We start from the raw sequence: 288,358 nt of genomic DNA on the forward strand, positions 1-288,358 counted from the left end.
CAGTGCGACGCCGGCTCGCACCATGGCCACTGGCGCCGATGCCCTCAGCGATGGCCTGCAGAGACTGGGCCATGGCCTGCAGAGACTGGGCCATGGCCTGCAGAGACTGGGCCATGGCCTGCAGAGACTGGGCCATGGCCTGCTGAGACTGGGCCATGGCCTGCTGAGACTGGGCCATGGCCTGCTGAGACTGGGCCATGGCCTGCAGAGACTGGGCTATGGCGTTGAGCGCCTCTGCCACCTGCGCTGGCACTGGCTCATGGCCTCCTGTGAGAGGGCAGCCATTTCCTGGGCCACAGACGCCGCCTGCACGGAAAGCCCCAGCCCTCGCAAACCGTTCCCATGTCTGACACCGTCGCAACCATTGCCTCCACCGCGGGACGCCACCTGTGCGGTGTCCAGCCTTGGGTGGCACGCATGACCGGCACCACTCCCAGCTCCTGGACGCGGATGGACTCCTCCACCTGCGACTGCAGCCGCCGCAAGCCGCCCGTCACCCTCTTCGCTCGTCTCCGGGTCGGTGGTTGCATCGGATCTATGTGTGGGTGTGGTAACTCCAGGAACCCGGGATCCATCTGGGCGGCAGATGTTCGTTTGGCTGGGCTGCCTCCGACCGCCCGGCCCCTCTGCTGCTCCTACCTCCACCTGCTGTTACCGGGACGGCTGTGTTGTGCGCACCAGTGAGTGTACCAGACGGCCTCATCACTAAAGTGCCCAACCGAGGTGAGTGTTTCTGCGATGGTGGAGGGTGTTGGTGACAGCAGTGGCGTTGTGTCATGCTCTTCGTCCCACTCTGAGTCCATGGCACTTTGTGGTGGGGTTCGTCTCCACCCAGCCACTCCTGAGTCACTGTCCGGTATTTCGTCTTCCTGGGTAGTGGTGTCCCGGGTAGGGGTGTCCCGGGCAGTGCTGTCCCGGGTAGTGGTGTCCCGGGTAGGGGTGTCCCGGCAGTGCTGTCCCGGGTAGTGGTGTCCCGGGTAGGGGTGTCCGGGTAGGGGTGTGTCCCGGGGTAGTGGTGTCCTGGGTAGTGGTGTCCCTGGGTAGTGGTGTCCTGGCACGGATGTGACGGGGGCCTGTGGCTGCCCCCCTCGTCGCTGGGTGGTCGCTCCCGCACGTGACGGGGGTGTCGTCTCCCTGTTGCTCCAGGTCTTCCCGTGGTGTGCGAGGACATCCTGCGGGCGTCGCATGCTGGAGGGTGCGGGTCTCTCCGTTTCCTGTGGTGTGCGAGGGGCATCCTGCAGGCGTCGCATGCTGGAGGGTCCGGGTCTCTCCGTCTCCCGTGGCCTCCGAGGGGCATCCTGCAGGCGTCGCATACTGGAGGGTCCGGGTCTCTCCGTCTCCTGTGGCCTCCGAGGGGCATCCTGCGGGCGGTCTGCATCTTGCGGGGATGGGTGCCTGGACGGTTTGGTCCCTGCGATACACAATGAAGCATGCATGGTTAGACATCAGGCAGTGATCAGGTGATATGGGGGAGGGGGATATAGGGGAGGGGGGATATGGGGACGGGCTGTCGGTGGCTCACTTGCTACTACGCCCCCGACCTCTGCATCAGGCAACCTCCCGGTCGTCAGGTCCGCCAGCCAGTTCCAGGCCCTTTCCTCGTGTTCGGTCAGTGGCCTCTCATCAGCAGGGCCTCCTCCAGTCCTCACATGCTCCCTACTGTTGTGTGCGCGCTTATCCTGTGGGGGGGGGGGGGGGGGTGGCAGGGGTAAAAGGCAACACTGTTAGGCAGGTATATGAATGTACGCCATCGGTTGCGCGTGCATTGCAGAGGTTAAGGTTAGGGCTGGATTCACTTGGGGATATGGGGCAGGGGGGGAATATGGGGGCAGGGGGGGGAAATGTGGGCGAGGGGGGGATGTGGGCGAGGGGGGGATGTGGGCGAGGGGGGGATGTGGGCGAGGGGGGGATGTGGGCGAGGGGGGATGTGGGCGAGGGGGGGATGTGGGCGAGGGGGGGATGTGGGCGAGGGGGGGGGGGATGTGGGCGAGGGGGGGATGTGGGCGAGGGGGGGATGTGGGCGAGGGGGGATGTGGCGAGGGGGGATGTGGGCGAGGGGGGGATGTGGGCGAGGGGGGGGATGTGGGCGAGGGGGGGGATGTGGGCGAGGGGGGGATGTGGGCGAGGGGGGATGTGGGCGAGGGGGGATGTGGGCGAGGGGGGGATGTGGGCGAGGGGGGATGTGGGCGAGGGGGGGATGTGGGCGAGGGGGGATGTGGGCGAGGGGGGGATGTGGGCGAGGGGGGGATGTGGGCGAGGGGGGATGTGGGCGAGGGGGGGGATGTGGGCGAGGGGGGGATGTGGGCGAGGGGGGATGTGGGCGAGGGGGGGGAGGTGGGCGAGGGGGGGAGGTGGGCGAGGGGGGGAGGTGGGCGAGGGGGGGAGGTGGGCGAGGGGGGGGAGGTGGGCGAGGGGGGGAGGTGGGCGAGGGGGGGAGGTGGGCGAGGGGGGGAGGTGGGCGAGGGGGGGAGGTGGGCGAGGGGGGGAGGTGGGCGAGGGGGGAGGTGGCGAGGGGGGAGGTGGGCGAGGGGGGAGGTGGGCGAGGGGGGAGGTGGGCGAGGGGGGGAGGTGGGCGAGGGGGGGGAGGTGGGCGAGGGGGGGAGGTGGGAGATGTGGGGGAGGGGGGGATATGGGGAAGCTCACCCTGCCTGCTCTGACGAGGTCGTTCTCCCTTCTTGTGGCACTGGGTGCCTGTCCGTGGTGTCAGGGCCGCAGCGGGTGACGGCCTCTGCCACTTCCCTCCACAGACGCCGGCTGTGGCGTGGGGCAACTCTGCGGCCGTGCCCGGGATACAGGCGGTCCCTCCTCTGCTCCACCGCGTCCAGGAGCGCCTCCACATCCCGTGACTCGAACCTCGGGGCTGAGCGGCGGCCAGCCATCCAGTCGGGTGTTGCGGCGGGTGGGGTGGAGCAGCGCGGCCATGAGCCGTCACGCCGTGCGGCGCGTATGACGCTGCACGACGTGAACCACTGCGCAAGCGCAGATCCCGTTACGTCGCTGCTAGCCCATTTCGGCCGGAGGACCTTCGACCCATTTTTCCGACGTGACGCAAGTCGGATTTGCGCCGAAGGTGTGGGCGAATTCCACTCACTGTCTTTTCTGAAGATAATTCAAAAGGGTATTTTACATTGAATGGTTCATTCAGATTACACTATCTGTCTCAAACTACCCAAGTGTTAAAAGCATCACTCACACGGGATGTGTAATCAACTTGACCATCCACTTATTTGGAAAAGACTTTGGACTTCTAAAAAGTCACAAGGTGAGACCGCCATCTTTCTTGCCCCTTTATAAAACATCCAAGAACCTCTTTTGCAGACAGATTTCACGATAAGCCATCAGCCAGCTGCAGAATGATCAAAGCAGTCAAATATATAAACAGCAATGACTTAAAAGCGGACAAGGGTTCCCCCGACCTGTTCCAACTTCAGGTTCACTTGCGAATCAACCTGCTGGCACCTCAACTACTGGAGGCATTACAGCTGATTGAAAACCCTCCGCTTTATAAGATCTTTACTTCAACCAACTCATCTAAGAAACTATTGACTTGCCATAAAAGAGACTGAATGCAATCATGAATTGTACTTGCAATGTTTAGTCCCTCATCTCTAAATAATCTTTGTGCATAGGTAGTGTGGTGAGCCAAATGAGTGAGACATCATGAGTGGAATTCTCCGCTATCCGGCAGGGTGAGCCGTACCGGCGCCGAGGAGTGGTGTGAACCACGCCGGCGTCGGACCGCTCGGGAAGGTGCGGAATCCTCCACAACGTCAGGGGCTAGGCTGGCGCCGGCGGGGTTGGTGCCATGCCAGCCGGCGCTGAAGGGCTTGGCACGTGCCAACCGGCGCCGAACGGCCTTCCCCAGCCAGCACGAGTTGGTGCATGCGCGGGGCGCCAGCATGTACTGGCGTCATCCCAGCACTTGCGCAGGGGGGTTCTTCCCCCACCGACCACGGCGGACCGTTACACTGGCTGGCGCGGAGAGAAAGAGTGCCCCTACGGCACAGGCCCGCCCGTGGATCGGTGGGCCCCGATCGCGGGCCAGGCCACCGTGGGGGCCCACCCCAAGGCCAGATCCCCCCCCCCCCCCCGAGGACTCCGCAGGCCCGCCCGCAGAGCCAGGTCCCGCGGTACGGACCTGGTGTAATATACGCCGGCGGGATTGGCCGAAAACGGGCGGCCACTCGGCCCATCGCAGGGCAGAGAATTGTCGGGGGGGGCCGCTGCCAACGGCCCCTGACCGGCGCGACGCGATTCCCTGCCCCGCCGAAAAACTGGCGCCAGAGAATCCGGCAGCCGGCGTCGCAGTGTCGGGGAGGGCTTCACGCCGCCCCTGGCGATTCTCTGACCCGGCAGGGTGTCGGAGAATCCCGCACCACATTTTTAAACCTCCTGGGCAACTGTGAGATGAATAACCTGCCTTATTTTTAAATTCACAAAGAACCTACTGCTGGAATTAATTAAATTGGGACAAACACTCTTGAGGGTAAAAGAAAAATCACACCCTCACATACAAAATACACAGGCAGTAAGAAAACACATAAACTCTATCCAGGTCATAATTAAAAAATGTTAGCCTGTAGTTTGAGAATAGTGGATAAGCATAAGAGGTTTACGATGGGTGTTATAAATCCATGCCTTATATCAAAAATACCTTTATTTTATTGGTCTCCTCATTGGTTGTGTTTTAAAAGACTGAATAGCTGCACTTCCTAAAAATTGACTGAAACACCAGCTTCTAAGATTGATGAATATTTGCATAACTGTACCGTTTTGGAATTGAATCAAATTACCTATAAATAACCAACTGGAGAAATTTCAGAGGGGTATAAATGAGCAATCTCCTGAACCATTCACAAAACATTCAGACAGCACCTGTATATTCAACTGAATGTGGAGCAATCCATGAGACAGATTCGCTTTGGACAATAGGCCCTGGCTGAGAAGGAAATTCCTCCAAACATAATCTAATCATGTTTAAACTATGGACCTGCAATCTACTTGCTATGACCATGTTTGAGTTACTGGTCAGTTGATGAGAGGAGGTTCTGTGGTGAACCAATTAACCCTCTTTTGTGTTTTGACAAAACTGGTTTTCTCCAGGCTCGTCAGAACAGATGTAGAGTCGAGAATAAAAATAGATGCAGAAGGTGAAGGACACTGAGTGGGCAATCACTCGTTCTCTTTCTCCAAATAAATAGAGTAACCTTGATCCCTGCCTGTTGTTTGACAAGCCATACACCACAGACAGCACCTCAAAACCAACCCAGCAGCTGCTGACTCAGGGAGAACAAATCTGTCAAATCTTTAAATCGTATCAACGCTAAATTCGGAAAGACCATTGAGCCCAGATTGAAACCATCCAATCTACATAATCCATATACAATGATGTTTTTGGATTGTTAAAATATTTAATCAATCCTTCCACCTTGTAATTTATGTGAATTCTTGAAGGCATGTGTGTCTGAGAGTGCAATTCAGGTATCAGAATAAGGCCTATGAATCACGCAAGAGGCCTCTCGCAAACTTTGTGATGCTCAAAACTTCTCGCGAGATTCCATTGAATCTTGCAATGTGTTGCGATCTCAGTCTCGCTCTCTCCATTAGATACATTGAAATATAAGTTCACCAGATTCATCCTGGACCGGGATTCACCTTCCACAGCTGGGAAACCTCGCCAAGGCGCCATTTAGTACTGGTCCAGACAAACATGAACCAGTCGTAACAGCTCATGGGAGGGGAGCGGTGTTCCAGGCCATTGGAGACCCTTGGATGGTTGGGGACAGGGCAGGGTGGAGCCCTGGCACTGCCAGCCTGGCATCTTGGTAGTGTGACCCGGGAAGTCTGGCACTGCCACCCTGGTACTGCCAGGCTAGTGGATCACTGCCAGGGCACCTGGTTGGCAGTGCTAAGGTGCCTGCCCAGTTGCCAGTTTAGCACTGCCAAGGGTTGGGCCGGTGGGGCTTGCAAGTAGAGAGGGGGTCATTTTTGAGGGTGGAAGGGGGGGTTACAAAAATGAGGGGAGCCTGAATGGGAGGAGGGGCGCCCCGATCTGCAAGGAGCATTCCTGCTGGCGAGTTTCAGCTTGCAGCAGAAAATCACTCTTAATTGTGACCTTGGTGGAGAGAATCTCCCCGAGGCCAAAAAAAAGGCAATGTTGATGTAGAACCCGAATGGGAAAGACAACAGGAACACACGGTAGGATAGAAATGAACCGGTTTATTCCGGCCTATATAGAATCACAAAAACTACTACTCCTCTCTCTGAAGGGCCACCCTCCCTGACTTAAAGGTCAGGGTTTTTATCCAGAGTAGTTGCCCCTTGCTGAGGGGAAGCCCTGCCCATAATTACCAGGGGAGTTCACACTCAGCTGTGTAAGGGGGAAATCGAATGGAGCACAGTCCTTCGCCCCCAAGGGAATCATAGCAGTGCCATTGAATAGTGAGCTCTTTCTCAACACTGCTGGCATTGAGAAACACCTGCTAAACGTGCTGTTCAGCGGATTTTAACTCAAGTCCACTGAATCGTACCCTGAGCATCAAAGCATTTTTTATTAACTTTATTTACATCAGTTAAGTACAATAAATTCTCTTCTCCCTTCCTAAAAAAAGTTACAAGGAAACCTGTCTGTGTTTCTTTTACAGTCACAGCATTTAAACTGTTAAACATTCATTGAATTGGCTTCGTGTTTTTTTTCATCTTCCTCCCCCTTCAGCCCCTCTGACGTTTGCCACCATTCACTATGATCATTGCTGATCATCTGCCTCGACTGAAACGGAAGTTCCCCATATCTCTTGATTGCCCAAAAGACCAAAGTCCATCTATCCCTGCCTTAAATGTGCAGAATGATCAACCCTCTAAGTGAAGAAATGTCTCCCCATCTCCATGTCATGAGGCTATATACCCCTTTCATTTTGAAAACATGAATCCTCAACTTTCAACTGACTGGGAATTTTGCAATTTGAACTGAGGCAGAGCAAACTGCATTAACAACAAAACAAGACCACATTCCAAAGTGAAGGCAGGAGACAAACAAATCGCCTCAAAGGTATGTGAAGAGAGACATTTCCTCTAATTCAGAGATCCATTGAAACTTGTAACTGTCTGAGAGTCATTAAAATGCAAAGTATTGGATATTGAAACAATGGCTCCCACAGGCAGACACACACAAAACTCTTGGAAATACACAATGAGTGACATATTTCAAGGCAAGGCTGCCCAGGCATGAGAGAGAGATTGCAAGTCACACGGACAGCGTAAAAAAATAGAGGAAACAGGCTGAAAGGTGTTCTCTCTCCTGCTTTTGGAATAAGAGTGTCGCCGAGTTCGAGAAGCCAACTCTCGCAGAAACCTACAGTGAACTCAGATCTTGTAATAATTGCAACATCTTCTATGTGAGTCCGCATCAAAGAAACCAGCTAACATAAATTGGCTGCAGCAAAATGCCTCAACGATGATCAAAGGATACTTCATTTTTTTTTAAATTGGACTCCAACTCCCCTTATTTCTGATGTGGTGCCTGCCGACCTGAGGCCTCAATTCTTGCCACCATGTTTTTCCTGTTACTCTTGGGTTTCGCAGTTAATAAATTTGCTTTATCTTTAACCCAAGAAAGCCTAGTTTGAATGGCTCCTTATTGCTCACAGCTTAAATAGTTAAATACATTCTGACTTCGAAAAGGCATATCCTTGTGAAAAAGAAACTTAATCATAGAATCAGAGAATCATACTTGCACACCCTTGGACTGTGGGAGGAAACCGGAGCACCCGGAGGAAACTCATGCAGATACGGGGAGAACGCGCAAACTCCACACAGTCACCCGAGGTCAGATTTGAAGCTGGATCCCTGATGCTGTGAAGCAGCAGTGCTAACCACTATGCCGCCAGGCCACCAATTGTTGTTAAAACTTTGTTGTGATCAAGCGAGAAGGTTTAGACAAGAGTCCGTTTGCCCCTTCTCACCTGGTTGTAACATTAGTCCTAAATGGTCGACTACTTATCCTAAGCTTGCCCCAGTATTCTAGATTCTGCAGCCAGGGGAACAGTTAATATCCTTCAGAATCTTGTACATTTCAATGAGATGACTTCTCATTCTTCTAACCTTCAAAGACATAAGGGTGATTTTAAGTCCGCATCGGCCATCAGAGATCGGTGATTCGCCGGAAAATCTGGAGATAATTGGCAAACGCGATCGTCTCCAGAAGGATCATGTTTCTTGATTTTTAACGCCCCTTGCCTTCAATGTCATGAGGCCCACATCCACAAAGGGCGACAACCTCATTTGAATGGATTTGGATAAACTTGAATATAATTAGTCAGCTCCCCCTGCCACATGATCCCCCCTCATTAACTATTCATGTCACGGCAGCAAGGTTGACAACATCTTTTTAAAAATGAGATCCAGTCAGGGCGATCTCGCCAGAGGCACAAGGGCAAGTATAGCCCCGGGGGATGAGGTACATGCTGGCACTACCTCTGGCACAGACTGTCACTGCACCGACTGACGTAATCTCCCCCGCACCCCCGCCCCCCCCGTTATTTGGTCCCTTGCAAGTCCCAACACAAATTGCTTGGAAAGTTTGAATATTTGATGGACAATTCCTCTGCTTTTCAAGACCCTTTGAGTTAGAGGCGGAGACTTTTGACGGGTGTGATTTCCTTACTTGAAGTTTTACTGAGGAAATGTTCGTCAAATACGTCTGCCACCTTACCCCCTTAGCTCACCTACCCTATCCCCTTCCCACCTTACCTCACCAGTCCTAATCCCTGACCCACTTACCTTCTCTCTCTAGCTTTGCAAAGGAGCTTTGGGCCACAAACTCTTTAGTTACCCGATACGGCTGCTAATCCCATAAAAACTGGGGCAGCGGATGGATTTTATGAAATGTTAATCACAAAAAATTCAGTCTTAACACCCAGGTAACTACACAACTGTTTCCACCTCATAACACTCCCCCCCCCCCCCCGCAATGAACCCCTTATCCCCCCCCAATCCAATATGACTAGCCCTCACCACTTGAGTCTCCCCGATTTCCCCCCCCCCTCCCCTCCCACCCCCCACCGTCTACCGTTAACCCCTATGCTGCTTGCTCAAGGTTTACCTGTGTCAAGTGAATTTGGAAGGACAATTGCCCAGAGAAATCAGAGCAAGGTAAGTGGATATTTTCTTTGTCTGGATTTGGGCCATTAAATTTCTAACTTTTTCAGTCAGATGAAAGGCATCAGGCTAAAAGGTTAGCATTATTTTTCTCTCTCCACAGATGTTGCCTGACCATCGTATTTCCACCACTTTATGCTTTTATTTCTTCCGTATTTTAGGGGGAAGGCAAGAGGTTGAAATGAGAAAAAGATTTAATACATGGATAAAGAATTAGAAGTGAAGTGTGAAAGAAAAACTGTTACAGAGTTAACAATAAACTGAAAGTTACCGGCAGAAAACAAGACAGGACATAGAGCAGTTGAATATTTTCAAAATACCTGAGAAATGAGGGGGGGGCGATTCTTCGTTATGGAGGCCAAGTGTTCGCGCCGTCGTGAACGCCGTCGCGTTCACGACGGCGCGAACAGGGCCCGGGCACGACCTATTCTGGTCCTTATGCGGTGTCAAATGGGCATTGCGCCAACCCGCGCATGCGCAGTTGGGGGCAGCCCAATTCTGCGCATGTGCAGTTGGGCCGCACCATCCTGCGCATGCGCAGGGAATGTCTTACACACGCCGGCCCCTCAGCATCATGGGGCCGGCTTTCTGGGGCTGCGCGCGGAAGGTGGTAGGCCCAGAGTGGGAGAGGCTGGCCCGCCGATCGGTGGGCCCCGATCGCGAGCCATACCCCATCGGAGGCCACCCCCAACAGGCCGCCACCCCCCCAGCGTTCCCGCAGAGTTCCCGCCGGCAGCGACCAGGGGTGGACGGCACCGGCAGGAACTTGGCGTATCATAGCGGCTGCTCGGCCCATCCGGCTGGAGAATCGCCGCTCGCCGGTTCTCTGAGTGGAGTGGCCTGGTGCGAATCGCACGCCGCTGGTTTCCGGGGGGGGGGGGGGGGAGAATTGTGTGCGGGGGTCGGGGTGGCCTGGCGTGGGGGAGGGGGGGGGGGGGGGAGAATAGCGCCCGAGGTTTTGAAGCTCTTCCCGGTGATAGAATAGTGGCACACAATGTTAAAACATGGCGCTATTATCTTTGTAGGAGCATGACAAAGATTTCTTATTCATTCAGATGAATTTAAACAGAAGACTGAGTTCTTTGTTCCCTTTGAGGTGAAAACTTTTTCTTTGCAGAGCCATCTATCATTGATGTGTTTTCAACATCCTTTAGTGATTTTGCCTCGATTCTAGAAATTCAATTTCTAGCATTTACATTATTAAAATCCAGCTCCCTTATTGGGGAAGCAAAATCGTGGCAGCCAGTTTTATTTGTAAAACAGGGTCTGAGAGCCAGCCCCAAGAATAAGAAATCAATTTAATCATGTAAATCCCAGGAGCTGCTTCGAAAATGCAATTCTCCTGGAATCCAATCAGGGGAAGAAAAAAAAACAAAACGGTATAAAAGGTGGCTTTAGCATCTTCTTTGTGACCAATTTTGTGTTAATGGTCTTCAGTACTTTTTGTTTTAGTGCCCAGCGAAGCACTGTTTGAAATTCTTCCTGTCGGGAATTTAATGTGCAAGTCTGTGCTTTGTTTCACAGGCAAGGATAAATCTAGTGTACGGAATTTCAATTTCTGCCATGTGTCTGATGTGAATGCCATTATCTACTTCTCAGCTCCTCCAGGGAGTTGGAAAAATTCATTTGTATAGGTCAAGTGGCTTACACCTGATAATTAAGGTAATAATTGTCAGTTGTTGCAGCTGCATTCTTATTAGGCGTCACACCGAGCTTCTGTTTTTGCAGGGTTTTTAAAAAAAATCTTGCCAAAGTGGATGATGAAAAATGACATGTAGCCCTTTTTTGTCTCAGTACTAATGCTGTCTTGCCTGCAACTAAAAGAACCTGTCCCTTCCTTAATGGCATGTTATTATGGTGAATGCTAAATCAACAAAGTTAGACTCGCTGCAGAAAAAAAGTATGAGAAGAAATAACACAACATAACTTGCAAGGTTCCTTGGGGTGCACAAATGGCCCTATTTCTGCTGAAGCTTTTCTGTAACTATGAATGTTAAATGTAATTAATATTTTACGGGCGGGATTCTCCTTACCCGCGGCAGAGTGTCCACGCCGCCGTAAACGCTGTCTGCCACTGCCAGGACTAATTCTGGCCCCTACAGGGGGCCAGCATGGCGCTGGAGCGGTTCATGCTGCTCCAGCGGCCAATCCCGGCGTGAACTGCGCGCCACGATATCCGTGCATGCACAGTGGCGCCGGCGCCAATGCGCACATACGCAGTGGTGCCACGCCAACGCGCGCATGCACGGTGGCCTCCTTCAACATGCCAGCCCCGGCGCAATATGGCGCAGGGTTACAGGGGCTGGTGCGTAGGAAAAGAGGCCGGGGGACAGGGAGGCCGGCCCGCCGATCGGTGGGCCCCGATCGCGGGGCAGGCCGCATCGGAGGCCCCCCCCCGGGGTCAGACCCCCCCCAACAGGCTGCAACCCGATCCTTGCACACAGAGTTCCCACCGGCTGCGAGCAGGTGTGGACGTCGGCGGCGGGATTCAACGTTTTACCTACGGCCGCTCGGCCCATCCCGGGCCAAGAATAGGCGGGACAGCCGCACAGAGCGGCCCGCGACTTCTCTGCGGAGAATTGTGTGCCGACGTCGGGGTGGCGTGACCCGGTCACGGGGATTCTCTGGCTCGGCCCCGGGCTGAGAGAATCCCGCCCTACATTTCTGGCCATTTTGTCATAAAGCTTTCTTTAAAAAAAAATCTGTTTCATTATCAATGCCCATTTAAATAATTCTGCGCAATGGGACAGCCAATCAAACCCCCCCCTTCCCTCCCTCTCACCCACCCCAGTTTCAAGTGATGTTTTGGTTCTAACAGGCAGTTTTCTAGTAGTGGGACATGTGGGTCTTGCAGGTGTGGTGTGGATCTAGGACCTCCATGTCTGATGATGTGGAGACAGTGTGTCCAATGCAGTTCACTGCATCAGATGCCCATTTGATGAGCATGTTATTGAAGCTGTCATAAATGGCCTCTCATTGCAGATCCAATTGGGATAAATTTGCGGGTGCCTGCGCGAATGATTGAACCAACAAAAACTAATGACTTGACTTTTAACCCAAAACATTGTTTTGGTCCAGAGAATTTCTTCCCATTTACATTAGCAGAATCCTCACTGCCATGCCCATGGCACCACACACAATAAATATTCCATAAAGACTCCAAAAATGACACAATTTAGAGCCTTATGGAGTAAACTTTATTTTTCACCACATTAGCTGGTGAAGCAGATTTCCCCCAGAATATTATTAATGTTCAGTGTTCACAGTTCACCATGTATTTTCCAATGAAACTCGAGCAGTAAAACATCAGCAAGAACATTACAGGCAGTGAGCATGAATCCACACTTAAAATTAACCCCAATAAGTGAATCAACATTCGATTCAATGAGATGACAAAGTTATAACTTACATACAATTTGAACTCTCATTGAAAGTACTAATATGTGATTAGGATTTTGCAGGTGTCCTTTTACATATTCTCTGTGATTCAAAGTTGATGTGGTCACTCGAGAGAAAATTTGAAGTGTGATTACAAATCATTTCATCGGAGCGCGTTTGTCCTGTCTGATTTTCACTGCACAAAAGCAAAATACTGTGGAATTCTGGAAATCTGAAATAAAAAAAGAAAATTCTGGAAGTACTCAGCAGGTCTAACAGCATCTTTAGGGAGAGACATGGAGTTAACGTTTCAGGTCAATGATCTTTGATCAGAAAGATTTGTGCTGTTGAAAGGTCAAGAACCTAAAGCAATGGTTGCATTTTACGGGGTCCGTGCAGATCGGCTGGAAGGTAGGAAGGCTGGCAAAATGATGTTGTAAAGCTTTGGCGGGAAACAGGGGTGTCTGACGGCTTCGTTTTGACCATGCCAAATTTCCAGTGGCAGGAGGGGTGGCAGATGGGCCACTCTCCCGGAGTCTAATTGAACCACTTAAAAGGCCAATTAATTACCTCTTCCCACAAATGCTGCCTTTTACAAGCATCTGGAAAGGTTGTCAGGTAAACTCTGACAACCTTCCAGAGATTCTATGGAATCCCCATTTTGGCACTTGGACACATAAAGGGGTCCCCTGGCACCAATGGCTGTTCTGTGCCCAACCCCCTGCCCCCACCCCCATCCTTCGAACACTCCAGCTCATGGATCGTGTATGGCTGGACCTGGCAACTCAGACCCCACTTACCTGGTGATCAGGGCCTATGTTGTCTTCCTCCAGAACCAGCTCCAGTAAAGGCCACCATTTCCAGTGCTGCTGCTGAGCTGTTCACACTCTGACTGGACCAGCAGCTCTTGGGATCCCCTGCTTCCTGGCCTGGGGTTCGGTGCCCTGCTGCCTCCAGAAAATCTTGGTCATTAACGCTCCCCACAGCTGCTGTCAGACCTGCATACTATTTCCAACATTTTCTGTTTTGATTTATTTCCCACTCCTGTAAGCATCCTCCATGGTACAAAGCGCTCTGTCTGACACCGCTATTGAGGCAGCTGTTTGCAGTATACACTAGGAGATCGAATTCCCTCCCAAATTGTTATTCTTCATAGTGATTTCTTTTTAATATAGTCAGTGGTTCTCTGATGGCATCAATAAGACCAGAACAAAATTGTTTCACTAATTACCAGCTCAAACTCAATTCACAGCTTGACACATTGCAGCACCACATCAGAACTTCTACATTTTAAAAAAAGCATTAAAGCCACTTAGAGTGTGAGGAGCTAACTTGCCAAATGTGGCATTCAATTGCCTGAATGCAGAATTGTAATAAGCTAACAGTTTAACTACCGCCAATTTGTATGCTACAAATTAATCACAGTTGTAATTTTTATCCTGCAGCCATTCGTAAAACGATTTGGCACCACTAAAATGCAGATAATTTCAAGGTTACAATATTGTGAACATTTGCACAATTTAACCAATCCAATTCACTTCCGGGTTAAATGTAATCAGAATGCAATCATAATTAAAGGGGAGTGGGGTACCAAATTATACGGGCAGATTCCCATTGGCAGTACGCAAAGTCAACTTATAAAACTGGCTCTGGCTAGGTCATGTCACAAGGATCACAGGTCATCTGACAGGTACAGGTCAACCCTACAGATGAGGGAGACCATTTGGCCTATGCAGATCATTCCTCCACAAAACATAGATCCCATCCCTTCCCATCGCCTTACTATTTGCCTGTACATTATTGTGCTTTGCTGCCTGTCCCAAAAGACTATTTTGAATGATTAACCACTGTTGGTATTATTACGATCCCAGGCCAGACCCCAGCAGTGGCCAGGATACTTGACTGAAACCCCATGATTTTCATATTTTAAGACTGTTTGGAATGAATGATTTGTTTCAGGAGTGATTGCCTGAACAAATAGGGCTTTGGTATTTCTAAAACAAAACATTATTCTGAATACAATATTAAAATTGTTATTTCACACCCGAAAAGAACACCTTACAGTACCCGTTATCACAACTATATGTGGGCAACATGGTGGTGCAGTGGTTAACACTGTTGCCACACAGCACCGAGGATGCGGGTTTAATCCCTGCCCCAGATCACTGTCTGTGTGGAGTTTGCTCATTCTCACAGTGTCTGCGTGTATGAATTGGCCATGCTAAATTGCCCCTGAATTGGAAAAAAAATAATGAGATACTCTAAATGTATTTAAAAAAAAAAAACATCACTATACAATTTCCCAGTAAACAAGAAAATAAACATACAGCTCTTAATCTATCTTAAAATTAGCAAGGCACAGAGTAATACTGGCTGTAGAAAACAGATTTGGTTCTGGTTGGAACTCCTTCAGACTCTGGCTGACTAACTTCAAATAGTTGCTTCAACTGGGATGTTTCAAGCTCTTCCTTGTCTTCAGACAGGACTGCTCTGCTTTAAAATATTATTACTCTTTTCATTTAACTATCCTACTTGGAAAGAATTGTGGACTCGAGTCAGGCAGATCAGAACTATGTATCTATGTAACTCAGGTCCTCTCTCTCAAAGTTTCTCCAAACTCACTGCCTCTCTGCCTTTATGAGTTCCACCCAGCAATGTCCTCATCTCCCCAAACTAAAAAAACAAATTATCTCTGCAGGCTGAAAAGCACATTAACTCCCCAAGGACTTCCCCAGGCAAACCACCATACATTAGCCCAGACTGAAAAACACATTCCTTCATCAATTTCACCTGCTGGCTGCTAAAATCACCCAGGTCCTGTAGAACATAATACTTTTTACACAAACACATTTGGACCCCAGACTTTTAACCTTTAAGTTGCCCATTACATTTATAATACAATTTACCTAGCATCTTCCAATCGCTACAGTATGAATAAGTGTCTTTCACATTGAAGGTGAGCTTGCCTTTACCAGTGTACACTCGTGCCTGCACAGCTTGAAATTGTGCACTAGATGAAATTTTACTGTTCCCTTTAATAACACGTCAATACAAGGTCTCCTCACATTCTGCTCTCGGTACTGAAGAGTTGGGAGTATCTTTTCATAATTGATGCTCTTGACATTGGGAATAAGTCATGAGGGAGGATGTCGCCCAAAAAGGACAGGGAGCATTGGTGCCCAAATTCAGCTATGCCTCCCTGCTTGTGTTCTGCTTGAGGAAGTGAAGACCAGGAGGGACATCCTCTATACAGAGGATTGGAAGGAGGATGAGGCCCATTGGGAGAGAAACCTGGCATGGGAGCAAGTCTCCAGGGCAGCCAATGACAAAGGTGTGCACCGGAGGACTACCCTGCAGTGCATGAACCCCTTAATGGCCTCATCTGTACTGCCAGGGCCAAATGCTCACACTCACCTCATTGAATGGTACAGGGGAATTGGGCCTCAGTGCCAATGTGATAAGGTGATGCATCATAGCCCCATTGAAATCCATTTGCTCTGCAGGTGCAGTGGCTACTGTAGGCACCTGATTCTTCCACACAGGTAGCTCACATGCTGGGGGACGACGGGGTGGGGGTCAGTGGTGTTAGGTGATGAGGGCACCAGCAAGCACCACTAATGACATGCCTCTGTGAGCATTATTCTTTTACCTGCATACACTCACTGCTCTGGAGGATGCTGCCCCAGAATCCTTGTGGAGAACCTGCAGTGCATCAATCACATGCCTCACAATAAAGTGGATTATTTGATGCATGAGAAAGATACCTAAAACCCAACTCCTCTCAACTCTGTTGTCTCTCTTTGCGCCGGAGAAGTTAAGGCACAATTGGAGAGGGAGAAGATGGGAGGGTGCCGGATACACTTCAAATTCTGTTGACAAGCAGCGGGAGTGGTGAATCTCATCACCAGCGAACGGTGGGCGTCGAGAGACTCACGGCTGTGGAACCGGAGAATCCAGCCAAATATATCCAAAAACACTGGGCGGGATTCTCCGAGAATGGGGCTAAGTGTTGACGCCGTCGTAAAAGCCGGAGCTTTTTACGAGGCGTCATCTGGACCCTAGGAGCACCGATCTTGCGCCGCATAGGGGGCCAGCATGGCACTGGAGTGCCTCACGCAACTCCAGCTGCCGATACGGGCGGCAGCACGGGTGGCGTGGGTCCGCGCATGTGCGCCACGGCCGGCGCGGGTCCGCGCATGCGCGTGGGTTGCCGTCTCTGCGCCGGCCCCCGGGTAATATGGCGAAGCTCTACAGCGGCCCGGAGTGGAGGAACATAGGCCCCCGCTCCCGCAATTAGCCCGCCCGCAGATCGGTTGGCCCCGATCGCGGGCCTGACCACTGTGGAGGCCCCTCCCCCCTAGAGTCAGATCCCCCCTCCCCCCACCAGGACGGACCCGCAGCCAGAACGCCGAGGTCCGGCCAGGTAGGACCACACGCGAACAACGGCAGCGGTACTCGGTGGGCATTTGGCCGGCGCCATTGCTGCCGATTCTCCGGTTGCCGGAGAATTGGCGGCCCGACGTCGAAGCGGCGTTGTGGGTTTCGCGCACACCCCAGCCGATTCTCCGACCCAGTGCGGGATCGGAGAATCTCGCCCACTGTTCTTAGTCTGTTTCGAGGAAAGACAATTTAAAAAAGGATTGTAAAAATGATTCATTCAATGTATTTCATATCTGATTAGCTTACTTTTATTTATACCATGATGTTAGTTAAGCATCCTTATTTTTGGCAGTTGAGTGGGAACAATGTACACTATTCCCCACCAATCTGATGGTGGGCTTACTTTTTGAAGGTGGTGAATGATGCACAATCAATTGTACAAAGACCCAGGTTGGATACAACTGTGGCTTTATTGCAGTAAGTTGTGTGGCCTCCCACAGCAGCTGGCGAAATTGCTGCTGAATAGAGGACACGCATATTTATACTCCTCCTACTGGGCGGAGCCAGCAGGCAGGGGCTACCGGCGAACCTGTAGTACAGGTCCTACCTTACATCACCTAACACAGGTGTAACAGTGGTTTACCACATTCACATCCTGTTAAAAATGAGTCCGGCGGGGGTGGTGGAGAACTATATACAGTAGTGAATTTATGTACAGTGTTTTATTAGGAGAGAAAAAAAATGTCTTTTGAAAGTCCGGTGCCAGTTAGAGATTCAACCAATCTGGTGCCTTAACGTTCCGCTGGGAGCGACGTAACGGTGGTGGCGATGTCGATACTGGCGACGTCGGTGCTGGCCTGATGTTGGGTGACCCCGGGAGCGTGCCAAAATCCTCTTCATCCTCTTGTATGGGCAGGGGAAGGAGGGATGGTCCTGGTGGGCATAATGTTGGGAGCGCTGGGGGAGGGGAGGGTGGCACCAGGCCGGGGAAGTGTGTATGTGTGGAACCTGCTGGTGCCAGGTACCTGAGGGAGACAGTATCTTGGCGGTCGTCAGGGTACGTCACATAGGCATACTGGGGGTTGGCATGTAGCAAGTGCACCCTATCCACCAACGGGTCCGCCTTGTGGATTTGGACGTGCCTACGGAGCAGGACCGGTCCTGGAGCTGTGAGCCAAGTCGGGAGCGACACCCCGGAAGTGGACTTCCTGGGGAAGGCAAAAAGAAGTTCATGGGGTGTGTTATTCGTAGAGGTGCACAGTAGCGACCGAATGGAGTGCAGTGCTTCAGGGAGGACCTCCTGCCAGCGAGAGGCTGGGAGATTCCTGGACCGTAGGGCCAGTTGGACGGCCCTCTAAACCGTCCCGTTCACCCTCTCTACCTGCCCGTTTCCCCGGGGGTTATAGCTGGTCGTCCTGCTGGAGGCGATACCCCTGCTGAGCAGGAATTGACGCAGCTCATCACTCATGAATGAGGATCCCCTGTCACTGTGGATGTTGGCGGGGAAGCCGAACAGAGCGAAGATAGTGTTTAGGGCTTTGATGACGGTGGCAGACATCATGTCGGGGCATGGGATGGCGAAGGGGAGCCTGGAGTACTCATCGACCACACTGAGGATATATGTGTTATGGTCGGTGGAGGGGAGGGGCCCTATGAAATCCACGCTGAGGCGTTTAAACGGGCAGGAGGCTTTCACCAGGCGCGCACAGTCCGGCTGGTAGAAGTGCGGCTTGCACTCCGCACAGACCTGGCAGTCCCTGGTGACTGTCCGTACTTCCTCGACGGAGTAGGGCAGATTGCGAGCCTTGACAAGATGGTACAACCGTGTGACCCCCGGGTGACAAAGGCTGTCGTGTAGGGCTCGGAGTCGGTCTACTTGTGCGCTGGCACATGTACCTCGGGATAGGGCATCTGGGGGCTCGTTGAGTTTGCCGGGGCGATACAGAATCTCGTAATTATAGGTGGAGAGCTCGATTCTCCACCGCAAGATTTTATCATTTTTGATCTTGGCCCACTGCGTGTTGTTGAACATGAAGGCTACCGACCGTTGGTCAGTGAGGAGAGTGAATCTCCTGCCGGCCAGGTAATGACTCCAATGCCGCACAGCTTCAATGATAGCTTGGGCCTCTTTTTCGACGGACGAGTGCCGAATTTCTGAGGCATGAAGGGTGCGGGAAAAGAATGCCACAGGTCTGTCTGCCTGGTTGAGGGTGGCGGGAAGTGCAACGTCTGATACGTTGCTTTCTACTTGGAAGGGCAGTGTCTTGTCTACTGCGTGCATCCTGGCCTTGGCTATATCAGCTCTGATACTGGCGAAGGCCTGTTGTGCCTCAGCCGTAAGCGGAAAGTGGGTGGACTGAATGAGTGGGCGGGTCTTGTCCGCGTAGTTTGGGACCCACTGGGCATAGTAGGAGAAGAACCCCAGGCAGCGTTTGAGGGCAGTGGGGGAGGGGAAGCTCCATGAGACGGCGCATGCGGTCGGGATCAGGCCCAGAGCTCCGTTCTGGACCACATAGCCGAGGATGGCGTGGCGGGTTGTGCTGAACACGCACTTCTCCTTGTTGTAGGTGAGGTTGAGGAGAGTGGGTGTGCGGAGGAATTTAGTAAGGTTGGCATCGTGGTCCTACTGATCATGGCCACAGATGGTAACGTTGCCTAGGTACAGAAAGGTGGCCCGCAAACCGTACCGGTCGACCATTCGGTCCATTTCCCTTTGGAAGACTGAGACCCCATTAGTGACGCCGAAGGGATAGAGACGACCGTCCGCCTCGAAAGCAGCGTATGGATGGTCCGATTTACGAATGGGGAGCTGGTGGTAGGCAGATGTTTGATCTATCGTTGAGAAGACCCGGTACTGCGCAATCTGATTGACCATATCAGATATGCGTGGGAGGGGGTACGCGTCGAGCTGCGTGCACCGATTGATGGTCTGGCTGTAGTCCACGACCATTCTGTGCTTCTCCCCAGTTTTAACGACTACCACTTGAGCTCTCCAGAGGCTGTTGCTGGCCTCGATTATGCCCTCCCGAAGCAGCCGCTGGACCTTGGACCTGCTGAAGGTCTTGTCCTGGGTGCTGTACCGTCTGCTCCTGGTGGCAATGGGTTTGCAATCCGAAGTTAGATTGGCAAAGAGGGAGGATGGGTCGACCTTTAGGGTCGCGAGGCCGCACACAGTGAGGGATGGTCAGGGCCCGCCGAATTTGAGGGTGAGGCTCTGGAGATTGCACTGGAAGTCCAGACCTAATAGTAGTGCAGCGCAGAGATTAGGAAGGACGTAGAGGCGGAACCCGCTGAATTCTACACCCTGGACCGTGGGAGTGACCGTGCAGAACCCCCGGATCATGACGGAATGGGATCCGGAGGCCAGGGAGATTCTTTGATTGGCGGGGTTGAAGTTTTCGGTGCTCCTGGAGTCCAGCAGGCAAGAGGTCACCTGGCTGTTGTTTTTCACCGTCATCGAGGCGGTGGCCAGATTGTGTGGACGAGACTGGTCGAGCGTCATTGAGGCGAGCTGCGGTGGGCCGTCGCTGACGTCCGAAGATGGAGAGCGTGGGGGGCCCAGGTCATGGAATGTTGTCGGCGTCCATGCCCCGTGGGGAAGACAAGATGGCAGCACCTGAAGAACCTGTGGGGAACAAAATGGCGGCACCCATGGGCCGCACGTTGCGGGGGCTGGATAAGATGGCGGCACCCATGGGCTGCACGTGGACTGCGGGGGGGGGGGGGAGGTGGCAGAGCCCACTGACCGCACGCGGCCCCGGGAGGTGAAGATGGCGGCGCCCACTGGCCGCGCGTGGTCCGGGACGAAGATGGCGGCGCCCATTGTGTGTGGGTCAGGGGGGAGAGGGCGATAGCGGTGACTGCGCGGGCCAAGCACACTGCGGCGAAGTGGCCCTCTTTGCTGCAAGCCTTCCAAATGGCAGCGCGGGCCGGGCATCATTGGTGAGGGTGCTTCTGCTGGCCGCAGAAGTAACATCAGGGACCCCCGGGGTGCGCGGATTGGCGTGTGGCGCAGGCGTATTGGCTGGGTAAAGCCCCGGCTGGGGCAGCCGTTTGTGGGGTCCACGAGGGATAGGAGAGGTGGGCCGCAACGCCGGAGGGGTAGGCCTGAGCATTACGTGAGGCGACCGCCATGGAGAGTGCTAGCTTCTTAGTCCCCGTTAGGTCGAGCGTGGCCCCTTCAAGCAGCCTTTGGCGAATGAGGTCCGACCCAATCCCCGTTACAAAAGCATCACGCATAAGAAGGTTAGAATATCCGGTGGCCGTAACGGCCTGACAGTCACAGTCCCGGACGAGTGGGATTAGGGCCCGTCAGAAGTTTTCTATGGACTCACCAGGGAGTTGAGAGCGAGTGGCGAGTACGTGCCTGGCGAAGAGTGTGTTCGCTTTCTGTGCGCAGTTTTCTTTGAGGAGCGCCATGGCGTCCGCATAGTTCGGGGCGTCCTGGATCAGAGGAAACACGCTGGAGCTCAATCTTGAGTACAGGACCTGTATCTTCTGAGCCTCTGTCAGAGGGGTGGTCGCTGAGTTGATATAGGCCTCAAAGCAGGCTAGCCAGTGATTAAAGTCCTTTATGGTGTCGCTCGATTGCGGATCTAGCTGCAAGCAATCTGGTTTGATTCGGAGGTCCATCTTATAGAAAATCTTACTGCAATAAATTGATGCACAATCAATTGTACAAAGACTCAGGTTGGATACAACTGTGGCTTTATTGCAGTAAGATGTCTGGCCTCCCACAGCAGCTGGCGAAATGGCTGCTGAATAGAGGACACACATATTTATACTCCTCCTACTGGGTGGAGCCAGCAGGCAGGGGCTACCTGCGAACCTGTAGTACAGGCCCTACCTTACATCACCTAATCCATGTGTAACAGTGGTTTACCACAGTGAATAAAATCCTGACCCTTAAGCCTTGAGAGCTAAAATGAATTTCATTCATGGCTTGGAAAGGAGTTATTCGTTCGCAATGAATAGTAGTGGGCTTGTTCAATTCTAGCAGGAACCATGTGGCTAAGATCATATTGGCTGCATCCAATGGAAACAGCAAAAGTTACAGCATTTCAAGAGAGTTAATTTTGTGTGTGGTAAATGTGTTGTTATGTTATGGAAATACATGAGGAAAGCTGCAATGCCTTTACTTAACAGTCAACGGAATATTCCAGTAGCAGTCAGGTTATCAGTGGTAGGGGCAGCACGGTGGCACAGTGGGTTAGCCCTGCTGCCTCACGGCACGGACGCCCCAGGTTCGATCCCGGCCCCGGGTCACTGTCTGTCTGGAGTTTGCACATTCTCCCCGTGTTTGCGTGGGTTCTGCCCCCACAACCCAAAGATGTGCAGGCGAGGTGGGTTGGCCACGCTAAATTGCCCCTTAATTGAAAAAAATGAATTGGGTGCTCTAAATTTATTCTTTAAAAAGGTTATCAGTGGTGAAACCGGAGTGCATGACATTGTCGCTTGGAGGTGGGATGACTGGCAATGCGTGATCATGTGGCAGCTAGCCAATTAGGTATTCATGCATGGAGAAGCAGGGTGAATCATGCTGTGGGAGCAGAGAGGAAATCAGTGCCTCTGCTGTTACCTCATGGTGTCGAATGTCCAAGTGCCATATATAACGCCACCTAAACAGGCATTAATTCCCTGAAAGCCAGGACCATTATACTTGCTGCCTGCATTGAGGTTTTGGGGACTATAGCTGCTGCCACCCCTTTTCCCTGGAGTTGCTGTCACCCCAAAGTGGCAAATGTCCGAGCGCAGGCGAGGATAATCTCCATGGTTCAGTGATGCCTCTCTTCAGATTCACCTCCAGGACATCTGGAATGGTGGGAGGTTCTGTGTCCCAGAGATGGCAGTAGGAGGCCCTCTCTCCTGTTCATAGTACGTTTGTCTGATGGAAGGACCTATACTTGGCAGCGGCTTCACTCTGGTCTCTATCCACCCCACTGTGATCAACTCTATTCTCACGGTTCAATGAAAATAACTTTTCTTGTTGCTGAAGCTATGTCCATGGAAACTTACACAGTGAGCTTGGACAAGCCATTACCTGGCAACCTCCCTCAATCACCTGTGACCTTCTCTCCAACACCATTATTCCATCATTCATGCCTTGCCTTTGCTGACTTTCAACCCAACCCCATGACCTTTGACCAGCTATCACTGATCCTCAAATTCCCCCACCCCAGCATAATTCAACAGCCCCCCCATTACTCTTGACCTGCATCCATCGTTATTGACCATAACTCTATCACCCTTAACCTTCCCTGTTGCCCTCGACTCTCAGTGCTTCAACATTAACCTTCGCTGTATAACTCTTGATCTCCCCACAATTATGCCTGACCAACCTTCTTTGGACACTGACCTTCCCTGTACAGTACAGCTTCCTCCCACTGTCCTCCACAAGGCTGCCACCTCTCTCCCTCCCCTTTGACTGCTGTCACCCGATCTCAACTATAAATGCCTGCTCTCCAATAACTGAACAAAGCTCACCATAGAAGAAAAAGCAGCTCCTGTTGCATGTCGTGTTGAAGCTGTCATGAATCTGAAGACATGTAGTTCTCAGTCACTTAATCACTTAATCGGAAAGGAACACTTAAATATGGCAAGGCTTTCAATGGGCATGCATGACATGCAACTGCATTAAAAAGCGGTTCCCGACACTTGCCATCAGGAAACTCGATCTACCTTCAATCTACCACCAACTTAATTCCTTAGTTTCATTCTGTCATTGGGAGGCTGACTTGTGGCCTGCTCCTCGTTTCCTGTTCCTGGGAGATGCACAAGATTCCGCACAATATAAACATATCGGGCTGAATTTTACAATAGAATGGCATTAGTTAATTGGATATTTATTATTTTTCTCCCATCATCACATTGGTTTATGAATATTACCAGCACTCACTGCTCGGGGATAACACCTCGACTAAAAGCTGCAGAGGAGGAAATGGGCTGGAAAGATTATTTCATTTAATCTGAAGCTGTTGGCAAGAATACTTTGGCATAAACCTTTGTCAGATACTGTACCTGAAGGGAATTAAGTAGATGAAAGCAAAAGCTTCTAAACATATCACTCTATTTAACTTACAAACATGTCTGTTATGATAGTCTTCCTCATCATAATACTCATCATTTTCAAAGTGCAATAATATGTTCTATGAGCATATTATGAAAAAGGTACAGCATATGGTTTGTAAATGGCTCATCCTGCTTATGGGAGTGGTTGGAAACAGTGAAACGACTCTTATGAAAATCAAAAAATCTAACAGTCTCAGACATGCTGGCAGCTTTGAAATGCCTTGTCCAAACAGACGAGACAATAAATGCCGCAGATTTTTTGACAGTTAGGATTTCAAAACTGAGCCCAATCTTTTCTGAACCCAAGTCTATTCAGACGTATGTTCCAAAAAAAAAACGTACTGCAAAGATTCCAATGGCAAGAGAGCCCCAGAAGGCACTGAACAGAGAGTGAAATAACAACAGCAGTGCGATTCTCAAGGGCATTGGCTTCAGACAGATAAGTAGCACCTCAATTTTCAAAAACCCACATTATTTTAATCACAGGCACAAGCCTCACAACTTCCTACTATTGAGGCAAAACCATATCAGAATAAGACATTAAGACGATAAGAGTTGACGGTCACAACGATAACAGGTCACAGGAGAAGAAGGGCACAATGAAGGGATAAAATGTTGTAAAACATGTATATTTCTGTCAATTTGTAGCACCTGTATATTTATCCAGGGAGGGATCATTATCCCTCTAGCATACTGATTTAATGTCCTCTCCCCAAAGAAGTTATTTATTTACACAATATCAGTCAATGGTTAACCAAGAGCTCGGACAAGAATGAGTAATATTTCATAATGCAGATGGAGGGGTCCCTCTTTATTGGAAGTTGGTGATAGCCTCCTGCTTGATACAGGGGGTGGGATTCTCCAATTCGGCGGCAGAGTGTCCACGCCGTCGGAAACGCCATCGCGTTTCACGACAGCGTGAACGGGCCGCTGGGAGTACCGATTCTGCCCCCTACAGGAGGCCAGCATGGTGCTGGAGCGGTTCACGCCGTTCCGGCCTCCCATCCTGGCGCAACCTGTGCGCCGCGGGATTCATGCATGCGCAGTGGTGCCAGCCCGCGCATGTGCGGTGGCCTCCCTCAGCGCGCCGGCCCTGACGCAACATGGTGCGAGAGTTCAGGGGCTGGTGCGGAAGTAAATAGGCCCGGAGAGTGAGTGGCCGGCCCGATGATCGGTGGGCCCTGATTGCGGGCCAGGCCCCATCGGAGGCCCCCCTGGGGTCGGTACCCCCCCTCCCCCCTCATCCACCCCCCGACCCTGCGCGCAGAGTTCCCGCCGGCTGCGACCAGGTGTGGACGGCGCCGGCGGGACTCTGCCTTTTTAGATCGGCTGCTCGGCACATTCAGGCCAGGAGAATCGGTGGACCTGCCTCCTACAGCGGCCCGCGACCGGCGCCACGCCAGAATCGCGGTGAATCGCGTGCCGGCGTCGGGGCGGCGTGGCCCGGTTGAGTGGATTCTCCGGCCCGGCCCCGGGATGGGCAATCCCACCCAGGCTATCTGGAACCAGCCAGACTTTGACCTCTGTAATGAGTGTTGATCTCCAGTTCTTTCTTTCACTTCAGCTTCTCAAAAGCCCCCAAAATCCAAACTATGAGGGTAATAATAATCTTTATTCATGTCCCAAGTAGGCTGACATTTACACTGCAATGAAGCTACTGTGAAAATCCCCTAGTCGTCACATGACAGCACCTGTTCGGGTACACTGAGGGAGAATTCAGAATGTCCAATTCACCTAACAAGCACATCTTTTGGAACTTGTGTGTGGAAACCGGAGCAACTGGAGGAAACCCACGCAGACACGTGGAGAACATAAAGACTCTGCACAGACAGTGACCCAAGCCGGGAATCGAACCTGGGTGCCTGGTGCTGTGAAGCAACCGTGCTAACCACTGTGCTGCTCTGCCGCTCATGCAGGATGCAGCATGCCATGACAATTCTGGAAATCCATAATGGATGATACTTTTAAACTCCCCCAGTTATCCAGGCACTGGAAGCTCGACAAGATTTCCAATAATCTATTTCATTATCATTCTGGCACATCTTATCTGCTGTTAGAAAAATAAAGGTAGTTTTAAGGAATTTATATTTGTATTGGTAAACATTAGAAATAAGGCATAGTTTTAAATCGGTTTAATTTAATGTTTCTGTGTCCGGAAGGGTAAAACCTATAGTTCGATTCATGCTGAACAAAAGTATGTTTATGTGTGGGGGTTGGTTCAGTTCCAACTGTGTCTCTATTGTGCTTAGAGAAGGCTATTGCATGAAGAATAAATAGTAGAAGTAAGTCATTGCTCAACAACAGGAGGCCACTTTCCAGAGGTAAGGTCTTACCTTTCTTCTTTCTTTAACTGGAAGCCAGGGCAGTTGGAGACAAGACTTTGGGGTGCAAACATCTCTGCCAGAAGGAAGACCGGACTGCCTGGGAGCTGCAAAGAGGTAGGCTTCCTAAAGTACAAGTTCCAGTCCAGATAACCATGGTATTGGGACAGAAAGAGTGTTTAAGACACTTGGAGTTAAGGGAACAGAGACCAAGGTATTGTTCAGAAAAATTCAAGGAAGATCAAACAAAATGTTCTGCGTTAAAGAGACAATTGCAGTACCTAGATTTAAAGTGGGACTTCAGAGGTAAATGAAACATTTGCTATCATTTTAATATTATCAAAGAATCAGAAGTTAAAGCAATTGTGAGCAGTTTGCACAGCAATCAAGGCAAATAAATCCGAAAGGAGGTTGGTGTAAAATCCTGGAATGGATTTGCTGTTAAAAGTGGAGCAGAAGCTTTGTTTAAAAGTGTCATTTGGAAAACGTGGTCTGGATTTCGGAATGCAAATAGCTAAGGGTAAGCAGAATTATGAGAGAAGATTTTAAAGCATGTTTTTTTAAGAGTAGAGTTTGGAAACTCACGTGACAATCATCAGGGGAAATTCTGAGAAGCCACCCAAAACCATTCACTTGAGTGGAGATCGTATTTGCTCAAGTCATCTTGTGTGCTTAAAAGAGACTTTGTGTTCATGAGACCATTGTAAATTAAGAGGTACTTGTAATCCATGCTAATCCTAAAACCTGTGTGTAATTGTTCAGCTAAGGGGGTAGTAAAGGTGTATTGTATCATAATTCAAATTTTTCATTTTTAATTAATGGGTTTTTTCTTGTTGCTAAAACTAATTAGCAGTCCTATTACTCTGTTTCTCCGCATTTTGTTTTTTTTAATAAAGTTACGGTCTTTTGAGTCAGGGTTCTATTCTGTGATCTTCCTGCCCAGTTATAACATTAACGGGATCATAACACTGCCAAAGCTGAAGCCGTTATCAATTCTTTCCTATCAGCCCCACACCACATTGCGATGGCTGACTAGTGTCGGCATCCTGGGTTGCATTAGTGTAAGAAAGGGCCAGATTTTCAAATTAGGTTTTGGAACTTTGGTTCTGATCCTGCACCTGAATTGTGTAACTCTTCAAAGCTGTGTTCAAATGTTAATGCCCTAATTGAGCAGGAGGCAATCACCTCAAGGAGACAGCGGCTGCCTGCCTGACACCAGCAGCAAAACCAGGTGGCAGACATCTTGAAGGTTGTTGCTGCCTTGTTGATTAGAGCACACAGTTCAGCAGACAGGCATGAGAACAAAGACTGGAGAAGGACGGTGAACAGATCAGAGAGAGGTATTGTGCACGTTATGACACAAGTTACCCAATGGGCCAATAAATCTTTGCTTTACAACAACAAGTTTTCTGTTTGCAGTGGCGTACCCAGCAGCTGTTCACTAACGTGTACCAGTGTTTTCAGTTGGCCAAAATAAAGTTTTCAAATTCCAGACAGGCCGCTTAACAAGCTCCTTATGGCACTTAGTGCGCCATTAACTGGCAGCAAATAGGTTTCCTGTTCCCTCCCTTGACATTTCTCCATGGATCTTATCATCCTCCTCCTGGTCCTCATGGTACAGAAGTCACCAGAGCAAAATCTATTATTTCAAAAGATGGAGTCATTTTTATTTCTCAGCAGGTTTCATAAATATATGGTCAAAGGTTTAACATACTGAGAATTAAACGCTGTCACAGAATTTTAGTCTTAAATCATCTTTCACCCTCACAATCCAGCAACATTGGAATGGGGGCTAGGCCAGGTTGCCCCTTGGAGCAGCACGATTACACAGTGGTTAGAACTGCCAACTCACATCTCCAGGGACCCAGGTTCAATTCCAGCCTTGGGTACATGTCTGTGTGGAGTTTGCACTGTCTCCCCGTGTCTGCGTAGGTTCCCTCCAGGTGCTCCAGTTTCCTCCCACAGTCGAAAGATGTGCAGGTTGGGTGGATTGGCCATGATAAAATTGCCCCTTAGTGTCCAAGGATGTACATGCTAGGTGGGGTTATGGGGATAGGGTGCTCTTTCAGAGGGTCGGTGCAGACGCGATGGGCCGAATGGACTCCTTCTGCACTGTAGAGATTTAATGATTCTTTTGTTTCTATAAATTTAGAGTACCCAATTATTTTCTTCCAATTAAGGGGCAATTTAGCGTGGCCAATTCATCTACTCTGCTCATTTTTGGGTTGTGGGGGTGAGACCCACGCAGGCATGGAGAGAATGTGCAAACTCCACACTGACAGTGACCCAGGGCCAGGATCGAACCTGGGTCCTCGGAGCTGTGAGGCAGCAGTGCTAACCACTGCACCACCGTGCCGAGTGATTCTTTGATTCTTAAACCTGGTTTCCAAAATCATGGAACCATGGCCAATGTACCATCAAATTTTTGTGGGGGACTGCCAGGGCAATTTCTGCACCTTAACTCAAGTGTATCTACCATTCCTTTATATGCTCACAGATATTCGTTCGGTCTGTTAATATTATTTAAATATTCCAAGAAGAGCTCAAGTTAAATTTTAAAGTCAACTGATTCGATTTTCATCGGATAGAAACAATAGAAAGTGATTGCCAATACCTGCTGTGAGATCGATTTTAATTTCCAACATCTATGAGATAACCTCATTCTCCCAGTTGCTGTGGAAACAACCGTGGGAGAATATAACTTTTGATTCATTGGTTACCCTTTAAACCACACCCAATAACAGATCCAAATGGTGCTGACAGACTCCAATTGTGCCTTCCAAATGATTTGATTGCTTATATTGGCAAACCTTTAATCCCAGTGAAAAAAACTAACAAACTGACACATGGGTTAGAACACTGTCAGCTTCAAAACTTGATATTTGGTATGTATGTAGGCTGCAGGCACTTTCTGTCCTTTAATTGGACAGAAAGTTCCAGTTACAACCCACAGTGAAATACATAGAAATCTCATGAATTTGATGTTGGTGACTGGAGAGAATGCAGAAAGAGTTGGAGATACAGCAGTTGATATGAAAAACTGAATTTTTCCACAGCCTAATGCATGTCACAATAATCCTCTTATCAAATGAAGAACATTTATGCTAACGCGCAGCTAAGGGCTTGCCGAGCACAATTACAAGCTGTGGAGATCGGGCCGAGATTCTCCTACCCCCGCCGGGTCGGAGAATCACCGGGGGCTGGCGTGAATCCCGCCCCAGCCAGTTGCCGAATTCTCCGGCACCGGATATTCGGTGGGGGCGGGAATCGGGCCGCGCCGGATGGCGGGGCCCCCCCCCCCCCATGATTCTCCGGCCCGGATGGGCCGAAGTCCCGCTGCTAAAATGCCTATCCCGCCGGCGTAGATTAAACCACCTACCTTACCGGCGGGACAAGGCGGCGTGGGCGGGCTCCGGGGTCCTGGGGGGGGCGCGGGCGATCTGGCCCCGGGGGTTGCCCCCACGGTGGCCTGGCTCGCGATCGGGGCCCACCGATCCGCGGGCGGGCCTGTGCCGTGGGGGCACTCTTTTCCTTCCGCCTTCGCTACGGTCTCCACCATGGTGGAGGCGGAAGAGATGCGCGGGAATGCCATCAGCGGCCGCTAACGCTCCCGCGCAAGCGCCGCCCGGAGATGTCAATTCCGCGCCAGCTGGCGGGGCGAAAGGCCTTTTCCGCCAGCAGGTGGGGCGGAAATTAGTCCGGCGCGGGCCTAGCCCCTTAAGGTTGGGGCTCGGCCCCCCAAGATGCGGAGCATTCCACACCTTTGGGGCGGCGCGATGCCTGACTGATTTGCGCCGTTTTGGGTGCCAGTCGGCGGACATCGCGCCGATACCGGAGAATTTTGCCCCAGGTGAGGAATGAATAGATGAGGTGTTTAGAACCTTGCTGTGATCATCAGTGGAGTGGATGCCATTGGCTCCACATTGCCTATGATGTGTTGGACATCGGGGTCGCTGAAGGGATGTAACTGTCCATCTCCACCACTGACTACCGCATTTGAGATGTGAAACCATTTCATGCAAAAAAGAGGACAGAATGTCAGTGACAGTGGGCGAAATTCTCCCGAAACGGCGCGATGTCTGCCGACTGGCGCCCAAAACGGCGCCAATCAGACGGGCATCGCGCCGCCCCAAAGGTGCGGAATGCTCCGCATCTTTGGGGGCCGAGCCCCAACATTGAGGGGCTAGGCCGACACCGGAGGAATTTCCGCCCCGCCAGCTGGCGGAAACGGCCTTTGTTGCCCCGCCAGCTGGCGTGGAAATTACATCCCCGGGCGGCGCATGAGCGGGAGCGTCAGCGGCCGCTGACAGTTTCCCACGCATGCGCAGTGGAGGGGGTCTCTCCCGCCTCCGCCATGGTGGAGACCGTGGCGGAGGCGGAAGGGAAAGCGTGCCCCCACGGCACAGGCCCGCCCGCGGATTGGTGGGCCCCGATCGCGGGCCAGGCCACCGTGGGGGCACCCCCTGGGGCCAGATCGGCCCGCGCCCCCCCCAGGACCCCGTAGCCCGCCCACGCCGCCTTGTCCCGCCGTTCAAAAGGTGGTTTAATCCACGCCGGCGGGACAGGCAATTTATCGGCGGGACTTCGGCCCGTCCGGGCCGGAGAATCCAGCGGGGGGCCCCGCCAACCGGCGCGTATCGATTCCCGTCCCCGCCGAATATCCGGTGCCGGAGACTTCGGCAACCGGCGGGATTCACGGCAGCCCCCTGCGATTCTCCAACCCGGCGGGGGGTCGGAGAATGACGCCCAGTGTGTCAGTGTTTTTTGGACGATGCGCACCATAGTTGAAAAGCTGGAATCTGGTAGAGAGAGAGGCGGGTGTGTGTGTGTGTGGCTGGTATGCATCAAAAGTGTTTGGGTGATGTTAAGGGTTAAAGATGTTAGAGTAAGGGCCTCACGGCGGCGAGGTCCCAGGTTCGATCCCAGCTCTGGGTCACTGTCCGTGTGGAGTTTGCACATTCTCTCTGTGTCTGCGTGGATTTCACCCCCACAACACAAATGTGTGCAGGGTAGGTCAATTGGCCATGTTAAATTGCCCCTTAATTGGAAAAAATGAATTGGGTATTCTAAATTTATAAAGAAAAAATAAGTAAAATTAAAAATAGAAAACTAAAAAAAGGTGTTAGAGTTAAGTCCTTGGTGTCAGGATGTTATGCTGGGGATGCAACAGGAGCGTCGTGCAGCTTGTGATGAGAGTGCGGTGGTGGGCATGATATGCGAGTGCTCTGACGGGTGTGAGCTGTGAGTGCTGTGACGGGTGTGAGATGTGAGTGCTGTGGTGGGTGTGCGATGTGAGTGCTGTGGCGGGTGTGAGATGTGAGTGCTGTGGCGGGTGTGAGATGTGAGTGCTGTGGCGGGTGTGAGATGTAAGTGCTGTGGTAGGTGTGAGATGCAAGTGCTGTGGTGGGTGTGAGATGCGAGTGCTGTGGTGGGTGTGAGATGTGAGTGCTGTGGCGGGTGTGAGATGTGAGTGCTGTGGTGGGTGTGAGCTGTGAGTGCTGTGGCGGGTGTGAGATGTGATTGCTGTGGAGGATGTGAGATGCGAGTGCTGTGGTGGGTGTGAGATGTAAGTGCTGTGGTGGGTGTGAGATGCGAGTGCTGTGGTGGGTGTGAGATGTGAGTGCTGTGGTGGGTGTGAGATGTGAGTGCTGTGGCGGGTGTGAGATGTGAGTGCTGTGGTGGGTGTGAGCTGTGAGTGCTGTGGCGGGTGTGAGATGTGAGTGCTGTGGCGGGTGTGAGATGTGAGTGCTGTGGTGGGTGTGAGCTGTGAGTGCTGTGGCGGCTGTGAGATGCGAGTGCTGTGGCGGGCATGAAATGTGAGTGCTGTGGCGGGTGCGAGGTGTGATTGTTGTGACGGGTGTGAGAAGTGGGTGCTGTGGAGGGTGTGAGATGTGAGTGCTGATGTAGATGTGAGATGCGAGTGCTGTGGCGGGTGTGAGATGTGAGTGCTGTGGCGGGTGTGAGATGTGAGTGCTGTGGTGGGTGTGAGATGTGAGTGCTGTGGTGGGTGTGAGATGTGAGTGCTGTGGAGGGTGTGAGATGCGAGTGCAGTGGTGGGTGTGAGATGTGAGTGCTGTGGTGGGTGTGAGATGTGAGTGCTGTGGCGGGTGTGAGGTGTGAGTGCTGTGACTGGTGTGAGATGTGAGTGCTGTGGTGGGTGTGAGATGTGAGTGCTGTGGCGGGTGTGAGGTGTGAGTGCTGTGGCGGGTGTGAGATGTGAGTGCTGTGGTGGGTGTGAGATGTGAGTGCTGATGTAGATGTGAGATGCGAGTGCTGTGGAGGGTGTGAGATGTGAGTGCTGATGTAGATGTGAGATGCGAGTGCTGTGGTGGGTGTGAGATGTGAGTGCTGTGGTCGGTGTAAGATGTGAGTGCTGATGTAGATGTGAGATGCGAGTGCTGTGGCGGGCATGAAATGCGAGTGCTGTGGTGGGTGTGAGATGTGAATGCTGTGACGGGTGTGAGATGCGAGTGCTGTGGCGGGTGTGAGATGTGAGTGCTGATGTAGGTGTGAGATGCGAGTGCTGTGGTGGGTGTGAGATGTGAGAGCTGTGGTGGGTGTGAGATGTGAATGCTGTGGCGGGTGTGAGATGTGAGTGCTGATGTAGGTGTGAGATGTGAGAGCAGTGGTGGGTGTGAGATGTGAGTGCTGTGGTGGGTGTGAGATGTGAGTGCTGTGGCGGGTGTGAGATGTGAGAGCAGTGGCGGGTGTGAGATGTGAGTGCTGTGGCGGGTGTGAGATGTGAGTGCTGTGGCGGGTGTGAGATGCGAGTGCTGTGGCGGGTGTGAGATGCGAGTGCTGTGGTGGGTGTGAGATGTGAGTGTTGTGGTGGGTGTGAGATGTGAGTGCTGTGGCGGGTGTGAGATGTGAGTGCTGTGGCGGGTGTGAGATGCGAGTGCTGTGGTGGGTGTGAGATGCGAGTGCTGTGGTGGGTGTGAGATGTGAGTGCTGTGGTGGGTGTGAGATGCGAGTGCTGTGGCGGGTGTGAGATGCGAGTGCTGTGGCGGGTGTGAGATGCGAGTGCTGTGGTGGGTGTGAGATGTGAGTGCTGTGACTGGTGTGAGATATGAGTGCTGTGACGGGTGTGAGATGTGAGTGCTGTGGCTGGTGTGAGATGTGAGTGCTGTGGAGGGTGTGAGATGTGAGTGCTGTGGCGGGTGTGAGATGTGAGAACAGTGGTGGGTGTGAGATGTGAATGCTGTGGCGGGTGTGAGATGTGAGTGCTGTGGCAGGTGTGAGATGCGAGTTCAGTGTTGGGTGTGAGATGTGAGTGCTGTGGAGGGTGTGAGATGTGAATGCTGTGGTGGGTGTGAGATGCGAGTGCTGTGATGGGTGTGAGATGTGAGTGCTGTGGAGGGTGTGAGATGTGAGGGCTGTGGAGGGTGTGAGATGCGAGTGCTGTGGTGGATGTGAGATGTGAGTGCTGTGACTGGTGTGAGATGTGAGTGCTGTGGTGGGTGTGAGATGTGAGTGCTGTGGCGGGTGTGAGATGTGAGTGCTGTGGTGGTTGTGAGATGCGAGTGCCATGGTGGGTGTGTGATGTGAGTGCTGATGTAGATGTGAGATGCGAGTGCTGTTGTGGGTGTGAGATGTGAGTGCTGTGGTGGGTGTGAGATGTGAGTGCTGATGTAGATGTGAGATGCGAGTGCTGTGCGGGTGTGAAATGCGAGTGCTGTGGCGGGCATGAAATGCGAGTGCTCTGGTGGGTGTGAGATGTGAGTGCTGTGACGGGTGTGAGAAGCGAGTGCTGTGGCGGGTGTGAGATGTGAGTGCTGTGGCGGGTGTGAGATGTGAGTGCTGTGGCGGGTGTGAGATGTGAGTGCTGTGGAGGGTGAGAGATGCGAGTGCTGAGGTGGGTGTGAGATGCGAGTACTGTGGAGGGTGTGAGATGTGAGTGCTGTGGCTGGTGTGAGATGTGAGTGCTGTGACGGGTGTGAGATGCGAGTGCTGTGGCGGGTGTGAGATGTGAGTGCTGTGGCGGGTGTGAGATGGGAGTGCTGTGGCGGGTGTGAGATGTGAGTGCTGTGGAGGGTGTGAGATGCGAGTGCTGTGGTGGGTGTGAGATGTGAGTGCTGTGGAGGGTGTGAGATGCGAGTGCTGTGGTGGGTGTGAGATGCGAGTGCTGTGGTGGGTGTGAGATGTGAGTGCTGTGGTGGGTGTGAGATGCGAGTGCTGTGGCGGGTGTGAGATGCGAGTGTGGTGGCGGGTGTGAGATGTGAGTGCTGTGGTGGGTGTGAGATGTGAGTGCTGTGACGGGTGTGAGATGTGAGTCCTGTGACGGGTGTGAGATGTGAATGCTGTTGCGGTCATGAAATGCGAGTGCTGTGGCGGGTGCGAGGTGTGAGTGCTGTGACGGGTGTGAGATGTGAGTGCTGATGTAGGTGTGAGATGCGAGTGCTGTGGTGGGTGTGAGATGTGAGTGCTGTGGTGGGTGTGAGATGTGAGAGCAGTGATGGGTGTGAGATGTGAGAGCAGTGATGGGTGTGAGATATAAATGCTGTGGCGGGTGTGAGATGTGAGTGCTGTGGCGGGTGTGAGATGTGAGTGCTGTGGTGGGTGTGAGATGTGAATGCTGTGGCGGGTGTGAGATGTGATTGCTGTGGAGGGTGTGAGATGCGAGTGCTGTGGTGGGTGTGAGATGTGAGTGCTGTGGTGGGTGTGAGATGCGAGTGCTGTGGCGGGTGTGAGATGTGAGTACTGTGGTGGGTGTGAGATGCGAGTGCTGTGGTGGGTGTGAGATGTGAGTGCTGTGGTGGGTGTGAGATGTGAGTGCTGTGGCGGGTGTGAGATGCGAGTGCTGTGGCGGGTGTGAGATGCGAGTGCTGTGGTGGGTGTTAGATGTGAGTGCTGTGACGGGTGTGAGTTGTGAGTGCTGTGACGGGTGTGAGATGTGAGTGCTGTGACGGGTGTGAGGTGTGAGTGCTGTGGCTGGTGTGAGATGTGAGTGCTGTGGAGGGTGTGAGATGTGAGTGCTGTGGCGGGTGTGAGATGTGAGAGCAGTGGTGGGTGTGAGATGTGAATGCTGTGGCGGGTGTGAGATGGAAGTGCTGCGGCGGGTGTGAGATGTGAGTGCTGTGGCGGGTGTGAGATGGGAGTGCTGTGGCGGGTGTGAGATGTGAGTGCTGTGGAGGGTGTGAGATGCGAGTGCTGTGGTCGGTGTGAGATGTGAGTGCTGTGGTGGGTGTGTGATGAGAGTGCTGTGGTGGGTGTGAGATGTGAGTGCTGTGGTGGGTGTGAGATGCGAGTGCTGTGGTGGGTGTGAGATGTGAGTGCTGTGACGGGTGTGAGATGTGAGTGCTGTGACGGGTGTGAGATGTGAATGCTGTGGCGGTCATGAAATGCGAGTGCTGTGGCGTGTGCGAGGTGTGAGTGCTGTGACGGGTGTGAGATGTGAGTGCTGATGTAGGTGTGAGATGCGAGTGCTGTGGTGGGTGTGAGATGTGAGAGCTGTGGTGGGTGTGAGATGTGAATGCTGTGGCGGGTGTGAGATGTGGGAGCTGTGGCGGGTGTGAGATGTGAGTGCTGTGGCGGGCGTGAAATGCGAGTGCTGTGGCGGGTGTGAGATGTGAGTGCTGTGGCGGGTGTGAGATGTGAGTGCTGTGGCGGGTGCGAGGTGTGAGTGCTATGGTGGGTGTCAGATGTGAGTGCTGTGGCGGGTATGAGATGTGAGTGCTGTGGCGGGTGTGAGATGTGAGTGCTGATGTAGATGTGAGATGCGAGTGCTGTGCGGGTGTGAAATGCGAGTGCTGTGGCGGGCATGAAATGCGAGTGCTGTGGTGGGTGTGAGATGTGAGTGCTGTGACGGGTGTGAGATGCGAGTGCTGTGGCGGGTGTGAGATGTGAGTGCTGTGGCGGGTGTGAGATGTGAATGCTGTGGCGGGTGTGAGATGTGAGTGCTGTGGAGAGTGAGAGATGCGAGTGCTGTGGTGGGTGTGAGATGCGAGTACTGTGGAGGGTGTGAGATGCGAGTGCTGTGGCGGGTGTGAGATGTGAGTGCTGTGGCGGGTATGAAATGCGAGTGCTCTGGCGGGCATGAAATGCGAGTGCTGTGGTGGGTGTGAGATGTGAGTGCTGTGACGGGTGTGAGATGTGAGTGCTGTGACGGGTGTGAGATGTGAGTGCTGTGGCTGGTGTGAGATGTGAGTGCTGTGGAGGGTGTGAGATGTGAGTGCTGTGGCGGGTGTGAGATGTGAGAGCAGTGGTGGGTGTGAGATGTGAATGCTGTGGCGGGTGTGAGATGTGAGTGATGTGGCGGGTGTGAGATGCGAGTTCAGTGGTGGGTGTGAGATGTGAGTGCTGTGGTGGGTGTGAGATGTGAATGCTGTGGTGGGTGTGAGATACGAGTGCTGTGGTGGGTGTGAGATGTGAGTGCTGTGGCGGGTGTGAGATGTGAATGCTGTGGCGGGTGTGAGATGTGAGTGCTGTGACTGGTGTGAGATGTGAGTGCTGTGGCTGGTGTGAGATGTGAGTGCTGTGGAGGGTGTGAGAAGCGAGTGCTGTGGTGGGTGTGAGATGCGAGTGCTGTGGTGGGTGTGAGATGCGAGTGCTGTGGCGGGTGTGAGATGTGAGTGCTGTGGTGGTTGTGAGAAGCGAGTGCCTTGGTGGGTGTGTGATGTGAGTGCTGATGTAGATGTGAGATGCGAGTGCTGTTGTGGGTGTGAGATGTGAGTGCTGTGGTGGGTGTGAGATGTGAGTGCTGATGTAGATGTGAGATGCGAGTGCTGTGCGGGTGTGAAATGCGAGTGCTGTGGCGGGCATGAAATGCGAGTGCTGTGGTGGGTGTGAGATGTGAGTGCTGTGGTGGGTGTGAGATGCGAGTGCTGTGGCGGGTGTGAGATGTGAGTGCTGTGGTGGTTGTGAGAAGCGAGTGCCTTGGTGGGTGTGTGATGTGAGTGCTGATGTAGATGTGAGATGCGAGTGCTGTTGTGGGTGTGAGATGTGAGTGCTGTGACGGGTGTGAGATGTGAATGCTGTGGTGGTCATGAAATGCGAGTGCTGTGACGGGTGCGAGGTGTGAGTGCTGTGACGGGTGTGATATGCGAGTGCTGATGGAGGTGTGAGAAGCGAGTGCTGTGGTGGGTGTGAGATGTGAGAGCTGTGGTGGGTGTGAGATGTGAATGCTGTGGCGGGTGTGAGATGTGGGAGCTGTGGCGGGTGTGAGATGTGAGTGCTGTGGCGGGCGTGAAATGCGAGTGCTGTGGCAGGTGTGAGATGTGAGTTCTGTGGCGTGTGTGAGATGCGAGTGCTGTGGTGGGTGTGTGATGTGAGTGCTGATGTAGATGTGAGATGTGAGTGCTGTTGTGGGTGTGAGATGTGAGTGCTGTGGTGGGTGTGAGATGTGAGTGCTGATGTAGATGTGAGATGCGAGTGCTGTGCGGGTGTGAAATGCGAGTGCTGTGGCGGGCATGAAATGCGAGTGCTGTGGTGGGTGTGAGATTGAGTGCTGTGACGGGTGTGAGAAGCGAGTGCTGTGGCGGGTGAGAGATGTGAGTGCTGTGGCGGGTGTGAGATGTGAGTGCTGTGGAGGGTGAGAGATGCGAGTGCTGAGGTGGGTGTGAGATGCGAGTACTGTGGAGGGTGTGAGATGTGAGTGCTGTGGCGGGTGTGAGATGTGAGTGCTGTGGCGGGTGTGAAATGCGAGTGCTCTGGCGGGCATGAAATGCGAGTGCTGTGGTGGGTGTGAGATGTGAGTGCTGTGACGGGTGTGAGATGCGAGTGCTGTGGCGGGTGTGAGATGTGAGTGCTGTGGAGGGTGTGAGATGCGAGTGCTGTGGTGGGTGTGAGATGCGAGTGCTGTGGTGGGTGTGAGATGTGAGTGCTGTGGTGGGTGTGAGATGCGAGTGCTGTGGCGGGTGTGAGATGCGAGTGTGGTGGCGGGTGTGAGATGCGACTGCTGTGGTGGGTGTGAGATGTGAGTGCTGTGACGGGTGTGAGATGTGAGTGCTGTGACGGGTGTGAGATGTGAATGCTGTGGCGGTCATGAAATGCGAGTGCTGTGGCGGGTGCGAGGTGTGAGTGCTGTGACGGGTGTGAGATGTGAGTGCTGATGTAGGTGTGAGATGCGAGTGCTGTGGTGGGTGTGAGATGTGAGAGCTGTGGTGGGTGTGAGATGTGAATGCTGTGGCGGGTGTGAGATGTGGGAGCTGTGGCGGGTGTGAGATGTGAGTGCTGTGGCGGGCGTGAAATGCGAGTGCTGTGGCGGGTGTGAGATGTGAGTGCTGTGGCGGGTGTGAGATGTGAGTGCTGTGGCGGGTGCGAGGTGTGAGTGCTATGGTGGGTGTGAGATGTGAGTGTTGTGGCGGGTTTGAGATGTGAGTGCTGTGGCGGGTGTGAGATGTGAGTGCTGATGTAGATGTGAGATGCGAGTGCTGTGCAGGTGTGAAATGCGAATGCTGTGGCGGGCTTGAAATGCGAGTGCTGTGGTGGGTGTGAGATGTGAGTGCTATGGTGGGTGTGAGATGTGAGTGTTGTGGCGGGTTTGAGATGTGAGTGCTGTGGCGGGTGTGAGATGTGAGTGCTGATGTAGATGTGAGATGTGAGTGCTGTGGCGGGTGTGAGATGTGAATGCTGTGGCGGGTGTGAGATGTGAGTGCTGTGGAGGGTGAGAGATGCGAGTGCTGTGGTGGGTGTGAGAAGCGAGTACTCTGGAGGGTGTGAGATGTGAGTGCTGTGGCGGGTGTGAGATGTGAGTGCTGTGGTGGGTGTGAAATGCGAGTGCTCTGGCGGGCATGAAATGCGAGTGCTGTGGTGTGTGTGAGATGTGAGTGCTGTGAAGGGTGTGAGATGTGAGTGCTGTGGCGGGTGTGAGATGGGAGTGCTGTGGCGGGTGTGAGATGTGAGTGCTGTGGAGGGTGTGAGATGCGAGTGCTGTGGTGGGTGTGAGATGTGAGTGCTGTGGAAGGTGTGAGATGCGAGTGCTGTGGAGGGTGTGAGATGCGAGTGCTGTGGTGGGTGTGAGATGCGAGTGCTGTGGTGGGTGTGAGATGTGAGTGCTGTGGTGGGTGTGAGATGCGAGTGTGGTGGCGGGTGTGAGATGCGAGTGCTGTGGTGGGTGTGAGATGTGAGTGCTGTAACGGGTGTGAGATGTGAGTGCTGTGACGGGTGTGAGATGTGAATGCTGTGGCGGTCATGAAATGCGAGTGCTGTGGCGGGTGCGAGGTGTGAGTGCTGTGACGGGTGTGAGATGTGAGTGCTGATGTAGGTGTGAGATGCGAGTGCTGTGGTGGGTGTGAGATGTGAGAGCTGTGGTGGGTGTGAGATGTGAATGCTGTGGCGGGTGTGAGATGTGGGAGCTGTGGCGGGTGTGAGATGTGAGTGCTGTGGCGGGCGTGAAATGCGAGTGCTGTGGCGGGTGTGAGATGTGAGTGCTGTGGCGGGTGTGAGATGTGAGTGCTGTGGCGGGTGCGAGGTGTGAGTGCTATGGTGGGTGTGAGATGTGAGTGCTGTGGCGGGTATGAGATGTGAGTGCTGTGGCGGGTGTGAGATGTGAGTGCTGATGTAGATGTGAGATGCGAGTGCTGTGCGGGTGTGAAATGCGAATGCTGTGGCGGGCATGAAATGCGAGTGCTGTGGTGGGTGTGAGATGTGATGCTGTGATGGGTGTGAGATGTGAGTGCTGATGTAGATGTGAGATGCGAGTGCTGTGCGGGTGTGAAATGCGAATGCTGTGGCGGGCATGAAATGCGAGTGCTGTGGTGGGTGTGAGATGTGAGTGCTGTGACGGGTGTGAGATGCGAGTGCTGTGGCGGGTGTGAGATGTGAGCGCTGTGGCGGGTGTGAGATGTGAATGCTGTGGCGGGTGTGAGATGTGAGTGCTGTGGAGGGTGAGAGATGCGAGTGCTGTGGTGGGTGTGAGATGCGAGTGCTCTGGCGGGCATGAAATGCGAGTGCTGTGGTGGGTGTGAGATGTGAGTGCTGTGGCGGGTGTGAGATGTGAGTGCTGTGGTGGGTGTGAAATGCGAGTGCTCTGGCGGGCATGAAATGCGAGTGCTGTGGTGGGTGTGAGATGTGAGTGCTGTGAAGTGTGTGAGATGCGAGTGCTGTGGCGGGTGTGAGATGTGAGTGCTGTGGCGGGTGTGAGATGGGAGTGCTGTGGCGGGTGTGAGATGTGAGTGCTGTGGAGGGTGTGAGATGCGAGTGCTGTGGTGGGTGTGAGATGTGAGTGCTGTGGAAGGTGTGAGATGCGAGTGCTGTGGAGGGTGTGAGATGCGAGTGCTGTGGTGGGTGTGAGATGCGAGTGCTGTGGTGGGTGTGAGATGTGAGTGCTGTGGTGGGTGTGAGATGCGAGTGTGGTGGCGGGTGTGAGATGTGAGTGCTGTGACGGGTGTGAGATGTGAGTGCTGTGGCTGGTGTGAGATGTGAGTGCTGTGGAGGGTGTGAGATGTGAGTGCTGTGGCGGGTGTGAGATGTGAGTGCTGTGGCGGGTGTGAGATGCGAGTGCTGTGGTGGGTGTGAGATGTGAGTGCTGTGGCGGGTGTGAGATGTGAGTGCTGTGGCGTGCATGAAATGAGAGTGCTGTGGTGGGTGTGAGATGGAGTGCTGTGGAGGGTGTGAGATGTGAATGCTGTGGCGGGTGTGAGATGTGAATGCTGTGGCGGGTGTGAGATGTGAGTGCTGTGACTGGTGTGAGATGTGAGTGCTGTGGCTGGTGTGAGATGTGAGTGCTGTGGAGGGTGTGAGATGCGAGTGCTGTGGTGGGTGTGAGATGTGAGTGCTGTGGTGGGTGTGAGATGCGAGTGCTGTGGTGGGTGTGAGATGTGAGTGCTGTGGCGGGTGTGAGATGTGAGTGCTGTGGTGTGTGTTAGATGCGAGTGCTGAAGTGGGTGTGTGATGTGAGTGCTGTGGCGGCTGTGAGATGCGAGTGCTGTGGTGGGTGTGAGTTGTGAATGCTGTGGAGGGTGTGAGATGTGAGTGCTGATGTAGATGTGAGATGCGAGTGCTGTTGTGGGTAAGAGATGTGAGTGCTGTGGTGGGTGTGAGATGTGAGTGCTGTGACTGGTGTGAGATGTGAATGCTGTGGCGGGTGTGAGATGTGAATGTTGTGGCGGGTGTGAGATGTGAGTGCTGTGACTGGTGTGATCAAGCCAATTATGCTGATAATATGCTGCATACGCTATAAAACGTTTGACGTAGGTAAGCGCGGGGGGGGGGGGGGCGGACAGCACTATTTCGAAAATAATCCCTTCAAAAGTCAAGAAGGAATGGGGTTTCTATCTTCAGGGGCTGCCCTTTGCCGACTGGGGATGATCCCGTGAAGATAGAACTTCCCCCTTTATTCCTACCCACCGGCAGCCTTAAACCCACCCCATCCCCCTCCCTGACCTGCCCAACACCCCAGACTTACCTGTTTCCCACAATCCATGGGCCTTCTTCCTCCTTCTCTTGCAGTCCCGGCAGTGTCCACTAACATAATCTTGGTGCTGCTGAGACTGATCAAGCTGCTGGCCAATCTGATTGTCTCGCCACTCTCGATGGTGGGACTTCCTCCCCAATGAGGAACAGATCCAACTTGGCCCTTGTTTAGCCCACTTATTAGGACTGCCCGGAGGGCTGGCATGGAGCGGGCGAAATTGACCAAGGATCTGTTTTTCAGTCTTGGCTAATGCATAGTGTTTGCCTGGGTAAGTCCCTGGGGATTTAATGTGCTTGCAGTCCCTGAGAAAGATAATTTGATTTTTTAGCTTCGAGAAATGATGTCAGTGCTGGGTGGAGCACAGAGGGAGACATTTTTTGAGAAGATGCAGAGAGAGGCAGTTTCAGAGAAAGCTTTTTAGAGAGACGTGGTTTTGGATGAAAGGTTTTTGGAAGTAAAGTCTGATCTGGCAACCGTTGTGGTTTTTTTGCTACAGATAAAGGCAGTCAGTTTTCTTTCCCAGTAGGATAGGGGAAAAAAGTAATATTTTAAAAGTATTTCCTATCTGAAGACAACCGATTTGAAGCAGCTTTTTGAAGATATTCAGCCAGAGTCTGAAGGGATTCTAACAAGAGCCATAATCTGTTCTGTAACACAAGTATTACTCTATGCCCTGCTAATTTTAAGGTGGATTAAGAGCATTATGTTTCTTTTCTTTTTATTCAATGTAAATTTGCACCCGATAATGTGGAAAATTGCTCAGATGTGTCCTGTACACAAGAAACAGGACAAATCCAACCCACCCAATTACCGCCCTATAAGTCTATTCTCCATCATCAGCAAAGTGATGGAAGGAGCCATCAACAGTGCTATAAAGCGGCACTTACTCGGCAATAACCTGATCATGGACTCTCATTTTGGGTTCCGCCAGGGTGACTCAGTTCCTGACTCCATTACAGTCTTGGTTTAAAAATGGACAAAAGCGCAGGATGTCAGAGGTGAGGTGAGAGTGACTGCCCTTGACATCAAGGCAGCATTTCACCAAGTATGGCATTAAGGAGCCCTAGCTAAACTGGAGTCAATGGGAATCAGGGGAAAAACTGAAAAACTGAGGGAGTTGGAGGTCAATCCTCTCAGCTCCAGGTCATCGGTGCAGGAGTTCCTCAGGGTAATGTCCTGGGCTCAACCATCTTCAGCTGCTTCATCAATGACCTGCCTTCCAAAATAAGGTCAGGGGTGGGGATGTTTGCGGATGACTGTACAATGTTCAGCACTATTCGCGACTCCTCAGATAATGAAGCAGTCCAGATCCAGATACAGCAAGAGCTGGACATTATCCAGGCTTGGGCTGACAAGCAAGTTACATTCGTGCCACACAAGTGTCAGGCAATGACCATCTCCTACAAGAGAGAATCTAACCATCGCCCCATGACTTTCAACAGCATTACCGTCACTGAATCCCCGACAATCAACATCCTGGGAAAATGAACTGGACTAGCCACATTAATACTGTGGCGACCAGGGCAGGTGGGCTAGGAATCCTACATCACGTCACTCACCTCCTGAACCCCCAAAGTCTGTCAACCATCTATAAGTCACAAGTCAGGAGTATAATTGAATACTTTCCACTTGCCTAGATGAGTGCAGTTCCATAAACACTCAAGAAGCTTGACACCATCCAGGATAAAGCAACCCGCTTGATTGCTCCTTCTTCCACAAACATTCAAATCCTCCACCACCAACGAGCAGCCTGGTGTACCATTTACAAGATGCACTGCAGTAACTCACCAAGGTTCCTTAGTCAGCACCTTCCAAACCCATGACCACTACCATCTAGAAGGACAAGAGCAGCAGATACCTGGGAACCCCACCACCTGGAAGTTTCCCTTAAAGTCACTCACCGCTCTGACTTGGAAAATATATTGCCGTTCCTTCACGGTCGCTGGGACAAAATCCTGGAACTCCCTCCCTAATAGCACAGTGGGTGTACCTACACCTGAAGGATTGCAACGGTTCAAGAAGGCAACTCACCATCACCTTCTGAAGGGCAACTAGGGATGGGCAATAAATGCTGGCCTAATCAGCGACGCCCACATCCCGTAAAAGAATTTTTAAAAGTTGCGATGAGTGATAATTGTAAGCTGTTCATTTTTCAGTTGTGAAGTTTAAAGTTTAATATTGTATTTATAATAAAAGTTTTCTTTTAGAAATACCAAAGCCCTATGTTTTCATGCAATCACTCCTGGAGCGAATCGTTCTTCTGCACGAGCTTAAAATAAACTTAAATATTGGAGTTTGGTCCAGGATCCTAGCCACTGTTGGGGTCTGGCCTGGGACTGTAATAGCCATGTTAGAATTTATATTCACATGGTCTGGATTAATGTTTACTCATCCAGTAATACAACCACTATATAAATATATCCTGAGGTGACTAAGCTGTGTAATTTGCAAAATAATGCAGAAACTCTTTCAAATTAGCAAGAGAGATTAATTTATAGGTCACAGAGGTATTTCCTTGTCGTCTTGGGATCCAGGGAAGATGATTTCGGCCATAACTGCTGATTTCCAGGACATCGTACCCCACAAGATCCACTGCGAGATCCCCATCATTCCCTACGTAAAGATTACCCAGCAACTGCTCAGGCAATTTAATGTCTGGTGGGTATTTACACTGCACTGGAAAACAACTAAGACTCTGATTTAAATCACAGTCTTCGGATAGTTCCGACCATGCTAGAGCTTTAATTACCAATGAAACATTTGAAGAATTGAACCCACTTATAACTTCAGGGTAACTATGGTGCCAACCTCACGGATTCTCATGGGACCCCTTCCCCGACTACACACTCCCACCAACCCACCCCCAAATATGCTCCTAGCCTCTGATCACCTCCCTGTTGCACCCTGCAAACTGCTGGGGTGGGATTCTCAGACCCCCCCCCTGCCGGGTCGGAAAATCCCTGGGGGCCGGCGCGAATCCCGCCCCGCCGCTTCGGCGCCAGCTGCCGTATTTTCCGGCGCCGGTTTTCGGGCAGGGGCGAGGATCATGCCATGCCGGTCGGGGGCTGTTGGCAGCTCCCCCCCGGCAATTCTCAGAGCCCCGATGGGCCGAGCGCCCGTCGGTTTCAGGCCAGTCCCGCCGGCATGGATTGGATATGGTCCCACACGGCGAGACCTGGCAGGTAAGTTGGCTGATGTGGTCCTCGGGGGTCGCGGGAAGATCCGACCCCGGGGTGGGGGCCCCCACGGTGGCCTGGCCCGTGACCAGGGCCCACTGTTCTGCGGGCGGGCCTGTGCCCTGTGGGCACTCCTTCCTTCCGTGCCTGCCCCTGTGGGGCTCTACCATGGCCGGCGCGGAGAAGACACCCCCCTGCGCATGCGCCAGAATATGCCAGCCGGTCTGCACATGCGCTGATCCACGCCGGTGGTTCTGCGCATGCGCTAACTCACGCAGTCCCTTCGGCGCCGGCTGGCGCGGACCAACCCCTCCGGCGCCGGCCTAGCCCCGGAAGTGTGGAGAATTCCGCAACTTCCGGTCGGCCCGACGTCGGAGTGGTTCAGACCGTTTTTTACACCGGCGTCAGGCCACCGTGCCAGAATGGGAGAATCCCGCCTCTGGGATGCCCTCCCGACCTCTGACAACTCCCACCACCTGCCTGGTCCCCCTGTCTACTTTCCTCATCCCCGACTACCCTCTTGACCTCTGATTGTCCCCCTACTCCCCCCATTACATTCCTGAACCTCCCAACCCGACTACTTCCCCAACCACTCAACTACTCTCCCCAGTCCTTTGACTGCATCCCTCCCCGACTATACCCTACAGTCCCGATTACACCCAACCCCACCACACTGTACCTACCCATTAACCACCCAACCCCCTCAGAATTCACTTTGAGGGAGAGTATCGAATTCCACCCAAAATGAGGTATATCATAACTTTATTGCTTTTATACTTTACAGCTCTGTGTCAAACCTCTCCACCTCCTGATGCTACAAGTGCGAACTGCACTTGGGTGGAGAATTGTGCATCCGGACAAAAACGTGGTCTGTGCCTGGAGACGATTCAGGTGGCAAGCTCTGGTCCCTCACTTCTGGCGATGGTAAGGTTTGCGCCCCGCGCCAGCATGCAAAACCGGCATTTGCATTCACTTAAATATGATTAGCGGGTTGGACACAGTGGGCTGAATTCTCCACCCCGAGATGCTCCATTTTGCCGGCAGCCCGGGGGGTTCCCGCCGGCATGCAGCTCCCCAAAATGGGAAACCCCATTGACCAGCCGGCGAAACGGAGAAGCCCGATGGAGTACTGAACCAGAAATTTGGCGCGGCGGGATGGAGAAAGCCGCCCAGTATGCTCCACACTTCCGCGATACCCTGCTCCACTCAGACAGAAGTCTCACTGATGTGAATTACTACAACTATTGACAAATCTAGATTGGATGCCATGGAGGAGGGGGATGCTAAAAAACGATTGAAAAACCGTTGAAAACAGTTGGGTTTGCTGGGGGATGGCTGCCTGGGCCTGGGGGAGGTAGTGGGTGGTGACTTGGTGCCAGGTCTGTGGACTTGGGGTGTTTCCCTCAGCTTGGCTGAGACCGCCATTACTGCAGTCCGTCTTTTAAATGCACCCCGCTTTGGTGCTACTCCCAGGCTCTTGGCTGCTCACATTACTGAGTGCTCCCTATGTGCTTTAAATGCTCAGAAGGCATGTGGTGATCTCAGATTCCACCCAGGCCATCCCTCTGGACACCCTCATGCACAGCTGTGTCATCAAGGGCCAAATTCAATCAGGAGTCCACGACGTGTTGGCACTCCTCAGAAACGCTGCCTCATGGAAATGGATGGAAATGGCTGGCACGAGGGGACATAGCTTTAAACTGAGGGGTAATAGATATAGGACAGGGGTCAGAGGTAGGTTCTTTACGCAAAGAGTAGTGAGGCCATGGAATGCCCTACCTGCTACAGTAGTGAACTCGCCAACATTGAGGGCATTTAAAAGTTTATTGGATAAACATATGGATGATAATGGCATAGTGTAGGTTAGATGGCTTTTGTTTCGGTGCAACATCGTGGGCCGAAGGGCCTGTACTGCGCTGTATCGTTCTATGTTCTATGTTCATTGTAGAGGAAGCAGGGGATCAGCAAAGCTCACCCCAACCAGAGGACACCTGCACAACCTTTGGAACTCTACCCTCTCAGGGTATTGGACACCAGTGACCCCCATCCCTCCGACTCACCCGCTATCTCCTCCTGGTGAGACTGGCAGCACTGACTGCCTCTGCCACACCTCCCAGGCAGTGTTCAGTCAGGCAGGCTTGAGGAAGAGGTTGTTCCTCCTCTCCTCACTGGCTTAGAGCTGTGAGTCGACCTTATTTACGACCTCGGGGGTCAGGTCTTCTGTGTGAGCCATCTTGGTAGCGGCAGTGAATGTGTGGTGGGTGGAATGCTTAAAAAGAGCTCCAGCTGCCAGGCTCCTTGTCGTTAACTCTGGCCCCAGTGGTTAGAATACCCGCTGGGCTGGGAATTGCTCAGAATTCATGCCAGCAGAGTGCTGGCCCTTTAGCGTGTCCTGAATTGCTCCCCGAATAGCACCCCCACTGGGAACATGAACTGCATGCAATTCAGTCCTGACATCAACACTTTGTCTTCCAAACAGAAAATGTTGCCCCTGGCATAAACAGGTGAGCAGGAAAGGTGCAGGGAGGCTGAAAATGGCTCTAGGATCCAGCCAGGTAGCTGGATGTGTTGACATCAAAACTAACATCTAAGAGGGAAAACAAGCCCTTGGGAGCAACGTGCAGCATGGTAATGGGGAACGTTCAGCCATCATAGCACTGTGGTAATGGCGAGGGAGAAAGAGGTCAGACGCACAGCCGGGGAAAAGCTAAACAAAAACCAAGGGCGCAATGCAGTGGACTTAAAACTAAGTCCACTTTCGGGTTTGTTTTGTGGGGTGATTCTTGATGACTGCAGCATGAGAATTATTTGGTATTCAATGGCACTTTCCCATTGCACTATTTTTGGTCACGGTGAGTCTCTCCTCACTGAGGTTGCACTTAGAGGGATTTCCTGCAGGTCATCTGATCTCGCCAGCAACAATGGCTGCTCTCCGGTCAGGATGCCATTTTGATTGACAGCCCTGATCTCCCCCCCCCCACCCCCCACTTTCAGGCCCCCCACTTCTGCTTTCTGCAGTCCCCCCCTCACACCAACCTTCCCGAAGCTCATGGGAACATCCATCACACCCCCATCGCCAATGAATAAGGCCCCCCGGGCCTGACCCCTGGAGGTGTCAGCCTGGCCCCCAGGCACTGTGGCACTGCCAAAATCAGGATCTCCAATAGCCTACAAGACACACCCCTTCCCCCGCTGTACCATTACGTCTGATACATGTTTGTGTGGACCAGTACTAAAAGATGCCTTGGCAAGGCCTCGCAGGTGCGGCCGTTGTGTCCTGGGTGAATTTGGTATCTGGGTATTTAAATGAGCCATTAGACTATTTTAAATATGCAGATCTGGATCTCGCCCAGCAAAGTGAGTTGGGTGACTTGCGATTGGCCCGGCAGCCAGTGCAGAAGCTGATTTGGAGCTCTCGTGTGATTTACCCGTTGTGCCCGAATCCGTGCCAGGCACAACTGGGTTGCTGAATTGTGCCCAAGGGTGAACTGTTTAAAAACTGGATTGACCTGGGAAACAACATGAGGGTTTTAAAATGGGAAGTCAGTGAGAATGGAAATGAGATGCAGAGAGGGGCATAGTACAAAGTAATTTAAGCCAACGGACAACAATAAATAAATAAATTATATCAATAAATATTCAGAGTATGTTGATTCCCAAATTTCTTTATCCGTCAGTCTGGCCTCAATAAAAGTCGAGATGGATTTGCAAGTAAAACAGAAGTTATTTTATTCAGCTTGCAAGCTACCTAGTCTACAGTGATACAGATAACATGTTGCTGTCTGCAGCCCCGGGAACTAAGTGAATGTCCCAGACAAAGAGATCAGTACTCATACATTCAAATGGCATCACGTTTCACATACTCGACACCCATAGGTCATCCTATGTCCCTCCTGACTTGTTTGATCTATTCTGATTGGCTCACTTCCAATCCCTTTCTCCGGCCCCTATCAATGCAGCATCACTCTCATAGACACACCTCTTCCTGCTTTTTCCATGCGGTCTCAAATCCTTTGTCTCTACCTGCCAGAATCAAAGTGGCTTATTTCTACATTACATTAACTAATATCTCTAAAGTAACTATTTTATATCACATTCGCCAAGTACTTAATCAAATCTAAGGGGGAAAGATTAGCCAAGACAAGAATGTCAAGATTAAAAGAATTTGAACTGCATGAAAAAATAATCTGACATACATAAATAATAAATAGAAATTAAGGGGATACTAAACTAAAATTTCCATATAGCATAAATACATAGGCTTTTAAGTGAATGATACAAGAGCTGAGACCTGTTGCCTGCCACCTGGGAATGATGCCCTGGATAACCAGATACGTAGGAAGTGCCACTGGCTGCTTGAGATCAAGCTAAGGGTTTCTGAGTTTGGGGCAGCAACTGGTGCCATTACAGACTATATGGGAGGCTAAGAATTTCCTAGATTTAACATTGCAAAAGGTGGTCACCCACAAGGAAAGACAGTTAAGGAGACTAATACGTTGCGTGGCCATCAGCAAGGTAGGAAGTAGAAGAACGTGTAGTATTGGAGTCCTCCAGGAATGAGGTGCTCACATATTGCCAAGAATAACATCGAACAGGTCTCGAACATTCAGCTGGGGGAAGGGGAGCATAGCCAGAAGCCATTGGCCACATTGGAACAACTGGTACAATGGTATAGTAAGGAAAAGGGTTCAGGTGCTGCAGTCAGAATTTTAGGAGCTCAAGAGGACTCAAATATGGTTACCGCAGAATTAATCCCAATACTATATGCTCCTCTTTGCAAGAAAGACTATATAAGGTGGGCTAATGGGTGGCAGGAGGGAGGATCCAGGTTCCTCCAGCACTGGGACTAGTTCTGGAGCAGGAGGAGCCTGGACAAGGAGGCTGCCTTTCACCTCACAGTTGGGACCAATGTCACTGAGTTGAAGTTAACTAGTGCTGTACGGATGATATGAACCTAGTGGGCAGGCGGAGGGGAACCAGGATAAATCACTATAGAGGAGAAACAAGGTGCCCAGAGGGTTTGGAGAGACACATCGCATTTGAATAAAGATGAGTTCAGAAAAGGGCAGCAGAGTGGCGCAGTGGTAGCACTGCAGTCTCACGGCACCGAGGTCCCAGGTTCGATCCCGGCTCTGGGTCACTGTTCGTGTGGAGTTTGCACGTTCTCCCCGTGTTTGCGTGGGTTTCACCCCCACAACCCAAAGATGTGCAAGGTTTGTGGATTGAACACACTAAATTGCCCCTTAATTGGAAAAAAAATGAATTGGGTACTCTAAATTTATTTTAAAAAGACTAGTTCAGAAAAGGAGGAATCTGACAGGTAGGAAATGAAAGGCAAAGTAGGATGGGAAGACATGTAAAGGCATGGATGTCGTAAATAAGGAAGATGAATTCCAAGCACAAATTGACAGATGAGATCATGATATAGTGATAATGACACAGACCTGGCTTAAATAAGGGGAGGATTGAGAACTTAACATTTCTGGCGACAAAGTAAAAAAAGGATTCAGAGATTGCAATGCAAAGATATTGGGGACAAAATGTAATAGACCGCAAAATTGGGCCTGAGGATCACAATGCCTGTTCAGAGCAATACAGCTGCACTCAAACTGTGCCTCCAAAGGACGTCAAGGTTCATGTGAGGCCAGCATTACTTTAGGCTACGCTGCACTGCTTAAAGCCAGCATCCACCTCTTAAAGGCAAGGTACATTCAACCTGTAGCTAGGGCTGGAAGTGGTGAAAGAGGAGTTGAACGAACAGGAAGAACTTTGAAAAATGGCACAACAAAGACCAGAGGGCCAAAGACCCAATGTTCTATGATACAGATAGTTTAACCATGCCCAACTTGTTTTCCGATTACCCCCTTCCCTCATCCCAACCCTGCCCCTGCAATTTTATGTCTCCAGATAGAAAAAAAATTCCACCTGCTCAAGCTGTGCTGTAGATGGCTGATGTCCCAGAGCACACACAACTGTGGCAAAATTCAGTTCCAACTCCATCTACAAGCTTGCTGATGACACGACCGTAGTGGGTCGGATCTCAAACAACGATGAGTCAGAGTACAGAAGGGAGCTAGAGTAATTTAGTGGCATGGTGCAATGACAACAATCACTCCCTCAATGTCACCAAAGCTAACGAGTTGGTCATCGACTCAGGAAGCGAAGTGTTGTACATGCCCGTCCATGATTTCATCCCTCTTCACTGCTTTTTCACATTTCCAAGTTTTAGGTCATCTACAAACGTTGGAATTATGCCCTCTCAGGCATGTCCAGGTCACTAATATATATCAAAATGTGCAGTGGCCCTCACATCGGTCCCTGGATCAATCCACTGTATTCTTCCCCAGCTCCGTAAAACGTCTGTTCCCTACTATTCTCTACTTTCTGTCCCTTAACTCATTTTGCATGCGTGTTGCCATTGATTGCTTCATCGTTCATTTTGCTAACAAGTTTATTTATTGCAAATCATGTTACTTTTGGACATTTCCATATCAAACAGCAATCCTCAAGCAAAGCCTAAAATATTAAAAACTTAATTTGCCTTTAATAGAAAATGACCCATGCTTCATCTGATACGTTCAGTAACATGAAAATAGCCACAAGGGAGTAAAATAAGAAGTCTCAGAGTTTAGATTCAGAGCCCTGAAATTTATAGCTAAGTGCCCAATGAATATAAATACCAAGCTGGCTGCAGCTCCAGAATCCTGTATATTTGTACCAGCTTTGCAATAAGGACAATGATGAGAAATTGTCAGATGCTCCTATTCAGAACACTGTTCCTACTCAATGTGGCTTCAATGCTTTCAGGTACCAACATGCAGCTAACCTCGGCCATGCATTGATTTTTCATTACCTTACAGTGTATATCATTGTCTCATTAACAGATTGTATACCATAATAGCTGAAGACTGTCCTCATAATTGCCCTCCTTGTTAAAGTGTATTAAGTCCAGGACCAGCTTGTCCTTGTAATTTAATTTTAAGTGCTCCCGCTGTGTTCAAGTGAACAAGTTTGATATTTGCTTGTTAGAGCTGTTTAATGTAATTTATTCATTAACAAAATTATCTGGAGTATGTAATTTACAATGTTGTTAATTATAAGGAGAGTGTGTGGTTTCCGACAGAGTACAAATGTTGTGTATTATAGAATGGGCATTCCATTGAAAATCAGCATCAGAAACAATCCCTATTCCAACTTTTCAAGAGCTCCAGTGCGGCTTTGCATTTCATATGTATGTACTGTGGTGTCTATGTGACTCCCAGTCTCAACTGGGCAGGTAGAGTTATCACGAAGAAGTAAAAAGGTCAGGGAAAGTGGCAGCACAGCTCAGATAGAATTTATAATTGTCCTGCATGAGGTCTGCAGTGTTTTAAAACAGTTTCAGAATAAAGTTGTCACCATTAGTGACTTGAATGAGCAAGGGCAGTAAAGCAACAATACTCAAAACTCTGCTGCTAGGCAAATGGCAAGTGAAAAATAAGGCTTCATAGTGTATTCAGGAAATCAAGAAAATTGTGAGAAAAATGTCAAATGCTACAAGCACAAAATTCCTTTCCTCAATAATATTGTTTCATTTTAATAACACTCATTGTATGTTCAGCAAGTGTTCACATCAATCATGTTGTGTTTTTCTAATGGTATAAAGACACCAGTCACCCATTCGGGATTGGGTAACACATTGCGGGTTCATTTATTAAGGCAAGGCACATGAGAACACATATGTAGGCCAGGATTCTCCTTTCCATGGACTAGGTCCCCACGCCGGCGGGAAAACCAGCGTCCACCACTCCGGAGTCAACAAAAGTGCAGAGAATTCCGCACGTTTGGGGGCTAGGTGGACGCTGGAGGGGTTGGCGCCGCACCAGCCGGCGCCGAAGGGACTGCGTGAGTTTGCGCATGTGCCAAAGGGCCGGCGTGATCTCGCGCATGCCATGGCGGAGCCCAACAGAGGTCGGCACGGAAGGAAGGAATGCCCCCACGGCACAGGCCCGCCCGCAAATCAGTGGGCCCTGATCGCGGGCCAGGAATATGATACACTTCCCTAACAGTGGAATTCTGTGGTCCTTTAAAAGTATATTACAACAACCCCCTTTCTTTTTAAAGATACTTTCCTCCTTCTAAAGAAGTATGATCATTTACAATACATATTCACATTTAGTTACCATGATCTATGTTTATAGAACTGATTGATCTATGTTTATAGAACTGATTAATCTATGTGTCTCTGAAGGGGCGCAGGGGGTAATCTGCTGGTATGATCAGATATTGGAATGGTAACAGTGCCTGGAGTGTTCTTTAATTTTTCACAGTGATATGTGGGATTGTCATTCTTGGAAGTTCTTCTTGGTTGCATTTGCAACCTGGTCTTTGATCAGTAGGACTGAATGGTGGTTGAAAATCTGGAATGGATCTGATTTGTCCTTGGTTAAGTCTGACTATTGTGCCTTCGCGTACAATGACTTCACAGGATCTTGGTTCCAAACCCTTGTCATCTTAACGTACCTTCTATGGGATTCTGGATGTGAATTTGTTGTCCCAACTGTAAACTTGGTAATTCTGTAACTGCGTTTTCATTGTGCGTGTCGGTTATCCTCTCTTGCAGTTTTAAAAGTTCTCCTCTAGTTTCAGAGAGGGCAAAATGGGTAAAAGTAGGTAATTTGGCATGCACTAATCTGCCAATTTGAGCACTGCTGGTGGTGAAATAATTGCACTTAAAAGGTGTCGCTCTCAGGTGTAACATTGCAATGTGTAGAACTTGCTTGGTACATCTACATTTGAGAATTAAGGATTTCACTGTGCGAATCACTCATTTAGCTCGGCTGTTAGATCGAAGATAAGGAGGAGAAGGAGTAGTGTGATCAATTTTTCACTTCTCACATATCCTGAAATGGCTTATCAATAAATTTCAGACCATTATCCATAATCATCTCTCTAGGCACATCAAAAAAACTGAAAATAGCACTTAAGAGTTTGCGCAACAGTTGAACCCACCATATTGTGCAAATATTTGAATTATGGGGTACTTGGTAAAATAATCAATGATGCCAATGAAGTCAGTGCCATGAAATGATGGACAAAGGATGGGTAGGAACTTCATGGGTAATAAATGGTTATTTGTGTCGACTTTGCATATGTTCTTGACCTGCCTTGCATTTATTAAAGATAACTTCAATGTCATTGTTCATATCTGACTAATAGACAATCTCTCCTGTGGGTCTTCTCACCAATCAATGCCCATGTGCGAGTGATAAAGTTGTTGAAGCATATCAGATTGCAAAGTTTCCAGGGTGATAACCTGTCTGCCCTTAAAAAATAAGTATCTGGGAAACGCCTAACTCATCCTGATAAGGTTAAATGGTCTCATATGACCGTGGATACACTAAATTAAATCCTTCAGTGATTGTTTTCTACAGTTTCTGTAGTAAAATGTTTCATCATCTTTTCTGTAGCTACTGGCGTTTTCCTTTTTTAAAAATTGAGGTGCAATTTAGCGAGGGTCGGGATCGAACCCGAGTCTTCGGTGCCATGAGGCTGCAGTGCTAACCACCGCACCACTGTGCTACCCAGCTGCTGGTTTTCATTGCTCAAATGGTACCAAATCAATTGTTGGACTTTCATTCTCCTGTAAGCGTAACGATACAGCTTCCTTGAAAGTGCCAATTTTATTGAAACATTCTAGATATTTCAATATTAGGTCATGAGGTTTATCTGCCATGTGAGGGCTGACTTATTCCATGCACTGTCATGGCATGCCGGTAGACCTGCAATCACAGTGCCATTAGTGTACACAAGTAGAACATTTTTTAAAGCCATGAGGATTGATTGTACATGCACTCGTCATGGCTTTCCATGTCTGCGGTTACACGTCCCTCAGAATCTGCAAGAGTTCTTTGAAGAGATAACAAATAGGTTAGACCAAGCAGAGCCAATGGATGTAATCTATCTTGACTTCCAAAAGGCCTTTGATAAGGTGCCTCACGGGAGACTGCTGAGTAAATAAGGGCCCATGGTATTCGAGGCAAGGTACTAACATGGATTGACGATTGGCTATCAGGCAGAAGGCAGAGAGTTGGGATAAAAGGTTCTTTTTCGGAATGGCAACCGGTGACGAGTGGTGTCGCGCAGGGTTCAGTGTTGGGGCCACAGCTGTTCTCTTTATATATTAACGATCTAGATGACGGGACTGAGGGCATTCTGGCTAAGTTTGCCGATGATACAAAGATAGGTGGAGGGGCAGGTAGTATTGAGGAGGTGGGGAGGCTGCAGAAAGCTTTAGACAGTTTAGGAGAGTGGTCCAAGAAATGGCTGATGAAATTCAACGTGGGCAAGTGCGAGGTCTTGCACTTTGGAAAAAAGAATAGAGGCATGGACTATTTTCTAAACGGTGACAAAATTCATAATGCTGATGTGCAAAGGGACTTGGGAGTCCTACTCCAGGATTCTCTGAAGGTAAACTTGCAGGTTGAGTCCGTAATTAAGAAAGCAAATGCAATGTTGTCATTTATCTCAAGAGGCTTGGAATATAAAAGCAGGAATGTACTTTTGAAGCTTTATCAAGCACTATTTAGGCTCCATTTAGGATACTGTGAGCAATTTTGGGCCCCACACCTCAAGAAGGACATACTGGCACTGGAGCAGATCCAGCGGTGATTCACACGGATGATCCCAGGAATGGTAGGCCTAACATACGATGAACGTCTGAGGATCCTGGGATTATATTCATTGGAGTTCAGGAGGTTGAGGGGAGATCTAATAGAAACTTACAAGATAATGAATGGCTTAGATAGGGTGGACGTAGGGAAGTTGTTTCCATTAGCAGGGGAGACTAGGACCCGGGGGCACAGCCTTAGAATAAAAGGGAGTCACTTTAGAACAGAGATGAGGAGAAATTTCTTCAGCCAGAGAATGGTGGATCTGTGGAATTCATTGCCATAGAGGGCGGTGGAGGCCGGGACGTTGAGTGTCTTTAAGACAGAAGTTGATAAATTCTTGATTTCTCGAGGAATTAAGGGTTAGGGAGAGAGAGCGGGTAAATGGAGTTGAAATCAGCCATGATTGAATGGTGGAGTGGACTCGATGGGCCGAATGGCCTTACTTCCGCTCCTATGTCTTATGGTCTTATGGTCTAAGGGTGAACATTGGCATTTTCCCCGTGCCAATCTTGGGGCAAACATTTTGGACAGGGTGATGGTATCTGAGATTTCCATGAGATTTGTGATGTTCCCAGCTCTTTTGATCGTGCACCTCATTGTAATTTTCTGGTTTGTCAATCATCTCATGTGTATGTTTCTGATGGGATACCGGAAGGTCATTCCTATTGCTTGAAGGTAGCCGTTGTGTATAGTCTGTTTAGATCAGTACACGGCTCTTTATAGCTACATCAGCCTTTGCCCGAGAGCATGGCTGCTGCCAATGGCTGTCACATGCTTTGCATAATTGATGGAAAGTTGGGCATTTCCTTGGAGTATGCAGGTGGTCTCACCTTCCACATGTCTTGCTAGATTTAGGTGTGCGAGTGGGTGCATCAACAATCGGGGTTATGTTTAGGATCTGTAAACTTTGTTGACCTGCAAGGATCACTTCATATTTACATCCATCCTCGAGTCCTTCATCGATGCTATACGATTTGGCTTTGTCCAGCTGATCTTTCCATGGGAGTGGATACGATCATCAACTCAACATCAATTACAATACCTGTGATGATTCTCACGGTCATCGTTTACGCTCACTTTTCTGAAGCTTTGCCCATTAATCTTCTCTGACCTGATTTTCTCTTTGCCCTTATTGTTGTTTTTTTTTGTTTGGCTGGACTCTCCCTCACTCAGTCAATTTGGCCCACACCGTAGCCACTTGTAGTTTCCATCTGAAGTAACCTAGTTCCGGCCCTGCCACAACTCTGTCCCATTCACGGAGCTGACAGTCCGTGCACAGCAATTTCACCACAAGAGATCGGTTGTTTACCAATTCTTTATTTGAGCACTATCTTTGCACTGTGTCTTCAAAGCTTTTCTGTGCAGTCGCTCACCAGTACCGCTGCGATTTCAGTGCAGTCTGACCAAAACATTGAGGGTTGTTCATTCCATGTTGCATGATCTAAGTTTGTTCATCTATTCCATACCTATACTTAATCTTGCTACCTGGCTGTTTAACCACCGCTGATCACCATATTGTGTTTTTATGATATAAAGGCACTAATCACTCATAAGGGATTGTGCAAACAAGCTATGGGTTCATTTATTAAGAGGCACATGAGAACAAATATACATGAGTATATAGCTTGAAGAGATCAGCAGTAGAGAGTTGTGCATACTGGGTTTTGCTCACAGGTGAAAGTGAAACTGAGAATGGATCACATGACATGCTTCCTTCCAGTGATGATATGCTGCTATCCCTTAAAGGTATATTGCAACAAATCACAGATTGAATAGGATAGAAAAAGTGAAATATTGTGTTATTAAGAAAGATCGTTCTATTTTCAATAAATACAGAGGATTCCACAATAGCACAGTTATTTTCGTCATTGACAAAAAAAGCATACATCTCTTGTGGCAAATGTATGAAACATTTACTTGGTAAGATTGGGCAGAAGTTAATTTCCTCTAAGGATGTAACCTCTATATAAATTATAGAAAAGTTGGGATACCATTGACCATGTCATGATTTATTCCCCTCACACAGTCTCCAGGCACTTTACCATCTCAGAGATCAACAGATTCAAACATAAAATGTTTAATTAGCTGTCTATGTTCATAGCATTCTGTGACAGCATGGAACATTTTGTTTTTGTCCAGAATTTCAGTGGGGGACCAGCTTGGGTACCCAGGAAGGTTATTGCAAGGACTGTGGCCCAGTGTCGTATATCATTGACCTACAGGGTCACAAAGTGTGGAAGCATGTGGATCATATGAGAAGGTAAGAAGCTGCCATCCTCCACAGCAAGGCGTGTGGACCCAATAGTAGTTATCAGTCACAGAGTTGGCAATGGTTTCTAAACCAAGGGTTTCTGAAGGGAAATCATGTGTGTCAGCAGAAGGAGTTTGCCCACCACTGATGTGGACTCTGATGCCTCAAGCATGGAGAAACTGGTTGCAGAGTAGCAGTGCTCGTATTACCTCGTGTTACAACACATTCATTACCCAATTCTCTTCTACGCTTTCAGTACTAAAATCTATGTTTTACACTGAGAAATCTGATAAGTTCATGAATAGGATTGGAGACATTATAACTCAGTTCCACCCAAGCAGACAACGTTCTGTGCCATTTTTGATTTAGATGTGATGCTAGGAATGTTGTTGCCTTCTCCATTAGCTATTGTCCTAACTTGACGGCACTTACTGTGTGAGCAGAACGGATCACTGCTGTAAAAGCCTCTGACAAAGGGATAGACTATGAATTTATCAACAGAGGAGTATCATTTAAATTTTGCAGGCTCTTGCACTCTAGGTAATCATATTCACATAAGCATGTGAAGGTTTGTCAAAGTCAACGATATGGTTTAAATTCGCCTGGTTCCACTACTATTCATATTATCTCTCAGACATATTGGGCGCGATTCTCCGACCCCCCACCGGGTCGGAGAATCTCCGGGGGCCGGCGTGAATCCCGCCTCCGCCGTGTCCCGAATTCTCCGCCACCGGAGATTCGCCGGGGGCGGGAATCGCGCTGCGGCGGGAATCCCCCAGCGATTCTCCGGTCCGCGATGGGCCGAGGTCCCGCCGCTGTCAACCCACGCCAGCCGGCGTGGATTGAACCACCTTTGGGACGGCGGGTACGGCGGCGCAGGGGGGCTCCGGGGTCCTGGGGGGCGGGCGGGGCAATCTGGCCCCAGGGGTGCCCTCACGGTGGCCTGGCCCGCGATCGGGGCCCACCGATCTGCGGGTGGGCCTGTGCCATGGGGGCACTCTTTTCCTTCCGCCTTCGCCATGGTCTCCACCATGGCGGAGGCGGAAGAGACCCCCTCCACTGCGCATGCGCGGGGATGCCGTGAGAGGCCGCTGACGCTCCCGCGCATGTGCCGCCCGGCAAGGTCAGTTTCGCGCCAGCTGGCAGGGTGGAAATCCATCCGGCTCGGGCCCAGCCCCTCAAGGTGAGGGCTCGGCCGCTCAAGATGCGGAGACTTCCGCACCTTTGGGGCAGCGCGATGCCGGACTGATTCGCGCCGTTTTTGGCGCCGTTCGGAGGGCATCGCGCCGATATCGGAGAATCCCGTCCCTCATGTCAGTTTGGTTTGTTGGAAATGGTATTTGTTGTGAAAGTTTTTCGTTAATGACTGAACATGATAAATCAGAAATCAAAAGAGAATTTTTATGTCATGATCCAAGTGAAACAGATAAGGATCTTAAAGTTCTGGAAGAAGGCCCGGGACCTAATCTGCACCAGGATATTACACCCTGATTTTACACCTAATTTGGAGGCCATTGCTGGAGCTCAGGCTGTAAAACTTTGCCTGTTCAAGTGGCATGTCAAGTGTCTGATGAATTAGTGGGGGCGATTCTCCAAAATGGAGACCAAGTGTTCGCGCCGCCGTGAATGCCGTCGGGTTTCACGATGGCGCGAAACGGGCACGGGGATGACCGATTCTGTCCCCCACAGAGGGTCAGCACAGTGCTGGAGCGGTTCATGCCTTCCTGGCGCCAAATGGGCGCCGCGCCAACCCACACAAGCGCAGTTGGGCCACGCCAACCTGCGCATGCGCGGGGGACTTCTTCAGCGTGCTGGCCCCGACTCAACATGGCATCGGTGTTTAAGGGCTGGCCGCGCAACAAAGTAGGCCCTGGGGGGTGGGGGGGGGGGGAAGAGGCCGGCCCGCCGATCGGTGGGCACCGATCGCAGGCCAGACCCCATCGGAGGCCCCCTCCCCCAGTGAAGGAGCACTTTGCCCCGCCCCACAGGCTGACCCCCCAACCCTTCGCGTAGCGACCAGGGGTGAACGGCGCCGGCGGGACTCTGTCGTATCCGCGCGGCCGCTCGGCCCATCTGGGCCGGAGAATCGGCGGTCCCCTCCGATTCCAGCGACCCGAAGCCGGCGTTGCGTCAAATGCGCCGGCGCAAATGACGCCGATTCTCCGCACCTCGGAAAATCGCGCGTCGGCGTCAGGGAGTCGAGGCACGGTTGCAGCGATTCTCCGGCGTGGGAGCCCGGCGTGGGGCTCGGACAATCACCCCCAAAGAGTCTTCTATTCACTAGAGTGTAAAGCAGTGTTTTTCAAGCTTTTTTTACGTGGGACGCACTTTTGCCAACAGGCTAACCTTCAGGAACTACACTTGCCAACCTTTGGGACCTACGCCGGCTGGCCTTCGGGACCTTGCCTGTCGATCTTCGTGACCCACGCTGGCCGACCTTCGCGACCCACACCGGCTGACCTTTGCAACCCACGCCACATTTGCTTACCTTTAATGCAAAAGGGTAGCCTGCTTGGTCCTCACTATCTATCGCCAATTAGGTTCAAAGGAGGAGTGGGCAATGCACATATCAGGTGCAGTTTTCATCCAGTTCTTTTGTGCCGTGTTCATCTTTGTGAGAAGAAAATCCAAACTTGCACTCGTAGGTCATCATGAAGGGCAATAACAACACAGTGCTTATTTTACTCAGCACTGTACACTTCTGGGAGATGCCACTTCAGAATGCCGACAGCCTAATGGACTTTTGGTGTGTTTTTAATGTGGTATCACAGTTTAGGATAGCAGAAGAGTCTTTTCATTTGGAGTCAGCTGTTAACAACGGACTCTGGGGTCTCAATCTCAAAAGGAATTTTTCACCCACCACTTCTTTTACAAAATCTGAAACTTCTGCTCTCATTTGCAAGTACTTTGATGCATGTAACATACATGGGCTTTTCATCCTTATTTGCATTGGCACAATTGACAAAACCATACCTCAAGAAATTATCTTTATACTGTTTGGTTCCCAAGATAAGTTTCTTTTTTGAAGGCTGTTAACCAGAGGCTCTGGAGATCTGTACAGAACTTACTCTAGCACTGCTCTTTCCAACCCTGGACTCTCCTGTGCAGCTCTCTCTCCAGCAGATTCAAATGTGAGATGCTTACCAGCAGGTACACTGCTTATTTGGGTCTCTGGCCATCTCTTACTTTGAAGAAAATTATTAATATGCACAGTCTTATTGCCTTGCTTGCCAGAAACTAGATAATGGAACAAGCTCTCCTCCATGGTTTTATGCCAAAAGCACGCACCTAAACGGCACTTAACATCAAGTGTGCGTGCAGGGCGTGTGATCTTCTGGGTGAAAGATTACGTACAACCTCATTCCCTTCTTATTTAAAAGATGGCAGTGGCCGTTGTCATGATATTCAGATAAACATCATGGTGCAAACACACATACACACTGATGGACAGATCAACGGACCAATCAAACACACGCAACATCACAGCCAATCACAAGCAAGAACAGACACACTATAAAACGGGGAACATGACACTTCCGATTCATTCCAGCAGGAGACAGCTCAGGGCACAGAGCTCACAGCAAGCCACCCAGACATTCACCATGTGCTGAGTGCCTCTCCAAGATAGTGTTAGGGCTGGGTCCACAGGTTAGAGGGTAATGAACGAACCACAGCAACCAGTTTACAGATGTTAATAAATATTAGTAATAAAACTGAGTTGTGCCTTCCGCAACCGTGTTGGTTCGTCTGTGTAGCAGAGCACTCAACACGACACAGTACCAGGGTTGGAACCCAGTACCTGTGAGACCTAACTACGCATCCTCAGGAATCGGCCATCCTACGCCATGGACACCATCAGCCCGCCGCAGCCGCTCCAAATCGCTGGAAACCTCGGCATTAATTGGAAGTTGTTCAAACAGCGCTTCCAGTTCTTCCTAGAAACCACAGAAAGGGAGAATGCTTCGGACACCAGGAAAATCGCCCTCCTCCTCTCCACGGCAGGGCAACACGCCATCCACATCTACAACTCCCTGGTGTTCGCGGAAGGTGACAACAAGACAAAGTACAAGACGGTCCTTCTCAAACTCGAGCAACACTTCAGCGTCGAGGTAAATGAGAGTTTCGAGAGGTACCTCTTCCAGCAGCGCCTGCAGGGTAAGGATGAGCCTTTTCAATCTTTCCTTACACACCTCCGTATCCTTGCGCAGTCCTGCGGTTCCGAGGCCACCTCCGAATCCATGATTCGGGACCAGATAGTTTTTGATGTCACCTCGGGCACCCTACGCCAGCAGCTCCTCAAGAAAAAAAGTCTCACCCTAGCCACCGCCATCGAAGCCTGCATCCTCCATGAAAACGCGACCAGCCGCTACTCCCAATTCCAAGCGGCCGAATCGGCACGGCAGGGGTCTACGCGGTCGAATCGGCAGGGCAGGGGTCCTACGAGGCCGAGCGGGTCCAGTCCATTGAGTTCCTCCCGGCCCGAGGCCCGGACGAGGGCGGCCATTTTGCGCGCTTTTCGTGGCCTCCCGTGCTTTTTCGCACCAAAAGAGACGTTGACGCAGAGGGACGTGATGCGCAGGCGCGTTCTACGCAGGACCGAACTGCGCATGCACGATGGTTCAACGAATGCCATGACGTCATGACGTGCGACAACCGTGGATCCGCACATTTAAAGAGGCAATGTCCAGCAAAGAACCGACAATGCTTCCGCTGTGGCAAGATGGGCCACTACGCTGCCTGCTGCCGAGCAGCTCAACCTGCCAACGCTCCCCAATTCCGACAGCCTCGCAGGGACGTGCGGACCATTCAGCCTCCATACTCCGAATCATACCCGGACGATATACAGACCGGCTATACAGATGATCGGGAAGACTTCCGCGTTCCGGTCATCGACAGGAACCGGATGTCTCCAAGCAGGACCCACCAGCCGATGCCAGTGAACAGTGTCAATCCGGGTGATGAATGGTGTGCCACCCTAACAGTCAACCGATCACCAATCACATTCCGTCTGGACACTGGTGCCTCTGCCAACCTGATAGCATGGTCAGCCTTCTACGCCTTGAAGGTCAGACCACCAATTCAGACATCCCGTTGTAAGATGGTCAACTATAACGGAAACGTTATCCCAGCCATGGGATCCTGCCAACTCCAGGTGATGCACAATGTGTATAAGGCCACACTGTCCTTCGAGATTGTTGGTTCATCAAAGGACTCCCTGCTACGCGCACAGGCGAGCAAGGTTCTCCACCTCGTTCAGCGGGTACACGCTCTGTCTCCAGAAGGCATGTCAGACTTCCCGGATGCAGAATTTAGGGCACAGCTCCACTCGCTCCTCGCCCACAACCAGGAGGCATTCGAAGGCATGGGCACACTGCCCTATCCCTACAGAATACGGCTCAAACCGGATGCCACCCCGGTCTTTCACGCCCCTTGTAGAGTCCCAGCACCACTCAAAGACCACCTCAAGCAGCAGCTGCAGGATCTCCAGGACCAAGGGGTGCTGTCCCGGGTCACAGAGCCCACGCCATGGGTCTGCTCCATGGTGTGCGTTAAAAAGCCCTCTGGCCAACTCCGGATCTGCATCGCCCCGAATGACCTGAACAACAACATCATGAGGGAACACTACCCCATACCCAAACGGGAGGAGATCACGAGCGAAATGGCCCGGGCTAAAATTTTCTCAAAGCTTGATGCCACGAAGGGTTTTTGGCAGATCCAAATGGATCAGTCCAGCAGGAAGCTGTGCACCTTCAACACTACTTTCGACAGGTTCTGCTATAACAGAATGCCATTTGGCATCATCTCGGCATCCGAGGTATTTCACAGAATCATGGAACAGATGATGGAGGGCATCGAAGGGGTGCGCGTCTATGTTGACGACGTCACCATCTGGTCCACCACACCACAGGAGCACATCAGTCGTCTCCAGCATGTCTTCGCGTGGATACGGGAAGTTGGCCTGCGCCTCAACCGAGCAAAGTGCTCCTTTGGCCAAACTGAGCTAAAGTTTCTGGGGGACCATATATCCCGGTCGGGAGTGCGTCCGGATGCAGACAAAGTGAGCGCCATTACAGCCATGCCGCAGCCCCAGACAAGAAAGCAGTGCTACGCTTTCTCGGGATGGTCAACTTCCTGGGGAAGTTCATTCCCAACCTTGCCTCCCACACAACGGCTCTTCGCCACCTAATTAAGAAGTCCACGGAGTTCTGGTGTGCTGCCCGCACACCAGAAGGAATGGGAGGAGCTCAAACTTAAGCTCACCACAGCCCCAGTATTGGCGTTCTTCGACACCTCTCGGGATACGAAGATCTCGACTAATGCCAGCCAGTCAGGCATTGGGGCGGTACTCCTGCAACGGGACGACACTGCATCATGGGCTCCGGTCGCCTATGCCTCGTGGGCCATGACCCCCACAGAACAGCGCTATGCGCAGATCGACAAGGAGTGCCTGGGTTTGTTGAACGGAATAGATAAGTTCCACGATTACGTGTATGGTCTCCCCCAGTTTACCGTGGAAACCGACCATCGTCCCCTGGTCAGCATCATACATAAAGACCTCAACGAGATGACCCCTCGCCTCCAGCGCATCCTGCTCAAGCTCCAGAGGTACGACTTCCAACTGGTCTACACCCCGGGTAAGGACCTCATCATTGCAGATGCCCTATCCAGAGCAGTAAGCACACCACCCGATTCGGAGGGGTTCATCTGTCAAGTCGAAGCACATGTGGCCTTCACATCGGCCAATCTGCCAGCTGACGATTCAAGTCTGGCCCGTATTCGCCGGAGGACTGCGGCTGACCCCCTTCTACAACGTGTGATGCGCCACATGATGGGAGGGTGGCTCAAAGGACAGTGCCCACAATTCTACAATGTCCGGGACAACTTGGCCGTCATTGACGGTGTCCTCCTAAAGCTGGACTGGATTGTGATTCCACACAGCATGCACAAGCTGGTCCTCGACCAACTGTATGAAGGCCATCTCGGGGTTGAGAAGTGCAGACGGAGGGTCCGAGAAGCTGTATACTGGCCGGGCATCAGCGATGACATTGCCAACATGGTGCTCAACTGCCCCACCTGCCAAAGGTTTCAGCCAGCACAACCCCCCGAGACGCTTCAGCCCCATGAGTTGGTGACGTCCCCCTGGGCGAAGGTGGGTGTGGACCTCTTTCATGCGCTTGGCAGGGACTACGTAATCATCATAGATTACTTTTCAAATTATCCAGAGGTCATACGCCTGCACGATTTAACATCGTCCGCTGTCATAAGTGCCTGCAAAGACACCTTCGTTCGACATGGCATTCCGATTACTGTCATGTTGGACAATGGGCCCTGTTTTGCAAGCCAAGAATGGTCTTTTGCTGCTTCGTATGGCTTCACACACGTGACGTCCAGCCTTCTGCATCCCCAGTCAAATGGCAAGGCGGAAAAGGGCGTTCATATCGTCAAGCGGCTCCTCTGCAAGGCTGCTGATGCCGGATCTGACTTCTGCTTAGCCCTGCCGGCCTATCGCTCGGCCCCACTAGCCACTGGCCTCTCACCAGCCCAGCTGTTGATGGGTTGCGCCCTCAGGACGACTGTGCCATCCATTCTTGTCCCTACTCTCGACCACATTCCAGTACTGCAAAGGATGCGACAGCAGCGTGCTCAGCAGAAGGTGGCACAAGACACTCGGGCAACTGATCTTCTTGCCTTGGCGCCTGGAGACGCCGTCCGCATCCACCTACCAGAGGGTGGCTGGTCGGCAACTGCCGAAGTTCTCTGACGCGTGGCTCCCCGCTCGTTCCTGGTTCGCATGCCTGATGGCTCCATTCGCCGGCGCAATCGCCGGGTTCTTCGCCTGCTTCTGTGCTCGCTACATGATCATACGTCGGTGCCACGCCCTCCTGTTGTTCCTGATGTCGAATTTGTGGAGCTTCCTGCCACCATGCCCATTCCTCTGCTGCCTGTGGCCAGGCCCATTCCTCAGCCGGTGGTTCCTGTCCCACCCTTGAGGCAGTCAACCCGAATTCATCGCCCACCTACTAGGCTGGACTTATGAGCCTGTTTGAACATTGGACTCACTAAAAGTTTTATGCCACTATGTTAATAAGTTTCTCTTTTGTCGTTACAGGAGTTCGTTTTGATGCTTGATGTTTACACTTGTTTTATTGATCGTACAACCTTGTTGCTATGTTGCACCTGACACCTTCCTATGTATATAGTTTAGCCTCATGTACATGTTGTAGATATTGCACACACACACATTCAGCTGCACTCAGTACACATCGATATTTATTACCACATAGGCACATATTCTTGTAAAAAAAAGGGGGGATGTCATGATATTCAGATAAACATCATGGTGCATACACACTTATGGACAGATCAATGGACCAATCAATACACACGCAACATCACAGCCAATCACAAGAAAGAGCAGACACACTATAAAACGGGGAACACGACACTTCCGATTCATTCCAGCAGGAGACAGCTCAGGGCACAGAGCTCACAGCAAGCCACTCAGACATTCACCATGTGCTGAGTGCCTCTCCAAGATAGTGTTAGGACTGGGTCCACAGGTTAGAGGGTAATGAACGAACCACAGCAACCAGTTTACAAATGTTAATATTGTCAGTAATAAAACTGAATTGTACCTTCTTCAACCGTGTTGGTTCGTCTGTGTAGCAGAGCACCCAACACGACAGCCGTCATTCTCAATAAAAGTACTGGTAGTGGCCATTGGGCACTTCCTCCCTGAGCAGGATCTCTGTGGGAATGCCATGACCGATCGCTCTGCAACCCTGCCAACCCCTTCCCCTCGACACCCCCATGGGCCGGAACCTGCACTTTGAAAAATTCTGTTGCAAACACTAGTGTACTTAGCTTTCAGAATTAATTCCTAATTGTAGAAGAACTGAAGACAACAAATGATATCACTTTCCCGTGTCACTTCCAAAGGACAGAAAATACAACATCTGACCAATTGAATCTTTTTGACTTGATTTACTTCGACGAAGGGACAAATACATACAACATACAAAAGCTGAGGCAAAATATTCAATAAAGTCATGTTTAGTAAAATGCTTAAATAATTTTGCATAACCTATTCAAAACACAGGGTGGAATTTAATCCAGGCAGCAAGAGTCTTGCCCACCAGCTGGGAAGCCAGCAGGTGCCCCACATTACAATGTGTGGGGAAGGCCCACCATATTAAGTTCTAGTCAAGCACTTAAGAAGCCAGCAGCTGGCCTATCCAAGGAACAAGGACCCTGGGGATAAATATTCCTCCCCCACTCTCCAGAGTTGCTGGCCAAATACAGGCAACAGCTCTGCATTGTCATCAGCGTCATTGGGGGAGGGGTGATCGCGTCCGTCAATACACCCACCAGCGCACCTGGATCAGTGAGCGACCCAGATGACAGGTGAGTGAAAGCAGCTGTGACATTGGGAAAGGGGCCAGGTCTGCAGCAGGAGAATTTGAGGCTTCCTTTAGGCGTCCGAATCGTTGCATGTCCTCTTCTCCTCACAAGTCAAAAAATCCTTAAAAATTTTTAAAGTCTGACCTCTTTTGACCTTCTTAATTAGTACCTTTCCCAACAGGTGGCTGTTAGCTTCTCGTTTAATAAGCCGTGGAGTTAAACAACTGTCAGTGGGTGTTGTGATTTAGATCTGATGTGCATCGTGAAGAAGAACTTCTCTGGCATTTGATAGAGAGAGGTTAAGTAAGATGAAATCAAAATCCTCAACTTTTAGCCTCTCCAAGGCAGTTAAGTAATTTGGATCATTTTAGCTGCACATCTGCCGGGTGGTTAGAAAATACGCCCCGCAGTATTGCACTGCAATCTTTGACCCCACTGGAGCCCAGTGATGTATGGAGTAATTTGCCTGACAACATTGTCATTTGTTTAATTAAGTATAATCAGTGCAGTAATGTATTTGTACAAATGGGATGTGTACTAAGGGCAGCTGCGTTATTGACATAATCAGCCTGCAATCTCTTTGCCATAGTGATGCTGCAACCTACTGAAGGCTTGTGCTTCTGTTATTGCATAATCACATATGAAACAGAGTGAAAAGTGAATGCCTACTTCAGGGCACTTTTGGGAACAAAAAACTATCCTGAGCAATTTGCTGTGGTATATCAAGGGCCCATTGTACAGATTAGTTATTTCACTGCCAGTATATTAACAATGTCCACCACCCCCAACTCCATTATTTAAATGAGTTTATTCATATTCCTTGAACTTATTTAGTACAAAATGAATTAGTATTTTTTTTCCAAGTGCGCTCTTACCTTTATTCTAAACACAGAATAGCACATTTCTGTCACAAATCTGTGATGTGATGCAAATTGTATTGTTTGTTTATCCTGTTCTCAACTTTATTGACTTTAATATTTTATAATTTTAATTATTTACAATTCTGTCCATTTTTTTTTTCTTTCTAGCTTAGTGCCCGATAGCTGAATATTTTCCTATAGAAACATATCTTTTGACAATCAGATCGGCTGGGCCTGAATGTCAGTCGATTCAGGCTCACTGCAGTCATTTTGTAGATGCCTTGGGTCATTTTACTAAGTTAAAGGCACTACAGAAATGCAAGTGTTTGTGGCTGAAGCATCTCACATATGCATAATGAATTGGGGCACTTCTGTGAAGAGCCTGGAATCTTTGGTTTTGCAGACTCCCACATGAACAAGATGCGTGATACTGATAAAGATGAAGAATATATCACCCATTCCTATCTCAAACCAGACTCAGGAAAATGCACAAAACATATCATGTATTTGGATTTTTAACACAATCCCATGCAGTAAGCTACCTAATAAGACAATGGGATTGGGTAGCAGCTCCCAAGTGGATGAGGAATTGATTTCATCCTCACAGACTCTTAGAGCTCTTATTAACGATGGCATGTGAAAATAGGTTACTCATGGAGTTTTACAAGCATTGATTTAGGGCCATTGTTCTTCACAATTTATATTGATGATCAGGTATTGGGAAAACTGTCCACAAGTTGTGATTGAGGGTCAGGAGTTTGAATGAGCAAAAATAGTTAAATCAGATCTGGTGCGATAGGGGAACAGGCCCAAATCTAACAAATAACATTTAAGGTTGATAGATGTGTTTACAGGGCACAAGCATGTGCAAACCATGCAGAGTTCCAAACGGAAGTCTATTGAGTGGGAAAGAAGATGAAATCATTATAGTACATCAAATATTTAAAGAAGACTTGTCCAACTGTTTTGCTGGGGGTTGGGGTGAGGGAGGACATAACAGTTTGGGGATGCGTTTGCATATTTTTCTTACTCACGAGACTGATAAGTTAGTTTTGGAAAAAGAACATTTGGCATAACAATAAACTGAATTTCTAAAAAAAGATGTGATTTCCAGGAAAGAAACAATTGCTGAATGAATGTAGAGCAATGCCATAGCAATAAAGGGCTGGCTGGAAGATTAGGACATTTTTAAAGATCAACAAATTGTTACTAAAAAGAGCAAAGGTAAATTCTGGAAGGAAACTAGCGCAAACAACAAGATGGCTAAAACTTCTCTAAGTATATAAAAGGGAAGAGAGTAGCGAAAGTGAATGTTGGTCACTTGGAGGGTGCGACCAGGGAGTTAATAGTGGGGAACACAGAAATCAATATTTTGCCTCAGTGTTATGGTGGAGGACACTAGCTCCACCCCAATAGTAACAGATCATACAGAAGTTATAGAAAGGGGAGAATTTAGAACAATCATCATCAATAGAAAAAAGTACTGAGCAAACTACTGGGATTGAAGGCAGACAAGTCCCCAGTGCCTGATGGCCTACATTAGGAAACAATAGCAGAAATAGTGGATCTATTGTTTATAATATTCCAAAATTCCCTGGATGCAGGAAAGGTTCCAGTGGATTAGAAAAATTCCAACATTTTATCCAAAAAAGGGAAGGAGGCAGAAAGTAGGAAACTAGACCAATGAGTTTAACATCTGTCATTCGGAAATTGTTAGAATTCATTATTAAGGAAGTAATAACAGGACATTTAGAAAGTCAAAATGCAATCCATCAGAGTCAGCATGATTTTATGAAGGGTAAATCGTGTTTGACTAATTTGTTAGGGTTTTTCGAAGATGTAACAATCAAAGTAGATAATGGGGATTCTAAAGATGTAGAATGTCTGGATTTCCAGAAGGCATTTGATAAGGTGCCCCACCTTCAAGGTAAGATTATATGGGATTAGGGGTAATTTATTAGCTTGGACAGAGGACTGGCTAACAAACAGAAATCAGACAGTCGGGACAAATGGGTCTTTTTCTGGTTGGCAAGATACAACTCGTGGGAGGGCCAGAGAGTTCAGTCCTCGGACCACACCTATTTATAACCTATATCAATGACTTGGATGCAGGGATAGAAGGTACTATGTGTAATTTGCAGATTACACTAAAATAGGTGGGGCAGTAAGTTGCAATGAAGAAATAAGAAATTTACAAATGGATGTGGATAGGTTAGGTGAGTGGGCCAAATGGGCAGATGGAATGTAGCGTGGATAAGTGTCAAGTTATCCTTTTGGGTCAGAAAAATAGAAAGGCAACTTATTATAGAACACAGAACAAAGAAAAGTACAGCACAGGAACAGGCCCTTCGGCCCTCCAAACCTGCGCCGACCATGCTGCCTGTCTAAATTAAAACCTTCTACACTTCCGCGGTCCGTATCCCTCGATTCCCATCCTATTCATGCATTTGTTAAGATGCCCCTTATGTAAATGGGAAAAACTTCAAAGTGTTTTGGTGCAGACGGAACTGGGTATTCTTGTGCATGAATTGCAGAAAACTAGTGTGCAGGTACAGCAGGTAATAAGGAAGGCAAATGGAATTTTGGCATTTATACTCTATTCCTTTAGCAATAAATAGGACATGTTGCTGCAACTGTACAAGGTATTGGTGATACCGCACCCGGACGACTGGACAGTTTTCACCCCTTTACTTGAGCAGGGATGTAGTTGCATTGGAGGCAGTTCAGAGGATGTTTAATAGATTGATTCCAGATTTGAGAGGTTTGTCTTATGAAGAGAGCTTGAGCAGTTTAGGCCTATACTCTCTGCCTTCGTCCCCTCCTGGGCTTGGGCCCTACCTTGCCCAGCCCCTCCCGGCTCTGGCTCTGCCAAGCATGACTCCACTGGCTCCAACCCTGCCATGTCTACCTTTCCGGGATCCAGCCCTGCTATGTATGGATGCCTGGACTCTGGTCCCACTGCATCTGGGTCCTTTAGCACCAACACCTCCGCACCTGGTTCCACCGCACCTGGCTCCTCTAGCACCAACACCTGCGCGCCTAACTCCATGGGCCCCAGCCCTGCCGTGCCTAATGCCTCGTGGGCTCCAGCCCTGCTGTGCCTAACTCTGCAGGCTCCAGGCCTGCTGCCCACCCCTCCTGAGCTCCAGCTCAGTTTTGTCTCCCTCCCTGGGCTCCAACCCTACTGCGCCTACCTCCCCAGGCTCCAGCCCTGCCATGCCAGGTCCCATTTGCCCCAGCCCTAATATAGTTTGGCTCCCAGGGTTCCAGATGTGACATACATTTGCTTCTCTCCCACACATTGTTCACCGCCCCACCAGACAGAGACTGTTGCATGCTCTCATTTTGCTACACTCACAAGTCAGCCTATCAGCAGCAAACATGGGAGAGAAACATCTGCTGATTGGAGGAGCAGTTCCAAACAGAATTTTCCATTGAAACTCAAAACTGCCTCTGGAGGCCACATAGAGGAGCTTTGCGGACCACATCCGGTCTGGGGGTCGTACCTTGGAAAAGCCGAATTTAAAGTTTATGGAAAGTTCCAGGAGACAAAAGTAAGAGTAAATTGGGTTTTGGGTTGTACTGCTTGAATGATAAAATATAAGATTTAAAAAAAACAACACTAATACAGCTTTTTACAGCGCGTTGGTTAGCTCAATCTAGAACACAGTAATCGTCCCTTCATGTGGTACGAAGGACCTGATTTGACCTTCGGAAAAAGTTGTTCACTCATGCAGTATGTGGATTTGTTGAAGTTGAATGCTGTGGCAATTATCATGGTGTGGGAAAGATAGCTTTTGGCTTGCTAAAAGATAACTGAATGGTCTGCATTTGGTCTCTTTGAATCCTGGAATCCATTTTGAATGTCTAAAGGTTGGAGCGAAGTCTTCTGGAATTTGTTTTTTTTAAAAATGGCCTTACTCTTGATATTACATTGCTGCTGATATTTGGACAGTTTTGAGGACCGTGATTCTCAGTTGCAACACGACGATACGAGATAGGCTTTAAGTCTGCCACTTTCATATATAAAATACTATCTGTAATGGATAAATTAATGTCAGGGAAAGAAACCACAGCCAAGAATCAAACCGAGTGGCTGCAGAGCATCCTGAGTGGGGATGGTGATCAGACTGTCAGAGCAGACTCAATGGGCTGAATGGCCTACTTCTGCCCCTGCATCTTACACCTTATGGGCAGCACCAATTGTCCACATTGTTTCAGAAAACAGTGGTGGAAAGAAAAATGTGGACCTACAGTCAGAACTTTAGAAGCTAAGTAGGAAGTTAGCATGCAGGACCGCTAATGTAGTAATATTTGGGTTACTCCCCGTAAAATGTGCAATTGAGTACAGAAGTAGGAGGAGCGGGTCCAGCGGAGATTCACACGGATGATCCCAGGAATGGTAGGCCTAACATACGATGAACGTCTGAGGATCCTGGGATTATATTCATTGGAGTTTAGGAGATTGAGGGGAGATCTAATAGAAACTTACAAGATAATGAATGGCTTAGATAGGGTGGATGTAGGGAAGTTGTTTCCATTAGCAGGGGAGACTAGGACCCGGGGGCACAGCCTTCGAATAAAAGGGAGTCACTTTAGAACAGAGATGAGGAGAAATTTCTTCAGCCAGAGAGTGGTGGGTCTGTGGAATTCATTGCCACAGAGGGCGGTGGAGGCCGGGACGTTGTGTCTTTAAGACAGAAGTTGATAAATTCTTGATTTCTCGAGGAATTAAGGGCTATGGAGAGAGAGCGGATAAATGGAGTTGAAATCAGCCATGATTGAATGGTGGAGTGGACTCGATGGGCCGAATGGCCTTACTTCCGCTCCTATGTCTTATGGTCTTGTGGTCTTATAAAGCAGATATATGTGTGGTTGGCAAGATGGTGCAATAGGGATGGCATTAGAGTTTTGCGACTTTCAGACTGACTCGGGGAAATGGCTCATGTACTTTCCTGATGACAAAACCCAAATAGAGCCAGGACCAAGTTCCTTTTAGCGTGTTTTGCTGGTGCTCTTGGCAAGAGTTTAAACCAACTTGACAGTGGTGTGGTAACCAGGAGAAATTATCAGAGAGGAATACCAAGGTTCACTGAATATTGGGAGAGCTAGATGACAAGTTAATAGGAAGGTTAAGAATAAGGGAGAAAGTAACAAAGTCAAAATTAAGAGTACAGTGAATGTGTGTGAATGTATGGAGTGTGGTAAATAAGATTGGTGAGTTACAGGCACAGATTGACACGTGGAAACACGGTGATGTGGCGATAACAGAGACCTGTGAACTGGAGGATGATAGATTAGAACTTCAAAATGACATGGTCAAGTTGGTGCAATGGGCAGACTTGTGGCAGATGAAGTTCAATATGGAAAAAATGTGAATTTATTACTTTTGCTATGAAGAACATGGGTACAACTCCAAAGGAGGCGCAGGAGCTAAGAGACCTGGGTGTATATGTGCATAAGTAATTAAAGATGGAAATACATGTCAAGGGAGCAGTTAATAAAGCTTACAGCATCCTAGGCATTATTAATAACTCATCTGATGAAGGAGCTGCTCTCTGGAAGCTAGTGATTCCAAACAAACCTGTTGGACTTTAACCTGGTGTTGTAAGACTTCTTACTATGCCCGCCCCAATCCAATACCGGCATCTCCACATCATTATGAATAAGGGAATAGTGTATAAAAGCAAGGAGGTTTTATTGAACTTGTATACAAAACTAGTTTGGCCTCAGCTGTAGTATTGCATCCAGTTCTGGGTACTGAACTTTTAAAATAATACTAATCTTTATTAGTGTCACAAGTAGGCTTACATTAACACTGCAATGGAGTTACTGTGAAAATCCCCTAGTTGCCACACTCCAGTGCCTGGTCGGGTAGACTGAGGGAGAACTCGGAATGTCCAATTCACCTAACACGCACGTCTTTCAGGACTTGTGGGAGGAAACCGGAGCGCCTGGAGGATGTGAATGCATTGGAGAGAGTGCAGAAAAAGTTCATGGGAATGGTTCCTGGGATGATGAGGAACTTCAGTTTTGAAGATAGATTGGAAGATAGATTGAAAGCTGAGAGGAGGTTTGATAAGAGTTATTCAAAATCATGAGGGGTCCAGACGAAATAGATCATGAGAAACTGTTCCAACTCATGAAAGAATCGAGAAAGAGAGGGCAGAAATGTAAGTAATTGATGAAAGAAGTAAAGGAATATGAGGGAGACCTTTTACACATACTATGACTGGTTAAGTCTGGAATGCATTGTGTTATGGTCAAGGGCTTAGAAACTACAAAGTGTATTTTGAAGTTCATCTAACCTACAACCTTTATGTTGAATTTGGCTAGGATGAGTACAGAAGCCTTCACTGCAGGTGTGATTCATCAGACTTCCTAGACACTTTAATCAATTCAAGGTTTATTCCAAGAATGTAGTTAACACACACACACATATATATATATATATATATATATATATGTATATATATATTTTATATATATAAAAACACAGCAAGAATTGTTATCAATTACAAACATAAAGACACCACACAGCTACAGTAATCTATGTACATAACACGTAATGAATTCCCCCTTAGCTGTTCCAATTCAATAACCAAATCCAATTAAACCAAAACCTCTGTTTAAGGGCGTGGCCCAGCATACTGTATTCTCACTTGAATAGGACTGGTCCTTTTCCTGAAAATTTGATCCAGTTCCAACCAGTAGATTCAAACTCCTTCCGGAAAGCAACTATATCTTTAAAGTTACCAAGGCAGTTAGCCACAACCAATGGGCTTTTTACTGGAACAGCTTTTAAAATTAAATAGAGAAAAACAGAGAAAACGCTTCTTTCTCCTTCTGCAGTCCAAAGCAGTCAAACTGAAACCCCCTCTCACCTCACAGCCACCGCCCAGTGTGCTACAAGTCACAGTATAGAGACTTATTGAACCTGCCTCAACCCTAACGAGGATAGGGTAAAAAGGGCAAGGAACTTACAATAAGACTATGTAAAACACTGATTTGACTTTAACTGGGGCATTGTGTCCAGCTCTCTGCAACACATTTTTGGAAGGCTGTGAAGGCTGAAGGATCAAGAACTCGAAAATATGCATTGAATTTAATAGTTAAGTTTCAGGAGTTATTTTAACAATTTGAAAAACATGACAAAGTAAAAGAAAAGTTCATCCAACTGTAACTCATTTTGTACATTTATATTCTCTCAAAGTAAAATTGAACTGTCCCACTACCTAACGCTCCATTGAAGATCTTCAGCACGTGAATTAGAAATCCACACATGACAAATAGTGTATATAAAATATCCCTCTTTAGCTGAAAACTTCACTATAAGTGAAAAATACTTTTTATTTCACATTGTTATACTAGGGAAAGCAGAAACATGCATTTTGAGGTCCCACATATCTAAAATCAGCTTGTGTCACTTCAGGACATCACAAAGCACTTTCTAACCATTAATTTACTTTTGAAGCATAGCCACTGTTACAAAGGCAAACATGGCAGCCAATTTGAATACACAAAGTTCTACAAACAGCAATGATTTAAATAATCTGTTTGGTGATGTTAATTGAGGGATGATATTATCCAGGATATCGAGATCTCTTCTGCCCTTCTTCAACCTAAAATGCTCCTGGACCTTTCGTGCCTACTCACAGGTTGCCAACTGTCACCAAGTGGAGGCTTCCTGGAGGTTTCATCACAAGGCTTTCCACATTGCTCAGGACATTAGTCACCTGACATATCTAGGGACATACAATATGGTGCGTGCTAGGGTGGGTGATGGCACTTAGGAAACCATGTTGGTGTGGAACTGAGATGCTCCACACTGACCAATCCCTCAGGCATAATGTGCTACAGGGGGGACTAACGAGTGCCAAATGCGACTTCCACACTGGGGAGGCAGTCCCACCATCTGAAACTCCCTACCAGTAGCTCCATCAGTCCTGGCAGCACTAGGAAGGCACCAGTGGTGTGACGAATGGAGGATTTTAGGCAGATTGGATTATAAATGTGCTGAGCAATTTATGTGTTATAAGCCTGGGGTTAGAATGTGATTGACTGCAGTTGTCCTTTTTTTTAAAAAGAAAAGATTCTGTTTTGCAGTTCTGGGAGCTTTTGACAGCCGGAAGGTGAAATGGACAGAGGAATGTGTTTTTTAGTCTGGGCTAATGCACTGTGGTTTGACTGGGGACAGTCCCTGGGGAGTTAATGTGCTTTCAGTCCCTGGAAAGGTAATCGTTTTTCAGCTGGGGGAGATGATGTCATTGCTGGTTGGAGCCAATACATTCACAGAGACATTTTTTTAAATATAAGCTTTTGGAAAGAAGCGCTGAAGTCTGATCTGGCAACCCTTGTATTTTTTAGGCCACACGTAAAGGCAGATTTCTTTCCCAGTAGGATAGTTTAAAAAAGGGTAATAATATTTTAAAGCAGAGCAGTCTTGTCTGAAGACAAGGAAGAGGCTGAAACAACCCAGTTGAAGCAGCGTTTTGAAAATGTTCAGCCAGAGTCTGAAGTGGTTCTAACTGAAACACAAATCTGTCCTGCAAAGCAACTATTACTCTATTCCCTGCTGATTTTAAGCTGGATTGAGAGCTGTAAGTTTCTTTCCTTGATGTTTAATGGGGAATTGAGTAGTAGTGTTAAGGAGTAATTGTGAGCTGTTCTTTTCGGGTGTGAAGTTAACGGGTTTAATATTGTATTCATTATAAAGCTTTGTTTTAAAATACCAAAGCCCTATATTTTCATGCATGTACTCCTGGAACTAATGATTCTTTCTGCACAGTCTTACAAAATAAACAAAATATTGGGGTTTCGGTCCAGTATCCTAGCCACTGTTGGGGTCTGGTCTGGGATCATAATAGTGGCAGCTGTCTGGGACTGCAGGAGAAGGTGATCATCAAGGACCATGGATCACGAGAGCAGGTAAATCTGAGGTCTTGGGCTAGGAGCGTTTGGGTAGGGTAGAGATAAGTTTAAGGGAGGGAGCTGGTAAGGAATGAAGGTGAGGGAGATGTGATTACACTTAGACATGCCCTGGCATGTTACATGTAATTTTATACCTGGTGGTGGTCAAGGTCCACTTCAAAAAAAGGACCATTCAAAGGGAGGCATTAAAAATGCAAAGTCTGGACTTTCATCAAAGTAATTCTCTCAATGGGGATCTGTTAGCTAGCCAGGCTATACACCCAACAGACACTCAAAGCCCCTGTGGAGGATTAAATCTGTTGGTTTGTCCTGTCCCAATATTCCTGGGATGAAATATCAAAATGTGATTACTTGTTCTGCAGCAATGATTGTCACAAACATGGAAATTAAATCCCTTTGGAGTATATATCTAATGTTCAGTTTTAAGAACTAGTTTTGCCAAGCCAGAGTTAGAGAGAAAAAGTCATCAGCGGATTCTTGAGAAGCTGGTAATAGAGCAGCAAAGAATCTCTCTCTCTCCTAAGTCAAGCAAATAGTCTAAAAAATATTCATAGAGATAGTGAAAGAGCCTCAGGAGAAACTCTTCAATTTCTGTAAAAGACAGCTTACAGATTAAAAAGAACATTGTCCTGAGCAAGCGCAATTGCATGGACTTCAATTCAACTCCAGGATTTTAAAGGAACACGCAAGCTTAAAATGCTCACAACGTTTAACAATCTATACCTCATAGACAAACAAAGGACATCTACCTTTCCTTACTGCTGCTGTCTGTGTATAACGTTGCATATTAATATTCTTTTCCCCTCGGGTTTAGTAGTTAATATTGTTGCTCCTTCTTTGACTGAAGAGAACCTGGTTTGATTGGTTTCTTATTGATAAGGAAATACATTTAGATTCGGAAACGGCGTCCATGGGGAAAATAAATTGAAAAACCTTTGTTGCGATCAACCAAGGAAGCTGAATAGAAGGGGACCAGTTCATCCCTCCTCAGCAGGTCATAACAATATAGACAGGTTAAGTGAATAGGCAAGAGTATTATAAATGCAATGTAATGTTTAGCAGAGCTAAACAGCTGGCTTGTAATGCAGAACAAGGCAGCAGCGCGGGTTCAATTCCCTTACTGGCCTCCCCGAACAGGCGCCGGAGTGTGGTGACTAGGGGCTTTTCACAGTAACTTCATTGAAGCCTACTTGTGACAATAAGCGATTATTATTAATGTGGATAAGTGTGATGTCGTTCTCTATGGAAGGAAAAATACTGAAGCAGAATTCTTTTTATGTGGTTAAAGTCTCGAGAATGCTAGAACTTAAGAGTAACCTGGATATTCTTGTACACAAATCATAGCAATATACAGGTACAGCAAACAATCAGGAAAACAAATGGCATGTTAGTCTTTATTACAAAGGGATTGGGGTACAAGAGTGAAGAATTCACATTACAATTATATAAGGCCTTGATGAGACTCCACCTGAAGTATCATGCACGGTTTTGATCTGCTCTCCTAAGGGGCTATCTAAATGCCTTAGAGACAATGAAATGTCTCACTAGACTGAGTTCTGGATTGAGGGTTTTCTCTTTTTTTTAATATAAATTTAGAGTACCCAATTATTTTTTTCCAATTAAGGGCAATTTAGAGTGGCCAATCCACCTAGTCTGCACATCTTTTGCGTTGTGGGGTTGAGACCCACGCAGATACGGGGAGAATGTGTAAACTCCACACGGACAGTGACCCAGGGCCGGAACAGAACCAGAGTCCGTGGCGCCGTGAGGCAGCAGTGCTAACCACTGTGCCACGGTGCCGCCCTTGGGATGAGGGTTTTTTCTTGTGAGGAGAAATTGAGTAGACTAAGTCTATATTCCCTACAATTTAGAAGAAAGAAGTGACTTCATTGAAATGTATAACATTCATAAATGCCTTGGCAGGATAGATGCTGTAAGGATGCTTCCCCTGGCTGGGAAGTCTATAATGTGCTGATACAGCCTCACTTTAATGGGTCACCCAATAGTGACTGAAATTAGAAACGTCTTTAATCAAGGGTTGTGAATCTTTTAAATCCTCCAATCCAGAGGTCTGTGAGTGCTCAGATGTTAAGTATACTCAATAGAGAGATGGATAGATTTTTGGATACTGAAGGGATCCAGGAATATGGAAATAGTATGGCAAGGTGCAGTTGAGGTAGGTGCTATGTTACCTTTGGTGGTAATATGTCATTGTTCTTTGCCTTTTGATCCAGCATGGTCCGATGAGTTGATGACAAAGAAACCACCAATCATTAGATTGAATCAAAACAAATTTATTGGATAACGATGAATTAAATGAAGTTCACACACGCTACTGAACTTTAACTAATAATAAAGTAATATTGAATCTGTCTAGCAGTATTCAATAATCCAGTAGTCACGAATGATATCCTCATGTTAAATCTTTCTAATCTATTCTACTCTTTGTGCTGTACTCAGTCTTTCTCCTTTGCTAACGACCCAGTGTTGCTCTTATTAGCCTTAGTTTTATTAGTTCTGATTATGCAACCTTTGCTCACGAGTCGCCAGGTATCTTTCTGATACCGCCACATGGTTCAAGCTCAAGTTATGATTAATAAGACAGCACACCGCTTAGTAAGATTAAAATCAACGGTCATTTATTATGTACAGCAATAAATACTTACACAATAATCCTACTTTCTATATCACTACCTACCACTACTGGCCAATACTTAACTTTTGGGAATGGCCCACCAGGTCAGGGAAATGAATGGTTTATCAAATTGGGTCTGGCCTGCGGGATTCAAAAGGCTGATACGGGTCGATGGCTAGGAGTCTCTATCGGGTAACGATCGCTGGAGTCAAACTTACGGTTTCTTGTCGATGGTTCTTGCGAAGGTTGCGAGCAGGAGAAGGGAGAGAAGGCTCGATCTGAACTTGGCCCCTATTTCTATAGGGCCCAGGGGCTTCCCGCCTCTCGGGGTGGACCTTGACCCTGAGTCCCAAGTGATTGGACTTGTTCCCAATCACTGGGTTCGATATGCTCCAATAATGGGGCGATTCCTTGATCGGGGGGTGGTCGTTCACCTGTCTTTGTCTCGGCCACTGCTGGCGCCGAGAGGTCTGGCCCGGCATTCAATTGCTAATACATTGCAATTGTTCCCAGGGATAGCCAATTAAAATGCAGATGTCTGGGTTGATATGCTGCTAATGGTCGCAGGTATCGATCTGGGCCGATTTCCCCAGAGCCGAATACGCTATTCTGTCTGCAGCTGTCCGTTTGTGCCCTGTTGGCTGTTTTTCCCATCAGCCTTTTCGGTTAGCCATTTTATATCGGGTTTTGGCCAAATTAATCGGGAATCGGCCTATTTAGGTGGCTACACCAGCATTCCCTGAGGTCTGATATTTATACTGAGAACTGGTGGTGCCCTCTAGTGTTTGAATTACACTGAGATGTAATAATTAACCCTTCACTGGCGTGCCTATATACATATCATTACAGTCAGAAATCAGCCTTGATCTTAATTCATAACTGTTAAACAGGGCTGAATTGTCTACCTGCTCATATTTCTTATTATAATTTTTTATACATTAATTTAATTCAGCTGTGAAAAACATATTCCACAATAATAGTTCTGTGCCTGTGCAGAATACACTGTAGTTTACAGTGAGATACATGAACCTGGCAGGCAACAGGATGTTTTTCCTCATAATTTTGGTAAAGTGACTACATATCTCTAAAATTGCGACTAAGTATTTTGGGAAACAATATGAAAATACATTTTTGAACAACTCAGTCAGGAAAGGAATCTGTAATTTTAAAGAAAGGTGCAAAATATCATTCAGTCTCAAAATAATTAATACTTAAGATGTTTTTCCCACAAAAAGTGTTTTAAGTAGTAAGTGAATTTTTATGCCATTATGATTGGCACAATTAGCTTTCAAAAGATAGGAAAAGGCGGGCAGCATGGTGGCACAATGGTTAGCATTGTTGCCTCACGGCGCCAAGGTCCCAGGTTCGATCCTGGCTCTGGGTCACTGTCTGTGTGGAGTTTGTACATTCTCCCCGTGTTTGCGTGGGTTTCGCCCCCACAACCCAAAGATGTGCAGGATAGGTCAATTGGACACAGTAAATTGCCCCTCAATTGGAAAAAATGAATTGGGTACTCTAAATTAAAAAAAAACATTTTTTTTTAAGATAGGAAAAGAATAATAGGCACAAATAATAGAGCTGTGGATGAGATCAGAGATAAAAACACTTCCCAGGGGTACAGAATCTACAGAGTCACAACCCATTTTCATTTTTTTTAAAGTATAATAAACTCAAGATGAGTGCATTTACAAAGTGATAGACAATTTGAAACTGTTTGTGTAATTACATTGCAGTCAGAACTCTCATTGTCATGGCTCACTAAGTAGCATTCTCAAATCCTAGTCAAGACTCGAGCAGAAAAAAATCAAGGCTGACACTCCAGTGAACATAGAACATACAGTGCAGAAGGAGGCCATTCGGCCCATCGAGTCAGCACCGACCCACTTAAGCCCTCAATTCCACCCTATCCCCGTAACCCAATAACCACTCCTAACCTTTTTTTTTACACTAAGGGCAATTGATCATGGCCAATCCACCTAACCTGCACGTCTTTGGACAGTGGGAGGAAACCGGAGCACCCGGAGGAAACCCACGCAGACACGGGGAGAACGTGCAGACTCCGCTCAGACAGTGACCCAGCGGGAAATCAAACCTGGGACTTTGGCGCTGTGAAGCCATAGTGCTAGTCACTTGTGCTACCGTGCTGCCCACACATGGTGCTTTGCTGTGGAATGCTGCACTGTCGAAGACACCATTTTTGGATAAAACCTTAACTCATAACCGCGTTTGCTCTCTCAGGTGGATTCAAAATAGTCCATGTCACTATTTCAAAAAGAGCAAGGATATCATCGCTGGTGTCCGAGCCAATATTACTTCCTTAATCAACATCAAAAACAGATTATCTGGTCATTGCTACATTATTCTTTGTAAGTGCTTGCGATGTGCAACCTGTTTTCTATGTTTCAACAGTGCCTGCACACACTTTAAAAGTACTTGATTCACTATAAAGCTCTTTTGGACATCCAATGGTCATGAAAAGCACCAGTGAAAGCCAAGTCTTTCTTTCTTTCTGTTAACTCTGTAGAACATGTGACATAGTCAATTGTAAATGGAACTAAAACAATTATCCAACAGAAAAAGTACCGCTCCTGTTCACTCTAAGGCCTTTAGTACAGAATTCTGTACACTTTCTATTATTACAGTTGATAGGCAGAGGAATTACATATGAAAATACACAATATGGGGCAAAATTCTCCCCCAACGGCGCGATGTCCGCCGACTGGAGCCAAAAACGGCGCCAATCAGACGGGCATCGTGCTGGCCCAAAGGTACGGAATGCTCCGCATCTTTGGGGGCCGAGCCCCAACATTGAGGGGCTAGGCTGGCGCCGGAAGGATTTCCGCCCCGCCAGCTGGCGGAAATGGCGTTTGTTGCCCCGCCAGCTGGCGGAAATGGCGTTTGGTGCCCCGCCAGCTGGCGCGGAAATGCGGCGCATGCGCGGGAGCGTCAGCGGCCGCCGACAATTTCCCGCGCATGCGCAGTGGGGAGAGTCTCTTCCGCCTCCGCCATGGTGGAGGCGGAAGGGAAAGAGTGCCCCCACGGCACAGGCCCACCAGCGGATCGGTGGGCCCCGATCGCGGGCCAGGCCACCGTGGGGGCACCCCCCGGGGTCAGATCGTCCCGCGCCCCCCCCCAGGACCCCGGAGCCCGCCCACGCCGCCTGGTCCCGCCGGTAAATACCAGCTTTGATTTACGCCGGCGGGACAGGCAATTTCTGGGCGGGACTTCGGCACATCCGGGCCGGAGAATTGAGCGGGGGGGGTCCTGCCAACCGGCGCAGCCCGATTCCCGCCCCTGCCCAATCTCCGGTACCGGAGACTTCGGCGGTGGCGGGGGCGGGATTCACGGCGGCCAGCGGCCATTCTCCGACCCGGCGGGGGGGTCGGAGAATGACGCCCATGATATCCAACACAAGGCCAGCTCATAATATCAAAATTGTTCATATGCAGAACTACAATTCATAGCCATTTTAGGATTCATAATCACACCTTTGTTTCTTACAGTGATCAAAAGCATAGAAGTAACTAGGCAAGACAGTAAAAACAAAACTTTCCAAGACACTTGAAGCTATCATGCTGAATTATGAACCATACTCTACTACAAGTTGTAGTATTTATAATCCTGCAGTAATACCCAAAATTGGAAGTTTAAAGTTAAAGAACAAAGAACAATACAGCACAGGAACAGGCCTCTGTGTGTGTCCATGCTACCTGATGGTTCTGCCATTTATTTTAAAGCTCCCACCTGAATTGGATTTACCAAAATGCATCACCTCGCATTTGTCTGAGTTGAATTCCATATGCCATTTCTCTGCTCAATTTTGCAGCCCATCTATATCTGTAACTCCTGCATTTGTGATTGGCATTGTATTTTCAAATTTTTGTACATGAATATGAGCAAGGAAAATTGAATAATATTTCTTATGATTTCAAGATTTTTGTTAAAAAGACTACCCCATCTGATTACATTTACCATCACCAAACTTGGGATTATAGATAATGCAAACGTTATGAAAATATTCCTGTAGAGGAAAAATAAATTACTTTTCAAAATTCAGCTCAGAACTATCTGATATCTTGTTGCTTGCTTATATTGCAAGAATATTAAGCAAGACAGCTCTTTGCTTATAGGTTTAGTTTTGGTGTAATGCATCGAGCAAAAGAGTCAATAATGTCTTGATTTATATAGGTAGAATTGCAATGCGAGGGTTGAAATCTGGTGAGTAAGCAATGCAGTGTTTTGGATAATTGCACATTCTAAAATAGTTTCTATGTTGCGTAAAAGATTTCCAGAGTTATTTCTTCTTATCTTTCAAAGACGCCGGTTTCTTTTAGATGTTTTTATTAATTAATTTACCAGTAAATGCAAATGTGATTAAAATATATATTTTTATGTGCTTGTTGATGTACTATACCTGCTAACATGTAAAAGAATGTATTGTAGGAAATAATTAAATCAACCTGTCTCTTCTATTCCACAATTGGCCTTATGTTTAAAGGTATGGAATAGGCAGATGCACAGAGTATGTCAGAAAACAATAATTAGTTTACTTGCAAAGAAACTTTGAAAGACATTGGGTGGAATCTTTTCACCTTAGCCCCTGAGAGAATGGAATAACTATTTTCAAGCTGACGGCACGGTCGGCCCTTCTCAAGGGGCTCCACATGAAGATACTTGCCTTTCCCTCCTCTGACAGCTGTTCACATTGCAACCTGCTCCGATGACTGGATCTCTCCCTGCATAGCTGCAGGTGGGGCTATCTCTGGCAGGGCCTTCTCGGGCTCCAAAACCCAAATCAGCCAATCTCTTGTTCTGCTGAAGCCACAGGGGTATCTCATGTGGAAATAATAGAATGCCCACAAGGGAAAGCTCTAAGCTGCTCAAAGGTAATCACTGGAGTACTTATTCCATTGCTTGTCTTCCACTGATGCTCTGTGTTTGAATGAAAGTAGTTTTACATGAACTCAGATTGTCAGGGCTTCTGGGTTGTTGGATTCCCGCTTGGACTCTGCCCATTCTGGCAAATGGCATGAGCCACCTTGATGAGGAAGTAAGGCTTTGAATGTGATGGGGAGGTAGAAGATTTTTGCCGTTTTTTTTATTGGCAGCGTTGTGGATTTTCACAGAGGGCTTGATGGGAAGACTTTCATGCTGCAGCCACATATCTCATGTGAAGCATGATTGCGTAAGGCCTTTGTGAGTTCCTCTGTCAGACAGGTGTGCAGCTGTGGGCACCAATGGCACAATAGGAAAGTATTTTTCAAAGGGACCTGGGCATTCTTTGTAGAATGCAAACATACAAATTAGGAGCAAGAATAGGCCATTCGGCCACTTGATTCTGCTCTACTGTTTAACATAGCTGATCTGATTCTAATCTCAACTCCACATTCCCATCAACCCAATATAAGTTTTCACCTCTTTTCTTATCAAGAATCTATTGAGCTCTATCATAAAAATATTAAAAGACTGCTGCTTCCATTGTCTTTTGAGAAAAAGTTTCAAAGACGCTCAATCCTCTGAGAGAAAATTTTCTCTTCATCTCCATCTTAAATGGGTGGCCCCTTATTTTTAAACAGTGACCCCTATTTCTAGATTCCCCTTAAGAAGAAACATCCTTTCCATATCCACCCTGTCAAGACCCTTCAGGATCTTATATGTTTCAGTCAAGCGGATGCAAGCCTAGTCTAACCAACCTTTTCTCATAAGAAACACTGCCCTTTCCAGGTATTAGTCTTTTTGAATTCTTCTCTGAACTGCTTCCAATGCATTTGCATCCTTACTTAAATAAGGAGACCAATACTGTACACAGTACCACAGATGTGATCCCACCAATGCCCTATATAATTGAATACCGCTGAAGTCAATTCCCTTTGTAATAAATGATAATGTTCTGTTAGCTTTCCTAATTACTTGCTGTAACAGCATGAGTATAAAGTGTTAACAGATGGGAAATGCTAATGTATGATCTAGATAATGACGTAATCCCAGGCAAGCCCTTTGCTGTTGATTACAATTGAAGGGTCGGTTAGTTCAGTTAGGTGGACAGCTAGTTCATGATGTGGAGGACGCCAACAGCGCGGGTTGAATTGCCGTATTGGCTGAGGTTATTCATGAAGGCCTTTCTTTCTCAACCTTGCTCCTTGCCTGAGGTGTGGTGACCCTCAGGTTAAATCACCACCAGTCATCTCTCTCTCTCAAAAGGTGAGAGCAGCCTTTGGTCCTCTGAGACTATGGCGACTTTCACCACTGACATTAATCATTCATGTGTTAGACTATCAACACAGAATGAAAGATTAGAATCATACCCAGGAGCTATGTTTCTATGGAATAACCTGATTAGATGTAGGACTAATAAACAAGTGTTAAGCAGATACCAGAGGGTGCCTACAGTCTGTCAAAGAACAAAGACCTATGCCTGGAGTCCAAGGTCGAAGATCCAATCTCAGAACATGGTGACAGTGACAGAGGCATCAATGTAAATGACACATCAGTATTATCGAAGGAACCAGCGTGAAGAAACATTTAAAAACAGCTTGAGAATATTTGGCAGGGGAAGGGGGCACACAGGAGAGAGGTAACAATGACTGTACCTAGTGAGCAGGCCCTGCTTTTCCTCTGCCTGTTCGATTTACCTTGATACCCCACAGAGATGTTAGCAGTGGGAGTTATGGAAACATCTCTGGTACCGAGCAGCATCACATCTTCACGAGAAAGAACCAAAGTTTCAAATTAGTTCCTTTCTTTATGCAATAGATCTAGTAGCAGATGGCATTCTCCTAAAACAGGGTGCGCAGGATTCCAGCGTGGACTTTGGCTCCATTATTAAGGCCTTTGACACTTAATTTTAGCCCAAAGCAAAATTTACTAATAGAACTAGCATGTTTTAACCAGAACTCACAATGACCTGGGGAATTGATTGAATTAGTCCAAACTGACCTGTATCATCTAGTGGATATGGGGATCTGAAGGATGAGATAATCACATAGTCATGAATATTCGGGATTTAAAACTCACCAACCTTTTTCAGACCAAAGAGAATCTTAAATTGGATCAAGTATGTAAGGGAGCCAAGCTAAAAGCATTTTATCAGGCTATAATTCATGGCAGCTCTGAGGCTACACATGTCTCAGTAGAATGGGTAGGCCCACGGGCAATGGCCCCAATCATACAAAAGCCCCTTTTCTCTCCCACAAACAGCAGTTGAAGCTGTATCAGTAGTTAATTTTAAATCAGAGATGGATAGATTTTTGTTAAGCAGAAATATCACGGGATATGGGCCAAGGGCAGGAATATGGAGCTAGGTCACAGATCAGCTTTGATCTCATTGAATACTAGGAAAGCTTTAAGGGACTGAATGGCCTACTCCTGTTTCTATTTTCCTATGTTCCTTTGCACTTTAAAAAATCGATACTGGAACTTCTGTTAATATATTGGCAGATAACCTCGATTGGCTTCAGCCAATGAGACTTCTTCCATTAGACGTCAAGTTACAAGGTCCAGGTGCCATAGACCTTCCAATCAAAGGCAGGATTATTGCTCCTCTTAGATACAAGAGGTGACAGATTGTTGATCATATGTTCTTGACAGTCAACATATCGACCCTATTTATAAGCGATGTTGGCATAATTCTAGGAATCTTCAAAAAATTAGTTGTTGCTTATTGTTTGAATGACTCATTGTCTTTCATGCAATAATCTTCATCTTTTTATTCAGAAGCAGTGGAAATTCAGCCACAAGAAGCTGAGGAAGTTTCCACACTTGGCAGTAAGTTCCTTTCTTTCACAGAGACTCAGGGCAAGCAAGGAAGTTATAAATCTCCCATGTAGTAATGTCAGAGGTAGCGGATACAGAAGGCACTGTAGCAGACAGTGACTGTCCCCATGAATACCTGCTGGACCTGAATTGGTTCTTCCCTGAGAGTGCTGAGCAATAAATGCCTTGCAGTTCTGCGTGACATCTTGGGAGGTTGAGGTCCCAGAGAATGATTCATTTTTCCCCATATTTTGATGCACATTATGAAGTCTCTGTTGTCTTTTTGGAAGAATCAGCTGTGCTTTTAGTGGCTGAACAGCATTTCGATTTTAGCTCCATTGATCTACCATTGTATTGCTTACTTTACCTCCTGTCATCCACAAAGTCTTCCAGAGAGAATGCTTTGCCTGGGTTTAGGTCAGAATCTAGAGAGAATCACTTTGTGTACTACAGGCCTCCCAACAGTCCACGGGAAGTTGAAGAACAGATATGTAAGCAGATTCTGGATAGATGTAGAAATAATAGGGTTGTTGTAGTGAGAGACTTTAATTTTCCTCATATTGACTGGAAATCCCTCAGAGCTAGGCATCTGGATGGTGAGGAATTTGTTAAGTGTCTCCAAGAAGGTTTTTTGGAACAAAAAGTCGATATTCCGACTAGCGAGGGGGTTATATTGGACCTAGTACTAGGGAACGAGCCTGGCCAGGTCATCAAAATTGCAGTGGAGAACATGTGGCGAACAGTGACCACAATTCTGTAAGCTTTGGATACTCATGGAAAAGGACGAGTGTTGTCCTAGGGTTAAGGTGCTAAATTGGGGGAAGGCTAACTACACCAGATTTGGCAGGATTTGGGGGCTGTTGTTTGGGAGAGGCTGTTTGAGCGTAAATCCATATTTGGCATGTGGGAGTCTTTTAAGGAGCAGTTGATGGGAGTGCAGGGCAGGCATGTGCCGGTAAAAATGAAGGACAGCAAAGGCAGGATTATGGAACCATGGATGACCATGGAAATTGAGAATATTGTCAAAAAGAAAAAATATGCATATATGAGGTACAGGCAACTAAAACAGATAAAACACTTGAGGCATACAGGAAAGTAGAAAAAAGCTCAAGCAGGGAGTTAGGAGGGCAAAAAGGAGTCATGAAATGGCCTTGGCAGACAGGATTAAGAAGAATTCCAAAGCATTTTATATGTACATTAGGGACAAGAGGGTAGCTAGAGAAAGAGTTGGCCCACTCAAGGACAAAGGAGGGAAATTATGCATAGAACCAAAGGAAGTCGGTGAGATCCTTAATGAGTATTTTGCATCAGTATTCACAAAGGAGAAGGACACGTTGATTGGTGGTATCTCAGAGTGATGTGTAAACACTTTAGAACAGGTCATTATTATGAGGGAGGAAGTTTTAAGTGTACTAAAAAGCATAAAAAGACAAATCCCCAGGGCCAGATCGCATCTATCCCAGATTTATTGAGGGAGACAAAAGATGAAATCACTGGGCCTCTAACAGAAATTTTTGTGTCCCCGTTGGCCACAAGTGAGATCCCAGAGGATTAGAGGGTAGCCAATGTTGTACCATTATTTAAGAAGGGTTGCAAGGATAACCCGCGTAATTATAGGCCAGTGAGCTTGACGTCAGTGATAGTGAAATTGTTGGAAAAGATTCTCAGAGATAGGGGGCTGGATTCTCCCAAAATGGGACAATGTCCACACGCCGGCTTAAAAACGCTGGAGTGCATTGGCGATCGAACCATTGGCCATGTCATTGAGGGAGTCTAATAAATGGAGGGGGGTGGTCCGAGGGGGAGAACAGCATCGGGTGTCGCTATATGCGGATGACCTGTTGCTGTATGTGGCGGATCCAATGGAGGGGATGGTGGAGGTCATGCAGACTCTAAGGGAGTTTGGGGAGTTTTCGGGCTATAAGCTCAATGTAGGGGAGAGTGAGCTCTTTGTATTACAGGCGGGGGACCAAGAAAGAGGGATAGGGGACCTACTGCTGAGGAGGGCGGAGGGGAGCTTTCGGTATCTGGGGATCCAGATAGCCAGGAGTTGGGGGACCCTACATAAACTGAATCTGACGAGGTTGGTGGAGCAAATGGAGGAGGATTTCAAAAGATGGGACATGTTACCGCTCTCGCTGGCGGGTAGAGTGCAGTCGGTCAAAATGGTGGTCCTTCCGAGGTTTCTGTTTGTGTTTCAGTGCCTTCCCATCGTGATCACTAAGGCCTTTTTTAAGAGAGTAGGCAGGAGTATTATGGGGTTTGTGTGGGCGAATAAGACCCCGAGAGTAAGGAGAGGGTTCCTGGAACGCAGTAGGGACCGAGGAGGGTTGGCGCTGCCAAACCTGGGGAGCTACTACTGGGCAGCAAATGTGCGATGATCCGCAAGTGGGTTATGGAGGGAGAGGGGGCGGCATGGAAGAGGATGGAGATGGCGTCCTGTAAAGGAACGAGCCTGGGGGCGTTGGTGACGGCACCGCTGCCACTCTCGCCGACAAAGTATACCACGAGCCCGGTGGTGGCGGCAACGCTAAGGATCTGGGGCCAGTGGAGACGGCACCGGGGTGCAATGGGAGCATCGGTGTGGTCCCCGATCAGGGGTAACCACCGGTTTGTCCCGGGGAGATGGACGGGGGGTTCCAGAGCTGGTATCGGGCGGGGATTGGAAGAATGGGGGACCTGTTCATCGACGGGACGTTTGCGAGCCTAGGGGCACTGGAGGAGAAGTTCGAGTTACCCCCGGGAAATGCCTTTAGATATATGCAGGTGAGGGCTTTTGTGAGGCGACAGGTGAGGGAATTCCCGTTGCTCCCGGCACAAGAAGTTCCAGATAGGGTGATCTCGGGTGTATGGGTCGGGGAGGGCAAGGTGTCGGAAATACACCAGGAATTGAAAGAGGGGGAAGCGCTGGTAGAAGAGTTGATGGGTAAATGGGAGGAGGAGCTGGGGGAGGAGATCGAGGAAGGTCTGTGGGCTGATGCCCTAGGTAGGGTTAATTCCTCCTCCTCATGTGCCAGGCTCAGCCTGATACAATTTAAGGTGGTCCACAGAGCGCACTTGACGGGGGCGAGGTTGAGTAGGTTCTTTGGGGTAGAGGACAGATGTGGAAGGTGCTCAGGGAGCCCGGCGAACCATGTCCATATGTTTTGGTCATGCCCGGCACTGGAGGGGTTCTGGAGAGGAGTGGCGGGAGCAATATCTCAGGTGGTGAAAGTCAGGGTCAAGCCAGGCTGGGGGCTAGCAATATTTGGAGTAGTGGACGAACCGGGAGTGCAGGAGGCGAAAGAGGCCGGCATTCTGGCCTTTGCGTCCCTAGTAGCCCAGCGAAAGATCTTGCTAATGTGGAAGGAGGCGAAGCCCCCCCAGCCTGGAGGCCTGGATAAATGATATGGCTGGGTTCATAAAGTTGGAGAGGATTAAGTTCGCCTTGAGAGGGTCTGCGCAGGGGTTCTACAGGCGGTGGCAACCGTTCCTAGACTATCTCGCGGAGCGTTAGAGGAAGGTCGGTCAGCAGCAGCAGCAACCTTGGGGGGGGGGGGGAGGGGACGTCCTGGGGGTGGGGGGGGGAAGGGTGGACTGCCTGGGAGGGTGGATGAGCAAGAGATAACATGAAGGGTTGGGGAAACTGGCACGTACAGGTGAGGGCCAGTGTACAAAGCTGTGTAAATATATCATTTTGCCATGTATATATCTTGCTCTGCGCGATTTCTCGTTTTTTTTTGTTACGAGGGGGGGGTTATTGTTTGTAAGGGAGAAAAATTGTGTTAAAAAACTTTAATAAATATATATTTTTTTAAAACGCTGGAGTTTTACTCTAGAGATTACTGGAAAAAAGATTAGCTAATTCTATTCCCTGCAGGGGGCTAGCAGGGACCCGGAGTAATTCATGCAGCTTTCGCTGCGGATACGGGCCCCCGCACTTCCGGGTTTGAGTCCGTGCACGCGCATGGCGTCGGCCTCCAGCGGCCGCGCTGAGCTCCATGCCACACACAAAAATTAGACCCCCCACCGATCGGCCGTGCGCCTGAGCATCTAACCGCTCGGATCTAACCCCCAGCCCCCTAGAAGCCGAAGCTCCCCCCCCCACCTCGCCCCCAGTGTCCGATCCTCCCGGCCCCCACCAGGGCGGCCAACATCCCGAACGACAATAGCAGGTTGGTTCCACGCCGTCGGTAACTTGGCCAGTCTGGAGCGGAGGATCGCTGGGCTGGCCTCTGTCAATGGGCCCCCAGCCATGCGGCATACTCCGCAATCACGCCGATTCTCAGGACACAGAGAATCGCCGGACCGGCGTCGTGCCTGTTTTTGGCGTGAAAGTGGATTCTCCGCCCCGCGCCGAACGCGATTTTGCCGTGGGGCTGCGGAGAATCCAGCCCCGTGCACATTTGAAAGCGAATGGTCTTATTAGCGACAGACGGCATGGTTTTGTGCGAGGGAGGACATGTCTCACTAATTTAATTGCGTTTTTTGAGGAGATGACAAAAATGGTTGACGAGAGAAAGGCTGTGGATGTTGTCTACATGGACTTTAGTGAAGCATTTGATAAGGTCCCTCATGGCAGGCTGGTGCAAAATATTAAATCACATGGGGGTCAGGGGTGAACTAGCTGGATGGATTCAGAACTGGCTTGGCCATAGAAGACAGAGGGTAGCAGTTGAAGGGTGTTTTTCTGAAAGGAGGTCTGTAACTTGAGATGTTCCACAGGGATCAGTACCAGGACCTCTGCTCTTTGTAATATATATAAATGACTTGGAAGAAAACATAGTTGGTCTGATTAGCAAGTTTGCGGATGATACTAAGATTGCAGGACTTGCGGCTAGTGATGAAGATTGTCAGAGAATACAACAGGATATAGATAGGCTACAAAATTGGGCAGAGTAATGGCAGATGAAATTTAACCCAGACAAATGCGAGGTGATGCATTTTGGTAGATCCAATTCAGGTGGGAGCTATAAAATAAATGGCAAAACCATCAGGAGCATAGAGACACAGAGACATCTGGAAGTGCAAGTCCACAGATCCTTAAAAGTGGCAGCACAGGTGGAAATGGTGGTAAAGAAAGCATATGGCACGCTTGCCTTCATAGGATGGAGTGTCGAGTATAAAAACTCGAAAATTATGCTGCAGTTATATAGAACGTTGGTGAGGCCACATTTGGAACACTGTTCCAATTCTAGTCACCACACTGCCAGAATGACGTGGAGGCTTTGGAAAGAGTAAAGAAAAAGTTGACCAGGCTGTTGCCTGCTCCAGAGGGTATTTGTTATGAGGAGAGATTGAACAAACTGAGATTGTTCTTCCTGGAGAGACAGAGGCTGAGAGGCGACCTGAAAGAGGTTTAGAAAATTATTAGGGGTATAGATAGGGTGAACAGCTGGAGGCTTTTTCCCAGGGCGGAATTTAAAATTACAAGGGGGCACAAGTTCAAGGTGAGGGGGGACAAGTTCAGAGGAGATGTGCGTGGAAAGCTTTTTAAGCAGAGGGTGGTGATGGTCTGGAATGCACTGCCAAGTGAGGTGATTGAGGCAGATACGTTAGCGACCTTTAAAACTTATCTGGATAGGCACATGAATAGACGGGGTATAGAAGGATACAGGCGGTTGGTTTAGATAGGACACGTGATCAGAGCAGGCTTGGAGGGCTGAAGGGCCTGTTCTTTGTCCTTGTCTTTGTTAAAGATCTGGTACCTTTCCAGGGTGAATATCAATTAACACCCATACTTTAGTTCCAGTTGAAAGTCTTATCTTCATAGTTGAGAATCTGCAGCAGAACCTTTAGCACTTCTGAAGCTCCAGAATCCTGACCTGCAATCTGCTCCCAGAGTTAGTTAGCTACAGGAAATGCATTTCATTACAGAAGATGTGGCTGTCTTGTCTCCATATTCTCAGTAATTCTTCCCATTTCTCATAGTGGAGCAACCTTTATGGAGAGAAGTATGGCTCTCGTGTCACTGCCTACAGAAAGTAGACAGTCTTCCCAAAATGTCATGGGAAAAGAAGAGACTATTTCCCAATCAGCCTTACAGGAATTTGGTCATTTTTTCAATGTCGTCTCATTTCATTTAAATCTCAGCAGCGGGATTCTCTGTCAGTGGGATCCTCTGCTTTGCGGGTTTCCTGATGGCATGGGGTGGCCACAATGGGAAAACCCATTGGCCGGCTGCAGGAGCGGAGAATCCCGCTGCCGGCGGGGGCGCGACGTCCCGGAAGATGGGGCTGGCGGGACAGAGAATCCCACCCTAGATCTTTCATGTCTTTTCAGTCTTTGACACAGCATCTGATGATACAGCCGAGACAGTCTTCCTTGAAGTTGAAGATCATTCCTCTTGTGAAGCTTACTCCCAGTTATTTGAGGGTGCAACCTGTTCTTCAGAGTATCCAAGTTATTTTCTTCCAGTGCAAGAGGGCCCGAAGGTCAAATCACTTCAATCTTCACTTCTGGATCAGTCTTTCATTGCGAACTCTTCGGTGTCCTTGTCAGTCATGCTGCAGCCTGCACTCAAGCTCCCAGATATAATGATAAAGTGTTGCCCCATTTGCAGCTGATGATGTCCTACCAGATGGAGAAGAATGCTTGCAATTCTCCAAAACCTCTTCCATAAGAGCGGGGAGTACTGAGTGAGATTGAAACCCCTAATACTGTGACTTGAAAAGGGGAAGGGTGGGAACCGGAGTTGGCTAGCATAGGTAGTTGTTGAAAGAGGGAGTTATAGAAACGTAATATGAATAGATAAAGACAACATTTGTTAAAAAAATATGATGGTATATTTTGGAAGTGTAGTATCAAGGATTAATGGATGGAATATCCTAATGTATGACATAGATAATGATGTACCACTGACAGTAGTTAATCATGTGTCTCTCTCTCTCTCTCTACTCTATAACCTGTTTAAATTTAGTACGAAAAACCAACTATAAAGCAGATACCAGAGTATGTCTATAGTCTGCCTAAGAACCAAATCCCATGCCTGGAGTCCAAGACAGAAAAAACAATCACAAAACAGTCTTCAGGAACATAGGAATTAGGAGCAGAAGTGGGCAATTCAGCCCTTCGGGCCTGCTCTGCCATTCAATCAGATCATGGCTGATCTCTTCCTGGTGTTGGTAGTCTGAGGTGCATTTGTTTTAATGCGAGAAGTGTAGCAGGTAAGGCAGATGAACTTAGGGCTTGGATTAGTACCTGGGAATATGATGTTATTGGTATTACTGAGACTTGGTTGAGGGAAGGGCAAGACTGGCAACTAAATATCCCAGGGTATAGATGCTTCAGGAGGGATAGAGAGGGAAGTAAAAGGGGTGGAAGAGTTGCATTGGTCAGAGATGATATCACAGCTGTGATTAAGGAGGGCACAATGGAGGATTCGAGCACTGAGGCAATATGGGTAGAGCTAAGAAATAGGAAGGGTGCAGTAACATTGTTGGGACTTTACCACAGGCCTCCCAAAAGCGAGCATGAAGTAGAGGTACAAATATGTAGACAGATTATAGAAAAATGTAGGAGCAATAGGGTGGTCGTGATGGGAGATTTTAACTTCCCCAACATTGAATGGGACTCATGTAGTGTTGGAGGCGTAGATGGAGCAGAATTTGTAAGGAGCATCCAGGAGAGTTTTTTAGAGCAGAATGTAAATAGTCCAACTCGGGAAGGGGCCACACTGGACCTGGTAGTGGGGAATGATCCCGGCCAGGTGGTTGAAGTTTCAGTCGGTGATTACTTTGGGAATAGCGATCACAATTCCGTAAGTTTTAGAATACTCATGGACACAGACGAGAGTGGTCCTAAAGGAAGAGTGCTAAATTGGGGAAAGGCCAAGATTAACAAAATTCGGCAGGAGCTAGGGAATGTGAATTGGGAGCATCTGTTTAAGGGTAAATCCACATTTGAAATGTGGGAGTCTTTTATGGAAAGGTTGATTAGAGTACAGGACAGACATGACCCTGTGAAAATGAGGGATAGAAATGGCAAGATTAGGGAACCATGGATGACGGGTGGAATTGTGAGACCAGCAAGATGAAAAAGGTGACTGAAAACTGATGAAGCTTTGGAGGAATATCAGGAAAGTAGGACAAATATCAAACGCACAATAAAGAGGGCTAAAAGGGGTCATGAAATATCTTTGGCTAACAGGGTTAAGGAAAATCCCAAAGCCTTTTATTCGTGTATATAAGGAGCAAGAGGGTAACTAGAGAAAGTATTGGCCCATTCAAAGACAAATGAGGGAATTTATGCATGGAGTCAGAGGAAATGGGTGAGATTCTTAATGAGTACTTTGCATCGGTATTCACCAAGGAGAGGGACATGACGGATGTTGAGGCTAGGGATGGATGTTTAAATACTCTAGGTCAAGTCGGCATAAGGAAGGGGGAAGTTTTGGGTATTCTAAAAGGCATTAAGGTGGACAAGTCCCCAGGTCCGGATGGGATCTATCCCAGGTTACTGAGGGCCGAAATAGCTGGGGCCTTCAACAGATATCTTTGCAGCATCCTTGAGCACGGGTGAGGTCCCGGAGGACTGGAGAATTGCTAATGTTGTCCCTTTGTTTAAGAAGCGTAGCAGGGATAATCCAGGGAATTATAGACCTGTGAGCTTGATGTCAGTGGTAGGCAAACTGTTGGAGAAGATACTGAGGGATAGGATCTATTCACATTTGGAAGAAAATAGACTTATCAGTGATAGGCAGCATCGTTTTGTGCAGGGAAGGTCATGTCTTACAAACCTAATAGAATTCATTGAGGAAGTGACAAAGTGAATTGATGAGGGAAGGGCTGTAGATGTCATATACATGGACTTCAGTAAGGCGTTTGATAAAGTTTCCCATGGCAGGTTGATGGAAAAAGTGAAGTCGCATGGGGTTCAGGGTGTACTAACTAGATGGATAAAGAACTGGCTGGGCAACAGGAGACAGAGAGTAGTGGTGGAAGGGAGTGTCTCAAAATGGAGAAAGGTGACTAATGTGTTCTACAGGGTTCCGTGCTCGGACCACTGTTGTTTGTGATATACATAAATGATCTGGATGAAGGTATAGGTGGTCTGATTAGCAAGTTTGCAGATGATACTAAGATTGGTGGAGTTGCAGATAGCGAGGAGGACTGTCAGAGAATACAGCAAAATATAGATAGATTGGAGAGTTGGGCAGAGAAATGGCAGATGGAGTTCAATCCAGGCAAATGCGAGGTGATGCATTTTGGAAGATCTAATTCAAGAGTGGACTATACGGTCAATGGAAGAGACCTGGGGAAAATTGATGTACAGAGAGATCTGGGAGTTCAGGTCCATTGTACCCTGAAGGTGGCAACGTAGGTCGATAGAGTGGTCAAGAAGGCATACAGCATGCTTGCCTTCATCAGACAGGGTATTGAGTACAAGAGTCGGCAAGTCATATTACAGTTGTATAGGACTTTGGTTTGGTCACATTTGGAATACTGCGTGCAGTTCTGGTCGCCACAGTACCAGAAGGATGTGGATGCTTTAGAGAAGGTGCAGAGGAGGTTCACCAGGATGTTGCCTGGTATGGAGGGTGCTAGCTATGAAGAAAGGTCGAGTAGATTAGGATTGTGTTAGTTGGAAAGACGGAGGTTGAGGGGGGACCTGATTGAGGTCTACAAAATTATGAGAGGTATGGACAGGGTGGATAGCAACAAGCTTTTTCCAAGAGTGGGGGTGTCATTACAAGGGGTCACGATTTCAAGGTGAGAGGGGGAAAGTTTAGGGAGACGTGCGTGGAAAGCTTTTTTATGCAGAGGGTGCTGGGTGCCAGGAACGCTTTGCCAGCAGAGGTGGTAGAGGCGGGCACAACAGCATGATTCAAGATGCTTCTAGACAGATATATGAATGGCTGGGGAACAGAGGGAAGTAGATCCTTGGAAAATTGGCGACAGGTTTAGATAAAGGATCTGGATCGGCGCAGGCTGGGAGGGCCGAAGGGCCTGTTCCTGTGCTGTAATTTTCTTTATTCTTTGGTCTCAAATCCACCTCCCTACCTGTTTTCCATATCCTTTTAACCCATTTCTTTCAGCAGAAATATATCTATCTCCTTCTTGAAACCATTTAATAACTCTGATTCCATTGCACTCTGAGGCAGTGTGATCCACAAATTCCCCACCCGCTGTGAGAAGTAGTTTCTCCTCATCTCATTTCTGAATCTACCGCCTCTCAACCGATATCCATGACCTCTCATTCTAGATTGCTCTACAAGGAGGAACATTTGGTCTACATGTACTTTATCAATCCCTTTTAGTATTGTTTGTACCTCGATCAGATCCCCCCTCATCCTTCTAAACTCCAGCAAGTATGAGCTCAAACTCAAACTCTCAAATCTCTCCGAATATGTCAACACTTTCATCTCTTGAATCAATCTGGTGAGCCTCCTGAGAATTGCCAACACTTCTCCGCTTTTATTCTCCAGTCCTTTTGCAATAAAGCTAAAATTCCATTTGCCTTTTTAATTAGATGCTGTACCTGCATACCGACTTTCCGCGACTCATGAACAAAGAAACCCAGATCCTTCTGTCCACTCACATTTTGAATCTGCTTTCTATTTACATAATAATTTGCTTTTCTATTTTTTTGGCCAAATTGGATAACCTCACACTTATCCACATTAAACTCCATCTGCCAAATTTTGGCCCAATCTCCTAGCCTACGTCTATCCATCTGTAAAGTCTTTATCCCCTGTTCACTGCCTACTTTCCCACCCATTTTAGTATCATCTGCAGATTTTGCTATGTTACATTCTGTCACTGCTTGCCGATCATTTATAAACAATTGAGGTCTGAGAACTGACCTCTGCGGCACCCCGTGACAGTTCACTATCCAGAGAAAGACCCATTTATCCAGAGCCCTTGCTTTCTGTCAGTCAACCAATCCTCAATCCAATCTAATACTCTAACTTCAATCCCCTGCGATTTCACCTTCTGGATCAGTCTTTTATGCGGCACCTTGTCAAATGCTTTCTGAAAGGCTAGATATACCACATACACAGGTTCCCCATTATCCATCTTGTATGTTACGACCTCAAAGAACTCAAGCAAGTTTGTCAAGCATGACTTACCCTTCATAAAACCATATTGACAATGGCGGATTGAGCTTTGTCCGTCCAAATTTTCAGTTATCTCCTCTTTATTGATTGATTTCAGCAACTTCCCCACCACAGAGGTCGCCAGTCTATAGTTTCCTACTTTTTGCCTTTCTCGCTTTTCGAATAGGGACATCACATTAGCGCGTTTCCAATCCACCAGGACCCTTCCAGAATCCAGTGACTTATGAAATATCAGAACCAATGCATCCATTATCTTTGCTGCCATCTCCCTTAATACCTGAGGGTATGGGCTGTCAGATCCCGGAGACTTATCTGCCTTTAATCCCATTTGTTTGTTCAATACTGCCTCCATAGTAATGGTTACTGCAGCAAGTTCCTCTGCATTAACTGTAGTTTTTGGAAATTTTTTATTATCTTCTACCGTGAAGCCAGAGGCAAAATATTGGTTCAGTGCCTCCTCCACCTTTGTTCCCCATTATTACCTCACCAGTATCGTCCTCTAAAGCAGGCATTGTCAAACCCGGGGGTGCGACCTATGGTGTTAATAATGCCGGCTGAAAGCAGCCTTCAAAATGGCCACGTACATGTAAAAAAATGCGGCCGCACTGCGCATGCGTGCCTGATCATCAGGGCTCATGCGCAAAACTATGCGCATGTACACCGATGATCGGGCACGCATGCTCAGTGCGGCCGCCTTTTTTTTAAAAACGGTCCCAGCTTTTTGTTTTACAAGTTCGGGGTGGTTTTATTCATTTATTTTATTCATTTAATTTTTATATTTTTCATTTATTTTATTCATTTTATTATTTTTTTTTTTACAAGTTCGGGGGGAGGTTGTATTTGATAAAACTTTCCAGGAAAAAAATGCAGAACTTTGGCCAGATGGAGACTCCATAGTTTCCAACACCGGAAGACTTCACCTTCATCCAAACAGGTTCCATTGGAGGAGCGTGTACGAGGGCCAAAGGGATCCAAAACCATTTCCTCCATTTTTGTCAGCAGCAAACAAGGTGAGAGAAAATGGTGGGTCGCGCAGGTCGGCCGGTGTGGGTCGCGAAGGTCGGCTGGGTTGGTTCCCGAAGGTTGGCTGGTTGGTAAAAATGGTTCCCCGGAAAGGACACTGCTCTAAAGGGCCAACATTTACTTTAGCTATTCTCTTTCTCTTTATATACTTATACAAGCTTTTGGTATCAGTGTTTATGTTTACTGCTGGTTTCCTTTCGTCATTCATCTTAGCTCTTTTGATTTTATTTTTAGTAGACTTTTACTAAATTTAAAGTTCCCACAATCCTACAGTTTCCCACTAGCTTTTGTAGTATGGTATCCCTAGTTTTTGCCTTTATTTTTGACCAACAAAAAGGAAGGACGGTAAAAAGAGGGAAAATTGACCGTGGATATCTAAGGAAATAAGGGAGAGTATCAAATTGAAGGAAAAAACATACAAAGTAGCAAAGATCAGTGGGAGACTAGAGGACTGGGAAATCTTTAGGGGGCAACAGAAAGCTACTAAAAAAGCTATAAAGAAGAGTAAGATAGATTATGAGAGTAAACTTGTTCAGAATATAAAAACAGATAGTAAAACTTTCTACAAATACATAAAACAAAAAAGAGTGGCTAAGGTAAATATTGGTCCTTTAGAGGATGAGAAGGGAGATTTAATAATGGGAGATGAGGAAATGGCTGAGGAACTGAACAGGTTTTTTGGGTCGGTCTTCACAGTGGAAGACACAAATAACATGCCAGTGACTGATAGAAATGAGGCTATGACAGGTGAGGACCTTGAGAGGATTGTTATCACCAAGGAGATAGTGACGGGCAAGCTAATGGGGCTAAAGGTAGACAAGTCTCCTGGACCTGATGGAATGCATCCCAGAGTGCTAAAAGAGATGGCTAGGGAAATTGCAAATGCACTAGTGATAATTTACCAAAATTCACTAGACTCTGGGGTGGTCCCGGCGGATTGGAAATTAGCAAACGTGACACCACTGTTTATAAAAGGAGATAGGCAGAAAGCGGGTAATTATAGGCCAGTGAACTTAACCTCGGTAGTAGGGAAGATGCTGGAATCTATCATCAAGGAAGAAATAGTGAGGCGTCTGGATGGAAATTGTCCCATTGGGCAGACGCAGCATGGGTTCATAAAGGGCAGGTCGTGCCTAACTAATTTAGTGGAATTGTTTGAGGACATTAACAGTGCGGTAGATAACGGGGAGCCAATGGATGTGGTATATTTGGATTTCCAGAAAGCCTTTGACAAGGTGCCACACAAAAGGTTGTTGCATAAGATAAAGATGCATGGCATTAAGGGGAAAGTAGTAGCATGGATAGAGGATTGGTTAATTAATAGGAAGCAAAGAGTGGGGATTAATGGGTGTTTCTCTGGTTGGCAATCAGTAGCTAGTGGTGTCCCTCAGGGATCAGTGTTGGGCCCACAACTGTTCACAATTTACATAGATGATTTGGAGTTGGGGACCAAGGGCAATGTGTCCAAGTTTGCAGACGACATTAAGATAAGTGGTAAAGCAAAAAGTGCAGAGGATACTGGATGTCTGCAGAGGGATTTGGATAGGCTAAGTGAATGGGCTAGGGTCTGGCAGATGGAATACAATGTTGACAAATGTGAGGTTATCCATTTTGGTAGGAATAACAGCAAAAGGGATTATTATTTAAATGATAAACTATTAAAACATGCTGTTGTGCAGAGAGACCTGGGTGTGCTAGTGCATGAGTCGCAAAAAGTTGGTTTACAGGTGCAACAGGTGATTAAGAAGGCAAATGGAATTTTGTCCTTCATTGCTAGAGGGATGGAATTTAAGACTATGGAGGTACTGCTGCAATTGTATAAGGTGTTAGTGAGGCCACACCTGGAGTATTGTGTTCAGTTTTGGTCTCCTTACTTGAGAAAGGACGTACTGGCACTGGAGGGTGTGCAGAGGAGATTCACTAGGTTAATCCCACAGCTGAAGGGGTTCGATTACGAGGAGAGGTTGAGTAGACTGGGACTGTACTCGTTGGAATTTAGAAGGATGAGGGGGGATCTTGATTATGAAGGGAATAGATAGGATAGATGCGGGCAGGTTGTTTCCACTGGCGGGTGAAAGCAGAACTAGGGGGCATAGCCTCAAAATAAGGGAAAGTAGATTTAGGACTGAGTTTAGAAGGAACTTCTTCACCCAAAGGGTTGTGAATCTATGGAATTCCTTGCCCAGTGAAGCAGTAGAGGCTCCTTCATTAAATGTTTTTAAGATAAAGATAGATAGTTTTTTGAAGAATAAAGGGATTAAGGGTTATGGTGTTCGGGCCGGAAAGTGGAGCTGAGTCCACAAAAGATCAGCCATGATCTCATTGAATGGTGGAGCAGGCTCGAGGGGCCAGATGGCCTACTCCTGCTCCTAGTTCTTATGTTCTTATGTCTTCTTTGACTTCCTTGTTCAGCCATGGAATATGTTTTTCCCTTTTACAATTCCTCTTCCTCTCAGGAATATACTTTAATTGAGAGGTATTTACCTCAAGTATTTATGCCCAATCTACTTGGGCCAACTATTTCCTCAGGCCTGTAAAATTATCTCTGCCCAAAGCTAAAACTCTAGTGTGGCATTCTGTCTTCTCTTGCTTAATCTGAATTTGAAATTCCACATGTTGTGATCACTCCTTCCAAGAGGATCCTTAATGACAAGACTATTTATCAATCCTCCTTTGTTACATAATATTAAATCTAAAATACCCTGCTTCCTGGTTGGTTCCATAACATATTGCTCTGAGAAACAATCCCTCATACACTCTATGAAAGCTCCCTTGAGGCTACCCTTGCAAATTTGATTCATCCAGTCAATATGCATATTAAAATCACCCATGATTACTGTTGTGCCCTTCTCATAAGCACTCATTATTTCTTGGATTATGCTATGCTCCACTTTGGAAGTACTGTTCGGGGGCCTATAAATTACTCCTACCAAGGAGTTTTTCCTTTGTTTTTTATTTCCACCCAGATCGATTCAACATTTTGGCACTTAGTGCCAATATCATTTCTTAATACAGCCTTGATGTCACCTTTAACCAATAAAACAACTCCACCTCCTGTTCCATCCTATCGTTTCGGAATACTGAGTACCCTTGGATTTTCAGCCCCCAGTCACTGTACTCCTGCAAATGTCTCAGCAATCCCCACCAAAACACACCCATTTGTCTCTATTTGTGCCGTCAGCTCATTGGCCTTATTCATAATACTATGTGCATTTAGGTACAAGGTTTTAAAATATGTCCTCCTGATTTGTCTTTCCCTTGCAGGATTTTCTTGTGCACTCTGACTTCCACACATTCTGACCTCCTTTATTAATCTCTGATAACACTCAGTCTCCTCCCCAACTTAAACTTCTACTGTCACCTTACAATTTGATTTTTTACATTTCCCGTCCCCTCCGTAGTTATCAGACTGGACCTGCGTGTTCATCCTATTAACCTCTATGTTCTCACATGCTGACCTGCAGTTCCTCTGCTGCCAACGCCAGTTCACCCAGCAGTACTATGTTGTAGGGTGCTGCGAACCACAGCAATACTGGAGACATTTGTTGGGGCATACTGAAGGGCACTTCCAGATTGGCTAAGGCAGCAAAATCTCATTTTGAGCAAGTCAATTGCTCTATTGTGCACTGGTGGTAATATAGCTCCTGTTGTATCTCTTCTGTGCTGGGGTCCTGAATGGGATAATCATCCAACTTTTCCATGGGTATCTCTTGTTCCGAATTTGCACAAAGTTGTTGTTCCCAACAAATCAGTGACTTTAACTGGTGTGTGGGTTTCTGCCTTAATACTGTTCATATCAGATTAGTTTCAGGCCTGGGCTTTTGCCACAATGGAGAGACTCTCTATCATGGTGAAAATCTTGGAAATGGCCGAAAATTCTAAATCCTGCACCCCAACCCAGCATTTCCCACCTTTGGAAGGGAGGGACTAAAATTGGTGATTGCGCATACGTGACTTGTAGAGGCAGTTGGCCATTTAAATCACCAGCTGCCTCCACTAAACTAAGGTTTGGAAGTACGGGAGTGTGGAACCTGGAGTGTGTAAAATAGAGGCGATCAGAGGTGGTCTGAACCTGGGGTATTCATTTGGATCAGCAAGGTACCCTTTTGAAGAGGTAAGGCATCACTTTGGGTATGGTCCTCGGATACCTTTAGGAGAGTTAAGGCATCCTTTGGGATCATTAAAAGGAGAGACTGCCAGAGGAATGTTTTTTAAGATTATTACTTTTATTTTATTTAAACAGTGCCAGGACACAGAGGCAGGCCATGCAGCCAGCCTATTTCTACTTCTGGTGCATTTGTTCTGGGGCCACTTGCCTCCTGTTTCAGCCCACCCCCGGACCAGAAATCTGACCCACGGCGGCCATTTTTAAAGATCACCAATTTGGGGAAATCTCCCAACTCAACAAACTCGACCGAGGGATGAAAGTCTGGGCCTTCCCTTTACGATGAGTTCCTGTTGAACTCACCTTCTCCACCTTGATAAGTGGCAGACACAGCATTTAACCTGTGCACTGTTGGGTAAGAAGGAACCCGTTTTCAAAGAGGCTCTGCACTGCCTTTTTACATACCTCAATTGCTTTCCTACAAGACACATTGAGGTTCCCGACTGGACTTGCAACATAAACTGGGGAAAACTGAATGAGGGCAAGATAAGGATCATGACCCAACATCATTTTTCCAACATTCTCACCCAACATTCACTGAAAACACCATTACCTCCATCATGAAGCATGCCCATAGCAACGGTGAGGATTGAAGTCACGTACCATAATATTGATATCATCTGAATTTTCCAAATACTGAAAGGAATCAGGATGGCACCGATTCCATTTTTGTGACTGAGTATCATTTATAATAATTCAGTGAGCTTGCAGCATTAAACATGCCATGTTTAGGCCAAGTGAAAGGAAGTATCGCTTGTTTGGTCATGACTTAAAGCATTCCATTGAGCCCTAAAGGAGGTGCTTCAGTGGTGAAGCGCAACCAGCCAGAACTGAAGATGCAAACTTTAAACACTGCCTTCAGATTTTCTGATGCAGTACCATCGGTGCTAATTAAACAAGTGAGCAACATGAAGAGTGATTGGTGCTAAGGTAAGCCAGACAAGGTGTATGGAAACCATTGGTTAAAAATGTTTGCTACCTCGAGCCTGGCTGCAATTCAAGATTGACAAGACCCTCTTCTACTAATTCCCTGCATTGTCTCAAAGCTCCATATTTTAACTTGAACAGCAACAAGCCTTCCTTTCCTGTTTCCCCCACCACTCCTCAAGTTGTACTGCAATTCCTTCTGCCTGCATCCACACCCGCAAATCCAAGTACAGCTGTATTGACCTATTTCCGTCATCATTCACACTATTGTAACAGCTCATTCGGAATTTATTTAGGCCGGGATTCTCCGACCCCACGCGGGGTCGGAGAATCCCCGGGTAGACGCGAGAATCGCGGCCCGCTGCCCCGAAGCCGGCTTACCGATTCTCCGGCGGCAATTCACGGGTGCCCGCGGGATCACCGCCGCGCCGGTAGGGGGGCCCCCGGCAATTCTCCGGGCCCCGACGGGCCGAGCGACCGCCGGGTTCTGTCGAGTCCCGCCAGCGTGGGTTACTCAGATCCCACACGGCGGGACCTGCAAGGTGTGTCTGCTGGGGCTGTCCTGAAGGGGGGGCGGGGGGGATCCGACGCTGGGGGGGGCCTCCAATGTGGCCTGGCTCGCGATCGGGGCCTACCGATTGGCGGGCGGGCTGAAACCATGGGGGCCTACGTTCCTCCGCGCTGGGCACCTGTAGGGCTCCGCCATATTGCCCGGGGGCCGGCGCGGAGACGGGAACCCACGCGCATGCGCGGAATCACGCCGGCCGCAGTTCGCATGCGTGAATTCGCGCTGGCCGTTCTGCGCCGGCTGCAACTGCGGGGACCACTCCGGCGTCGAACCATCCCCCCAGGAAGGGGAGCATTGCTGATTAGCGGGGACCGTTGACACCGGAGTGGTTACAAAGAACAAAGAAAATTACAGCACAGGAACAGGCCCTTCGGCCCTCCCAGCCTGCGCCGATCCAGATCCTTTATCTAAACCTGTCGCCTATTTTCCAAGGATCTACTTCCCTCTGTTCCCCGCCCCGCTTTTCACGCTGGAGTCAGAACTTAGCCGCGGTATGGAAAAAACCGGCCCATATGTTTTTGAATCTAACTTTTAATTTCAGGAATTAAACGTTTAACTAGAAAATTGAGGTATGTGATTGAGAAAGTGACAAGCAACCCTGAAGTATGTTCAATTAATTCAAGCTTGGAGTTAATTCCAGTTACAAGCTAACATATATTTATTGTATAATGTCAGAGTTGATAGTTGTGATGAAATCTGTGCTTACTGTGCTGGGTTCAGAGATCAGGAAATCAGATTCCCAACGAACATTGGATCTTTTGCGCATGTACTGCCTGTGCAGATGGAAGAATGGCGTGAAGAGGCAGGACAATTGGCCTGTTACGTGAGTTCCATTATTGAAGGAGTGTCCCAGGAAGTGGGATATGGGAGGGGGGACATGAAGAGGTCAGAAACCAAGGAGGGGGATGGGGAGATGTGCAGGGAAAGGATAAATACAGTGGACAGAAATAGGTCCTGTGAAGTTCAATTAAAAGGAGAAAAAAAAAGGCTCCAAATTAAATAAAAAGCCGCAGGTGTTTAGTGAAGTGGGCATAAGAGAAGCTCTGAAGATCTGAGAAGGCAGCTGAAGGTTAGTGACTCCATGCTGTGGACCGATGGGGCAGGGGTACCTCTTAGGAGCAGAGGTGCTCTGCTTGGAATAACTATTGGGCTCACGGTAGCATAGTGGTTAGCACTATTGCCTCACAGCGCCAGGGTCCCAAGATCGATTTCCGGCTTGTGTCACGGTCTATACGGAATCTGCACGTTCTCCCTGTGTCTGTGTGGGTTTCCTCCAGGTGCTCTGGTTTCCTCCCACAAGTCCCCAAAGTCATGCTGTTAGGTGAATTGGACGTTCTGAATTCTCTCTCAGTGTATCCGAACAGGCGTCGGAATGTGGCGACTGGAGGCTTTTCACAGTAACTTCATTGAAGTGTTAATGAATGAAATGAAATGAAATGAAATGAAAATCGCTTATTGTCACAAGTAGGCTTCAATGAAGTTACTGTGAAAAGCCCCTAGTCGCCACATTCCGGCGCCTGTTCGGGGAGGCTGTTACGGGAGCCTATGTAATAATGTAAACCTATTTGTGACAACAAAGATTCTTATTATTATAACTGGGAATTAAATTGTGCCTTGAAAGAGGATACTCCAAAATCCAGGGGGAAAGAAATCTCAGAAGACAAAATTGAAACCCTGCAAGGTGGGTTCTTGCTGAAGCTGGCTGGGTGGGAGCAACTTTTGGAGAAAATTCCAAAGCGAGATCTTCGCAGGTAGAGATTAGGGGCACGTGGTGGCATTGTGATATTGTCACCGGACTAGTATTCCAGACACCCAGGATAATGATCTGGGGACCCAGGTTCGAAAACCACCACGGCAGACGATGGAAATTTAAACTCAATAAAATATCTGGAATTAAATGTCTAATGATGACCATAAAACCCTTGTCGATTGTCAGAAAAACCAGTCTTGTTCACTAATGTCCCTCAGGGAAGGAAATCTGCCACCCTTACCTGGTCTGGCCTACATGTGACTCCAGACCCACAGCAATGTGGTTCACTCTTAACAGCCCCCTCAAGGGTAATTAGGGATGGGCAATAAATGCTGGCACAGCCAGGGACGCCCACATCCCATGAGCAAATTTTTAAAAACCTCATAAGAAAGAGAAGGTTTCAGTGAGATTGGTTGGCTTATAATGTGACAAATGTCTGGGTGGGTTGTTGAGAAATCCATGCAATTGGGTTTGGTCACATCTGCAATTTATACTGCACAACCACAATTTGTCTGTTTATTCATTTGCACGTCATACTTACCCTGAATGTTAGAGTACACGACAGATATTGTAAATCGTTTTATAATTCTGAAATATTACAGTAAAGTTTATTTTTGTTCGATCCAAGCCTGTGAATCTGGTGGTTTTATTCACTTCTCAATCTTTGTCTACATTCAACAAAATGTTATTGGTTCTAAACTTTAACATAGTGTGAAACCTTTAAAACAATGGGTGACCCATTCATGGAGCTCTCAGTAGAGCCAGGGTGTCTATTGTTATCGCCATTACGAAAAGTTAAAAACTAGCAATTTTAAAGAGGGAGGTGAAACTCTATTAGGGATAGAAATTATTCATAATCTAAGAGTCATGTTGAAGGGAAAATAATTTGTTTGTAATTTTGGCAGAATCAGTCCAAAGAGTGCCACACTGCCATAGAGATGGTCGTTCAATATGGAGCCTTGCTTAAACAGTTATTTTGTTTGATTTTCAGGCAGTTCAGTTTGTGGGTGCACTGTCAGTTTAGTTTCAGGAGTGAAAACGGCTGGAAGATTTACACTAGCTTGCGGCTAGCGGAAGAAATCTACTGTGCTCATTGAGCTTTGTGACAGAATGCAATCAACAGAGTAAGCTTGCAAAACTGTGGGATATCTGCCAGTATTCTTAACAAGGAGCTAAGGCATCCACAATCATGAGGGCAGCTAGAAAACCGAGGAGATTTAAAGTGAGTTATGGATTTTGGATTTTTCCCAGGAAGAGTGAACGAACCTTCAAGATTTTGTAAGATAAGGGAATTTTTGCTAAGATAATGGGGGTGTGGTGTGGAAAAAAGAACTGAGTTTGTAGCATGCGGCTTTAAAAGCTACACTATTAAGTTAGTGGTGCTTGTTTTGTTTAATTTCTCTTTGTAGAAGGAATAAAGTTTGTATTTTTTTAAGCATTAATTATTGTGGTGTAATTCTGTTGGTTAATTGCTGGGTGATTGAATTTCTTCTTTATGCTTTATCGGTCCCCAACAGGTTTTTAACACTATGTTCAGATACCTTAAATAACTTGGAAACACAAACAGGTTTAACATTAATCCACTTCAACTTCTCTTGAAGGGGATGCTGCAACAGAAGGGAAATCATGAGAGCAATAGAACATCTTGCCACTCTCCAGCCATTCATAAAAAGTTAACATCACTGGTAGAGAAAGGACATTCAATATTGAAATCTTGCAACCTGTCCTGTTATTTCCGGTGGATAACAGAATTAAACATAGGAAAAGGGTAGGCCATTTCATCCTTCAGGCCTGCTCTGCCATTCTTGGCTAATATTGCACCTTAGATCCACTTGCCTGCCATATCCCGAAATCCCTTGAATCCCATAGTGCTCAAAAATCTCTCATTTGAATGAACTTAACCACTGAGTATCCATCACCTCGAGGGTAGAAAATTTACATTGTTCACAATCCATTGACCAAAGAAACTCCTCACCTCAATTCTAATTGGCTAACCCTTAACCTGAGGATCTGTGTTCTGAATACCTCAGCATCTACCCTGTCAAGATCATTAAGAATTTTATCTGTTTCAATGAAGTCACTTCTCATTCTTTGAAATTCTAAGAAATGCAGGCCTTGTTTCCTCAATTGCCCCTCATAGAAACAATTCCCTCATCCCAGGAATCAATCCAGTGAACTTTCATTGTACTTCCGCCAAGGCAAGTATATATTTCCTTCGGTAAGGAGACCAAAACTGTGCACAGTACTCCAGGTCTGGTCTTACAGAACTATATAATTTCAGCAAGACTTCCATGTTCCTATACTCCAATTCCTTTGCAACAATGGAAGTATATTTTCCTTAATAATTGTTCATTAACTTTCTGTAATTTGTACACAAAGATACCCAGAACCCCTGATTACCAGCATTCGCTAACCCTCTCATCTTTCAAAAAATATTGGGCTGGATTCTCCACTCTTGGGGTTCACCATTGCGCCGGCAGCCCGGGGGTTTCCCGATGGCATGGGACTGCCAGCAATCGGAAACCCCATTGGCCGGCTGGCGAGACGGAGAATCCCGGGGGTGCGCCGCATCAGAAATCTGGTGCGGCGGGACGAAGAATCCCACCCATCTGTTTTTTCTTCTTCATGCCAAATTCTGCCTCACCCATCCTCAATGCATGTTAGTATATTACCCCCAAATACGAGCCCAACTTTTGTGTAACTGTGATAACCTTGGGCATGATTCAGCGGACTCGAGTTAAAGTCCGCTGAATGGTGCGTTTAGCGGATATTTCTCATCGCCTGCAACACCGGGAAAGACCCCGCTATTCAATGGCAAGTAATTACCCCATTGAGGTCACAAAGTCATTCCATTTCCTGCACTTATGAGCTCAGCTCACCAGTGCAGGAAGACTACTCACAGATCGGGGTGCCATTTTTAAAGGAAGCCCCGATCTTTCGACCACCCTCAGTGCCTCCACCGCAGACTCCGGACCCCCTCCCCTACTTCACCCAATCTACCAGTGCAGTGGCAGCATGCCAGCTGGCAGTGCCAAGGGGCGCAGGTGCCATGGGGAGTGCCAGTGTGCCACCCTGTCCTGTGACCGACCACCCAGGGGCTCAATTCCCCAAGGAGACCCCCTCTAGGTGCCACCATGCCTGGTTCACTACTTTGTGAACGAGTACCAAACGGCACAGGTTGAGGCCCCGCTGCCGAGGTGGTGAATCCCGGGCACTGGGTGAATTGAGCAAATGCATATTTAAATGAACCTAATGACTCATTTAAATATGTGCGCCTGGACCTTGCCCAGTGAGAGCAGGATCCAGATCGTGGTGCCTTGTGAGATTTAATTGAATCTTGAGAGACGTTTCAAGTGTCGCAAAACTTGTGAGAAACGTCACATGAGATTAAACGGCCTTGCCCCGACACCAAGTCAAGCGTGATGAGGCCACTAAACCGCACCACACATGTGGCACCTTAGTGTATGCTTTTGGAAACTCCAAGTATACCATATACATTTTTGTTCCCCTTTATTTATCTATTCTGCTAGTTACAACCTCAAAAGACTCAAACTGATTAGCCAAACGTGGTTTTTCTTTTGTGGGGAAAGTGATAAAAAGTACTCCAGCGGACAAGTCATCAACTCCCTGATTGGGATTACTGATATCCCTGAGCCATCTGGAAGGAGCCAGAGATAAAGCAATTCAGTGATCTTAACTGCCAGCTGAGATAACATTGGAGGCAGTTCAAAGGAGGTTTACTAGGTTAATTCCAGAGATGAGGGGCGGGATTTTCTGGGAATCGGCGGGGCGGGCAGGAATGGCGCAGTGGAGAGGCAGGAACCACTCTGGCGTCAGGCCGCCCCAAAGCTGCGGAATCCTTCGCACCTTCAAGGGCTAGGCTGGCGCCGGAGCAGTTTGCGCCCCGCCGGCCGATGTGGAAGGCCTTTGGCGCCGCGCCAGCTGGGGCCGAAGGGACTCCGTGGGCCTGCGCGGGTCCGCGCATGCACGGGAGTGTCAGCGCCTGCTGACCCCATCCCCGCGTTTGCACACATGGAGTCACTTCCGCACCGGGAATGGTGGATGACGACGGCCTCTGGTGCGGAAGGAATAGAGTGCCCCCACGGCACAAGCCCGCCCGCAGATCGATGGGCCCCGACCGCGGGCCAGGCCACCGTGGGGGCATGGGCCAGATCCCCCCACGACCCCCCAATAACCCCAGAGGCCGCCCGCGCCGCCAGGTCCCGCCGGTAAGGGACCAACTCCAATTTATGTCGGCGGGACTGGCTACAGGCGGGTGGGACTTCAGCCCATTGCGGGCCAGAGAATTTGGGCGGCCCCAGGGCCCATTGAGATGCGCCGGACCCCACCATTCTCCGAGGTGGGCGGCACCACGCCACGCCGGTTTTTGGGGGATGGGAGAATTCGGAGGCCGGCGGGGGCGGGATTCATGCTGACCCCCAGCGATTCTCTGACCCGGCGGGGGATCGGAGAAATCCGCCCCAGGGGTTTGTTGTATGAAGAGAGATTGAACAGATTAGGCCTATACTCTCTAGAGTTTAGAAGAATGAGGGGAGATCAAATTGAGGTACACAAGATGCTAAGAGGTATAGATAAAGTAGATGTGGAGTTGATGCTTCCTCTTGTGGGGCATTCTAAAACGAGAGGTCATAATCTTAGGATAAGAGGTAGCAAATTTAAACCAGATTTGAGGAAAAACTACTTCCCCCAAAGGGTTGTGAATCTGTAGAATTCGCTACCCCAGAGTGCGGTGGATGCAGGGACAGTGAGTAAATTTAAGTAGAAGTTAGACAGATTTTTAGTTGGTAATGGGTTGAAGGGTCATGGAGCACGGGCAGGACGGTGGGGTTGATGCCAGGATGGGATTAGCCAGGATCACATTACATAGAACAATACAGCGCAGTACAGGCCCTTCGGCCCAAGATGTTGCACCGAAACAAAAGCCATCTAACCTACACTATGCCATTATCATCCATATGTTTATCCAATAAACTTTTAAATGCCCTCAATGTTGGCGAGTTCACTACTGTAGCAGGTAGGGCATTCCACGGCCTCACTACTCTTTGCGTAAAGAACCTACCTCTGACCTCTGTCCTATATCTATTACTCCTCAGTTTAAAGTTATGTCCCCTCGTGCCAGCCATTTCCATCCGCGGGAGGAGGCTCTCACTGTCAATTGAAGGTGTTTAAGCTCGGGGGGCTAAATTGCCTCTTGCTTCTCGGTCATGTGTTCCACGGAGGAGCTGCACTGACTGATTTCACAATCCAACACTTGGTCTGTAGCATTGTCGGTAGCAGATGAGGAACATATGAGCCATGATAGAATGGCAGATCAGACTCAATGAGCCGAATGGCCTAATTCTGTTCCTATATCATATGTTGCAAATGGCTGCAGGTTTTGTTGTACCCTCTTGGATCACTACAGCAATTTTGTCATGAGCCCTGTTGGGATAAGGATTTGTGTGTGCACATCTCCTGGTGCACTGCAGCTTAGGCTCTACTTGCTCTTCTCTTCTGTTGTATTCATGCTCTTCCTCTTGTCAGGATGGAAGTCCTCAAAAGGGCCCACGTGAAGTTATAAGTGCGATGCCAGCAACTATTTAAGAGCTCAGTACCATCACCAGGAACTACAATTCTCAGAAGTCTTCGAATAACCTTTATTGTCACAGGTAGGCTCACATTCACACTGCAATGAAGTTACTGTGAAAAGCCCCGAGCCGCCACATTCCGGCACCTGTTCGGGTACACGGAAGGAGATTTCAGAATGTCCAAATTACCTGATAAGCACGTCTTTCAGGACATGTGGGGGGAAACCAGAGCAGCCAGACACAGGGAAAACCGTGCAGGCTCCGCACAGACTGACCTAAGCCGGGAATCGAACCTGGGACCCTGGTGCTGTGAAGCAATAGTGCTAGCCACTGTGCTATCATGCCGCCCATAAGGAGCTCTGAAGAAATCAACTTTGTACAAGAAAATTATTTTCCAAAACGTTCTATGGTTTTACAGAAGAGCAATTGAAGATCCCTTTAAATATTGCTGGAAATGGCCACCTCTTGAATTGTACTACCCACAGCTTGCGGGCAGGTTGAGGAACTGGCAGGAGCAACACAAGTAGAATTAAGGCAGATGTTGGAGAACCAAGCATCATCTAATCTTAATTACCATATATTAATTCAGACTCCCACCTGTTTTGCCAGGAGCTCTACATGATCAGAATGAGGTTCGTTGAAAATCTGCATGAATGGATTCCACTTCCATTTCATGTGCTATTTTGGTCTTCATATTCATTTTTAAGTTCAAAAGCAGCTGTCGAGACATGAACATAGTTCCCATGACATTCCATCTTTTCACTTCAGAATACAAGTGGAAACTATAAACATCCATGTAGCAAGTCATCAGTATCGCTGCTTGAAGCAGACATCAATATAGATAGACACACTAAAAATAGTGATATCATGGATGTTGGATCAAAGTATGCAAAGTGAATATATCAAATCAGATGTAACCACACAAATATTTACAAGATCAATTTATTCTATATTTATGACTGACAGATACCAGTGAAACAGAAATATGCCTATCACAGTTGAGAGGACATTGCATTACATTTCTGCTGTGAAGTGATTTTATTCAAACACACTGGTCCAAATGTTGTGGTACTAATGAGGGTGGAACTGTCACCATTCACTGACACCATTATTCCACTGAAACCGACAGCAATGTCAGGAGTCTACACATCTGTAGAATAAAGTGGAAATCCAGAAGTTACTGTCAGTGATTCAGGGCTCCTTCAGAGGGTGCGCTATTGAGGAGTCTGAGTGAAATCGCTAAGCAACCAGCTAATTCACAATAACTACCACTTTTCTGCTGCTAGTCCAGCGATTTTTTACAAACTCAAAAAAGTTATGCCTCATTGAATACTGCTTTTGAATGACATACTAACTTTATAGAAATATTGCCAAACACTCACCAAGCACAAAAAGCTAATTCCATAATCAGAGAATATCAAATTTCTTACTTATGATGAAAATATTTTATACTTTCATTTTTTAAAAAGTTTGTTCGATATTTTGGCTCCTACCTTAATCCAATGGTAATCATTGGTTTCACCACCTGAACATTATAATTAAAAGATGAAAGCATTCAGTGCTGTTAACATCTGCTTTGCTGTCTTTGAAAATACTTCAATGTGAGCCTGCCTGCTTTCTGACATTACTGCTGTTGGATAGTTGGAGATTTAAACTGCTGGTGGGAAAGGGGAAACCTGCAACACAGAGATCGCTAGATCCTTGTGGGCAGTGTTCCTTTGTCACTGACCTCAAAATTGATGCAAGTGATTTTCTAGGTGCTTTACCAGCATGGACTCCTTTCTGGAGGATTTGTTGCAGCTCCCTGACTTTGCTGAACATATTCATTCCCATTCCGAAGGAAATTCAACTCTAAGAGTCAATGTCATGGGAGTGCCACTTTAAGAAATGTTTCTGCCTTATCACAAGGCTTCAGTGATATCATTGTGTGGATGGAGCTGGGCTGTGGCTCTGTGAGTTGGGTTTACTTTTGCTTTGGATTGGGGCTTGTTTTGGTGGATTGGATTGGATAGGATTTGTGCATTGTCACGTGTACCAAGGTACAGTGAAAAGTATTTTTCTGTGAGTAGCTCAACAGATCATTAAATACATGAGAAGAAAAGGGAATAAAAGAAAATACATAATAGGGCAACGCAAGATATACAATGTAACTACATAAGCACCGGCATCGGATGAAGCATACATGGTGTAGTGTTAATGAGGTCAGTCCATAAGAGGGTAATTTAGGAGTCTGGTAACAGTGGCTCTGGTGGCTCTGAGTTTTGCTTTCGTTTTCATATTTGGCTGCTCGACTCAGAAAGAGAAGTATCTTAGCCCGCCTCTCCATCTTCAAAACTGTTTCTAGACTGCTTGATAACATGAAAAGAAATAATTCCTTTCTGGAAGGTATTCAAACCTGCTGTTTTGGAAAGGAAACAAGAGCATTCATACCAGGTCTTGAGTTGTGTGCTGGGCCACACCTTTTGAAAAGGGGGTTCCTGGTTTATGGGATTTTGTTATTAAATTGGAACAATTAAAGGGGGGAATTTATTAAGGGTGATACATAGATTACTGTAGCTGTGTGGGGTATTTATGTTGGTAGTTGGATAAAAATGCTTCATGTGTGTGTTTATAAAAATGTTAACTAAATTTGTAGAATAAAGCTTGTTTTTGGTTAATAGTGCTTAAGGCCTCTGTTGAATAACACTTGAAAGGCAGGCCCTTGTGTTCATCATAACTAAATCGATAAACAGTTTTAGGTCAGGTGAACTCCATGCTATACTTTGGAGTTTTCTAAACCCTGGCCCATAACACAATCTACTAACATATTTACAGACTTCCTTTGTAGGTCTCCCCTTAGCATTTTGCATAAAGGCATCTGCCCACTATCTAATTTTCCTGTACCTCTTTCCTCCAGATATTGATGAACTATTTCAAAATTTAACTGTTCAAGCTCCAAAACTTCATTTTAGTTTTGTCTTTAAGACAGGAAGCTAATATTTCCCATGATCACAATGAAGAACACGACAATGATACACCAATTAGTCTCATCAGCAAAGAGAACTAACTAACTGTCTGCAGTCTTGTCATCAAAAGTGTTGGCTACAAACGTGAAATATATGCCTCACCGCTATAGCTGCTGATACGTAAAGTTTCATACATTAATCTTGTTTGCTGAACTCCAGATTTTGTTCCTGCTATCACACAAAGCACACCTATCTCCACCTCTTCTTCTTCTACCAGTGTTTGGCTAGCTCCCCAGCATTTCCCAATGACTGCTGCAACATTATAGAATTTACAGTGCAGAAGGAGGCCATTCGGCCCATCGAGTCTGCACCGGCCCTTGGAAAGAGCACCCTACCCAAGCCCACACCTCCACCCTATCCCCGTAACCCAGCAACCCCACCTTTTTGGACACTAAGGGCAATTTAGCATGGACAATCCATGAACCATGGAACTCATCAAATTATTTCCAAGGCATTGTGTATGACATATCAAAACACTTTCATGCTTTATTCCCACCACCACTCTTTCACGCTGAACCATTCTAAGCATCTATTCAGGATGATAAAAATCTGCTTGATTACTGTCCATGCTCAGCTTTGCTGTCCTTGTCACTGGGATGTAATTAGCAAATGATATATGGGATATACAGAAGTCCTGTGAAATAGCTATTTGATCTTTCATTCCGTTAAAACAATTGTGAAAGGTCTGACTCCACTAGAACATGAGTGATCAACAAAACCTTATATTCACATATATTCGATGGTGGTTTGTCACATTTATTCAGCAGAAATCCTTCCTCTTTGTGTAGACCATGAAGTATTGCTGAGATAGGTACAAGCATTCGGTCAATTAGTTCTTGTACTCTGGAAAATTTAGCATTGTGGTAAAAATTAATTAGTGTCTCCTGCTACCAATAATAATTTTGCAAGTGTTAACACAACATCTGTTTAGTCTCCGATGCAATAGTGTATGTTAACATAATTGATGACAGAGATTTTTCCAGTGCGTCAATTAAAAGATAAAATGACATAGAAAAAGCATAGTAACTAACAATTAGTTAGCTATAATGAAGGAAGAGTGACATCAAGGCAGCATTTGACTTACTGTGGCAATAGGAACTCCTAGAGAAACTGGAGTCAATAGGAATCAGGGGTAAAACTCTCTACTGGTTGGAGCCATAGCTGTCACAAATGAAGATGGTTGTGGTTGTTGGAGGTATTTGCAACTCTTCAGATACTGAAGTAATCCATGTCCAAATGCAGCAAGACCAAGACAATATCTGGGCTTGAGTTGACAAGTGCCTAATAACATTCACACCACGCAAGTGCCAGGCAATGACCATCTCCAACAGGAGATAATCTACCAATCGCCCTTAATGTACAATGGCATTACCATCCCTGAATCCCCCAATATCAACATCCTGGGGGTTACCATTGAACTGACCTGGTCAGATAAATATAGTAGCTGTAAGAGCAGGTGAAAGGATAGAAACCATATGTCAAGTAACTCACCTCCTGACTTCCCAAAACCTCTCACAAGGCAGTGTGATTGAATTCTCCCTACTTGCCTGGATGAGTGCAGCACCAACATTCAAGAATCTCAGCACCATTCAGGCAAAGCATCCCACTTGATTGACACCCTTCCACAAACATTCACTCCCTCCAGCAACGACGCACACTGGCACAGTGTGTACCATCTATAAGATGCACTGCAGGAATTTACCAAAGCTCCTTAGACAGCAAGTTCCAAATCCACGGCCACTATCATCTATAATGAGAAGTGCACGGAAGCATCACCACATTGAAGTTCACCTCCAAACCACTCACCACCTTGACTTAAAACTATATTGCCATTCCTTCACTGTTGCTGGGTCAAAGTCCCAAATCTCCCTCTCCAACAACACTGTGGGCACACCTACACCACACAGACAGCACCAGTTCAATAAGACAACTCACCATCACTTTCTCAAGGTCAGTTAGAGATGGTAATAAATGCTGGCTTAGCCAGCAATGCCCACATCACACAAATGGATAAAATAAAATATTGAATTACTTCAATGTAGTTTCTGAAAGCAAACCAGAATACACCCAGTAACAAACAACTGGGGTCAGATCTTTGTCTCCCAGTGGAGCTGTGACTCAGGTCACAGAATATTGAACTGTGTTTTGTCTTGCTGCCAATACCATTTTCCTCGCCCTTCCCGAGCCCACACCATTTGTGTGGCATTTTGGCGGGTTTGGAAAACTTTGGGTGTAAAATGCAGTCATACCTCTTCTGAGGTTAGGGTGCCCATTGCGAGAAGCACAAGTAAATTGTAATTCCTTTTGCACATCATTTTGGGTACTTATATGGTTCTTTTTGCAACCTTTAAACACAACTCTTCATTCGAGGTGTGATCACTTCTGCTAGGCATTGGAGTGGAGCCATCCTTTACCGCATTTTTCTCAACTTATAAAACTGCCTACCAGCCGAAGGTTCTCTGCCAGGGGTGGGTGTGGGGGGTGACATGGAGAGACAGAGAAGGGTAGGTGGACTGCACGGAAGAGAGTCTCTATACAGGTCACATCCAGCACAACTGTATACCTGCCATAAACAGAGCTCCACTGCCACCTCAGAGTCTTCAGCAGTCAGGTCCCTCCTTTATAAATCTTCATTTTGATGCAGCAGGAGCAACCTGAAACATGCACCCAGCCAAGGGCAGGTGTAACCAGGATGCCGTCATTATCAGAGGCATCTGATACCATGGCACTTCACATGATGGGAACCCTCCATGAGTGCAAAGGCCGACTTGAAAGGTAGAGGAAGATGTCTAAGACACCAAGGGAAGAGTACAAAGAAGAACATAGAACAATACACCCAGGAACAGACCCCTCGGTCCTCCAAGCCTGGACCAATCATGATTTCAACCTTTGCCAAAACCCTCAGCACTTCCTTGTGCCGTATCCCTCCATACCTATCCTATCCATGTGTTTGTCAAGATGCCTTTTGAATGCTATTAATGTATCTGCTTCCACAAACACCCCTGCCAACGCTTTCCAGGCACTCATCACCCTCTGCGTAAAAAAATGCCTTGCACATCTCCTCTAAACTTTGCCCCACGGACCTTAAACCTATGCCCCCTGGTGATGACCCCTCCACCTGGGAAAGAGTGCCTGCCCATACACTCTATCCGTGCCCCTCATAATCTTGTAGACCTCTATCAGTCTTCAGAGCATCACTGCATTTGAGACTGATGAAAGCCAAATGGATGTAGTGCTCAGGTGGCGGGTGAGAAATTAAAATGTTCTTGACCGCATTAAAATTCCTATATACTGTAAATAGAGTCATTTATGGTATAAAAGGAGGTTAAATTTTAAAAGAAGCGTAGTGGAGAACATGCCCCTGTCTACATCAATGAGAACGAAGTAGAAAGGGTCGAGAGCTTCAAGTTTTTCGGTGTACAGGTCACCAACAGCCTGTCCTGGTCCCCCCATGCCGACACTATCGTCAAGAAAGCCCACCAACGACTCTACTTTCGCAGAAGACTGAGGAAATTTGGCATGTCAGCTACGACCCTCACCAACTTCTACAGATGCACCATAGAAAATGAATGAAATGAAATGAAAATCGCTTATTGTCACAAGTAGGCTTCAAATGAAGTTACTGTGAAAAGCCCCCAGTCGCCACATTCCAGCGCCTGTTCGGGGAGGCTGTTACGGGAATCGAACCGTGCTGCTGGCCTGCCTTGGTCTGCTTTCAAAGCCAGCGATTTAGCCCTGTGCTAAATAGCCCCAGAAAGCATTCTTTCTGGTTGTATCACAGCTTGGTATGGAGCCTGCTCTACCCAAGACCGCAGGAAACTACAAAAGGTTGTGAATGTAGCCCAGTCCATAACTCAAACCAGCCTCCCATCCATTGACTCTATCTCTATTCCTACTGCCTCTGAAAGGCAGCCAGCATAATTAAGGATCCCACTCACCCCGGACATACTCTCTTCCACCTCCTTCTGTCAGGAAAAAGATACCAAAGTTTGAGGTCACGTACCAACCGACTCAAGAACAGCTTCTTCCCGACTGCCATCAGACTTTTGAATGGACCTACCTCGTATTAAGTTGATCCTTTCTCTACACCTTGCTATAACTGTAACATTATATTCTGCAGTCTCTCCTTCCTTCCTTATGTACGGTATGCATTGTTCGTACAGCATGCAAAAAAAAAATATTTTCACTGTATATTAATAGATGTGACAATAATAAATCAAATCAAATCAAAATCCTATCAGTTATTTGACCCATCAAGTCCAAGCCGGATCCCTTTGGAGCAATCCAGCAGTCCCACTCCCCTGGTGATCCCTGTAGCCCTGCGGGTTTATTCAAGTCAAGTACCCATACAAATTATTTTTCAAATCATTGATTTCCACCATCCTTTTGGGCAGTCATTTTCACTCACCCTATCCTCACATTCCTCTCCAATCTCATGTCCAAAATCTTAAATCTGTGCTTCCTAGTCCCTGTACAATCAAGTTTTTCTTGTCTACCTTGTCTAAACCCATAATAATCTTGTCTACCTCTATCTAATCACCCCTCAATTTGCTTCAAGGAGAATCCCAGCTTCTCCTGCCTAACCTTGAAGTTAAAAACACTCATCCTTGGAACCACTCTGGTAAATCTCTTCTGCACCCTCTCAAGGACCATCACTTCCTTCCAAACGTCTGGTGATCAGAACAGGACGCAATACTCTAGTTGAGACCTAACCAGAGATTTAGATAGGTTCAGTATAACTTTGCTGCTTTTATACTCAACGCCTCTAATTTTCAAGCCCTGAGACCTGTCTGCATCACTGACCAATCTCTCAGTATGCCCCGCCACATTCAAAGATCAATGCACATGCATCCCAGGTTCTGCTGTTCCTGCAACTCTTTAGAATTGTCTACACTGTCTATAATTAAGTCAATACTGCCAAAATGCATGAACTTATGCTTTTGTCGATTAAATTCCATCTGCCACTTGTCTACCACTCTGCCAGCCTATGTTTGTCCTGTTTACAGCCAATTCGTATCAAATATATTGTAAATATTTAACATATTGCACAGATTTCTGTTAACTTTTACGTATGTATGTTATTGTGCACTACACAATGCAACACGACTGTGATGCATTTCGTGCTGCAGCTGACACAGTTTCCTCCACTCAGTCACTCCTATTCAGTACACCCCTTATTGCCTCGGAGAAGGTGGATGGAGGCTGCTCATTTCCCTGGCTACGTGGCTGGGAGGATTACAGTGATCAGCCCCATAGTGCAGGGACCCTTTGGGGCCATCCCTGTGACTGCAATAGCTGCATCTCTGCAGGGGCAGCTGTTCTTGCTTGGACCTGGCTAGCAGACAGTGCATCTGGCTGAGGGGACCGAGTAAATGCATGTATCCTTCAGCCCCCTGTCCTGATTGCTCAGCCCTGGCCTGCTATCCCAATGGCTGGATGGATGTGCTGCTGGGGCACAGCTGCCATCCCTTTCTGCCAATGATCTGCCACCCCTGAAATGATCCAGTTCAGCGTGTGTGCGTAACTCAGCATGTTCTCCGAATTGTGTTGGGTTGATGTCAGCAAATGCTAACAATTTCATGATGTGGAGAATTTCATTGTTCTTACCACCAGAAAATCTGGGATATTTTGTAGATTTAAACATCCTACCTTAACCAACATGTACTGGTATTGGGGAAAACCTACTGATAATTCACCGTGAGGCTAATTAAAATGAAGGAATGATGAGTTATGTTGAGATCTTGAATGCTATTGTGTTGTACCACTGGGAATTCAGATGAGTATTTGAGATATTTAAAATAATAGAGTAGATTGGGAATCTAGGATGAGCGAATAATTGAAAATGAAATGAAATGAAAATCGCTTATTAGAACATAAGAACATAGAACATTACAGCACAGTACAGGACCTTCAGCCCTCGATGTTGCGCCGACCTGTGAAACCACTCTAAAGCCCATCTACACTATTCCCTTATCGTCCATATGTCTATCCAATGACCATTTGAATGCCCTTAGTGTTGGCGAGTCCACTACTGTTGCAGGCAGGGCATTCCACGCCCTTACTACTCTCTGAGTAAAGAACCTACCTCTGACATCTGTCCTATATCTATCTCCCCTCAATTTAAAGCTATGTCCCCTCGTGCTAGACATCAGCATCCGAGGAAAAAGGCTCTCACTGTCCACCCTATCTAATCCTCTGATCATCTTGTATGCCTCAATTAAGTCACCTCTTAACCTTCTTCTCTCTAACGAAAACAGCCTCAAGTCCCTCAGCCTTCCCTGATAAGATCTTCCCTCCATACCAGGCAACATTCTGGTAAATCTCCTCTGCACCCTTTCCAATGCTTCCACATCCTTCCTATAATGCGGCGACCTGAATTGAACGCAATACTCCAAATGCGGCCGCACCAGAATTTTGTACAGCTGCAACATGACCTCATGGCTCCGAAACTCAATCCCTCTACCAATAAAAACTAACACACTGTACGCTTTCTTAACAACCCTCTCAACCTGGGTGGCAACTTTCAGGAATCCATGTACATGGACACCGAGATCTCTCTGCTCATCCACACTACCAAGAATCTTACCATTTGCCCAGTACTCTGTCTTCCTGTTATTCCTTCCAAAATGAATCACCTCACACTTTTCTGCATTAAACTCCATTTGCCACCACTCAGCCCAGCGCTGCAGCTTATCTATGTCCCTCTGTAACTTATAACATCCTTCCGCACTGTCCACAACTCCACCGACTTTAGTGTCATCTGCAAATTTACTCACCCATCCTTCTACGCCCTCCTCCAGGTCATTTATAAAAATGACAAACAGCAGTGGCCCCAAAACAGATCCTTGTGGTACACCACTAGTAACTGGACTCCAGTCTGAACATTTCCCATCAACCACCACCCTTTGTCTTCTTCCAGCTAGCCAATTTGTGATCCAAACTGCTAAATCACCCTGAATCCCATGCCTCCGTATTTTCTGCAGTAGCCTACCATGGGGAACCTTGTCAACCGCTTTACTGAAATCCATATACACCTCATCAACTGCTTTACCCTCATCCACCTGTTTGGTCACCTTATCAAAGAACTCAATAAGGTTTGTGAGGCACGACCTACCCTTCACAAAACCGTGTTGACTATCTCTAATCAAATTATTTCTTTCCAGATGATTATACATCCTATCTCTTATAAACCTTTCCAAGACTTTGCCCACAACAGAAGTAAGGCTCACTGGTCTATAGTTACCGGGCTTGTCTCTACTCCCCTTCTTGAACAAGTGGACAACATTTGCTATCCTCCAGTCTCCTGGCACTATTCCTGTAGACAAAGAGGACTTAAAGATCAAAGCCAAAGGCTCAGCAATCTCCTCCCAAGCTTCCCAGAGAATCCTAGGATAAATCCCATCCAGCCCAGGGGACTTATCTATTTTTACACTTTCCAGAATTGCTAACACCTCCTCCCTATGAACCTCAAGTTCTTCTAGTCTAGCCGCCTGTATCTCAGTATTCTCCTCGACAACATTGTCTTTTTCCTGTGTGAATACAGACAAAAAATATTCATTTAGCACCTCTCCTATCTCCTTGGACTCCACGCACAACTTCCCACTACTGTCCTTGACTGGCCCTACTCTTACCCTAGTCATTCTTTTATTCCTGACATATCTACAGACAGCTTTAGGGTTATCCTTGATCCTACCTGCCAAAGACTTCTCATGTCCCCTCCTGGCTCTTCTTAGCTCTCTCTTTAGGTCCATCCTGCCTAACTTGTAACTCTCGAGCGCCCTAACTGAACCTTCATGTCTCAACTTTACATAAGCCTCCTTCTTCCTCTTGACAAGTGTTTCGACTGTTTTAGTAAACCATGGTTCCCTCGCTCGACCACTTCCTCCCTGCCTGACAGGTACATCAAGGACACGCAGTAGCTGTTCCTTGAACAGGCTCCACTTGTTCAAGTTCCATTATGCCCATCCCCTGCAGTTTTCCTCTCCATCTGATGCATCCTAAGTCTTGCCTCATCGCATCATAATTGCCTTTCCCCCAGATATAACTCTTGCCCTGCGGTATATACCTATCCCTTTCCATCACTAAAGTAAACATAATCGAATTGTGGTCACTATCACCAAAGTGCTCACCTACCTCCAAATCTAACACCTGTCCTGGTTCATTAACCAGTACCAAATGCAATATTGTCTCGCCTCTCGTTGGCCTATCTACGCACTGTGTCAGGAAACCCTCCTGCACACATTGGACAAAGACGGAACCATCTAAAGTACTCGAACTATAGCGTTTCCAGTCAATATTTGGAAAGTTAAAGTCCTCCATAACAACTACCCAGTTGCTTTCGCTCCTATCCAGAATCATCTTTGCAATCCTTTCCTCTATGTCTCTGGAACTTTTCGGAGGCCTATAGAAAACCCCTAACAGGGTGACCGCTCCTTTCCGGTTTCTAACTGTGGTGTTGGGTGTTCTAACACACAGAAGAGCCAACACAGTTGCATATGGTACAACGCTTGTTTATTTAAACTCACTATTTACAACTTGGTCTTTGCACTCTGCACGTGGGGGGCTCCCTGCTTGTGGTGTTTCAACAGCTCTTTCATGCTTCCTTCTCCCCAGACCTACTGACCTCCAGGTGTCGTGCTCGTGCTTTTTATGTGGTTGGTGTTCTTGTCTGTGATTGGTTGTGGTGTTGTGTACTCTGATTTGCCTGTTAGTGTGTCCATCATGATGTGTGTGTTTGAATATCATGACATCCCCCCTTTTTACAAAGATATGTGCCTACGTGGTAATAAATATGATCGTGACGTGAGTGCATCTAAGAGTGTGTGTGTGTCGTGTGCAGCATGTGTCTATGACGGAACTATGTACATGGGGCGATGTCGAGTGCGTCACATGAATCCAGTTGTACCATAACATAACAGAAATGCGAACGAGAGAAGAAGAAAAAAAAATTTTGAACAGTTGTCCAGTCAGACGACATCTGGAACGATAAACAACAACAGGTTATCATGTAAAATTGTCCAACTTATTAAACATATGAACTGTATTATAAGTCCATTCTAATGGGTTTGCGACGAATTCGGGTTGACCGCCTTAAGGGTGGATCAAGAACCACCGGCTGCTGTGCAGGCATGGCCATGGGTGGCGATGGAAAGGGCGTGATGTGCGGCAGCTCCACAAAGTCATCCTCGGAAGCCTGTTGAGGATCTGGCGTGTTGTGTGGCTGTGAACGTGGAAGTCGGCGAAGGGCGCGCCGATTGCGGCGACGCACGGAACCATCCGGCATGCGAACCAGGAACGAGCGGGGAGCCACTTGTCGGAGGACTTCGGCCGGTGCTGACCAGCCACCATACGGTTGATGGACGCGTACTTTGTCTCCGGAGGACAGGGGGGGCAGGTCCGTCGCTCGTGTGTCGTACCGACCTTTCTGGCGATCACGCTGCAGTTGCATGTCCCGAAGAACCGCCTCATGGTCTGTTGTCGGTGCCAGGACGGAAGGTACCGTCGTCCTGAGGGAGCGACCCATTAGTAGCTGCGCTGGCGAGAGGCCCGTGGATAACGGGGCCGATCGATAGGCCAGCAAGGCAAGGTTAAAGTCCGATCCGGCATCAGCCGCCTTGCACAGGAGCCGCTTTGCGATGTGGACACCCTTTTCAGCCTTCCCGTTCGATTGTGGATGCAGAGGGCTGGATGTCACATGAGTGAAACCATATGCTGCGGCAAAGGACGACCATTCACGGCTGGCAAAACAAGGTCCATTGTCTGACATGACAGTCCTTGGAATGCCATGGCGAGCAAACGTTTCCTTGCAGGCCCCAATGACTGCGGACGACGTCAGATCATGGAGAGGCATGACTTCCGGGTAGTTTGAGAAGTAGTCTATAATAACAATGTAATCTCTGCCGAGCGCGTGAAATAGGTCAACACCCACCTTCGCCCAGGGGGACGTCACCATCTCGTGTGGTAGAAGTGTTTCCGGAGGTTGCGCCGGCTGAAACCTCTGACAGGTTGTGCAGTTGAGCACCATGTTGGCTATGTCTTCATTAATACCCGGCCAATATACCGCCGCCCGGGCCCTTCGTCTGCATTTTTCGACACCCAAGTGGCCTTCGTGTAGTTGACGAAGAATCATCTGGCGCACACTGTGTGGAATGACGATCCTATGCGATTTCATAAGGACCCCGTCTATATTGGTGAGATCATCTCGCACATTGTAAAACTGGGGGCACTGCCCTTTTAGCCACCCTTCCGTCATGTGGCGCATCACTCGCTGCAGCAGAGGGTCAGTCGCCGTCTCTGCGCGTATGTGGGCCAGACAAGGATCATCAGCTGGCATATTTGCTGCTGTCAGAGTCACGTGTGCCTCAATTTGACGCACGAACCCCTCCGCATCTGGTGGTGTGCTCACTGCTCGGGAAAGAGTGTCCGCCACTATGAGTTCCTTCCCCGGAGTGTAGATCAGTTCAAAATCGTACCTCCTGAGTTTGAGTAAGATGCGCTGGAGGCGAGGAGTCATGTCGTTCAGGGGGCGGTGGTCAGTTTCGACCGTGAATCGTGGCAGGCCATACACATAGTCGTGGAACTTGTCCAGTCCAGTTAACAAGCCCAGGCATTCTTTTTCGATTTGCGCGTAGCGCTGTTCGGTAGGGGTCATGGCTCGTGAGGCATACGCAACCGGGGCCCATGATGACGTGCTGTCTTTTTGCAGGAGTACCGCTCCAATACCAGATTGGCTGGCGTCTGTTGAGATCTTTGTAGGGCGAGTCGCGTCAAAGAAGGCCAGCACTGGTGCCGTGACCAGTTTGTGCTTGAGCTCCTCCCATTCCTGCTGATGCGACTGGTGCCAGTTGAATTCCGTCGATTTTTTTACGAGATGGCGCATGTTTGTTGTATGAGAAGCCAGGTTGGGAATGAACTTCCCAAGGAAGTTGACCATGCCCAGGAATCTTAAGACAGCCTTCTTGTCAGCCGGTCGTGGCATGGCTGTGATGGCGCTAACCTTGTCTGCATCGGGACGGACCCCGGACCTTGAGATGTGGTCCCCGAGGAATTTCAGCTCCGTCTGGCCGAAAGCACACTTCGCACGGTTGAGACGCAGGCCATTTTGCCGTATGCGGGTGAAGACACGTCGAAGACGATGCATGTGTTCCTGCGGAGTGGTGGACCAAATGATGATATCGTCCACATATACACGTACCCCTTCGATGCCTTCCATCATCTGCTCCATAACGCGGTGGAATACTTCAGATGCCGAAATGATGCCGAATGGCATCCGGTTGTAGCAGAATCTGCCAAAAGGGGTGTTGAATGTGCATAGTCTTCGGCTGGCCGGGTCCAGTTGGATCTGCCAGAATCCTTTGGACGCATCCAATTTAGTGAATATGTTGGCTCGCGCCATCTCGCTGGTGAGGTCTTCTCGTTTCGGGATGGGATAGTGTTCCCGCATGATGTTGTTGTTCAGATCTTTTGGATCTATACATATACGGAGCTCGCCAGAGGGCTTCTTTACACAGACCATGGAGCTGACCCATGGCGTGGGCTCCGTGACCTTGGATAGGACCCCTTGGTCCTGAAGAATCTGCAGTTGTGCCTTGAGGCGGTCTTTGAGAGGCGCAGGAACCCTGCGAGGTGCGTGAACGACAGGGATGGCGTCCGGTCTGAGTCGAATCTTGTACGTGTGTGGCAATGTCCCCATGCCTTCAAAAACCTCCTGGTTGTGAGCGAGGAGGGAATGGAGATTCGCGTGGAACTCAGCATCCGGGAAGTCGGATATCTCATCTGGAGAGAGAGACATGATGCGCTGTACCAGGTGAAGGACCTTACACGCTTGTGCGCCCAGTAACGAGTCCTTTGATGAGCCCACAACTTCGAAGGGTAGTGTGGCCGTGTACCTCTTGTGAGTCACCTGTAGCTGGCAAGATCCTACGGACGGGATAACGTTCCCGTTATAGTCAACCATCTTAAGCCGGGATGGTGTGATGAGTGGTTTGACCTTCATGGCCTGGACTGCAGAGTAAGCAATCAGGTTGGCGGATGCGCCGGTGTCCAGACGGAAGGCGACGCGCGATCGGTTGACCGTCAGGGTGGCACACCACTCATCGTCTGGATTGATGGCATTGACCTTGTTGACATCAATGACGGCAACTCTGAAGTCATCCTGGTCATCTGCATCACTTAACTGGAAGTCTTGATGCGTGGGCTGGACGGTCCTGACTCGTGTGCGAGGTTGTCGAGGATGCGCCGGATCCATGGGTTGAGCCGCACGACAGCGGGCTGCGTAGTGGCCTATCATGGCACATCTGTTGCACTGTTGGTATTTTGCAGGACATTGCCCTTTTAAGTGTAGACCTCCACACTTGCTGCACGTCATGACGTCACGGCGTTCGTTGCGCCACTGCGCATGCGCAGTGCGATCTTGCGGTGGGCGCGCCTGCGCAGTGCGTCCCTCGTTGTGGCCGTTATTCTTGGCGCGCACCTGCGCGGGAGACCGCGAAAAGCGCGGGAAGCGGCCGCTGTCGTCCGGGCCGTGGGGCGGGAAGAAATCGACGGCCTGGATGCGTTCAACGTCGTGGGCGGCCTGGCTTGCCGATTCGACGGCTGGGGACCCCCTCCGTGCCAACTCGGACGCCTGAAATCGGGCAAAACGGCAGGCAGCATTCTCATGGAGGACACAGGCTTCCACAGCAGACGCTAAGGTGAGGCTCTTTATTTTAAGAAGCTGCTGGCGTAGGCCACTGGAGGCAACGCCAAAAACAATCTGGTCCCTGATCATGGACTCTGTGGTGGTGCCGTAACCGCAGGACTGCGCCAGAATCCGGAGGTGCGTCAAAAAGGGTTGAAAAAGCTCCTCCTTACCTTGCAGGCGTTGCTGAAAGATGTATCTTTCGAAAGTTTCGTTTACTTCAGTTTGAAAGTGCTGGTCCATTTTGAGGATGACCGTGTCATATTTGGCCTGGTTTTCGCCTTCCTCGAACACCAGTGAATTAAAGACATCATTTGGGTGGGGGCCTGCGTAGAAGAGGAGCATTGCAATCTTCGAATCATCCGAGACATTCTGTTTTTCGGTGGCACGGATGTACAGGTCAAATCGCTGCCTGTAGAGCTTCCAGTTGGTGCCTAGGTTCCCCGTGACTTGCATCGGCTGCGGTTTGCCGGTGTGGTCCATGTCCAGAATGGCAGGTTGGTAGGCAGGTATCGATCCACTCCTGTACCATGTGGTGTTGGGTGTTCTAACACACAGAAGAGCCAACACAGTTGCATATGGTACAACGCTTGTTTATTTAAACTCACTATTTACAACTTGGTCTTTGCACTCTGCATGTGGGGGGCTCCCTGCTTGTGGTGTTTCAACAGCTCTTTCATGCTTCCTTCTCCCCAGACCTACTGACCTCCAGGTGTCGTGCTCGTGCTTTTTATGTGGTTGGTGTTCTTGTCTGTGATTGGTTGTGGTGTTGTGTACTCTGATTTGCCTGTTAGTGTGTCCATCATGATGTGTGTGTTTGAATATCATGACACTAACCTCAGCCCATACTGCCTCAATAGACGAGTCCTCATCAAATGTCCTTTCTGCCACCGTAATACTGTCCTTGACTAACAATGCCACCCCTCCTCCTCTTTTACCACCTTCCCTGAGCTTACTGAAATATCTAAACCCCGGCACCTGCAACAACCATTCCTGTCCCTGCTTTATCCGTGTCTCCGAAATGGCCACAACATCGAAGTCCCAGGTACCAACCCATGCCGCAAGTTCACCCACCTTATTCCGGATGCTCCTGGCATTGAAGAAGACACAACTTGAACCACCTTCCTGCCTGCCGGTACACTCCTGCAACTTTGAAACCTTACTCATGACCTCACAACTCTCAACCTCCTGTATACTGTAGCTACAATTCAGGTACCCAATCCCCTGCTGAACTAGTTTAAACCCTCCCGAAGAGCATTAGCAAATTTCCCCCTCAGGATATTGGTACCGCTCTGGTCCAGGTGTAGACCATCCCATTTGTAGAGATCCCACCGACCCCAGAATGAGCCCCAATTATCCAGAAATCTGAAATCGAGTCTTCACCAACCCTCTGAAAGAGCACTCGACCTTCGCAAACCCCATCCCATTCCCATAACCTAAACTACATATCTTTGGACACTAAGGGGAAATTTAGCATGGCCAATTCACCTAACCTGCAAACCTTTGGACTGTGGGAGGAAACCGGAGCATCTAGAGGAAACACATGCAGACAGGGAGAACGTGCAAGCTCCACACAGTCACCCCAGGTCGGAATTGAACTTGGGTCCCTGGTGCTGTGAGGCAGCAGTGCTCAGCGCTGTGCCACCATGCAGCCATTACAATCTTACAATTCAAATTAAACATTTATATAGCAAATACAAACAAAGACTCTGCACATGTGGAAATGCATAGCTCCAGAACGGTTTAGATGTATAAAAAGGGAGATAAATGCTTCACTTTCTGATTCTATCTTGACTTGAAGCATGTCGTACTAATATCTACAGTTTCTAAAATAGCCAATTCTCAAAATCTCCAAAATGCTGGAAAACAGAATTTGCAAAAGCCATTGAAAAATATTGAACATCTCTTCCATCAAATCTCAAACTGAACATGGTTCAACAACCCCACAAAATAACATGAGTCACACATGTGTCTGTATGTGTGTGTGCCCGATGGTGTGTGTCTGATGGAGCAAACACATTTTAAACAATGGCCTTTCCAAATTGTTATGACACTTCTGAAAATTCCATAATAAAAAAAAACAAAGCAACTCAAAATGTTTCAGAAAATATTCCATTTATTTCTTTCACTTCAATATTTTAGTTATGGGTCAATTTCCATCTTGAAATCTGCAGAATATGTGCAAGGCGAGAGGGATGACTGCCTGAAGAAGGTAGTCGGAGACCCATCGTAATTTATTTCATCTCTCATTTATCTGTCAGTGTGAAGTGTTTCCCACAGGTGATTAGAAGATGTGAAAGCAGATGCAGCTGCAGATTCTGAAGTGTTTGCAGTAGCTTAAAAGGGACGGTTTTATTTCCTATTGCCAAAACTTGAAAGCAACACCATGCGGCTACAGAAAACAGTGACAAAGAGGTTTTTAGCGGCAGCCCTGGACAGTGACTTAAACAAGTTCACAATAGAAAGGCCGTTCTCTTCCCCATGGATCTGATTATAACAAAACTTCAGCCAAAGAATGTGAGCTCCCAAGTTGGAGACAGAAAGCAAAATTGCAGACATGTGTCCTCATCTCCACATAGCTGGCCTTTAATTGCCTCTTCGGTGGGTGAGAATGTGATAGTGGAGAAGGATGGGGGCTGTGTGGGGGGGCGGAAGAAAAAAGAAATTGATACAATCTAAAATCACGGTCGGTCTGAACCATTAATCTGGAAACTATGCGATTAGTTGCTGGTAATCACACTCCAGTTGCATGTTAAGGGAACAAAAATCATACTGATTCAAAAAGACAGTTACATTGTGGAGAAGAAACCTACAGGGTAGGTCAATGTAGTCAATGGCATCCAATACTTGGAGGAACCCTGCAAATTGTGCAATTCCCACAGCCCTACCTGATTTTTCCCAGATATTCATGGGGGAAAGTGATGAATGTGTTTCCTCTCACATACATGGCAGCAGTCACTGGTTTAATACAAACATGAACTGAACAATGACTGATATTTCTTGTATCCTGTCTGGAAGAAGCGAAAGGCACAGTCAGTCATTCAGGGCTGCAGGGAAATTGACCGAAACAGGCAGTTTTGATTAATTAGCAAGTGGTTACAGGTTTTGCTGCAGGATTCAACACAGCTCAGAGTGAAACAAGGCCTCCCTTTGCTCAGCTGCCCCCAAAATAACTGCAGGTCCTTTTTTCTGGTCCTATGAACCCCTGTGGAAGCGTAAGGATCTCTTTTGAGAAAGCAGCCTTCATTGATGTCCTTTTGTTTCACTTGCAGCTTGGTTTGCTCCTCTGTTTCTTGAGTGAAATTCTTATAGAAGGAAACCCATAAGCAGCTGCAATATCGAATGCCTCAATGGTCCAAAGACGTACAGGTTAGGTAGATTGGTCATGATAAAATTACCCTTAGTGTCCAGGGATGTACAGGCTAGGTGGGGTTATGAAGTTACGGGGGTTGTGCAGGGGTAAGGTGCTGTTTCAGAGGATCGGGTGGACTCGATGGACCGGATGGCCTCCTCCAGCACTGTAGGAATTCTATGGTTCTACAGTTCAACACCTATAATAGCAGCTGCAAAGAGATTCAAATCCAACATCACTTTTAACATGGGGATAGCAGGAGAAGTGGCCTTTGCTAATTAAGGAACATCTTAACTGAAGAGCGGGTATGGTGAGAACAGAGCATAGAGCCTAAAAAAAAGGCATAAATGCCAATTCAGGTGCAAAATAAAGAAGGGATGCACAAAAGGCTGATTTGGAAATGGCAGGGGTGGGTTTGAGGAAAGAGCTATATAATTATAACCAATGGTGGTGGGATATCCTGGGTAGCTAGGGAACAGAGTTTGTGTTGGGGACTGAAGAGAGTAGCTTTGGTTTCCCAGTATATAATTGGAGGACAGGTATTCGATTTTGGTCACACAGTTTTGACAAATTAAAGTGGAATGGGTTGAGAGGGGATGACAACATAGAGCTGAATATCATCAGCACATGTTGAAAGCATTTTGAGATGATGTTCCGGAGCATCTGGATGGGAAATACGAGGCTGAGCATAGATATTCGGGGGACACCAGATGTAATGGTAAGGGATTCATAAGAATGGAACCAGAAGAGGGCAGTCCCACCCAGTTGACCAATCAAGGAGCAGTTTCCAGGAGGATGTGGTCAACTAACTAAAGACTGAAGATGTATCAAGAAAAGTGAATTTATCATGGCTAGAATCACACGGGTTGTACTTTGTGAATTTGGTTAGGATCTGGCAATCACTGGCTAAAGCTGCTGTCCATAGACTATGAATTCTCTATCCATTCACCTTTTAAATGTCGCCACTGCAATGCAAGAAAAGTACTTCACTGGCTATGAAACACTTTGAGTTCCACAAGGCACACAAGTAATGCAAGTCTGTCATTTGTTTCTTTAGAAGGTAGCAAATATGTCGAAGGGGTAATAACCAGTGTGAGAGAGCAGAATGGTTTTAATAGGGACATGGCTATCAATGATAGAAGTGGGGGTGTTTTTGAGCAGATCAGCAATTACAAAAAATAGTGTGAATGAGAGAGCCAAAGGGTAGCTCATTGGCAATTTGAATGTGCTGTTGCAAATTAATGTTGAGAGTTTTTTTCTGGAGGTTGTTTTTTACTTGTTTGTAATATGTCGTTACTCTTTGCTTTACTTCCAGAATGGCCTGATGGTTAGATTTCAATGAAACTACCAATCTTCAATTCAAAGCAAAATAGATTTAATGAATAACGATTTAAATATTAATGACAAAATGCATTTGTTCCCTCTCACAGAACTATAAATTATGATAAAGTAAATCAGAATAAGTGTTAACTATGCTATATATCTCTCTCTCTAACTGCTGTCTAGTCACTCCTGGTTCAAAGAGACCAAGATTCTTTGAGATCCTATATTTATACATGAATCTAGCACTTCCATCTAGTGTTTGTCTTACACTATGATGTAGTTATTCACACTTTATGTACCAACAAATCACTACATTCCCCCCCTTTTTTTTTTACATTTTTCTGAGGTGTAGCAAAGCAAAAATGTATAACTATAATACAATAAACATGATATGTATATCCATACAAAACAAAATGAGTAATGACCATACAAATAACAGTGACTATTTTACAAGTTCAGTCTGTTGATTTCTTCCTATGTCTCATCAATCTTCTGAGTTGGCGAGGAGGTGATGATGATGTCTTGACTGTTTTGAGCATGTCATCATGACTTCTGGTATGAGTCAAAGTATCATGAAATATTGATTCATTCAAATTTAAATCAGGAAAAAATTATATTTGTAAAGGTGGCATAGTGATATTGTCACTGGCCTAGTAATCCCGAGACACAGGATAATGATCTGGGGACCTGGGTTCGAATCCCACCATGGAATTTAATAAAATATCTGGAGTTAAAAGTCTCATGATGACCATGAAAACGTCTATCTGTAGGGAAGAAAATTCTTTCCTGGTCTGGCCTACATGTGACTCCAGACCCACAGCAATATGGTTGACTCTTAACTGCCCCCCTAGGGATGGGCAGTAAATGCTGGCACAGCCTGCAATGAAGTAAAAAAAGAATAATGGATAGGGGGAATTGCAAGGCTTTCATATAAACTGACCGCAAAAAAAGTCAGAATGCAGGATAAGAGGCTGAGCTGTTTGCACCTGGCCATTAATAGCCAACACCATTATATGTGGGCAGCACGGTAGCACAAGTGATTAGCACTGTAGCTTCACAGTGCTGGGTCACTGTCTGTGTGGAGTCTGCACGGGTTTCCTCCGGTTTCCCCCCACAGTCCAAAGGCATGCAGGTTAGGTGGATTGGCCATGATAAATTGCCCTTGTAATGATGTAATCAACGTATACCCTAATAACTTCTATTCCTTCTGTCATTTGTCCATGATCCTGCGGAATATCGCAGATGCAGATAGGATACTGAAAGGCATACGATTGAAACAAAATCTTCCAAAAGGTGTATTAAATGTGCAGAGTTGTCTACTCAAGTCATCAAGTTACATTTGCCAAAATCCTTGCGATGCATCTAACTTTGTGAATGTGTGTGCATTTGCCATCTTGCTGGTGATCTCCTCTCGTTTCGGAATGGGATAGTGTTCCCTCCCTTTTTATTGAGATCCTTGGGATCAATACAGATGCGTAGATCACCTGATGGCTTCTTTATGCAAACCATCGAACTGACCCAGTCAATCAGTTTAGGGACTTGTGTGATTATCCATTGGTTCTGAAGTCGCTTTAATTCTTGCTTCAACGTTTCTCGTAAGGGAGCAGGAATTCTCCTAGGTGGATGTACCACTGGCTTGGCATCTTTCCTTAATAGGATTTTATATTGGAATGGCAATGTACCCATGCCTTTGAAAACATCTGGATATGGATTCAAAATGCTCAGGATATCATCATTCAATATCGGTTGAGACAAAGTTGCAGTATAAATGCGCTGTATTAGGTGTAACTCCATACAGACGTGTGCACCTAAGAGGGAGAATTTATCTGTCTTGACAATTTCAAATCTTAGCTTTTTGACAATTTTCTTTTTAGTGAGTTTTAAGTAGCAGGACCCTATTGAAGAAATTAAATTTCTGTTGTCGTCCTTCACACTGCAGGCAGCTGGAAGTATCTCAGGTGCATGTCCAGCTTTGAGAGCAGGTTAGTGAAGCGCCAGTCTCCAACTTAAATAGAATTGGACAATCGTTAACTTTGACAACTGTATTCCATTCATTATTAGAATCTACATAATTAATTTGTTTAGGATTTTTTTGTCACTTCATTGGATTCTTCACATTTTTCTATTATCCCAACACAAAACGTATCTTCCAGTGAGTATGGTTCTGTACCGGATGAAAAATTCTCCTCTTCTTCTTTTTCTTTAGATTCGACACTGCAAACATTAATCTGTCTATATTCTTGTTTAGCAGGTTTAAATGCGAGTGAAGAGCTGCACTGTGCAACAAAATGGTTTGATTTGCCACATTTGGAGCATTGTTTTCCATTTGCAGAGCATTTGTTTCTTAAATGGGAGGTTCCACACCTAGAACACGTCATGACGTTGATGTTGTGATGGATGACACTCCTTTGTGCATGTGCAGATCGGCTATCATCAGTCTTGCATTTTTTCATGAGGTGCGCATGTGCAGGGTTTGTGTACGCATGCACAAGATGGCTGCCGTCCGAAACGTGCATACTCTTCAACTGTGACACCGCTTTTACACTCTCAACCTCGTGGTGGATTTTAGCGCCTTTTTCTTGGATATAATAATCTTGTACTGATTCTTACATTGCTGATGTGCAAGGCTTTTCAATTGCTATTTGTAATGTTAAGTCCTTTTGTATCCCTGAGGTGCTCATCATTGATACCAAAAACGATTTGGTCCTGAATTAAAGAATCATGCAGTGCTGAAAAATTACACGATTGTGCTCGATGTTTTAAGTCTGTGACAAAGCTGTTGAACGATTCCCCTGTATTTTGCAATCTTTTGTGAAAGATGAAACGTTCAAATGTCTCATTTGTTTGAATCTTACAGTGGTCATTGCATTTGTTTAAAATAACATCAAATTTAGCTTTGTCCTGACCAGCAAAATATTGAAAGGAGTTGTAAATTTCTATCGCGTGTTGACCAGCCATCGTTCAAAGTAATGCAATTTTGCGAGCATCTGTAGCGTTAGTTAAATCTGATGTTTCCAGATAAATTTGAAATTGCTGTTTAAACAACTTCCAGTTTGCATTCAAATTACCGGTTATCCTTAGGTGAGGAGGAGCTTGAGCTTTGTCCATCGAGGCGCTTAGCTTCAAAGATTTGTTTGCTGCGATGATTCGTTGAGTCGAATAGCTGATAACGTTTTCTTCTTTTTCTGATCTAACTATATCACTCTAGCTAGTTTACTGAAGCCAAAACCTGGTACCATGTTATATTACTTGTTTGTAATATGTTGTTACTCTTTGCTTTACTTCCAACTTCCAGAATAGTCTGATGGCTAGATTTCAATGAAACTACCAAACTTCAATTCAAAGCAAAATAGATGTAATGAATAACTATTCAAATATTAATGATGAAATTAGTTTCTTCACTCTTACACAACTATCACTGATGATAAGAAGTACTAACTATGCTATAATGCTCTCTCTCTCTGCCTGCTGCCGAATCACTCCTGGTTCGAAGAGACCAAGATCCTTTGAGATCCTGGGCGGGATTCTCCCCTACCCGGTGGGGCGGCGGGTCCCGGCACCGAGGAGTGGCGTGAACCACTCCGGCATCGGGCCGCCCCAAAGGTGCAGAATCCTCCGCACCTTCAGGGGCTAGGCCGGCCCCGGAGTGGTTTGCGCCGCCCCGGCCGGCGGGGAAGGTGCTTGGCGCCACACCACCCGGCGTCAAATGGCCTCCGCCGGCCGGCGTAAGTTGGCGCATGCGCGGGAGCGCCAGCATGTGCTGGCGTCATCCCAGCGCATGCGCAGGGGGAGGGATCTTTTCCACGTCGGCCATGGCGGAGGACCACAGCAGCCAACGCGGAGGAATAGAGTGCCCCCACGGCACAGGCCTGCCCGCGGATCGGTGGGCCCCGATCGCAGGCCAAGCCACCGTGGGGGCACCTCCCGGGGCCAGATCCCCTCGCGCCCCCCTGTGGACCTCGGAGGCCGCCCGCACTGCCAGTTAACGCTGGTAAGGACCTACTGTAATTTACGCTGGCGGGACCAGCCAAAAACGGGCGGCCACTGAGCCCATCGCGGGCCGGAGAATCGCTGGGGGGGGCCACTGCCAGTGGCCGCCGATTGGCGTGGCGCGATTCCCGCCCCTGCCAAATCCCCGGCGCCGGAGAATGCGGCTGCCGGCGGGGGCGGGATTCACGCCACCTCCCGGCAATTCTCCGACCCGGCCCGGGGGGGGGGGGGGGGGGGGGGGGGGGGTCAGAGAATCCCGCCCCCTATATTTATACATGAATCTAGTGCTGCCAGCTCGTGGTTGTCTTGCACTATGATGTAGTTGTTAACACTTTATATACCAGCATATATACATATTATACATATCACTACAGAGGTGGGCAAAGAAGGACGTGGGATTAGGAGGGGGAGGGAGGTGTGAAGAGCTGTGAAACAAGGAAGTTAGCAGTGATGGCCTTTTCAATGGAGAAAGGCATAGAATTAATGTTTCAGGTCTGGGATCGTTCATCAAGGCTAGGAAAAGTTAGAAACATAATTAATGGGCTTTCAGGTAGTTAAAGGCGAAGGTGCGAAGAACAACAAAAGGGAATAACCGTGATAGGGCAGAGAGCAGAAAAGGCTAAATAACAAAAGATTTCATGGTACAAGGTCAACAGGAGCAATTATGGGACAAGAAACAAAAGACGTGCCAATGAAAGGTGTGAATGGTCGGATCCGGAACCTTCGAATGTAAAGAGAAGGTAATAAGCGAGAATGAGAAAATAAACCAGCAAAGAAATACAAAAACAAATGGGGGCAGAGATTGTGATCTGAAAGTTTTGAACACAGTGTTGAGTTCCGAAGGTTGCTACAACATGCTCAAAAATGGACATGGGGAAACTCAAGCTACAAAAGCATGATTGCAGTGCACGACTTGGATAGATTTCTACAATTTTCATACTTTGTGAGGGAGTAGGATATGAACAAGAATGTTGGATGAGTGAAGTTTCTGGTGGGTAGAAGATGGAAACCTAGCCAAGAAAGCACTGGAATAGTCATGACGTTGATGAGGGTATCTATCACAGATGGGCTGAGATAGAGTGGGGATGTGTGATGAGGTGTACAGAGGCAATTATTAAATGATGAGCACATGATGCAAAAAAGCTCAGCTCAAGGTTGAATAAGATGCTAAAATTGCAAACAGTTTGGTTCAGCCTGTCAGAAAATAACACAATACCCAAGTGACTGCACACAGAAGTCTGTAATAGCTTTACCTGTGGAAGGATCTCTTTAAATAGTGTTCAAAATGGTTGCTTCAGGGCTTTTACCACCCATGGTTGACAGGCAAGAGCTGGAAGTGGTGATAGTCAAGTGGTAACATTGGCAACTGGTAATTGTGTCACTTGAGCATAGTTTGAATATATTCATTAAAAAAAAAATTTAGAATGCCCAATTCACTTTTTCCAATTTGGGGAATTTAGAGTGGCCAATCCACCTACTCTGCTCATCTTTGGGTTGTGGGTGCGAAGCCCACGCAAACACGGGGAGAATGTGCAAACTCCACACAGACCGTGACCCAGAGGCGGAATCGAACCTGGTACCTCGGTGCTGTGAGGCAGCAGTGCTATCCACTGCACCACCATGCTGCCTGCGTGAATATATTCATGAGGTCCCTACTTGTTTCAGACTGAAGTTCTAGGTGCCAGGAATTATAATCCAGGAAGATTGAATCAGTTCTAAGTAGGCGTTTTCTTTGCCAGCCACTTTACCCATTTGAAATACAGTTAATGCAAGATCAGCTTGGAAACCAGACAAGCTAAACCTTATTGTCATATTCTGAGAACATTGCAAACTATACTGGTCTATGATTTTATTTTCCAGGTCTGCATCATCAAAATCACAGAGAGATTATATATATTGTAACATATTTATCTCAAATGGAATGAAGGCAGGAAACAAAAATCTGAAACAAACATTTTCACTTCCTTTGGAATTTTTCCAAATAAAAACTAGAGTCAGAAAACTGCACTGTAGGGAAGCATAATAATCCAGATCTTCCAAATATTGAAATGTTTCGGTGCAAGCCAGAGCTCCAGGGAAACTTGCATCCAGCAGTAGTGATACAGTAGCCGGAAGCATAATGCAGAAAAGATATGGAGGGCAATTCTCCCAAATGGAGCTCAAGTGTTCGCGCAGTCGTGAACGCCGTCGCGTTTCACGACGGCGCGAACCGGGCCTGGGTACGACATACTGTGTCCACCACAGGGGCCAGAATGGCGCTGGAGCGGTTCACGCCACTCCAGCCTCTTTTCCCAACGCCAAATGGGCGCTGTGCCAACCCGTGCTTGCGCAGTTGGGCCGTGCCAACCCGCGAATGCGCAGTTGGGCCGCGCCAACCTGCGCATGCGCTGGGGACTTCTATCGTGGGATGTAGGTTTCGCTGACAGTGCCAACATTTATTGCCCATCCATATTTGCCATTGAGATGGTAGTAAGCTACCTTCTTAAATCACTGCAGTCTGTGCTGTGTAGGTCGAGGTTTTGGGGATTTTGGCCCAGCGACAATGAACTTATGGCAATATACTTCTCAGTATGTGCAACTTGGAGGAGAACGTGAAGGTGATGAGAGGAAAAATGGCTAACGTTGTGCCATGAGGCATGATGGTAAAAGAGACTGATGTGTATGAAGACTGCAGCTCAGCAAAAGTTAGTTTTGTGGGACAAAGAACAATATTTTGCAACTGGACTTTTCATTAATAACAGCAAAGACAAGCTTTCTCAAGGACGAATGATGCCTATGTGCTGAAGGATTTTTATAAGTATTGAACTATAAACTAAGAACTAAAACCCTATAAAAAGCAGGATGTCTGAAATTTAGCAGTGATAACCTTGGAATTAGCTTTCGCAAGGCAAGACCCTGAGTTTGGAAACTCAGAGCAGCACGCACCCTGAAGGATGGGCCTGGCCAGTTCTCTCTATCAGGTAGTATTTTGCGTTCAGATTGTGAGTCTTGAAACTTATGTAACTGTTCACATAACCACACACCTAAAGTCTTAGTGAGTTAAATAAAGTTGTATTAAGTCAAGTTTGTATGGAGTACGGATTTGTCTGTTTCATCAGTTGAAGTCAGTCGAGGCCGCAACAAAGGTGTTGGTGCATACATTCCCCATGTTGTTTTGGGTGATAGAGGTTGCAGGTTTAGAAAATGCTGTGAAGAAGCCTTGGCGAGTTGCTGCATTGCCTCTTTTAGATGATGCACACCGTAACCATCGCGCACCAATGATGGATAGCGTGAGTATTAAAGGTGGTAATTAGGGTTCCAATCAAATGGAATGTTTTGTCCTCGATGGTGGTGAACTTCTTGTTTATTTGAAGCTGCACCATTTAGGGAAGTGGATAGTATTTTATCACACTCTTACTTGGTGCCTTGTAGATAGTGGAGAAGCTTTGGTGAGTCAGAAGACAGTTACTTACTTCAGAAAACCCGAAGTCTGACATTATTCCAGTAGCCAAAGTATTTCTGTAACTGGTCACGTTAGGTCTCTGGTCAATGGTCACCCAGAAGGTTGTTGATAATAATAATAATAATAATCTTTATTATGTCATGTGAGAGTATCTTTAAGAAACGGTTGGGTTTTTTTGGACTAACTGTAGTGGGTGTACCTTTAAGAAATGGGTGTTTATTACTGCAGTGATGTCAGAGTGTGGGTGGAGCTGGGCTGTCTGTCAGCTTTTAGTTTCACTTTGAGAAAAATTTGGGTGTGTCTGTGGGTTTTTTTTGGTTTTGTTTCAGTGTTGGAGCTGCAGTCAACCAGCAGATGTGCATGGATCTCTCTACAAGCTAAAGAGTGTTCATTTGGGTGATTTCAAAGGGACAACTGCTCTCATTAGAGAATTTAAAGCAGATCTCTCTGTTAAAAGTTTTTTTTTAAAGTCTTATGGATGTTAAAAGGAAAGTAAAGGTTACTTAGTGTTGTATTCTTTGGGGGTTGTATTTGAATTAATGGTTGCTAAGATGTACACTATGTTTCAAAAAGGTTAACTTGAGTTCATAGAAAAAACGTTGTTTTGCTTAAAAAATACTTTTCCATTTCTGCTGTACCACACCTGTAGAGTGGGCCGTGTGCTCCCCATACCACAATCTATTGAAGGTTGTGGGTCAGGTGAACTCCATGATACACATTGGGGTTCTCTAAACCCTGGCCCATAACAAATTGGTGGCTCGAGGGGGATAAAAGTCTTTCTCTTGGATTGGCTGAGTGAACTTAAAGACAGTGAGTGGTGAGCACATTGTGGTTGCTTTTCAAGTGTGGTATTCCAGTTGAAGTGGGGAGTGTGTTGTGGACAATGGCTCTTTCAGAGGCTCTGAAGTTTTTGGGGGTGGAGACGGTCATACGCAGCACCTTACGGACAGAGACTAAAAGCAGACTGTTAGATTTGGAAAAAACATTGCAGTTAACATTACCTGACAAAATGCAAAAAGATGAGGTAATTATGGCGGTGGCTAAGCATTTAAAGTTGCCTGAGATACAGTTTGACTGATTGGAAATGGCAAAAGTTCAGTTACAAATTAAACAAATGGAACACGAGAAAGAATTAAAGCAGCTTGAATACGAAAGAGATCAAGAGGACAAAGAAAATGAGAGAGAAAAATGGAGAAAGGAAAGAATAGCCCTCGCAGAAGAAAAAGAAAGAGAAAGGGAGATACAGATCAGGGAAAAAGGTAAAGAGAGAGAGAGTTTGAACTTCAGAAAATGGCCATGAAACATGACAGTCAGTTATAATTGGCAGACATAAAGGGAAATGCACAGTTGGATGATAGTGATGAGGATATTGAGAAAGAGCATCATAATCGAAGGCTTGGTGGGGATCTATTTAAATATGTCCAAGCATTGCCAAGATTTGATGAGAAGGAGGTAGAAGCCTTTTTCATTTCATTTGAGAAGGTGGCTAAACAAATGAAGTGGCCGCAGGACATGTGGGTATTACGGATTCAAACAAAGCTGGTAGGTAGGGCGAGTGAAGTGTTTGCATCACTACCGGAGGAGGTATCTGGGACGTATGAGGAGGTGAAAAAATCCATCTTAGGTGCATATGAACTAGTGCCTGAAGCGTACAGACAAAGGTTTAGAAATTTAAGGAAAGAATTTGATCAAACATACATGGAGTTTGAAAGGATCAAATAGAGTAATTTTGATAGGTGGATAAGGGCTTTGAAAATAGACCAAACGTATGAAGCTCTCAGAGAAATTATGCTTTAGAAGGAGTTTAAAAATTAAATTCCTGATGTAGTGAGAACTCATGTGGAAGAGCAGAGGGTTAAACTGCGAGATTAGCAGCAGAAATGGCAGATGTTAATGAATTACTTCATAAATCAAAGCTTGGTTTCTGACATCAGTTTCAACCTGTGAAGGATAGAAGCTGGGCACATGAGAAATACTCAAGTGGTATAGGTAAAGGTGATTTGATGGGAGATTATAAGTGGATTATAGGGGTACCTCAGACTAAAAATGAAATCCAGGCGGGTGGAAGAGACATGAAAAGTTTCAAATGTTTTCACTGTAATAAACTATGCCAAGTAAAGTCACAGTGTTGGTGATTGAAGAACAGCACTGGGAAGGCTGATGTGGTAAAACAGGATAAGACAGCGGGGTTTGTTGAAGTGGGAAAGGAAAGCCCAAGTGAAGTGAAAGAGGTGCAAAATATTGTGCAGCCTGATCAAGAGGTGATTGATAAGAAGGTGCCAGATGTCTTTAAAGAATTTACTTGTGTGGGTAAAGTTTACTCATGTGTATCAGGAGGAGCAGGTAAAGAAGTCACAATTTTAAGAGATACGGGAGCTAGTCAATCTTTAATGATAAGAGATGAGGAGTTATGTAGTTTAGGAAGAATATTGCCAGAAAAGGTGATAATATGTGGAATTCAGGGTGAGGGGAGTAGTGTTCCATTATATAAGGTTGGAAAGTCCAGTGAAGAGTGTGAAGTGGTAGCAGAAGTAATAGAGAAACTATGTTGTCCAGGAATACAGTTTATCTTGGGTAATGATATAGCTGGATCACAGGTGGGAGTGATGCCTACTGTGATTGATAAGCCAGTGGAAATTCAGACAACTGAAGTGTTGACGGTCGAGTATCCTGGGATTTTTCCAGATAGTGTAGCAACAAAGTCGAAAAGTCGTAGGTTAAGACAAGAGGAGAAATCAAAGAGTGAAGATGAAGTTGAAGTGCAATTATCAGAAACGATTTTTGATCAGATGGTTGAAAAAGAACAAGAACAGGTGGAGGATGAGGCGGATATTTTTAGTTCAGGAAAATTGGCGGAGTTACAACAAAAAGATATAGAAATAAAACTGATGTATCAGAAAGCATATATGGAAGAGGAATCTGAGGGCATACCAGAAAGTGATGTCTTGATGAGAAGTTGGAGACCTTTACATGTGCAGGCGGATGAAAAGTGGGCAGAAGTTCATCAAGTAGTATTGCCGGTAGGGTATAGAAAGGAGGTGTTGGGAATTGCACATGAGGTACCAATGGGAGGTCATTTGGGAATAAGGAAAACTCAAGCTAAAATCCAAAAACATTTTTATTGGCCTGGACTACATAAAGATGTAGTTAACTTTTGTCAATCATGTCACACATGTCAAGTGATGGGGAAACCTCAAGCAGTGATGAAACCAGAGCCCTTAATACCCATTCCAGCATTTGAGGAACCTTTTTACCAGGGTCCTAATTGATTGCAGAGGACCGTTTCCTAAAACGAAAAGTGCGAATCAATATCTTTTGACTATAATGGATGTGTCTACTAGGTTTCCAGAGGCCATTCCAGTATGTAATATTACAGCTAAAAAGATTGTGGAGGAGTTACTTAAATTCTTTACTATATATGGACTATCCACAGAAATACAATCGGATCAAGGATCGAATTTTACCTCAAGGTTATTCAAAGAAGTTATGGATAGCTTAGGAATAAAACAATTTAAATCAACTACGTACCATCCAGAATCGCAGGGAGCGTTAGAAAGGTGGCATCAGACATTAAAGACAATGTTGAGGGCTTATTGTCACGATTATCCATAGGATTGGGAGAAAGGAATTCCATTCATACTGTTTGCAATTAGGGATGCACCTAATGATCAACCATATTTAGTCCTTTTGAACTAATTTTTGGTCATGAGGTAAGAGGACCACTTAAACTGATTAAGGAAAAATTGGTGAGTGAGAAATCAGAACGTACATTATTGGATTACGTGTCAAATTTTAGGGAACGATTAAATAGAGCAGGTGATTGGCTGGACAACATTTAAAAGTTGCACAAAATGTGATGAAACAGGTAGCGGACAAGAAATCCAAAGTTCGTAGTTTTGCCAGTGGAGATAGAATTTTAGAGTTGTTACCAGTGGTAGGTGAACCGTTAAAAGCAAGATTATGTGGACCGTATCAGATTGAAAGGAAATTAAGTGAGGTGAATTATGTGGTAAAAACACCAGATAGAAGGAAGACTCACCAAGTGTGTCATGTGAATATGCTTAAAAGGTACTTTGAAAGAGAAGGAGAGAAAAAGGAGGAGGTTCTAATGATTCTAACTCAAAGTGATGAACCAAATCCAGATGATTTTGAATTTGACATACCTCAAATTAAATTGGAAAACGAGGATGTCCTTAAAAATTGAGATAAATTGTTGAGTTACCTTCTGGTAATGGACTGACCTGAAAGAGTTATTGATATCACATGGGCAAGTTTGTAGAGATAAATTGGGAAGTACTAAAATGGCTATACATGATGTAGATATGGGAAATGCTGTTCCAATTAAACAACATCCATATAGACTTAACCCTTTAAAATTGGCACAGGTGAACAAAGAGATTGAGATTATGCTTAAAAATGGCATAATATTACATACTGGAGATTTCAGCTTCTGTGACTCCAGATGGTATATACCAATTCAAAGTTATGCCATTTTGCGTGAAAAACGCCCCAGCCACATTTCAATGGTTAACTAACAAAGTTGTTTCAGGATCACCCAATTGTGCGATATACATCAACAATCTGGTAATTGTTAGCCAGACTTGGAAAGAACATTTAAAGCATCTGATGGAGTTATTCGATCGATTTCAGGAGGTGGGTTTGGTGATAATCCTAGCCAAAAGTGAATTTGGAAAGGCCCACATCATTTTCCTTGCCCATACAATCGGACAGGGTCGAATGGTCGCATGGGATGTGAAGCCAACAGTTATTGAGGTGTTTCAGATACCCTCAAGACGAAGGGAAATAATGTGATTTCTTGGCATGCGTGGATTTGATCGAACATTTGTGAAAAATTGTTGTAGCGTTGTTGCTCCACTGATAGACTTGCTGAAGAAACATCAAAAATGTCAGTGGACAGCGGAGTTTCGATCGACATTTGACTGCCTGAAAGTGGTGATAACCAATGCTCCTGTGCTGGAGAATTACAAGGGACTCTGTGATCAGATTAAACTAAAGTATCTGACATTAAAGAGACATGCCGAGGCGTAGAAAAATGGATGGATCGTGCAGAGACCTTGTTGTTCAAAGAGACTGTCAATCAAGAGGGATTCCAGTTGGAGGAAGAAGAAAATAAAAATGGACTATATTATTGTACCTGTTTGCGTGTGTTGTTTTTTGAAACGAAAAAGTATATTTACTGTGTGCATTTCTTAAAGGATAGTGAAAAGATGAAAAGTGAAACCATCTTAAAGTTGATGGGTTTTTTTTTCTTGGGGGGAGGTGTCATGTGAGAGTACCTTTAAGAAATGGGTGTGTTTTTTTTTAGAATAACTGTAGTGGGTGTAGCTTTAAGAAATGGGTGTTTATTATTGCAGTGATGTCAGAGTGTGGGTGGAGCTGGGCTGTCTGTCAGCTTTTAGTTTCACTTTGAGAAAAGCTTGGGTGTGTCTGTGGGTTTTTTTTGTTTCGTTTCATTGTTGGAGCTGCAGTCAGCTAGCAGATGTGCATGGATCTCTCTACAAGCTAAGGAGTGTTCATTTGGGTGATTTCAAAGGGACAACTGCTCTCATTAGAGAATTTAAACACAATCTCTCTGTTAAAAGGTGTTTTTTTAAAGTCTTATGGATGTTAAAAGAAAAGTAAGGATTACTTAGAGTTGTATTCTTTGGAGGTTGTTTTTGAATTAATGGTTGCTAAGATGTTCACTGTATGTTTTAAAAAGGTTAACTTGAGTTCATAGAATAAACATTGTTTTGCTTAAAAAAATACTTTTCCATTTCTGCTGTACCACACTTGTAGAGTGGGCCGTGTGCTCCCCATACCACAATCTATTAAAAGTTGTGGGAAGGTGAACTCCATGATACACTCTGGGGTTCTCTAAACCCTGGCCCATATCAATTGTCACAAGTAGGCTTACATTAATATTGCAATGAAGTTACTGTGAATAGCCCCTCGTCGCCACATTCCAGCGCCTGTTTGGGTACACGGAGGGAGAGTTTCAGAATGTCCAAATTATGTAACGTCACATCTTTTGGGACTTGTTTGATTTGTTTTATTATTGTCACATGTATTAGTGTACAGTGAAAATTATTGTTTCTTGCATGCTATACAGACAACGCATACCGTACGTAGGGATAGAAGGAGAGACTTCAGAATGTAATGTTACAGTCATAGCCAGGTGTAGAGAAAAGATCAACTTTATACGAGGTAGGTCCATTCAAAAGTCTGATGGCAGAAGGGAAGAAGCTGTTCTTGAGTCGGTTGGTACGTGACCTCAAACTTTTGTACCTTTTTCCTGACGGAAGGAGGTGGAAGAGACTATGTCCAGGGTGCAGGGGGTGCTTAATTATTTTATTTTTCTTTTAAATATAAATTTAGAGTACCCAATTCATTTTTTTTTCCAATTGAGGGGCAATTTAGCGTGGCCAATCCACCTATCCTGCCTTTTGGGTTGTGTGGGCGAAACCCACGCAAACATTGGGAGAATGTGGAAACTCCACATGGACAGTGACCCAGAGCCGGGATCGAAGCTGGGACCTCGGCGCCGTGAGGTAGCAGTGCTAACCACTGCGCCACCGTGCTGCCCGGGTGGTCCTTAATTATGCTGGCTGTCTTCCCGAGGCAGCGGGAAGTGTAGACAGAGTCAATGGATGGTAGGCTGGTTTGCATGATGGATTGCGCTACATTGACAACTTTTTGTAGTTTCCTGCAGTCTTGGGCAGAGCAGGCTCCATACCAAGCTGTGATACAACCAGAAAGAATGCTATCTATGGTGCATCTGTAAAAGTTGGCAAGAGTCGTAGCTGACATGCCAAATTTCCTTAGTCTTCTGAGAAAGTAGAGTCATTGGTGGGCTTTCTTAACTATAGTGTCGGCATGGGTGGGGGGGGGGGGGGGTAACCAGGACAGGTTGTTGGTGATCTGGACACCTAAAAACTGGAAACTCTCGACCCTTTCTACTGTGGGAGGAAACCGGAGCACCCAGAGGAAACCAACGCAGATACAGAGAGAATGTGCAGTCTCCACAGAGACAGTAACCCAAGTGGGAAATAAACCTGGGACCCTGGCGCTGTGAAACAACAATGATAACCACTGTGCTACCGTGCTGCCCATGTCAGGGGTTCAGTATGATTTCTTAGAACATGAGATGGTGGCATAGTGGTAATGTCATGAGGATGGTAATCAAGGAGGCCAGATTAATGTTCTTTGGAACTGGGTTCAAATCCCAACATGACAGCTGGTGGAATTTAAATTAAATTAATAAAATCTGAAATTTAAATGTAGTCTCAGTTGTCGTGTTGGGTGTTCTGGTTTACAAACAAGCCAACAATGCTGGAAGTGGTGTAACGCTATTTTATTAACTGTTCAACTATGTTTAGATACTGTAAACGTGGGTATAAGCAATACCAGCTTAAGTGTGGACCCTTTCCTATCACTAGCTATGGTGAGGCACTCAGCACATGGTGAATGTCTGTGATGCAGGCTGTGAGCTCTGTGCTCTGAGCTGGCTGCTGCTAGAATGAATGGAAACTCTCCTGTCCCCTGTCTTTATAGTGCTTGTGCTCTCACTGGTGATTGGCTGCGGTGTTATGTATGCTGGTTGGTCCTACTGCATGTCCATCAGTGTGTGTATGTGATTGCACCATAATGTACTGATGTATATTATGACATCAGTAACGGTGTATACAAACCTACCTAGTTCACTAATGCCCTTTCGGGAAGGATATTTGCCATCCTTACCTGATCTAGCCAATATGTGACTCCACACCACAGCAATGGAGTTGACTGTTAACTGTCCTCTGAAATGGCCTCGCAAGACATTCAATTCAAGAGCAAATCGGAATGGGCGACAAATTCTGGCTTTACTAGTTGTAGTGATATCATGGTCGTGTTGGAAATCACTGACTGACCATTAGGAGTCTTACTAGTATATAAGTGAATGTTAGAGTCAGATGACCACTGAGATTGGCTGGAGGAATAGATTACCCACAATTAATGTTAATAAATCATTTATAGCTTTAGCTACAAGTGTTGTTGTCATATGAATCAGGCCATCCGACAAGAACATGACATGGTACTAGGCCTGGATGGTATTAAACAGAGAAAAAAACTATCAATCTGTCACGAGGTGAACAGAGATTTGAAGATTTTTCAGACTGCAAGAATGCACCACATGGAGTCCTTGAAGCCACCGATCAGTTTCAGAGTTCATGGTAAAGTGGACAGCAACTGGCGTGTGCTTAAACAACAATTTAATCTGTTAATTACTGCAGTAAATTTAGAAGATCAATCAGATTCACGTAAGGGTGTAGGGTGCAGGGTCCTCCATAGGGTGCAGGCCATCTCTGTGCACTCTATCTCTCAAATACATTATCGCCTTTGCTCTGAACACACATTTCCTCCTCTTCAGCTGGGCACCAACTTGGGAAATCCATCTCAGCACTTCCTTCAGATTTTCCATGTGCTTCTTGTCAGTAGTACCCGTGATAAGCACATGATCCATGTATACTGGCCCAATCTTCCAGGCTCATGTTGAAGGACTCTATCTTACCAAATAGTGGCATTTTTCAACCGTAACTCCTCTTTTGCTGCACGTTAGGCGACTGGAGGGGCTTTGCATCTTGAAAACTGAGTTTGGGGTTTCCTTTTTCCTTGTAGCCAGTTTCATGACCACAGAAACCAGTGTGAGGAAGGATAAAGATTTGTTTTACTTTAAACATCATGTCTGCCCACGGAAATAACTATATGCAACCCCAGTTCCCGTTGGGACAAGCAACATCCCGATCCCTGCTCGGGTCGACTTTTATGCTCGGTTTAATGGGCCCCAGCTGAGTGGACCTCCAGCCTCCCTACTTGGGAAGCTCATACTCCATAGGGAGTATGAGCACCATAGGGAGATCACTAATGATGTTTTCCCCATGGGCATCGTGGGGATTATGACATTGTGGGAAAGGGCAAAGACGGACCAGAAAGAAGGCTTCTGAACTGGGGGAAGGCTGGTTTTAATACAATAAAACAGGATCTGGCTAAAGTGGACTTGGTGCAGCTACTTGTAGGAAGATGCCCATCTGAGCAGTGGGAGTCATTCAAAAAGGAAAAGAGAGGAGTACAATGCCAACATATACCCGTAAAAGTAAAGGGTGGGACCAACAAGTCCGGAGCATCTTGGTGTCAAGGGATATACAGTAATGGAGATGTATAAAATGGAAGCTAATGGCAGATTCAGGGGGCTCAAAACAGTGGATGCCATAGAGGTCCACACAATGTGCCGGCGGGGGGGGGGGGGGGTCGGTGTACTTAAAATAGAAATCAGGAGAGTGAAGTGGTAGATGACAAAAGACTGGTGGGCAAAATAAAGGAAAATCGAAAGGTGTTTTCTAAGCATTTAAGGCTAAGAGGGTAACCAGGGGAAGAGTAGAGCCCAATAGGGGCCATAGTTGCAACCTCTGTGTAGAGCCTAAAGATGTAGGTGAGGTATTACATGAGTATTTTGGCTCTGTGTTCACTATGGAGAAGGTTATGTAGGTATAGAACGCTGGGAGGACGACTGTGATTTACTTGAAGAGATTAGTTTTGAGAGGGAGGAGGCGTTAGCGGTTCTCGCCGACTTAAAAGTGGATAAATCCCCAGGCCCAGATGAGATTATTCAAGAAAGGAAGTAGGGAAAACCAGGTAATTACCGGCCAGTGAGTATAATATCAGGGGTAGGGAAATTACTCAAAAGAATTCTGAGGGACAGAATTAATCTCCACTTGGAGAGGCGAGGATTAATCAAAAATAGTTGACGTAGCTTTATCAGGGGGAGATCAGATCTAACAAATTTAAATTAATTTTTCGAGGAGGTGACCACATGTGTAGATGAGGGCAATGCAGTTGATGTAGTCTATCTGGACTTCAGTAAGGCTTTTAACAAGGTCCAAACAGAGGAGTGATCAAGAAAGTAAGAGCCCATGGGATCCAAGGCACTTTTGCAAATTTGATTCAAAACTGGCTTACTGGATGGAGGAAGAGGATAACGTTAGAAGGTTGTTTTTGTGCCTGGAAGCCTGTGTGCAATGGTCGGTGCTGGATCTCTTGCTGTTTGTAGTGTACATTAATCATCTAGATGTGAATATGGAGAGTATGATCAGCAGGTTCTCAGATGACACAATAATTGGTGGTGTGGTAAATTGCGAGGAAGAAAGCCTTAGATTACAGGGCGGTATAGATGGGTGGATCTGATGGACAGAACTGTGGCAAATTGAATTTAACGCTGAAAAATGTGAGGTGATACATTCAAAGAGTACTAACAAGGCAAGAGAGTATACAATGAATGGTAGGATGCTAGGAAGTACAGAGGATCAGGGGGACTTTGGATTGCATGTCTGAAGATCCCTGAAGGCAGCAGGACAGGTAGATAAGGTGATTAAGAAAGCATATAGGATGCCTGCCTTCATTAACCGAGGTATATAATATAAGAGCAAGGAGGCTATGATAGAGCTGTATAAAATGCTCATTCGGCCATAACTAGATTACTGTGTGCAGTTCTGGTCTCTAGCCTATAGGGTGTGATTGCACTAAAAGATGTGGAGAGTAGATTCACCAGGATGTTGCTTGGGCTGCAGTGTTTCAGCTATGGAGAAAGGCTGGATAGGCTGAGGTTGTTTTCATCAGAGCAGTGATGGCTGAGGGGGAACCGCATCGAGTTGTACAAAATTATGAGGGATTTTGTAGATAGTAAGAAACCTTTCCCTTGGAAGAGCATTTGAAATGCTACTGCATACAAGGCTATGCGGCAAGTGCTGGGAAGTGGGATTAAAACAAATAGGTATTTGATGGCCGGAACAGACATGAGTGGCTGAAGGGCCTCTTTCTCTATGGCTCAATTAATTAATCTCTTTTCTTGCTTTGCTTAAAACAAATATTCCAAATTACAATGTATAAAATTGTTGAGGTACATTACAATCATCACACCTTTTAAGCTTGAGGCCTATTGTTTTGGCAAACAGACCATGAGGGGTACAATTGGTGTGTAAATATTTTTGGGTTGAGCCGTTGCTATTCACAACCTGCTAATAGAAGCTCACATTGAGGCAGACAGCATTGTTGTAAATGGGTTAGGATACCGGTCCAGACCCCAATATTTGTTAAGATGCAAGAAAAGAACGGCAAACATTTTTTAAAAATTTGTAAAACTATGAGGAAAAGATATTTCACCCCAGGAGGAAAGGATATTCCACCCCAGGAATGATAACTCTGACCAATATGTATCTTTTATGTTAAAACAAACTTTAACTCAGTCACATAATTAGCAACATTAACAGCAGAGAAAATAACTTTACAACTATCAGTTAAACATTTCTTAAACAGAAGAAAAATCTTAAACTTACTATCTATACCTGCGACTAACTCCAATTAATCAACCCAATACAGTTCAAATGCAACTTATAAATAAAGTTTAAAAAACAGATTACTTGCTTAGTTGTGTAGACCACTGGAGAGAAGAAACCTTTCAGGCACAGAACCAGTATATTTCAGCTCAACCTAGCAGCATTTGCCAAAACTGCTGTTCAACTCAAAATCCAATGTCAAACTGCAAATCTACAGACAGACCTGGCTCCTCCCATTAATTACATCATCAATATCTCACTAAGATGCCACATGACCTACTTAGCTAGGACAAAATGCAACCCCTCATAAATTATCTACTCTCCAGGAAATCACAAGCAGTATCAACAATATCCCATTAGATCTTTACCTGTAATCAAGTAAGTGCTTAGAATGAATCATGATCTCATATTTTATGATTCTTTAATTACAGCTTTAGCAGACATACTGCCTGTATATATTTCAAACCAAGGATTTTAAGAACATTGCTGCCACAGATATGAAATATAATATATATATCAATTTCTTACATTCATCACAGATGCCAATGGGAATGTATTCTTTCACATTCTGAAATGTTAGTTCTTTTCTGCCTGACCTGCCGATTTTTCCAACATTTTCTGTTTTACTGCATACAACCTTGTTATGTCTGAGACAGTGGCCAGGGAGGGGGAATGAAATTAATGGTAAGGGTATATAGAGTTTCTTATGGAGCTCAAAGATGATGGTTTCCATCTTCCTAACCTCCTAACGGAGGAAATTGAGGCAAAGACTAGCTGTCGAACAAGCACGGCAACATCAGATTCAATGGAGGGATCAAGAAACGTGGTGGTGAGGTAGAGCAATGGTCATCGCTGAAAATGAAATCTAATCGGCGCCATCTACTGGACACGTTGCACCTGAAAGTCAGTGTTCCATTGCACATCATGGCTGGTAAATGCCGGGAGGACCCACTCCCGGAATTTCCCCAGCTTTCTACGTCTTGCGAGATCTAACACTATCTCACAAAATGTTGTGATGTGAATCCCGTCCATTGTGGGCGGGATCACCTTTTGGCAAATCTGCATATTAAATTGATTCAGCTAGTCTCACTCTAATATACAGTTCCTTGAGGTAACGGAGGCATTCGTATCTATCACCTTCGTCTTGGAGATGTCGGCCGAGTGGCATCCAGCTGGAACGGCACTTGTGGGAGACTCCTGAGGCCCCCAGATGGTTGCCCTCTGGGCAGGGTGGCAGCCTGGCACTGCAGTGCCAGCCTGGTACACTAGCAGTGCCACCTGGGTGTCAGCCTGCCATTGTCCAGGTGTACAGGTGACACTGCCAGGAGAGCACTGCCAAGATGCCAATGTGGCATTTTTTTCAAGGCGGTGATTGGGCCAGGGGGTGCTCTGTGCAGGTGTGTGGATGTGCAGGGGGCCATGGACTCCCCATAGAGGGGGTTGGGCCTTGGGAGGTGGGGTTCAGGGATTTGAGAGATCAGGATACCATTTTGAAATGGTGCCCCGATCTCTCACTGCACGGAGGAGTTCCGGTGAGGGGAGCTCCTCAGTGCAGAAAATGGAGCTAAGTGCGGCCTTGGACGTGTGTTCCCCGCTGAGGCTCCCAGTCTACCCGGATGGACGATAGATAGCGGGGTGTTTCTCGGCACTCCGAGCACCAGGAAACACCCAGCTAATCTTGCACGCTACGGAATTCTGTCCCCATACAGGTAAATCAAACCCAATGTCTCGTCTTCAAATCGGAAGGGGGAGCAATCAGGTGGGAAATAGGAGAGATCGAAGGATAGACATACTGAAGTCTGCTTTGAAACTGGAGAGGTAAAAATACAATGACAGGATGGGGAGTCATTGCACAAAATTCTCTTGCTATGTCTCAACAAGTAAGAGTGTAAACAGGCAAGGACATACCAGGCAATGGAAGAAAATTATTAGAGGTGGATGGTGTAGTCAACTATGTCAAAATGTTGTAAAGAGTTTCATTGTAGCTTATATGTGAAGTACCATTGTATACAATTAACCATTTCTACTCTTCATGACAGTAATGAATAAATATAAATAGGTAGCATTCAGAAATAAGAACAAAACTTACTTTTAACTTAAGATTTTGAAGACTAGGCATTACTTTGAGGTTATTACTGGTGATTAATTGCTCACTTCATTTGTTCACTTTCAAACCTTTACTGATTCAATTTAGAAAGGACCTATCACTGAACCACAATTGTAGTAATTTTAAACAGTTCTAACTGACTATAAAAATCAGCATATAAAGCCCCATTGATATTATAAAAATGAATACATTTTCAGCATAAAATTAACCTTTTAGCCTTAGCAGAATAGATTTCCATAATCAAAAATGAAACTCACAAGATAGGAAATCTTAATACATGTACAATAAGAGAGATGACAAAAACTGCGACAATCTCCCCATGCTAAAGGTTAATGAGATAAATAGTTGAAAAACTGATGCCTTACCCTCTTGAACAGCTTGAAATGGATTGTTGGCATCAACAAATCTGACAGAGAAAGTTATCTTTTCATTTTGCAATATTTCTTCATTCATGTTCATTTCAGCCACAGCTAATCGAAACATTTTGTCATCCTTTCTGGCAGTCTCCTCAAAAATTGCACCTGAGAAAGAAAACATATTGGCATAAGGCTATTTGCTGTACTCTGCTAAGACAGGGTTTTCTGCCCCCCAGTGGGCATCATTCTGAATGGGGAGGGGGTGTAGCATATAAAATACAAGAACTGTCTTGCCCAACATCTTTCCACCCACACCCGAGCTGCCCCTGATCATCCTGTAGATGGGAGGGTACTGATATTTAGCTATGATGTGGAGATGCCGGTGTTTGTGGAGATGCCGGTGTTGGACTGGCGGGGGGCGGGGGGGGGGGGGGGCACAGTAAGAAGGCTTACAACACCAGGTTAATGTCCAACACGTTTATTTGGTATCACTAGCTTTCGGAGCGCAGTTCCTTCATCAGTAAATACCTTAATGATATTTAGCTTGATACCAAGTCAACTGACCAGAATATTATGCTGTCCCCACCATAACATATTTGGTGTGGGCAGTTCATTTTTTGAGGTTGGGGGAGAGGTCACATAATTCAACGAGTGCCCCCCTTTCCCCAAACAAGATGTGAAAGCCCCACCCCCACTCTGTTCCTCACCACGTACCCTTCAAAACCAAACTCTTCATCACTCTCTTCTGTCTCCCTGGGCTCTTGGATCTCTCCGTGCTCTAAACACCTGGGTCTCCGGCAGCTATTGCTCTTCTTCCTGCTCCTCCTTGCAGTTCTGGCAGTGCCCACTACTGAGCTTTGGCACTGCCGAGACTAGGTGGGACGTCCTGGACACTGAGGGGCGCAAGTCCCACTGTGAGCTTTTTTGATACACTCGGAGCATTATGGCTTTGGGTTAGGTTTCTAGCAGATGTGTTGGCTGTCAATTGATTCAGAGGGTGTGGGGGGAGGGTGGTAAACAATACAGTCTCCCTCTGTAAAATCCAGCACAGGGGTGATTTTCAGCACTATACAATTATAAATTATTTTCATTGAAGTCACCTAGACTCTATTCCTTTCTGTTGCATTACTAAATTTGAAGGAAGTATTTCAGTGATCAATATTTTTGCAAGATATTCAACACTAATAACGTACAAACAATACAATTGCATTACTTGATTAGCACAGTAGGTACATCAGAAGTGTGCAAAGGTTCAATCTTTTGATACTCAAATGGAAATTTGAATTTTCATGCTGTAGTTGACGCTATTTAAATTCCTTCCTTTTACCATTTCTTCGTCCTTTCTCACTGTTTCTGTTTCCAGTCCAGATCAGCACTGCCAAATTCTTCTTGGTAGGATATTCGACCCAAAGTTAGCCTGGGATGCATGTTTACCCATCAGAAAAAATGTGTTTTAAGTATTTATCACAGCATACTTTTAGACCATTTTTCAAACAGGTTAATGGAGCAGATTTTGCTCCAGGAACAGCAATGAGGGTAACAGTATTTGCATTGAGTATGCAGAAATTTGACAGTAACATCTGGTGACCACACACACAGTTAAATATGGGAATCTGGAAGTTTCTGTCCAAAATACCTTGCTTCTTCCAAATCTTACAGAAAACAACATCTTGTTCAAAAAGCTGGATGGTGTGAGGTTACTGTATACTTCCCTTTTATGTACTATATCTATCTACATACACAAAACCATCAAGAAAAGTTAAAGTTTGCCTCTTCTCCTCGAAGTACCCTGCGAACAGTGTTTCAGGTCCTAATTAATTCTGAAATGCCCTCTTGGCTGGATTTTCACCACAGAGATGGGTGACAGGCATTAGAACATTTCCCAACTCAGCGTTCCCACATCAGGAGAAAGTGCCTTATGAAAGGTGCACTTTTCAATCCGGTGATGGTGGGGAGAGTGTGGGTGAGTGGTGGTGATGGCGATGTGGGTGCAGTTGCATGTAGGAGTTGGGTCCACCGCCCTCTGAAAAGGGGGGTTCAGAGGCAGCTACCAAGGAGCTTCCAGGTCCATCTGGTGAAAAGGCCTGCCTTAGTGCTCTCGAATTTGACCCAGTTCCATTAGATCCTGTAGCCCTTACATTTACTCACCCATTCTCAATGCCCCATCCATGCCAACTCTTGCCCCTTACCTACCCCCAATGGGCCCTCATACCTTCCATGCCAACTATTGCGCCTCGACCCATTCCAATGCCCATTCTAGCCCATTACCAACCGCTTTGGTTGACTGACTAAGTCACAGCTGCCAGAGCAGCAGAAAGTAGTGCACACCCCAAGAAGTGATAAAGTAGCAAAGGAATTAAAGTAGCAAAGGGATTAAACATGCTATTTAAAAATGTGTTAAGTGATAGAAACTATTCCAAACAGCAGGAGAATGACAAACTGTATACCTTTGTTCAAAGAGGAAATAAGTGAGGCCTACCAATTATCAACAACAGATATTATATTAGTAGTAGAAATAGTAATAAGGAGGATAGACCTGAAATTTCAGCTAGGATTGGGAACATGTAGGGCAGGATCTAACCAAAAAAAACAGAGTCCGTTCTGGGTGGGATTAGCAGGACATTCGCGGCACAACCCAACAGCACTCTTTTTTACTAGGCCTCAGCAGAGAACGACCCACCGAGGTGGCATTCAGTCGCAGTTGGGCAGCATGGTGGCACAGAGATTAGTACTGCTGCCTCACAGCTCCAGGGATCGGGTTCAATTCTGGCCTTAGGTGACTATGTGGAGTTTGCACGGTCTCCGAGTGTGTGTGTGGGTTTCCTCCGGGTGCTCTGGTTTCCTCCCACAGTCCAAAGATGTACAGGTTAGGTGGATTGGCCATGATCAATGCATTGAATTATGGGATAGTGCGGGGGAGTTGACCTGTGTAGAGTGCTCTTTCGAGGGGTTGGTGCAGACTTGATGGGTTAAATGGGCTCCTTCTGCACTGCAGGGATTCTATGACTTCGCCATCACACAATCATGTTGAAATCCTCCTCAGTATTAATTTATTTTACCTCCTACTTATCTGCCTACAGTGGCTCCCCTATTGTAACAACAAGGTCCCAGTACAACTTGAGATGATATGTTTATTTCTCTGCTTGAGGTAAGAGATCCATGCCTATAGAGGTGCAATAATGGTGACCATCTTAGTGTGCTGGCAGCCAAATCAGAGAGTTCTACTGAATGTTTAAAAAATCAAGGATCCCTCCACATGCTTGGTCCCTTGATTTGGATAAGGAGAAGTAGAATATTCACTCTATCTGGCAGGGGCACTGCCAGGGAGCCAGGCTATTTTTCCCATGCTGGGCATTGGGCCCTGGGGTGCCCTGCCCATGAGGTGGGGTGTAGGGGGCTCGAGGTCCCTTCAACAAGTGTGTTGGGGTGTTTGATCATTGGGGCACCATTTTAAAGACACCACTACTTAAAAGGCACCCCCATCTCTGACTCATCAGCATAATTTTCTGAGAAAGAATAATGGAAAATTGATAGGCAATAAAGTTGGGTTTACATGGACCTATAAAGTGTCACAGAAGGACCTATAACATGTCACAGAAGGATCTATAATGTGTCACAGAAGGCATTAAGAGGACAACTAACATAAAAGAGAACACAGCAATATGGATAGAGATGACTGAAAGGCAGACAGTGAGATCAACTAGTAAACAGATGTTTCTCAGACTGTGGTACCTGGGAAGCGGCCTGAGAAATCATTAATATGATCAGTTTTGTTCTCCATAGTTAATTCCTCTGGGACTTTACATATATGAGTCATAAGATATGCTAAATTATGAAATTATGAAATCTGAAGTGTGAGTGGGAGAACTGCAGCATTTGCATGCTATAGGAAAGAGTTTTATTGTTATATAAATCTCCCTTGCCATTGTTAAAGTGAGTCATGGGAATACTGTAATTAAATAGTGATATTAGAGTTGAGCAGGTGAGCCATCAGGTACCCTTGGCATTTTATGAATTAAATAAATAGTGGAGCCAAAAAAGAAATAAAGGTGACCGGAATTAAATAAATGGAATGGGAGGTCAGAAATTAAATAACAGAAACGAGAGACATAATTAAGTATCAGGGCTGGGGATTAAACAAATAATGGAAGCTACAGGCATTTACACATCCCACTAGCAGGGGAGATAGTATGTTTATGGAATGTTCGCAATGTAGCATTAAGGGATTGGAAATAAGAAAATGGCAGTGACTTCGAACCAATATTTTGAATCATGATAGATGGCACAAACAACATATAATAATAGAAAATCAAGGGACAAAAGGGAGGGAGGAACTTAAAACAATCACTTTCAGTAATTAAAAAGTACTAGAAAAACTAATGGGACTAAAGGCTAACAAGCAAGACCTGCATTCAAGGATCGTAAAACAAATGGCTGCAGAAAGTGGATGTGTTAATTGTAATCCTCCAAAATTTCCTAGATTGTGGAAAGGTCCCAGCAGATTGAAAACTGCAAGTTAACACTCCTATTCAAGAGAGGAGGGAGACAGGAACAGAAAACTCTCATCCAGCTAGCCTATCGTCTATTATTGGAAAAATTGCCAGAATCTGTTACGAAGGAAGTATTATCAAGACATATAGAAAATAATAATACAAACAAGCAGTCAACATGGTTTAACAAAGGGAAATCATGTTCTTTGAGGATGCAATAGGCAGGGGGGATAATGGGGAATCAATGTATTTGGATTTCCAAAAGGCATTCAACACAGGTGCCACATTAAAGGTCGCTGGACAAGATAATAGCTCATGGTACATGGGTAGAGGATTGGCTAATACGTGAAACAGAGCACGAGGATAAATGCATCGTTTGCAGGTTGACAAACGTAGAGGGTGCCACAGGGATCAGTGCTGGGCTGGTTTAGCACAGGGCTAAATCGCTGGCTTTGAAAGCACGCCAAGGCAGGCCAGCAGCACGGTTCAATTCCCGTACAGGCCTCGCTGAACAGGCGCTGGAATGTGGCGACTAGGGGCTTTTTACAGTAACTTCATTTGAAGCCTACTTGTGACAATAAGCGATTTTAATTTCATTTTTCGTTATCAACACTCTATTCATGACTTGGGTAAAGGTATCAAGTGAATTATAGCCAATCCCTACTGATGAGACAAAAATAGGTGGGAAAGCAAGCTATGATGAGGACACAAAGTCATGCGCGTTAAAAATGATGGTGCGCCTACCCCTTCAGTTCCATTAATAACTCAGAAAAGTTGATCAAATTATCATTTCCTAACGAGGTCAGTAATTTGCCTCAACTTCATGAGGAATTGTTTTTAAATGACTTCTGGGAGTCCATATGAATAACATCCATAGATAATGCCTATCTGCCATTTTAGTCACCTCTTGAAAGATCACAAGGCTTAGAACTATAGAAAAGTTACGGTGTGGAAACAGACCATTCTGCCCATCATATCAGCGCTGGCCAACAAAAAGAAAAAAAGTAACTAGCCGTTAATTTCAATTCCATTTTCCAGCACCTGGTTCATAGCCTTGCAGTTTACAACATTTCAGATGCAGATACCTTTTAAATGAGTTGAGCATTTCAGCCTCAACCAAAATAGGCAATGAATTCCAAATGCCCAGAACCCATTGGGTGAAAAAGTGTTTCCTCGTGTCCTGTCGAATCCTTCTACCAATCACCTTAAATCTTTGGCCCCTGGTAATTGACCCCTCAGCTAGAGGAAACAAGCCTTTCCTGTAGACACTGTCTAGGCCCTTCACATTTTTGTACACCTCAATTAGGTCAGTCCTTAGCCTCATCTGTTTTAAGGAAAACAACAGTCTATCCAATCTGTCCTCAAAACTGCAATTCGAGCCCTTACAACATTCTTCTAAATCTCCTCTGCACTCTGTCCAGAAAAATTATATCCTTCCTGTAATAAGGTGCCCAGAACTTTACGCAAAGCTAATTGTGGCCTAACCAACATTTTTTACAGTTCCACCATTACATTCTGCTTTTGTATTCAGTACCTCGCCCAATAAAGGAAAGCATTCCATATGCTTTCTTGGCCACCTTGCCCATCTGTCCTGCTACCTCCAATGACCTGTGGACAAAAATCCCAAGGTCTCTCACTTTCTCAACCCCTCTCAATATCTTCCCATTTATAGTGTTTCCTTGCGTTGTTTGCCCTCCCAATATGCATTTCTTCACACATTTCTGAATTGAACTCCATTTGTCACTTCCCTACCCATTCAACTAAACCATCGATATCATTCTGGAGTTGACAGCTATCCTCTTCACTACCAACTACAGGGCCAATTTTTGTGTATCTGCAAATTTCCCAATCATTCCACCCGCAGTTAAGTCTAAATAATTATTATATACAACAAGGCCCCAACACTGAGACCAGTGGAACACCACTGGAAACCGCTTTCCATTCGCAAAAACATTCATTGACCATTACCCTTTGTTTCCTGTCACTGAGCCAATTTTGGATCCAATTTGCCACCTTCCCCTGTATCCCATGAGATCTCACTTTTCTGACCCGTCTGCCATGTGGGATCTTTTCAAATGTCTGATTGAAATCCATGCAGAAAACATCCACTGCACTACCCTCATCAATCCTCCTTGTTAATTCCTCAAAAAACTCTATTGAGTTGGGAAGACATGATCTTCCCCTGACAAAATGCTGCTGACTATCCTTAATCATTCCATGCCTTTCTAAATGCCAGTTTATCCTATATCTCATAATTGTTTTCAATAATGAACCCACCACTGAAGTCAGATTAGCCAGACCAGTTTTCTGGCCCATTCCGCACACCCTTTTTGAATAATGGTACAATGTTTGCAGACCTCTAATCCGCTGGAACTTTACTTGTATCCAACGAATATTGGAAAATAGTCCTCAAAGCATCCATTATTTCCTCCCTGGCTTCTTCCAACAGCTTGGGATACAAATCATCTGGCCCAGGTGATACATCCACCTTTAAGGATTCCAGACCCCCCCCAGTACTTCCTCTCTCATTATGCTTTTCATAACTAATATTTCACACTACTCCTCCGTAACTAGAATATCTGAATTATACCTCTCCTTAGTGAAGGCTGAACCAAAGTAATCATTGAGAACTCCGCCCATATCTTCTGAATCAAGCCATAAGTTACCACGTACATTTCTTTTCAGGATCTTTTCCTTATAACCTACACCTTTGCAAATTCATATCTGTTGACTCCAATCAGGTTAATATTTTCAATATATTCAGTCCCTGTATCCAAAAGCGTACTCTTCAGTAATTTATCAAAAATAGATGTTCGCTCAATTGTTTTATAATTTCTTGGATTGACTCTCTCACCTTTCTGACATAACTGACATGCACAGCCTAAGAGATTGGTTCCCAAATGAGAGAACTTTGGGGCATCTGCAATGACCTCACCAAGTGCACCTAGGGATGGAAGCCACCTGGTCCTGAAGATTTGTCAGTCCCCAGTGCTAACATTTTCTCCGTTACTGATATTTTTTGCAAATTCCCATCCCCAATCCAGGAGGCAATCGAACGGCACACTATGCCCAAAAAGCAGCTTGCTGCAGTGCAGCATGGCCGATAGAAGCTAGGAGACATTGCAATGTAAATCCAGCCTGTTGTGGGCAGAATCACTTTTGGGCAAATCTGCATGTTAAATGCAGATGTTGCATGTTAGGGCAAGACAGCTAGTTTCACATTAATGTGCAGTTTCCCAAGATACCCGAGGCATTCGGATCTATCCCCTTCGCCTCAGAGACCTCGGGCAAGCGCCATTTTGTAGTGGTCTCCACAAATAGGGACCAGACGGAAAGCCACTTGTGGGGGTCTCCCAGGGGATGTGAGGCTCCCAAGTGCATGCCCTTTGGGCAGGGTGAAATCCTGGCATTGCTGGTATCACCTGGGCACCCTGACACTGCCATCCTGGATCCTGGAAGTGCCACCTGGCACTTATTTTCTTTGACAATATCAGCTTTCAAGGTGTCCACCTTATCCTGACCACCCTACTTTTCCTAATATTCTTATAAAAATGTGTTTGACTTTGATATTCCTTTCAAGTTTCCTTTCATGCTCCCTTTTTGGAGTTCTTACACCTGTCAACTTTGCTGAACTTTGTTGCCAGGATTTGTTTGGGTTTTTTTGTTGCACTTTTTGCTGTTTTTTTCTTTTAGTTTTATGTTGTCCCTTTGTCATTGATATGTTTTTATGGCAAGAAGAACTTTTACCTTTGATGTACAAACTGGTGTATCAACTTAAAAAGTTTCCTTTGGAACACCTGCCTTCTGTTGTTTTCCCCATAACAGATTTGCCCAGTTTACCATGTATAGGCTCTGGCTCATTGCACTCAAATCAGCCTTACCTAAATCTTAAAATCAAATGAGCTGTTTGTTACAGTGATCAATCCCTTGCCAAACAATCCACATTCAATCCATGCAAACAACGCACCAATTCCCAAATCCCTTTATTTGCCATGTCTTTAAGAAACCAACCTTTACCACATCTGTAATATCTACTCTTAAAGGAGACTGATTATCTTTACTCTCCGCCACAAACTTTATATACTTGCCAATTACTCTATCACCCTCTGTGTCAATCGGAAGTGGACTGTTTGCGAACACTATGTTGTATTGGACCGACATCTACACTCATTTAACTGGGCCAGCTATATAAATACTGTGACTACAGAAGCTTGGAATTCTGCAACAAGTAACTCACCTCCTGACTCCCCAAAGCCAGTCCACCATAATTTACAATACATGAGTCAGGAGTGTGATGGAATATTTTCCGCTTGACTGGAAGAGTGAGTGCAGCTCCAACAACACAAGAAACTCAGCACCATCCAGGACAAAGCAGGCCACTTGACCGACCCCCCAATTTAAGCATTAATTTCCTTAACCACTGCCGCAGAGTGGCAACCAGGGGTCCCATTCATTGTACAAATTTTCCCAGGTCCATACGACAGCACCTTCTACCCCATGACCTCTACCAGGTAGAGAAGAACAAGGGCAGGAAATTCATGAGAATACTACCATTTGCAAATTTTTGGCCAACATTCACACCATTCTGACTTGGAACTATGGGCTCAATTCAGTGACCCAGTTGCGCCTAGCGCAGATCAAGGTGCAATGGGTGAATCGCATGCAAGCTCCAAATTGGTCTCTGCCCTGGGCCAATCGCGGGTCACTTGACTCACTTTGCCCGGCGAGTTCTGCATCTCACCCTTGTTGGGTAAGGTCCATATCTGCATATTTAATTGAGCCTTACAGCTCATTTAAATATCCAGAAACCAACCTGATGGTGTCGCCCTGGCATTGGTGTGCACCTTGCCAGGTAGAGGAGGAGTGAGAGGTGTGACTTTATCATAATTGTAAGGACTGCAAGGGTTAATGAAATGTCTATATCAATCATTAGAGAGCGCTAGATGTACAAGTATATAAGACATTGATGCTAAGCCTTGTGGGTGAAAGGTTGAGGAGAAAGCTGGAGAACAGACTGAAGGAAAGATATAGCGTGAGTGAGAGCAGGTTATAGTTAATGTAATACTGTAGAGATTAGTAGTAGATGAGTGTAGATTATATGTTTATTCTCAACTGTGTGTTATATAGGAGTAAGTGTTGAATCCAAATAAGTAGTGTCAATAAATTTATATCTTTGTTCAATTTAAAGCTATTTGTGGTCTTTGTGAACACTACTCCAATCATCCTATAATTAGCAACACAAAGAACACCACATGGTACCAGGTGTAATGGTTCTACAAATAATGACCAGTTAGATTAGACAGGTTAGCTTTAAGAAGATTTAAGAAAACAATCATGCCACTACAATGATCCAAAAATCTACATAGAAGAAAAATTGTCAGATGAATGGAGTCTCAAGAAGCCTGACTATTTCAGAATGGTAAACTGTGTCAAAACTGGGCTTTCTTCAAACAGCAGTTTGAAGTGTTCCTATCTGCCACCGTGCTAGAAAATGCCTCTGATCAGAGAAAAACAGTGCTTCTTCTTAATTTGGCTGGAACAAAAGCATTAGAGCTGTATAACTGCTTTGAATTTGCTGCAGATGAGGATAAAACAAAGTATAACATAGTGCCACAGAAATTCAATTCTCACTGCAAAGAGCGGGTGAACGAGACCTATGAGGATTACATGTTCAGAAAAAGGCTGCAGCTGAAAGGAGGATCGCTAGATTCTGTCATTACTGCTTTAAAGTTAAGAGCGCAGTCACGTAACTTGTCCTCCGTTGCTGATTCAATGCTACCGAGTTGTATTTGGGATTAATGATGAACGTTTGCGACAAATAATGCTAAGGTGACTGATTTTGATGCTAGATGAAGCGATTAATATGTGCAAAGCCAGTGAATAAGCATCCTCTGAATAGGGGTAAACGAAAAAGGTGCAAAGTCGGGAAACGTGGCTGATGCCATTAATGCTGTGTCACAGCACAGAAAACTGTGTACAACGGCTGGTGGCCATTTTGAGAGTGATGTCACGAGCGCGATGACCTGCACGCACTTTGGCCATGCCCACAGTACAAAAAAATTGTCCGGCAAAAGGCAAACAATGTCCCAATTGTTGCAAATTCAATCACTTTGCAGCACAGTGTCGTTTCTCAACAGCTTCTCCAGCAACAATTTTTAAAATCCACCATGACGACAGAAAGATCCAAGGTGAAGAAATAAAACAAACATCTGAACTGATGATGAAGATTCCTCCTGAAACACGCTAAAGGATACTTTTATGGTTGATACAATTACTAGGATTAATGCACTGGATTGTAATAACAAACCAGTACAACAGCTCTCAAAGATTATCAAAGAGGGGATTGTACTACTTGAAATCAATGGCTCAGAAATTCCATTTAATTTAGATACAGGAGCACACGCAAATTTAATATCCGAGAAAAATTTAAGACAAGCATACAGTACACCGCAAATACAGAAATCTACCTGCTGGTTGACCGACTATAATGGGAGTACCATAGTCACGAGAGATTCTTGTTGTCTCATGGTTAGAAATGGTGACATTAAAATACCAATCGACTTTGAGATGATGAAAGATGGCAAGTCATTGCTACTAGTAAAGCGGAAACACACAAGCAATAAGGTGAAAGACACGCTACAGAATGAAATTGGCCATCTTTTGGACAAATATGCACATGTTTTCTCAGGAATGGGCACCCTACCCTTTACATACTCAATCAAACTAAAAAAGGATGCCAAACTGGTGATACATGAGCCAAGGAGAGTGCCAGCTCCATTGAGGGATTGTCTCAAGACCGAGCTTGACTGCATGCAACAACAAAATGTAATCTCCGAGGTCACCCAACCGACGTACTGGGATTGTTCGATGGTAAGCGTACGCAACCTAATGGATCCAAAAGACATGAACAACAACGTTATGAGGGAACACTACCAAATACCTATGAGGGAAGAAATCACATCCAAAATGGCTAATGCCAAGCTATTCACCAAGTTGGATGCCTCTAAAGGCTTTTGGCAACTCAAACTCGACATTCAAAGCCGAAAGCTCTGCACATTCAACAGGCCTTTTGGAAGATATTGCTTCAATCGCTACCGTTTGGAATAACATCGGCATCTGAAATCTTTCATAGGGCTTTGGAGACTGTAATCGAAGGGATTCCAGGTGTAAGAGTCCATGTTGATGACTTCATCATCTGGTCCAATACTCCAGAAGAACATTGTGATAGGCTCAAGAAGGTGCTTGACAGAGTTCATCACTATGGGTTGATATTGAATCATGACAAATGTCAGTTTGGGATCCACAAATTGAAATTTTTAGACGATATCATATCACAGGAAGGAATTCGACCGGATCCAGTCAAGACCAATGACATAGGGGAAATGCCGGTCCCAACGGACAAGAAAGTGATTCTGTGAATGCTCAAGTGTGGTAAACCTCATCGGGAAGTTCATTCCCACCTTATCCAATCGTACAATGGCTCTACGTAACCTCATAAAAAGAATGTTGACATTAAATGGACACGTGAACATGCAGCTGAGTGGCAGGACATGAAAACAGTTCTGACCATCGCTCCAGTGTCAATGTTCCATGACTCGACAAAAGAAATTAAAATCTCCACTGATGCCAGCAAACAGGGCATTGGCGCTGTCCTCCTTCAGAAAGGTGATCAGGATATGTGGAAAACTATTGCGTATGCATCTCGATCGATGACTCCTACAGAGCAGAGAAAAGCGCAAACTCAAAAAGAGTGCGTTGGTCTCTTAACAGGCATCACCAAATTCCATAACTATGTTTATGGGTTGCCACATTTTATCGTTGAGAATGATCACAGAACGTTAGTTATCATCAAAAAAGACCTTAACAAGATATCTTCACGTCTTCAGAGAATGATGATGAAGCTAAGGCGCTATGATTTCACACCAGTCTACACACCAGGAAAATACTTAGTTGTTGCAGATACCCCATCCAGAGCTACAAATTATACTGATACCACGGTTTCAGATATAGTACATATTGTGGAAGCACAAGCTTCATTTGTTGCTTAGATGCTACTGGTATCTGACAGAAAGCTACAAATCATCAAAGAAGAAATGGTAAAAGACCTGACACTCCAAAGGGTAATCAAATACCTCAAAGGAGGGTAGCCCAATGGATATTGCTCAGCTTTTCGCAGTATCAAAGACGACCTCGCTGTAATTATGGGATTCCTACGCAAAGGAGACACAATAGTTATTCCTTCATGCCTCCAAAAGGATATCTTGGAACAGATACACAAGGGTCACCAATGTATTGAAAAATGTCGTAGAGGAGCAAAACAATCTGTGCACTGGTCTGGGATCAACAAGGATGTGGACAATCATGTGCAGGAATGCAGCATTTGTCAAATGTACCAATCTGTGCAATGCAAAGAGAGTTTGGAAGAAAATGAACTCATCACAAATTCATGGATCGAAGTTGGTATGGATCTGTTCTACTTCAAAGGTCTTGACTATCTAGACATAATCGACTATTATTCCAACTATCCCAAGGTCATCACGCTGAATGATTCAACGATAAGATCTGTAATATGGGCAGCAAAATCCATTTTTGCTTGCCATGGAATACCATTATATCGAGTCTCTCACAATGGTCCTTTCTTCACCAGCTGGGAGGGAACACAATTTGAAGAAAGGAATGATTTGTGTCACATCAAGCCCATTCTATCCTCAATCAAATGGCAAAGCAGAGAAAGGCGTAGGAATAGTCAAAAGAACTATTCAATAAAGCTGTCGATGACAACAAAGAATTATCTTTGGCACTGTTGACATACAGAGCTATCCCATTGTCATCAGGTTTATCACCTGGTCAGATGTTAATGGGAAGAAAAATTCGCACCACGTTACCAGAGGTCACTGTTCAAAATATGGATCATTTAGACATACATAACCGCCTAAGGTTACGGAAACAGAAACTGCGACAAGCACACAAAACCTTTATCAAAATTAAAACAAGGAGACTACGTATGTATACAAAATTCTGATAGTGGGTGGCAACACGTAGCTAAACTTTTAAGACAAGTTGCATGCAGATCCTACTTGGTTCAGCCAGAACAAGGTTCAATGTTCAGAAGAAATAAAAGAGCGTTACTGCAAATAAAAAAATCATGTTCCATCTCAAACTCAGAACATTATTGCTTAGGATGACATCTTCAAAGACATTGACTTTCCTAATCCATAATTATCACCAATTGAAAGATCACTTGCAGACTTTGACAAAACCACTGAGAAGATCAACTAGAACCAGGAGACCACCAATAAATTAAATTTGTAATGACTGTAATAACTATTCATCTGTCATCACCAATGTGACTTAACAGGTGTTTGTTTTGCAAATGAATGTAAAAACACAAGTTAATGATTCATGCTCAGTACTGTAATGTTCAGAGAAAAAATGTTACGAAGTTTCTAACCTTTTTTCCAAAGAAAGGAGGACGTGACATTATCATAATTGTAAGAACTGCAAGGGTTACTGAAATGTCCAGATCAACTACCAGAGGGAACTAGATGTACAAGTATATATGACATTGATGCTAAGCCTTGTGGATGAGAGGTTGAGGAAAAAACTAGAGAACAGACTGAAGGAAAGATAGTGTGAGTGAGAGCAGATTATAGTTAATGTAATAGTGTAGAGATTAGTAGATGAATGTAGATTATGTTTTTATTATCAATTGTGAATTATATAGGAGTATGTGTCGAATCCAAATAAGTAGTGTTTGATTTTATAAATTTCGAGTGCCAATTCATTTTTTCCAATTAAGGGACAATTTAGCATGGCCAATCCACCTACCATGCACATCATTGGGTTGTGGAGGCAAAACCCATGCATACACGGGGAGAATGTGCAAACTCCACATGGACTGTGACCCAGAGCCGGGATCGAACCTGGGATCTCGGTGCCGTGAGACAGCAGTGCTAACCATTGCGCCACCATGCTGCCCTCCAAATAAGTAGTGTTACTAAATTTATAGCTTTGTTCAATTTAAAGTTATTTGTCATCTTTGTGAACACCACGCCAACCATCCTAAAATTAGCAACAGAAAGATCACCACAAGGAGCATTCCTGAGAGTCTCCCAAGATTATGGGGATGAGGGGGTATCAAAAGAGCGTGGGGTGCCTGAAAGGTGGGTGAGGGAGATCAGGGTTGCTGGACAAAATGGCACCCTGATCAGCGAGGGGCCTTTCTGCTGGCCAGCTTCAGCCAAATTGCGGCGGAGAGAAACTTCTTCAAACTTCTTCAGGCCAAAAAAAAGGCAAAGTGCCATTGGATAGACGGGTGATTCTCAAAGCTGCAGCAGCTGCGAAACACCCTGCTAAATGCACCGTTCAGCAGACTTTAACTTGAATCTGCTGATTCGTGCCCTTTATCACTATTCCTTCATTGTCTGTGGGTCAAAATCCTGGAACACCTTTCCTAATAGCATGGTGACTGTACCTACAACTCATGGAATTCAGCAATTTAAGAAAGTGAGTTATTAACTTCTCAAGGGCAATTAGCTATGGGCAATAAATGCCACTCTTGAACGCAACATTGTACCATGAACGATTTTAAAAATATAGCAGCTTGCTTCTAGCACTAACATTGCCCTGCTCTGTCCCATCTGCTACTTAAACTCTCATTAATGCCTTTGCAATCATCTGCCCCAACAATTCCAATGCTCTCCTGCCTAGTCTCCTGTCTTTCATTAATTACAGCTGATCAATAATTCATATATATTATCATGCAACATGTCCTACTGTTGCAATATTTCTATCTCAGTTGGTTGGGCAGCTGATTTGTGATGCAGAGCGAGGTCAACCATGCAGGTTCAATTCCCATACCAGCTGAGGTTATTCATGAAGGCCCCACCTTCTCAACCTTGCCCTTCGACTTGGGTGTGGTGTGCCTGAGGTTAAATCACCACTGGGTCAGCTCTCCCCCTCAAATGGGGAAAGCAACCTATGGTCATCTGGGACTGTGGTGACTTTTACTTTACTGGACTAGTAATGTAGAGGCCCAGAATAGTATATCATAGACACAAGTTCAAATCCCACCACAGCAGCTGGTGGAAATTCAATTCGGTCCTCCTTCAACATAACCTTCTAAACCCACAACTTCTACCACCTAGAAGGACAAGGGCAGTAGACTTACATGAATACCACAAACTGCAATTTCCCCACTGTGATATTATCATAAATGAAGGCAATGCAAAAGTTAATGAAATGTATGCAGACAGCCACTAGAGGGAGCTAGTCCCATAAGTATATAAGGGATGGGGCTAAGCCTTGTGGGTCAGACAGATGATGATGAAGAAGAACAGATAGACAGAAATTAGTGAGGCATGAGGGAGAGTTGTGTACTTGAGAGTTCTGCAGTTAGAGGTAGCATAGTTTAATATAAAAACCTTCTACTTTAGGAATGTAAATGAATCTTAGTTAGTAGTGTAATAAATTTATAGTTTTGTTCATTAACAAAGCTTTATTCAACACTCCGTATCCAAGCCATCCAGGTGAAGCAAATTAGAGAACACAACACCATCCAAGCCACAAACCATCCTTATCTAGAAATACATTACTGTTCCTTCACGGTTGCTGGGTTAACATCCTGGAACTCCTTCCCAAATAGCACTGTGGATGTACCAACGCCTCATGGACCAGAGCACTCAACAAGGTGCTTAACAATCACTTTCACAAGGCAATTATGATGGTCAATAAATGCTGACCTTGCTCGCCATGCTCACATCGCATGAATAAATAAAAATAAAATCCCTCCTTTAGCTCTTCTGCCTTGCCACTCCCCTCTAACTCTTTTTGGATACTGCTTAAAATCACCCTTTGTTGAAGAATTTGGTTACCCCTCCTGATAGCTTTTTCTTTGGGATATCATACATAAATTATGCCTTTGTGAAAAGCATTAGCACATTTCTTTTCCCATTTAAAGATGCGAAATAAACACCGTTGTTGGGCCAGATCATTAAGTTGCGTTTTATTCTGATATGCTCCACCAATTAATTCTTCCTGGACCAGACCTTGCAAAGATTGAAAAAAAATAACGAGTCAATTAGCACAGACATTTGTGATATACTTGGCAACTCAAGTCTCTTGCGCATTAGAAACCTGTCTTGTTACAATTCTTATTTGAAGTATTCTCAGCAGACACACAGGCAAATATGAGTGCAGTTAATAGAACCCAGAAGTTTGGACAAGGCAGAAGGCACTGAACACCTTATATTTTGTTTTACTGGAGGGATTTAGGGAAAGTAAAAGTCTCCTTCTGCAGGAAAGACCTGTGTATCGAGTCATGACTTTGTACACTACTAGCTGATAGTTGCATGGGGTTGCTATGACAAGAGATCTAAAGCCTAGAAGACAAGTGCAACAGCAGACTTCACCAGCACTGCAGGACACCATTGGTGTAAGATCAAAACTCATATCTTAACTTGTCATAAATGTCGAACAATACCTTTTAAAATCCAATTCAAATCTTCAAACAGTGGGGGTCGGACAAATTAGCATAAGAAATGAGATCTGTAAAACCTGATAAACCGTTACACAGTTGAAGAAAGGCTCAGCCATTTTGATAATGGGGATGGAAAATAAATAGAAAATAGTCACAATTTTAGATTCTGTCATGATAACTTTGTCCGACGCAGAAATTAGGAAATAGTTATCAAACCGCAACTGAAGTGAACTTTCAACCTTCACTGAAACACTGTAGTTCCACACAAATAATTGGATGCATAGCGCTGTGAATAGCTACACAGTATAATTAATGAACTATAACTTCTGATCTCTGGGGAATTGTACTGGTGGGGTAACAAATGTCTCAGGTAAGCGACCACTCCGAAAATTCCAATGTATTCAGGTTACTAAACACTCCTCCAACTCCCCGAAGGGTCTCCCACATCCGGTCCTCACTTGGGCCGGGGTATTTATATCCCAGCAGTCCACTGAACAGAGGGGTTGCCCCCCCCCCCCCCCCACCTCATCTGGATAGATCATATTGAAGTGAGGTCGCAGATTCCTGGCCTACTGTGGGGTGATTCCACCCTCCGCCCCTGCCCTCCCCTTCCATTCCAAGTTCGAAACGTCGTCCATGATGATGAGAAATCATTTGCCCTCATCACTAAAGGCTGATTATCTGGTACCCGCTGCTCCGGGTCTGGAGAGACACAACGGACCCGGAAACGTTGCTTCTTGGTTGATTGCCTGGGAGGTTCTGATACCTGTCACGCGGTGGTCACCCTGGAGCTGTGCTGATGTTCGCTGGCAGAAGCTCCATGTCAGACTACTGGTTGGACTGGTTGATCTCCCGCATTTCCAACTCACCGGGCCCAGCCACATCACTGGGTACCACTGGCAACACCTCCGGAGGGAGGCACAACACCGGTCTCAGGATCCATGGTCGGTTCTCGAGAACCTGTTCAACCCGGCTCCGGGGATGGTGCAACAGGTACTTAAGAACCGACCACGGAGACTTTCCCTTGCACCCGCACCATAGACAAGACTGGCCGGGTGCGTTGTACAACTGTTCCCGGAATCTATAATTCCCCGTCAGTAAGATTCCGGATGTAAATGGAGTCGCCAGCGGCAAATTCTCTCATGGGTCTGGCTCACTGCACTCCAGTCCATTCCTCCTGGTCACAGACCTGGGGCGTCATTCTCCGACCCCCCGCCGGGTCGGAGAATCTCCGGGGGCTGGCGTGAATCCCGCCCCCGCAGGTTGCCGAAGTCTCCGGCACCGGAGATTCGGCAGGGGCGGGAATCGCGACGCGCCGGTTGGCGGACACCCCCCCGCGCGATTCTCCGGCCCGGATGGGCCGAAGTCCCGCCGATAAATTGCCTGTCCCGCTGGCGTGGATTAAACCACCTTTTGAACGGCGGGACAAGGCGGCGTGGGCAGGCTCCAGGGTCCTGGGGGGGGGGGTGCGGGGCGATCTGGCCCCAGGGGGTGCCCCCACGGTGGCCTGGCCCGCAATCGGGGCCCACCGATCCGCGGGCGGGCCTGTGCCATGGGGGCACTCTTTCCCTTCCGCCTCCGCCACGGTCTCCACCATGGCGGAGGCGGAAGAGACTCCCTCCACTGTGCATGCGTGGGAAACTGTCAGCGGCCGCAGACGCTCCCACGCATGCGCCGCCCGGAGATGTCATTTCCGCGCCAACTTGCGGGGCAACAAAGGCCGTTCCCGCCAGCTGGCGGGGCGGAAATTCTTCTGGCGCCGGCTTAGCCCCTCAATGTTGGGGCTCAGCCCCCAAAGATGCGGAGCATTCCGCACCTTTGGGGCGGCGCGATGCCCGTCTGATTGGCGCCGTTTTGGGCGCCAGTTGGCGGACATCGCGCCGTTTCGGGAGAATTTCGCCCCTTATCTCCGATGTCCGCTGAAACGAGGCTCAACCGTGTTAGCAAGCGACGACCCATCAAGAGCTCTGCTGGCGTCACCCCGGTGGTAGCATGTGGCGGGGTCCTAAAGTGGATTAGAAAGCGGGTTTCTGGTGAGCCGGTGACCTGTTTTCTCATCTGCAGTTTGAAAGTCTGTACAGCACGTACTGCCAACCCATTTGAGGATAGGTAATAAGGTGTGGAGCGGACTCCATTTTGCTTCATAAAATCCACAAATTCCGAACTAGTGAATGTCGTGCCATTGTCCGACAAAAGGACCCCCGGGAGTCTGCGAATGCCAAATGTCTACCGGAGTCATTCGGTGGTTGTACGTGCAGTTGTTGTCGTCATTCCGTGGGTGACAAGGTGGTTAGCACTGCTGCCTCACAGCCCCAGGGGTATTTTCTGGTCCCACGCTGGCACACAGTCTTCCCGGCGATGAGGGGTCCCTTCACCGTTGACAATGGTGCGGTTGGTAAATCTTATTGGCGGGCTGCCTCTGCTGCCGAAAATGACTGCCGGTTTGGTCAGTAAATTCCACCCCAATCTCTGAGGAGCCAATCTGGCCAGCGAGTTCAGCTCCCCAGTGATGCCATTAATTCAAAGTGTGGGCTTGACCGGGGAGAAACTCCCCTGGGCCCCAAAAAATGACTAGAGTGTGGTTGGATAGCAGTGAGGAACTCGCCGACAAGAGCGAGGGAGGAACTCCCAGAAAAAACCCGCCTGAAATTCCTCCATTAATCGCAAGTATACCTTTGGGCTGGTCCCAGGAAAACTGAATGAACCATAAAGATTTTGTAAAATAAGGGAACTTTTGAGAAGTGGGGTGGTGCGAGAAGTAAAAAGTTGAATGGAGTTTATAGCGCAAATCTCTATAAGTTAATGGTACTTGCTTTGTTTAATTTCTCTTTGTAAACAATAAATTTGGCTTTGTTAAAAGGTGAAATCTTGTGGTATTGTTCTGTCAGTTAATTGCTGGTTGTATGGATATCTTCTTTAAATCTTAACGGTCGCCAACAGGATCATAATAACATACAGTCACAAAGAAAAACCGAGGAGGCCCTTTTAATATCGTACAACTTGAACAGACATACACGCGGAAACAATTCACCATGTGAAAAATAGCTCCAGGATAATATAAAGGAGTAAATACATACATCCTTTCAGTGATAGCATACCAAAAAGGAAAGAAAAAAGTGAACCTTGGCTTCAATTTACTGAGGTAATTGTGCAAAGAGGAATAGATCTTGTTAATAATTGTCATAATTTGTTTTTCAAGGGTGCATAATTTAAAAGGGAAGGGTCTTTAAGTCAGACTTCAGTTATTTGAGTGTCTTACCAAGAGAATTCATTCAGTGAAAAACAACATTTTTTTTTGTATTTCTGATGAATTAGACAAAATCAGATTTTTCCTTCGACAACTATATTGATGGCAATTTGAAATTATAGAATCATTTTAGTTAGAGAAAGGACCAGAAGTCACGATAAAAAAAAACATTTGTCCAGCCTACCCTTCTCCACCTCTTCCTGTCAGTCATTTAATTCTTTCAGTCTCACTACATTTTTATCTCTCACCCCCACATCCTTCCATCTGGTCTTAGGCCCTCCTCTGCTCCTTTTTCCTGACAGTTCCACCACAGGTCCTTTCCACGCCATTTCAATCTCTTCTTGGCTTGCTCCTTGATGATTTTGATTCTTCACTGACCCCCTGATGTATTGGTTTCTGATCTTCCATCTCATCTCTCTCCAGATCCATCTCAGCAACCGCATTTCAATAGTGCTGAATTTTTGTTTCTCTTGTATTCACGTTGCTCTAGTTTCTGCCCTATCTAATAAGGCCAGTCTCATAACTGTCATAGAAAAGTTTTCCTGGAACTGAAAGGAAGAATTTCCACCATATAATATGCCAAATCACTTCTTCCAATTGGTCCAACTAGAGCTAAACCATTGATTAATACCCATTCCCATACTTCCATCTGCTGCCACCACATGTCCTGCTTTAAACTGAAATGGTCAGAAGGATCATGACCCCAGGTCCTTGATCCTGCACATTTTCTGCAGGTTTTCATCCATAAGCTCTGCAGCTTCATTCTGATCCTCTTCACCATGGCTGAAATTAATAGTACATCTATTTGGTCTTTAGTCTGTTTATCTTCTTTCCTGCCTTCCAGTGCTTTTCTCCAGATAATCAGTTTTGTTCTCATCATCACCAGCTGGTGGCTTAATATCATCTGCAAACATAATTGAATATGACACTTCCTGTATCACTTGCTCAGTTGGAACATCCATGACAGTCAGGAATCCATCCTTGGTGCAATCCAACTTTGAGTTTGAAATTCTCACCTCCTATTTCCTGCTTCTTCCTCCTATTTGGCACTCCATGGACACATCCTATACGGTCACATATGTTCTCAAGAATTCCATGAATTCTAGTATATCTCCAGACTGTCTTCCAATGCACCCAGTCATAAGCCTTATCTAAATCAACAAATTTGATATTCATACTTGAATGCTCGTATGTGCATCTTTAACTCTTTTGAAGGCAGACCACCCAAACACGTTGGGCGTGACTTAACGGCCACATCGTGCCCAACTTGGGGCGCGATGTGGTCAGTAAATCTCGTGAGAGGCACTTTGCGAAGTTTACACAGCTCGGCATACCTCGCGAGATCTACCGCGATCTTGTGAGGTGTCGCAATCTGGATCCCGCCTACAATGGGTGGGATCCAGATCAGGTAAATATGCATACTAAAGTATTGCAGTAAGTATCACTTTTAATATGCACTCACCGGAGTTACCAAGGGGCGGGATCTGACTCCTGTGCCCCGAGCGAATGCCGGTTAGCACTGGCCTCCACAAACAGGGACCAGGAGTACCGGCACTTGGGAGGGGGGGGGGGGGGAGCGGGGGGGAGTCTCCCAGGTGATCACGAGCCCTTGGGTGCTTGGGCTATGGGCAGGGTGGTACCCTAGCACCCCAATACCACCCAGGCACCCTGGCAGGGCTACCTGTGTGCCACCATGGCACTGCCAGAGTGCCAATCTGGCACTGCGAAGCTGGTGGGGGCACTGTAAGGGTGCCAGCCTTCCTCCTGCACGGACAGGCAGAGCTCATTAGTGCAGGAAATTGGACTGCTTGGAGCCTCGGCAGAGCATTCCACACCGATGCCCCAGAATGAAGCAGCGTTCCATTTAAGAGCATGCGGCGGGATTCTCTAGCCCGATGCCGAAATCATGATCAGCAATCGGGCAGAGAATGGATTCCAACGCCTGAAATGGGCTGGCGCCGGTTTGACGCATATCTGCCATGATCCGCCCTCTCCAAACTGGCATCATCGGCCGGCCCACCCACGCTGCTCCGCCCTCGATGGGCCGAGTTCCCGATGGCGCGGACCAAGTGTGGTCCCGAGCATGCGGAGACCCGACGTGCCAGCTGCAGACTGTGTCCAGCACCGCCACATTCAGCCGGGTTCCATCCTGCTGGCCGGCGGGGCATCTACTAGGTCTGGGAGTACGGATGAGGGTTTGCCAGAGGGTGGGCTGTGGGGTCACGTTTCGCGGGTTGGGTTCACGTGCGACCCGGGACCTGGCCGTTCTCTGGCCATTTTCAGTGCGGTACCAATGAGTGTTTCACGCCGATTTTTCGGTTGTGGATGTCCACACATGCTCCACACATGGTGTCAGCACTTAGTCTCCCAGATGGAGAATCCAGCCGTGGTCTTTATCGGCACTGCAAGCACCACTCAGCTAAACACACGCGGCACGGGACTCTTTCAGTTCCGTTGAATCATATCCAATGAAACAAGGCCAAATAAGAATTGCCAAATTATTTTATTTAATAATGGGTGAGCATAAGGGAAAGGTTATGATCAGATTAAATTAGTTCAATCAATGAAACATCTCTGCATTATAATGAACATGCTGCATTGCCTTATCAATGGCTTGCAGTACTCCGAATAAATATGGGCCGGTATTCTCCGAAATCCTGGCCAGCGACGCTGGCATCAAAGGGCCTCCAGACCCAGGCATTCACCCCTTCTTCAGGAGCTAGTATGGTGCTGAGTGCTGTGCGCTCGAAAGACGACACGACACAGCCGGCACGGGTCCACCCACACAAGCCATGGCCGGCGCGGGTCCACGCTTGCGCGTGGGTTTCCATCCCCGTGCCGCCCTTGGGGCAATATGGCGGAGCCCTACAGAGGCCCGGACTGGAGTAACATAGGCCTTTCCCCCCACCCCCCCCCCCCCCCCTCCCCGGAATTAGTCTGCCCACTGATCGGTAGGCCCCGATCACGGGCCTGGCCACCGTGGAGGCCCACCCGGAGTCAGATCTGCCCGGCACCCCACCAGGATGAACCCCGCAGCCAGAACTCTGAAGTCCCACCGGCGTGGGTTACATATGGTCCCACCCGGCGGGACCTCGGAGTTCTTTCTGCGATGGAACTTGGCGGACACTCGGCCGTCGAGAGCGGAGAACGGGGAGGGGGGGGCGCTTTCAACGGCCCCCGACCGGCACGGCAGCGACCGCGCGGGTGCGATTGCCGCTGATTCTCCGGTCATTGGAGAATCGGTGGCCCGGGGTCGGAGCGGCGTGGCGCAATTCTCGCGTCCCCCCGGAGGAGGATCAGAGAATCCTGGCCAAAATTCCTTGCATTCCGCTATAGTCTTCCTTTAAACCTTGAAACTTTTGCTTGACCTGCCTGTGTGACTTGTGATGTTTGTTTTATTGTTCCAAAGTTCAATTAGATTAGGGCCTTCCTAACACAGTGGCTATGGAGTACTCCATGATTTCACCATTGCTTACTATTTAGCTCATGGAAAAGCAATATCAAAGCTAAACTCCCTTGCAGCTTAGTCACCCATGCATTCTTCTTAAACTCATAACTACATGTTTTACAACATAACATTTTAAGGCAATTATTTTCCTCAAAATTGTTTTACAATAAGAGACAAAAAAACCTGAGAGACACGAAAGAATCTGTTATTAACTTTTCTGTGTAGGGTGCCGGAAAAGTCTTGCGTGTAGACAAAATCTCAATTGCTTTAACTCAAAAGATTTTGATTAGCTTTCACAATTTCGAAAAAAGGATATCTATATCATAGTTGTTTTATAGTAACGGGTTAGCATTTAGACATTTCCTTTTAATGGAATTGACACAATTTCTACTCAATGTTTGTTCATTTTCTTGTTTAGTAAATTAAACTATTGAAGACAGGAGGGAGATGTTGTGGAAACAGGTACATAATTCGATTGGTTGAAAAATAACTGACAGAACAGAGTTTTCATTTGAGTACATCACCTCTTCTAGGTTGCAAGGCTAACAGAGACACTGAGGAACTACTGGGATTGCAGACATATTTAGAACAGTGATTGGAAACACTTGAGCCTGTAAAAATACTCCCACAAAAAATATCTAAAGGTGGGTAAAAAGAAAAGAAAATTCAAAACCAAAGGACCAAGAATTGCTGTACACCTTTTTCTGGACACAGATCTCAATATCCACCAGTGATTGGTCCCATTCAGGCAGACAGCTAAATAACTGTGCAGCCTCCTTATTTGACTAATTGCAGCACGCAGCCAAGCATGGCTCGAGCTATTGGCTGGCTGAATGCTCAGTGAGTGCTCAACAAAGTCTGTGGCTAGTGAGTTTTCCAGATTAGCTTTAGCTCTAAAAGGCAGGCTGCCCCTTTTAAAGAGGGGATTCATTGAATGAAAGGAAGCTGTTGCTGACTTCCACGACTGCAATAGGCAAAGAGAACGGTGCTTAAGGGGAGTGTTATAACCTGCCTGCTTGCCATTGGCTGGGGACTAATGACACTCCCACAATCCTGTGGGAGTATGAGCGTCCCCAATGAGGGGGGGGGCGGAGAAATCATTAGCAGACTCCCTGTATAAATAAAGCTGGCCAGTTTGGAACCAGCAGGAAGTAGTAAGCAGCAAGTGTAAACTGCTGTTTGTGTGTGTATATATGTTATTGTAAATAAATGTTATTTCTTTGTATCCTTGAAACTTGTGCTGGATTCTTCGTGGCCCTCACAAAACTGGCGACGAGGGTTAAAGTGAATAGCTGTCTACACTGCTGAAGCCACCTCCCTGGATTTTTGTTGGATACAGGTTGGAAGTTGTTTTCTATTACACCATGCCTCTGTACGGACGTTTGGGTGTTTTTGATGCTGCGCTGGAAAGCTGGAACCAGTATGCACAACGGATGCGTTACTATTTCCGGGCAAACAATATCACCGAAAACGAGCGCCAGGTGGTCATATTGCTCACCGCCTGCGGCCCGCATATGTTTGGGGTGGTTAGGAGCCTTACGTACCCAGCTGCGCCGGACACCAAAACGTTTGACGAACTTGTGAATTTAGTGGGGCAGCATTTTAACCCAACCCTGTCCACGAAAGTCCAGCGTTACCGGTTTAATACCACTGAGAGGACCCCAGGAGAATCCCTTGCCGACTTTCTGTCCAGGCTACGCAGGATTGCGGAGAACTGTGACTATGGTGAGACCTTGTCAGAAATGTTACGCAACGACTTCCGGGTGCGGCGATGACCAGCTGAGTCGCACGCTTCGGCAGCTCCCTGTGAAACGGACTTTTGGGCTCTTGATAGGAGCCCCAACGACAATTTTGACGGCTAAAAACACTGTGCGGTAAACCAGAAGGGAATCCCCCCTGGATACGGATGGAAAAAGGAGGAGAGAGTGGCCAGATTGCAGTGGATCCTTTAGAACAGCGGCAAGGAAGGCAAGCAAAAACCAAGATGGCGTCGGAAGGTGGCAGTTTAACATGGGGCCCTGAACAACAAGAGTTCTTGAAATGCTGTGTGGAAGAGATCAAAAAGGAAATGAAGAAAGAGCTGTTGGCCCCGATACTACAGGCGATCGAAGGGCTAAAGGAGGAACAAAAGACCAGGAGCGGGAGCTTCGGGTCGTGAAGGCAAAGGCAGCCGAGAATGAGGACGATATACAGGGCCTGGTGGTGAAGACGGAGACGCAGGAGGCACATCAGAAACGATGTGTGGAAAGGTTGGAGGCACTGGAAAACAACGCAAGGAGGAACAACCTGAGGATTCTTGGTCTTCCTGAAGGTGTGGAGGGAGCGGACGTCGGGGCATATGTGAGCACGATGCTGCACTCGTTAATGGGAGCGGAGGCCCCGGCGGGTCCGTTGGAGGTGGAGGGAGCATACCGAGTGATGGCGCGAGGACCGAGAGCAGGAGAAATTCCCAGAGCCATAGTGGTGAGATTCCTCCGTTTTAAGGATAGAGAAATGGTCCTTAGATGGGCGAAGAAAACTCGGAGCAGTAAATGGGAGAACGCGGTGATCCGCGTTTATCAAGACTGGAGTGCGGAGGTGGCGAGAAGGAGGGCGAGCTTTAATCGGGCCAAGGCGGTGCTTCATAAAAAGAAGATAAAATTTGGAATGCTGCAACCGGCAAGACTGTGGGTCACATATCGAGGGAGGCACCACTACTTTGAGACGGCGGATGAAGCGTGGACTTTTATTGTGGAAGAAAAACTGGAATGAGCGGGTTATTAAAAAGAACGTTCGAACAAAGTGGTGGGGCGAATGTGGGGGGCAAAGAGGGGTTTTATGTACTAATCCTGCGATGTGGTAACTTTTCTCTCTCCCACAGGTGGTGATGGGGGGAGGAGGGGAGGTGGAGGAGATGGGGCGTTGGCCATTGGGGGCGGGGCCAAGGGAGAAGCGCGGGCTTGGTTCCCGCGCTATGATAATCATGGCGGGAATAGAGAAGCAGGAAGGAGGGGGCGTCGCACGGTGCGAGCCGAGGTCATGGGGGGAAGCCGAGGTCAGCCAGAGTTTGCTGACTTCTGGGAGCAACATGGGGGGAGTAATTACGCTAGCGGGGGATCTAGCGGGGGGGGGGGGGGGTGGGAGGGGGGAATTACTGGGTTGCTGCTGCTGGGGAGAGGGGGGAGCTGGTATGGGATAGGATGGGCGGGGGGGCACCGCCTGGGGGAGATACAGCTGCGTGGGAACCGGGTGAGGAGCTGGAAAAAGGTGATGGCTAATCGACAAGGGGGGGGGGTGGTAGGAAGCCCCCCAACTCGGCTGATCACGTGGAACGTGAGAGGGCTGAACGGGCCGATAAAGAGGGCATGGATACTCGCACACCTTAAGAAACTTAAGGCAGATGTGGTTATGTTACAGGAAACGCACCTGAAACTGATAGACCAGGTTAGGCTACGCAAAGGATGGGTGGGGCAGGTGTTCCATTCGGGGCTAGATGCGAAAAACAGGGGGGTGGCTATATTAGTGGGGAAGCGGGTAATGTTCGAGGCAAAGACCATAGTGGCGGATAACGGGGGCAGATACGTGATGGTGAGTGGCAAACTACAGGGGGAGACGGTGGTTTTGGTAAACGTATATGCCCCGAACTGGGATGATGCCAATTTTATGAGGCGGATGCTAGGACGCATTCCGGACCTAGAGATGGGAAAGCTGATAATGGGGGGAGATTTTAATACGGTGTTGGAACCAGGGCTGGATAGGTCGAAGTCCAGGACTGGAAGGAGGCCGGCAGCAGCCAAGGTACTTAAAGATTTTATGGAGCAGATGGGAGGTGTAGACCCGTGGAGATTTAGCAGACCTAGGAGTAAGGAGTTCTCGTTTTTCTCCTATGTCCATAAAGTCTACTCGCGAATAGACTTTTTTGTGCTGGGTAGGGCATTGATCCCGAAGGTGAGGGGAACGGAGTATATGGCTATAGCCATTTCGGATCACGCTCCACACTGGGTGGACTTGGAGATAGGGGAGGAAACAGGAGGGCGCCCACCCTGGAGAATGGACATGGGACTAATGGCAGATGAGGGGGTGTGTCTAAGGGTGAGGGGGTGCATTGAAAAGTACTTGGAACTCAATGATAATGGGGAGGTCCAGGTGGGAGTGGTCTGGGAGGCGTTGAAGGCGGTGGTTAGAGGGGAGCTGATATCAATAAGGGCACATAAAGGGAAGCAGGAGAGTAAGGAACGGGAGCGGTTGCTGCAAGAACTTTTGAGGGTGGACAGACAATATGCGGAAGCACCGGAGGAGGGACTGTACAGGGAAAGGCAAAGGCTACATGTAGAATATGACTTGCTGACTACAGGCACTGCAGAGGCACAATGGAGGAAGGCACAGGGTGTACAGTACGAATATGGGGAGAAGGCGAGCAGGTTGCTGGCACACCAATTGAGGAAAAGGGGAGCAGCGAGGGAAATAGGGGGAGTGAGGGATGAGGAAGGAGAGATGGAGCGGGGAGCGGAGAGAGTGAATGGAGTGTTCAAGACATTTTATAAAAAATTATATGAAGCTCAACCCCCGGATGGGAGGGAGAGAATGATGGGCTTCTTGGATCGGCTGGAATTTCCCACGGTGGAAGAGCAGGAAAGGGTGGGACTGGGAGCACAGATCGAGGTAGAAGAAGTGGTGAAAGGAATTAGGAGCATGCAGGCGGGAAACGCCCCGGGACCGGATGGATTCCCAGTCGAATTCTATAGAAAATATGTGGACTTGCTCGCCCCGGTACTGACGAGGACCTTTAATGAGGCAAAGGAAAGGGGACAACTGCCCCCGACTATGTCTGAAGCAACGATATCGCTTCTCTTAAAGAAGGAAAAGGACCCACTACAATGCGGGTCCTATAGACCTATTTCCCTCCTAAATGTAGATGCCAAGGTCCTGGCCAAGGTAATGGCAATGAGAATAGAGGAATGTGTCCCGGGGGTGGTCCACGAGGACCAAACTGGGTTTGTGAAGGGGAGACAGCTGAACACGAATATACGGAGGTTGTTAGGGGTAATGATGATGGCCCCACCAGAGGGAGAAACGGAGATAGTAGTGGCGATGGATGCCGAGAAAGCATTTGATAGAGTGGAGTGGGATTATTTGTGGGAGGTGTTGAGGAGATTTGGTTTCGGAGAGGGGTATGTTAGATGGGTGCAGCTGTTGTATAGGGCCCCAGTGGCGAGCGTGGTCACGAATGGACGGGGATCTGCATATTTTCGGCTCCATAGAGGGACAAGGCAGGGATGCCCTCTGTCCCCATTATTGTTTGCACTGGCAATTGAGCCCCTGGCGATAGCGTTGAGGGGTTCCAAGAAGTGGAGGGGAGTACTTAGGGGAGGAGAAGAGCACCGGGTATCTTTGTATGCGGACGATTTGCTACTATACGTGGCGGACCCGGCGGAGGGAATGCCAGAAATAATGCGGATACTTGGGGAGTTTGGGGATTTTTCAGGGTATAAATTGAACATGGGGAAAAGTGAGTTGTTTGTGGTGCATCCAGGGGAGCAGAGTAGAGAAATAGAGGACCTACCGTTGAGGAAGGTAACAAGGGACTTTCGTTACCTGGGGATCCAGATAGCTAAGAATTGGGGCACATTGCATAGGTTAAATTTAACGCGGTTGGTGGAACAGATGGAGGAGGATTTCAAGAGATGGGATATGGTATCCCTGTCAATGGCAGGGAGGGTGCAGGCGGTTAAGATGGTGGTCCTCCCGAGATTCCTCTTTGTGTTTCAGTGCCTCCCGGTGGTGATCACGAAGGCTTTTTTAAAAGGATTGAAAAGAGCATCATGGGTTTTGTGTGGGCCGGGAAGACCCCGAGAGTGAGGAAGGGATTCTTACAGCGTAGCAGGGATAGGGGGGGGCTGGCACTACCGAGCCTAAGTGAGTATTATTGGGCCGCTAATATTTCAGTGGTGAGTAAGCGGATGGGAGAGGAGGAGGGAGCGGCGTGGAAGAGATTAGAGAGGGCGTCCTGTAGGGGGACTAGCCTACAGGCTATGGTGACAGCCCCATTGCCGTTCTCACCGAGGAACTACACCACAAGCCCGGTGGTGGTGGCTACACTGAAGATTTGGGGACAGTGGAGACGGCATAGGGGAAAGACTGGAGCCTTGGGGGGGTCCCCGATAAGAAACAACCATAGGTTTGCCCCGGGGGGAATGGATGGGGGATATGGAATGTGGCAAAGAGCAGGAATAACGCAACTGAAAGATCTGTTTGTGGATGGGAAGTTCGCGAGTCTGGGAGCGCTGACCGAGAAATATGGGTTGCCCCAAGGGAATGCATTCAGGTATATGCAACTGAGGGCTTTTGCGAGGCAACAGGTGAGGGAATTCCCGCAGCTCCCGACACAAGAGGTGCAGGACAGAGTGATCTCAAAGACATGGGTGGGGGATGGTAAGGTGTCAGATATATATAGGGAAATGAGGGACGAAGGGGAGACTATGGTAGATGAACTAAAAGGGAAATGGGAAGAAGAGCTGGGGGAGGAGATCGAGGAGGGGCTGTGGGCAGATGCCCTAAGCAGGGTAAACTCGTCGTCCTCGTGTGCCAGGCTAAGCCTGATTCAGTTTAAGGTATTACACAGGGCACATATGACTGGAGCACGGCTCAGTAAATTTTTTGGGGTGGAGGATAGGTGTGCGAGGTGCTCGAGAAGCCCAGCGAATCATACCCATATGTTTTGGTCATGCCCGGCACTACAGGGGTTTTGGATGGGGGTGACAAAGGTGCTTTCAAAAGTAGTAGGAGTCCGGGTCGAACCAAGCTGGGGGTTAGCTATATTTGGGGTTGCACAAGAGCCGGGAGTGCCAGAGGCGAGAGAGGCCGATGTTTTGGCCTTTGCGTCCCTAGTAGCCCGGCGCAGGATATTGCTAATGTGGAAAGAAGCCAAGCCCCCGGGGGTGGAGACCTGGATAAATGACATGGCGGGGTTTATAAAGCTAGAGCGGATTAAGTTCGTCCTAAGGGGGTCGGCTCAAGGGTTCACCAGGCGGTGGCAACCGTTCGTCGAATACCTCGCAGAAAGATAGACGGAATGGGAAAAAGGCAGCAGCAGCAGCCCAGGATCGGGGGGGGGGGGGGGGGGGGGGGGGGGGGGGAGAGGAGGAACCAGAAGGACTCTCAGGGTTGTTAATATATACTGTATAGTATGTATAGGTCGTTGCTACAGATAATTATATATTGGACTGTTAAATTATATTTTTGGAGAGTGTTACTTGTGACAAGGCAGTTGCCAATTAGGGCTAGTTTTCATTTTTGTTATTTATTATTTATTCATTTTTTGTTTATAAAATGGGTCATTGTTATTTGTGTTGTTATAGTATTGTGTAAAGGATGCACAGTGTACTGTGTTGGTTGACCAAAAGTTTTCAATAAAATATTTAATAAAAAAAAAAAAGAAATGTAACGCAACGGTTTGGTTTTCGGTATTAACAATGCGGCCACCCAGAGAAAGTTGTTAGCTGAGCCGACATTGACTTTTCAACAGGCCATTCAAATAGTATTGTCCCGAGAGAGCGCAGAACGAGGAGTGCAGGAGATACAGGGAATGGAAGTGCATGCCTTGGGGCGCAACCCCTTCCGTCCGAAAACATCCCCCCGCACTCCTGCGGTACCTTGGGCGGGATGACGTTCGGATCGATGCCAGTGGCTGTCGGACATTCCTCCCCGAAGGGAGCCTTCTCCAGAACCAATGGATGAGGAGCCATGTCCATGTCAGAATTGTAGGCGCCGACCCCATCGCGGACGCCGGTCCTGGGGGCGCCAGAGGCGCCGTCGTTCCAACCGGAACTGGGACCAGCCCAGGGGCCGTACCTTCCATGTGGATGAACCTGCGGCGACTACTCCTGAGGACGTGGAGACGGAGGACGACTGCCTGCAGCTGCATTGTGTGGCAGCTCCCCGTGTGGCCCCCATTAAGGTGACAGTATGGGTCAATGGTCACCCGCTTGAGATGGAGTTGGACACTGGCGCAGCGGTCTCCGTGATCGCCCAGAGGACATTCGACCGCATCAAGCAGGGTATACAAACCCTTACATTAGCCGACACACAGGCCAGGTTGGCCACCTACACGGGAGAACCATTGGACATCGCAGGAACTACGATGACCCCTGTTGTTTATGGACGCCAGGAGGGGCGTTTCCCACTTATCGTGGTGCGCGGCCATGGGCCCAGCCTGTTGGGTCGGGACTGGTTGCGCCATTTGCGCTTGCAGTGGCAGCACATCCTCCAAACAGTTTCTGGAGGGTTGACTGAGGTGCTAGGACGATACCCAGATATATTCCAGCCCGGTTTCGGGAAAATAAAAGGGGCCGTAGCCCGTATCCAAGTCGAACCAGGAGCCACGCCGCGCTATTTTCGAGCGCGCCCGGTGCCTAATGTCTTGCTCGAGAAGGTAGAAGGGGAGCTCACTCGTTTGGAAACTTTGGGTATTATCAGGCCCGTCCGTTTCGCTGACTGGGCAGCACCAATTGTACCTGTAATGAAGCCAGATGCCACAGTTCGCTTGTGCGGCGACTATAAACTTATAGTGAATATGGCTTCCCGACTCGACCGATATCCAATGCCTCGCATTGAGGATCTCTACGCAAAAATTGCAGGTGAACTCTCGTTCACAAAATTAGATATGAGTCACGCCTACCTACAGTTTGAGCTGGACCCTGCCTCCCGACCATATGTAACGATTAATATGCACCGGGGCCTGTACGAATATACACGTTTGCCCTTTGGCGTATCCTCTGCCTGTGCTATTTTTGAACGTGTTATGGAGGGCATTGAGAGGTTTACCGCGTGTCGCTGTCTACTTAGATGACGTTTTGATCACAGGGACGTCGGAGCAGGAACATTTGGAAAATCTGGAGGATGTCCTTAGATGCTTTTCGGAGGCTGGAGTCCGTTTACGTCGCACAAAGTGGGTCTTTCAGGCGAAGGGAGTAGTCTACCTGGGTTATTGGGTGGACCGCGAAGGTTTGCACCCCGTTGCAGAGAAGGTGCGCGCAATTCAACAGGCCCCCGCCCCGACTGACACTTTGCATCTTTGTTCTTTTCTCGGCCTCGTAAACTATTACGGGAAGTTCCTCCCCAATCTGGCAACTACGCTGGCCCCGTTGCATCTTCTGCTAAAGAAAAAATCACACCTGGGTTTGGGGTCAGCCGCAAGAAACCGCTTTCCGGCGGTAAAACAATTGTCATCGTCTGGGTTACTAACCCACTATGATCCTGGAAAGCCTTTGCTCATCACATGTGATGCATCCCCGTATGGTATTCGGGCCGTCCTGTCCCACAAGATGGAGAACGGGGCCGAGCGGCCGATAGCTTTCGCCTCCCGCACATTGACTGCAGCGGAAAAAAAGTACGCGCAGATCGAGGAAGGGGGCTTGGCAGTGGTCTTTGCAGTGAAACGTTTCCACCAGTACATGTATGGCCGCCACTTCACTATCGTGACTGATCATAAGCCTCTGCTGGGACTTTTCAGAGAGAATAAGCCAAAACCGCCCATTGCTTCCGCACGGATCCAGCGCTGGGATTTGTTGCTCGCTGCCTATGAGTATTCTCTGGAGCACAAACCAGGAACGCAGATAGCGAATGCCGACGCACTGAGCCGATTGCCTTTATCGACCGGCCCCATGTCGATCCCCACGACCGGTGAGGTGGTTGCAACCCTAAATTTTATGGACACCTTGCCTGTCACGGCATCACAGATCCGTGAGTGGACCCAGACGGAGCCAGTCCTGTCAAAGGTTCGACACATAGTCCTGTATGGTGGGCAGCATAGACAGCTCCCAGGCGTGTTGCGGGTATTTTCCTCCAAGCTGTCAGAATTCAGCGTGGAAGACGGCATCCTCTTGTGGGGGACGCGTGTGATTATCCCGGAAAAAGGACAGGAGCTGATACTAAGAGACTTGCACAATGGGCATCCAGGTGTGACCAAAATGAAAATGTTGGACCGGAGCTATGTTTGGTGGCCAGGCCTCGACGCCGACATTGAGAAGGTGGCCCAAAACTGCTCCATTTGTCAGGAGCATCAAAAGCTTCCACCGGCCGCGCCCCTACATCACTGGGAATGGCCAGGGCGGCCTTGGGCATGCTTGCATGCGGATTTTGCCGGCCCTTTTCAAGGATCCATGTTCCTTTGATTAATCAACGCCCAGTCGAAATGGCTAGAGGTGCATGAAATGAAATGAAATGAAAATCGCTTATTGTCACAAGTAGGCTTCAATGAAGTTACTGTGAAAAGCCCCTAGTCGCCACATTCCGGCGCCTGTTCGGGGAGGCTGTTACGGGAATTGAACCGTGCTGCTGGCCTGCCTTGGTCTGCTTTCAAAGCCAGCGATTTAGCCCTGTGCTAAACAGCATAAGATGCTAGGCACTACGTATTGCGCAACAATTGAGAAGATGCGTTTGTCTTTTGGTACACATGGCCTCCCCGAGGTGCTGGTCACGGATAACGGCACTCCATTCACCAGTGAGGAATTTGCGAGGTTCATGAAGATGAACGGCATACGCCATATCCGCACTGCCCCTTTACCACTTGGCTTCAAATGGGTTGGCGGAGCGCGCAGTGCAGGCATTCAAACAAGGCCTAAAAAAGCAGTCTTCCGGGTCAATGGACACGAGACTGCCTCGATTTTTGTTTTCGTATAGGACCACCCCCCATGCGGTGACTGGGAGAACTCCTAATGGCCGGAGACTTCGCACCCGCCTTAGTATGGTTTTCCTGGACATTGGCGCAAAAGTACGCCGCACACAAGAACGGCAGGGACATGGTTTTTCTCGGCATAGGCGGATTTGGCAGTTTGAGCCCGGTGACCCAGTGTTCGTTCACAATTTTACTGGTGGTGCCCAGTGTGTCCCTGGCGTAATCTCTCGCCAAATGGGCCCTATATCTTACCAGGTGCAAGCCCAGGGTCGTCTCCAGCGCAAACATGTAGACCACGTTCGGTCCAGAAGACTGTCACTTCCAAAGATTCCCCACCCCCGGAGCTCATTTCTACAGCCGCAGAGACCAGAGACAATGGAAAGTAGTCCTCACAATCTTCCTCTGGTGCCTCACTCATAGCCTGCGCAGGTCATTACAGAACCGCGTGGAGATAGAGACGCTGAGATGACAGAGGCAGCAGACTCTGACTCCGAGATGGAGACACAGGACGCATCAGGGGGGGGGGAATCCTCGGGCCCACGGGCCGTGGATGTACAACCGTTACGCCGTTCATCACGGAAGCGCCGGTCTCCGTCTCGTTACACGCCGCCCGATCCAGCGCCTCATGCAAATGATGTCCGGCCTGCAGCAAAACGAGTCCGACGCCCTCCTTCGCCAGGGTCTTCGGTGGATTCCTTGGACTTTTGGGGAGGGGGGGTGGGGGGGGAGAGGGGCCGTTATAACCTGCCTGCTTACCATTGGCTGGGGACTAATGACAATCCCACAATCCTGTGGGAGTATGAGCTTCCCCAATGAGGGGGGCGGAGAAATCATTAGCAGACTCCCTGTATAAATAAAGCTGGCCAGTTTGGAACCAGCAGGAAGGAGTAAGCAGTAAGTGAGGTTGCTGCTGTTGTGTATATATATGTTGTTGTAAATAAATGTTATTTGTTTGTATCCTTGAGAATCGTGCTGGATTCTTCGTGGCCCTCACAAAAGGGAGAGAGAATGCTCCGAGGTTCACAGAGGCAACGCTGGAGGCCTTAATAATGGAAGCAGCTCACCCATATTTCCATATTGTGGCGGAGAGGTGCAGGAGCCATAAAGAAACACCTCTAAACTGAATGGACCAACGAGCCAGGAAGATCAATGTAAAGAATCTGGCGCAGAAAACAGCACTCTCAGAAAAAGTTAAAAAGAGCCGACATGGGTGTTGAAGGTGAGTGAGTGCATCTTTGTATGACATCTTCTACCCACCACACCATATCACCAACCACTCACGCTGCTCAATGCATGACCCTCCAAGACGAATCCATCCCTAACATTCAAGATTCACTCCTTACATTGGTCAATCCATGTCACACACATCATTAATGCCCGCCTCACTCCCATATCAGGCTGCCTTGATATGACATACTTCCTTCAAAACACATTGGCATTCTTTTCTCTCTGGCACAAAATAGAAGGGAGCAGAGCAGAAGCAGCCAGGGCTTGGCATGCCTGCAAAACCTGAGCCCTATGGAGAAGATGGTGCCCCAAATCACGCATCCAACTGTGACTGGCATCACTGAGAACAAAAAAGATGATGGAATGTTCCTGCTTTATGCCCCATCCAAACTCCTATTTCACCCTCATCCGACTATCTGGCATGTCATGCCAGCCGCAGAGGTGTGACCAAGGACTGTTTGTTTTCCATCCCACCCCACTCCATCTTCCCTCATCCCAGCATTCCCTATCTGATTTTAAATATCCAAGAACTACTTCCCGCCCCATCAATGCAGCCTCAGGAGAAAGAGAGTGAGAAACATCACATCACTGATGAAGAATCATGGTTATTTGAGTGGGGACTCTCAACCACCAGCTCAGATACTGGCACTATTAAAATCAGCAGGTAGTGAATCACACCATAGAGTGGGCTGCAGCAATGCTGGGGCACAGGGTAACATGTGTGACAACACCCCAAATTTACAAGTATTGGACAATTTCTGCTGGAAGGAGCCAAGATTTGAAGAGGCAGTTCAGTCCACTCCCTATATAGCACAGATGGAACTAACACAAATGGTACTGCAGTGAAAATTAAAATGAAGATCATAAGATCAATGCTTGCTGCTATGCAGGCTCAGACAGCTGTCTTCATGGCTTTGGAACTTAATGCTCAAATGGTCATGCAGGATAACAGCATTCCTAAAATCCATTCTCCAACAGATTATTAAGGATGGTAGAATTTTGCCTTGTGGGAATGACCTATGGCACCAAGCATAAGGCTGAAGCTCTCTCAGAGTGACTTCATGCCCCGAGCACTGTGAGTCTGCCAGTGCCCTTGCTGTCATGATATTCAGGTAAACATCATGGTACAAACATACATACATACTGATGGACAGATCAACGGACCAATCAACACACACACAACTCCACAGCCAATCACAGGCAAGAGCATACACACTACAAACCAGGGAACACGACACTTCCCGGGCATTCCAGCAGGAGACAGGTCAGGGCACCGAGCTCACAGCAAGCCACTCAGACATCCACCATATGCTGAGTGCCACTCCAAGATAGTGTTAGGAATAGGTCCACAGATTCTAGGGTTATGATCCAACCTCAGTAACCAGTTTACCACTGTAAATAAATGTTAGTAATAAAACTGAGTTGTACCATTCGCAACCGTGTTGGTTCGTCTGTGTAGCACAGTACCCAACACATCATAGTACCAGGAGTAACTGTGGGACCTACCTACGAATCCTCCGGAATATGCCATCCTGCGCCATGGACACCGTCAGCACGCCGCAGCCGCTACAAGTCGCTGGAAACCTTGGGGTCAATTGGAAGCTGTTCAAACAGCGCAGCCAGCTCTTCCTGGAAGCCAACAAAATGGAGAGCGCTTCGGACACCAAAAAGATCGCCATCCTCCTCTCCACGGTAGGTCAACACGACACCCATGTCTACAACTCCCTGGTGTTCGCGGAAAGTGAGGACAAGACCAAGTACAAGACGGTCCTGCTCAAACTCGACCAACACTTCAACGTCGAGGTCAACAAAAGTTTCGAGAGGTATCTCTTCCAACAGCACCTGCAGGGTAAGGATGAGCCCGTTCAATCCTTCCTTACTAACCTCCGTATCCTCGCGCAGTCCTGCGGTTACGACACCACCTCCGATTCAATGATTCGGGACCAGATTGTTTTTGGGGTCACCTCGGGCACCCTACGCCAGCAGCTCCTAAAAATTAAAGGCCTCACTCTAACCTCCGCAATCGAAGCCTGTGTCCTGCATGAAAACGCGACAAGCCGCTACTCCCAATTTCAAGCGGCCGAATCGGCGCGGCAGGGGTCCTACGCGGCCGGATCGGTGAGGCAGGCGTCCTACAAGGCCGAACAGGTCCAGGCCATCGAGTTCTTCCCGGCCCGCGGCCCGGACGAGAGCGGCCATTTTGCGCGCTTTCTGGGGCCTCCCGCGTTTGTGCGCACCAAAAAAGACGTCGACACAGTGGGACGTGATGCGCAGGCGTGCTCGACGCAAGACCGAACTGCGCATGCGCGGTGGCGCAACGAACGCCATGACGTCACGACGTGTGGCAACTGCGGAGCCGCACATTTAAAGCGGCAATGTCCGGCAAGAAACCGACAATGCCTCCGCTGTGGCAAGATGGGCCACTACGCTGCCTGCTGTCGAGCAGCTCAACCTGCCAATGTTCCCCAATTCCGACAACCTCGCAGGGACGTGCGGACCATTCAGCCTCCTTACTACGAGTCGTGCCCAGACGATAGCCAGACCAGTGACACAGACGACCGGTACGCCTTCCGTGTTGCGGTCATTGATGGGAACCGGATGTCTCAAGCCAGGACCCACCAGCCGTTGCAAATGAACACTGTCAATCCGGGTGATGAATGGTGTGCCACCCTAACGGTCAACCGATCACCGATAACATTCCGTCTGGACACTGGCGCCTCCGCCAACCTCATAGCATGGTCAGCTTTCTACGCCATGAAGGTCAGACCACCAATTCGGCCATCCCGTTGCAAGATGGTCGACTACAATGGGAACGTTATCCCGGCTATGGGATCCTGCCAGCTCCAGGTAACACACAACACACATGGCCACACTCTCATTCGAAATAGTCGGATCATCAAAGGACTCCCTGCTAGGCGCACAGGCGTGCAAGGTTCTCCACCTCGTGCAGCGTGTCCAAGCTCCGTCTCCAGCAGGTACATCTGACTTCCCGGATGCAGAATTCAGGGCACTGCTCCAATCGCTCCTCACCCACAACCAGGAGGCATTCGAGGGCATGGGAACACTGCCCTACACCTACAGAATATGGCTCAAACCGGACTCCACCCCGGTCATTCACGCACCTCGCAGGGTCCCAGCTTCACTCAAAGACCGCCTCAAGCAGCAGCTGCAGGATCTCCAGGACCAAGGGGTGCTGTCCCGGGTCACGGAGCCCACACCATGGGTCAGCTCCATGGTGTGTGTTAAGAAGCCCCCCGGCGAGCTCAGGATCTGCATTGATCCAAAAGACCTCAACAACAACATAATGAGGGAACACTACACTACACCATACCCAAACGGGAAGAGATCACGAGCAAAATGGCCCGTGCTAAAATCTTCACAAAACTGGATGCCTCAAAGGGTTTTTGGCAGATCCAACTGGATCAGTCCAGCCGAAAGTTGTGCACCTTCAACACCCCTTTCGGCAGGTTCTGCTACAACCGAATGCCATTTGGCATCATCTCGGCATCTGAGGTCTTTCACAGGATCATGGAGCAGATGATGGAGGGCATCGAAGGGGTGCGCGTCTACGTGGACGACGTCATCATCTGGTCCACCACACCACAGGAGCACATCAATCGTCTCCAGTGCGTCTTTGCGCGCATACGGGAAAACGGCCTGCGCCTCAACCGAGCCAGGTGTTCTTTCGGCCAAACCGAGCTGAAATTTCTGGGGGACCAATATCCCGGTCAGGGGTCCGTCCGGATGCAGACAAGGTGAGCGCCATTACAGCCATGCCGAAGCCGGCAGACAAGAAAGCAGTGCTACGCTTCCTAGGCATGGTCAACTTCCTGGGGAAGTTCATTCCCAACCTTACCTCCCACACGACGGCTCTGCGTCACCTAGTCAAGAAGTCCACGGAGTTCCAGTGGCTGCCCACACACCAGAAGGAATGTGAGGAGCTCAAAATTAAGCTCACCACAGCCCAGGTATTGGCGTTTTTCGACACATCTCGTGACAATAACATTTCGACTGATGCCAGCCAGTCCGGCATTGGGGCGGTACTCCTACAGCGGGATGACACTGCGTCATGGGCCCCGGTCGCCTATGCCTCGCGGGCCATGACCCCGAGGTCACAGAAAAGTAATCAATGACAATTACATAGTCCCTGCCGAGCATGTGAAAAAGAACAGCGCTACGCGCAGATCAAAAAGGAGTGCCTGGGTTTGCTGACCGGAATAGACAAGTTCCATGACTATGTGTATAGTCTCCCCCAGTTTACCGTTGAGACTGACCATCGGCCCCTGGTCAGCATCATACATAAGGACCTGAACGAAATGACCCCTCGCCTCCAGCGCATCCTACTTAAACTCAGGAGGTATGACTTCCAACTGGTCTACACCCTGGGTAAGGACCTTATCATTGCGGATGCCCTATCTAAAGCAGTGAGCACACTGCCCGATTCGGAGGGGTTCTTCTGTCAGGTCGAAGCGCAGGTGGCCTTCCCATCGGCAAGTCTGCCAGCTGACGACTCCAGTCTGCCCCGTATTCGCCGGGAGACTGCGGCTGACCCCCTTGTACAACGGGTGATGCGCCACATGATGGGAGGGTGGCTCAAAGGACAGTGCCCACAGTTCTACAATGTCCGAGACTACTTGGCCGTCATTGATGGTGTCCTCCTAAAGCTGGACTGGATTGTGATTCCGCACAGCATGCACAAGCTGGTCCTCGACCAATTACACGAAGGCCATCTGGGGGTCGAGAAGTGCAGACGGAGGGCCAGAGAGGCGGTATACTGGCCGGGCATTAGTGATGACATTGCCAATATGGTGCTCAACTGCCCCACCTGCCAAAGGTTTCAACCGGCGCAACCTCCTGAGACGCTCCAGCCCCATGAGCTGGTGACGTCCCCCTGGGCGAAGGTGGGTGTTGACCTTAGTCCCTGCCGAGCATGTGAAAATGTAATTGTCATTGATTACTTTTCAAACTATCCAGAGGTCATACGCCTGCACGATTTGACATCGTCCACTGTCATAAGGGCCTGCAAAGACACCTTCGCTCGCCACGGCATTCCGATTACTGTCATGTCGGACAATGGGCCCTGTTTTGCCAGCCAGGAATGGTCGGCCTTTGCTGCTTCGTATGGCTTCACACACGTGACGTCCAGCCCTCTGTATCCCCAGTCCAATGGAAAGGCGGAGAAGGGCGTTCACATCGTCAAGCGGCTCCTCTGCAAGGCTGCTGCTGCCGGATGTGATTTCTGCCTAGCCCTGCTGGCCTATCGCTCGGCCCCACTAGCCACTGGCCTCTCACCAGCCCAGCTGTTGATGGGTCGTGCCCTCAGGACAACTGTGCCATCCATTCTGGTACCCACAACCACCATGCTCCGGTACTACACAGAATGCAACAGCAGCGCGTTCGCCAGAAGATGGCATATGACACACGGGCAACTGATCTTCCCGTCCTGGCGCCTGGAGACGACGTCCGCATCCACCTACCAGAAGGTGGCTGGTCAGCACCTGCCGAAGTTCTCCGACACGTGGCTCCCCGCTCGTTACTGATTCACATGCCTGATGGATCCATTCGTAGGCGCAATCGCCGGGCTCTTCGCCAACTTCCACGCTCGCTACGGGAACTTACACCGGCACCAGCCCTCCTGTTGTTCCTGATATCGACTTTGTGGAGCTTCCTGCCACCATGCCCCTTCCGTCGTCGCCCGAGGCCAGGCCCATTCCTCAGCCGGTGGATCCAGACCCACCCTTGAGGCGGTCAACCCGAATTCGTCACATACCTACTAGACTGGACTTATGAGCCTGTTTGTACATTGAACACATAGTACCACTGTGTTAATATGTTTCTGTTCTTCCTTGTCGTTACAGGAGTTTGTTTTGTCGTTCAACATTTCCCCGTTCTTTGTTTATGGTACAACCTTGTTGCTATGTTGCACCCGACATCGCCCCTTGTATATAGTTTAGCCCCATGTACATGCTGTAGATATTGCACACACACACATCCAGCTGCACTCAGTACACATCTCTATTTATAACCACATAGGCACATGTTCTTGTAAAAAAGGGGGGATGTCATGATATTCAGGTAAACATCATGGTACAAACATACATACATACTGATGGACAGATCAATGGACCAATCAACACACACACAACACCACAGTCAGTCGCATGCAAGAGCATACACACTACAAAACAGGGAACACGACTCTTCCCGGGCATTCCAGCAGGAGACAGCTCTGGGCACAGAGCTCACAGCAAGCCACTCAGACATCCACCATGTGCTGAGAGCCACTCCAAGATAGTATTAGGAATAGGTCCACAGATTCTAGGGTTATGATCGAACCTCAGTAACCAGTTTACCACTGTAAATAAATGTTAGTACTAAAACTGAGTTGTACCATTCGTAACCGTGTTGGTTCGTCTGTGTAGCAGAGTACCCAACACATCACTTGCTGTTGCTTCTCAAGTCAACCAGCTCACACTGCTGCCATAATGCTGAGGTGGTGCAGTCTGAAGCCGAGCCTTCTGAGCCCAGAGCTTCTCAAATGTCATCCACAGCCATCTCTCGCAGTAAGAAGCTGAAATCTTCACCAGCCATTGAGTAGGAGTACTAGAGAGGTAAAGACACACACAAGGCAGGCACTAAGAGATTATGCACCATTGAATGCTTCATTTTTGTTTGTGTAAGTGGTGTACTATTGGATGGAGATGTTAGGGAAAGATTATTAGTGTTAGCATTTATTGCAGCAATGTGGCAAAGTGTGTGCTGCTAAATTATTTTTTACAAATATGCAAATGATGTGTGTGTCATCACGGAACTAGGATGTAAAGCAGCATGTCGTCAATCAGTTAGTGTTGCTGGAGTTGAAGCTGTTGCTCTGAGTAACCATGATTTATTGTGCTATCCTGTAACATGTATATGTTAGCTGTAGTCTTCAAATACATTCAAACTTACTTATAGTTCCCCAATCCTTTGTGATTGGTGTGCGTTTGTGTAAAGAAGCCAGAAATGTCAGAGGAACCACTGTGCGGAGTCTGCACATCCTCCCCGTGTCTGCGTGGGTTTCCTCCGGGTGCTCCGGTTTCCTCCCACAGTCCAAAGATGTGCAGGTTAGGTGAATTGGCCATGATAAATTGCCTTAAGTTAGATGGGGTTACTGGGTTACAGGGGTAGAGTGGAAGTGTGGGGTTAAATGGGATGCTCTTTCCAAGGGCCGGTGCAGACTCGGTGGGCCAAATGGTCTCCTTCTGCACTAGTAAATTCTATGGAATCGATGGAAACCACAGTGATGGGATGTCCCATATGGATGGCAAGCTAGGGAATGGTGTGGCTTCCGTGGTGGATGGATATTTTCCTGAGCAAAAGCAGAGTCTGAGTATTTTTGGACAGCTCATCTGGGGCAATGGAATCCCAACCAGGTGGCAACGACTTTGTCCTTATGGTGATGTTTTGCATGATGAGTCAGATCACCAAGAACCTATAGACATGCTCCGGTATGTACTGGGGTGTTTCCCATTGACATGAGGTGTTGCTCTTGCAATTTCCTGCTCCCTAGAGTTTCTGATGGCTTCTGTTGTCCTCGAATTATTAGGTGGTGGGGGCATGTAGTCATCAGCCAGGTGTATTTGGAGTACTTCAGCCATCTTTTAGTTCTTCTTGTAGTTGGGAATGGCAGACTGCCTCAGAATGTGGGTGTCATGACTGTCACCGGAATAGTGGGCATTCCTCACCTTTATGATTTGTGCATGGTCACACACCAGCTGCACATTTGATGGGCTGGCCGCCCCTGCAGTTGCCAAACCTCTCCCCTTTAACATGTGGGGTCCTGGAGAACCATGTGCATCCAGGGGATAGTCCCTGCACCATAGGAATCTAGGTTCTGACAAAGGCACATGCTCTCATCCTCTTTCTCCTCATTTCAACAGGACAATGTGAACTTGCCTCTCTTTGCATGTTGGGCATTTTCACCTTTCAAATGCAGCAACCACATACCATCAGAGCTGTTCCATGCTGTGATGTCTGCCCTTCTCACACACTCTCCCCACACCTTCTTTAAAAGTGTAAAAAAACACCAGAAACAATAGGAAAGTGGTTTGGGTAATGGAAATGTTTCCCAAAAAGCTTCCCTTCATTATATTGAACGAAGGCTAACATTTTGATGGAAATACTTTCCACTATTACATTTACTGGCAGCACTGACCTCACCCTGGTGAGAGTCTGCAGGTCCTGCTGAAGGAGGTGGCACAGTAGATGCCCACATTCTTGTTGAATCTGAATTGAACATCAATTCCTACAGTGCAGGAGGTGGCCCTTCGGCCCATCAAGTCTGCACCGACCCTTTTAAAGAACACCCTACCTAAGCCCACTCACCTGCCCTATCTCCAAAACTCAACTAACCTGCATATAATTGAACACTAAGCTGCAATTTAACATGGCCAATCCACCTGACCTGCACATCTATGGACTGTAGGAGGAAACCAGAGCACCGATGGAAATCCACACAGACAGGGAGAACATGCAAACTCCACAGACAGTCACCCAGGCTGGAATTGAACTCAGATCCCTCGCGCTGTGAGGCAGCAATGCTAACCACTGGCACCATGCCGCCCAGGCCTTGCTCCTGGGTGATGCGCCTGTATGAATATTGCTCTCTAAAAACCCATGATGCATAGAAGTTTTGGTGGAGAACCCTCCAGCTTCTCCCTCTTTGCAGAGCTTCCCCCTCCTGCTCCATTTCTCAGTCGTGTTGCAGAGACACAAAGTATAGCCTTCATATCAGCCTCAGACGTGATGTCAAAAGGTGACTAAATACTCTTCCATTAATAAATGGATGCATCAACTCATTAAAGAACATAGAATATAGAACATACAGTGCAGAAGGAAGCCATTTGGCCCATCGAGTCTGCACCGACCAACTTAAGACCACTTCCACCCTATCCCCATAATCCAATAACCCCTTCTAATCCTTTTGGTCACTAAGGCCAATTTATCATGGCCAATCCACCTAACCTGCACGTCTTTGGACTGTGGGAGGAAACCGGAGCACCCGGAGGAAACCGAAGCAGACACGGGGAGAATGTGCAGACTCCGCACAGACAGTGGCCCAGCGGGGAATCGAACCTGGGACCCTGGCGCTGTGAAGCCACTGTTCTATCCACTTGTGCTACCGTGCTGCCCTCAACAAACCTCCTAAACCTAAACAAACCTCCAAAATCAAGTCATGGTACAACTGGTACAATTTATGTCAGTGCAGAAGTAAGTCAAAAGCACTTTGCCTGCTCGTTAGATGGCTGGCTCTTTTAACAGCATTAGTAATGGGTCTCCTTGTGCAGTTGAACACATGTTAAGCAGTCAGTGATTCACACAGATGTTCACTGAACCTGTATAATCAAAGTTGTGAAAACATGAATCAAATCAGCCAGAACTGCTGATTCATGTTACCATCAGGCCTCTCCTGAAGCCTCTGGCACATGCACATGCTTGAGTTGCCATGTGGATCATGCTAGCAGTTCGGCATCACAGCAGTGCTATGAAAGCCCAATTTCACAAACAAGCAATTTAATAGAGAAAAAGAGTAGTCAAAGTTAACTTTGAGCGTGACAAGCCACACGAGCATTTGTATATAAGGTACGTAGGACATTTTTTCTGAATGTCGGTCAATGTTTTGCACAGTTGATGCACGATCAATTGCACAAAGACTAAAGTTGGGTACAATTGTGGCTTTATTACAGTCAGATGCGTGGCCTTCTGTTGCAGTGACAAAATGGCAGGGCACTGGAGGTCATGCATATTTATACAGTTCTCTGTGGGCAGAGCCAGCCGGCAGGAGCTACCGGCGAACCTGTAGTGCAGGTCCTACCTCACATCTCCTATTACAGTGGTTCACCACATTCACCCCCTGTTAAAAATGAGTCCGGCGGGGGTGACGTGAAACTATATACAATTAGTGCAATTATGTACAGTGGTAGGGAAAGAAAAGTCCATGTTGACGGTCCAGAGTCCGTCAAGGTTTCAGCCGGTCCAGTGCTTTGGCGCTTCGTTGGGAGCGGCGTAACAGTGACGGCGAAGTCGGTGCTGGCGGTGGTGGAGGTGGCACCAATGGCTGTGAGTGGCGGTTCTGATGCTGGCCAGTCATCGGGGAACTCCGGGAGCGTTCAGAAGTCCTCTTCGTCCTCTTGTGCAGAAAAGGGGAGGGGGGGGTGGTCTGGTGGGGTCAATATTGGCGGCGCGATGGGAGGTGGGGGGGGGGCGCATTGGTGGCGGTGTGTGTTGGGATGGAACCTGACGGTGCCAGGTCCCTGAGTGAGACAGTATCTTGGCGGCCGTCGGGGAACTCAACATAGGCATATTGAGGGTTGGCGTGGAGCAGGTGAACCCTGTCCACCAAGGGGTCCGCCTTGTGGAGTCGGACGTGCCTACGGAGAAGGACCAGTCCTGGAGCAGCGAGCCAAGTTGGGAGCGACACCTCGGATGTGGACTTCCTGGGGAAGGTAAAAACACGTTCATGGGGTGTGTTGTTAGTGGCGGTGCACAATAGTGACCGGATGGAGTGCAGAGCATCAGGGAGGACTGCCTGCCAGCGAGAGGCTGGGAGGTTCGTGGACCGTAGGGCCAGCTGGACGGCCCTCCAAACCGTCCCATTCTCCCATTCTACTTGTCTGTTTCCCTGGTGGTTGTAGCTGGTCGTCCTGCTGGAGGCTATACCCCTGCTGAGCAGGAACTGACGCAGCTCATCGCTCATGAATGAGGATCCCCTGTCACTGTGGATGTAGGCGGGGAAACCGAACAGGGCGAAGATGGTGCTGAGGGCCTTGATGACGGTGGCAGACGTCATATCGGCACGTGGGATGGCGAAGCGGAATCTGGAGTACTCATCGACCACACTGAGAATATACGCGTTACGGTCGGTGGAGGGGAGGGGCCCTTTGAAATCCACGCGGAGGCGTTCAAAGGGGTGGGAAGCCTTCACCAGGCGCGCACAGACTGGCCGGTAGAAGTGAGGCTTGCACTCCGAACAGACCTGGCAGTCCCTGGTGACTGTCCGTATTTCCTCGACGGAGTAGGGCAGATTGCGAGCTTTGACCAGATGGTAGAATCGAGTGACCTCTGGGTGACAAAGGCTGTCGTGTAGGGCCCGGAGTTGGTCCACTTGTGCGCTGGCACATGTACCTCGGGAGAGGGTGTCTGGGGGCTCATTGAGTTTATCGGGGCAATACAAGATCTCGTAATTATAGGTGGAGAGCTCGATTCTCCACCGCAAGATTTTATCATTTTTCATCTTGCCCCGCTGTGTGTTATCGAACATGAAGGCTACCGACTGTTGGTCCATAAGGAGAGTGTATCTCTTACCGGCCAGGTCATGCCTCCAATGCCGCACAGCTTCAACGATAGGTTGGGCCTCCTTTTCGATGGATGAGTGTCGAATTTCCGAGGCATGGAGGGTGTGGGAAAAGAACGCCACGGGTCTGCCTGCCTGGTTTAGAGTGGCGGCAAGGGCGACATCTAAAGCGTAGCTTTCTACTTGAAAAGGCAGTGACTCGTCCATTGCGCGCACCCGGCCTCGGCAATGTCTGCTCTGATGCGGGTGAAAGCATGTTGTGCCTCGGCCGCAAGGGGGAATTGGGTGGACTGAATGAGTGGGCGGGCCTTGTCCGCATAGTTTGGGACCCACTGAGCGTAGTAGGAAAAGAACCCCAGGCAGCGTTTGAGGGCATTGGGGCAGTGGGGGAGGGGAAGTTCCATGAGGTCGGGGTCGGGCCCGAGAAGTCGGTTTTGGATTACATTGCCGAGAATGGCTAACCGGGTCGTGCTGAACACCCACTTCTCTTTGGTGTAGGTCAGGTTGAGAAGAGTGGCAGTGCAGAGGAATTTATCGAGGTTGGCATCATGGTCCTGCTGGTCATGGCCGCAGATGGTGACATTATCTAAGTACGGAAGGGTGGCCCGCAAACCGTACTGGTTGACCATTCGGTGCATCTCCCTTTGGAAGACCGAAACCCCATTTGTGACACCGAAAGGGACCCTAAGGACGTGGTAGAGGCGACCGTCCGCCTCAAAGGCAGTGTATGGCTGGTCTGGCTGTAGTCCACGACCATTCTGTGTTTCTCCCCAGTTTTAACCACTACCACTTGGGCTCTCCAGGGGCTGTTACTGGCCTCGATAATACCCTCCTTAAGCAGCCGCTGGACTTCGGACCTGATGAAGGTCTGGTCCTGGGTGTGGTGTTGGGTGCTCTGGTGCACAGATGAGCCAACACAGTTGTATGTGGTACAACTCTATTTTATTTTAACTCTTGTATACAGTTCGTTCTGGTTACTCTGCACGTGCTGTCTCCCTGAGTGTGTCGTGTAGCAGGTCTGTCCTTGTCCGTGTCTCCAGCTAATACTGACCACCAGGTTTCGTGTTTGTGCTTTTATATCTTTCTGTGATTGGTTGTGGTGTTGTGTGTTCTGATTTGTCTGTTGGTGTGTCTATCATGATGTGTGTGTTTGAATATCATGACATCCCCCCTTTTTACAAAGATATGTGCCAACATGGTTATAAATATGATCGTGTCGTGAGTGCATCTAAGAGTGTGTGTGTGTGTTGTGTACAGCGTGTGTATATGACGTAACTATTTACATGGGGCGATGTCGGGTGCGTCACACTAACAAGGTTGTACCATAACAAAACATGAATGCGAGAAAAAAAACAACTTGAACAGTGGTCCGGTCAGACGATATCTGGAACGATAAACAACAACAGGTTATAATACAGAAGTGTTTGACTTTTTTGAACGTATGAACAGCATTATAAGTCCAGTCTAATGGGTGACCGCCTCAAGAATAAGCTGGTCCTCAAGCCGATTCAGCTGTGGAGATTTGGGTTCACACTGGTTCACCTTGGACTGTTGGAGGTGATGCTGTTGCCGAAGTCTCTACTTTTCCATTTGTTGTACTTCGTGCAGTGCTTGGTTTTTCATTCGTGCAAATATAACATTCAACATCTTTGTTAGTGTTGCCTTGGCTGTGGTTTGGTTTACTAAGTTTTTTTGCTGGCCAGGTGTATATTGTAGCGCGTTCTAACAGCCTGTAACAGCCTGTAACACAGTTCCTTCGTGTATTTCTATGTGCTGAGATGTTACTGTAGTTAGTAAGGCCTTAATTATCTGCAACTGAACACCTTCGTCGGTTTGTGGTCCTTGAGAACAACCACATATTGTCTCTATAATTCTATCAATTAATTTCTGTAAACAGTCAGATGATGTGCTGACTATGCGGGGACATTTCGACTGGCATGCCAACTCAAAAGGGAGAAAATACTTGTCTGCTTCAATAAAGTTTGCCCTGGATTTGACAGGTGGCAAGGTCCCAGAAACAGCCTTAGCTTCTGCATGGGGAGGATTTTAGCTGCTGTGGCCTGGTCACGGGTGGCGACGGAAGGGGCATGATCCGTGGCATCTCCACGAAGTCATCCTTGGGAACCAGTGGAGGATCCGGCGTGTGCGTACGGTTCAGTTGAGAGCGTGGAAGGCGGCGCAAAGCTCGCTGATTGCGCCTACGCCCCAATCCATCCGCTCTGCATGCCAGGAACAAGGTGGAGTCTTTTTTCTTTTTATGTTTGTGGTGGACGGCATCTTGTAGCCGATGGGTCGTTGCCATCGAAGAAGCACCATCACTAATATCATGCAAGGCGATGACTGTGCCAGATGTGGAAGTTGGCCGAGACCATGCACGCTGGTTCCGGCCACCTGCTGTGCCGGAAGGGCGACTCCGCAGAGAAACGTCGAAGCATATCGCCTTGGAGAGAGAATTGTTGCTCGCATCAACGTCTGGCGATGGCGCAAATTGGTGTGTCCGTCTTGGACCGCCGGTGCTGGTCGCCACTGCCGACCCAGTGGGACTGCCACGCGATCCATTCTCTGTCGCCGTGGCAACCGCCGTCACCCTGAGCGTGCCATCACCGAGGCCGCGACACCGCCCGTCCGGAGCAAGGTCTGGCGTGCGCGAATCAGAGTCGGCGCTTGGCTGCTCCCCATCTGGAGTCCGGTCTGCCTTCCGTCGATGTTCCCCGTCCGGAGTCCCAACAGGTTCACTGGAGGCAGCCGAGATTCCCTGAAGCTGCACTTCTGGAGTCGGAACATGCAGGAATGCACCGACCAGTGGAGAGGCTCGAGCCATCGAGGGTGGAAGCGGTGCGCCGCCACCGCAGTCATCAGTGGTCCCACCGTGATCGTCGAGTGCCTCGGTACGCACTAGGCGAGGTCTGTCACCTTGCACCTTTTGCATGGGAAGTGGGATGCTGTCGTCACTCGTCTCACATCCCGTGGATAGATCCTCATTAGCAGCTTGCTGTTCACTAGGGTTGGGTAAATTGTCAGAGTTTTCATCTGGTGGTGCACACCATGTCGGTGGACTGTCATTGTCTTGCCGTTGTCCTTCATTTGGGCTTTTCTTCTTTGGAATTTTAAATCTTCCCCCAGACATTGCAGAACCTTGTTTATTACCCCCAAATTCTCCCTTATGTATGGTCTCAAATATAGGATCCAATGTTTCTATCGACATTGTACTATTTTTCAAAGAACATTCCGTTTCACTTTTCTTCTCAGGTATCTCATATGTATCTTTGTCTAATGTACATGCCTTCATGGTCTCTGGGTCTGATTTTGCTGGGACTGGCATGGTCACAGTCTCTCTTTTACTGTTCTCAATTGCCCACATTATACTCCCCATACATAACTGCTTAATCACTGGGGTTAGTGTGGTTAAACATACAGGTAATTTCTTTAGCAAATCCTCAGTATCCTTCTGTGACCGTGCAGCATTATTAATCTCTGCCTACAATGATTCTGAAGGTCAGCGCATGAACCTTTTTCCTTTGGGCTTGGAAGAGGAGATTCCTTTGGCTTGTCTTCAGTTGGGCTTGAACAGTCATCAGCGCTGTGCCCTTCATTGTAGCATGAGAGACCGTCATGGTCATGCTGCTGTGCAGTGGAGCATGGTAGGCTGTCATAGCCTTCGCGCTGTTCACGTGAGCATGGCAGACTTGCATCGTCTGCCGCTGGTTGGTCAGGAGAGGTTGCTAGACCCTCATGGTCTTGTTCCTGCAAGGACTGCGCATCGGAGTCAAGCGTTTTTTCTATCGTGGAGGCTGTCCACGAGCTCTCTGTGGAGGCTTGTGACACTGGAGTCACTTCTTGTTCGTGCAAGGACTGCGCTCTGGAGTCTTGCGTTTCTGCAATTGTGGATTCTGTCCACGAGCTTGCTGTGGAGGCTTGTGACTGTGGAGTCACTTCTTGTTCATGCAAGGACTGCGTGCTGGAGTCTTGCGTTTCTGCAATTGTGGAGTCTTTCCACGAGCTTGCTGTGGAGGCTTGTGACTCTGGAGTCACTTCTTGTTCGCGCAAGGACTGCGCTCTGGAGTCTTGCGTTCCTTCTATCGTGGAGTCTGTCCACAAGCTCGCTGTGGAGGCTTGTGACTCTGGAGTCACTTCTTGTTCATGCAAGGACTGCGCTCTCGAGTCTTGCATGTCTTCTTTCATAGAGTCGGGAACGCTGAGCGGGACGTGGACCATGCTCTGTGTGGCAGCAGGCCGCTCTCTGTGGGCTTGCACCGCTCCCTGCCTGTTAATGTCAGGCTGCAGCATCATCCGGCACTGGTGAGTTGGGACGTCATATCTGCTGGGTTGTAGATCTTCAAATCCGAAAAATGAATTCGCATCTGCGTCGGATTCAATGTGGGGGCCGCCAATGCGCAACACGAAAGGTTCGTCCGAGTCATATCGTATAGGACCACGGAGCTATCATTGGGCTCGCGAGGTCCGGAAACACTGTAAAGATCGTCATCGAAGTATTCAATGTCGGAATCATCGGCTTGTGCGTAGGTAACTGCTTGTCGGAGGGTTCTTCGGAGGTCAAATTCATCTCCTGGGTCAATTTGCGGCAATGTGCTGTCATTCCAGGTGAGGGAAGGTTGTTTTACAGCTTTAACAGATTTTTGTTTTTTTGATTTGGGACGTTTCCCCTTTAAATTGGTGCGGTCTGGGGCCTCTGACATCCTGACGCTCGGTATGTAGCACGTAGGAAGCGACTGCGCATGCGCGAACGAAACTTCCGGTTCTGCGCACTGCTTGCGCAACTGTGCTAGCGTGATACCTTTAGCAAGATGGCCACCGACCTCGACCCAGCCCTCTCTCAGGCCCGGGATTTCGGCCTCTGGGAATTCGGGCTCCGGGATCCCAGCCACGAGGTGAGTACTGCCGCTTTTCTTACCTTTACTTGCCGATTGGATTGCGTTTTCTTCACAGTACTTGGAGAATTTGTCCAGGACTGCCTGGTAATCGTACCTTTGCTGCCTCCTGAAGAACCTGAACCTTGTGAATATTTCTCTTGCCCTTGCACCGGCGATGGTGAGGAGAAATTCAATTTTTTCGCTATCATCCAGGTCTTGGAGTTCAGCTGCCACCAGGAACAATTCGAACACTTGCCGGAATCGCCGCCAGTTTTCGCGAAGATCGCCGTAGCACTGGAGCGGCTGCGGAACCGGGGGCTCTATCATTTTGCCTGGGCACTGCTGGTTGTCTGTGTACACTGAGGTATGCCGGCAGGTATCGATCCACTCCTGTACCATGTGGTGTTGGGTGCTCTGGTGCACAGATGAGCCAACACAGTTGTATGTGGTACAACTCTATTTTATTTTAACTCTTGTATACAGTTCGTTCTGGATACTCTGCACGTGCTGTCTCCCTGAGTGTGTCGTGTAGCAGGTCTGTCCTTGTCCGTGTCTCCAGCTAATACTGACCACCAGGTGTCGTGTTTGTGCTTTTATATCTTTCTGTGATTGGTTGTGGTGTTGTGTGTTCTGATTTGTCTGTTGGTGTGTCTATCATGATGTGTGTGTTTGAATATCATGACACTGGGTGCTGTACCATCTGCTCCTAGTGGCAACGGGCTTGCAATCCACAGTTAGATTGGCAAAAATGGAGGGGAGAATCGACCTTGAGGGTCGCGAGGCCGCAAACAGTAAAGGGGGGTAAGGTCTGGGGTAAGGATAAGGAATTTGAGGGTGAGGCTCTGGAGGTTGCACTGGAAGTCCAGGCCCAACAGGAGTGCAGCGCAGAGATTAGGAAGGACATAGAGGCGGAAGTTACTAAATTCAAAGCCCTGGACCGTGAGGGTGACTGTACAAAAGCCTCGGATCAGGGCGGAGTGGGATCCGGAGACTAGGGAGATCCTTTCTTGGCAGGGTGGACCGCGAGGCAGCAGCGCCTTACCGTATCTGGGTGAACGAAGCTTTCGGTGCTCCCGGAGTCGAGCAGGCACGAGGTCGCGTGGCCGTTGATTTTAATCATCGTCGACGCGGTGGCCAGGTTGTGCGGGCGAGATTGGTCCAGCGTCATCGAAGTGAGCTGCGGGTAGCCATCGGATGCTTCGGGTGGCGAGCGTGTGCGGTTCCGATGTCGGGATGTCCGGAGACCCTGTGGGGGACAAGATGGCGGCGCCCATGGTGCGCACATTGTAGGGTCAGGACAAGATGGCAGCGCCCATGGGGCGCACGTGGCCGAAGGGGGACTCGATGGCGGCGCCCATTGGTCGCACATGGACCCGGCAGGAGAAGATGGCGGCTCCCATTGTGCGTCTGGCGTGGGGGATGGGACAATAGCGGGCACGATCGCAGCGACTGCGCGGGCCTGGCACACCGCCGCGAAGTGACCCTTTTTACTGCAGGCTTTACAAACTGCAGTGCGGGCTGGGCAGTGTTGGCGGGGATGCTTCTGCTGACCGCAGAAGTAGCAGCGGGGACCCCCAGGGTGCAGGGATCGGCGTGCGGTGCAGGCGTTTTGGGAAGGCAGGGCCCCAGCTGAGGAGGTCGGCGGCGGGGTCCAGGAGGGGTAGGAAGGAGTAGAAGAGTGGGCAGTGCGGTGGGAGGGGTACGATTGTACGTTACGGGATGCGACCGTCATGGAGAGCACCAAGGTTTTCGTCTCCGCCAGTTCGAGCGTGGCCCCTTCCAGTAATCGTTCTCGGATGCGGTCCGACGCAATCCCCGTCACGAAGGCATCGCGCTTGAGGAGATTCGCGTGTTCGACGGCCGTAACGGCCTGACAGTCACAGTCCCGGACGAGTGGAAATAGGGCCCGCCAGAAGTCTTCGATGGACTCACCAGGTAGTTGCGAGCGGGTGGCGAGTACATGCCTGGCGAAGAGCGTGTTCTTCTGCACGTAGTGTTCCTTAAGGAGTTCCATTGCTTTTGTGTAATTCGTGGCGTCTTGGATCAACGGGAACACACTGGAGCTCATTCTGGAGTACAGGACGTTTATCTGCTGAGCCTCCGTTGGCTCGGGGTTTGCAGCCTTGATGTAGACCTCAAAACATGCTAGCCAGTGAGTAAAGTCTCTTCTGGTGTCGGGCGAGTGCGGATCCAGCTGCAGGCGATCGGGCTTAATTCTGATATCCATTCTGTGGAAAATCTGACTGTAATAAATTGATGCACGATCAATTGCACAAAGACTAAAGTTGGGTACAACTGTGGCTTTATTACAGTCAGATGCGTGGCCTCCTGCTACAGCTGGTGAAATGGCAGGGCACTGGAGGTCATGCATATTTATACAGTTCTCCATGGGCGGAGCCAGCCGGCAGGGGCTACCGGCGAACCTGTAGTGCAGGTCCTACCTTACATCTCCAATTACAGTGGATCACCACAACAGTGACAGGAATACAGTCAGATAGAATCATAGAAAGACTACAGCACAGACATTCAGCCTATTGCGTCTCTGCCAGCACACGCAACAACAACTCACCAAGTTCTACTCCCCTGCAACACTGAAAATTCTCTCTTCTGTTAAATGATCCAATTCTCTTTTGAAAGCTACAATTGAATTTACCTCAACTACATTCTCATGCAATGCAACCAGTCACTCTGAAAACAGTTTTTCTTCATGTCGCTGTTGCTTCTTTTAATAATCACTTTAAATTTGTGTCCTCTAGTTCTCGATCATTCAAACAATAGGAACAGATTTTCCCAATTTGTTTCATCCAGACTCCTCATGATTTTGAAGACCTCCATGTAGACGTTTAGGTTATACATATTAAGCTAATTCTCCAATTGCAGTAGGGAAGTGCCTCTCTATTGAAAGCTTAATTTTCAATAGCAGAAAAATGCTGATCTTATATCTGCAATTTCTTGCAATATATTGTCCATTGCTTTCACAAAACCCTGGACTAGAATCTCCTGCCATACTCTGTTGAACCTGGTTATTGTGAGGGGATAGATCATGGTGATAATTAATCAGGAGGGAGAATGGCAGGTGGGAACCGCACCAACTTCCCGCATCCACCCCAATTAAATCTGGTTAAGCTCATGGATGGCCTTCCCGTCCCTCTGCAAATTGAAGCCCTTAAGTGGGCAATCAATGCCCCCTTGAACGCTTTGTTCCACTGCCACTGGCATTCACTAAGTGGCAAGTGGGGGGCTTGCCATGCAGAGAGCATACAAAGCAAACACTATTGGGTTTGCTTGCAGGCTTCCAGGGGGTCCCTCGTTTGAATGTACTTAGTGTTAGATGAAGAGCCATGGCATCAAGAAAGTGGGGTCGGGGCATCACTCATGTCGCCTGGGTTTCTCAGTGCTCCAGGCCACTGTCTCCCTGGTGGCACTGCCATTAAACAGACTCACCAGTTCCTGATTGGCTAGAAGCTCCCAGCAATTGGTACTTCAGCTCACGGTATCCTGAATCCCGGGGGAAGATCCGCTACTGTCTTGTCAAGTGCCCGAGTGACTCACAATGCGGCAGGCCTTCCCCAAGAAAGGCTAAGTGGGATTCTCACAAGTTCTTCAGCCGGTGGCTGTGACCTGCTTCGCCTCAATACGATTCTGGCCCTAGTCTCAGTAGTCTGTCCTATGCCCAGATATGTGTCACTCTCACACACAACCCCCACCACTTCCTAAAAGAAAAATGTGAAAAACACGATAAACATTACGAAAATGGTCTGAGTAATGGAAATGTTTCTTAGAAAGTTCATTATACCGAATAAAGAATAGTTTTCTGAATGAAATACTTTTCCCAACTTCAAACTTGAAACTGTGTGACTGTATGTTGTCTCTTGTGAAATAAATATTGGGAAATTATTTGGATAAGTAAAGGTTAAACTAAAAAAAAAAAACTGTGAAGTAGGGAGGGTGGTTGGTGGACAAACCTGGGGCGAAATTCTCCACCAACGGCGCGATGTCCGCCGACTGGCGGCAAAAACGGCGCCAATCAGACGGGCATTGCACCGGCCCAAAGGTGCGGAATGCTCCGCATCTTTGGCGGCCTAGCCCCAACATTGAGGGGCTAGGCCGACGCCGGAGGGATTACCGCCCCGCCAGCTGGCGGAAATGGCGTTTGTTGCCCCGCCAGCTGGCGCGGAAATGCGGCGCATGCGCGTGAGCGTCAGCGGCCGCTGACAGTTTCCCGGCGCATGCGCGGGAGCGTCAGCGGGCGCCGACAGTTTCCCGCGCATGCGCAGTGGGGAGAGTCTCTTCCACCTCCGCCATGGTGGAGGCCGTAGCGGAGGCGGAAGGGAAAGAGTGCCCCTACGGCACAGGCCCGCCCGCGGATCGGTGGGCCCCAATCGCGGGCCAGGCCACTGTGGGGGCACCCCCTGGGGTCAGATCACCCCGCGCCCCCCCCCCCCCAGGACCCTGGAGCCCGCCCACGCCGCCTGGTCCCGCCGTTAAATACCAGGTTTGATTTACGCCGGTGGGACAGGCAATTTCTGGGCGAGACTTCGGCCCATCCGGGCCGGAGAATTGAGCGGGGGGTCCCGCCAACCGGTGCGGCCCGATTCCCGCCCCCGCCCAATCTCCGGTACCGGAGACTTCGGCGGGGGCGGGGGCAGGATTCACGGCGGCCAACGGCCATTCTCCGACCCGGCGGGGGGGGTCGGAGAATGACGCCCCTGAATTTTAAAATGGGGAATAAAAGATTGTACCACCATTTGATGCAGAGAGAGGCAGGAAAGACCTTGGTTTAACAGTTCATTTAAAGGACAGCACCTTTAACATATCAGCACTAACTGTGAGTCATCCTAGATTTTGAATTGAAGTCAAGGGCATCATTCTTTCTCTCGCCAACCGGCCAATTGGGTTTCCCATTGTGTGCAGCTCCACGCCATCGGTAAATCCCCGGGTGTGGGTGCACTGCCAGCAGAACAGAGAATCCCGACAGTGGAGAATCCAACCCAAGGTATATGGCTCAAAATCTCACTGACGCAGGAGTTGACATCTAAACAACAGCTGTAATAGGGCTCCGATGTCACACAGACGTTTTATGACATGTATCATGGCTAATTCCTAAAATGTTTTAACTGGACAGTGAGTCATGTCTGTCTGTTACCCACAAACATTAACATATGACAACAATGCAGAAACTTGCACCTCATTATTTCTGAAGATACACTAATGATCCCTGTGGACTGCAGATTCAAAGGGAATTACCTCGGCAAGCCAGGCCAATCGGGAAAAAGTTATCTGCTAGAACAAAGGACCCTGCCACCTTCCTTTCAAATTCTTAACTGTTGGAACATTAACAATCTCAGGAACCTAGACAAAGGAATATACACCTTTTGTCAAAGATGGAGCTAAATGTCATGTGACATGACCCCACCTAGCTGGGAGAACCAGTTATACGGTCTTGCTGTCCTGCAAATCAGTCTGCCATCTTCCACCTACCAAGCTGCAGCACAGAACAGGAGCTCTGTCCAGTTTTGAAAGCCTGGTCCCCATCCACACTGTTTCTACTGGAACTTCTATACAATTTCTTACAAGACTAATTCATCTCTGCGTGCCTATCTCATTGTAGAAGTCATCTCTACTGGAAAGGACAATTATCCAGCATCAGTGAAGTAATTCCTCTGTGAAAGAATACACCATTGGACTGTGTTTCTGGAACTCTGGATCCATGTGAAACACCTGAGGCGGGATTCTCCCGAATCCGCGCGATGGCCCGACGCCGGCGTAAAAAATGGCACGGACCACTTCGGCGTTGGACCGACCGGAAGTTGCGGAATTCTCCGCTCTTCCGGGGGCTAGGCCGACGCCGGAGGGGTTGGCGCCGTGCCAGCCAGTGCCTAAGGGACTGCGTGGGTTAGCGCATGCGCAGAACTGCCGGCGTGGTTCAGCGCATGCACAAACCGGCCAGTGTATTTTGGCGCATGCGCAGGGGGTGTCTTCTCCGCGCCGGACATGGCGGAGCCCTACAGGGGCTGTTGCAGAAGGAAGAAATGCCCCCAAGGCACAGGCCCGCCCGCATGGCACAGGTGGGCCCCGATCGCAGGCCCAGGTCGAGCTGTGTGGGACCATGTCCAATCCACGCCGGCGGGACTGGCCAAAATTGAGCGGCCACTCAGCCCATCGGAGCCCGGAGAATTGCCGGGGGGTGCACTGCCAACAGGCGCCAGAGAATACGGCAGCCGGCATCGGAGCAGCGGGGCGGGATTCACGCCGCCCCCTGGGGATTCTCCGACCCGGCGGAGGGTCGGAGAATCCCGCCCCAGTTCTTTGCTCTGCAGGCTTAGCCCTGTAAATCTTTGATTCTCTTTCTCATATGAGTGTACAGGAGAGCTACACAGCGACACACCCTCCTGCGTTTTGGGTATGTGTGAATTAACCAACGCTCGGAATTCACCCTATCTTGAAATTGCTGTGGGATTTTTAAACAGAATTTGGATCACACCAAAACTGAGGGACTGGGAAATTATAAATGGGGGAAATCAAAACAAGAACACCTTTCTGTTTCTGGACAAGTGATGAGGGGAGAAATCAGGGGTGTTTTAATTAACCCCTACCTGTCTGTAACGATAACACTTTATGAGCTAATATTCATAAAGATAAGAGTCACATTAATTTTGAAACACAAACATGATTGATGCACAATAAATGGTATGACTGAGGACAAACTTGGCTGAATTATTTTTTAATGATCACTGCCAAATGGACAGAAGACCATTGGAAATTTAAAAAACATAATTGGCTCAACTGTGTTACCTGTTGTAACAGAACAATTGAGCCGGCATATCGGAGGCATTTTTCTTTCTTAAATGACTTTACTTCTTAAAAAAGATATAGAAAAGGATCAAGATGCTGAATCGTGGAGTGTGCAGGCACTAAATAGCGGGAATGAAAAAGTAGCACATAATAAAAGTAAACTGGTTGGAAAAAATTCAACCCCCCCGGTCATGTTCATTCACTTTCTATTACCCTCATTAGGGTAGCATTTGAGGCCTTCTGGGAGAGATATCCTGCTTGGCCAAAATGGCTTTTTAAATTGATCCTTTCTTTGGTTACCGTAAAATTATTCCCAGGTTTGCGGTGTGTTGAAATTTCTCATTTTAAACCAATTTCCCTGTAATGAAAGTATTGTAATATGACACGTTATCACACATAAATATTGTGAAATTTGATTATTGCTCCCGCATCCCATCTTTAACTACTCGACATCCAACATTAACTCCAATGATAAAAGTTCATTTGAATCCACAGATCCATTAGCATCTATTATCATGTACTTCTCCAAGATGCATTGAAATGCATCACATTATTACAGGTTTTTAAATCGTGTAATTTGAACACAGAAGCCAGGCGTCTATCAACACCAGAATAATAAATATAAAGGCAAATCTACAGACATTAAACATGTGTGTGTTCAACAATGAGAACGATATCAGTGCTACGAAATAGAAGAGTCCTCACACTTTTGTCATTACCAACAATCATTCACAAATGCAAAGCAAAATTCTCCATACTATCTCAATGGTGCATCACATTTTCAAAACTATTTTACTTCACAACTCAGCCACATTCTAAGTTACCTGAAATTTAAGAAATTAGTGTCATTGAAAGGAATTTTGTGTTATCAGTCCACACTCATTAGCAACCAAGGTAAAGTGCACAAATTAATTTTACATAATTGTAGACAGAAGTTTTCAACCCATCAGCCTATTTTGTATGATATTTTGTATTATATTTGTATATTTTTGGGGGCAGCATAGTGGCTAGCACTGCTGCCTAACAGCACCCAGGACCCGGGTTCGATTCTGACCTAGGGTGACTCTGTGGAGTTTGCACGTTTACCTGTGGTCCATTTGTTTCCTCTGGGTGCTCAATTTCCTCCCATATTCCAAAGATGTGCGGGTTAGGTGACTTGTCCATACTAAATTGCCCCCAAGTGTCCTACAGTTATGTGGGGTTAAAGAGATAGGGTGGGGTGTGTATCTTAGAAGGGTGCTCTTTCAGAGGCTTGGTGCAGACTCAATGGGTGGAATGGCCTCCTTCTGGACTGTAGATATATGTAGTTGTAGGTATATGGGCGTTGTAGGCTGGGCCAGCATTTATTGCCCATTCCTAATTACCCTTGAACATGGTGGCATTTTTCAGAAAGCATTTAAGAGTCAACCACATTGCTATGGATCTGGAATCACATGTAGGCCAGACCAGGTAACAACAGCAGACTTCCGTCCCAAAAGGATATTGATACACTAGGATGGGTCTTTTTTTTTTTAATGACGATCGACAATCGTTCCATGGTCATCATTAAACTTTTAATTCCAGATTTTTATTGAGTTTAAATTTTACCATCAAACCCAGAGAATTGGGGGCAGCACGGTGGCGCAGTGGGTTAGCTCTGTTGCCTCATGGTGCCGAGGTCCCAGGTTCGATCCCGGCTCTGGGTCACTGTCTGTGTGGAGTTTGCACATTCTCCCCGTGTTTGCGTGGGTTTCGCCCCCACAACCCAAAGAAGTGCAAGGTAAGTGGATTGAACATGCTAAATTGCTCCTTAATTGAAAAAAATTAATTAATTGGGTACACTAAATTTTTTTTAAAAACCAGACAATTGCCTTTGAAGTAAATGGTAAAGGGGAGTCCAAGGAGTTCCTAAGTAAGACATTTATTCAGAATTAAAGCAGTAGTTACACAGGACCCAGTCACACAGGTCAGGATTCTCACTCTTTCCTGTCAACTGCTACAGCAGCTGACCTGTTATACTAATGCTGGTTAACTCATAACCTAATCAGCACTAGGGAACAATCATCCCCAGCTGGATGAGTCCCATGCAAGCTTACAACAACCTTGGACCTCTGGGTTACCAATTCAGTGACAATATCACTGTCACTGTCTCCCCTATACCACTTTGCTTGGGTTGGATTTGAATTTCAGTGCCAGAGATGAAAAGACAATGCATTGGCCCACTGCCCTAATGCAGTTCCTTAATTTGTCTCTGGCTCACATTCTGAAGGATGATCCATAAGATCATTTTAATTTCCCAACAGCTTACAGTCCAGGCAATATGCAACATATTTCTGACATTTTAAAATTTGTTCTTGGGATATGGGTACCTGGCTGTATTTATTGCAATTCTTCATTGTCCCAAGATCGTAGGGGTGAATCTTCTGCAGCAATCAAACAATCAAGTTGCTACTTAACATAGTTGGGTTGAGCTCTCAATATCTGCTTTTGGATCATAATCATGAGGATATTATAAGTTATCTCTAATTATCAGATATAAAACCAGTATTATAATAATTTAGTTACATCAGCATGTGATAGGTCATGTATGGATGCAAAATTGCTTTGAAAAGTTATATTATTTCAGCTTTATTAGGAGGCAAAATAATACTCAAATGCATTTGGGGAAAGATATTAGGACAGTCAGTAATTTCCTACTGCACTGCTGTTTGCCTATATTTACAAGTTAATTGCATCAGCAATTCATTCAGATTTAAATGCATATGGAATTTGCAGATAAATGTCAGGCACCATAGTGTTCTTATATAAAATAAACTATTTACTATGCAAGTTAAGTGTCAAAATTAGACAATGCCCAAGAGCCAAGGGGCTTCTGTTGACATTCTTCAGACTGAATAATATACTTGAATAACATAATTACTTACCTAGTGGTGATATTTCTTTTGATCTTGTGTGTTGTATATTACCTTGGGTACCCAGAAGGATGATTGAATAGATGTGAGGTTTCCCCGGATTCAGATTTTAGCATTCAACTCTTTCCGTTTCTGGACTTGGCAATCAGGTTTCACCCAGTCAGAGGGAACATTGTCTCACCCATTCACAAAGGGATTCTATCCAACATAAATCTTGCTTATCAGATTTAAGAAATGCATTCAAAGAACGGATAAATTTAATGAATTTACAACAGCTCTTTTACGCTATCAGCATTTTTTTGATTTCTATAGAATTATAAATGCTGTGAATAAATAACTTCTATAATTTTAGAATTAGCCACTTGGACTGACAACTACAGTTCATCCTATTTTGTTGTGGCAGCCTATTCATTTAAGTATGCAGCTCTCAATTTTCTTTGTTTTCTCATAGATTTAGAGTATCCAATTTTCTTTTTCCCAATTAAAGGGCAATTTAGCGTGGCCAATCCACCCACCTTGCACATCCTTTTGGGTTGTGTGGGTGACACCCATGCAGATACGGAGAGAATGTTTAAACTCCGCACGGACAGTGACCCAGGGCCGGGATCGAACTCGGATCCTCGGCGCAGTGAGGCAGCAGTGCTAACCATTGTGCCACCGTGCCGCCCATCACAATTTTCTTTTTGCATTTCCATTAAAGGAGCCAACTTGTGCTCAACCTGCACTGGAATTTTGGGTTGCTGCAAGGCCACACAGTTTATAAGGTACATTTTTGATAAGATAGTGCCTTGCGTCTATCAGAGTAGAATAGAACACATACTTAACGAAGGACATATTTGCATTGGAAGCAGTTTAGAGAAGGTTCACTAGGCTCATTCCTGGGATCAGGAGATTATGAGGTGAGATTGAGCAGGATGCGTCTATATTCATTCGCGTTTAGAAGAATAAGAGGAGATCATACTGACAAATAAAATTGTGAGAGGGCTTGACAGGTTAAATGCTGAGAGGATGTTTCCTCTCCTGGGGGAAGCTGGAACTAGAGGACACAGTTTAGAAATGAGCAGTCATTTATTTAATGCAGAGATGAAGAGGAATTTAGTCTCTCAGAGTGTTGTTAGTGTTTGGGATTCTCTTAAATGTATTCAAAGCTAAGTTAGATAGATTTTTGATTGACAGGGGAGTTAAGGATCATGGATGGCAAATTGGAAAGTGGAATGATCTTATTGAATTATAGAGCAGGCTCATGGGCCAAATAGCCTCCTCCTATATCTTATGCTATTTTCTTCGTGGAAAATTGGACCAAACATCGAGTGTAACATAAGGGGTCATTGTTTATTGTCTGACATACAATTTTCAGTAACAGCATACATAAATACAGGTCTATTAATTTTAAAAGTGCTGTAAATACCAGTACACAAACTGCAGCAATCTATAAGCATCAAATGATACAGTAAAAATGGCTGTTCAGCCCACCCTGCCTGCGTTGCCTCTTTGAAAGAGCTATCCAATAAGTGGCATGCTCTGCTTCTGTCCCCCATAGTTTCGTATTCCCCCTCCACTTCACATCACAATGCGTATCCAATTCCCTTTATAAGTTACTCTAGACTCTGGATCCACCAGTGTTTCAGGCAATGGCATTCAGATCACAACAATCAACAGCAGAAAACAATGAGCGGGATTCTCCGTCCCGCCGGCCCCATTTTCCAGCGTGGCGTGCCCCTGCCGGTAGCGAGATTCTCCATTCCCACAGTCTGCCAATCGTGTTTCCTATTGGGGGCCACCCCATACCGTCGGGAAACGCGCAAGTGTGGGTGCGTGACTGGCGGGGCAGAGGATCCCGCAGATGGAGAATCACGGTAAACATTTTCTTGTGTTGCCCATCACCTTATATCTGTTCTCTGGCTATTGGCTTTTCTGTCATTACAAATATTTCCTCCTTCTTTCATATATGAAACCATCCCTAATGTTCAACACCTCTATCAATTTTCAGTAACTTTTTTTGCTCTAATGGGGAACAATCTCTCCAGTCTCTTCATGCAACTGAAGTTCCTCATCCAGATACCATCCTGGCAAAGCGCTTCAGCGCCACCACTCAAGCCTCAACCTTCTTCCTAAAACGCAATACCCATAATAGAATACAAAACTCCAGTGGAGGCCTAACTAATATTTATAAATCACCATAAACCATATTTGTAATCAATAGAAGTTTAACCTTCAAAAATGACCAACAAGTAATTTCTCTTTCTATTTAGAGATCTTATGATTTTTCAGTTTGCAGATTTTGGGCACAAGAAAAAATCCAAGACTATTTATGAATCACTTCTGTTATGTCAAAGTTGCAAGGAAATAAACACTATAAAATTTGTGACGAGTTCCGTATTCTGTCGTGCAATCTGGACAAATTTAAGAATGAATCATAGCTGGCAGAAGACTTTTCCTTGCATTGCTAACGTTGAACCATACGGTAGTTTTGAAACTTCTGTCAGATATAATTTTCTTCAGCTATTTTTGTATCGCTCGTCTTGCATTACGTTTTATAATTTTATTACACCCTGGATTATTGTTTATAAATTCATGGTTGGGATGGAGATGTCACAGACAAGGCTGATATTTATTGCTGTCCCTCACTGTCCTTCTTAGAATGTCCGATTAGACAAGGTTAGAGGGCATTTGACAGTCAATTACAGGAATCCCAAGTATTCCAGACTGTTCAGGAACAGTTTCCCTCCCTGAAAGATGTTTTTAGTAACTTGAGGAAGCCAGCTGTGAGAGAACTATTTAACTATTTACAATATTCTACTCTAGGCAGCAACTCACTCCCAGTACAGTCCTTGTTGGGAGAACTAGCCACATCAGACACTGGTTTGGGTCAGCTTTTATGTTCATTTGTAACAAGCTCCAGCTGTGTGACCTCCACCCCTATCTGGGAGGTTTGTGCACCACATATCCTCCAGGGAGATCAACAATGATTTCCCCGTGGTCCTTGTGGGGGTTATAACACCCCTCCCTTCCAAGCCTGAAAGTCCCCTTTCAGCCGCCAACAGTTGGGGTCTTCTGCGTTGCTTTGCCCGCGGCTGTGCTTCTGCCTGTGGTGGCTCCGAGTCAGACGGAATGTACCGGTTTGCCAACTGCCGTTTCCTGGCCGACCTTCGAAGGCTTATTGCCTGGACATCTGTCCCGAACGCGGCTTTGTCCGCTGGTAAAGACGCTTCGGCATCCATCTCTGATATGGAGTCATCCACCTCCTGCTGGACCTGTCACTGTGGCCCAAACGGCTGGGTCCCCAGGCTGAGGGGCGGTTCCTGGCATGAAGGCAACATTAATACTGCCGGTTGGGTGTTGTAAAGTGCTAGTTCTCGCTTCTACAGGGCATCTAAGTGGTCTTGCTGAATTCTCCCCTGAACCTGGGCTTTATACGAGATAGGACACATTCTCTCCGGCTCTATAACTGGAAATCACAATGCCCCATCATCAAAATGGAGGGCACAGACAGCGTCCCCGGAGTAAAATGCCCACCCTGGCGTCCTGAAGTCAGGGTGCCTCTTCTGCATCTCCTGTTGCACCTCCACATTCCTGCCGAGGCTCAGAAACATGAGACTGTATTGCGTTCTCAGTCGGTAGCCCCTCAACAGTTCCACAGGAACGATTCCTATTGTCACATGTTGCATTGAGCGGTAATTAAAAAGGAACTGCGCCAGCTATATGTCCACAGAACCCATGGATTGTTTTTTTGCCTCTTTTGAAGTTCTCAACCTTTCTGCCAGGTCATTCTTGGGGGGTGGGGGGGGGGGGGGGGGGGGGTGATATGGGAGGTTTGAATATGCCAAATGCCATTTTGCTTTGTAAATGTGACAAATTCCTTGCTAGTGAATTGCGTCTCATTATCTGTTACAAGGACCTCAGGGATACCATGGGTGCTAAATGAGCCCGGAGCTATTCTATCATGGCTCTGGACGTTGTTGAGGCCATCCTGTACACCTCTAGCCACTTTGAGTGTGCTTCCACGATAATGAGGAACATGGACCCCATGAATGGTCCCACGGAATCTGCATGTAGATGTATCCACAGATGTCCTGGCCATTCCCAGGAATGAAGGGAGGCAGCCGGTGGGAGCTTCTGATGCTCCTTGCATGCCGGGCAGCTGCGCACCACCCTCTTGATATCCTTATTGATGCCGGACCACCAGATGTAACTACGGGCCAACATCTACACCTTAAAGGCACCTGGGTGACCATTGTGAAGGTCCTGCAGCAGGGATTCCTGACCCTGTGGTGGGATAACACAAAGTGCTGTCTTCTACACTGAATTCCAAGAACGTCTGGGAAAAAGGCCATGGAGATACACGAAGGGCCCCATCTCTCCACCGCTCAACAGCATGAGGCAAAGCTTCGCTAATTCCGGATCTCACTGCATTCATGCACGCACCCGAGTAGCCTTTACTGGCAAGGTGTCCATAAAATTGAGAGTTGCAACCACCTCATCTGCCACTGGTGGGGATGGGGCACTCATGGGCAACGGGAGACAGCTGAGGATGTCGACATGGGCATTCTGAGGACCAGGGCGGTGTTCAAACGAATATTCATTTGCGGTGAGCAGAAGCTCCCAACACTGAATTCTAGCCGATCCAATGGGAGAGAGTCCCTTATCCTCCCTGAAAAGGCCGAGCAGCGGCTTGTGGTCTGTCACTATGGAGAAATGCCACGCATAAATGTACTGGTGGAACTTCTTGACACCACAAATTATCGCCAAGCCCTCTTTCTCGATTTGAGCGGACCTTCGTCTGCCAGTGTCCTTGAAGCGAACGCAATGGGGGTTCCATGCTGTTGTCCCATCCATGGGCCAAGGCCATAGGATAAGGCATTGCAAGTCAAGATTGGAGGCGAAGCCAGATCATAATGCGTGAGGAGTTGCAGGGATGACAGACGCCTCTTTACTCTACAAATGCTTTATCCTGTGAAGCACCCCAGAACCACTCCTCGTCCTTCCTCAATAAAAGGTGGAGTGAAGCCAACAAAGTGGCCAGGTTCACAATGAATTTCCCACAGCAGTTAACCAGGCTTAGGAACAACTGGAGGTCAGTGGCATTCTTTGGGGTCGGGTCCCTTTTATAGCCCGAACCTTAGATTCTACCGGGTGTAGACCATCCCTGTCCACCCTGTAAAATAGATAGGTCACCAGTCTAGTGCAGAACAAACACAGTCTCCTCTTTTGCCAGGTGCCTACTTGGGAAAACTGCCAGAGTACTTGCTGCCAGTTGTCCATATGCTTTTTCTTCGTGGTGCCTGTGATGAACACATCGTCCAGATAGATGGCTACCTTTGGTAGGTCCTGCAAGATATTCTCCATCACCTGCTGGAAAATCGCCGGGGGTGATAAAGCCCCAAATGGGAGGCAGCTGCATTCAAACAATCCCCGCTGAATGTTTATGGTTGCAAATTTCCTGGACTCCGGATCCAGCTCCACCTGTAAGTAAGAGTGGCTCATGTCAAGCTTCATGAAGGAGCATCCTTCAGCCACTCTTGCGTACAAATCCTCCACCCTCGGCATCAGGTACCAGTCCAGGCGTGAAGTTCTGTTCACAGTGAGCTTGAAATCTCCACAGAATCGGGCTTCATTGCCGGCATCACAGGTACAGCCCATTCCACAAACTGCACCATGCGTATGACTCCGAGATACTGCAAGCGCCAAAGTTCCCCATCAAACTTGGCCAGCATCACGTGACAGGCCTCGCCCTAAAATACCAGGGTTGAGCATCAAGATCCATGTAGATATGGACCTTGGCCCTCTTTACCCTGCCCAGAATCTCTTGCAACATTTTAGGGTATTTGCCCAGCACATCGTACAGATTTCTGGTGCCCATTCAATAAACTGTTGCTGATTGAAACCAAAGACTCGCAAACAGTCTTGTTCCCTTGGGTCCCGTTCGCTGCACCACAACAAAGGGAAGACGAACCGACAGACCGTGCATTATCGGACTCATGGTGGCTCCCAAGATGTTCCATGGTTCACTACATAATATTAGCGGCATGATCTCCGCGTGGAGTCACCGAAATGTGCGATGGTCCACGATGGAGACAGCACTCCCGTGTCCATTTCCAATATCATGGGATGACCGTTGACCTGTCATGTGAATTACCTTCTGGGCCAAGGTTCAGTTAAGCTGCATTAAACAGTCCTCCTCCAGGGGGCCCACGTGCCAGGCCTTGGTTCTCAGTGGCTGTTGTGGACGTTTTCTGCACGAAAATTGGTGGCCCTGACCATCGTGGATTTTCTGGCCATGCATTTGAAAATGTGGATGGCTGCCCCCTTCACCCTCAGGGGAGGTATCCCACCGGTCTGAGGTAGCTCTGGATTTCCTGACTCGTTTGCGGAATTGCCTTTGGGGCTGCCCTCCTGCAGGACGTCTGATCAGACTGGCATTGCCCCATGATGCAGAAAGAGTTTGAAACAAAGAGCTAACCAAACTATAAACATCATAGTCCATAGACCCTTGCAGCTTCTGAACTAATTTCTCCGCCTATTCTTAGGACAGCGAAAGCTCGACGGCCCATTTCAAATCCAAGGTGGGCTCCGCCAATTGCTGCCTCTGACTGGCTGTGTTATTTATGGCACACACTAATCTGTCCCTCAGCATTTCGGAGAGGGCCTGCCCGAACTCGCAATGCTCAGCTAGACGTCTTAAGCGGGTCAAGATGTCAATGACTGATTCACTGGGAGATCGCATCACCGTAGTAAAATATTACCTCTGCATAATAACAGAAGGTTTGGGGTCATAGTGTTCAGAAACCAAAGTGACCAGCTCATCAAATAATTTGGAGTCTTGTGCAGCCTGGGTAAGCCAGACTTCTTATCATCAAAATTTGTCTGGGCCCCGCAGGCAGTCAGGAGCAGGACATTTTGACAATCTTCTCCCAAAGTCCCGTTCGCCTGGAAATAGTACCTCATGCGCTCCGCAAACTGGTTCTCGTCTTCCATGCCTGAATCAAAGACTTCCAATTTCCTAAATAGTTTCATTTTGAACTGGCGTCTCATGATAGTAAATTACCAGGTGGCTAGACAATTCCACGAATGAGTCCAAAGTTTCCTTTATTCCTCATCGCCAGTTTAGTAACTTGTGGAAGCCAGCGGTAAGAAAACAGAGGGTTATTTAACTATTTACAATATTCTGCTCAAGGCAGCAACTCACTTCCACTTGGGAGAACTAACCACATCAGGTCCTGCTTTGGGCTGGCTTTTATGTTTGATTGTAATGACCTCCAGCTGGGTAGCCTCCGCACCCTCCCCCCCCCCCCCCCCCCCCCCCCGCCGTCTGGGAAGCTTGTTGTCCGTAAATCCTATGGGGTGATCAACAATGGCAGGATTAATGAACCAGTTTTTTTTTTCAATGACGATATGACAGCTTGGTCATATTCACTGGTGTCAGCTTTTCATTTCCAGCATGTATCCTAAATTTCAAGGGCTTTTTTTGCTCTTAATTTTTTTTGTCAATTCAAAGTGGTTATATACTGTTAAGCAAGCATTAAAAGGATCTCTTTAATGCATTCCTTAAATCCTTTAGGAAGCTGGAGGATGATGGTTTCTAGAGCTATCAGCTGAGACAGGTGCACGTGCAATAGAGAAGAGCATAGCTGACCTGTGCATATCTAAAGTGATGTGTATAGATTATGCCAGTTATTTAGACTTGTACGTGGAGCAGTGTATTAATCGTTTTTCTGTGTTTATGAAGCTAAGAAATTACAAAACGTTATCACCATCTGTAACCAGGGGCGAAATTCTCCCCCAATGGCGGGATGTCCGCCGACTGGCGCCAAAGCCGGCGCCAATCAGACGGGCATCGCGCCGGCCCAAAGGTGCGGAAGGCTCCGCATCTTTGGCGACCTAGCCCCAACATTGAGGGGCTAGGCCGACGCCGGAGGGATTTCCGCCCCGCCAGCTGGCGGAAATGGCGTTTGTTTCCCCGCCAGCTGGCGTGGAAATGCGGCGCATGCGCGGGAGCGTCAGCGGCCGCTGTCAGTTTCCCGCGCATGCGCAGTGGGGAGAGTCTCTTCCGCCTCCGCCATGGTGGAGGCCGTAGCGGAGGCGGAAGGGAAAGAGTGCCCCCACGGCACAGGCCCGCCCGCGGATCGGTGGGCCCCGATCGCGGGCCAGGCCACCGTGGGGGCACCCCCCGGGGTCAGATCGCCCGCGCCCCCCCCCCCCCCCAGGACCCCGGAGCCCGCCCACGCCACCTGGTCCCGCCGGTAAATACCAGGTTTGATTTACGTCGGCGGGACAGGCAATTCCTGGGCGGGACTCCGGCCCGGATCCAGTGGGGGGGGTCCCGCCAACCGGCGCGGCCGGATTCCCGCCCCCGCCCAATCTCCGGGAGCGGAGACTTCGGCGGGGGAGGGGGCGGGATTCACGGCGGCCAACGGCCATTCTCCGACCCGGCGGGGGGTCGGAGAATGACGCCCCAGATCTCCAAACTTCTTAAACAACTTGGAATGACTGTAGCTCTGTCGGTCAATAGCATCTATCTTGATTTCTATGCCAGAGTATTTTCAGGTCAGGTGACATGCAGAGCATTCAATACAGAGTGCAGTGCTGCATACGTCAAATAAATCATTCATTGTTTGCCAGGGACAAGGATTTATCATTTTTCCTATGGATGGCCAAAATAAATAGTCAAAGACTATTACCTTACCAGAATGTCCAGCTACCCAAAAATGCAAAATTTCACTGTTGCGCATTTGGCCATATGGATTTGTTGTACAATGCAATAATATTTACAAGCACAAAGGGATTCTACTCCATCAATGTGCAATTTTTACATAACCATGTGGTAGATAATAGATCGTCAAGATGTTGCCAGTATTTATTTATTGTGCCAGTCTTTGGTTTCATTATTTCAAGGTAGTCCCACACAAGGTTGATGGTTTCTGAGCAACATGGGATACCATCTGGTTCCATAATGAAAACAGAGCAGACTTAAAAAATGAAAAAATACAATAATGTAATAGGATCTCAACAGACCATTTGTAAGCAAGAATTAACTATTGACATTGCTTTCTCCTGCTTCAGTAAATCGTCCTACAAAGCTCCAACAGAAGAGGTTCCTTTGGAGTTAAAAATTGCAATCTTCCTTCACATCACCAAAGCATTACCTCCAATGCCACCTCTAAAATGAAGCACTCATCTCTCATTCAAGAGCACTTGAGGCTGATGGCTCATTGACAAAACAAAACGTCCTCCAAATACCTATCGAAACGAGCTCCACTGGAACCTTCTCAGTCCCGCCATTTTGTCTTCACTCTCACAGCACATGTTGCAATCTTTGCTGGACTTAAAACCTGTAAGTGCATAACATATCAGAAATCCCCAGGAGGTCCTCTCCCCATGCCCACAATGTGGAAGGAGCCTGCCATTGCTGCACTTAATCTGCTTTAGGCAGCTTCTGAAGGTCAGATGGTAGGATAAAATACCAGGCACCGAGGTACTCACCCAAGGTGGAATACCAAGCATCCGTAACATATTCAGATAGTCACAACTGGGTTAGGCTGGTCAGAATGCCTGGCATTCACTTACCAAAGAAAACCTTCATGTGGAGAGCTAAAGTCTGTGGTGCACTTACATGGTGCTCAGAGGAAGTTCTACAACAACACTGTGAAGGTTTTACTTAGGAGTTTTGATAATAACTTTGAGTTTTGGAGATGCTGATCCAGTACTGCTGTACCTGATGCAACCAAATAAAATGTGTGGCTTCCTTGAAAAGCAAACACATATCAAAAGCAGAGAGAAAATGCAAGTAGACGAAATCCTCTGAAAACTCATCCAAAGCTCAGTCATCTGCATTATCCTGTCCTGTTCACAGCAGAACCTTCTAGGCACAGATCAGCTTTAGCATTCACCTACAAACCCAACGGAACCCTAGCAAACACTGCTGATGAAGAACTTAGTCATCCTCACTTTGAAGGGAATACAAGATGATCCCTAACAGAAATTTGGTCCTGTTAACATTTTAGTTACAGTATGATGCAAGAAAAGCAAAAGACAATTTCAGTTAAGGGGCACAATTCCATACCACACAAAGGTGGAAACTTAAAATTTGTTTGGCAGACCTTTGAAGAGAATTGCCTCAAAACAGACAGGTTCCATGTGACTAATATCTTAATTCTGGATGCCAATCTTTAGTTCTGTCAAGGATGCATTAGGTTTTGTCGGTGTCATTTATCTTGTTCCAAAAAGCAGAGTTTTGAAAAGGTTTATTTTTGTGGATGGATTCCAGTTCTTTCATATTAATTTTGCTCTATTGGCATTCTGCCCAAGTAGTATCTGTGTATCATTTGTTTGTAAATAAATCTTCAATAGTTGCTAGTGAAGTGAACTGACAGTGTGATGCTTTCTATTATCCAATCTATGTAGCCGGCACCCGATAGATTTATCAGTGAGCAATTTACCCCAATCAAGATTAATTGCTAGGCTGCAACTACGCTACTTCAGTGATGTAAGATGTAAATGGTGTGAATTTTCAGTAATACAGGATGGAAGCCCTCTTCCTACATGAACGGCCATTCAAATGTGGAATAGGTGTTGGAAAATGCCATAATACCATTTTGCTGAGGGCCCTTGAAGGCTGGATTCTTTGCAGGATAAGGGGAGGGGTTGCAGGCATAAAAAGTCCATTAACAATAACACTTTCAGAGAGCCCCTCAAGCATCCTTGAAGAGTATACAGAGGAAATCTGCATCAGCACGGATATTCTGAAAAATCCTTTGACTCCACAAAAAAAAAGGATTAATTGCAGATGAGAAAGCAAGATGATGAGACAGCAAAGGCATAAAGTGCATGCACGAGACAGGATATAAACCAAAAAGTAGGAACTGATCTGAAATTGTAGCTCTATTCCTCTCTATAGTTGCTGCAAAATATGTTCAGCATTTCTTATTGCATGGGAGGGGGAGGGGGAAAGAACGAATGAGAGAGCAAGCACATATGAAAGATGTAAAAGCATAAATGGAGGGGAAAGATACACAGGGGAAAATAATTAGTGCGGGTGTGAGAACTTAAGTTCATGGGAAATGATGAAAGATCTGCAAGGAAAGCAAAAGGTGAAAGAAAAGGATTAAGTGTAACACATTAAAGTGAGACAGCAAAACCACGTATGAGAGATAAACAGAGGAAAAGAGCAGATAACAACAAGGAGCAAGAGATGCACCAGACTGGATGTTACAGTGCCAGCTGGCATGTTTTCAGCAGGGGGAGCTAAAATATGACAGATAGCTAGCCAACTGCCTTCCCGACCACATGGTCCCAAAATGTGGAGCAGGGTAAAGTGCCCACTAGCCCACCAATCCTTTGAACTGTCAAAGCCTTTAATTGGCCAATTATTGCCCAGCTAAGGCTTTTGACCCACCTTCACTGCCGTAATGTGCTGGGAAGTGGCAGGCAGGTGAGAGTCATAACTCTGTTTAACAAATGTTTTTAAAAGTTTGATATGAGGGTGGGGGCAAGATAATTTGGGGGATGTCCCTGAACCACACAGTGCACCCACCTCACTCCCTCACCCCACCCACCTGGCTTCCAAATCCACCCCCTAGGTTGCCCCAATCCCTCCAGAGCTCCTTCTCTGGTAGTGTCCATGTCTTATTCACCCAGGGGCCTGCTCATAGTCCCAGCAACACCCAGGAGTGAGTTCTGCGCTGCTCGGACTGCTGGAGCTGCCCGCCAATGAGTTGGCTGTGCCCCACACACACACATACTCACTGTGGTCACCCACTCCTCTACCACTCCAACCCCTCCCCCACTTCTACCTACCTACTCAGTCCACTCCGATCCCTCCCCCCCATCTTCTACCTACCCACTCAGCCCCACTCCAATCCCTTGACTTCCCCTTCCTCAACCCTAGACACGTGTTACCCCTCCCCAGCTCCTTCCCAGACACTGGCACAAGTCTGGCGTTGCACTGGGGTTGAAGGCATCATTCACTCATCCCAAGGACGCTCCGCGTTGCACGAACTGAACATCGCGTGTCCACTCTGCACGTATGAAGACATTAAACCTCGAACACAAATGTTTCAGCCACTCGTCTTCATTTGATTCAACTCGACCGACCTTTCCCCTTGTACATATACAGTTTGACGGCCTCTGCAGAATGGAACTGCGGCACTTCTCACCAATCGTTCCTCACTCTATCTCCCCGCTCCGGCATTCCTCTGCCGGGGCAGTCATCGTGCTGTCCAGATTGACAGTTAGGAAGGAACTGATGAGGCCCGCGTTCTCACTCTTCAGGCAATGAACAAATTGCCATCAACACCACTTCGACCAGCTTCAGGGCCCGTTCACCCATTGCTTGTGCGGCCAGAATTATTTGGACAAGTTTATATTGGACCTTTATTGTATTTTGTTGTAGATGTTCAGGAGCAAGTTAACAATTCATACATCTAATGCATGTTATTACAGTAATATAGGGGACTTGCTAACACAATTCGTAATATAATTGGTCCAGGCTTTCAATACATCAATTATACCCCTTTAAATGTAAGTTATGCAAATCTACAGAATCTCCAGTTCAATTGCTCTTGCACACAATCTCATTGCTTTGTAACTCTTTTATCTAGTTATTACTTATGCAGTTAATGTGTGATTTAACATTTGCACAGTCGAATCTTAATTATGGTAATCCTATCAGCGCTGTGGCGTTATTTTACAAGGGTCAGAGGTAACTTTTGAGGTAAAATTGCTACATTCTTCAAACAACTCCACGCGATAAGCATTAAAAATTCGACACAGTGTATTTAATGAAAAGTCAAATGGCAATCGTTGCAGCGTCAGTGTTTTCTGAGAATGCAACAGCGAATATAGATCCCGGGTGACCAGATATCATTGACATTTGTGGAAAAAACCCTCATTCTGTTTGGGTTTGACACCTACTCCGGCGCGCTCACCAATATTTCAGTGCCCCTATATATCTTTTTTTTAAGCGAACAAACGGGTGTTGTCTTACCTATGTGAATGATGGAATCACTGGCTACAGTGTCGGTACATAAGATCCAAGAGATGGACGCAATCAGAGCAGCGAAAACTTCCATTTCCTTGAATCAGTCAGTTGGTGATAGCAGTCACATTCAATATCCGCTGCACTAAACGTTAACAAAAAACACAAAAACCTTGAGATCCAATTTTTCTCCACGACTATTTAAACCATCTCTATTGAAACTATTGATTTTCTGCTAGTGGTAGAAAATCCGCTTCTAAACTTTACGAACATGTTTTTTTTTTAAAAAGAAAAGCGAACACCACCTGCCCCTCAATTCCACTCTTCCAAAGATTTGGTTGGAGATACAAAGTGACTACAAAGGTAAACTAGAGCGAGAAGATGCGGCATTCAACAGGAAGAGCTCGAGGTTCTACTCCCCCAGCCGCCGCCGTTCATGATGTTGCAAAGGTTTTCACCAGAAGTGGCCGTTCCCGATTCCGTGTCGGTCAGGAGCAGAAAACCCACTGGAATAACCCCCACCCCCGGTCCCAGAAAAAAATAGGATTCAAATCAGTGGAATAGTGCAAATCTTCAACCGCAGAACCGCTGCCGAGACCTTCTTGTAAGATTTTCTTGCGTTGCCCTCTGGTTTCAGTCAATGTTTCCCCGGTGGAGGTGGTCCGCACCTCCGCTGCCTGTCTCCTGTAAGAATTGGATTGGAACAAAGCTCGGGAAGCGGTCAAAGCAGGAGACGCCAGAGACACCGGGGTCCACACAGCCACTAGCGGCAACAACTGGCAACGCGTTCAATTTGCGTAAGTAGCAACACCGACGTTCTGCAGCAATTCTCCCCCGAACAGAGGGAACAGAGACATGCAGAAATATCCTCGTGTTCATCGAAAACTCGTCACGGATTGTTAGCAGCATTCAAAGCGGACACGCTGAAAATCTGAAAGGGCCACTGCGTTTGCGAGCGCTAATCCCTTGTACTTGGAGGAGTTGCAGTTCAAACTGGGGAGAGGGGGAGAGGGGGGGGGGGGGGGGGGTGGCGGAAGACAGTGAGAGAGAGAACTATCGTAATCCCGTCGGCAAGAGAACGCAGTCTATTAAAGTAAACAACCCTGCTAACTAATGAATATTGTCTGTTGCATTAAAGTCATGGGGAGAGGAGCAATCCGCCAGTTAGTGCTTCTTTCCCATGACGTCATTTGAAATCCCTGCTAATTCATTCAACAGACATCATTCCAACGGTAGATGGACCCGGTTACTCAGCAAAGAATGTCGAATTTGGCAGGTCAACCAATGCTTAATTTTGGTCAAACGGAGAGGGGAGGGGCAGGCAACACACAAGGAAGCCCACCCACGAAAGCTCCAAAATGTTAAAGCCAACTCTGGTTCCATCTCTGGCAGAGCATCATGTCCAGCAAGTTGTTCATGTCCACTCATCTGGGAACTGCTTTCAATCTGACCGAATTTATTTCACAGAGGACCTTTTGGGAATGAGGGAGGGATCAGAGAGAACGACTCCTCGTCATTTATCCGGGCCTGTGTATTTCTTTTATATATGGTTGAAACATTTTTATATTGTCACTTGTTTAGTTCCAGTCACAGGAAACGCACATCCACACGCTGGCTTCTGAACTCACACTGCTCACGTCAACTCTCCTATAGGTCGCAAACTGAAAGTTACAGCAGAATTGGAATCTTGGATTCTGCTGCCCAGTTAAGAGTCAGATTTAGAAGTGTAAATGTATAACCCAATACACAACAACCACTCTCTTGTACTTCACACTGAAATGCACCAATGTGAAACATATTAGGAAATTAAGGAGAACAGCAATATATACACTATTTAGGGCAATGCCACAGTTGAAAAGAGTAAGGGATGACATGCTTCTTAAAAATGGCAGCAAGAGGAACTGGCCAAGTAAGAAATTCCATCCTTAGGTCAATGTAAATAATTAATTAGAATAGAAGAGTAACTCCAACAACAGAGGGAGGCGGAGGAACATTTACTAACATGGGGGTAATGTAGTATGAAGAAAAGGGGACATTTTAGAGAAGCACTGACCATAATTGGGGGTTTTCTTGGTAAAATACCAAAATAGAGGCAACGTGGAGAGAAGTTTGGAACCTAGATCACAAACGTGAAAAAGCAATATTCTAACTTGCTCAAATATTCAATGTTCATCCAATATTGGTATCAAAATGCAATAACTGGTGTAAATGGGAAGCAGCAGTTTGAAAATGGCTTTAGGTGTAACTTCCTGCCCAGCTTCCATCATCTCGATCCTGAGAAGGTGCCGCCTGTTTCAGGCAAGAGATCATTTGTAACATGCCAAGTGACACGCTATGACAAATGTCCAATTGTAATGTCCAGGAACAATTGGGCAGAATATGCCCCGCTGGGCAGCACGGTAGCACAAGTGGATAGCACTGTGGCTTCACAGCACCAGGGTCCCAGGTTCAATTCCCCGCTGGGTCACTGTTTGTGCGGAGTCTGCACGTTCTCCCTGTGTCTGCGTGGGTTTCCTCCGGGTGCGCCGGTTTCCTCCCACAGTCCAAAGGTATGCAGGTTAGGTGAATTGGCCATGCTAAATTGCCCTTAGTGATCAAAAAGGTTAGGAGGGGTTACGGGGATAGGGTGGAAATGAGGGCTTAAGTGGGTTGGTGCAGACTCGATTGGCCGAATGGCCTCCTTCTGCACTGTATGATCTATGTTCTATGATGGTCTTTCTATTTGTATTAGCATTGAATCGCCTAACCAGTGAGTGTTCTCCCCAGGATCTCTAAACTCACCCAGAAGTAACAAATGTTGGTCAGATTGAAAAAAATGCCCGATTTCCCTCCCTGCCTAACTGACAAACTGCCTCAAGAGTACCAGCTTGCTGCCTGCAGCTTAGCAGCAGCATGTAAGTGAGGTCCTGGTCCTCAAAGTAGCTTGGGCCACCTGGCACTAACAGTGGACAGGTGGCAGTCACATTAATCTACTAATTTCCCATGGTGTGTGCCTAAAATTAAGATTGTCCTGAACATTATAATGCGAGGTTCCTTTAACTGTCTCACATTTATTTTGGTGACATTAGAGAGTGTTTTATTTTTATATGCTTATTTAACTTAAAATGCCCTAGACTTTGCTTAGTAATGGAGTCTACGACACTTTGTGTTGTTGCATGGTAAAACTGGCGGCCATTTCACCTGTCTCCAGCTGCACAGGTCCATGCGGAAATATAGGGGTTACTGTCAGAGACATTCTGTTTCTTCACAAGGTGCGCTGTTGCAGGACTTGACAACAGACTCGACAATGGAATCCCTGTAAAGGCTTGAACTTGGGATACTTACCAATATAATCCTCATTAAAGATAACTGAAAACATTGGGTGGTGCATTTTGGAATAAATTAGTTTTTAAAAGTTCAGAAATCATAATTGCTTATGAACAGACTATCTATCACTGAAAATTCAATTTACAAGTTTCATTCAGAAGCAAATTAATGGCTGCAGATTTTTAAAAAAACTTTGTTTTGCTTTTTCTGTTTGTCTCTCGTATCTTTCTTCCCCCAACTCATTGGTAGTTCCAAATCTTTATTTTGCTTTCTCTATAACATTTAAGTCTAATTTATATTTCCTGCTTTATACTTCCTAGTTCAGGTCCAACGTGCCTCAGAGAGGATACTTCAATCTGACTACTCAAAGAGCCTCGCTGTTGCTTGCTCCATTCATAAACATCACAGAACCCCCTGTAGAGGGCATCAAACTGGAGCGGACAGTGGGTTCATGGAAATTTTCACTGACAGGCCCTTGAATAAAAAGCAAAAGTTGTCATTAAGCTGAACAGTGGAGCCGTTTCTTTACTGGTAAGAACAAATTCCTAGTAAGAACAAATTCCTGTTTATAACCATCTCCTCCACACTAAAGCAAAGTAACAGATACATTTGTAATAGCCATAACCCCAGCAAATCTATGTAACCATTTTCTGGACTTAAAAAGAATATAACAAAGTCTTCTTTCTGAAATGTACCAGGAAAAGATCACAAAAAAATTACAATTATGAAGTGACATGGAATGGGCCCTTCATGTTCTTTACCATATATTAACAATTTGCTTAAATCTGACAATTGTCGTCTTAAAATGATCTATCTTTTATGATCCTCCAGTAAGCCATGAAACGCTCCTTTACATAGTAGTATTTGGTTATAATTTTCTGGTGGTTAGTAGTTGAGAAGCTATTAGTTTAAGTCAGGATTACAAAGACAAATGCCTACTTTAAAAATAAATTGTTAGCTCATGGCATTTCCAGCTAGATTTTCTAACCATTGATTACAAGTGAACATCAGTCTGTCCCAATTCGTAGTTTCCTAAAGCAGATATAATTTTCCGAGCGACACCAGTGTTGGTCTAGCGTACTTTTGTTTGCTTTGGTTTCCTCTTGATTTTCTTTAATATATTTACTTAATAAAGCAGTATATTGGCTAGATACGCTTGATCTCTGTCAGTATAGTGTGCATCTTTTTCTTACTGTGCGAGAGAAAGAGAGAACAGTGGGGGTGAATCTAACCTACATATCTTTGTAATTATATATCAGACAATCCAACTCAGGAAGGATAAGTAAATGATTTGAGGACTCCAACTATAATCAACAATAAGTTGCCTGCTGTTCCCAAAATAATGACAACTTGCACAATATTTGTAGAAAAATGATCTGAGTATTTACAGATGCACAGTGAACACCAAACAAAAGAAGGAAAAATGAGTAGAGTCACCAATTCCTGATCAAAGATTTTCTGGCTGTCAGTGGAGGACAAAGGAAGTGATGCACATAATTCCAAAGTTCAAAAGATTTCCAGATATTACAAAGATAGGGACAGACAAGGTAAGGTCTTGAAAGAAGTTAAACGAGTCACCAAGAATTTTAAATGAGTGACATTAGAAGATCAGAAACCATCGGGCGATGGTTAACAGAGCTTGGGCGGGGTGGGACAGGATAAGAGTAGCTGAGTTTTTGAAATTACATTTATGGAGAGTGCAGGGATGGAGTTTGACCAAGTGAGATTTGAAATAGTTCAGCCTGGAGGTAACAAATACATGAATGAGGGTCAGATAGACTGAGGCAGGGACAGAAGCAAACAATTTACAGAGCTTATTACATGGTGTATCAGGACAGGGAGCCATTATTGGAAAATCATTGGAGAGCTGTCATTGGTTACAATTAACTAGGTAAACTGTGGAATCAAGTGAGAGATCCCTACTGAGCTTGACAATAGAGCAATGATTTTGAAGGAGAATTGTATGTTTCAAAGGTTACAGAATGATCCAAGAGGGTGAGGACAGATAATGCACATGGCCACAGTTATGAGGATGTTGTTCATGACTTTAGATTGGGCTATTTTAGTGGAGGAGCGGAAGGAGGAGCAGAGGCCTGAATGGCAAATCCAGACTTAGAGATATGCAAGAAATGGTTCTCCATATTCCTGCCTCTTTTGTGCAAAGCATTGGCAGGCCCTATCAGGATGTTGTCTGCCTTTGATGCTCCTGCTATCTTGTGTCTCATTTCAGAGCTTAACACCATTAATTGTGTGCCAAGTTCACCTCCAGCGCAATTAGAGCATTAATATTAGAAGATTGCATTTTGTGAGTTGATGCAGAGATGGCACAGGGTCAGGATCCATGAAACTATCAAAGTAGCAGCTCCATGCTTTAGATTTCACACATATAATAACGCCTACCTTGCATTAGGATTTGAATATGAAATGTATATTTCCGTTTTTAAATGGAATGATATTCCTAAGATTAAAGCCTTTTGTATATTTGTTTTAAATTTGAAGTAATGTATAACCTCATGCATGAGCTTCAACCACTTTAAAAGATGTTAGAAATAAAAGCGATTAATTACAGACATGAAATATCCTGAATATCCAGGGAGAGGCAATAAATGCTGCCCTTGCTCATGATACCCGCATCCTGAACACATTTTAAAAAAAGTACAGAATTCACAACTTGAATATACTGGTGCAATGTTACTTACAACTCAATAAAAATATTAAGATAACAAGATCATTGACATGCATATATTAAAATAATAACCTATAGGTGATACAGCTGCAATGCAGTGTGCCTTTCCGAAACTTGTTTGCCTGTTCAGGCATAAATCTGAAACCACGGTTTACAGGAGTGTGTGTAATATGCAATACTCTCTGATTTTAGTTTGTGCGCACAGCCCCTCAAAATATTTTGTTTATGCATGGTAATTGCAAGGTAATGTGTGCAGCCTCCATGGGGACGTTTGGGCTGCTGCCGGAGTACTGCTTATGTGCAATGCAAACACAAGTAAAACTTCAAATGGATTAAATCACTCTACGGTTAATATGCTAATAAAATCTGTTTCCAAATTCAACGCATTTGGCATGGTGATTCTTCACAGATAATTCTAGTTTTTATTACATTTCAAATGATAAAATCTGTACAGGATAACAATACAAGAATTACATTCGCAAAGGAAGAGATCACTGATTTACACGAATAAGACCCAAAAGCAAATACAATAACATGGGAAATGTCAATGTTAATCGTTAACATTTATGAATTTTCCTCAGATATAATTCACACAAGATGGTTTCCTTCTCTTGTAAGTTCTAAAGCAATCTAAAGACTAATGGAATTTTGACCTTGTGCATTATGAATGAGGAACAAATTAGGGAAACTGACAGCAGTTCTTCAGGACTGCATTCTTGGTAGAATTTTGGTTGACTTTAGACAACGTAAAATTGAGACATTTTACAACTCAGAGGTATAAATCTATTCACAACTGTTTGCTTGCACTAGTCTCTGTCCTTTACCGGTATATTTCATGAATTGGTTACACGGGCCTGAACTATGCTTTACACGCTCAGTTTGGATTTATATCTTTTGTAAAAGTATAGACCTCCTTAATATTAAACAGCTAACTCCTGTGGTTAAGCTAAGTATTCACCTGACCATTGGTTACGGCTCAGAAATGTTAATGGTAGCTCTTCAGACTTTCATATTTAAAACATCATAATCATGGCTAGTTTATCCAAAATGAGTAAACGTCTGTTTCTTTTAAATGCCAGTGATTAGCCAAATCATCTCTAACTGTGTGGCAGTACTACAATTAGCTTCACATTTCTGAGACAATTAAATTAAAGGTGGTGAAAACATTGCCTCCTGCTTAAAGTTACTTCTCCACTGAGGCACAAGGTGGAGCACCGACCACTAAGGAAATAGATTTCACTATTAATTTCTAAACCATTGAAAGCAATTAGAAAAGGAGAAATGGGACACACCCTATAAAAATTGAGATTTCAGCTTTATCACCAAAACTTTAAAAAATTCATTCGTGGATGTGGGCGTCGCTGGTGAGGCCAGCATTTATAGACCATCCCTCACTGACCTTGAACAGGTGGTGCTGAGCTGCCTTCTTGAAACGCTGTTCGGGAGGGATTCCAGGATTTTGACCCAGGGACAGAGAAGGAATGATGGTATGTTTCCAAGTCCGAATGGTGAGTGGCTCGGACGGGAACTTCCAAGTTGTGGTGTTCCCGTGCATCTGCTTCCCTTGTCCTTCTAAATGGTTGCAGTCATGGGTTCAGAAGGTGCTGTCGAAGGAGCCTTGGTATGTTTGTGTGGTGGTGGTGGAGGGAGTGCATGTTTGTGGGTGGGATGCCAATCATGAGGGCTCCATTGTCCTGGATAGTGTTGAGCTTCTTGAGTGTTGTTAGAGCTGCTGGAAAAACACTGGTCACCATTTTAACTGAACCACCCACTTGCTGATTTCACCGATACATGTTCCAGCCCAAGATCACCTGAAGTGGAGGAAAAGCATCGAGGAGGGGCTGAACACCTCGATTTTCATCGCCGAGAGCAAGCTGAAGCCAAGCAATAAACAGAGAAAGGAGCATGTGGCTGCCTGGGCACCCGACCCACCCTCTCCTCCAACCACTATCTGTCCAACTGTGAATACGAGGGACTGCCCAAGAAGAAGAGCCATTTTAAGGTTTTTGGACTGACTCGAGCATTCAATCCCCATCCAAATTTTTGCATGATTTACAAATTTGGCCTGTTAACATCGAATATCTACTTTCTTGCCACCGAGCACGAGTGAGGGTGAGAACCTGGAAGTGTAAGTACCTGTGTTTGAGACACATTTCATGAATTTTCTCAGAGTTTGTAGACCCTCAGCTCCCCCCTTCAGGCCAATGATGCACTGTCATCTGGAACCATGGCACTGAAACCCTGGCATTGAGACTCTAGCCTGGCACACTGGATGCCAAGAAGGGGGGGGTGTTCAAAGAGGTTGGCCTATCGTTCGTGTGCCCCTCTACCACTGCCAGGCTGCTGAGGGAGGGTGCCGTAAGGGTACTGGGTGTTGGGTGGGCTCCAGCTATGGGTAATGGGTTGACCCTGCCGAGGGCCCTCTCCCAGGATGGGGGTCCCATGTCTGAAGTGCCCTTTCCAGCCCTGGGCACTCTTGGCAAAGTGATTTCAGGCAGCCCTCTGTTCAAAATAAATGTCTAACCTGTTTAAACTTGGAACTGCCTTCTCACTTTGAACTGTCCTGCCTGACAGCTGACGAGCAGATCAGACAGTTCATTGAAAATGCAAACCAGGAAGGTTTTCCCTTTCCGCACATCTTCTCCCTCAGTGCTACGCTTTTAAAACTGCTCCTTTTTGAAGAGTCTGAGCCTTCCTAGAAAGCCCACCACACTCGAATAGCCTTGAAATCCAGTGAGATATTTTGGAATGCTAAGCATTCATTCAATTTCACAGTGCAGTACCTTTGACTTGCCTTTGATTGATAGCTTAATGGTTTAAACACAGCAGGTTGGAGATTTGATTATGTATCTTTCCCTTCTAGCTTGAATTCATTTGATGTACCCTCCCACCCTAACTGCAATGTTTCTAAACAACCTCGTTCTGATTGACACCTTGACCCCAAAAAACAGGACAAAACATGGTGACAGCGGACAGAGAGAAAAACGTTATAGACGCAACAAACCGACAGATCCTTGAAGAAGGATGCAAGGAATGAATGAAAGATTTAACTAAAGAGATGGAACAATGCAGATGTTGCAGATGCAAGCTGAGACACAACCCAGAGTCCAAACAGCAGTGAGCACAGACCTGAATCAACAAGCAATACAAGTGAAGCAGCAACAAATCCAGAGCCTGGTACAAACATGGAACCTACAATGCCACTCCCAGAACCTTTCTGAAGCACTGAGGCTCATAACAAGCTCAGCACTGGGACAACTGGGAAAGATTTTTTCTAGAAAAAGAATTGTTCCTTATTTGCTCAAGAAGGGACAAAAGGATCAGGCCCACTGCGTTATTCTATGCAGTTGGAGTTGTTTGCAATGATATAACAGCGAGACAGGGAATCAATGAGACTTCAAGTTCTAAATATGGGGAGGAACTTCTACGTGACTGCTCAGAGACAGTGGACTGGTCCATATTTAAGAACTCAGCGAACAACCGTCACAGACTTCACCAGCAAATGTGTGGACGACTGCATGCCAAAGAAAGTAGTACGTACATTCCCCAACCGGAAACCATGGCTCAAACGGGAGATTGACTCCCTACTGAAGGACAGGTCTGAGGCATTCAATTCAGGCGACCCTGACCTATACAAAAAATCCAGGTACGACCTCCGCAAAGCCATCCGAGATGCCAAGAGAGAAACCGAGCAGCATCTCCAGCAGCAGCGCATCCCTCCCTAAAGAACTCAATGAATCCTATGCTCAGTTCGAGTAGGAAGCCAAAGTTTCCTGTCGAGTGCCCCAGCAGCCCATAACACACACATCCCCACCATCACAACTTCCGAAGTCAGATTGGCTTTCATGAAAGTGAACCCTCGGAAGGCGACGGTTCCGGACGGGATCCCCGGTCGTGCACTAAGAGCCTGTGCCAACCAGCTGGCAGATGTGTTCCCGGACATCTTTAACCTGTCCCTACTCCACTCCGGTTTCCCCACTTGCTTCAAGAAGACCACCATCGTACTGGTGCCAAAACAGAACCAGACAACGTGCCTCAATGACTACCATCCGGTGGCCCTGGTTTCAGTGGGAATGAAGTGCTTCGAGAGGTTGATCACGAAGCACATCACCTCCATACTCCCAGAACACACTGAGCCACTGCAATTCGAACACCACTGCAATCGGTCCACAGCAGATGCCATCTCCCTGACCCTACACTCATCCCTAGAGCATCTCGATAACAAGGATTCCTACATCAGACTCCTATTTATTGACTACAGCTCCGCCTTCAACACCATAATCCCAGCCAAGCTCATATCAAAGCTCCAAAACCTAGGATTTGGCTCCTCACTCTGCAACTGGATCCTCGACTTTCTGCCCCACAGACCACAATCAGAAAGAATAAACAACACTTACTCCACAATAGTTTTCAATATCGGGGCTTGCAAGGCTGCGTACTTAGCCCCCTACTATACTCCCTGTACACACATGACTGCGTGGTAAAATTTGGTTCCAACTCCATCTACAAGTTTGCTGATGATACGACCATAGGGGGCCAAATCTCGAATAACGACGAGTCCGAATACAGGAGAGAGATAGATAACCTAGTGGAGTGGTTGTGGTAGTCACCACTGTTGTATGATATTGTGTATATGGGTATTACGGGTACGGGGGTAGATCACTGCCTGCTGGCTCCGCTCAGGGGGCGGAATATAAATGTGTGTGCTCTCCGCACAGCGCCATTTCGTAAGCTGCTGTCGGAGGCCACACATCACTGTGTAATAAAGCCTCAATTACATTCTACTCTCGTCTCGTCGTAATTGATAGTGTATCAATTTATTACACAGAGATTTTTCCGAGATGGACCTCCGCATCAAGCCGGATCGCCTGCAGCTGCATCCTCAAGCAGATAATGGCCAAAAGGACTTCCAACATTGGCTAGCTTGCTTTGAAGCATACATCGGATCTGCACCAGACCCAATCTCAGAAGCACAGAAGCTCCAGATTCTGTACACGTGGCTGAGCTCCAACGTTTTTCCCCTCGTCCAGGACGTGCCTACTGCCGTGTTGGGTGCTCTGCTACACAGACGAACCAACACAGTTGCAGATGGTACAACTTTGTTTTATTACTATCAATAACAACATCTGTAAACTGGTTACTGTGGTTCGTTCATTACCCTCTAACCTGTGGACCTAGCCCTGACACTATCTTGGAGAAGCACTCAGCACATGGTGAATGTCTGAGTGGCTTGCTGTGAGCTCTGTGCCCTGAGCTGTCTCCTGCTGGAATGAGCGGGAACTGTGGTGTTCCCCGTTTGAAAGTGCGTGTGCCCTTGCTTGTGATTGGCTGTGATGTTGCGTGTGTGTTGATTGGTCCGTTGATCTGTCCAACAGTGTGTATGTGTGTTTGCACCATGATGTTTATCTGAATATCATGGCACCTACCTACACAGAGGCCATGACACTACTGAAGGAGAATTACGCTCAGCAGACCAACAAGATCTATGCCAGGCACCTCCTATCCATGCGGCACCAACTTCCCGGTGAGTCTGTGGAAGATTTCTGGAGTGCCCTGCTCGCCCTGGTTAGAGACTGTGACTGCCAGGCCGTTTCGGCCACTGAACATTCGAACCTGCTAATGAGAGACGCGTTCATTACGGGCATAGGGTCTGACTACATCCGCCAGCGCCTCTTAGAAGGGACCACGCTTGACCTCGCGGCGACCAAAAAACTAGTGCTCTCGCTCACGGTCGCCTCACGCAGCGTACAGGCTTATGCCCCCGACCGCACGACTCCCCCCCCCCCCCTGTGCATCATGGATCCCGCCAGCGGCCACCCCATCGTGGACCCCATCAGCGACCGCCCTCAGCCAACCCCACGTCTGCGCCGCACGGCAGCCAACCGACCCCGGGGGACCCAAGTGCTACTTCTGCGGACAGACAAAACACCCCCGGCATCGCAGACCGGCGCGGAGCGCACTGTGCAAGGCCTGTAGCAAGAAGGGACATTTCGCTGCAGTGTGGCAGGCCCACTCAATCGCCGCTATTGTCCCTGCACCCCGCATGTGCGGCCAGTGGGTGCCGCCATCTTCCTCTCCTCAGACCACATGCGGCCCGTGGGCGCCGCCATCTTGCTCCATTCACAACACGTGCGGCCCGTGGGCGACACCATCTTGCTTGTCTCAGAACCAATGGGCACCGCCATCTTGCCTGCCCCAGGATACGTGCGGCCCGAGGGCACCGCCATCCCGCCTGCCCCAAGACACCTGCGGCTCGTGGGCACCGCCATCTTAACCGCTTCAGGACCCCTGCCCGTCAGGCACCTCATTGGGCCGCTCATCGCCTGCAACCGCCGACGACCAGCCGCGTCTTGCCACTGTCACGATCGACCAGTCTCGACCGCACAACCTCGCGACCGCTTCGACAAAGGTGATGGTCGACGGGCATGAGATATCCTGCCTTCTGCACTCCGGCAGCACTGAGAGCTTCATCCACCCTGAATTGGTAAGGCGCTGCTCCCTAGTGGTACACCCCGCAAACCAAAGGATCTCCCTGGCCTCAGGATCCAACTACGTGGCGATCCGGGGGTACTGCATCGCCACCCTCACTGTCCAGGGCATAGAGTTCAGTGGCTTCCGGCTCTACATCCTTCCCAACCTCTGCGCTGCCTTGCTACACGGCCTGGACATCCAGTGCAACCTCCAGAGCCTAACCCTGAAATTTGGCGGGCCCCTACCACCTGTTTGCGGCCTTGCGACCCTTAAGGTCGACCCGCCTCCCCTGTTTGCAAACCTCACCCCGGATTGCAATCACATCGCCACCAGGAGCAGACGGTACAGCGTCCAGGACAGGACCTTCATCAGGTCTGAGGTCCAGCGGCTGCTGTGGGAAGGTGTCATCGATGCCAGCAACAGCCCCCGGAGAGCCCAAGTGGTAGTGGTGAAAACCGGGGAGAAAAACAGGATGGGCGTTGACTACAGTCAGACCATCAATCGGTACACACAGCTCGACGCGTACCCCCTCCCACGCATATGTGATATGGTCAATCAGATTGCACAGTACCAGGTCTTCTCGACAGTGGACCTGAAATCTGGCTACCACCAGCTCCCCATCCGTAAGGCGGACCGACCATGAACTGCGTTTGAAGCAGACGGCCGCCTATACCATTTCCTTAGGGTTCCCTTTGGCGTCACCAATGGGGTCTCGGTCTTCCAACGGGAGATGGGCCGAATGGTTGACCGGTATGGGCTGCGGGCCACTTTCCCATACCTGGACAACGTCACCGTCTGCGGCCACGGCCAGCAGGACCACAACGCTAACCTTTCCAAATTTCTCTACACCACCACACTCCTCAACCTAACTTACAACAAGGAGAGGTGTGTGTTCAGCACGAACCGATTAGCCATCTTCGGCTATGTGGTTCAGAACGGAGTTCTAGGGCCCGACCCTGATCGCATGCGCCCCCTCGTGAAACTCCTGGTGCAGCTGGCGAAATGGCAGGGCACTGGAGGTCATGCATATTTGTACAGTTCTCCGTGGGCGGAGTCAGCCAGCAGGAGCTACCGGCGAACCTGTAGTGCAGGTCCTACTTTACATCCCTTCATACAGTGGTTCACCAGAGGCCCTCAAACGATGCCTGGGGTTCTTTTCGTATTACGCCCAGTGGGTCCCAAACTATGCGGACAAGGCTCGCCCACTCATTCAATCCACCGCTTTCCCACTGACGGCCGACGCTCACCAGGCCTTCAACCGTATCAAGGCCGACATCGCCAAGGCCGCGATGCACGCGGTCGATGAGATGCTCCCTTCCAAGTCGAGAGCGATGCATCAGACGTCGTTCTGGCCGCCACCCTCAACCAGACAGGCAGGCCCGTGGCATTCTTTTCCCGCACCCTCCATGCCTCCGAAATTCGGCACTCCTCCGTTGAAAAGGAGGCCCAAGCGATCGTTGAAGCTGTGCGACATTGGAGGCATTGCCTGGCCGGCCGGAGATTCATTCTCCTCACTGATCAACGGTCGGTTACCTTTATATTTAACAACACACAGCGGGGTAAGATCAAAAATGATAAAATCTTGAGGTGGAGGATCGAGCTCTCCACCTAAAATTACGAGATTTTGTATCGCCCCGATAAGCTCAACGAGCCCCCCGATGCCCTGTCCCGAGGTACACGTGCCAGCGCACAAGTGGACCGACTCCGGACCCTGAACGACGATCTCTGTCACCCGGGAGTCACCCGCTTTCACCATTTCATTCAGGCCCGCAATCTGCCCTACTCCATCGAGGAAGTCAGGGCTATCACCAGAGACTGCCAGGTCTGCGCGGAGTGCAAACCGCACTTCTACCGGCCAGACCGTGCACGGCTGGTGAAGGCCTCCCGCCCCTTTGAAGCCCTCAGCGTGGACTTCAAAGGGCCCCTCCCCTCCACCGACCGCAACACGTACTTTCTTAATGTGGTCAACGCGTATTCCCGATTCCCCTTCGCCGTCCCATGCCCCGATATGACGTCTGCCACCATCATCAAAGCCCTCAACACCATCTTCGCTCTGTTCGGTTTCCCCGCCTACGTCCACAACGACTGGGGATCCTCATTTATGAGCGAGGAGTTGCGCCAGTACCTGCTCAACAGGGGCATTGCCTCGAGCAGGACGACCAGCCACAACCCCAGGGGAAACGGGCAGGTGGAGTGTGAGAATGGGACGGTCTGGAGGGCCGTCCAGCTGGCCCTACGGTCCAGAAATCTCCCAGCCTCCCGCTGGCAGGAGGTCCTTCCTGACGCACTTCACTCCATTCGGTCACTCCTGTGCACCGCGACCAACGAAACCGACATGAACGTCTCTTTGCCTTCCCCAGGAAGTCCACCTCTGGGGTTTCGCTCCCAACATGGCTGGCAGCTCCAGTTCTCCTCCAGGACCCGTTCTCCTCCGCAAGCACGTGCGGACCCATTCGTTGAGAGTGTACAGCTACTCCATGCGAACTCGCAGTACGCTTACGTAGCGTACCCCGATGGCCGCCAAGACACAGTCTCCCTCAGGGATCTGGCACCAGCTGGGTCCCCACACACCACCCCCCCTGCCCCGGCGCCACCCTCCCCTCCTCCAGCACACCCCACCGCAGACCCCGCTCCAGGACAATCCATCCTCCCCTTGCTCCCACCTGGGGATGAAGAGGATTTTGACACGCTCCCGGAGACACCGAAGACCAAGCCAATGTTTGAGTCGCCACCAGCACTGCGGCGCTCTCAACGACAGATCAAGGCACCCGATCGTCTAAATTTTGTAACCTTCTCTGTAATTTTAAAACCAATCTGTATGTATATAGTTTTTCACCACCCCCGCTGGACTCATTTTTAACAGGGGGTGAATGTGGTAGTCACCACTGTTGTATGACATTGTATATATGGCCCCTGTACTACAGGTACGGGGGTAGATCCCTGCCTCCTGGCTCTGCCCAGGAGGCGGAGTATAAATCTGTGTGCTCTCCGAACAGCAGCCATTTCGTAAGCTGCTGTAGGAGGTCACATATCTCTGTGTAATAAAGCCTCGATTATATTCTACTCTCGTCTCGTCGTAATAGTGCATCAGTGGTGCAGCGACAACAATCTATCCCTCAATGCCAGCAAAACTAAAAAGCTGGTCATTGACTTCAGGAAGCAAAGTACTGTACACACACCCCTGTCAGCATCAACGTTGCTGAGGTGGAGATGGTTAGCAGCTTCAAATTCCTAGGAGTACACATCACCAAAAATCTGTCCACGTCGATGCCACCACCAGGAAAGCACAACAGCGCCTATACTTCCTCAGGAAACTAAGGAAATTCGGCATATCCTCATTAACTCTTACCAACTTTTACAGATGCACCATAGAAAGCATCCTATCTGGCTGCATCACAGCCTGGGATGGCAACTGCTCAGCCCAAGACCGCATGAAACTTCTGAGAGTCGTGAACACAGCCCAGTCCATCACACGAACCTGCCTCCCATCCATTGACTCCATCTACACCTCCCGCTGCCTGGGGAATGCGGGCAGTATAATCAAAGATCCCTCCCACCCGGCTTACTCACTCTTCCAACTTCTTCCATCGGGCAGGAAATACAAAAGTCTGAGAACACGCACGAACAGACTCAAAAACAGCTTCTTCCCCGCTGTCACCAGACTTCCAAACGACCCTCTTATGGACTGACCTGATTAACACTACATCCATGTATGCTTCACCTGATGCCGATGTTTGTGTAGTTACATTGTGTACCTTGTGTTGCCCTATTATATACTTTTTTTTTCTTTTCTGTTGAGCTGCTTGCAGAAAAATACTTTTCACTGTACCTCGGTACACGCGACAATAAACAAATCCAATCCAATCCTTTCATCAGACAGACCACAGCAAATGCTAACGTTTATGGCCCACTGTGGTTCACAGCCGCTTTGTCCCTCATCTTTCCTCTTCTTGGATGATCCTTCCCAGACCTTGGGCGGGATTCTCTGACCCCCGCCGGATCGGAGAATCGCCGGGGAGCGGTGTGAATCCCGCCCCCGCCGGCTGCTGAATTCTCCGGCGCCGGAGATTTGGCGGGGGTGGGAATCGCGGCGTGCCGGTCGGCGGCCACTGACAGTGCCCCCTCCCCCCCGGCGATTCTCCAGCTCACGATGGGCCGAGTGGCCGCCCGTTACCTGTGGGTCCCGCCGGCGTATGTTACACCAGGTATTTGACGGCGGGACCTGGCTGCGCGGGCGGCCTCCGGGGTCCTCGGGGGGGGGGGGTGCAGGGGGGGTCTGGCCCCGGGAGGTCCCCCCACGGTGGCCTGGCCCACGATCAGGGTCCACCGATCCGCGGGTGGGCCTGTGCCGTGGGGGCACTCTATTCTTCCGCACCGGCGGCTGTACCAGTCTGCCATGGCCGGTGCGGAGATGAAGCCCTTGGTGCATTTGCTGGGATGACGCCAGCATATGCTGGCGTTCCCGCGCATGTGCCAACTCGCGCCGGCCGGCGGAGGCCGTTCGGCGCCGGTTGGCATGGCGCCAAGCCCTTTCCCTGCCAGCCGGCGTGGCGCAAACCACTCCGGGGCCGGCCTAGCCCCGGAAGGTGCGGAGGATTCCGGACCTTTGGGGCGGCCCGGCGCCGGAGTGTTTCATGCCACCCCACGGTGCCGGATCCCCCCGCCCCACCGGGTAGGAGAGAATCCCGCCCCTTGTTTCCACCTTTCACCTCTGGCACCTTTTGTTGATAATGATCGATCTCAATCAGCAGCCACCATCTGCTGTCCTGTTTCCTGTTTCAGAATTCCTTTTCTTTTCATTAACTTAATGATCTGTTGAGCTGCTCGCAGAAAAATACTTTTCATTGTACCTCGGTACACATGACAATAAACAAACAAATTGAAGTATGGAGAAGTATTTTTAACAGTTTTGTGTGCTCTTTTAAATGGGCATTACTGTTGTTGATTCTTTTATAGTAATTTTTAATTTTTTACGATTAAAGATGATTATTTAAAAGTGAACATAGGTTTGGTTATTTGTTTAAATCTGTGAAACTATTTAAATCTGCACTATTACCGATCCCACCTTTTGGAAACTCCTGCCCAGTCACTCTTCATAGTGGCTGGTCTGGATAAAGACAGCAGGTTTCCTTTCTTGTTAGATCCGAGGTAATAAACGGTAGTTTGGAAAAGCACAAAGAGGTTTATTACTAGTTACAGCCAAACACCACCATTCCCTGGAGGGTCGCCTTCCCTGACCTGCACTCATTTTGTACCAGGGGAGCTACTCATGTTCAAGGGAAGGCCTACCCCATCACCGAGGAAGTTATTTTTCCCTGGAGGGTATGGGAAACCTGATGGTTCCTATCCAGTGACCTCTGCTGGGGTTATACCATTTCCTAAAGGAAATTAATGCTATTTAATTTAACTCCAATATGTAGTTTTGCTATCTTATTTCAAGTAATACAAATTAGTATAAAAATTGGCAAGTCATGTTGCAGCTGTGTCGAACCTTAGTTAGGCCACACTTGGAGTATAGTGTTCAATTCTGGTCACCACACTACCAGAACGATGTGGAGGCTTTCGAGAGGATGCAAAAGAGATTTACCAGGATGTTGCCCTGTATGGAGGGCATTAGCTATGAGGAGAGGTTGAATAAACTTGGTTTGTTCTCACTGGAACGACGGAGGTTGTGGGGCAACCTGATAGAGGTCTACAAAATTATGAGGGGCATTGACAGGGTGGATAGCCAGAGACTTTTTCCCAGGATAGAGGGGTCAATTACTAGGGGGCATAGGTTTAAGGTGCGAGGGGCAAGGTTTAGAGGAGATGTACGAGGCAAGTTTTTTACACAGAGGGCAGTGGATGCCTGGAACTCGCTACCGGAGGAGGTGGTGGAAGCAGGGACGATAGTGACGTTTATGGGGCATCTTGACAAATACATGAATAGGATGGGAATAGAGGGATATGGACCCCGGAAGTGTAGAAGATTATAGTTTCGATGAATAGTATGGTCGACGCAGGCTTGGAGAGCCGAAGGGCTTGTTCCTGTGCTGTACCTTTCTTTGTTCTTTGTTCTAGTAGAGTTAAAAGTTACTTTTGCCATGTATAATAAAGATAAGCTATGGGTAAGAAGTATAAAAGTACTAAAATGAAAGTTAAACATTCTTGAATGACTGCAGGCAAGTCAGTCAACGTTAAGTAGGCCACTAACTATGTGTTTTTCTGCTTGATCCCCTCGCCTTCCCTTGCTTCCTTATCTCATGAGCTCTGTGTTCATTTTTCTTCAGCAGCTTTCTTCGTATCTATAGTAACTCACGTTTACCTTCAAAAATGTCACATTCTCATCTGCAATTTACACTTTTATACCCATTCAAATTCTGTTCTCACTTATTCTGCTTAAAATGACTCTACCTCTAAAGGATTGACTGTAATGAATATTAAGTTTCCTTGCTTTTACTGCTGTAGGTTATTTGGTGGATGATGGATGAGGAAAGATGGGAGAAGGCAAAAACTCTTTGTTTTCAGCACAGGTGCAGTGATGGTTTTAAAACTAAATTGTGTTATCTTCCCATACTTGTCTGGTGGTGGAACATATAATCTTTGAAAACATTTTAAAGTACTGTACTATGTGTTATATTATCCAACACAATAACTAACATTTCCGGCTTTTTATCTACATAAATTATGCTCGAAATTCACTTCACTATTTCAGTTCAAATGCACCTCATGAATTAAAAGAAGTGCACAAATGTTTCTATGACAACCGCTTATCCAGCAAGTGCACAATGCGAATGGAGTTTAAGCCATTACAAAAATTTCATCCAGCAGTCATGACAATAGTTTACAAACACCAAAATATGGGTATCAAATAGAAACCAGAATTAGCTTAGTGAACATAATACATAAAACACAAATGTTTTAAAATGTTAAAAAATATATACTTGGATATAAAGGTTAATTTGACATAAAGGTTTATTTCAACATTTGATTAAAAGCCTAGATCTTGGGACTTCCGGTGGCGTTTGCGAGCGAGTCGGCGGCATCTAGAGGCGCTCCCGCCAATGGCCACTATTTGCTGCGCTTTCGGGAGTTTCCTCGATTCTTCGCTCTCCCTCCCGATTGTTGTCGGCCTTTGGGACCATCCCAGGCATCAAGTGGGGCCAGTTTGAGGAACTCTGCGTGGGTGTCGGGCGGCTGGAGCGCGGGTGTCGGGCGGCTGGAGCTGAGGCGTCGGGCACAGCGCGCGTTTTGGTCGGAGCAGCGGGTGCGAAGCCAAACGGAGGACGAGGTGGCAGGCCTGAAGGCAGGGCGCAATGTAGTGGAGATGTTCCACATCGGTGGCTCCTGCCTAGAATGTTTTAAGAATACTGAAGTCCGGTCCCAGGGGAACTCTTGAGGAATACAAAAAAGAAAGTTTTAAAGAATTTTTTTTTTATTTTCTTCATTTTCATGAAGGAAGAATTTAAAAAAAAAAGATAGAAGAAGGAAAGAAGGGGGACAAAAAAGGAAAAATAATAAGTCGTTAAAGGATGCGAAAAGCAGCGTCGAAAAGGGAGGAAACGAGGACCAGCAAAAGCACTGACAAGATGCCGGATGCCGGACCGCATGCTGGGGCCGCACTGCTTACGGTGTAAAAGATGACTGAGGTGATGGCTGTGGAGTTGGAAAAGCAGTTTGCGAGGCACGTGGAGGCTTTGAGGAAGGAGATGGCGATCGCATTGAAGTCATTGGTGGAGGAGGCAATCACCCCGGTGAGGGTAGCTGTGGCAAAGACATCGACCGAGGTGAGAGAGCTGGGCGAGAAGATGAAGGAAGTTGAGGAGGCCGTGTCGCAGCACAGCAACCAGCTCACCTCGATGGGGGACGAGCTGCGGAGGGTGGTGGAGGTCAACAGAGGACTCCGAGCAAAGCTCGCGGTCTTGGAGAACCGCTCGAGGCGGCACAATCTGAGAATTGTGGGCTTGCCCGAAGGGACAGAGGGCCCAAGGCCAACAGAGTACTTCGCTCAGAGGTTGGCGGAGTTGATGGGGGAGGGTGAGAACCCCTCCCGGTACGAGCTGGACCGAGCTCATCGGTCATTAAGGCCGAAACCCAAAGTGAATGAGCTGCCAAGAGCAGTAATTATCTGCTTCCGTAAGTATTGCATGAAGGAGAAGGTGTTAAGCTGGGTGAAACAGAAGCGCAAGGTGCAGTGGGATGGTGCTGGAGTTCGGATTTACCAGGACTTGACGGTGGGGTTGGCAAAAAGCCGAGCGGCGTTCGGGTGAGTGAAGGCGGCAGTGTACAACAAGGGGGTGCGATTTGGTATGGTATACCCGGCGAAGCTGAGGGTGACGTATAACGCAAAGATTTTTATTTCGAGACAGTGGCGGCGGCTCTTTAGTGTTCAATTCTGGTCGCCACACTACCAGAAGGATGTGGAGGCTTTAGAGAGGGTGCAGAAGAGATTTACCAGAATGTTGCCTGGTATGGAGGGCATAAGCTATGAGGAGCGATTGAATAAACTCGGTTTGTTCTCACTGGAACGAAGGAGGTTGAGGGGCGACCTGATAGAGGTATACAAAATTATGAGGGGCATAGACAGAGTGGATAGTCAGAGGCTTTTCCCCAGGGTAGAGGGGTCAATTACTAGGGGGCATAGGTTTAAGGTGAGAGGGGCAAAGTTTAGAGTAGATGTACGAGGCAAGTTTTTTACGCAGAGGGTAGTGGGTGCCTGGAACTCACTACCGGAGGAGGTAGTGGAGGCAGGGACGATAGGGACATTTAAGGGGCATCTTGACAAATATATGAATAGGATGGGAATAGAAGGATACGGACCCAGGAAGTGTAGAAGATTGTAGTTTAGTCGGGCAGTATGGTCGGCACGGGCTTGGAGGGCCGAAGGGCCTGTTCCTGTGCTGTACATTTCTTTGTTCTTTGTTCTTTGAGGCGTTCGTGAGGGCAGAACCCTTGGGACAGACGTGAGGAGCGGAGCTGGAAGAGAGACTGTGGACTGTGATTGGGGAGCTGGAAAATGTATAAATGCTATAACTTTCTTTTCATTGACGTGTATTGTAATTTACTTCACTTCACATTTACTTCACTTCACCGCTCTAAAGGCGGTGGTGAGCGGTGAGGTGATCTCGTTTAAGGCCAGGGTGGACAAATAGGAGAGGTTGGAGCGGCAGAGAGTAATAGACGAGATGTTGGAGGTAGATAGGAGTTATGCAGAAGATGGAGACCCAGCGAAGTTGGAATAGAGGAATGAACTACAGGCGAGCTTTGACCGACTATCTACCAGGAAGGCCGTGCGCCAACTGAAGCGAGCAAGGGGTGCAGTTTACGAGCATGGAGTTAAGGCTGGTCAGCTCTGGAGGGAGACAGCGGTAAGGGAAATTGTTCAGGTGAGGAACAGAGTAGGGAAGTTGGTGGAGACTCCGGATCTGATTAACAAGGTCTTTGAGGAATTTTATGAGAGGTTGTACAGGTCAGAGCCATCTGGGGGAGACCGGGAGATGCAGGAATTTCTAGATGGGTTGGAGTACCCGAGGTTAGGGGAGGGGGACATGGCTACATTAGAAGGAGCGATAGTGGAGCAGGAGATAAAAGATGCGATTGGGAGGATGCAGTCGGGGAAGCTGGCAGGGCCGGATGGGTTTCCAGTAGAATGTTATAAAAAATACAAGGATAAGCTGGCACCCCTGATGTTTGAAGAGGCGATCGGGAAGGGGGTGTTGCCACAAACTTTGATGCAGGCATTGATTTCCCTGTTGCTAAAAAAAGATGAGGACCTGACAAAGTGTGGGTTGAATAGGCCCATATCACTTTTGAATGTGGATGCAAAAGTATTGGCGAAGGTACTGGCGGGTTAAAATGAACGTGTTGCCACGATTTCTGTTAATTTTCCAATACCTGCCGATTTTCCTGCCAAAGGCTTTTTTCAGAGAGATTGAGGAAATTATTACTTTGTTCATATGGGGAGGGAAGGTGCCCAGAGTTAGAAAGGTGCTGCTACAGAGGGGAAGGCAGGTAGGGGATTTAGGTCTTCCGAACCTGATGTATTGCTACTGGGCGGCAAATGTGGAGAAGGTGCGGAGCTGGGTCAGAGGGGTTGATTCCCAATGGGTCAGAATGGAGGGGAGTTTGTGCAGGGTGTCAGGATTGAAAGCACTAGCAACAGCGCCGCTCCTGATGGCCCCGGGGAAATACTCAGGGAGTCCGGTAATTATAGCTTCATTGAGAATTTGAAGGCAGTTTCGCCAGCATTTCGGGTTGGGGACAGGGTCAAGGGAAATGCCAATTCCGGGGAACCACAGATTTGAGCCAGGGAAGTGGGATGGAAATTTTCAGAAATGGGAGGAGAAGGGGGGTTAAGACACTAAAAGATTTGTTTCTTAGGGGTCGGTTTGCAGGATTGAAGGAGCTGGAAGCAAAGTATGGGCTGGAGCAGGGGGAAATGTTTAATACATGCAGGTTCCAGATTTTGCTATGGAGCTTCCAGGTGGAGCCGGCCTCCACATTGCTGGAGGAGGTGTTGATGACAGGGGGACTGGAGAAGGGGGTAGAGTCGGTGGTTTACGGAGTTATTTTGGAAGAGGAGAAGGCACCACTGGAAGGGATCAAAGCAAAGTGGGAGGAAGAGTTGGGAGAGGATATGGAGGAGGAGTTCTGGTGTGAGGTGCTCCGAAGAGTGAACGCCTCCACCTCGTGCGCGAGGTTGGGGCTGGTACAGCTGAAGGTGGTATACAGAGCACACCTCACGAGGGCGGGGATGAGCCGATTCTTTGAAGGAATAGAAGATGTGTGTGAACGTTGCGGGTGGGGGCCCACTAATCACGTTCATATGTTTTGGTCCTGTCCAAAGCTGGAGGATTACTGGAAGGAGGTATTTCGGGTAATTTCTAAAGTGGTGCACGTGAAACTGGACCAGGGGCCCCGGGAGGCCATATTCGGGGTGTCGGACCAGCCAGGGTTGGAAACGGGTGCGGAGGCAGATGTTGTAGACTTCGCCTCGTTGATCGCCTAAATGTGGATCCTGATGGGTTGGAGAGCAACCTCTCCACCCTGTGCCCTGGCGTGGCGGTGGGACCTGTTGGAATTCTTGACTCTTGAGAAGGCTAAGTTTGAACTGAGGGGAAGGATGGAGGGGTTCTACAATTCATGGGCATTATTCATTATGCACTTTCAAGAACTGGATAACATCGAACATTAGTTGGGGGGGTGGGGAGGAGGGTTGGGGGGGAGGGCTGTATGTGTTAATGGTGACTATGGGTGATTCCTGATTCCTTTTTGTCATTTGCTCATGTGAACATGCGGGCTAATGTTTGGTGGGAGGATGGAATCCTTGTTATTGATATGGGGATTGACATATTTGTTACTGATTATTGTTTATTGTTGGTGGGTGTAAATTTGGGAGAAAATGTGCAAAAGGAGGCGAATAAAAATATTTATTTTAAAAAGCCTCGACCTTCCTTGCTAACAGCACTGTAGGTGAACTGACACCACATGGACTGTAAAGGTTCAAGAAAGTGTCTCACTGCTACTTTCTCAAGGATAATAAGGAAACAACAACAAATACAGGCCTAGCCAGCAGCACACGCTTTTTGGAATAATTTAAGAAACACTATTTTCTTTTCTCACGAAATGGAACTTGCACAAGGTTGTAAGGGCCCTTCCTGATAATTCTCTTATTTCCCTTCTCTTTATTTTTACCGCTATTACTGTTGATCCATGGATGCTTAATGGACATGAAAATTTAAGTCAAGCAGTAGCGAATATAAGGAATTCAAGAAGTTGTAACATAGTATGTGAGCTTTGGACAGCGGAACCGTGACTCTGCAGCACTCGAGAGATGGGGTGGGACTCGGTTCGCTTGGTAGGCTGGTAGCCAATAAATTGGACAAAACGGCCTATTCTGCCCGGCAACAGGTGGTGATTCGATCCTACCTGAGTGGGATGATTTCCAGACACCCAAAGAAACCACAGTTGAGACCTGGATAGACAGGGATGTAATGATCTCTCTATGTGCATGTACATAAGGGGTTAATGTGTAATCAGTAGAATCAGATGATCACTAGAGGGCAGTATCAACAGGGGTATAAAAGCAAGCTCATGCTGTTCCTCTCTCTCTTTTTTGGGTGTACTGTGACGCGAGAACAGGAGTGTAGATTAGCTCAGAGTGTTCATGCAGATAAACATAGTTACTGTATTTAGATCTTGTTAACTTTATTGCTAGTATTAATATTAAAGTAAAGAACTCACAAAATTATTGTTTTAGTTACTCAATAAATCTTTTGCTATTACTGGATGACTTTGAGTCTTTCTCATCAAGATTCAGAAAACCTCATCAACAACAGCATTGAGTAATGTATATTACATTCAGTGGTATAACATAGCATACTACCTGAAGTGTGATTAAACATGGTACAAGGATATTTGGCCCATAGAAAAACAGTACTGGTTAGATTAGGTTAGAAAAAAGAAAGAAAAGAAAGTACCGACTGTTTGACTGTGGAAGACTTCGCAGCATTCAGATCCTCGATGACCAACTGTTTTGATGGACCACGTTCAAGCTCTACAGCAGCTGAAAACTACCGGTAAAACTTAAGTAGTAACTGGAGAACATTTAAACAGCAGTTCCAAATATATAAGCATTAAAAAGCATTTAGATAGTTACATGGGCAAGATGGGTATAGAGGGTTATGGGCCAAGTGCGGGCAACTGGGACTAGCTTAATGGTAAAAGCTGGGCGGCATGGACTGGTTGGGCCGAAGGGCCTGTTTCCATGCTGTAAACTTCTATGATTCTATGATTCTATATGGAAGCTAATGATTTAAACACAGCCTCTGAAGAAAGAAGAATAGCACTGCTACCAGCAAAAGCAGGACTTCAAGCTATAGAAATCTATAACTCCTTTAATTACTTGGAATGTGAAGACAAAACTAAATGTAATGTGATACTCACAAAATTTGAAGACCTCTGCAAAATGCAGACTATTGAGATCCTGGAAAGATTTAAATTTCGTAGTAGGTTCCAGAGAAATGATGCGCCAATCACTAATTTTGTTACAGACCTCAAGTTACTTGCACAAGCCTGCAATTTTGCTGCTTTACAAGACTCAATAATCAGGGATCAATTAGTTGATGGACTAAGTGATGAAGGTTTAAGAGAATCATTCGTAAAACAGAAAGCTTTAATGCTGGGAATCGCAATTTAAAAATGTTTAGCTTACGAACAAAGTAAAGAACAGTCTAACGAGTTTTAAGATACCAAAAGTCTACCACGAGGTCGAGTCTATTAAAATGGTGTCGCAGCACATTTTGAACGGCTTCCATCCTGAGCGAGAGCAGTACGCACATGCGTACATTCAGGAAAGACGCAAACCGTCAAAGTTCCGTTCTGCGCATGCACGAGAGGCTGCGCATGCGCAGTTGAATGAAAAGTGCACTCTGGTGAAAATTGATTTGTGCATGTGCAATCGATGATTACTGTATGTCATCTGCCTTATAAGACATACAAGGCAGATGACATGCAGTATCATGACATCAGAAGATCCAGATCACGCCCACTTAAAGGGAAACTACCCGAAAATTAAAAATAAATGTTTTAAAGCCACAAACCAAAACTTTTTACCTCGCAAGGCAGAACATTGCCTGAATTTCAACAAACAGTTGAAAATGACTTTTGCAGCACCCTGGAACAAGCAGTTTGCAACATCCAACATGAAGAGCACAATAACAAATCTGAAACCAAAGAAGATGATTTTTACATTGAAGAATATTATCAGACATGGCTGAGTTATTCAGATATAATGATCATAGCATCAGCAATACGGTTGAAAAGCTCAACATGACTCAACTCATGGTAGATGAATCCAATACCATGATGCAATGGCAGATTGTTGATACATTGGGTGACAGTAACCTGTCAAATATCCAAGAAGAAAACGATGCCACACAGAAAGTACTGACCTACTCCGTTGATCGAGCGCTGATCGTCTCCACTGAGAGAACACTGCATGACTCCACATAGAGAGCGATGTAAGACTCCACAGAGAGAGCGATGGAAGCCTTCACAGAGAGATTGTTGACAGACTCCAGAATGGAAGCACTTAAAGACTCCAGAGCGACAACTATGCATGATGAAGACTATGAAGGTCTATCCACCTTATTTGAGTAACAATAAGAAGACTACGAAAGTCTACCCAGCTCATTAAAACAACTACAAGAAGACAATGAAAGTCTTCACACTGTATGTGAGAATAGTGACAATGTGATCACAATCAACATACAAGATGTCAAGATCACAGCGAGACTGACAGATCTCAGCTCGATTGTACAGAAACACTCAACAATCAAAGTAAAACTACTCATGAGTCCAGTGAGACCCCATCAATTAAAACCTCATCTACTCTTGACAAACTAGAAGAAACTGAAATCTTGAAGACGTGACCCCAGAAGAGGAGCACCAAGAGATCAAAGATGAAGCAGATCAACCAGAAACGACTCCAGAAGGGGAGCACCAAGGAATCAAAGAGGAATCAAATCAACCAGAAATGACTGACGTCACCAAGATCAATGCAACATCAGATCATTCACACAAACCTCAAATCAAAAAGCTCAATTAAATATCAGATACCACAAAGGCCACTGACACGAGAAATTTGAGAATGACTCAAATTATCAGCCAGGAACAGTCATTCAGCATAACAAAAACAACAACAAGAACGACAATGAAAACAACAACAAAGACAACAACAGAAACAACAAAACAACAACATGGTACAACTCTGCAAATAAAGGACAATGTAACAGCACAGTCCAAAACAATGGCAAAAGTTGAAACATAACATGTACATTGTTCAGACAAACCAAATGTCATGCCAATTAAATTCACAAATTTGTATTTGCTCCAAGACAAAGATGCAAAACAGTTTTCAAGGCCGATGACATACAGAATCAATACCACAAACACAAGAAATAGACCAGGTCAGACAACGAACACTGCAACAGTAATACAACAAGCAGCTCCACGCTCCTGTATTGTAAAGTCTGATGAGGGTGTGCTGTTTAGACGTAATCGGCGAGACTTACTAAAGGTTCAACTTCCTAAACCTGTCTTTCTAACATTGCATTTACATGATTCGCTCACTCGACAATGCTTTAAACCATCTGTCAGTGAACAGAAGGACATAAAAACTTGAGTGACTCCATGTCCACTTTGAAGACTAGAAGAAGACGCAAACCCAATCATTTGAACTTGTGACCATTGGACTGATTAACTCATTGATTTTATGTAATGCTTTTGCAAACTGCATCAATTATGTTTGTTCAAATTTCTTTACAACATACAAAAAATATGTAACACTGAAAAAGAAGGGGGATGTAGTGCTTGCTTTATGTGCATGTACATAAGGGGTTAATTTGTAATCAGTAGAATCAGATGATCACTAGAGGGCAGTACCAACAGGGGTATAAAAGCAAGCTCATGCTGTTCCTCTCTCTTTTTTGGGTGTACTGTGATGAGTGAACAGGAGTGTAGATTAGCTCAAAGTGTCAGTGTAGATAAACATAGTTACTGTATTGAGATCTTGTTAACCGTATTGCTAGTATTAATACTAAAGTAAAGAACTCAAAAAAATATTGTTTTAGTTACTCAATAAATCTTTTGTTTTTACTGGATGACTTTGAGTCTTTCTCATCAAATTCAGAAAACCTCATCAACAACAGTATTGAGTAACATATATTACATTCAGTAGTATAACATAGCATACTACCAGGAGTGCAATAACAACAAGGGACAAGGACCTACTTCCTCTCTGTTGTGAATTGAAGTATTCCTGAACCTAGAGGACCTGAATTAATGAGTCTACAGTGAAACTATTACAGGCTGTAAACAGAGACCTGGATCTGAAAGCTTACTTTGAGGGAAGTCAACCATTGTTTTCCTTTTACTCCTCTCCTCTGTGTCTGCCTGTCATGTGTGTATGTATAGAGGGTGGGGGCAAGTTAAAGTGGGGTATCAGGAATTAGGTAACCATTAACCAGTTGTATTTGCTGCACATTTCATTGTAGTTCTTGTTATAAATATGAAGTATTTGTGTTTAAACTTACAAACCTGGTGACTGTAATTATTGGGCAGCCAAGGGCCATACACCTCAATGTGTTTTTCTGAGAATTATTGGTTAATTCAATTGTGTTGCAACTCTGGGTCATGGAGGACTGAAATTGACCACACCCTATCCCAGGGTGTTGTGACAAGGTTCATGAAAAGTTCCGCAAGTTGAAAATATCAATGTTTGTTGAAGAATAGAGAAGACGTGATGTTGTGCCAATTTTGGGGCATAAAATTGGTGAAATGCTGACAACATTTAGAAGTATAGCAGCCTGTGGTCAAACTGTATATATTTTCAAATTACTGCTCAGTATGTTAGGCCCATATTTTAGGCATCTCGGTTTGGTGCTTAATACCATAAGTTACTTTGTGACATCATGCCTGTTTAAAGAAAATTCAGGAATTTTATTTCCAATGAGTGGAGCAAGTGCTGAGCCTGCCCAACTAATAATTCTCTGTAGTCAACAAAAATAAAACCTGACTGTGCAACCAGTTGGAACAGGTCCTGTCTACTACCTGCTCCAATCCCCTCCAGGGACTTACCAACATCAGGTGCGCAAGCGACTCAATATTCATCATCTTCAATGCGCGAACCTCCTTTGGAGGTGTGACAGATGCCAATAGTTCATATATGAAATATTATTCGGGCCTGAGACCAGCCCAAAATTGGTGACAAATTGCAGTGCCATGTGACAAAATGTTGGAGTTCGGAAGATAATGGATATTCCATCTGCAGAAAAAAGGAAATGCCATCAGTTTCTTGATCATAAAGATGGTGACCAGGAGAAAGAAGAGGCAGTACAGGGCAACCCATTTCCAGTAGCATGTGATATTCAGTAGAAAATCATTAACAGCTGTTTTCAGCAGAAAAGAGCAGAGACATTCAATACAGGACACAATCCGCCTTCATACAGGTCCTTGACTGGAATGCATTTGGATTATTTTGTCCATACTTGGTGGTGAGTGGGAATGGAGCATTAAGAAACTTGGTTGTAATGAACAATTATTTATTATAAAAAATGCTATTTATTTACTGTGTGTTACTTCCTGGCCAACATTTTTCGCCGATTGCGGGTATTTCTAGAAGGCAAGGCATCTGTATACTTCTCCAATTCCATTGAAATTGTAACTCCGTATCTTCGATCAGTGTGCTTCTTACATGCTTTTCCACTGCCAATATGGAGCCTGCTTTTGGTCAGCCACAAATTCACAGAGCTGTGTCATTAGCATCAGGTCTGGAGAAAATGAAAGATACAGGTTCAGCATGTCTTATCCGAAATGCTTGGGGCCGAGTGTGTGCCGGATTTTGGAGTTTTTCGGAATATAATGTGCATGTGCGGCACATTGGGATTTGCGCATGTGCAGCGCATTGGGAACTGCGCATGTGTGGCATGTTGGAACCTGTGCATTGCCCGCAAACCTTCGCAGAGGCTTGTGGGATTTCCCACTCGTGGCGTCACATCGGCACTCAAAAGAAAAATGCGGATTTAAGAATTTTTTGATTTTCAGAATTTCGGATAAGGGATGCTCATCCAGTATATGCATTTAAGGGGAATCTAGACAAGCTTATGAAGGTAAAGGATTGAGAGGTTTATGATGATAAATTTATATAAGGAAAGATGGGAGGAGGCTCAAGTACAACTCCAGCATGGACTGATTAGGCTGAATAGGCCATATATCCTATGTATTCTGCAAGGATAAGCATGAAGGGAGGAAATAAAAAGGGAGGGAATGTCATCTAAGCCAGGAGAAGAAAGTGGTCAGGAAACATAAAAGCAATCAGAAAGAGTAAGAACGGAAGTGAGAAATAGATGACACAATTGCACAAAATAAAAACGTAGCAGAAAGCTTTGCATACCTATGAAATAAAGGGAAAGAACATCCAACATTAGACCAGGCATCGACTTGATAGGTTGAATGGTATTTTCTTGAATAGCGGCATCATGTTTCTACAAAGAAATAAGGGTGTGATTCTCCGTTTCAGCAACTAAGTGTTGACGCCAACAGAGCATGTGTGGTCTTTTATGACCAAATATTCTGCGTGAAATCCTCACCTATTCCGGGACCTGTGAAGGGCCAGCACTGGTGCCAGGTGAAACACCTGGCTCCCGCATCGAAAACGGCTGGAGAGTTGCCGGGTCCCTGGCCGTGCATGTGCACGGCTGACGACCTGCAGCTGTCGTGTCGTACAACATGATGCCGGCCGTGTGCGGACCTAACCCGCCATCCGCGACCTAACAGCCCATCCCCTGGCCACCCCATGGCCACCCACGGATCCCGGCCAAGTGTGGCGGCGCTGGATAAAGTTCGCAGCCGCCACGCTGGGTTCCTGCATGGCTGAGACCACACTAGTCCCGTGCCTCGAGAACTCGGCTCATCCTGGGCGGAGCATCATGGGAAGGCCTGCCGATGACGTGCCAACGCTGTTGCAATGGCGCACGGCACGTGATGCGATGATGCCCTTTCGGAGGGGGCAGAGCATGGCTGACTGCCATTAAACCGCCGCCAGCCCCGATTTGGGCATCAGAGTCGATTCTCCGCCGATTACGATATTGGCATCGGGCAACGGAGAATTCCGCCCAAGGTGTAAGCTTGGTCAAAATAATCAAGGGCAGAAAGGTAGCTTTAAACATATGAGGGAAAAAAATCAAATGCATGTACTTAAATGTTCTGGTTGGGTGAAATAAACTGGGGTATTTCATTATATACCAGGAGGATACAGATTACGTCACATTTAATGGAAGATTTGCTACAAACTGACGTTTTTAGGAGAGACAGAATAGGTAGGAAAGTTGCAATAATAATATTGTTGAAGGAAAATATATATGCTGTGCAACAATAGAGGTTCAGAAAGACAGAATAAGGATAATTAGTGAGGTTATACTACTATAAGTGTACTTCCTGTTTGTTCCTGTTTATTCCCGTATTTCCCCTTTTATTTTTGTCATTACAATTTTGATCCAGGAATGATTTATGGACATGTGTCTTTAAGACAGTCTGTATCTTTAATTCAAGCAGAAGGATGCAGTGGCCTGTGTCTTTATCATAGATTATCATAGAATTTACAGTGCAGAAGGAGGCCATTCGGCCCATTGAGTCTGCACCGGCTCTTGGAAAGAGCACCCGACCCAAGGTCAACACCTCCACCCTATCCCCATAACCCAGTAACCCCACCCAACACTAAGGACAATTTTGGACACTAAGGGCAATTTATCATGGCCAATCCACCTAACCTGCACATCTTTGGACTGTGGGAGGAAACCGGAGCACCCGGAGGAAACCCACGGACACACGGGGAGGATGTGCAGACTCCGCACAGACAGTGACCCAAGCCAGAATCGAACCTGGGACCCTGGAGCTGTGAAGCAATTGTGCTATCCACAATGCTACCGTGCTGCCCCGGCAAATTCCAGAGGGCTGTGCTGTTTTGGACTGGTGATTGCAAACTGGCCAGTGTCAGAGATGACTTGGTTTGATTGATTTGGCTGGTGGCCAGTGAATGGACCCAAAAGGCTGTGCTCTAACTAGTAACGGGTGGTGATTGGGTATTATCCTACTGGAATGTTTTCAGAGCCACGAGGTTCTCTTTTGGTTTCACTTTTGATTCTGCAGCCTGGATGGAGGAATCCAACTAACTCTCTCCACAGAGATCTAACTAATTCTCTTCATAAGGCCCCTGTGAGGGCTGACTTTCTCTCTCAAACAAATCTGGGTGTCCTTCTCTTGACATTGCAAAGGCCTGATGTGAGAAAGATATAGGCCTGAATGTGGAAGTTGAGTTGAAGGCCTAGCTTGATAAGAAGTGAGGTGTACTGTATGTGTTAACCTGCAGGGACCCTGCAGGAATGAATGACTCTGCAGGAACAGTTTGATTCCTGGCTTGGATCAGTGTCTGTGTGGAGTCTGCACAGTTCTCACCGTGTCTGAGTGGGTTTTCTCCTGGTGCTCCGGTTTCCTCCCACCGTCCAAAAATGTGCAGTTTAGGTGGATTGGCCAGGGTAAATTGCCCTTAGTATCCAAAAAGATTGGGTGGGGTTACGGGGATAGGGTGGAGGCATGGGCTTAAGTGGGGTGCTCTTTCCAAGGGCTGGTGCAGACTTGATGGGTTGAATGGCATTCTACTGCACTGTGAATTCTATGATCAGCTGCGCGTCATACACGTCTGTGCCTGGTATCCGGGCAGTGTGCACAACGTCTTCATCCTGGCACACTCAACGATTCCTGACATGTTCGAGACACCTCCCCAGCTGCGGGGTTGGCTCCTGGGTGACAGGGGCTATCCACTGCGGTCGTGGTTGATGACGCCTTTCAGGAGGCCACAGACCGCTACAATGATACCCATACAGCAACCAGGAGCGTGATTGAGCAGTGCGTTGGCCTCCTGAAGAGGCGGGGCAGGGTGCCTGGACTGCTCTGGAGGTGCCCTCTAGTATGATGCTGAGAGGGTCACCTGCATTGTGGTGGCCTGCTGCGTCCTCCACAACATTGCGGAACAGAGGGGTGACGTGCTGGAGGAGGAGGATGAAGGCCAGGCCTAGTCCGACGAGGAGGATGCAGATGAGGGAGAGGGTGGGCAGAACATGGAGCCCAGGCATGCGCGGGAGGCCGCACGATGTATGCGCCAGGGCCAACGTGCATGGGACGCTCTGATCGCTTCCAGGTACACCGACTAGGAGGAGGGGTAGAGTGGGGGGGGGGGGAACGGCCAGGGGCACGTACACCGCGTCCCAACCACTCACTTCCCCCCCCCCCCCCCCTCTCCCCCCCCCCCCCCCCCCCCCCAACCCCCCGGCTGCAACCCCCACCGTGATACATAACTGTCGCAGCATGGGATGGGGGCCCTGGGTTGGCAGTAACACCAGGTCTGGTCCAAGGGATGGAGGATGATGACAGCCCGCTCTGTGATGACCTCTGGTGTTCCACATCATACAACAAAGTCCGACCCCTGCCCAGGGTAGCACTTTCCACCTTCCGCCTGGGAACTGGCCATTCCATCACACGGTCCCACCGGATCCCTGGGGTGATGGTGGTGGGGGGACGGTCGGGAGGGGGGAGGAGCATGCGGAGCACAGGCCACCCATAGGGTCTGCCCATTCCTCCCCCCCCCAATATCCGCCCATCCCCCCCGCCTCCCCAGCCAGCCCAAACCAGCCCACTGCTCACACACATCAGACAGAGCACTGAGGCAGATGGTAACAGCGGTAACATGTGTTTATTGTGAACAAATATATACAGTTGTGCCCTGGCCCTATAACTAAACTGTGACCTGTATCTGTGCCAACTTAACTGGTGTCTAACTTCCTGGCCTTATGGGCCCGAATGCTACATCTAGGTGGATCTCCAGATGGTACAGCAGGAGTGGAGGCGGGTTGCTGTGATTCCCACCCTGTGACATGGGACCCATTGGCGGGCACCTTCTGGGGCGACCGGGCCTGGATGGGCCCGCTGCTGCTCAGGTGTCCCAGGTGGCGCAGTGCCGCCCTGTTCTGCCCACTTCCTGTCATAATATCCACTCATGTATATAATGAGATGCAGACAGGCAGTGATTGACACACAGGATGACCAGTAAGCACACAACACAGTGCAGCCAATCACCAGACAGGACACTGCCACTATGAAGCCAGAGGGCACTAGGTTTTCCGCTCTCTTGGGATCCAGCCACTGAGACAGTCAGAGTCCACGTGCTAGTAAGAGCAAACACCATGCGGTAGCTAGTAAGTCTGGTCAGGCTACTTAAAGGTCTCCAATCAGTTCAGTATAGTGTCGACCCACAGCTGAATATGTATATCAATTCTATCGTTGAATAAAACAGTATTGGGTTTTCTCCAGTGTTAGACACCTGTTTCTAGCTTCCCTGCATCGAGTGCAGTCCACATTGAACCAACCTGCCTAACACATCACTTCCCACCAGATGAGCCAGAGACAGGGGAGGGAGGGGCGTGGGGAGTCCGAGGTGATGAGGTGTTCCGGCACCTCCGCTGCGGGAGTTGCCGGCACGGGCCCCGTCACTTCCTCCTCCCTCGGGGTGCCCGGTCATCCCCGGGCTACTCCATGGGATGGGCATGCGCGTGGACCTATCCCCTGAGGTTCCCTCACGCCTGCAGCTGCCAGTCCTGAAGGCCCGCTCCGGTCTTGACCAGGGTCCACACGCTCGCGGCCATGAAGCACAGGGAGTGGATCATCTATGTCTGGGACTGCGTCACATCATGCTGCGACTGTGCCACCACCTTCTGGGGTGGTGTCACATCAGCCAGTGACTGCGCTATTTCCCTCAGGGACTGGGCCACCTCCCTCTGTGTCTGCACCACGTTGGCCAATGCCTGGCAATGCCGCCGACATTCCTACAATGGCCTGCTGTGACTGGGCCACACTTAGGAGCGCCGCTGCAATTTCCAGGTGGTTCTGGGACATGGTTGCCCGTGAGACGGCAACCCTGTCCTGGGTGTCAGCCAGCACCTGTACAGAATGCCCCAGGCCTTGGACATACTGATCCATAGCCGAAATCGTCACCCCAATGCCTCCACCGCTGACGCCACCCATGCAGTGTTGGCCTGGGTGGCATGCATTGTCGGCACCACCTCCTGCTCCTGCACGTGGTTGGACTCCTCCAACTGCACCGCAGGTGCTGGATGCTCGCTGACAACCCCTCATGCAGTCCCTGGCTCTGCCGCTGCATCTCCACTCTCGATGGGACTGTCCGTTCCAGAAGCCCGAGACCATCTGGACGGCAGCTAGTCCCTGGAATTGGCCTGCCTCCGATTGTCCCCCCCCCCTCTCAAGTGTTCCTACCTGCAGCTGATTTACCGTAATAGCTGTGTGGTGCGCATCAGAGAGTGTCCCATGAGCCTCTTCTCTAACATGCCAAACCTAGGTGAGTGTCTCTGGGGTGGTGGATAGTGTTGGTGATAGCTGTGATGCATAATCTGTGTCATCCACCGACCCGTGCTCTGGGCTGTCCTGAGTCTCGGGTGGAGGACTGGTCTCCGAACTGTGTGTGGGGGTGGGGGGGGGGGGGGGTGGCGGGGGGGGGGGGGGGGGGGGGGGGGAGAGGGTCTCAACTGTGGGCTGTGGCACTGGCTGGGGTTGGTGGATGCCAGATCGACCCACCCCATCTCCAGCAGGTCCTACAAGACACAGGACAAGATGCATGATTAGAACACGGGCCAGACGTGGTGGACATGGGGGTGGGGGCGGTGGTGTGGGGCTGGTATTGGGTGGGGGTGGGCGTGGTGCGGGGGTGAGGATGGTGTGGGGGTGAGGGTGGTGTGGGGGTGAGGGTGGTGTGGGGGCGAGGGTGGTGTGGTGGTGTTGAGAGGATGGACACATGTGCCATGGGGAAACGCAACTCAGCAGGGTCTCACTTCCGTGCCCGCGGTCGAACTCCACCTCGGCGACCTCCCTTTCCTCCAGGCTGCCAACCACGTCCAGGGCCCTCTGCTATGCCGCAGGTCCGGCGTTCTCCCTCCCAACTTCTCAAGCTCCCAGCGGTTGTGCGTTGCCCTCCCGGGAGGTAGGGACACATAAAACAATAGTGTGAGACAGACCGATGCATGCAACCCAGGGGGTAGGTAGGTGATGGCCTCATGGTCAAGGCACCCGGTCATGTCGGCCAGTACGGGTAACCGCATGTGTGCGGAGGAGGGTGTTCGGCCCCCCTCCAGGGAATAGGGTTACTGGTGTGTAGGACAGTGCTGCCTACTCACCCTGGCCGCCTGAGAAGATTGTGCAGTTTTTTCTGGCACTGCTGGCCCATCTAGACAGTGTTGCCCATGGCGCTCAAGGCCTCTGCCACCTGCGCCCAGGCATGACGGACAGCGGTGGCAGGCAGCCTCCTTCCCAGGCCGGGATACAGGGGCATCCACCTCCCCTCCACCACGCCCAAGAGGGTCTCCAGCTCGGCATCTGTGAACCGCAGGGCTGCCCGCCTCACGGCCATCTTGTGGCTGGGATGGTATGTATGGAGGGAGCATTGGTCATATGAGGCTGCAGCTTGTCAGCCTTCGCGTGTCAATCGCAAAACCGTTGAATCTGGCACCGCTTCTCATTGGAATTGATTGTGTTCCACGTGGCTACGGTGCTAGCCCCTTAACTGTCGCCGAATCGGTCCAGGCACGGCGCCGGTTTTTCTGTCATGAAAGTCCACTAATTCTGCGTTGGCATCAACGCCTAGAGCGGGATTTGCTGTTGACCGACACCGATATCGTAATCAGCGATCGGGTGAAGAATCCCTGTTTCTGACCTCATTGAGAGCTGCGCCTGTTTTCGATGCTCCGCCCCATCCAAAACGGCATCATCGAGGACGACTCCCCATGCCGTTGGGACGGCCTCAGGCCCTCCCCCGATGGCCCGAATTTCTGACGGGGCAGGACACGTGTGCTCTCAGTTTTCGTGAATCCGACGTGGCAGCTGCGGACGGCCAGCGCCATGTTGTACGGTGCTACTGCTGCAGGTCGTCACCTTGTGCATGCGCGGCTACGGACCCGGCAATTCTCCAGGTGTTTATATCGGGAAGGCCGTGCGTTTTACGTGACACGGCTGCTAGCCCCTCACCGGCGGAGCATCGGTGCTGGGGCCTCGCCAATTTTTTCGGTGTAAAATCAGACATTTCCTCCGGACATAGCCTCAAAATCGGAGAATCCAGCCCTTAGTCTCAGAAATGAAGAATCCCGCCCCAGGTATTTTCATAAGAACTATTGGTTAATTCACATGTGTTGTGACTCTAGGGTGAGTGGGGCTGGAATTGACCGCGTACTTGCCCAGCCTCTTTTGATTCCCTACACTACAGATTCCCAAATTAGGGAAGGGAAATGAATGAGGACAATGTATATGCAATTCGGGGAGATAGAATAATAGGAATGACAAAATAATTTTTCCTCACTCATTGTTTGGATTTGAAATTGGATCAATGTAGAATGTGTGCACAGGATATCTTCCTCAAGCACTATATCTGTGTGCCTTCAAGGCAGTATTGCTTGATGAAACTAATTATGAATAATTACATTGATTATAAAAATGATTTAAGTACATGATATGATAAGATTTGAGGTCCAAATACAACGTACAAATGTTTGCAAAAAAACAAAGGTGAAGATTGGATCGGGACTAATTTTAGAAATGTGAGGAGTGAAAAAGCTGATGTGAGATGGAAAGGTGGACTGTAACATAGAACCACATATCAACAATAGTTTTAAAATGGAGATTGCAAAGTTGCACAAATACCCACTATTTAAAAAGGGACTGCTTCAAATTTCAGAATGCGATGAATAAATAAAGGAGCTAGATACAAACTGAAAGTGAAATATCGGCCATAAAACACCAAAGATATGATAAAAATGATACAAGTAAGAGAATACTAGAACGAGGTTAAGGTGGGAGTGGGGTAAGGAAAGTAAGGAAGGAGCATAAGGAGAGAATCACATAAAATATTAAAATGAACGCGTTCTATAGATATATCTGAACAAAGAGAATTGTTAAATGTGAAGTGGATCCTCGTGTGGAAAAGATGGTGTGTTAGCCGAAGATGAGCGGAAATTGGTGGGGGACCTTAACAAATGCTTCAGTTTAGTGCTTACAAAGAAGAAAACTATTGAAAATGAGGTAAATCTGAATTGGTTAAAATGAACAAAAGTAGTTTCCTTCTATTATCAATAGAATCACTAGGCAGGAATCGCCAGGCAGGAATGTTCCCTTCCAGTTGGGGAACACTTCAGCGGTCAAGGGCATTCAGCCTCTGATCTTCGGGTAAGCATTCTCCAAGGCGGCCTTCAGAATGCGCGACAACGCCGAATCGCCGAGCAGAAACTTATAGCCAAGTTCCGTACACATGAGTACGGCCTCAACCAGGACCTTGGATTCATGTCGCATTACATTCACCCACTACCATCTGGCCTGAGCTTGCTAAATCCTACCAACTGTCCTGGTTTGAGACAATTCACACCTCTTTAACCTGTGATTATCCCTCTCTCCAGTTGCTCCGTCTGGACCTGCAGACTTAATTCCCTGCAAAGACTCGCATTCAAAGTATTGTCTTGCATCGTTGACTTTGTCTATGTATATGTTTCTGGAACCCACCTCTTCATTCATCTGAGGACGGAGCAGTGCTCCGAAAGCTAGTGATTCAAAACAAACCTGTTGGACTTCAACCTGGTGTTGTAAAACTCCTTATCATAAATAAAAGCTAAGTTGATAAAGCTGAAACAAATATCGCCATCCTCAATGATGGAGAAGCCCAACATATACGTGCAAAAGACAAGTCTGAGGCATTTACAGCCAGAAGTGCCGAGTGGATGATCCATCTCGGTCTCCTCCAGAGGTACCCAGCATCACAGATGTCAGTGTTCAGTTAATACGATGCATGCCATGTGATATCAAGAAACGGCTGAATACTGGATACTGCAAAGGCTATGGGTCCTGTCAATCTCTCGGCAATAATACTGAAGACTTGTGCTCCAGAACTTGCCACAACCCAAGCCAAGCTGTTCCAGTACAGCTACAACACTGACATCTATCCGGCACTGTGGAAAATTGCCGAGGTGTGTCCTGTACACAATAAACAGGACAAATCCAACTCATCCAACTCAGCCAATTACTGGCCTATCAGTCTACTCTCCATCATCAGCAAAGTGATAGAAGGAGTCATCAACAGTGCTATCAAGTGGCACTTACTCAGTAATAGACTACTCACAGATGCTCAGTTTGGGTTCCAAGAACAAAGAACAAAGAAAAGTACAGCACAGGAACAGGCACTTCGGCCCTCCAAGCCCGTGCCGACCATGCTGCCCGTCTAAACTAAAATCTTCCACACTTCCTGGGTCCGTATCCCTCTATTCCCATCCTATTCATGTATTTGTCAAGATGTCCCTCAAATGTCACTATCGTCCCTGCTTCCACCACCTCCTCCGGCAGCGAGTTCCAGGCACCCACTACCCTCTGTGTAAAAAAATTGCCTTGTATATCTCCTCTAAACCTGGCCCCTTGCACCTTAAACCTATGCCCCCTAGTAATTGACCCCTCTACCTCGGGAAAAGCCTCTGACTATCCACTCTGTCTATGCCCCTCATAATTTTGTAGACCTCTATCAGGTCACCCCTCAACCTCCGTCGTTCCAGTGAGAACAAACCGAGTTTATTCAACCGCTCCTCATAGCTAATGCCCTCCATACCAGGCAACATCCTGGTAAATCTCTTCTGCACCCTCCCTAAAGCCTCCATATCCTTCTGGTAGTGTGGCGACCAGAATTGAACACTATACTCCAAGTGTGGCCTAACTAAGGTTCTATACAGCTGCAACATGACTTGCCAATTCTTATACTCAATGCCCCGGCCAATGAAGGCAAGCATGCCGTATGCCTTCTTGACTACCTTCTCCACCTGTGTTGCCCCTTTCAGTGACCTGTGGACCTGTACATCTAGATCTCTCTGACTTTCAATACTCTTGAGGGTTCTACCATTCACTGTATATTCCCTACCTGCATTAGACCTTCCAAAATGCATTATCTCACATTTGACCGGATTAAGCTCAATCTGCCAGCTCTCCGCCCAAGTCTTCAAATGATCTAAATCCTGCTGTATCCGCTGACAGTCCTCATCGCTATCCGCAATTCCACGAACCTTTGTGTCGTCTGCAAACTTACTAATCAGACCAGTTATATTTTCCTCCAAATCATTTATATACACTACAAACAGCAAAGGTCCCAGCACTGATCCCTGCGGAACACCACTAGTCACAGCCCTCCAATTAGAAAAGCACCCTTCCATTGCTACTCTCTGCCTTCTACGACCAAGCCAGTTCTGTATCCACCTTGCCAGCTCACCCCTGATCCCGTGTGACTTCACCTTTTGTACCAGTCTACCATAGGGGACCTTGTCAAAGGCATTACTGAAGTCCATCTAGACAACATCCACTGCCCTACCTGCATCAATCATCTTTGTGACATCTTCGAAAAACTCTATCAAGTTAGTGAGATACGACCTCCTCTTCACAAAACCATGCTGCCTCTCACTAATACATCCATTTGCTTCCAAATGGGAGTAGATCCTGTCTCGAAGAATTCTCTCCAGTAATTTCACTGCCACTGAAGTAAGGCTCACCGGCCTGTAGTTCCCTGGATTATCCTTGCTACCCTTCTTAAACAGAGGAACAACATTGGCTATTCTCCAGTCCTCCGGGACATCACCTGAAGACAGTGAGGATCCAAAGATTTCTGTCAGGGCCTCAGCAATTTCCTCTCCAGCCTCCTTCAGTATTCTGGGGTAGATCCCATCAGGCCCTGGGGAATTATCTACAATAATATTTTTCAAGACACCCAACACCTCGTCTTTTTGGTTCTCAATGTGACCCAGGCTATCTGCACACCATTCTCCAGACTCAACGTCCACCAATTCCTTCTCTTTGGTGAATACTGATGCAAAGTATTCATTTAGTACCTCGCCCATTTCCTCTGGTTCCATCCATAGATTCCCTTGCCTTTCCTTCAGTGGGCCAAACCTTTCCTTGGCTACCCTCATGCATTTTATGTATGTGTAAAAAGCCTTGAGATTTTCCTTAACCCTATTTGCCAATGACTTTTCGTGACCTCTTCTAGCCCTCCTGAATCCTTGCTTAAGTTCCTTCCTACTTTCCTTATATTCCACACAGGCTTTGTCTGTTCCCAGCCTTCTAGCCCTGACAAATGCCTCCTTTTTCTTTTTGACGAGGCCTACAATATCCCTCGTTATCCAAGGTTCCTGAATTTTGCAGTATTTATCCTTCTTCCGCACAGGAACATGCCGGTCCTGAATTCCTTTCAACTTACATTTGAAAGCCTCCCACATGTCAGATGGTGATTTACCCTCAAACATCCACCCCCAATCTAGGTTCTTCAGTTCCCGCCTAATATTGTTATAATTAGCCTTCCCCCAATTTAGCACATTCACCCTAGGACCACTCTTATCCTTGTCCACCAGCACTTTAAAACTTACTGAATTGTGGTAACTGTTCACGAAATGGTCCCCTACTGAAACATCTACCACCTGGCCGGGCTCGGTCCCCAATACCAGGTCCAGTACAGCCCCTTCCCTAGTTGGACTGTCTACATATTGTTTTAAGAAGCCCTCCTGGATGCTCCTTGCAAACTCTGCCCTGTCCAGGCCCCTAACTCTAAGTGAGTCCCAGTCAATATTGGGGAAGTTGAATTCTCCCATCACAACAACCCTGTTGTTTTTACTCGTTTCCAAAATCTGTCTACCTATCTGCTCCTCTATCTCCTGCTGGCTGTTGGGAGGCCTGCAGTAAGCCCCCAACATTGTGACTGCACCCTTCTTATTCCTGATCTCTACCCATATAGCCTCGCTGCCCTCTGAGGTGTACTCCCGTAGTACAGCTGTGATATTCTCCCTAACCAGTAGCGCAACTCCGCCACCCCTTTTACATCCCCCTCTATCCCACCTGAAACGTCTAAATCCTGGAACGTTTAGCTGCCAATCCTGTCCTTCCCTCAACCAGGTCTCTGTAATTGCAACAATGTCATAGTTCCAAGTACTAATCCAAGCTCTAAGTTCATCTGCCTTACCCGTAATACTTCTTGCATTAAAACATATGAACTTCAGGCCACCAGACCCGCTGTTTTCAGCAACATCTCCCTGTCTGCTCTTCCTCAGAGCCATACTGGCCCTATTCCCTAGTTTTCTCTCAATGCTTTCACCTTCTGACCTATTATTCCGCCAGGGTCACTCAGCTCCTGACCTCATTACAGCCTTGGTTCAAACATGGACAAAAGAGTTGAACGCCAGAGGTGAGGTGAGAGCGATTGCCCTTGATATCAAGGTATTTGACCAAGTGTGACACCAAGGAGCCTTCGCTAAACTGGAGTCAATGGGAATCGGGGAAATCTCTCGGCTGGTTGGAGTCATACCTGGCACTAAGGAAAATGGTTGTGGTGGTTGGAGGTCAATCATCTCAACTTCAGGACATCACTGCAGGAGTTCCTCAGGGTCGTATCCTCGGCCCAACCATCTTCCGCGGCTTCATCAATGACCTCCCTTCCATCATAATTCAGAAGTGGAGATGTTTGCGGATGACTGCACAATGTTGGGCACCATTCGCGACTCCTCAGATAATGAAGCAGTCCATGTCGAAATGCAGCAAGACCTGAACAATATCCAGGCTTGGGCTGACAAGTGGCAAGTGGCAAGTTACGTTCACACCACACAAGTGCCAGCTGTAGGTGAAGATATTCACGAATAGACCTTTGAGTGAGTAAAGAAGCAATTTATTAATTTTCAGAGCTCTGGGAGAAAAGGCTTTTGACCCCCACGGTCTGTGCAGCACCTTTTCTCGCCTGAGCTGAGGTCGCACTGGGTTAATATACAGAAGGAAAGTGGAATTAGTTTGCATTCACATTTACATATACTCAATCAATTCTGTTTGCGTAACAATTCATAACATGCATCTTCAATGCCATAAATGGCTACAAGTCGAATTGGCAGTTTTCCTTACCCGATCAATTCATTAGATAAATAACGGTTACATAAAGTCATGGGGTCAATAGTCCAACCACGTTGAAACATGTCCTTCCTCATTCCTTGCTAGTTCCTCAATTTGGGGCCCCTTTGTCAGTTACAAATAGCTAAGAATACAGATATTGGGCAAAGGTTGCCAACGGCTCATTGTCTCTCCGGGTGCATCTGGTTGTGGATCACTTGTTTTGCACAAAGCTTTACTACTTCAGCAGAAGACATTGATAATAACATGGGGTCAAGAACATTGACAGAGTCCATTTTATATCAGGCGGCATCCATTTTGTATCTTCTGTAGTCTGTTCGGAATTCTACCTCTTCAGTCCCCCTGTTGGTCCTTGGATATCCCGATGTCTCAAGCTGACCACATCTCCAATTGGGCTCTTCACATCCATCTCGATATTTCCCCGTCCGGGACATCATGGTCATTGATACGGGGGACGGGCACGTCGGAGGGGTCTCTTTATGGTAGTAATTCATCATAGATATCCTTGTTCTGCACGGGCGCGACTGGTCGGACCTGTCCCATTATCTTAGCACAACATAGCTTTACTATGCTTATAAGACAGCAAAAAAAGCAAACACATAATGGCAACTATTATTAGCGAATGCATGATCCAAGTTCCCCATCCTCCTCCAAAAGGCCACTGGCCAGCACCCCCCCCCCCCCCCCCCCCACCCCCCCACCCCCCACTCCCCGGCCCTTGCTTAAAGTCATTGAGTTGTTTTATTATCGCGTCAATATTGTAAGACTCATCTATGACATGCGTCATACATTTATCCCCCACGATGGTACATACCCTTGCTGGGCTAGTTGATAGTCTACTGCATAACAGGTTTGCTTGGTGTACAATCTCAACTCAGACAACTCCCGGTTCATGGCCTCTAATCCCTTTCGAGTATTATCGCCCAGGATGGTCAGGCCGCAAATAAGATAATTCCTATTTTTCACACTAATCTCCCCCTCCGATCCTCCCAACGATAGGGAACTAAGGAGCCCGTAGCCGAGTGATGAGCCTAAAGTAACAGGATCTCTCCAATCAGCGCAAAATTCCATGCCAATTGCCCGAGTCACTATTCTCTTACGGATATGACCCGCTTGAGGGCATGGGACGGTAAGCTGCCCTATTGCTCCCACCGCGAAAAGGACCGGGAGGGTAGGGGTCGCCGTGGTGAATATACTATTGAGGAAGAACATAAATCCCTCCTTGGCGCGGTAACATTTAACGGCTCGGTTATTGGTCTGTACGAACTGTGCATACCACCAATTGCGGGGGTTGTTTGATTTCCCATTAGAACCGATCAATTGGTAAGAATCGAATGGGTACGCCCAGGCAGCGGAGATTACATGGGTTCCGTTACAGTGGCCGCAAATAAATTGTCTCCCCGCTGTGACGTTAAAGCATCTTTCCTTATCGCAAGTACAGGCGAATTGGCCCCGATGTACTCGACAATGTCGGTGAGCACACTGTGTCTGTACACATGTGGAATTTTTGGGGACAAGGGCATAGACACGTCCCCATCCCTGCCCCGTAAAACATAGGGGATACTCCGTCTTCTCTGAACATCTTGTGCCTCCAGTCCCCTGTATTCCCCGCCAAGTGGGATGCGTGGAGTTTATTAATTCCATGCATCTTCCTTGTATGCTCCTACTATAGCTGCCTGTCTGTCCCACACAGGGTCTATCTGACGTGTCTGCAGTGCATAGTTGGAGGAGCGTCCAACTCGGGGTGGCCACAAACATGGCCAACGAGTAACACACAGACTGCTTTCCGTACAATCGTATATGAGTTTTATAAAAAAAAGATTGTCTTCCAATCCCATCACCCTTACACCCATGACAATACAGTTTACGCAACTACATTCCTTAGAAGACTGGGGGGGCACATCATCTTGCTTCCCATCCTTATCTCTATTCACTCCCTTAGCTTATCCCTAAGCCAAGCAACGAGCACAATACAAGGATCCCGATAGATACAAATTACATAATCATAAATTGAACCATCTGAAAGATAAATATAAAAGCAAGCATCAGTTCATCATCCATTACTTCGTAGCTTGGTTATCTGATTTAGACTTAAGCAACCGGGTCCAACTTTTCATCTGCGCATAGCCGGTATGAATGAGAGAAGCCCTATGAGGTCGTCTTTTCCTCATATAATTTTAATTGTGTCCAATGTTTCCACACTCCTTTTCTTTCCCCTTATGTCCAGGCAGGCACAGGTGTCTCCACTAATTATAACCTCGTAAGGCCCGCTCCATTTTGGAGCGAACCCTGGTTTACTGGGCAGGGTTTTTACCATGACCTTACTACCCGCCGGGGGAACGTAAGCCGCCATCGCGAGCTCTTGTGCACGGTCCTTGTTTTTCTGATTGTCACGAACGTTCTTTCGTATCGTTTCGAGTTGTGTACTTATTTCCAGAACGTACCATTTTAATCTTCCTTTTAGGGGACCACATCGGCCCCGCCTGTTATGATGTCTTCTGGTAATTGCATCGCTCTTCCTGTCATTAGTTGATAAGGGGTTAAGCCTGTGGTTCGGTTTCCCATGGCCCGCAGTTTAATTAAGATAATAGGCAATACTTTGGTCCAGGTTTTTCCTGACGCCTGTATTGCCTTTGCTAGCGCATTTTTAAGAGTCTGATTCATCTGCTCCACCATTCCCGAGCTTTGGGGATTGTAGGGAATGTGGAATTTCTGCTTTATTCCTATTAATCGGCACACCGTTTTTATACCACTTCCAGTAAAATAGGTACCCTGGTCTGAGTCTATTTGAATAGGCACTCCCCATCGGGAAATTACTTCTTCAGCTAAGACTCTGGCGACTGTCAAGGTGGTACAATTCCGCGGAGGGAAAGCCTCCACCCATCGGGTGAATTGATCGATAATCACTGGGCAGTATGTTTTGCCATGTGTTGGTGGCAGGGAACTTGTAAAATCTATCTGCAAGTGTTCCCATGGTTCCCGTGGTCTGGGTTGGTGTCCCATTCTGACTTTTATGGGTCTCCCCGGATTATGCTGGGCACAGGTGACGCACCGATGACAGTATTGTGCAACATCTCGCCCCATTCCTTTCCAACACCACTCCCTTCCCAGGCTCCCTATCATGGCCTCCCTGCCTGAGTGTCCAAGCACTTGGTGGAGCTCCAATAATGTATGTTGAATCATTTGGGGGCCATTACCCGATTATCCTTTCGCCAAACTCCATCACTACCCTTCTCCGCGCCTTGCTTTTCCCACATACCTTTTTCTCTGTCGGGGCTGTCCTCATCGAGTTCTTTAATACTTATCTCTTTCTCCATGTGGTCCACAAGGGCGATTAGTGCTTCCTCAATCTCATTCTGTTCTAACGCCTTTTGCGCCGCGAGGTCTGCGGCTTGATTCCCCTGGTGATTTATCCAGTCCAAGCTGTTCCGGTCCGGTTCCCTCTGATGTGCCTTAATTTTAATCACTGCTACCTGTTGGGGTTTGTTACGAGCCTCTAAGAGGGCTTCTATTCTCAACTGATGTTTTATAGGATTACCTCCTGTTGTAATAAATCCCCTCCTATCCAAGCAGTCATGTACGACTCCAAAAGCGTAGCTACTGTCTGTATAAATGTTCACTGTCTTGTTTTCTGATAACTCTAGCGCTTTAGTGAGCGCCATTCCTTATACTCTGCAGAGGATAGGGTATTTTGGCCTCCAGGCGGCTTGCCATGTTTGCTGAAACAGCCTCCAGAAGGCCCTGTTTATTACAATAGTTACATTGTCACTCAACCTTCTTGCCCTTACATTCCTTCGCGAAGTGGCCCATTTTCCCACAATTGTGGCATGGCCCTTTCTTGGGCTTCGCTCCGGACTCCCACTTGGCCACGGCCGCCACCTTTTCCTGTTTTACTTTAACTCTGTCAGTGTCTTCACCAGTGCACCCATCGACCCCGCACGCCCATTCCACTAAGTTATCATAGTTCCTGGCGGTCACTACCCCCAGTTTAATGACGGCCTGATGTTTACTTGACAAGCCGTCCTTGAAGGCTTGTATGAACGCCGGGTCTGTCCTAACAGCGTTGGCTTGGCCCGAACTTTCTTGATAAACCGTAAATAGCCGCTCCCCCTATTCTTTGTTTGGTGGTAGTGATCCTACTCCAGTTTATGGGTGAATCACCTAAGACTCGTTGGACTTCCATCTTAAAAAGGGCGAAAGTGGGCTGTTGGACGTCTATCACATCTGTGAGAGGCACTGCGTGGGTACAGTGTCCCCCGCTAAAATCCTGGGCTGCAGCAACCGCCGGACCGCCAGCCACAAGTCGCCACTTGTCTGCCAGACATGCTGCCCTTACTAGTTGGTGAATGTCTCTTAAGTGCAGTTGGTGGGCAGCACGGTGGCGCAAGTGGTTAGCATGGCTGCCTCACGGCGCTGAGGTCCCAGGTTCGGTTCCGGCTCTGGGTCACTGTCCGCGTGGAGTTTGCACATTCTCCCAGTGTTTGCGTGGGTTTCGCCCCCCACAACCAAAAGATGTGCAGGGTAGGTGGATTGGCTACCTTAAATTGCTTCTTAATTGGAAAAAATGGATTGGATACTCTAAATTTTTTTTTAAAAGTGCAGTTGGTGACCCACCCAGACGGCATTGAGTTCCGTCCAAAAGTTTACATTCTGGCTTCAGGGCTAAAAGTTTTCCCAGGACGGTCATAATCTGTTGTCTTTCTACCGGGGTGAATGGTTTGTAACTGATGGTCGGGTTTGCCAAGGTACCCCCTCGGCTCACAGGTGCCACATCGACTGTCTCCTCAGTCTCCTCACTAAGAGGGGCAGTTGGTTCTATACTATCATATGGGGGCAGGGAGGTCATGTCTAGACATGGCCCCATTATTCCCCCCTCATACAATTTATACAATCTAATAGAAACTTACAAGATAATGAATGGCTTAGATAGGGTGGACGTAGGGAAGTTGTTTCCATTAGCAGGGAAGACTAGGATTCGGGGGCACAGCCTTAGAATAAAAGGGAGTCACTTTAGAACAGAGATGAGGAGAAGTTTCTTCAGCCAGAGAGTGGTGGGTCTGTGGAATTCATTGCCACAGAGGGCGGTGGAGGCCGGGACATTGAGTGTCTTTAAGGCAGAAGTTGATATATTCTTGATTTCTCGAGGAATTAAGGGCTATGGAGAGAGAGCGGGTAAATGGAGTTGAAATCAGCCATGATTGAATGGTGGAGTGGACTCGATGGGCCGAATGGCCTTACTTCCGCTCCTATGTCTTATGGTCTTATACCCTAATTCCTTTATGATTTTTGTTTGACATTTCACTCTCATCTCTAGTTCTGTCTTCTTCTGCTTTATCACATTTACTTGTTCTATTACTCCCGCAAATTGATGTACTAAAATCTTGTATTTAGTTTGTTTTGTTAACCAATCTCTCTGGAGTTCCAAAGTGTGTGATACGTCCCAGCCGTCCTTCTGCATCTTTTTAATTAATGGCTGACGGTCTGTCAGAGAAGAGTTTATTAGGGAGCCCGGGTGAGGTGACCATCAATTCACACGAGACGGAGAGTTGAAGTGAACAATGGCTTTAATCAGCTAGAACTGTGCCTGCCTGCGACTGCTCTGTACTGAGTGCCACCTACAGGCTGCAGATCTATATACCTCCCCCGAGGGGGCAGAGCCCACAAAGGCATCAACATAATACAATGTAATGTAATGTAATACAATGGTGAATGGTATCAGTAATACATTCACCACACCGGGGATCCCCTTTTAATTTATTTCGCCGGCATTATTAATTTACCTACCGTCCCTGTGTGATTGGAGAATGTTTATATCTAGACAGTCCCGCTATTCTTTCCTACCGAGAATACATGGACTTCTTATAGTACTCACGGCGAGGTTCTCAGAGGTCCGGCAGCGTCCTCCTCCGTTGCCAAGAAGGTCCGGATGTGTAACTCTTGCCTCCGCGGGCGGGTTCCACAACACCCCCCTTTTCTCTCCGATGCTTGTTTACCTGATCAGGGCCACACAACATCGTTCTTTAACATACCTCCATCAATCACCTCTCACACCTGTAAACAATCTCATTCGTTAATTCTCAACGCGGCCATATCACATTACTGTTAAACCAGTTCGGTCATTTCTCTCACTCACCTGGTCTGTCTATTATTTTGGTTCTTCCGGTGCCACGTCCTGATTAGTCGTCAGCAAAGTGATGGAAGGAGTCATCAACAGTGCTATTAAGTGGCACTTACTCAGCAATAGCCTGCTCACGGACGCTCAGTTTGGGTTCCGCCAGGGTCACTCAGCTCCTGACCTCATTACAGCCTTGGTTCAAACATGGACAAAAGAGTTGAATGCCAGAGGTGAAGTGAGAGTGACTGCCCTTGATATCAAGGCATTTGACCAAGTGTGACACCAAGGAGCCCTAGCTAAACTGGAGTCAATGGGAATCGGAGAAATCTCTCGGCTGGTTGGAGTCATACCTGGCACTAAAGAAAATGGTTGTGGTGATTGGAGGTCTTTTTGTATCTTCGTAGTCCGTTCGGAATTCTACCTCTTCACAGCCAATGACCTACAAGAGAGGATCTAACCACCGCCCCTTGCCATTCAATGGCTTTACCATTGCTGAACCCCCCACAATCAACATCCTGGGGGTTACCATTGATCAGAAACTGAAAAGCCCTAGCCACATTAATACTGTGACTACGAGACAGGTAGGAATCCTATGGCGGGAAATACACCTCCTGACCCCCAAAGCCTGTCCGCCATCTACAAGTCAGGAGTGTAATGGAACACTGACGTGCGCAGCACGGTAGAACAAGTGGATAGCACTGTGGCTTCACAGCGCCAGGGTCCCAGGTTCGATTCCCCACTGGGTCACTGTCTGTGCGGAGTCTGCAGGTTCTCCCTGTGTCTGCGTGGATTTCCTCCGGGTGCTCTGGTTTCCTCCCACAGTCCAAAGACGTGCAAGTTAGGTGGATTGGCCATGCTAAATTGCCCTGAGCGACCAAAAAGGTTAGGTTACGGGGACAGGGTGGAAGTGAGGGTTTAAGTGGGTCTGTGCAGACTCGATGGGCCGAATGGCCTCCTTCTGCACTGTGTGTTCTATGTTCTGCTCTCCACTTGCCTGGATGAGTGCACCTCCAACGACACTCAAGAAGCTCAACACCATCCAGGACAAAGCAGCCCACTTGATTGCTCCTCCTGCCACAAACATTCAAACCTTCGACCAGTGATGAGCAGTGGCAGCCGTGTGTATCATCTACAAGGTGCACTGCAGTTCCTTAGATAACACCTTCCAAACCCAGGACCACTACCACCTAGAAGGACAAGTGCAACAGATACCTGCGGACACCACCACTTGGAGGTTCACTCCAAGTCACTCACCACCCTGACTTGGAAATAAATCGCCGCTCGTTCACTGTCCCTTGGGCAACATCCTGGAACTCCCTCCCAACAGCACAGTGGGTGTACCTACACTGCAAGGACTGCAGCAGTTCAAGAAGACAACTCACCACCACCTTCTGAAGGACAACTAAGGATGGGCAATAATGCTGGCCATAAAGAGCGACACCCACATCCAGTAAATGAATAAAACAAAAAGCTGAAACAAGGTAAAATGCCAGAACCTGATGTCGTCCTAGGCAAAATAGAAGAAGAAATAGTAGCAGCCTGAGAAATTGGGTGGGATTCTCCATCCGTGATAATGGAATTGCAAACGTGGTTGGGCGGAAAACCGCTCGTGAGCCGAAAATCGTGTCCTGCACTGCGCACCGAGGGAATGCCATACTCCGGTACCTCACCTCTGGATCCTGACACCTTTGAGGTGCTCCCCTGGGTGAGGGGTTGGCTGCTGGGTGACGGGGGTTACCTGATGCAGTTGTGTCTGATGACACCTAACCGGTGGCCACAGACTGATGCGGAGACCCTGCAAAGACCAGGAGCATGATCGAGTGGTGCACTGGCATCCTGATGGTGTGGTTCAGGTGCCTTGAATGCTCTGGAGGGGCCCTCCAGTATAGTGCTAGGAGAGTCTCCCACATCATGGTGGCCTGCTGCGTCCTCCACAACATCGTGCAACAGAGGGGCTAGAGGAGGAGGATGAATGCCAGGCCTTGCCCCAGAAGGAGGATATGGAGGAGGGCCAGGATGGGCAGGGCATTGGGCATGGGCAGGCACAGGAGGCCGCACAAGATGTGTGCCAGGACCGATGCGCACGGGACGCTCTATTCGCCTCCAGGTTCACTGACCAGGGTGATGTGTTGGGTATGCTGGGTCTGCAAGGACTATGTTTACCATTGCAGTGAGAGAGACAGGCTACCAACACTTGTAGAAGTACAACTCTATTTTATTTAGCTATGAACTGTTAAACATACTTGCACTGTGGGTTGACACTATATTAGGTTGACTGGAGACCTGAGGCTAACCTGACCAGACTATACTGCTAGCACATGGTAGATGTTCGTGTTACTGATCACGGGCTCTGGATGTCTCAGAGGCTGCATCCCGAATCCCCGGGAAAACTAGTGCCCTCTGGCTATATAGTAGCCGTGTCCTGTCTGGTGATTGGCTGCTGTGTTCTGTGTGTTGATTGGTCTTTCAGTGTGTCAGTCAGTGTCTCTCTCTGCACCATCATATACTTGGGCGTATATTATGACATCTCCCCCTTTATGAAAAAAAAAATGTGTACGTGGCAATAAATAGTGTGGTGTGTGAATGTTCCTGACTATGGGGAGAATATGTGAGCATATTTACAGGACTATATACAAAAAATCCGAACATATTTACACGGGAAGGTGTCTAGTGCAGATGGACTGTATGTAACAAAACACGGGACATGATTAACAGTATGTACAAACTAGCGAGCAAATAACCAGGGTAACGAAACAATCAGTCCATGAGTTTAGAGAGTTCATAAATTCAGGCAGTTCATAAATTCAGGCTCTGTGGTGGGCGATGAATTCTGCTTGACCGCCGTAAGGGTGGGTCAGGGGCCGCCTGCTCTGGAACGGGCGGGACTGTGTCAGTCGCAGAGGGTGGCAACAGAAGAGAGGCAGATCTGCGAGCTCTTGGACGGGCCTGTCCTGAGGGCGAGGTAGGGCATCATGATCTGGCGGTGAGCGTGGAAGGAGCCGCAGTGCCCGCCTATTTCGGCGAAGAAAAGAGCCATCCTGCATAAGAACCAGGAACGACCTGGGGGCCACTTGCTTGATTACCCCCGCGGCGGCAGGCCAGCCACCTTCAGGAAATTGTACACAAACCTGGTCATCAGGAACGAGAGCAGGGAGATCTCTGGCGCGGGCGTCGTACGCCGACTTGTGTTGGGCCCGAGACAGTTGCATTCGACGCAGGACCGGAAAGTTGTCCAAGTCTGGGGCGTGTATTGCAGGCACCGTCGTTCGTAATGTGCGGTTCATTAACAATTGAGCTGGTGACAGGCCAGTGGACAATGAAGTTGACCTGTAGGTAGGTAGTGCGAGGTAAAATTCAGATCTCGCATCGGCCGCTTTGCACAGGAGTCGTTTGACAACGTGTACCCACTTCTCGGCTTTGTCATTCGACTGGGGGTAGTGGGGACTTGAGGTGACATGCGTGAAATTATACCGCCGGGCAAAGTTGGACCACTCCTGACGAGCAAAACACGGGCCATTATCAGACATGACCGTGAGTGGGATGCCATGGCGAGCAAAAGTCTCCTTGCACGCATGGATGACCGCTGTCGACGTGAGGTCATGCAGCCTAACTACCTCTTGGTAGTTAGAGAAGTAGTCCACTATGAGGACAAAGTCCCGGCCTAGTGCATGGAAAAGCTCAATGCCAACCTTGGTCCAGAGGGATGACACCAGTTCATGTGGCTGCAAGGTCTCTTTTGGCTGAGCTGGCTGGAACTATTGGCATGTCGGGCAGTTGAGAATGGCGTTGGCGATGTCATGGTTGATGCCAGGCCAGTACAATGCCTTACGGGCCCGCCGTCGGCACTCTCCACCCCCAGGTGACCCTCATGGAGCTGCTCAAGGACGAGATCCCGCATATTGTGCGGGATGACGATCCTGTCCAACTTCAGCAGAATTCCATCTACCACTGCCAGGTCATCTTTGATGTTGTAGAATTGCGGGCATTGGCCCTTGAGCCATCCATCTGTAAGATGGCGCATGACGCGTTGGAGCAAAGGATCATTGGCTGTTTCACAACGAATCTGGATGAGTCGTTCGTCCGTGGCGGGCAAGTTAGATGCGAATAACTCAACATGAGCATCAATTTGGCACACGAAGCCTGGCGGCTTGCAGGGCGTAGTGGCAGAATGGGAGAGTGCATCGGCGACGATGAGCTCCTTACCCGGGGTGTAGACTAGTTCGAAGTCACACCGGCTGAGTTTAAGGAGGGTGCGTTGCAGGCGCGGCATCATATCGTTAAGGTCCTTCTGTATAATGTTGACCAGTGGCCTGTGGTCTGTTTCGACCGTAAATTTGGGGTGTCCATAGACGTAGTCGTGGAATCTGACAATTCCCATGAGGAGGCCCAGGCACACATTTTCAATTTACGCATAGCGTTGCTCGGTGGGCGTCATTGCACGCGATGCGTATGTGACTGGAGCCCATGAGGAGGCATCGTCGAGTTGGAGGAGCACTGCTCCAATGCCAGACTGGCTCGCATCAGTGGAGATCTTCGTCTCCTTGGCAGGGTCGAAGAATGCCAATACCGGGTTCTTGGTTCCCTCATGATGTTACGGTTCAGATCTTTGGGGTCGATGTAGATGCGTAGTTCTCCGGATGGTTTCTTAACACACACCAAGGAGCTGACCCAGTCGGTTGATTCTGTTATTTTAGATATGACGCCCTGGTCCTGGAGGTCCTGTAGCTGCTGCTTGAGGATGTCCTTGAGGGGCGCCGGTACCCGGCGAGGTGCATGAACCACAGGCGTGGCATTTCAGTGTGTCAGTCAGTGTCTGTCTCTGCACCATCATATACTTGTATCTATATTATGACACAGGGAGCCTTGGTGACGGCACGAAAACCTCATCCCACCACCACCAGCCCCCCCCCCCCCAGCCCCCTGGCTGACGACCCCCTCCCAGCACTCGCACCCGCACCCCCTCCTCGATTCCTTTCTGCCTCACTATGGGGTGTAGGCCCTGGGTTGACAGTAACAACGGGTCTGGTCCATGAGGTGGAGCATGATGATGAACTGATCTGCGGTGAGCTCTGGGGCTCCATGTCATTTGACAACGTCTGACTCCTGCTCACGGTAGCACTCTCTGTATTATACCTTATGTCTGAATAAAGCTTGTAGTCTTACAGTTGAAGTAGCTGCGTTATGTTCTCTCTTCAGAGCTTATACTAGATGTTACATGAGAGCTGTCTGCCTGTGTCCTGCTCACTAGCTACCGTTCCTGGGAAGCGTGCCCTCCTGACTTCCGGTCTGTCCATTATATACATCTCTGGTGCTCCCGCTAGTGGTTACTTAGTTGTACTGTATTTACATTCACCCCTTGTGTATATACAGTGATGCATATCACTACACTCTCCAGCGTCCGCCATTCCATCACACGGTCCCACTGTACCCTTGTAGTGGTAAAAGTGGAGAAAGGGTGCGGGGGCGGGGGGACGGGACGGGACGGGGACGACGTTAGGGTTGAATGGGGTTGAGAGGCAGGGAGTGGGGTACCGGGAGATATGTAGCATCAACCTCGGGGCCATGCCCACATCCAATACCGGCCATCTCCCCCCGTCTCCCCTCTGCAGCCAGCCCAGCTCATCCCTCACACCCTTCTGAAAGAGCACTGAGACAGTCCAGAAGTTTTGTGAACAGATGTTTATTTTGAACATAACAGGTGAACATCGCTATAATGGTTTGTGCCCTAGCCCTTAACGCTATCCTGCGTCCTGCACCCATGCCAACTTAACTGGTGTCTACCTTTCTGGCCTTACAGACCCAATGGCTCTGACCAGGTTGATCACCAGGTGTTACATTGGAAGTGAGGCAGCCTGCTGCGGTTCCTGCCCTGTGACCTGGGTCCCCTTTGGCGGCTGTCCTCAGGATGGTCCCGGTAGTTACTCGAGTGTCCCCGGTGGTGTGGTGTCACCCAGTTCTGCCTGCTGACCACCGGATGTGCCAAGGACAGGTGGAGGGGAGTACGAGTCGTTGTGGTGTTCCAGCACCTCTCCAGCGGGAGTCATCGGCACGGGCCCCATCACCTCCGCCTCTTTTGAAGTGCCCGATCGCCTCCAAGCTACTCCTTGGGATAGGGGTGCAAACGGAGCGAACTCCTGGGACTTCCTTGCCACCTGACACCGCCAGTCATGAAAGCCCGCTCCCGTCTCGACCTGGGTCTCCAGACTTGAGACCATGGAGAACAGGGACTGGGTATCCGCCCTCTTGGACTGTGCCACATCATCAGTGACTGTGTCACCTCCCTCTGACTCAGGTCAGCCAGCACCCAGGCAATGCCGTTGACGTCCTCAGCCATATCCCGTTGTAACTGGGCCATTCTCTGGAGCGCCACTGCAATGTCCAGGTGGCCCTCATACATAGCTGCCTGTGACAGGGCAGCCCTGTCCTGTGCCTCGGCCACTGCCCACATGCGGTACTCCAGGCCTTGGACAACCTGACCCATGGCTGGCACCAATGCCGAAACCTCCACTGTGGACACTACCCGTTCGGTGTTAGCCTTGGTGGCACGCATGCCTGGTACTGCTTCCTGCCCGTGCAGGTGGTTGGACCCATCCAACAGCAGGCGCTGGATGGTTGCTGACCTTTTCAGAAGTCCAAGACCCGTCAGGATGGCATCTAGTCCTTGGGGTCAGACCACCCTCGTGGGTTCCTACCTCCACCTGATGTACTGCTGCATGTGTGTGGTGTGGACCAGATAGTAGCCCAGGAGCCTCTTCACTAACAGGTCCTACCGAGGTGGATGTCTCTAGGATGGTGGAGGGTGTTGGAGACAGATGACAGAAAGTCGGTGTCGTCCCCGGACTGGTGCTCCGGGGATTCTCGGGCTGGCGTTTGGGGACTCGCATCGCTGTCCATTATCTACTCCTCGCTAGAATCCGCGTGGGACGGGGGATAGCAGAAGGGCCCGCCTCGACACCAGGTGATCCTGCAAGACACAAGACGTGATGCATAATTGGATCACAGTTTGTGGTGGTGGGTGGTGTGGGGGTGGTGCGGGGAGATGGTGAGGGTGTTGGTTGGGGGTGGTGAAGGGGTGGTGTGGGTGCGGTGAACGGGAGATGGGGTGGTGAGGGGGTAATGTGGAGTCGGTGAGGGGTTGGTGTGGGGATGGTGAGGGGGTGGTGTGGGGGGTCAGAGAATTTACAGTGCAGAAGGAAGCCATTTGGCCTATAGAGTCTGCACGGCCCTTGGAAAGAATACCCTACTTAAGCTCACACCTCCACCCTATCCCCATAATGCAGTAACCCCACCTAACCTTTTTGGACACTAAGGGCAATTTATCATGGCCAATTCACCTAACGTGCACATCTTTGGACTGTGGAAGGAAACTGGAGCACCCGCAGAAAACCCACGCAGACACAGGGAGAACATGCAGACAGTGACCCAAGCCGGGAATCGAACTTGTGACCCTGGTGCTGTGAAGCAACAGTGCTAACCACTGTACTACCATGCCACCCGGCCAGGTGTGCCATAGGGACATCGCAACTCAGCAGGGGCTCACTTGGTTGCCCAATGCCGAACTCCACCTCAGCGACTGCCCTCTGGGCTTACCAACTAGGTGCCATACCCACTGCTCCACGGCGGTGAGGTGCAGCATGTCCGGCCGTCCCCTCCTGTCATCTTTCTCTCTCTGCTGTTATGTGCCACCTTCGTCTGGCGGGGGGGGGGGGGGGGAAACAGGTGGCGCACAGAGTTAGACAGTCAAACGTGTGCAGCACAGGGGACGGGCCGCTGATGGCCTTTGCGAACAGGGCACCTGGCCATGGCGGGTGGTATGGGTACTGGCATGTGGTGCAAGGTGAGGAGCCAGCGGGTGGGGTTCGGTCGCCCTCCAGGTGGGGGGGTTACGGGTGTGTGAGACGGGGGTTAGTGTCAGCGCAAAGGTTCTGCTTATTCACCCTGGCTGCCCTGAGGAGGTCACAAAGCATCCTCCTGCATTGTTGGCCGGTCCCGGCGGTGGGGCCCACGGCGCTCATGGTCTCTGCCACTGTACCCAGGCCCGGTGTACGGCGGCGAGTGGCAGCCTTCTTCCCACCCCGGAGAACAGAGTGGAACACCACTCCTCCACGGTGTACAGCAAGGTTTAGAGATCTTGGTCTGGTGTGCCGTTTTTCTGATCTGCCATTTTGTTGGCTGTGATGAGTGTGTGTAGGAAATTGGAGTACTAATATACAACTGCAGCTTGTCAGCCTCTCTATTGGCAATCCTGACCCGGCGAACCAGGCATCGTTTTAAAAAAAATGTATTTTTATTCAACACATTTTCAACATTGTCACAATACAACATCCAACCAGCCCCAAGCAGCCCCTAAGCAAACAAACAAACAAGGCATCCACCTCCCCCCCCCCCTCAACAATCAACGGTAACCAATTCCCCAGGGACTAGATGCAAAATAAACCCCAACAATTGTAGAAACCCTCCTTCATCCCCCTCAGTTCAAACTTTACATTCTCTAGTGTCAAAAACTCCAGGAAGTCCCCCGCCACGCCAAGGCGCAGGGTGGAGAGGCTGACCGCCACCCCAATAAAACCCACCTTAGCGCGATCAACGGTGCTGGAGAATTCGGCAACCGGCTGGGGCGGGATTCACGCCAACCCCCGGCGATTCTCCGACCCGGCGGGGTTTCGGAGAATCCCGCCCCATATACTCCTCAATCACCTTCCTAATCTTCTCACAGAAGCTCCAGTCTGCTAGTAACCCCACATCCATTCTCCACACCGGCCTCTGAGCTACCCCCTTTTCCAGTACCACACCCATCCAGTGCGGGGCATGATCCAAAATCACGATTGCTGAGTACTCAGATCTCTGAATCCCAGCCAATAGTGCCGTTCCCACCACAAAGAAGTCAATTCTTGAGTGCACATTGTGTACCGGGGAGAAGAACGAATATTCTCGTACCTCTGGATGTAGGAACTTCCATCGATCTACTCCTCCTAGCTCCCCCATAAGCTTAGGCAATGTTTCTGCATTCCCCCCTGATTGGGACAACGAATGCGGCTGGGATTTGTCCACCTTCGGATCCAACACCGTATTGCAGTCCCCCCCTACTATCAGTTCATGGGTATTCAGATCCGGGATAGCACCCATCATCTTCTTTGCAAACCCTGCATCGTCCCAGTTCGGACCATATGTGCTCACTGCCAGCAGCCTACCATCTAGCTCACCCATCACTACTACATGCCTGCCCCCTGTCCGCCACCATCTTCTCCATCTGAAACCGTACCTTCTTGCCTGTTGATGCGACCATCAATTCACACGAAACAAGGAGTAGAAGTAAACTGTGGCTTTAATCGACTAGAACAGTGCCTGCCTGCGACTGCTCTGCTACTGGGAGTAGCCTACAGGGCTACTGCTCTTTATACCTCCCCTTAATGGGAGGAGCCAGGGGCGGAGCCCACAAAGGCACCAACATGATACATCACAGGTAATACCTTACAATGGTCCATAGGTGGAGCGCTCATGGGCAACAGCGTGATACAGTTACATACATGGTGAATGGTTAATGTAATACATTCACCACATTCACCCCCTGTTAAAAAATGAAGTCCGGCGGGGGTGAAGGGTTCACAAGTTCAGCCTGTCCGGCGCCCGGATCGTGCGTTGTGATCACCGGAGCTCTGGTATCGCAGCTGGCCTGGGTGTTGAACTCATCCGTGCGGGCGTGGGTAATGACGTTGCCGGTGCGGGTACAGACGTGGACTCCGGGAGCGTGTCTTCCGGAACTTCGTTCCTGTGGGTCGGTGAAGAGGGAATGGGGGGCGGGAGGGGGTGCGGGTGCCATGTAGGGGCGGGGGTGCTGGTCAGCATAGGTTGGGTGGGGTAAGCTGGGGTGGGTCCCGGAGGGAAACCGTATCCTGTCGGGGTGTTCTATGTATGCGTACTGGGGGTTGGTGTGTAGGAGCTGGACCCTTTCAACCAGGGGGTCGGATTTATGGCTCCTGACGTATTTTCGGAGTAGGATGGGCCCCGGTGTCTTCAGCCAGGACGGAAGCGAGGCCCCGGAGGTGGATTTCCTGAGGAAAACAAACAGGCGGTCATGAGGGGTCTCGTTTGTGGCCGTGCAAAGGAGTGACCTAATGGAATGGAGCGTGTCGGGGAGGACCTCCTGCCAGTGGGAAACTGGGAGATTCTTAGGCTGTAGGGCCAGGAGGACAGTCTTCCAGACCGTCGCGTTCTCCCTCTCCACCTGCCCGTTTCCCCGGGAGTGATAATTGGTAGTCCTGCTCAAGGCAATGCCCTTACTGAGCAGGTACTGACGTAGTTCGTCGCTCATGAACGACGTGCCCCGGTCACTGTGGACATATGTGAGGAAATCAAACAGGGTGAAGACACTGTGTAGGGCTTTAATGACTGTGGCGGCGGTCATGTCGGGGCAGGAATTGCAAAGGAGAAGTGGGAGAATTCGTCAATGACGTTAAGGAAATATGTGTTGCGGTTGGTGGAGGGGAGGGGCCCTTTGAAATCGATACTGAGGCGCTCAAAGGGCTGGGATGCCTTTACCAAGTGGGCCTTATCCGGATGATAGAAGTGCAGCTTGCACTCCGCGCAGATCGGGCAGTCCCTGGTCATGGTTCTGACCTCCTCAGTGGAGTAGGGCAGGTTGCGGGCCTTGATCTAGTGGAGAAGCCGGGTGACCCCTGGGTGGCAGAGGTCAGCGTGGATAGCCCGGAGACGGTCCTCTTGCGCGCTGGCGCATGTGCCGTGGGACAGGGCGCGATATACTATATCGTAATTATAGGTGGAGAGTTCGATCTTATCGTTCTTGATTTTGCCCTGCTGCATAT

The 288,358-nt window shown here is 47.7% G+C and overlaps 1 protein-coding gene across 1 annotated transcript; it reads right to left on the reverse strand.

The window, feature by feature from the left end:
- Positions 1-12,608: 12,608 nt before the first annotated feature.
- Positions 12,609-229,579, reverse strand: LOC140427464 (glutamate receptor ionotropic, delta-2-like). Its single transcript, XM_072512982.1, has 4 exons — positions 228,708-229,579; positions 228,412-228,547; positions 154,006-154,161; positions 12,609-12,766 (listed from the first exon to the last, which is right to left on the reverse strand). The coding sequence occupies exons 2-4, from the start codon at positions 228,494-228,496 to the stop codon at positions 12,693-12,695; spliced, it is 315 nt and encodes a 104-aa protein (XP_072369083.1). The 5' UTR covers positions 228,497-228,547; positions 228,708-229,579; the 3' UTR covers positions 12,609-12,692.
- Positions 229,580-288,358: the final 58,779 nt, after the last annotated feature.

Source organism: Scyliorhinus torazame, chromosome 7, assembly GCF_047496885.1.
Source record: "Scyliorhinus torazame isolate Kashiwa2021f chromosome 7, sScyTor2.1, whole genome shotgun sequence".
Classification (NCBI taxonomy): domain Eukaryota; kingdom Metazoa; phylum Chordata; class Chondrichthyes; order Carcharhiniformes; family Scyliorhinidae; genus Scyliorhinus; species Scyliorhinus torazame.

Excerpts from the sequence above, each read along its gene's own strand:
- LOC140427464 (XM_072512982.1), bottom strand. The coding sequence starts at position 228,496 with ATGGAAGTTTTCGCTGCTCTGATTGCGTCCATCTCTTGGATCTTATGT. Across the intron at positions 154,162-228,411 it reads TGATTCCATCATTCACATAG|GTGCAATTTTTGAGGAGACT; the intron begins GTAAGACAACAC and ends TTTCTTTCTCAG. Across the intron at positions 12,767-154,005 it reads ATTTCAAGCTGTTCAAGAGG|ATTTCCAGAATTCCACAGTA; the intron begins GTAAGGCATCAG and ends TTTTTATTTCAG.